Below are 232,067 nucleotides of genomic sequence, written 5' to 3'. Positions count from 1 at the left end.
GATTTGAGCAGTCACAGATTTGGTATCCACAGGGGACCATCTAACCAAACCCCAGCAGATATCAAGGGCCCACTGTATTTTCTGTTGAACATAGTACTGTAATGAATCCAAAGCGTGAGAGCTCAAGCAGTACTTGACTTGCTAGTTAAATATAGTGTAATATAATAGCTAAGCAAAATGCAAAGACAGACTCAGCAAGAAGTTGAAGAACCCACTGTGGCTGCTCTATCCATCATAAGTCTATTTTTTGCCTTCCACAAATAAGCACACAGCATATATATTCTTACTCTTCTCTCACCAGCCATGCAGTTTTTGATTTTGATTTTCTATGGGAGATAAAATAGCAGCCATTAGCTATAGAAGGCTGAATAGCCTATGCGCAAGAACAAGGCAAGGAGAGTCCTACTGAATCAGACCAAAGACCTATCTACTCTATCATTTGATGCTGATCATGATCAATCAGATGCATATGGAAACTTTAGAATCAGGGCATAAGGGCAATAGTTTTGGTTTAATTGTGCTGAAAAGTGGTGTGTGTATATGTGTGTGCGCGCACAAGTGCGCAAATGGCCTAAAAACTGATGCAATGTGGGTCAGAAAAGGAGAAACAATTGCTGTATAAAGAGATTACTAAGCTATTCAGCTAAAGCTGCTGGCGCACCACCATCAAACACATAAAATAAAGGCTTGGCTATGGAAGTGTGAAATGCAACACTCAAATGTCTGAATAATTAGGATATAAAAACCCCAAGGCAAAGGAATGGTGGGGAGGGGAGTCTGAACAGCCGTTAGATGCCTATTAATTATCATCACTAGCGGTGCTGATTTGTATACTGAAATAACAAAATGTTCTTTCTGCGAACTCTATTCAAAGATGATGGCTAGCTGTAGGCTGGGACTGAGATATAATGGTGTTTCTAGTTTTCCACATATTTTAGATTCCAAAAGATACTATCCCATCAAAAATGTGTGTTGCGTACCTAAACATGCATGGTGAGTAATGCCAAATGCAGCAGTAGGCTCTTTATATGTAACTACTGGAACCAATTACATTTTTAAAGTTTGTTTGTTTGTTTCTTTGTTTGTTTTAGGTCAATCATAGGCTTGGATAAGACACTTAAAAGCAATGTGAGTTAGTCATTACTAATTTTCGGTCCCAGTTGAACACTGGGGAGGGACCCAGTTTTGGTGGCCTCCAATGAGCAGAGACCAGAATCCTCCTCTGCATGTTACCAGAGTGTTACACATAGGGCTGGAATCAAAGGCAATATTTTGCCTAGTGCCCCTCCATGTGTTCATTCTTCAGCTATACCAGCACAACCCACCCTCCTAGACTTAGTGCACTACAAGCATTGCTGGTCGCTTCAGGACAGGATAGCATTTTTATCCTGCTTTTACCAAGGGATTTTTTTGCCTACTCCACACTGAATCTGAGGAATTCAGGGCAATTGGCCAAGGGTGGTGGCAATGAATAGGTTTTCATCAGGCAAATAATGTAAAAGTTTCAGCATATTTGGCACCCCATTTGGGTATAGGATAGAAAGCTGGAACCACTTTGTATGACTTAGGGGTAGGAAGAACTCTGCCCTTAAGGTGGACCTGGGGGTTTGCTCCCACTTACAAAATTATATGGCTTGGGTGGGAGCACCTGGGTTCACCTTCCAGCAGATGACCAACCAGGGAGCAAGCCATCCCATTGAACTGCCCTCCCCCCCATGGTCAGGTGTTTTGCCCAAGGGAAAAGCACACTCAGGAGTTTATCAAACGGGAGGAATTTCTCTTAAATTCAAATGAAAAGAAAGTGGGGCCAGAACGCATTCACTTAAAGTCTCTAGTTTAGCGCAATTACATGAATGTGCATTGTGTTCGAACTGGCTTCTCATTGCCCGAAAATAGCATGCCATCGCCCAAATTTGCTTATGGCAGTCTATCACACAATAACGTGAAACCACATGATTGCATTTGGACTGACTTCCCATTGCCTGAATTTGTGTGTAGTGATTACGTTCAGATTGCCATCGGATTATACTTCCAATTCCCCTCGTCTGATAAACTCCTCTCATGCCTAAATTCTCTTTTAATCCTGACTACAGTAGATTCATTGAATCCATTAGATTTATTCATGTTGACTCACTATTGAACAATTGATTGAATTAGTCTACTCTAGTAGGGACTCATCAACAGTATGCCACACGCACACATGCTCACACTGCATGATAAAGAGCAAAGAAATTGTCATGGCACATTTATGCATATTTTACCACCTAATCAACAAAATTGTGATTAACCAATTAAGGCCTCAATTTTATGTATACTTACTTAGAGTTAAAACTCCTTGAACACAGTGGAATTGACAAACTTAAGGATGTTTACTCAAAAATAAGTCTCACTTGAAGTAAGACATGAGACTATGGCCTTAATCAATTAATCATGAAAGTACATTGATTAATTAATAAAACCTTCATGAATTTGCATAGGACAAAGCATAACTTAAGAGAGGAAAATACATTTTCTTTGCTTTTTGGAGATACATGCATCTAAGAAGTCGTCATTTTAGAAGATACATCCACTCCTTTTAGAATTCTTTGAGAGTTTTTACTGTAAGAGCTGTTCGACAGTGGAATAGTCTGCCTCTGAGTATGGTGAACTCTTCATCTTTGGAAGACTTTAAACAGAGTTGGATGGGCATATTTCAGGGGTGTTTTAGCTGTATATGGCTACACAGAAGGGGGTTGATCTAGATGACCCTGGTGTCCCCTTCCAACTCTAAGATTCTATAGGCTGCACCCACACTGCAGAAATAATCCAGTTTGATGCCACTTTAACTGCCATGGATCAATGCTATAGAATTCTGGGATTGTTGAGGCATCAGACCTCTCTGACAGAATGTCCCACAAAACTACAATCCCCAGAGCCCCATAGCATTTAGCCATGGCAGTTAAAGTGGTATCAAACTGAATTATTTGTGCGGTGCACATGTAGCCTACAATTCTATTAAACATGAACCAGACATCTTCTGGTTCTTCTCTCTGAAGATGCCAGCCACAGATGCTGGCGAAACATCAGAAAGAAACTCTACTAGAACATGGCCACATAGCGTGAAAAACCCACAAAAAACTAAGAACCAGGCATTTTACTTTGACTTCCCAAACGTTTTTGATAAAGAAACAGTGAAAAATCATATGCAGGAACAAGAGGAGAGGCCCACTTCTGAATTAGCAACTAATTGAAGAAAGGGAAAAGAAAGAGAATAAAAGCCTAGTTTACACAAAAGCAGGATGTGAACAGTGGTCTTCCCCCCCCCCCCCCCAGGGATCTGTACTTGGTTTGGTGCTTTTAAACATTTCAGGTATGAACTTACATTTGTTGATGACACCCAACTATTTAAGAAGATTATATTTTTAGAAACAAACTGTAAGAGTTCCAGTTTCTAAACTGGCAAAATGAGCACTGAAATGGCAAGTGTGTTTCAGCACAAATAGATGTAAACTGATGCACACTGAAGCAAAAAACAACAACAACAACAACAACAACAACAACCAACAAACCCAACTGCACTGTTGGGGTCAGAACTGGCAGCAACTGCCTAAGAAAGAGATCTTTCTGTAGTCTGTTGTGGTGGATAGCTTGATGAAAATGTCAAATCGATCCTGGGTAAAAGGTAAATCACACAATGAGCATCTTTAAAAATGGGGTTGGCTATAACAAATACTAATACCATACAGGCTTTATACATAATTATTATGTGACCACATTTGAAATGCTTTTCATTATTCTGGTTACTGCACTTTTAAAAGAAACATAGCATATTCTCTCTCCAACAACTTGTACCCACCTCCTGAGATTTGCCACATGATATGCCAGCTTCCCTCTGCCTAATGAAAGAGCCAGCCCTCCTCTTTATCTGACCATTGCACCTGCATATTGTAATGTAAGTACTGCTCTAAGGAATAAGAATAAATCTGTTGTTGATTTTTAAAATAGTAATAACGTAAAATGGAGTGAGGGGGGAGAACTTGTAGCCTGCTCTGAGTCACTGGAATAGAGCTAGATATAAAGATAAATTAAAACAAATCAATAGAGATATGCAGAAACTTTTTATTAATTACTGATGAACCCAGTAATGGCTTTATAGATTAACACCTTGAAGTTGTGTGAACTGCACTCTATAAATGCTATTCAAATCAATCTGAATTGTTTCTCAGTGGACTCAAGTTTTGTATGACTGATGCTGTTAAATGTTATCTCTTGGCCAAAGCAATTGTTTAGTGAAATGCTGAAAACCACAGCAATGATACTAAATTGAAAGCTAGTGGATTCATTCTGAAAGCTTTTATGACCTGTTAATGCTTCATTCTCTTCAGTATTGATTCTCCCCTTCCCAGCAGCTATTTAACAGTACTGTAAAAAAAAGGGGGGGGGACGTAATTATCTTCTCTGCCTATTCTTTAAAATATTATGCTTCTGTCTCATTAAAGTGGTAAACCTGTGCCTAGGTAATACCATGTAGCACTGCAGATGTGAGTTCACATGTTTGACCTTCCAGCATTATTATTTTTTAAAATGCATTCCTACAGATGTCTCAGTACCTGGCAGAACGTGTGAGCTATGCTGTCTCAGATCAAAAGGCTATCAAGTCCAATTTTTTCTTTCCACAGTGGCCAACCAGTTGCCCCTGGGAAGCCCAACAACAGGTTATGAACACAATGGCACCACTCCATTCATGTTCTCTGTCAATTGGTACCAAGAGGCCTACTGTTTCCTTTAGAACCATTGGCTCCAATCTTTCCGCTCCCTTCCGTTCCGCACTGAGCTTATAATTATGTCTTGTTTTTGGTGTATGGCTTATATTGCACAAATGCTTAGAAACCCTGCTATGGCTTATTTTATGGGTATGTCTTATTTTTGGGGAAACAGGATAGCAGAGGTGATATATAGCCCTCATGTGGCCTTCTCTTGCATTAATTTGTCTAATCATGGTTTAAACTGGTCCATGTTGGTAGGAGTCAGTGTTGTACACTGGTTTGGGAGTTGGACTGGAGCTCTGGAAAACCAGGTTGGAATGTCTGGTCAGCCATGGAAACTCTCTGGGTGATCCTGGGCATATCACACACTCTCAGTCTCAGAATAAGGCAATGCCAAACCCCCTCTGAGTAAGGACATGACCACACAAGCCCCATTCTTGCAGCAATTATGTCAATTATAGAAAACAATAACATGCCAGTTTGGGAGCAGCCATTATCACATGCCTCCACAATAACACAACTGGGGCTATTTTTGCCTTTGACGGTTCCTTGAGCTCTCTTCTAGACTCCCCCTTAATTCCATCTCCATTCCCTATGCTGTCACCAGCATGGCTTTCAGGGTTTTTTAATTTCATTTTTATTTTTGATACAATTCCACAGTTATGCTATGGCAATTTAAGGTTTTTTTTTAAAAGAAAAAAATAAGGAGGAGGGGGAATAAAGGAAACCAGCCTGCTTGTGAACAGTGAGAGGGAAGGGGGACAGGGGACAAAAAGAAGACATTGACACGATGTGACTGCCAATACTGGAACTGCTACAACAGTGATGTTTTGCACCTAAAGACTAATGGGACTCCAACATGATTGAGAGCTTATTGATGGGTTTTCCCAGTCAATGAAAAAGGACCCTCTAATGATGCCTGATAGCAAAACAGTTACAAGATGCAGATGACATTGCATGATAAATATTTCCAAATGTGCTATTCTGTAGCTTTAATAGCAGTTTTAAAGCCTTGTCTGATTAGCTCCTTAATCTTGCCAAGAAAACCCTAGGATAGGATCTCCACAAGTCAGAGTAGATATGAAGACTCAGAAAAACAACATTTTAGCAGTCTTGTAGTAATGTAATGTACTACATCTTGTAGAAGTGGTGTCTACATTTTAACTATGCCCAGCCAGCGAAGCCTCACTTAACTCCAGCACTGGATGGGGGTGAGCCATGGAGAGAATCATTTATCTCTGATCACTGGTAAAGGCATCAAGCAAGTTAGTGGGAGAATGGGGACCCCCTGCAGACTATATCCAGCACAAAGGCTCCAATTTTCTTGTTCTTGGTGAAGGGTGTCCCGTTATTTGATCACTTTGTTGTAATCTGAACACGTCCATCCAGTCCAACCCCCTGCCATGCAGGAAGACACAATCAAAGCACTCCCGACAGATAGACAGCCGGCCTCTGTTTAAAAGCCTCCAGAGAAGGACACTCCGCCACACTCCAATGCAGCATATTCCATCATTGAATATCTCTTACTGCCAGGACACTCTTCCTAAAGTTTAGGTGGAATCTCTTTTCCTGTAGTTTGAATCCATTGGTCCATCACCATTTTGACCACCCTCATCTAAACACGTTCCAGCACATTCCAGCTTGCTCTCATTTCCCTCCCTGACCATTCTCCATTCCAAGATTGTCCTACACATTTTTTTTCCAGAGAGGCAATAACATGTCTCTAGTATTAAATAATAGTCAGGTCCTGTTATTGGGACCAACAGCAATTCTTTCCTTAGTAAGCTGGTTTTCTGTGCATCGAAAAACACATTTACATCAAGGAACATTGAGTCTTGTGAGGTGGTGTCCCAAGTGGTCATGTTAACAGTTGTACTTTGTAGACATGGGTAGAAATTTACAAATGCTCTGAGATACAAGAGTATTAGGGATCTCTCAACCTTGACTGTAATGCATCTTAGCAGATTTGTTCCAGTAACTCACCCAGTTCTGCTCACTCAGGGAAGGTTTATTGAACACATATCAATTAAAAATATGCACAGGGTTCACTGTCAGCAAACAACAAATATGAATGCAGTGTCATCTTACTAGCACAAAAAAACGAAAGACTTGGAATGATTACTGAATGTTAAGGAAGAAAGTACAAAAGGAAGGTTACAGTTGAATATTTACCTTCAAAGTGAGTAATAGAGATGTCAAAATAGTTAATGATTTTTTATATCTTGGCTCCATCCTTAACAAAAATGGAGACTGTAGTCAGAAGACTAGGACTTGGAAGGGCAGCAATAAAGGAATTATATAAGATCATCAAATATAAAGATATATAATTGAATATCGAAGTCAGAATTAAACATACAATTGTATTTCTGATTCCTATGTATGATTGTGAACACCAGACAATTAAGAAACCTGAGAGGAAAAAAAATAAACAAATTCATTTGAAATGTGGTGCTGGAGAAGAATTCTATGAATACCACGAACTGCTAAAAAGACAAAATAATGGGCCTTAGAGCAAATCAAGCCTGAACTCTCATTAGAAGCCAAAGTGACTAAACTGAGGCTGTTGTATTTTGGACAAATGATTAGATAATTCATTGGAAAAGGCAATCATGCTTGGTAAAGTGGAAGTAGGAAAGGGGGGCGAATGTACTACAGGTATATTGATTCAATTCAGGAAGTCATAACCCTGGGTTTGCAAAATCTGAGCAGGGCAGCTGATAACCAGGGACTTCTCATTCATAAGTCAAAGTCAACTTGATGGCAAATAGCACAGCTGCAACAACACAAAATGCACATGCACACACTTGAGCAGGAAATGAATTAGCACATGTGCCATGCACAGTCCTATGCAGCCCAGATTTACAGGACATAAAGAAATGAGTAGAATTATAACCTACCGTACCTCAGTATGAGGAAATTAATTGTAGAACTACACTTGCAGCTTAAATAAAAAGCTTACAGACCAGAGGACAAGGTCTATATGGTAGAAACAAACTGAAGTATGCCTGAGTTAGATTTTGAGGAGGGCTCAAGGCCAGACCTTTGTGGGGAGACTGGATGACAAAACCCCATATTTTCTGAAATTTATCAAAACCATCAAAACCTTGGTCCAGGATGACCAAACTGGGAATTCTAGCTCTTAGACTCATTTCCTCATTGCATACCCCCCAACTGTCCTGATCCTCAGTTATCTCACTTTTTCAGCTGCTTTTAAAATGTCCCGGGTTTCTCTCTCTTCCCCCGATCTCCCCACTTTGTCCTCAGATTACTTCTGCAGACTGAATTCAATAGTTTGCACTCAACTCAGCAGGGAGGGAGGAGAAGAGGTGAGCTGCTACTCTTACCCTTCCCAATAGGCTCAGGCAAAAGCAAGCTACTTCAGCCTTTCCTAGCTTGTGTATTTCTCCTCATTAACAACATCTTGACCACACTATGATGGGGCTTGTCCCCGTGTTTTCTTGTTTTCACATGTGAAGTATTGGAGGATGTGTGATTGAAATAAAGCTAGTCATAACAATGTTTTAAAAATAACAGTATTTATAATTAAGATTCAGTTGAAGATCTGAAAAATGCTAAAAGTGGGGCAGGCTTTGTTTGAAATTAAAGGAATATTTATGAATTTATTTCTGCCAGAATAAATTACAGTATCTTATTTAGATACTGTCTGCCTAAATGTACATGTAAATTTAAACATGCCAAGACTGATTATCTTCATACTATAACTACAGCTACGTTGCCAAAAAATGTAGCCTGTACCCAGTCATTACTCTTTGATTATGCATAAACACAACATGCTTTGCTAAAAGATTAGGTTTCCAAATATAGTAATATTGTGTAATAGAAAAGCAATGTATGAACTACGGAAAAAATATATATGCTATACTGATACACAATAACTTTTATTTCAACACAAAGATGTAGGCACTGTTTAAAACAGGCGTTGGAACCAAGCATGTTGTTTCACTGCAGATCCCAGAATCCCTCACCAATGCCTGTGCTAACTAGGACTAATGGGAGTTGCAGTCCAACAGTCTCTAGAAGGCCACATGATTCTCACCCCCTCATTTTAAAAATCTATTCCATTTATTCACAAAGCTTTATAGTTTAATTTTTTAAAAAAAACATTAAAAATACACTGAAGTCCCTTAGAATTAGGGAGCAGTTTCTGAATTCAATATATTCTGAGAATGGATGGTGTTTTCCATGGAAATACAAAGAAATAATATCTGTGGCACCAAAAGAAGAGCTTGATAACAAAATGTTTCATTAGTGGCCAAGCAATGTTATAAAGCATTAATGAGGAAAGTTCATGGTAGAGGATTCATGCCTTCGTACAATGTGGCCAAAGTACGAAAGCCTAAAAGTTGAGGATACTGTATTAACATGCTATACCAGACTTCAGCAAACCAACTGAAAGTTTTACTTTTATCCATCCTATATACGTAACTATACATACGTAAGCCTAATTTAGCAGCCTAAATACCCTAAAAACACCAAATCCTGTCGGATCTTCAAAGCTAAGCAAGTGCAACCCTGGATAGCACTCAGATGGTAGACCACCAACAAATATCAGATGCTATACACTATATTTCAGAGGGAAGAACTGTGTATTCCTTGCCTAAGAAAACCCTATTGAATTCATTGGGTCACCATAAGTTGACAGGCAACTTGAAGGCATGCACACACACCCCCAGTTGCGCACACAAACTGAGGAACTTTTCCCCCTGTCAATAGCATTTCTGTTGGCTTTGTTTCCAGTTGTAAGAAGTATTAAATGAATACTTTAATTATTAAATGACACCTTTTTCTGCCATATAATTCCTTAGTAATTTTAACATTAATACTGATTATGGTAGGTAATGTAGCTGCTCTGTGCCTCATAAATTTGTAATTACTCTATTAATATTTTATATTTATTTCCTCTTCTGTGCCAAATTAGCCCAGAGGTGCTTTAAATTATGTGTCTGGGAATTAAGTAATTGATGAATAAAATGAGCTAACCTCTTGGGGAAAATGCAACTTTCACATTGTGGCAGCAACATAATACAGCACATTTTTTGAAGTCAGCTCCAGACAGCTAAATGTATTGTGAAAAATAATGAAAGCATCAACATGAAAGGCAAAGTCATGTTGAAAGTATGTTCTGCTCTTCAGCAATTTTAAAGGGAAGGGCCACAACTCAGTAGTATAGCTTTATGAGCATAATTTCCAGGTTTAGTCATAGACACCTCTACATTAAAGGCTTTCTTTCATCTACGCAAAGTTAGAATTGCCTAAATCCTACTGTCTAGATTGGTAATACAGGCTACCTGGGCCAGTTTTGTGCCTTAGTATAAGCATAAGTGTAAGGCACTTTCATATATTCATACGTTACAATCAGAGATAATTTTACATTATGAATTTCTGTGCAAAGTATGGGCTGAATCAGCTCACCCTCCCAGACAAATGTGCAGATCAGATTATGACTATCTGTCGGAGTTCACCCTTTCTCTTACTATTGCAACACAGTTTTGGCTCCATTTAAAAAATAATAGCCACACTTTAAATGTATGCATATATTTGTGGCAAAATAGAAATGGATATGTTGAAACGAGTACTTTGAGATAAGATATGTTCTAAAATATTTGAATATCTGTTTGGTTTCTGTTGAGGACATTTTTTTTTTAAAGGAAACTAATGAAGGAGATGAAAGAGAATTCCCCAGATAGCTGTAGTTCAAAAATGTAAATCCTCCAAGCAATAAATCTGGGTACTTAACAGGAGGTAGAGGGTTGATCTAGAGGAGAGGGAGATTTAGGATTTATAGCTAGAAAAAAGCCAGGATGCTAGAGGTTTTTGCATTGGACTACGACTGCTGGAGAATAGAGTTCAAAACCCCACTCAAACATGTAAAGCCACTAGATGACCTTAAGCAAGTCAATATCGACTCTTTCAACATCATAGAAGGCCACTGTAAAAAAACAACAACAACACTCTGAACAAATCTTGCCAAGAAAATACTTTGATAGAATTGTCTTAGTGTCACCATAAGTTGGAAAAGGCTCTAAAACACAAAACAACAACAACAAAGCTAGATATAATGTGGAAATTTGCTTTCTTGGATCAAGGAGAACTTTTAATTCTGGTTGCAGTCCATGGGTTTACGTCTGGTGAGGAGGAAGTGTCCTTGAAATAAGTGTGAATTTAATTTTTTAAATAAGAACTGTCCAAACTGCTTCATAAATGCTAAAGAGAGAACTTGATTTTAAAAAAGTAAAGTGTGGGACAAGTGTTTACCTCTTAAAAGTCTGGGTTTGACTTTGAATCCTGTCATATTCAACCCATGTTTGTGGTACCAAATTATGTTTGCTACCTTTATTTCCTGGGAGGCTCATCTTCAACAGTTGCATGCATACCCTCCAACTCTCCCAATATGGCAGGTGTGTTCTTGATTAAGTTTCTGTCATCCCACTTTTTCAGCTGCTTTGTAAATGTCCCACTTCTTTCTCCCCCTCCCACTTTCTCACCTTGTCCTCAGCTTACTTCAGTTGCTACAAACTGAATTCAAAGTGCAAAAGTATCTTGCACTCAGTTAATACAGTGAGGTGGAGATGAGGGGCAGAATCTTGCCCTTCCCAGCAGCCTCAGGCAAAAGCATACTGTTGCAGCCTGTCTTGACTTGTGTGCTGTGCCTCATTAATAACTTTTGCCATGTTGAACATACTGTGATGTTGCTTGGCCACATATGTCCCAGTTTTCACCTGTAAAACGTTGGAGAGTATGTGTATAACCTGTGAGTATAACATGACTATCAGCTGCACTTACTGAATTCGGCCTTTACGGAAGGTTAAGAATTTTGCTCTATTTGTTTTCATATGGATTTTTAAAAATGTACAAATTTCATAAACAGTATGGGGGATGTGATTTATATGCATGTGGATGTAGGGGGGAAAGAGAAAGTAACTGAATCATTGACTCCAAGGTACGAGTGATACAACATTGGTTGCATCCACACTGCAGAAATAATCCAGTTTGACTTCACTTTAACTGCCGTGGCTCAGTGCTATTGTGGTTTGTAAGGAATAGTTTTTTGTGCCACCAGAGCTCTGCCACAACAATGGATGCTTTAAAATAACACATCTTTGTGGTAAAATAGAAATGCATATGTTGAAATGGGGACTTTGAGATAAGATATGTTTTAAAATATTTTAATATCTATTTGGTTTTTGGTAAGGATATTTATTTATTTTTAAAAAAGCTGCAAATTAATGAAGGCTCTGCTCAGGTGTCACAACAAACTAGAATTCCCAGAATTTTGTAGCACTGAGCCACGGAAGATAAAATGGGGTCAAACCAGATTATTTCTGCAGTGCAGATGCAGCCTAGGCTCCATTCTGAGGTCCTTAACTGCACAGCTGCGTACTAAACCAGGCGTGTCATGGAGCTTGCATAATAAAAATAATACTAGTTATCACTATTCCCTAATTTCTGCCTGCTTTCACATAAAGAGAAACCACACATTTTATCACTATGAGTAGAAGAGTCATTTCCTTCTGCTTGCTAAATATCATCACCTGGTAAACTGGCATGGCGCTTAACATATTTATTCTTCCCAATATAGTTATATTACATGAACTGCAGCTTGTTTCTGCCTCTATTTAAGCAGGGAAACAAGTGGGAAGAGTTCTGACAAAACAAAAACCACTAAGCAGAAGAAAGATTTACTCAGCAAACATAATAAAATGTGAAGTATGTGTGACAATGTACACACCACTCCTACTAGCCAATCACTTCTTGTTTGGAAAAGACAATTTTATAGAGTTTATAAAAAGGGTGAAGGGAGGGACATATTAATCTCCCAAAATGGATTGAAAAGCTATGAGCCTTTTGGAGACAAAAACATGGAACTCCTCCCCCTAAATTTGAAGGAGCAAAAGTGGGGAGACTTGAGGTTTGGAATCTGGATATGATGACCTGTGGGCTGCAATTTGTCCATCCCTGGATTACAGCCATAATCTTCATCTATGTTTTATAGCGCAAAGCAGTAAGTCTGGCAGAGCTTGCTACAAGAATGTTTCTCCAATTAAGTTGTCAGTGAACAATGAACATATACTGGGCAGAACTCTTTCAAAATTGCTCTGATAGTAGTGTGACAGAACAGCTCTGCATGGAGTGAAATTAGATGGTGTTAGTTCTTGCAAAAAATAGACATCTGAAAAATCTGTAGCAGGCATTTAAAATATTTTCCTAGAAAAGGGAACTTTTCATTTTAATCGCTTCCACAGGTTAGGGGAATTACAGAATCACATGTTCTTATATCCGCTTCTGATTTACAAGGTCTGGTATACATGAAGTAGAATGAGGTGTACGGCTTTACACTGCAGGAAAAGGCATACCATGGAATCATAGAGTTGGAAGAGATCACAAGGGCCATCCAGTCCAAATCCCTGCCATGTAGGAATCAGGAATACATAATCAAAGTGCTGCTAACAGATGGCCATCTAGCTTCTGTTTAAAAACTTCCCAAAAAGGAGATTCTACCACAATCTGAGGCAACATATTCCAGGCATTAATACATCTTGTAGTAGCAAAATCTACACTTTAACTATGTCAAGGCAGCGAAGCTTCATTTAAATCCATACTGCAGCACTGGATGAGGGTGAGTCATGGAGAGAATAATTTATCTCTGATCTCTGACCAGAGATAAAGGCAACAAACAAGTAGGTTGGAGGATGAGAACCTCCTGTAAACCATATCCCACACAAAGGTTGGAGTTTTCTTGCCCCTGGTGAAGAGTGTCCAGAGATTTGACTTCTTTGTTGTGACCTGAACAAGCTGTCAGTTTGAAGGTACATAAAATCACCCATAACTATATCTTTCCACAGAATCATAGTTGGAAGAGACCTCAAGGGTCATCCACTCCAACCCCCTGCCATGTAGAAAGAGATACTCAAAGCACTCTCTACAGATCTTACAGAATCATAGAGTTAGAAGGGCCATTCAGTCCAACCCCCTGCCAGTTGGCCATCTTGTTTCTGTTTAAAAACCTCCAAAGAAGGAGACTCCACCACACTCCAAGGCATCATATTCCACCGTCAAATAGCTCTTACTGTCAGGAAGTTCTTTCTAAAGTTGAAGTGGAATCTCTTTTCTGTAGCTTGCATCCATTGCTCCATGTCCTAGCCTCTGGAGCATCAGAAAACAAGTTTGCTCCATCTTTAATATGAAATCATTTCAAAAATTTAAACATGGCTATCATGTCACCTCTTGGCCTTCTCTTCTCCAGATAAATATACCCACTTCCCTAAACTACCCCTCATGGTTTCCAGACCTTTCATCATTTTGGTCACTAGGACATGCTCCAGCCTATCAATATACTTCTTAATTATGGTGCCCAGAATTGGACATAGCATTCCAGGTGAGGTCTGACCAAAGCAGGTTAAAGTGGGGCTATTACTCCCCTCAATCTAGACACTACACTTCTATTGATGAAGCTGCCACATCACACTGTCCACTTATCTTCAGATCCCTTTTACACGTACTGATGTCAAGTCAGGTTTCACCCATCCTATATCTGTAAATTTCTTTGTTTTTGCCTAAGTGCAGTATCTTACATTTCTCCCTGTTGAAAATAATTTTGTCAGTTTTGGTCCAGATTTCTAATCTGTTGAAGTAATCGTGAATTTTGATTGTGTCCTCTTGGGTATTAGTTACCCTCCCCCACCTCCAATTTGGTGTCATGTGCTCTATTCCATCTTCCAAGTCATTTACAAAAGTGTTGAACAGGACTGGGCCCAGGACAGAACCCTAAGCAAACCACTGTTACTTCTCTCTTCTTTTCTAGTCTTTTACTTGCAGTAGGTGGTAGTGAACTTTTAAAAGTTATCTCTCATCTACACCTTACTGTGGCACAGTTTGTCCCATAATTTCATTCCTCCCATCCTTCCTATTCTGCTGGATATGAGGAATAGACCCAAGGGAGGGAACTGATCTACTTCTCTCCAAAGGGAATGAAATTTGGGGAAGGGTAGATCAGCTCCCTCCTTTGGGTTAATTCCTCAAAACCAGCAGAATGGGAAGGATGGGAGGAATGAAATATTGGGACAAACAATCCTTTCCTACACAGGCCAAGGAACTGACTGACTTTCAATTACGTATATTCAGTCAGCTCTCTGTATCCACAGATTCAAGCATCCACGGTTATAATGTATACATTCCAAAAGCAAATCTTGATTTTGCCCTTTTATATAAGGGACACCATTTTATTATGCCATTGTATTTAATGGGACTTGAGCATCCATGGATTTTGGTATCTATGCGGGGGGGGGGGGGGGGCTCCTGGAACCAAACCCCAGCGGACACCAAGGCTCCACTGTACTTTTTCTTGGCTAAGCTATGGCTGAGTTTTAGGGCTTTTAACAGTGGGGAAATGGCATGTGGAAAGGGGTATTTCCTCTTCCAGTGCTTTGGTTCACTTTTTCTCCTCCTGTAGCATTTTTTTAAAAAAGAAAGAAATTAAAGATATCGAAAACGAGATAACCAACAACCTTATCTTTTCCAAATCTGATTTTAGTCATTTTGCTGCTTGGGGAAATTAAGGCAGGGAACCTTCCAGTTCCAGGACTCCAATGAGAGGAATAACCTCAGCTTATCACACATGGGAAATCATGTGCAAAAACAGGATTTAAAAAGTAGGGAAAAACTCGCAAAAGTGGGTTGATTTCCACACACATCATTGCTAAACTTGTGTTAACCCAAACAGAAAGCAAACAAAAGCTACCCCTTTTAACTTTTGGGATTTTCCGAAAGTAAAAAAAGGAGCAGCTTTTATCTACTTTCCCTCCACTTTCCATTTGGGTTAACATTAGTTTAACAATGATGTCGTATGAAAATCAACCTGCTTTTGCAGGGTTTTTTTCCCAATTTACACCCCCGTTTTTGCACAGGATTTCCCCCGTGTGATAAACTCCAGTATCTTATCTACTGTTTTCCAGTTCTGTGTTCAGAAAGGCAGCTGAATCTTTCTTATGCACTGGCAGCAATGGAGCAGCGTCCTCCACCAAACCAGAAGGCAGCAGACTAGCTCGGAGGGCTCAGGGCAGGCTGCCTGACACACATCACTTTCCTTCAACACTTTTCCACTTCCTCCCAGCATTTCTAACTAAGACAACCTCCTCACTGTGTCTAATGATAAATCTGGCCTTGGCTTCATCTAGTTTGGCTCTCAGCCTGGTAAAAGCTAGAGTCAAATCATCTTTAGCTATTGTTGTTTGCAGTCTAAGCTACCTCACAGACTTGTGAAGATGTTCACAGAGATAGTTCCACCCATGCCACTCCATCCTGAGCCCTAGGAAGGAAGAAAAAAATATACATGTGATAAATAAATCATGCTAAGTAAGTAAGCACTCTTGAGAGCATGTTCTTGTCCTTTGTTTTGTAAATTAAAGAGATGTGTACAGAACTTTTCCTCTATGTGAGCAATTAACGAATCACCTTTTCACCTTCTTTTGATAAGCTGTTTATTGAGTTCTTCTACTGTCTCATAATATAGTGAGTTTTTACATTTAATCAATATTTTCCATCTCTCTTCTTTGAAACCTTTAACAGGTTTTCCAATATCTTTGGAGGAACGTCTTCACAAAGCAGAAGACATGGGACGCCAATGAGAGAAATAACCTCTCAGTATCTTATCTACTGTTTTCTGTTAAAGATTTTCCAGAGAGGTAGCCATACATTATTATAAATCTATGCTCCCATCTAAGCCAAATAACACTTCATGCCCCTGATGGAGTGACTTTTAGTCATTCAAGGCCACAATAAATCTGTTCATCTACAAAAAAATTCCTTGTTTAAGCTAATAGTTTTCAACCTCCTTTAGGAACTGCATCTACACTGCAGAATTTTGATACTGCTGTAGCTGTCATGGCTTAATGCTATGGAATGTTGGCATATACGTTTTGTGAGATATTAGCCTTCTGTGTCACAGAACTCTGATGCCACATCAAACTACAAACCCCATTGAACCATAACAGTTAAAGCAGAGTCAAACTGCATTAATTCTGCCGCAGTGTTACAGCAGCTGAGGCCATGGAGATTTGCTCTTCACTACATATACCAAAATATGGAGAAAGGATTTGTAGCCCTGCCATGTGGTAAACCAGATTATTTTGCCTTTGAAATTAGATTATTTCCAAGAATTGTGATTACTACAATCCAATTTAACACTGGAACAGCACCGGAAAGGAAAACCTGGTGCTACACAGTCCTTGAAGATGGGCCAAGACAGACCTGCCCAAAAAACTGGCAGGAGTTCACTAGGAGTAGGAATGGGCCAAACAATAAATATCTTAAAATAGGCTTAGTTTATTTGGGTAATGTTTTTCCCACAACACATTGTGCTCAAAGCAATGCACAAAACAAACATATTAAAAATTTTATTAATTCCATTATAATTCATTTCAAACAGATCAAAACTTTAAAAGAGCACAACATGCTCAGCTTGTTCAGTTAGCAATATCCAAAACCAATAATACACATGATAGTTGCAAGAATGATCATGTGCCAGGGTATTTTTTTTTAAAACACTTGTTCTGTGTGAGTTGTGGGATATGCTCTAAGCCCAGAGAGAATTCCAGTCTATTTAAGGTTAAGATTGTTATTAGGCATGAGAATATGTGCTGCTTGTGTTCTCTGATCCTGGTGAGTGTTTAGGGTTCCTTCCACTCAGCCCAAATGAGGCCAGCCTACTGACAGCCAAGCATGCTCTTTCTGCTTTGATGTAGCATAACTCACTGAAAAAGTGCATAGGACATTCCCACCCCCACCCACCCCACATAAATATATACTCTTGGTTGTTGGAGACACGCTCCATTTTTAACCCTCTGCAATCATAGGACCAAACTTTACAAGACACATACATGCATAGATTTTAAACTGAAAGGTGTTTTTATTTAGGAAAGACAACTTTGGATTGGAAGACATGGGTTGGAAGCAGGGAAATGGAAGAGAGAAGAGTCACCTGAATATTTTCCCAATCTGAAAAGCATTGGTGGTGTCATCCGCTGCACCTCTGATCACTCTCAGCTATTTTCTGTCTGTGGAGAATCAGGTTAAAGGGGTTTGGAGACATATTTTGCAGAACTTTATCATACAAGGATATAAAAGTAGAATTTTAACAGGATAAAAGTGTCTTTGCTTAGCATCAGTGCTTAGCACACGACAGCTGCATTTGCACTGCAGAAATAATGCAGTTTGACACCACTTGAACTGGCATGGCTCAGTGATATAGAGATATGGGAACTGTAGTTTTGTAAAGCATTCAGCCTTCTCTGTCAGAGAACTCTGGTGCCACAACAAACTACAATCCCCAGAATTCTATAGCATTGAGCCATGGCAGTTAAAGTGGTGTCAAACTAGATTATTTCTGCAGCGTGGATGCAGCCAACATTGTGTCCATCCGGCTGCTGTCTTCCATTCCATATATTACTATGGTGCACCTTTTCATTGATAGGCAAAACTATCAATAGGCTCTCAATCTTGTTGTTGTTCCATTACTGTCTTGATGTGATAGGTCCCTTCAACTGAAACTCCAATTCTCAGACAGTTATGTGGTGTGAGTCGGTGTGATTCTGCTCCTTTCCCCTACTCCCCCTCACAATGGTCATGGCTGCCCACACCTTCACAAAGCTAGCTGCTGTGTGTACATTCACATAGCAGCCAGCTTTTAGAGGCAGTTGGCATCCAGGATTGCTCATTCTCCCTCCACCTACCTCAAAATGCAGGGTTGCTTTGTGAAAGTGCATACAACAGCCCCACACTTTAGGAAGGGAGAGGAGCAGTACATTCACCTAGCAACAAGCTTTGGGAGGCGGATGGCTGGCAGCAACGATCGCTGGCTCCCCTGTCCTCCTCCCAAATGTGATATTTGGCAGTGCAGAAAACAGTCATGCGACTATGAATTTCCAAAGCACTATCATGGGGAAAAGTGTGATGACAAATTATGCCAAACCAGTATGGTTCCATTCTTAAACTAATGCAGCTGTGGTTGACAGCAGACTGCTGTGATAAAGTCCCTAGAGTAGGAACGTAACATGTTAGAAAGGAGTTAAGCTCTCCCCTTCACTTACTCAAAATCGTAGCGTCCTTAATCTGCTTCTCCTTATGGCAAGACTGTTGTTAGCATTTAAACACTCACTTCTACATGTACTCAAGCCTGTGGTAAAAATACTATTTTTTTGCAGCTGTAAACAACAACCACGGAGGAAATTTGGTTGGGAATATCGAAAGGGCAATACTCTCTCTCTCTTTTTCTCTCCTGAGCCAGCATGGTATAGTGGTTTGAGTGTTGGGTTAGTGCTGAATCTAGCCAGGGTTAATAATGCATTCTTACTTCAATCCCAGTCCTGTTAGGACACATGACATTCTTCTTGTTCTGATGTAGAAACACTTCTTTTTTTATGCCTGAGGGCATAAAAGATTTTTTTTAAAATCCAGTTTACTCCACTATTTGGGGAAAGAAACTTGTTTGTTTGTTTTAAAAGTGTGATTTGACACCCCCCCAAAAAAATTGGGCTCAGAGTGGAATGGGGGGAGGGTTGTTAGGCTATTTTATTGTGAATATGGAATCATGCACATGTGTGGCAGGAATTTTAAAAAACCCTCACAGCCGCTGCAGTCGTGTGTCTGGATATAAACCAATATAGTAAAGCATGCGCACACAAATACCATCTGTCACTGATGTGGCTACCTAATGGAGGTCCTATGTGGCTTTCCAAACTTATTTCAGTTTGGATTAAAACAGGTATGTGTGGCAGTAGAGTGGTCAAACTGGGGGAGGGATGCTACACAGTGTAGCTGCGTTGTTGTATAGATTCAGTCTAGGAGTCTTGGAGAGCAGGGTTCAGATCTCAGCCCAGCTATAAAAACCCATTGGGTGATCTTGGGAAAGTAACATTTTCTTAGCCTCAGAGGAAGGTAATGACAGACACCCTCTAAACAAACCTTCCCAAGAAAACTTCATGACAGATTCTCCTTAGGGTGGCCATAAGATGGAAATGATATGAAGGCATAAAGCAACTGTCTGTCTATCTATCTATCTATCTATCTATCTATCTATCTATCTATCTATCTATCTATCATCTATCAATCATCTAGCTAGCTATCAATTTATCATCTATCTATCTATCATCTATCTATCGGATGAGATGAATACTTCTGTACAAACAACTCATTCACACATACTCATCTATTTATATCCTCCTCCTCTCCCTAACGTTCGCATTTGTGGCATTGAAGATCATACGGTGATAATTTTAACTGAATTCAAGAGCCCATGATATCTGAAATAACAGTCTTGTGGTGTTAAGAGCAGTGCACTGTTTTTTATGGGGCAGGGGAGCTCTTCTTGGCACTAGCTTTCTGCAGGATCTGAGTTTATCACATGAAGGAGATCAAGAGTTTATCTTGTGAATATCCCGGGAAAATTGTGCAATTATGCAAAACAGTTTCTCACGATGTTGCACAAAACCCGCCATTAAAGTGGTCACAAGCAAGCATTAACGTGCATCTTTTTATTTTCAGGATTTCAGCAACAATACATTTACGATATCACTTTATTTGCACAATTGCGTGCGATTATCATTCGTGCAATTATTCACCATTTTAGCTTTATTTGCGGGATGATTTAAATGTGCTTTAATCTCTCTTTAATGCCAAAATTAGCCCCAGTGTGATAAACTCCATGTTACAGGCTGAAGACTTTAAAACTGGATAATTAACCGAAGTGGCTCCAAGTAAAAATGAGGCAGAAGGACAAGCTGGGTTTGTAGCAAAAAAATGTGTAGCAAACCTTTATTTAAAAGACAGAAAAAGATAGCAGCAGGAACCAACAGAACAGCCTATACTCAGTGCAAGCTGTTCCTCAAAGGAAAAGGGCGAGGGATGGTATGGTATGGAAGCTAAAACTCTCTGACCTGAAGAGGATAACTGGAGATTGGAGAAGCAGGTCAAAAGAGAGACACAGGTCAAAAAGAGAGATTCTCTCTGTGTGTCTGTATTTTAAAGGTTTTCCTAACTTGAGGGACAGTCAAAGAATGAAGGGAATGCCTTGTGTGGAACAAACATGACCTCAACATGTGTTTGCAAAAGAGCAGAGGTGAACCTGCCCTTCAGGTTCTGATAATGGCTCTTAAGTTGTTGGAGCAACTAAGATAGTCGAGTTGGGCAGGACAAAGCCAATCAGTATAGAGATTTACCTTTTAATGGGGATATGCCAGTCCAAGCCAGTTTGACTTGTGTCCATTCCATGGAAGCAGACAGGACAGTTAAGCACTGATAGTTCTCAGTCAATGCAACTGTTTACTTGTCAGTAGGGAGAGGGTAATGAAGTAATTTCCAGTTTGCAGTTTTAAAATGAGGCTTGGATTTGCCAAGATGGACAAAGGGTCTAGGCCAGCATCAGCAGTCCTAGTTTGGCCATTATGAATTCTTTAAACTTTGGCAACAGACATTATGGATCAAATTCTAATATTCATATTTATTGAGCATTACTGGTTACAGTGACACATTAAAGTCTAGCAAATGTATTGTGGCATGAGCTTTCATAAGCAATAGCCTACTTCATCAGTGAAGATATATCACGATATATCCTAAGGCCAAATTAGACTATGCTAAATATGAGGCTACTACTGAAAAGGGCAACCACATATTTAGCTTCTTGCTTTCTCTTAATACAGAGCACAGGTATGGCAGCCACTTATGGATCCTCCCCACCAAAAGAGGAGATGCACAAACAACAAAAAATAAGATTAAAGGGTATAAAAAGAAGATAAAGAGCATAACTTTGGTGCATGCTAATGTATAGGTATAGATGCACATTTTGGAAATAATTACTGTATGACAATAGAAATGCATCTCAGCATAGTAGTAGAGACTGTGAGTAGGTGATCTGTGCTGTTGCCCAGATTCTTTACATTTAAATCAGATATTGACTGGACAGTTCTTCAAACAGAGGAATGTGTTATGTTCATTCAAAATATAGCATACACATGAAAGCACATAGATGAAAAAAGACCGCTTTTGCCCTGGTCAGTTATATAATGGCTTTGCTTTCTTTAAGAATTACTTTCTTTCATAACTGTACAAGTGACACATTGGATTTTTATCAAGCCCAACATCTCTCTTTTTTTAAAAAAAAAAGTTTATATCTTCATACATTTTAGTAGATTTGCATTTTCCTTTCTTTAATGAACTTGAATCTTGGAAACCCAATATGTCCCTCTACCAACTCCTAGATATTTTTGAGGCTAAGCAACCCAGTTCAGCAGCTAGGTAAAATGAGTCCAGATCAGCACTGATTCTATGTAGACAAGCTCAGACTTTAGTTGAAATTTTCTTGAGACTTTCTAACAGATAAAACAGAGACAGATGGTTCGGTCTGTCGGCTGGCTGGTAACATTAATTCTCATGCTGTGCCTTGAGGCAGGCTGATAAAAGTTGAAGCAAAGGAGAAGCCATTCCAGATCCAGAACACTGTTTCAGTTTCCTTAGAGGAAGGATTTTGTTATATTTCCAGCACTGTCTGCAAAACTTCTAAAGCAGGAGAGAGGGCAAATACATAATACATGTGCCTGTGTTAAATGGCTTGAAGGACAGAGACGGCAGTAGAAGCTGAACTGCTTCCAAGTCAAGATGTGTTCTTATCTCAAAAACTGATTTAGAATGAGCCAGCTGGTGCTTCCTCAAGAAATGCTGCATGCCTCTTTTAAAGGATTTAAAAACTGAATCAGATTTTAAAAAAACAACAACACTGAACCAGATTTTAAAAATAACAAATCTTGGGAAAGTTACTTCATGGACTACAGCTCCTAGGATCTCCTAGCCCATTTGTGTCACTGGCATGTCCACTGTCACCCTTCCCCAGATTCAATGTTTGTCATCTGCAGGTGTGGGCACCTTATGGTGCTCCAGTGGTTTCTGAGCTGCATCTGCTCTCATTAGCCTCATTCCCACTTACCTCTTGCTTCGCTTCCTGCACCGATTCCTGAAACTGGTTCAGCAAACACAATGGTTCCCACTATGTTTGCACCGGTTTCAAGAATCAGTGCAGGAAGTGACAGCCGTGGCTTCCCCGCTATGTCTTCCTCCATCCTCCTGGCCATACTGTGGGTGGAGGAGAGGCCAGGACGGAAGGAGAGAGGCAGGCTGGGAGGACGGAGGACTGAGGACGGAGCATGGAGGTATGGCCGGGAAAGCCGCTGCCATTGGGAACCAAGGCAGATTCTAATCCGATTTGATTCCGCCTTTTCAAATAAATCAATTCAGCCCAAAGAACACCCCATTTGACACAGGTTAAATGGGTCAAAATGGGTAAAAACCATGCCCCCCCCATTCCGAATCACTTCAGGGATTTGATTTAAGTGGGAACCATGGTGGTTTAAATCGTATTGACCCATAGTGGGAACAACACCATTGATTATGCTGACCTGGGCTTCTGAAGTTCTCGGCCAACAACACATCTGTTCCCTATTCTAGACTTAAAGTATCAGGTAGCAGGTACTGTGGACTACATCTACCAAAGAGCCACTGCCAGTCACAGTAGACAATACTGAGCAAATAGTCAAAACTGATATGGATTATCTAATAATAATAATAATAATAATAATAATAATAATAGGATCTAGCATCCAAGTATCATTCTTAATACCTGCCCCACAACTGTGGTGCTTTCAGTCTCACATATGCAATTGACCAAACTGACAGTGCATCTAAATGTAGGAATCCCAGGATACAATACCATTTGACATCCAGTGTAGCTGTTCCATCATTTCTACCATGACTGATTTTTAAAAAATATTTTTTTGAAAAAGATAAAACATATAAGAATTTATGGGAAAACATAGGAGGTCTATAAAATGAATACTTGTAAAATTCTATCAACGAAGGACAGCTGCACAATATAACTCTCACCTGGATGCACCCTGATTCTCAGGGAGGAATTGGACATATTTTGGACAACTTTCAGTTACCAACACTAAGGCAGGAGTATATAGGTGTGTTTTTTGCATATGTAGGCATATGCACAAGTTAACACCTGGCTTGGCTTTAAGCATGCAAGGGCTCTGAGGTCTATCTTTTGAGTTGAACTTCATTATTGTTAATTATTCTCATCATTCAAATGGAAAGGATCCTGATACAGTCATGCTTAGAATAGACCCATGAAAATCAATGAGACTTTATCACAGCTAACTTAAGTTCCATTGATTTTAATGTGGTGTCCTTTAAGCACAACCAATTCTGGATGAAAGCCAGCATGGTGTACTTATTTGAGTGTTGGATTACAACTCTGAAGACCAGGGTTCAAATCCTGGTTTGGCCATGTAAACTCACTGGGTGACCTTGGGCAAGTCCCACTCTCTCAGCTTCAGAGGATGGCAATGGTAAACCCCTTCTGAAGAAATTTGCCAGGAAAACCCTATTATAGATTTGCCTTAGGATCACCGTAAGTCAGAAATGACGTGAAGGCACAGAAAACAACAATAATTGTGGATCACACCCATCATCTTTGCATCAGCAACCTCCCCATGGCAGAATCTATGCCTGTTCTTTCTGCCCCTTTCCTCCTGCTCCTTCAGTCTGCTTTCTTCCTAGGAAGGTTATGGAAGCTGCCTTGGGTCCTGTCCTGGGAGAAAGATGACATATAAATATGGTTGGCACAAAAATGTTTTAAAGAAACATACATTCTTGTTTCCTTCATCCACTTCCTTCCTCTTAGTAGTTGCTTACTCAGTAGTATCTGTGAGTGTTACAGTACTTCTAAGAAGGGATAGAGCAGTTCTAGTTGACTGAAATTTCCATCTCTTGAGGGGTGTGTGTGACTTTTAAACATCTGATTTTTTGTGTATTGGGGATTTGAAGTGACCTGATCTGAAAGTTCAATGTAACATTTCAAAATAATCTTTAGCTTCCTTGTTGTTTTGTACATACTCCATTAGAACTTTTGCAGAGAAGCAGCAGCAGAAGAAAATAGAGAGAAAGCAGACAACAAACTTGTCTGGAGTTGATATTGCTGGTGCATTTTTACTAGGTGCCAAACTTTTGTTCAGAAAATTGCAATGACTTTGCTCCTGAGGAATTCTAGCAGTGATGGCAGTCTGATGGTATTCAGATAGCATTCCTAATCAATGCAAGGCACTGTAAATTCAGCAGAATTCTTGGACTCACTGGCTTCACAGTGGTACTCAAATTCTAGCAATTTGCTTAAGAGAGCTTTTTGCTACAACTGCATTATTTGTTCACTCTGGAAATTGGTTTTTGTCTGAATGACAGTCTATCTCTTAATGAAAATCATGTACAGGATGCCAGCCCAAGCTTTTTCATTAAAAACAAACACACATTCCCCCCCTCACTCTCTCTAGTGGAAGTCCATCAGAAGCTTGGCATTCTGCTCCCATGCATATTTACTCAGAATTAAATCCTGCTGTGTTCAACAATGCTTACTTCCAGGCAGAGTTTGTAAGCAGCAAGTGACAAGTAGTCAATGAGTTTTTTGTGGGTTTTTCGGGCTATGTGGCCATGTTCTAGAAGAGTTTATTCCTGACGTTTCGCCAGCATCTGTGGCTGGCATCTGAGAACATGCCAGCCACAGATGCTGGCGAAACATCAAGAATAAACTCTTCTAGAACATGGCCACATAGCCTGAAAAATCCACAAAACACTATGGATGCCAGCCATGAAAGCCTTCGACTTCACAGTCACTGAGTTCCTTGGGGGTTACTTTAAAGGAACATTTTAAAGGTAGCTAAACAGAAAATCTTGGTTAGACCAGGAAAGTAAGTTTGGGCCCAAACAGACAGGCCAAAATAAAGCTGCTTTGGGTCACTTTGGAGGTATGCTGCTTAAATGCTGCATGTGTCTTAAGAGGCCGGAAACCACATCAAAGCCATGCTCCTGTCCTTTGGCACAGCTTCTGGCCTCTTAAGATACATGTGTCATTTAAACAGCATACCTCCAAAGTGACCCAAAGCAGCTTTATTAGGCCTGTCTGTTTAGCCCCTTTGATCTCATTTATTACATCACTTTAAAAATGTGACTTATGTTATACACTCTATAATTTTAGAGACATTTTGGCAAGAATTTCCCCCCAGGTTTTATGCTATCTACTTATCCGTAAGGTTTTCCCCTACCCTATATATATATATATATAGAGAGAGAGAGAGAGAGAAACAGTGTAAGCTGTAATTACAAGCAGGTACTTTTTTCATCTTCACAACAGGAATGGATTACTTCCCAGACACTCCTCTTAGATGAAAATGTATAGGAGGAAAAAGTAATGTCATGGACTTTTGGTGCAAATTTTTGTTTAATTTACAATATATTGAGGTATATAATGTGTATAATATAGTATAAATTTGTTTAGGTATGCATTGTATATAAGGTAAAATAACTGCTGGGAAGGAGTGATAGAATGGAAAATTGGGAATGAGTGGTGATTAGTGGAATATTTGGGGGGATTTGAATAAGGGTGGTGGATGACTATTGGTAGAGTAGTTAGGGTAGTTAGAGAGAGTGAGTGAATGGAGAGGATTAGGGTCTAGAGTCAGTCAGTCAGGTTTAGAAATTAATGAGTGATAAGTCTAAATTAACTAGAGTGGAGTGTATAGGAGGGTGTGTGCTGTGTTTTAAATGTATTAAATAATTAATCTAATTTGTTATGTTGCAACTTTACAAATACAATAGGATTCAAAGAGCCATGTTTCAGCCGAACGCACACTTCCACAAGCGGGTATATGGGCCAACATGAGGAGAGCTTCAGAACAAGCTGTGATTGGAAGACTGTATTCTATGAACAAGATAGCCTTAACTCGTGGACATTGCATGGTTACTATAACTCCTGATTGGTTGCTCAAGCTTCACTTACTACATCGTCTCATTTACTTACAGTTGGCCCTCTGTATCCCCACAGATTTTTTTATCCATGGATTCAGCCATCAACAGTTTGAAAATATTCAAAAACATATACATTCCAGAAAAGAAACCTTGATTTTTCCATTTTATATAAGGCACACCATTTTATTATGCCATTGTATTTAATTGGACTTGAGCAACCATGGATTTTGGTATCCATGGAGGATCCTAGAACCAAACCACAGTGGATACCAAGGGCCCACTGTACTACTTCTGTTAATAAACTAGTCTTTTTTGTATTAATCCACTTTTGGCTTCCTGGAATGCTATATAATGGAAAGTTTGGATTCAGACAAAGCGTCTGTTGTGGCAGCAGTGAAGAAAAAGAGTTGGTGTCCGTCCAGTGGAACTAACAATTGCATAATATCTCAAAGATGTACCTTGAGGGCACTTAGGAGAACCTCACAGTTGGTGGCTACAGCAATAGGACAAGTGGAGGTCCTTACACTGGTGGCAGAGGTTGGGACAAGGGAAAGTCCTCACTCTTGGTGGTAACCTGAAATTTGTGGAAGTCTTCTCATTTGATGGCAACAGAGGTTTAGGCAGAGCTTCATACTTGGTGGAAAAGTGATGGGTTAAGTAGTAAACTCCCACAGGCAGTTTATAGACTCATCTTTTGCACTTTCATTAAAAATGTAACTGAACTGAAATTAGTAGGGTTTACTCTGAAATAAGAGTGTGCAGGAATGCAGCCCTTTAGCTTATTCCTATGCATATCTACTCAGAAGCCCATTCCAATACATTCAGTACAAGAATGTACCTCTAAAAGTAAATGTGTCCAGTTTTGCTTTCTCTTGATTTAGATTCCCCCATAAATATTCATTTTATTTATATTTCACCCTGTGCAACATTGATATAGGTGGTATTGTGCTAGATCACAATTTTCCTCTAATTCTTCTCATTCACATCTCTTCTTCCTCCTCAACCATTGCTTTCTTCTGTACTCTCAAGGCCATACATAAGTCTACTCCTAGTTATTGGCCACAAACATGGCACACAAGGTTTCTTTCACATAGCCAAAAATATTGCCTGCTCTGTAACCTCTTTTCAGTCACCTTGTTAATGGACTGCCTACTATTCCTCAGATTTCCTACTTTGTGGGTACTCTTTCCTGCTTTCACTCTTACCCACAAATATACTTTCGTCCTTGGTGCCTATGTAAGATTAGTTTCCAACCAAACTGAGAGTCTTTCGTTCCTCCACAGACATGACTGTCACCACTGGTGGGCATGCCAGGTGGCACAGATGGACACATCGGAAACACCCGCATCACAACAAAAGGCTCTGGTTCTTCTGGGAAGTTCCAGAGCAAAAGATAAGTTATTTTAATTCATTAAAAGGAGGGTATACCCTGGGTTTGGTTTTTAACAGGCTGAATGTCATCTGGCCTGTTTGTACCAGAAATGGGGTTTTGGTTGTGCATCATCCTGACTCCCAACCAAGACGATAGGCAAAGGATATTTTATTTGGCCCATGCAGACAAGGGGACAGACTACAATATAACGAGATTATAATAAATTAACAAATTGAGAACTAATGATTATGGGAATGAAAAGCACTACCACATGTAAATAGATGGAACGCTAAACATTACTAGAATATGGAGCTTATACTCTTTGAATGTTACACTGCAAATTAATGACAGGGCTCAAAATAGAAGCTAACAGACATTTCCCATGGTACAATCCATCTTAGACTAGTGAGAAGAAGCACAAAAGGTTAGTGTTTTAGGTTTTTTCTGTACTTGAAAATGGAAATAATTTACGTAATTCATTTTTAAAATTTTTATATGGTAGGGAAAGTATATATACTTGCAGATGTTTTGCCCTTTCTAGTTTTTGGCATGTATTTATTATGCTGTTTACTAATTCAGGCATTTTTAGTAGAAGAAAAAGATGATGATCATGATGATGGTGATCATCATAATGTTTGTTATTATTAATTATTATTAATTATTATTAGGATGAGGGAAGGTCCAATGACCAAATTTAATCAAAAGTGTGATGATGAAAAAACAACATATAATAATAATAATAATAATAATAATAATAATAATAATAATGTTTATTTATATACCGCTTTTCCAAATTAGATCAAAGCGGTGTACAACACGAAGTACAATACAATGTCAAAATAAAACATAACAGGCCTCTCTCCCCCTCAAGATGGTGGTCAGAAGGAGGGCTCTTAGTCTTTCAGGCCAGGCCTCTCTCCCCCTCTAGATGGTGACCCTATGAATAAAATACTGTATCCACAAAAGGCCTGGTTATCAACTGCTCTCTTTATGTCTTACAAATTCAGGGCTTCCTCATTTGAACCAATCTTCTATTATCTCCCTCTTTTCTAGCTATCTACCACTTTACAAAGCATTATCATCTTTTCCAGTGTCATGCAAATGCATATGTCCAAAGTGTGACAGCCTATTTAGTCATCTTGGCTTCTAATGAGAGTTCAGGCTTGATTTGCTCTAAGACCCCATTCATTTTGCTTGAGGGTTTCTATGAACTAATCATGCGCCTAGAGGAGCACAGTAGTCAGGTAATAGCTACTCTGAGAAATAATTATTTAATGTATGATTTCTTATATAGCACTTTAGCAAGAGAAATACTATTTGCCACCAGTCTGCCTCTTGAAGGGATAAGTTGGAAAGCATATTTATTTCTTAGCAACTTGCTCCTTTCCCATGACTTCACTTTCACCCAAAGGCGCTTGATTCACAATGAGGAAGCTACAGTGACCTTATTAATGCAACCTGGCAATCAGTAAGTTGTACAAGTTGATTCAGAACATGTGTCTTACTCCCAGATACATGTGTATTGGATTCAGAATTTGGAGTATTATATTTCATAAGCAATTTATTCCCACTACTTGTTATGACATGGGTGAATTGCTGTATTGCTCTTTACTTGCTACCTAAATGTAACACTTTATGCTACTTCTTGATAATATTTTCTAATATTACCTTTTCAACATTTTAAAGCACTAAAGGAATGCAATAATGGTTTTAAAATAGCCAAAAATCAACCCAAATAAACTGAAACATATAGTAAACATTATTAATTGCACTAAAATTTGTGTAAAGTTATCAGTGCTGTTACTTTTAATGCATTATTGCAAGCTCTGATAGAATTACATTTCTCTTAAATTTACATGAACCTTCACCTTGAAACTCTTTTAAGAGTATAGGGACAATTTGTTTCCTTTGACTCGGCAATATTTTAAAGTTACATTTTCTGTTCAATGACAGATTTACAAACGATGTGTGACACTGCTTGTTAATTCATTTCTGGGTAGCATAAAGCCTGCCATAAACTGCCTGCTGGATTGTATTTACTGGTGATGTAAGAGGCTTGTAGTGTGACATATATGAGGATAAAAGTGTAATTCTATTCACTCATCAGTAAACCTCTTATTGTTTTTCTCTGTTGTACATTGTGACTAATCATCCTAATGTCTATTATTAATGGTGAATTGCTGGAGTGAATGCAAAGCCCACATCTGCTTTCAGAAGAATGGAGCTATTTAGGATTTGCATCAGAGTTACTTTGAAAGAGTGGCTGACAGATGTCCAGCAGATTCACTCCATCTATACAAAAGGAAGGCAAAGCGGGGACTCGGATGGAGCCATGGAAGCTATTTAATGATGGAGTATAAGAATTTAACCAATGTATGTAATTCAGCATAGAAATATCTATGCTAAAGGACTCCCCATCTCTTCCAAGTCTCTAAAATTAAAGGAGACCGCATCTAAATACTCTGGTGAAATAGGTTTATTTAACATGGGGCTCATTCCCACTTACTTTTAAACCGATTTCCAATTCACCTTAGTTCCATGTTGGTAAATTGATTCCAAAAGGTCTGTCATTCCCACTATCAAAGTGTGTGTGTGTGACAGAAAATTCAGTTCAGTGGTTTTGCAACTCCTTGCTTCACTATGAGCTGCAAAACCAATTAATCAAATCTTCTATCAATTTTTTAAAAATTAATAGAAGATTCAATTCATTGTTTTTGCAACTACTTGCCTCACTGATTGCAAGTAGTTGCAAAATCAATGAATCTAATCTTCTATCAATTTTATTTTATTTTTTAAAAAATCATGCGCACATAGGCCACATGATAAGCACAAAGGCAGCGCTGGAGGGGGGAATGATGGATCTACCAAACACTGAGGAGGGATGGTAAATACCCCTCTGCCATTAGTCCCTCCCTTCTAGAATGATGCTATTCAGAGGTGTTGGTTCCCACTTGTTGAAATCGCTTCGGAATCGATTCTTTTCAAAAGGACCGCTAGGAAAAAAACGGATTTTTGTTTGCCTCACTTTATTGCGACATAAATTAATCAAAGTAGGATCAGAACCGGTTTCAAATAGGAACAACGGTCATATAACATGATCAGCAATTCATTTTAATTCCAGTGGTGTGAGAGCTAGTGTGGTGTAGTGGTTTGAGTACTGGACTGTGACTCTGGAGACCAGGTTTCGATTCCCAGCTTGGTCATGAAACCTACTGGGCAAGTCACACTCTCCCAGGGGAAAGCAATGACAAACCTCCTCTGAACAAATCTTGCCAAGAAAACCCCATGACAGGTTCACCTTAGGGTTGTCATAAATCAGAAAGGACTTGAAGGCATGCACAACCACTGCCAATATAAAGAAGGAAATGTTATGTTTGCAGAAAGAACCAGTTCCTGCCACTTGAGCTAAATGAGATAGGAGAAAGCTAGACTGGTTCACATCAGTTATCCTGAGTCTTAGAAGGAAACCAATTTACTCTGAACACTTACTCAAGTTTAATCGCTCTGAGCGAAACAAAGCATAGCAGGGGAAGATCTACATGGCTGTCTGCATTGCTGTCTTCTCCCTGAATCACTAGCATGATAATAAGCAATAATTGCAGAGCCTGCTGTACCATTAGGTAGAATGAGCCGTTTGCCTCATCAGTTAGCAGATGTGGGAGGTGGTCAGCTGCAATAGGGAGAGATGAACATACATATACTTTTACACACACACGTGATGTTCCTCACTGTTGGATATCAGAGCTCTGTATGCCACATGGCTGCCTCAGGTTCAATGGAAGATGATGTCTCATTTTAAGTGAGGTTCATCTGCCAGGCTTTTCAACTAGGAGAAGGCACTTTCTTTGCCTTAAGCAGCAAAATGTCATGCACTTGGGCATCTGACATATTGTTGCCCCATGAGATGGAACAGAAATACATCAACTAAAGAAATGGCAAGGCCACACAAATTGGCAGATGAGACACCTATGCGCAAAAGTGAATATGGCTGTCATAGCTGCCAAAATCCCTATCAACTTAGAATAGTCCACTGTTACAGAAGCCTGCCTTAGCTCTCTCTTTAAATAAAATCACTGGTGTAACAGACTGGCTCTGGCCACTATGTAAACTTCCCACAATGTACTGGTGCAAAATTACTGTATAAACTCATGTGTCAGTCTAGAAATTTTAATCAAAACATTGACCCAAAAAACCTGGGTCAGTTTATCTAAAGGTCAATGTACGTACTGTACTTTAACTTATATATATATAGGAGCCATCCTCTTTTTCTGAATAGAGTGGTAAAAGATGAGAGCTTAGTCCATCGTGGGAGCACCAAAAAGAAACATGGATCCCCTCTACTCTTTCATCCATCCAGCCACTAGGATGAGCACAAATAGTTATGCCTGTCAGAATTTTCTAAGTTCTTTGGCATCATTTTCCTTTCCACCATCCTTTAGATCTTTTGTTACATGTCCCTAAGTTTTACCCTCGACTTATCCATGGGTCATAACAAAATCCATAATTTTGGCCCCAAAACCTGCCCTCGACTTATACATGAGGTCAACTTATAGTTGTGTATATACGGTACACCTGAAGGGAACTGTGGGAAATTTAAAAAGCAGCAGCTGATGCAGTGGTTTGAATGCTGGACTAGGTAGATCGGGGTTTGAATCCCTCCTCAGACATAGAAACCCACTGGGTGACCTAGGATTGCTATTATTATTACTGTATTATTATTATTATTATTATTATTATTATTAATGATTTCTTACCTTCCTCTCCCCATAGGTTAAGGCAAGGAACAGTAACAGAGTAATGTACAACATACAACATCAGTTAAAACACACAACAACAACTTAAAAGAGCAAATAAGACAAACATATATTAAAATGTTGTTGTGTGCCTTCTAGTCATTCATGACTTATGGAGACCGTAAGGCAAACCTATCACAGGGTATTTTGGGCATATTTCTTCAGAGGAGCTTTGCTATTGTCATCCTCTGAGGCTGAGAGACTATGACCTGCCCCAGGTCACCTGCTGGGTTTACATAGCTGAGCTGAGATTAGAATCCTGGTCTGCAGTGTCCTAGTCCAGTACTCAAACCACTACACAGCGTTGGCAGCCCACATATTAAAACAATCTATATATGTGAATTGTGAATGTTTAATTTTAAATTATAAATATATTACAATTTAAAATTCACAAGTCACACTATCTCAGCCTCAAAAGAAGGCAATGGCAAACCTCCTCTCAAACTTTGTCAAAAAAACCCTAGGATAGGGTTGTCATAAGTAAGAGTCAAGACACATATAACAAGCAAGTGGTTTGGTCTAGCTGGGAGTGGCACTTCTCATAGAATCATAGAGCTGGAAGAGACCACAAGAGGTCCAGTTTAGTAGGTTTGTTCTTCCTATTATGCTTTCTGTTTGTCACCTAGTCTAGTTTGGATTGTAGAGATAAAGCCAACATGTGGATGATCCTGTTTTACAGTGTTTTCTTAGTCAACATACTTGACATGATTCCAGTACTAGAGATGCATCTAAACAAGACCTAGGCTGCCATTTTGTTTGTTAGTTCCAGTTAGAGCAGACTGCACTGGAGAATTAATGCAGTTTGACACCACTTTAACTGCCATGGCCCCATCCTATGAAATCCTGGGATGTGTAGCTTTGTGAGATATTTAGCCTTCTCTGTCAGAGAGCTCTGGGGCCACAACAAACTACAAATCCCAGGATTTCATAGGAATGGAATCCATGAAGAATCTGTAGCTAAGGAGGTCCAGCTGTAAATCAGTGTTTTTTGCTTTTATTTGGTCATAGCCTACATTTTCCTTGAATGCCCTACATTTTGCAGTGCCTTGACCCTCCTTTGGGCTTGGGCAGGGTGACCACTGGTCCTCCATGTTTAGGACATGCCCTACAGTTCAACCTTCTATCCAGGAGGAATGTCAAAAAGAATTTATATTTCTAGGAGTGTTTTTATCTTTGGTTTTGGTCATTTACCCTATTTTTCTTGCAGTGTCCTCCATTTTGCAGCACCTTATCCTCCTTTGAGGTTAGGCAGGTTGACCAGTAATCCCCCTTTTCCAGGGCATGCCCTACATTTCAACCTTATCTGTATATTGTTGTGCCGTGTCCTCCTTTGTGGTTAGGACACCTGGTCACCCTGCGCAAGTCACACTCTCTCAGCCTCAGAAGAAGTCCAAGGCAAACCTTCCTCAGAAGAAACCTGCCAGGGAATTAAAGGGGGTCGGTGTGGTGTAGTGTTTTGAGCTTTGGACTAAACTCTGGAGACCAGGGTCCGATTCCTACCATGTCCACGTAAACCCACTGAGATAACTTGGTCAAGTCACACTCTCTCAGCCTCAGGGGACAGCCAGGGCAAACCTCCTCTGAAGAAACCTGCCAAGGAAGAAAAGGGGGTCGGTGTGGTGTAATGTTTTGAGCTTTGGACTAAACTCTGGAGGCCAGGGTTCGATTCCTACCATGTCCATGTAAACCCACTGAGATAACTTTGGTCAAGTCACACTCTCTCAGCCTCAGGGGACAGCCAGGGCAAACCTTCTCTGAAGAAACCTGCCAAAGAAGAAAAGAGGGTCAGTGTGGCATAGTGTTTTGAGCTTTGGCCTAAACTCTGGAGACCAGGGTCTGATTCCCAGCTTGGTCAAGTCTCACTCTCTCAGCCTCTGGGGTCTGCAAGAGCAAACCTTCCTGTCTGAAGAAACCTGCCAAAAAGAAACAAACTCTGGAGCCCAGGCTTCAGTTCCCTGCACAGCCATGTAATCCCACTGGGGTGTCTTTGTCCAAGTCACACTCTCTCAGCCTCTGGGGTCTGCAAGAGCAAACCTTCCTGTCTGAAGAAACCTGCCAAAAAGAAACAAACTCTGGAGCCCAGGCTTCAGTTCCCTGCACAGCCATGTAATCCCACTGGGGTGTCTTTGTCCAAGTCACACTCTCTCAGCCTCAGGGGTGGGATGGCCAAGGCCAACCCCCCTCTGAAGAAGAAACCTGCAAAGAAAACCCCATGATAGGTTGGCCACAACAAGTCTTGTGTACTGGAACACACAACACACACACAACACAAGTCTTAAGAAGAAAAGGCCTTGTTGAAGCAGGGGAGGAAACCACCACCACCACTAACAACAACTGCCATTCCTAGTTGGTTGCAAGAAGGCAGAGCTCCCTCCTCTCCCTTCTCTTCTCCACCCCCCCCCCATCTTTTGAGAAGGAGGCTACAAGCTGGGCGCCATTTCACTGCCTCCAACACCCCTTTGGTGAAGGAGGAAGTGGGGAGGGAGGCTAGGCCCAGGAGGGGAAGGAGGAAAGCCCCTTCCTTGCTCTGCTCAGGCCTCCTCCTCCTCCTCCTCCTCCAAAGAGGGCTGGGGAGAGGCGGGCGCCATCCTGCCTCCTGGTGCCAAGGGAGGCGGAGCAGAGGAGGGAAGGAAGGAGGAGGCAGAGAGGGAGGCAAGGAGGGAGGGAGAGCCTCCAGAGCCAGGGCCAGAGCCCCCCTGAGCTGAGGGGGCAGCCAGGTGGCCCTTTCCCTCCCTGCCTCTCTCCTCCTCCTCCTCCTCCTCTGCCCAGGGATGTGCCATTGCCACTGCCATGGCCAGGCGGCTTTTCGCAGCAGGAGGGGCCTGGCTCAGGAAGCCCTACTACTATGGCCAGGTACTATGGCTTTGGGGGTGGGCAGGGGGAGGCCAGGAATGGCCCTCCATCTCTCCACAGGCGTCCTCCATTCCCAGGACATCCTCATCATCCTCATCATCCCTTTCAGCCTCTTTTGGCCAAGAGGGATTGCCAAAAATCTTCTACATTTGGAGGCATCTTTCTATAGGAGTGGGTTTGGAGCAGTATTATTATTTGTTATCATTTATTGTTGTTGCTATTATTATTATTGTGGGGTTGTGTCCTACATTTTTCCCATGCCACGTCCTCCATTTTTGAGCATGGCTAAGGAGGAGCATGGGTTTTAACATTTCTGTGACTGCCTTTTAGTAGCTTTTTGCTTGGCCATGCCCTCCATTTTTCTTGCAATGCCTTAAGGAGTCTGGCATTTCAGCATTTCTAACATTAAGGGTGCCTTTAGGGTTGGCTTGGCAGGGTCCTACATCCCCCCCATGCAAGGTCCTCCATTTTATTGAATGCCTAAGAAGTCTGGATTTAAACATTTCTAATAAAGGTGTCTTTAGGTTTTGCTTGGCAGGGTCCTACATTTTTTCCCTTGCAATCTCTAAGGAGCATGGGTTTGCATTTTTATATGAGGGTTTTTAGTTTTTGTTTGGCGGTGCCCTACATTTTTTCCATGCTACATTCTCCATTTTTGAGTATCTTTAAAGAGCATGGGTTTTAACATTTCTGTGGGTGTCTTTTATGTCCTCCATTTTTCTTGCAATCCCTAAGAAGTCTAGGTTTAAACATTTCTAATAAAGGTGTCTTTAGCTTTTGCTTGTCATTTTTCATGCAGCATCCTCCATTTGGGGGCATGGTTTACATTTCCATATGACTGTTTCTAGTTTTTGTCTGGCAGTGTCCTACATTTTTTCCATGCCACGTCCTCCATTTTTGAGCATGCTTAAAGAGGATGGGTTTTAACGTTTCTGTTTTGAGTGTTTTTTAGCTTTTGCTTGGCCATGTCCTCCATTTTTATTGAATGCCTAAGAAGTATGAAGTTAATATTTCTATAGGTGTCTTTAGTTTTTGCTTGGCAGGGTCCTACATTTTTCCATGCAACGTCCTCCATTTTGAGCACGGTCAAGGAGGATTTCTATGGGAGTGTTTTTAGCTTTTTGCTTGGCCCTGCCCTCCATTTTTCTTGAAGTATGGATTTAACATTTTTAACGGTGTCTTTAGGTTTTGTTTGACAGTGTCCTACATTTTTTCATGCCACCTCCTCCATTTGGGGCATGGATTTACATGTCTATATGAGTATTTTCAGCTTTTGTTTGGCCATGCCCTCCATTTTTCTTGAGGTTCTTAAGAAGCATGGATTTAACATTTCTAAATGAATGTTTTTAGCTTTTGCTTGGCAGTGTCCTCCATTTTTTCATGCAATGTCTTCCTGAGCATGGTTAAGGAGCATGGATTTAACATTTCTTTATGAGTGTTTTGAGCTTTTGTTTGGCTATGTCCTCATTTTTCTTGCAGTATCTAAGAAGCATAGATTTACCTTTCTCTGGGTGTTTTGAGCTTTTTGTTGGCAGTGTCCTACATTTTTTTCCTGGCAGTGTCCTCCTTTTTAGCATGGCTAAGGAGCATGGATTTACATTTCTATATGAGTGTCTTCAGCTTTTGTTTATCCATGTCCTACATATCTCTTGCAGTGCCCTCCATTTTAGCATGACTAAGAAGCATGGATTTAGCATTTCTGTATGAGTCTTTTTAGCCTTTTGCTTGGCTATGCCCTCCATTTTTCTTGAAGGTCCTCCATTTTGTGATGCCTTGTCCTCCTTTGAGTTTGCGACATCTAGTCATCCTGCTAAAAGAAACCCCTGAAAGGGAGAGGAAGTGAGGTTGGCAAGAGCATGGCTTAGAAAGCAGCCTTCCCATGTTAGAGAGGGTGCTTTTTAGTGGGGACATTATTGTGTGCCTCCTATATGGCTTTGGGATGGGAATGTGAGAATAAGCTTCCTCCACTCTTTTCTTTTCTTTCTATTTGAGAGGTGGGGCTGAGGATACCAAAAAAACAAAGAATTGTGTCTTTGAATAGACTAGATCAAGCTTGAAGTCTCCCTGGACACCAAGATGGCTAAATTGAGGCTGTCCAACTTTGGCCACATCATGAGAAGGCAGGACTCATTGGAACAAAACAATAATGCTAAGAAAGGTGGAGAGAAGCAGAAAGAGAGGAAGACCGCAGGCTTGATGGATCGACTCTATTAAGGATGTTATGGGTATGAATTTACAGGACCTAAGCAGAGTAGTGGAGGATAAGGGGTCTTGGATGTGTCTCATCCACAAGGTAGCCATGAGTCGAGATAAACAACAATAATAACAACAACAACAAACTCTTTCCTTATTCTTTTTTCCTTTTCCCCCTTTCTGCCCATTCTGGCATGCTTTAATTGGACAGTCTCCCTCCTTAAAAGTATTTCTGCTCGACTTCTCCAGCATGCATTTGAGCATGTTTTGAGAATGAATCTCTACATCCGCCAGGGCTGAGCTGCTTGCCCCTCTGCGGTTCAGCAGATTGGAGATAAATTGTCCTGACAGGCTGGAGCCTTAGGTCAGTGGCAGGGGGAGTCTAAAGAGAGGGGTTAAAAAGCAGAACAGGTGTAAGGAAAGGGTTAAGCTTCCAGAGAAGTTGGTGCAAAAATATCAGATGAGCCAAATGCATTCTTGCTTCTCTGTACCTCTGTGTGTGTGTGTGTGATAGAGAGACAGAGAGAATAATTTTTCCCTGAAGGAATACCTATTGTATGTGTGTGTGTTCAGACTCTTTGTATCAGGTTGCCATTTCACACAGCACTTGCTCTGCTGAACTTCTCCACTATCACTCTACACCACCAGTGCTTCTTTCAGGAATTAGAGCAAGGGGCAAGCATGTGCCAACACTGTTTTAACACAATTCAGTGTTGGAAAGAAGAACCTCAGTGGTGATATATAAGTGTCTCCATGCTGACCGAGTGGTTCTTTGGAGTAAAGGTGGGAATCATGCAGTCCTCCTCCAGATGTTACTGGGTTGCAGTTCTTAGCAGTATTCATTATTGGCTGTGCTAGCTAAAGATGGCAGGATCTGCAATCAAACAACAGCCACATAATTTCCACTTCTCCTTTAGAAACCATATCCCCAATGGCTTGTCTGGAGCTTTCTCAGAAACCGCCAAGAAAAGGAATTTCAGAGGTTGTGAAATCGAAGGCTTTCATGGCCGGCATCCATAGTTTTTTGTGGGTTTTTTGGGCTATGTGGCCATGTTCTAGAAGAGTTTATTCCTGACGTTTTGCCACGTTTGAACAGAACAATGCCCAGATTAACATGGAAATTCCTCCTTACCTAGGGCCACACAGTGTGTGTGTGTGTATATCCAGCTCTCTTCTATGCCAGCATTCTCTGAAGGTGCCAGCCATAGATGCTGGCGAAACATCAGGAATAAACTCTGCTAGAACACGGCCACATAGCCCAAAAACCCCACAAAAAACTATAATTCCACAGGTTGTTCCTGTAGCCAGAAACACTTTCCTGACTGCAACCCCTGCCCCAGACTAGAGTTCTTGTTGTCCACTTATTGCTAACCTGTTCTTTTTAACTTCAAAATTTTCAAAATGCCTTTGGTGGTCATACTTTCCATGCAGCCTTAGTACAGTACTGTAGAGCTCTTTCACCAAGAAATGCAGTTGGTAAGTGCAGTAAGCAAAAGCAATGCTCTCTGTCCTCTTAAGTGTCTTTGTAACTTTGTGAATATTCCATTTTATTTATTCATAGTTTATCAGAGGTTGTGTACTTTTTTTCTACACATCAAGTTAGGTTGTATAGAGCAATGCTTCTTAACTGTACAGGGTGGGGGACCAGCAATTTTTCCCCAATGTGCCAGTAACCTGTCCATTGGCTAAGATTGTTTCTTTCCTGGAAACTTACCAAGCAGCGACAGCCAGTAGCTCAGGGACTGACACAGGTCCAAGGATCACTGATTTGAGTAGCACTGATATAGAGGGACTGTTGAGAAAGACCACAGCTGTCCCTCTGCTGCAAGGCCAGTGGTGTCACTAGGATTGTCACCCACACCATACAGAATCCTTAGTAATATTTTTGTACTAATGGTTTTCATAAATCATAATTCCCATATATCATTGAATGGAATGGGAATAGCTGTGGCATAAACAACTAGCAAAATTAAAATTATACCTTTAAATTACAATATATGCACAGCCTAAATGCATTTACATGTACATACTTTCATGTTGTTAAAGTGAAAATTTGATAAGATGTGATATTTTTAAAGAAAAAATTAAAATATGTTTTAAAAATTTAGATTTCAGAGTTTAAAATTTCCTTCATTTTTTTAAAAAAAGAAAAATCTGAGCCCTCTGCTTTCTCCTCTCACTGAGCCTTGCCCCACTCACACCATTTCCAGCATTTTAAAGGGATGCCAGTGAATGCCATAACCAGTTTCTGCCAAAAGGCAGATGTTTGGGAAGCAGTAGTGTCACCCCTCCACATCTCCTGGTGCGCTTCGCATTCCCCACTCCCTCCCCAGTGATCCCCCTGAGCAAAACTATATCTGAGATAGTTTCAAGTTATATTTTATTACAGTAGCAGTTAGAAGGCACTTTGCAATGATTCCATCTTTCCTTGCTTAATGGATTTTCCAAGACAAGAAAAAAGACAGAACAAGCAATGGAAAAAATGGGGGATGGGGGCTACAAGTGGAGGATGATTGGCTTTACCATTATGTCTCAGCTGAGCTTGCCAAAAAGGGTAGGAAAGGTATAATATATATATATATATATGGTCCATTTTCTTGGAACTATTTGAGGTTAATCAAGATTGATTGGGCAGTCTAAATATTAGACAAGTGTCAACCTACCCTGCTCCTCCACTCCCCCATTTTAGTCTATTACATGCTTGTCTTGTCTGTATGTGCATGTCAGTAAGTGTAGGTGAACCAGTAAATTGTAGCTATGAGTATGCATGGGTAGTTTTCAAAAAGGGTGGTGTAAGGCAATGAAGAAATGTTAAACTACTGGCTCTTAGCCTTCTTGGCTCACAGACCCCTTTGAGAATCTGGTGAAAGCTCTGGACCTTCTCCAGAAAAAAAAGGCACTGAAATGCCATTTTCAAAGTAATAGTAAATACCATTTTAAAGCAATGGAAGGAAACAAATGGAGAAAACACTTTTTCTTGCACCTGGTTCTTGGATGTAAATATTTTTTTAAAATGTAATCGAGGCAGGGCAATAAAATCCACATCTGCAGCCAGCTTTGATCTGTTGTATATGATAGTGAACAGCTCTTGTACAAAAGTATGTAAAAAGCTCTTAAGTGCTATATCAAGTTGCAGTGAGTCAGGATATACTGTAAAGGGAATGAAATTTATAAGGTATGTGCATTTGTAAGTGTGGTCACCTTTTAAAAAATTGAGATGAGATAATGTGTTCTACCAGAAAGGTCAAATGAATTAGGAGATGATTGTATTATTGCATGCTGTAGTTCTTGGGAGCAGGGAGGGAGGTTTATATCCAAATGATTTGTCTGTTGTCCCTGATTATTTTCTGGCAGTTCCTGGCACCAGCTGCAATATTTTATTCCCACCCTCAAGTGAGTTTCTTTTTCATTCCTAGACATGTTGGAACAATAGGCTCTTCCTCCCTTTTCTTCTACATTTTTAAAGAGGTTTTTTTTTTGTATCAGTGAGGCACTTCTGCTTAATATAATCCCAAAAAGAAAACTTTTAAAAATTCATAGAGTAAAAATTGCCTTCAAACCATAAAACTGCAAACAGCAAACTGTGGCCGAGTTCTAAGAAAAACTTTGGAAGAGCCCTATTGCAGATCCAAGAAATTTCTCCAAACAGCTTCTCAAAAGAATGGAATAAATAGACATGGAGGTGAAAACAACCAGCCAAATCTGGCTAAATTCACCTACCGTCCAATATTTTGTAGATGAAAACTGGGGCACATGTGGTCAGGCAACATCAGTGTGTGGTCAGGGCAGCAAAAGGTATTTCATGAGAAAGAAGAGACAAGCTAGGGGAGGCTGCAGCAGTTTGCTTTTGGCTGAGTCTGCTGGAAAAGGCAAGATTCACACACTGCACAAGTGTTATAAATGTTATAAACTCTCCTCATTGAGTTGGTACAGTGCAAACTAGTTTTGTGCTTTGAAGTCACTTTGAAGCAATCAAAGTAGACTGAGGACAAAGGGGGGAAATAGGGAGAGTGAGAAACAGAAACATTTTTAAAAGGCTGAGAAAATGGAACAACAGAGAATTAACCAGGATTATCCCTGTCAAATCAGGACAGTTGGAGGGTATGGTGCCTTGAAAGCTCATGCTTCTTTAGACTGATCTGGAAGAGGGCAAAGTCTACAGCACTGAAGAGGTGAAATCTGTATAGTCTTGCTTTCCCTTCACAAACATAGGATTATAGTAGCTATAATTAAGAAAAAGGTCTGGAAATGGCAGATTTTGAATTTGTCTCTTATTTTTGTAGGGTCAGGAGCCTGAATCCTGATCGTTCAACATGGGGAGACAACTAGAAATATGTGATTCGAAAGGTTCATGACATGGTGTACTCAGTGCAGGCTGTCTTGTCATTTAATGATTTTATGATTAAATGTTTTGCATTGAATTTAAAAGCATTAGTGCTTTGATTGTGTTTTACTGTATGGCAGGAGGATGGATTGGATAGCTCTTACAACTTCATGATTCTGTGATTCTATTTTAGATTCATAACATTTGTGCAGTGCTTTATGTCACACATCGGGTAAAAACTACATTTTCCCAGCAACAACATTTTGATGATTAAATTACAGGTAATCCTTCCTTTAGGAAACATATTTGGATTCCTTGCACTAATTGAGTAACAACTGTGTTATTCAAGCAAAGGCATTTGGATTCTTTGCAACTGTTTAATGTCTGGAGAGTATTTTTAGGTATTGTACAAAAATAAGTGATCTGGAAGGGTCTTTGGCTCTAACTTAAAAAGATCTTGGATGATCACAAATTATAGTTTCTATTGTTCATACAATCATCATTTTAGTGTTTCAGTTAACAGTAAACTCATTGCTTTAAGATAGGTTTAAGATTTCTACAGATGTTGAAGTCTAATTGACTCCATTGACTTGAAATTATTGAACCTTTCCCCAAGTGTGTGTATATATATATATTTAAAAATCACTTATCCTATCAAGATACCCATAGTAATTTGTGTCATTTGTGGTGAATGCATACCAATGTAATACAGTGTTGTGAAATATTCATCCCTTTCCCCATGCTTGACAAATATATTAACATAGAAAAAGCAAAGAAAAAACAACACAGCTAGCACCACCAGAATCTGGTATGCATCTGTTTGCAAATCACTACAGTTGGTCCTTCTTATACACAGATATTTTATACACGGATTCAAGCATACACAGTTTCAAAATGTTCAAAAAAAATATAAATTTCAAACATCAAACCTTGATTTTCCATTTTTTATAAGGGACACCATTTTGCTTTGCCATTATATTTAATGGGACTTGAGCATATATGGATTTTGGTATACATGGGGGATCTTGGAACCAAACCCAGCGTATAGCAAGGGTCCACTGTATTTGTCTAATGGTACTGAGGGGCAAAGAATGAGCAAGTAATCAGGAGGATGAGTGGGAAATTCTCCCTGTATTAGTTAATTTTTTTGAAAATATATACCTTATCTTTTGATATACTTATATATTTTTATTACAAAACATCAAGGCAGCTTATGATGAAATCAAGTTAATTATAAAACCAATATCAATAATCACATCAACCAGTAGTAAAATTAATTCTCAGTAGGACGGGTTAAAAAGAGTTGTACATGCACTCTGTTAAATGGGAGGATGTTGTTACATGCAAGGTCAAACTAATGTTGTTCTGTGTATCAGGACAAGATGCTTCAATATTTTTTTAAGCCTGACCTAAAAATAAACAGCATTAATGGAAACAGATCTATAGACTGCTCTGGGGCAAGAACTCTATCTTGTTTCTGTATCAGATGCTTCTCACCCAGTGTGAGTTCATGTACATTTGCATATGGTGTAGGCAGAAGGGAATGTAGATACTTAATCATAAAATGACGGAGCATATACATTTTGTTATCATCAGCACAGTATGATTAACAAATGTCATCTATGAAAAATGAATAAGGGTGGGTTTTTTTGTGAAACATGACACAATAGCAAATTATAATCCTTTATGCCTTTGTCTTATATTGTTTTATCACGGCTTGCTTTTCTTTTCTAAGCATGCATTTTAAGCCTTTCTTCTCTATGGAAATCTCATGTAATTGAATATCTGCATTGTTTCCTCATCACCTAGCTTGGTCTGACATTTTTGTATCTTTGGAACCTTTGTTTCTCCTCCACGAATATTACGAAAAGCCCACTAATTCAATGAAGCATTACAGTAATCACACATTTTTCAGTTCAGATCTTGAATTTGCATATGTTTCCATTTTTAAACACTTAAGAAAGATATTTTAGTTTTTTATCTGACAGTTGTATTTGGTGCAATACTGGATAGCTATTTTCTCTACCACAGTAGACACATTTTCTGGGGTCTGTATTTTAAACCTACTAGTTAAAGTAAGTTTATAATACAGATCATAGGACATTTGTCTGTTCTGTTCGAGAAAACAGCTATCCAATGTTGCACGAAATACAACTTACAGTTATAAAACGAAGAGACTGCAGGGTGTAGTGGTTTGTTGGACTGTGACTCTGAAGACCAGGGTTTGAATCCTTGCTCGGCCATGGAAACCCACAGGATAAAGTCACACTTTCTCAACCCCAGAGGAAGGCAAACCTCTGAACAGATTTTGCCAAGAAAACCCCATGCTAGGTTCACCGTAGGGTTGCTGTAAGTCAGAACGGTCTTGAAAGCACACAATAAAAGCCACACAACAGAAACATGGCAAAAAGTACTCTTGTTGAAGTGAGCCACCCCCTCAAGAAAACAGTACAAATATGACAGATACTTTATGCCTGCTAATAAGAATTTTGTTTCCAAAAAACCAAGATGCTATAGCGTAGATAACAACATGGATAGCAAGTTCACTAAATTTGCACCAAAAAAGTAAGCCATGCACATTAATGAGACTATCATTTTCTATGCTCCTTGATTGATAACTGATTCTTCTTAGGAGAGCTGGTTCGGAAATAATATTGACCCTCTGTTAACCATGATTAAAGATCCTGAGAGCCAACAATGGAGATGGGCTGCTTCCTTCTTGGGAAGTTTCTCTACCCAGCCTTTCAGTTTCTCTACCCACTTTAACTGCTATGGCTGCCTCATGTGGCCTTCTGGGGTCTGTAATTTAGTAAGACCTAACAGCTCTCTGGATGAGAATTCAAAATGCCTCTTCCTAAACTACAAATCCCAGGATTCCACAGAGGCAGCTATAGCAGTAAAAGTGTTATTACAGCTCTATAACAATATACAATGGTCCCTCCAGATTCACTGGGGTTAGGGGTGAAGGACTCCTGTGAATGTGGGAAAACAGTGAATGAAAAAACACTATTCTTTTTTACCTGAGAGAACATTTCTCTAGGAATCTCCAGATCCTCCAGTGCAACTCTGTGGTCAACATCTGCTAGAGGCTGATCACAGAATCATGCTGGAGAACCTACAAATGCCCCAGAGAAGTGTTTTCTCTAGGAACTTCTAGGTTCTCCAGCACAACTCTATGGTCAACTTCTCGCAGAATCGCACTGGAGCACCTAGAGATTCCTAGAGAGGACATATTAATCAAAACTGCAAGTAATCAAAGCTGCAAATGTGGAGGGCCAATTGTAGTGAGATATTTTAGTGTTAAATTGCCTTGGCACTGAGCTAAAGACTAATGCTACTTAAAGTTTCCATTTAATCAGAATTTTAAATCTCAAGCTGTTCTTTAAAAATATTGAAGCTGCGTTGCTGTTGTTGTGTGCCTTGAGTCATTCCTGATTTATGACGATCTTAAGGTGAACCCGTGGGGTTTTCTTAACAGTTCCACAAATATTGCTTACCATATTAATTGCTGGAAATATTATTGAGCACATATTTGAGCGATTACTTACTCTCTCAATGCAGTAAATAAAATTACAGTGATTTTTTTTTAAAATGTGCAAGCCACGTTTTACTTTAAAACAAGCTATGCAGTTTGCTGCTTGCATGAGGGAGGAACTATTCCCTTCACCCTAGCGGGCAACTGAATGGCAAATGCATAAGCAGGTCTCCACCTACCACCATCTGTTTCCTTTTACTACACCTGGCAACCGCCTAGGATTCATGGGCATTTCTCTAGTAGTTGACTGTCTTTTCTTTCAGAATAAATGCCAAGATGCCTTCTTTGTTTCCCTGTTAGTTTAGATGGAGTTTGGGGGGGGGGGGGGCAGAATTTCTAAATAAACTTTTTGTGACACCTGGCAGCAGAACAAAGAGAATGCAACTGGGGAAACAGAAGGAGAATAATTTGGCCAACTCAAGCAAAGGGTTTTCAACAGTCCATGTATTAAATTACAAGACTCCTTTACCACTTCTTTGTAGTCAAAGAATATAAAAACACAGAAGCTCAAGCAACTGTGCAACAATTCACCTCATTCTCCGTCAGAGTCTAGTTCTAGTATCAATGTGCTCTGGATCCTGTCCAGATTTAACTTTGCCAGAAATGGTGCTGCTTCAGATGCGTCCTGCATGGTGAATAACTAATTGGTATGCAGTTCACACCATTTAGCAGAATTGACTCTGTGAATGCCTTGTTGGGTGTTGTCATCTCCTTTTTCTGTTTGTGTTTTCTGGTTCACTTCCAATTAGTGAAGTGAGAAGGGGTTAAAGAAAAGCATATGTTGGTTCTAAAACAATCTTATTCTAATGTCACACACATCTCAAAACTATTTGTCCCTTTACAGTTGTTGTTGGGTCATATCTGTTTAAAGTTTTCTAGGGAGCTGATGCAGAGTCAGCAGTATATTGGTGTAAATTGCATTCTCTTAGTTAAAAGAGCAATTTTCTGTAACGTCTGCAGTTGAACTGGGTTTTAATACTGAATATTTAAACTACCATGTAAGTGTGGCACTGTTAAAGGTGAAGCCCCAAATACGTTTAAGGACAGACTATAGGAAGTACTTTGGCCAGCTGTTTTCTGTGATACTTCCTGATTATTTATTATTTTGGAGTAGAAGTTCAGAGTCCAGAAGGCCATGGCCAGATGGTTGCCTTGGGAGCAGCAGTATTAGCAATATGCCACCACTTTTGAAACAGCCACACTAGTTTCCAGTTTTCTTGGAAAAAACTGAAAGTGCTTTCTTTAAGACACTGTATGGTCTGAACTCTACTCAGCTGGAGGACTTTTGCCTTCCATATGTTCTTCCTACGCATGTTGAATTCTAGTCTCATTTGATTATTTGAAGAAATCTTGTGATAGACATTTCTTTTGTTCTACAACCAGGGCCTCTTTCAGTATGTTTTACATGTGGAGTAAATGTGTACTTATGCTAAGAGTTGTCTTTGGTAGTTTTTTAGGCTGTATAATGTTGACAATAAACATTATGTCATTCATCAGTACCTACAGACCTGGAATTTTTCAAGCAAAAGTATTGTTAATTCTTACATGCCATAGATAGCAGAACTTGTTGAGGAGGGAGAGAATATCATCTGGTCCTTCTTGGCTATTATAGGCCCGGTACAGACAGATGGCTCCGTGCCACCCGTCTTTCTCACTTGTCGGTGCTGCAGCAGCTGCACTGCACCGCACCTACACACTGCCAAAAAGAAGCCACTCTAAGCAGCTTATTTTTTGTGGCACCGTAAAGGGAAAGGGCACTGCCATGACGCCACTTCCTGGAAGTGATGTCCGGAAGCTGTTGGATGCTGCGATGTCATCATGGCGGCCGCCGTATAGACAGGAAGCCGTCATGATGGAATCCGTACGGACTAGGGTTCCGGAGCATGCAGTTGGTGTGCGCTCCAGAACCCTACAATCGGCACAGGCAAGCCGCTCCCTGCCCATCTGTACTGGACCATAGATTTGTTTAGGAGCTTTTCTGGGACTGGACCACTGGTTTTTAGCTACCTAATGAAAAGTCAGGGTTAAATATGTTCTCCAGTATGATATCTTTGTAGTTAAGACAGATACAAAGAGTATGTTTAGCTTCTTTTCAGTGGCTCTGGTGTCTGTTTTAATCTAACTTGCCTATGGATCAATCTCATCCCAACATACTACTCCCAAGAATGGATAACCAAATGTCTCAGAGCTCATAATCAGGGCATGAAGGTTATCATCTTTCTCTGTCCCTAGAATGTGTAAAGGTATATTGCCTTTATTCTCCCTCAGCTAATTGTCTTAGCCAATAGCCATGGTATGTGGCCTACCATAACCATATAAATTAAGGACAAAATTCAATTCCAGTGCAAGTATGAGAAGAGCAACAGGAGCCAAAATTAGACTGGAGCTGCATCCACAGTGCAGAATTAATGCAGTTTAACACTGCTTTAACTGCCATGGCTCAACATCATGAAATCATGGGACTGTAATTTTGTGAGGTATTTAGCCTTCTCTGGGCATAGAAATAATGCAGGTTGATACCACTTTAAGTGATGTGGCTCCATCTTATAGAATCCAGGAATTTGTAGTTTTACAAGGTCTTTTGCCTTCTCTGCCAAAAAGTACTGGTGCTTCACGAAAATACAAACCCCAGGGTTTTATAGGATGGAGACATGACCGTTAAAGTGGTGTCAGACTGCATTAATTCTGCAGTGTGGCAGCAGCCTTCAGTGAAGGTGTGGGTAGTTCCAGTGGAACTGAGTGATCCTCTTCAAGTTGGACAAGTGACTCAAGGCCACACATGTTTTTGTATCTGTTTATCTTTTAATTATCTCAAGTGAAAAGGGTAAATATTATTAAATTCATTGTAAAATGCCTTCTCTACTGACTTAACTAAGTGAACCATAAAATAAATTACTTTAAAAAAATTATTGGTTGTCTGTCTAGCACCAAGCTCCTTCCTCCATCTCACTTGCCTTGTGGGTCAATGTAATCTCCCCTGGCGTACCTTGACTTTCTGGGGAGAGATGAAATTTGCTCATTAAGTTCTCTACCCTGTATTGTTGATGGGACAAAAAAAATACTTCAGTCTTGAAAAATTAGTACAAAATGTCCAATTCATTAGTAAGTTCAAAAAACAACAACACACAATTCTTATATTTTTTTAAAAAATAGTTCATTAATTGTTGCATTAATTGATGCATTTCTAGAGAAATCCCAGGATTGACAGAAATGCATATGTTTGGCTGACATTATTGACTTCAAGTAGCGCGTTTTGTTGATGGCTCCTTTGACAGTATTATGAAGGCATAGGTCTGCTGTTTCTTTTCCAGCTTCCCCAATACTATAGCAATCTACAGTAGTTAGCAAGGACAGTTTATGAAAGAAAGGAAGGAAGTTTCTCTTACAGGCTAGATGGCAATATACAGGCACATGATGTTGCTTTTTCTTTCCTTCTCTCCTCAAACCTTGTTTTTCCTGGGCCTCTCACATTTTGAGTTTCCATTTCTCCTTAATAATTTCTCCTCTTAATTTGACATTCTCCTTCTGCATTATTGTTTTAATCTCAGTTTAAGTGCTTAGCATTTTCTGACCTTACTTTCTCCATCTTCTCCCCTGTCATCTCCTTAAGTGCGCAGTTTGCATGATCCTCAGTCTCCTGCACTGGCCTCCCCCAGCAGAAATTCACAAACCAGCCCATGAACCATGTGAAATTAGTTCCCTTTTTCCTTCCTCCTCCATTAAATTTCTCCTTTTCTTCCTCCTTCACTAACTCACTAATTTAGTGAGTAGGCATCATAATTTATGACTCACTAAATATTATACCTCTTTTTCCACTGTAATTTCACTCCTTAGATGATAGACTAACATTATTGGGCAGCTGTTAGATGCAAAATAAACAAATTAACAAAACTGTGTTAAAATTAACATGTTATTGCCAAGCTATGAAAATTTTGTAGTAGGAATGCTGCCACAAGGTGATGAAATGTTGCTTTATTTGTACCTTATAAACCTTGTTCCCCATTAAATGGCTGTGTCATAAAACCATATATAACTTTGATTTGCATTTTATTTCTCTGGTTAACATATTTACATTTTGTGGTTATTAGAGTTCTTCCTAGGTCCCTGTCTTTCAGCTTCATCAAATATCTTCTAATAGTGAAACATATCTGAAAACCCATTCCTACACATTCAAGTCACAATTTTGCCATCTATGCCACCTTAGCTGGTGAGAGCCAGCATGGTGTAGTGGTATGAGTGCTGGACTATGACTCTGGAGACCAGGGTTCGAATCCCATCTCTACATAAATCTACTAGGTGACCTTGAGCAAGTCACACTCTCTCGGCCTCACAGGATGGCAATGGCAAACCACCTCTGATTAAACTTGCCAAGAAAAACCTGATAGGTTCACCTTAGGATTGTCATAAGTCAGAAAGGACTTGAAGGCACACAAAAATAACAAACTACATTACTTAGATTTCCATAAGTTGGAAGGGACTTGAAGGCACACAGTAATAACAAACTACCTTAATTAGAAGGTGAACCCACCCCAAAGTCAGTGCAGATAGTCCTCATGATGTATGGCCACTTCTGGGAAGAAAACACTTTTTTTGGCCCTTAACCCGACTTTGTTCTAAGGTCAGGAATCAGCTGAATGTTTCCAAGAAGCTCCAGAGTGACCTCAAGTTATTTTGGTGTGTGGACAACTGGATCAGGTCCAATTTGGCTCAATCTGTTGTTTACACGCTAGGAGTAGTGCAGGGAAATGGGATGGTCTGTTTATGGAACCAACACCACTGCTTCCGCATAGACAGGTGCTCCATGTAATGCCTGCCCCACGCGCCACAACTTCTGCTGTGGTCAGAACAGGATGCACATGGAACAACAAGGAGGAGGGAAGAATGTCCCCTTCTTTGTGGATCACATGGGAGGATACCCCATTCTGACCAGCAGAAGTGACAGCCTGCTGGGCAGGCTGTCACAGGGAGCTGGTTGGTTGGCAAGGTTGGAGTGGCAGCGCTGAAGAGGATGGGCCAGCAGGGCCAATGTAGCATTGGCTCAGCTGGCCCATGTACACAATGACACAACATCATGCTGGTTTGGGCATGGTGCATGTATTTGCCATCGTCATCAGCCCAGGGTCAGTCTGGGGTATAATGCTCCAGACTGGCTCTGTATTAAGCGGTCAGTATAGAGGTGTCCTAAGATTCTCAGGATAACTGAAGAACATCAGAACTATGCACCTACAGCAACATCTTGAACCCACTCCGCAGTATGATTTGCAAATATTCTCTTGAGGTTTTGAAAGCCTGGGCAATAAGAGGTGGTCAGATGTTGGCTTGATGAAAGATCTCTAAAGTCTGACAGGTGCTTGAGGAATTTGTGCTTTTGGCCAGACATGGCACTGGTTAACTTTTGCCAGACTCAACTGACTATTGTTATGGACACAATCCAGTTCTACTTGCTCAGTCAGTCAACATAAAAGTTTAACACTGATTGTGAGTCTGTCTTCTGGCTCACAAAACCAGGAAGGAACTATCTAGCATTTTTTTAAAGAAATGTGTGGCAAAGCATGTTGTCTGCACCCCACTTGAGTCTTCTGGCTCACAAAACCAGGAAGGAAGTACAGTATTTGGCATTTCTTAAAGAAATGTGTTGTGTGGGAGGGTGTTGTCCCCATCCCGCTTGAGTCCTGTGGAATGGTTTCTGATAGGATCGCAAAGTAGTCACTGTGTTAACTGGTCAAAGCAATAACGTTGCATCTTGTTGAGCTGTCCAAACTTTGTCCTAACTGCAGTGCTTTCGAAATGTATGCAAGGAACCAGCATTCTTTTTGTACACCAAAAGTGATCCCGGTCCAATGTGTTCAGTGTTGTTCCTGCACCAAACATTCAACACTTATAACTCTCATGCAAGCAGTTTAGAGGGAGTGGTAATGGAACAGGTGAGAACTTCTTTTGAAGTAAGGAAAGCACTGCTGCATTGGAGTTCTGTCATCCCAATGTAATGTGATGAATACTCTGTGAGACCCAGAGTTCCCAGGCAGCAAAGCCACTGTTTTCTTTTTGGTAACTTCTGGTACCTTTTTTCTCTGTAATGAAAGCAGAGATGGGAACAGTGCGACTTGTGAATAAATGTATTGTGCTTTGAGGCCCACAAGGGGTGGGTTTTCTTAGGAATCATTGCTCACTGTATGTATTCAAATTGTCTGTTCACCGAATGCTCTCCTGGAATTCCATTTATGGAACTGCTCTGTCTTGTAAGTTTATTTTCTTGTGCAAACTTTAAAAGCCAACTCATCCTATTCCTAGTATTAAAAAAAGTTGATTGTAAAAGACATATTAAGAACCTATGAACTGCTGTTAAGGTCTATTCTCTTCCATTTACTCCTTCCTAATTCTGCCTGCTAGTCTGCTAGGACTTTCATGCTACCATGTCTTATAATCAAACTAAAAAAGAAAACCCTGAGATCTGTGGTCAAATCTCTCATTTTATGATTCTGTAAAAAAAAAACAACACTGAGGGAACAGATCCAGACTGCATTAAGAATGAAGGTTTAGCCTCTCTTCCCCCTTGTGCTGTATTCCCAATGGAATTTGATCCACCCAACTACAAGTGGAACTGCTGTTTTTTCTTACTGGGAAAAACTTGTATTTAAGACCTAGCCCCACAGCACAATTGTTGTATTCTGAACCACAGCAGCACACAAATGACATTTTAAAAAGTAAAGGCAGCTAGTCCTATCATGACTCTGTATTACTTTTTCAAGTCTGACCTTCAGTTTCATTATGGAAAGTAAACCTTTGACTACAAAAGAATGAAATAGTATAATGTCTTCTGAGTTGGAAGGATTTTTTTCCCCTGATGTCCTTCAAGCTTGTAAAATTTGGGAATTTCCAACTTAGATCCACCTAGATTTCAATTCTTGGCCTTTGAAAAATTTCTCCTTCCTTCACCAAAACCAGCCAGTCAGAGGGATGACTTTCAGTTGGTTTGCAAGCAGTCACAAAATTAGGAAGATTGCAGCAGCTTCTAAAGAGTAAATTAGAAAATCCCAATTGTATGTTTAAAATTGGCTATTGAGAAGGACATTGTCATACGTACTCTAAGCTTTGTTTCTCATGAGAGTGTTTCCAGACAGACAGCTCCTAGTGGTATTAGTTAAAAGACATTGGGCAACAATTCTGTCTTTCCATCGTTGATGCATGTTCTGCAAAAGTGAAACAACAACAGACAGAACAGCAGAAAATCAGGGGAGGGTTGTAAATGAAATGTATTGTCTAGATTCCTTAATATTGCTTGAATGAATCATGCAAGTTTCACAATAAAAGCCTCATTTGGGAGTACCACCTGTAGTTTATGTTTGGTTGCTGTGCTACAACAGATGCCATGAGAAATAAACAAGCAGGGGGAAACAGTAGTATCTATTCCCTTCTGTTTCCAGGAGTCCATCTACATAACATTTCCAACTGTCCCTCACCTACCTCAGAGACGTAGCTAGGATTTTGGGAAGGGGGGGTCCAGACTAAGTGCCACCATTATAATGGGGCTTGAGTGTGCCGGCGCAGCAGCACACACCATTCATTTTTCTAATGGAAGGGGGGGTCCGGACCCCAAGAACCCCCCCTTGGCTACATCCCTGCCTACCTGCCAAACCATGGTGTCAGGGTGGAACCGTGGTTTGGCTACTAAGTTAGGGACATAGGGAGGAAGCAGGATAGGAAGTCTGGCACCTTTCTGAATAGGAGTGGGACAGCCAGGTGACTGTAATGGTGAGCTGTGAGAAGAAAGTGCCAACTGGGTTGTTATGAGAGAACTAAACCTTTCCCACTTAAGCATAAACTCCTAACTTCCCTCTTGTTTCACTGCTTCTAGCCTGAGGTAGCTAAAGGAGGCAGATATCACCCTAGCAGACTCCTTGTATGAGTGTGTAGTAGGGTGACATGTAGAGGTAAATGTCAGTGTCACAGAGTGGCTCTGTGACATTGGCATTGTTACAGATGGTGTCTCTGGACCACAAGGCAATGGGAAATGCCTAGCAGTACCTGTCCTACTGCCATCCCCACTTCAAAAGCACCAGAGCTACCAAGAGAGAAGCCCTGTCTACCCTGACTCTTGGCAAAATGCTAAAAATGGTATGTGGTGCCACTGGAAGACTGCTCTGCTCAAGTGAACATAACATCTCTCTTCCATCCTTCACCCTTATTGTATTGGCCATGTAGTTTTTATATCCTGGTGTTGGAATGGGTTGACTCGCAGTATGTTCTTGTTTTGCACCAGTGCAGGAGGAGATGTAGATATTTCAAACTCTGTGAGCTTCCTCCTCTTTCTTCCTGAAATATGGAAGGGAACCCAAGCCTCTTTGATATTGTGTACTTTGTTGGTAATATAGTAATAGTAGGATAAACAAGATGTCATAATATATGACTGAAACCACCCCTCTTATCTGTCTCTACCTTAAGGTTCGTCTCTCTTATATGCGGATGAAGTATCTCTTCTTCTCTTGGCTAGGAGTATTCATTGGCAGCTGGATTATTTATGTTCAGTACTCCTCTTACACAGAACTTTGCAGAGGACAGGACTGCAAGAAAATAATAGTAAGTATAATGGGCTTTGTTAAACTATATTTTGTTTGTATTCTTTGTATTCTGTCTTTAATATTTTTATAAATAAACCTGGTGGAGATGTTAACTGTAATGATGTGTAATGACTGTGAACCTACATTGTATTCATAACAATATAAATGTAATTATGCATGACCTAAGGAATTGCCCCAACCTTAAACTTGAAAGAGCTGCGCCAAGTGATGGAGTTCCGAATTGTGGGCAAATGGGGCACTCCAGGATGATGCAGTTAGGCTCCTTTGACGCCCATGAAGTGGGCTCCCTTGAATTTAAGGTGGATTTTGGGGAGGGGGTATTTACAGTTGTGACAATAGTGCTACGATTATGAATAGCAGATCTGAATGCGCAGCAATTACAGATCTATAATTCTAGATTAGAAATATGTAACTGCAAGACAGGATACTGGCTAATGTTCCTAAATATCACTTTTGCAAATGATCTGACATTTTTTCAGACTAAGCTTCACTACGTTCTATGCCATTTACTCCCAAATTAATATGTATATGACTGCATAGTATCCAGAATTCTTTCAAGTAAATCTATCTCCCAAGGCTGAGGTCAGTTTTATTCTATAGCAGTACTGTTAGACTTCTGTGCAGTGAATGATTGTGAAGTGCAGACTATGGCTATATCCTGCTGTAAGTTGCAACTAGAGTAACCCACTGAATCAGTGGGAATGTAGATCACATATAGTTTACAAGTTCGCATTTGTTTAAATTCCACTGACTTTATGAGTCTAGTCTATTTGGGACTAACAGTTGGATTTAGGTCCATATCCTCAGACATTGTGAATGGATATGCTCCTCCAAGCTTTGATTAGGGGCCTTTCCCCCCCTGGATTGTGCTTTTGCAGTTAAGTAAATATTGTATTTCAGAAATAGACTTTCTCATGAGCTACTTTGCAAAGGAAGAAAAACACAGAACAAAATAAAAAAAATCTTGAGCAGTAATTAATTGTTCAAATTATTGCTAACTCTAGTTCATTGAACAAAAGGAAACAGTTTAGACTCTGATTGAAATTGGTGTGCAAGTACAGAATAAAGGAGGGTGAGCAAAGGAGGATATGGAGATAAATGGAATTAAGTTCCTGGAACTGTGAGACAAAATGAACCCTCAGAGAGAGCAACAGTGGGTGACTAGTGTGGGGAATTGCTTGAAGTGTTATAGTGTACTTGTTGATGTGTGGTAAATAAGTAAAAGAAATTCACTAATGGATATTGAAGGCAGTGAAATAATACTAAATGCTGAGTGATAAGATCTGACTGAGGCCTTGTCTGTATTGGCCAAATAAACCAGCCTCTTCCCTGTCCTCTTAGTGAGGAGACTAGATAACACATGGCCCAAACCCAGGTTCTGGTGTGAACAGACTAGACAATGTTAAACCTGTTCAGTACCTCAGTACCAGAACCCTCTTAACACACATTTTAAAAACATCCAGTTTGCTTTGGATCAGGCCTGCACAACATATGGCTTGGGGCCACATGTGGCCCACTAAAGGATTTTAGGTGGCCCACGAGGATGTGGTACAACTTCAAGGGTCCTCCACTGCCTGGCTGTTTCCCTGAGGAAAAGAACAGGCAGAGGACTAGGAGGACAGGCAAATGCTTGCCCTGCAAGGCTCCACCACCACCTCAATTTCTCCTGAGAAGAAGGCTGGGTAGTGGAGGAGGAGGATGGGCGAACAAGGGTCCTCTGCTGCTTGGCTTTCTCCCAAGGAGAAAGACAGGTGGAAGAGGAGGATGGGCAAACACTCACCCTATGAGGCATCTCCTTCACCTGGTTTTCTCTTGAGAAGGCCAGGTGGTGGAGGAGGAAGAGGGGCAAACATTCACCTCTCAAGGCTCCTCCATTGCTTGGCCTTCTCCCAAGGAGAGGTCTGGGTAAAGGAGGTGGAGGACAGACAAGGCTCCTCCACTGCTTATCTCTCTCCTGAGGAAGGGCTGGGCAGAGAAGGAGGAGGATGGAATTAATTTTAATTAATATTATTAATAATTAATATTTAATTAAAACCTATATGTGGCCCTAAGAAGTTTAGCCTATTTTAATTTTGGCCCCTATCTAGTGCCAAGTTGTGCAGGCCTGCTCTGGATCTTCCCAGAAGACCCAGATCCCTCCATTCTGACAAAGGGAGATGGTTTGAAATCTGTACCACTGTGCTGCCTCGTGCATCCACCAACACCATGGATCGCTTGCTCTGAGGTCAGAACAAAGTGATGTGCTGTGAGCAAAGTGATTGACAACATAGTGGAACACACATGCACACAGCTACCTGGTGTTGGAATGGAGGGCCGGCTATAACAGGGAGGTCGGGCTGCCCCTGGAGTGTCTTGGTTAGTGCAGACAGGACCTGGGTTAGCAGGGTGGATATTGGGACTGAAGAGTAGTATCTGTATGTCCCATAGAACCAAAGATTGTTCATTCAGATATTGATGCTGTCCAGATCAATACATGTGTAGGGTATATGTAGTCTAGTCATCTTAGCACAAGATCAGGATTTTCAGAACTTCATCTGCATCTACGCTTAGGGCACAGATCAGTATGTGTCATGGAAAAAAGGGTGGATCTCAGGTGGTAATCTTCTCTTCTGTTCTTTCCCAGTGTGATAAGTATAAGACTGGAGTTATTGATGGATCCGCATGTAGCAGCCTGTGTACAAGACAAACACTGTATTTTGGAAAATGCTTGTCAACCAAACCCAATAATCAGGTATGACTCTATATTTTTGTCAGCTTTAGAAAACCATGAAGCTATTTAAAAATTAACTTTAAAAATGTCTGTGTAAATTTTTATTTCATAGGATTTGTAAATGAAAGAAAATCTTCACTAGTCTTTATATGTTAAACCGCCTCTTGATTTCTGAATTTTTGGAGACTGGCAATGTAATGCTGTCTTCATTCAGTGGACCTCAAGTGGTCACTTGGTGTCTACCTAATAATAAGGTAGTGATTTCTGAAAATGAGGACTCCCTAATTCAACAGGTATATATTAAGACATAAATTAGCTTGCAAATTTCATGTTAGATGCTTTAAAAAGAACTGACTATAGTAGACTGTAGAAATAATGCAGTTTGACACCACTTTGAGTACTGCTCCATCCTATGGAATCCTGGGATGTATAGCTTCATGAGCCATTTAGCCTTCTCTACAAAAGAGTGCTGGTGCCATAGAAAACTACAAATCCCATGATTCTGTAGGATGGACCCATGGCTGTTAAACTGGTGTCAAACTGCATTGTTTCTGCAGGTTTACCCAGCTGTTTAGTGACTTCCAGAACCAGTGGAGTGTTCAAGGTGTTATTTGGAAGATAATACTGGGATTGGAATTGAACCATTTGAGCCTTTTATACCAGTGATACTCACAGTGGAACTCAAAGTGGTACTCCCAGTCCATGAGCCATGGGCTACATGACCACAGCAAATTTCCAGGAGAAAAACAAACAGGACACAAATATGGTACAGGTCAATTTGGGAGAAAGACTTGCTGATCCCTGACATCAAATGAATTAAGAAGCAATGCTTTATACTATACTAGCAGAAGGAGTGACATCACTTGGGGGGGGGAGAGATCACACCAGGTGACACCCAGAAGAGGAGTGATAACTGGTTGGATCCTCCTGGCTTGCCACAGTGACAGAGGCCTACTCATAGGAGACCTTCACCTTGTTAGCAAAGGAAAGAGTCAAGCAATCCTCTTCTGGCTTTACCGTGGTGGCGGAGGCAAAGGAGAGAATGGGGGGGGGGAGGAGTGAATGGGAGGGTGGTCTTTCCCCTTTAATCAGAAGCCCCTCTGCCATCCATGCCTCCTTGCCATATATACATAAAATGTTTGAGTTTGTGGATGACAGCCAGGCACAAACCTAGTCCCTTTTACGCTTCAGTTCACATCAAACTTGTGAAATGTTTTAGAAAGGTGGGGAAAAGTAAAGATGTCTCTATTTCCTTTCATCTCTCGTGAAATTCTTCTCTCCTTCCTCAGCCCAAATGAGCTGCAGACAGACGAAATGGTTTATTAAAATTAGCTGCAGTATCTTGTAGGGATTAGGTATTGGCAATTTTTTTGTTGTAGGCAAGTAACCTTTTGCAAAATATATGAGTATGATTATACTTTCTAGTGTCATGGTGTTATTTTTAAAAAACACTTAAGATCCTAATGTGGCTAGTTGTGGAATAGAATGAGTTCCATTACTTAGTCACAACTAACTTTTAAAGATGGATTAGGTCCTTAAGGTACAATAGTCTGCTCAAAAATATATTTTAGACAGATAAGATTTCAAATAAAGATAAGACTTGACATTCAGATTTGCTTCTATTTCAAAAAGTATTTAGCTTGATGTCTCTTGTAGTCATACTGAACTGATACAGAAAGATATTCAAAGATATAGATGTTTTAGTCTATATCAGTCTACAAAAAATCTTATAGCACCTCTGAGACTGAGTGAAAGAAGTTGGTGGCATAGCTTTCATACACTCAATCTGTTTCATCAGATACATCTCAATGATAAAGCAGATTGAGTTCACAAAAGCTAATGCTACAAGCTTCTTTCTCGCAGAGGCTTAACTGCATGAGCCCCATTTTCGCATCAATCATGTCAAGGAAAAAAATAGAAACATACCATGTTGAGAGCCCAAATATCACATATCTTCGGAATTGCACAAGTGAAGCCACTACTGCCATCTCATGTCTTCATGAGTTCCCTTTAATTCTGCCTCATGCCTCATTTTGGTGTTTATTATTATTATTATTTTATGTTAACTCGTGCAGTTTTGGAGTTCTGCAATAGTGGATGGTTAAACAAAATTTAAAGAAAAGAAATGGGGGAGGGGGAGAGGAAGGATCTCTGACACCACATGACTGGCATCTCTCAACTGCCCAGCAGCAAAATTTCACACCTAGGCACTTGTTCTATTCGCAGTAGGTTTCCCTCATCAATGAAAAAGGATTCTCTAATCATGTTTGGGGGATGCAGCAGCTATGGGTCAGAGGCGTCATCATGCAATAAGTATTACCAAAGGTGTAATCACGTGTAGTAATCTCCGTAACAAATCCTTTCTTGTACTGATCCTAAAAAGGGTATAGGTTCAAGATTCTTCTGTAAACTGACACTGAAGGGATATATAAAGTCAGTGCTTATTTACAATAACATACACATCTTAAACTTTGCTTTGTTCTGAAAATCTTGACTTTACTCTGTACAGTAAGTAACTCTGTGCAGAAACACCCCAAATATTGTCTGTATCACATCAGTTGATGTGACAAAAGTGGTGGGATGTTATTACTGTGGCAGGCCCAGTCATAGCAGTGGCAGCCTATTTTACATATAAAAAGACTGAGGGAATACCCTTTATGAGATGGCCACCTATGTTTATTTTGTAAATACTTTTATTAATTTGGTTTTTAAAAAAAAAAAAACTGCTGCCCATTTAATCAAACCACCTTCTTAATAAAAATCAGTTAAGCCAAAGATTTATTAAACGCATAACTGAAATAGATTGTTGATGTCGAACAAGATTTTCTTCTATAGGCTGGAATCTTCTATCATTATTAATAACTTTACATATACAAGGTAATTTAAAAAGAGTGGTGCAAAAATTAAGCTGTTCTTACTTGGTTTTGTACCATTCCTTTTTAATCACCCTTTACTTAGCTAAATAAAAGAGGCATCTTCTAAAGATGCGTAACTGGACACCAGCAAGAGTTCCAATAAACAACATGACTGAGGCTTCCTTCTTCTCTATGTAGTAGTAGCTTAACAGGAGCCCCTTACTGGATCCGGATGTCAAAGAACTACTCAATTCTAAATCTTGCAGAGGCAAGTCTACTTATGTTCCCAGGATTCTGGCCATAGTTTTTATATCTTTTATTTTCTACAGATGTATCTAGGAGCGTGGGGTAATCTACAAGGTGTTATAAAATGCCAGATGGAAGAAATTGCTCACATTGATCTTAGAACTGAACTAGAACCAAGGAAGGAAACTATTCTGTTTGATAAACCAACTAGAGGAACTACTGTTCAGAAATTCAAGGAGATGGTCTATGGCCTTTTTAAAGTGAGTATCTTCTTTCTCATCTTAGGTCTTCAGTGTTGCCTGGTTAGCTCAAAGAACCGGTAATATCTATGAAGCTACAATATTTCCTCTAGGCATTGTTGTGCAGTACTGGACTTAGTAATTGTTTGCTTGCAGTAGCATCAGAGTTTTTTTTAATTAAAAATGCTATGTAAAATAAGTTTTTACTGGGATGAAATCTTTTTTCCCCTGCCTTGGGCCTGACACCACCACCATCCCAAGAAACTGGACTATTTGCACTACAAGTAGCAACAGGGGAAAGTGCTCTCATTGCTACTTGCAGTGGGGAGTGTTTTTTGGTCAGGACTGCTGGGGTGAAGGAAAGTCGTAATGCCCCTCCTCTTCACACACGGTGGTCATGATTTACTGAAGGTAAAAAACAAACAAGCCAAAGATTCCATACTTTGGAATGTTTGAGGTTTAATGTTTCAAACACCATGGCTGAGATCATGCATCACAGGACATTCATCTATCATGTAGCCACATCTCCATAGTTGTGTTTCCTGCTGGTACTGTCCCAAAAAGTAATCTTATAGAACACCTAACATGAAGATTTCTGTGTTGGGTGTGTGTGTATGGATGAGCAGGTACATGTTCAGCTATTTTCCATTAGCTAAACTCACTGCAACAGACATCTACAGAGACTACTAGAGGTCCTCTTAGTATCCCTGAAGATAACATCTTTTCAACATGTCCAGCTACAGGAAAATTGTTGGTTATATCCCCACTCTCTGACCACATGGAAATATCCAAGGGGGCAATGTTTACCAGGTAGGTAGGTTTTAGAAGGAATTTCTAACAGAATTCCAACCTCCACAATAATAAAAAAAAAAGTGAGTGGTGATGGCATAAGTCCAATTTACACCATTATAATACACAAATAAGATGCCAGCCCATTTCTTTTCATGCTATATGATCCCTTTATCCAGAGCCTGGAGAGTTTAAAATTTGTTTTGCATCAGTAGTTGCTTAACTAGTGCTTATACAGGAAGTTTTAAGTTGTCTTATTTTCAGTCACCAAGTGTGATTACATGTTTGACTGACACATACAGTAATTTGAGTTAGAAAATATGTGTCAAGTACCTTTATATCTATCTCTCAAACTACAGGGGTATCATGATTTTGTTAAGTTCCTAAACTGTACTGATAATAGCTGTATAACTCAATTACAGATACAGTTGGACCACCATATCCATGGATTCAGCCATCCACAGTTTGCAAATATTCACAAACACGCTCACATCCAAAAAAAACAAACCTTGATTTTGCTGTTTTAAAGGACACCATTTTATTACTCCACAGTATGTAATGGGACTTGAACATCCATGGATTTTGATATCTGGTGTGTGTGTGCGCGCGTGCGTGTGTTCTAGAACCAAGCCCCAGTGGATGCCAAGGACCCCTTTTAACAATTAATTCTCAGAATCCTACATGAACTGTTATGTTACATAACTGTACATATACCTATCTATGTACCAGGAGTGCTAAGAGGCTCCTTTATTGAATTGTTAAGATGCTTAAAGGCACCAGCAAGAGTGCCCAATGTTCATTGGTGCCCAGTGTGCATTGGGACTGATGCACATCAGTCCCATTGTGCACACTGGGCACTTTGTTAGCTCTGCTAGATAGTAATGTAAAAGCAGCCCTCTAGTGGATATCAATGTTATGCAACTGCTCAGTTCTAATTCTCATACGTAAATCCACTTATGAAGACATTCATCCTCAGCAAGATTCCCACCAATATTTTAAAAGAATGTATATGATATTTGACTGTCTGTTCTCACCTTCTTTATAGGAAAAACTAGGTGAGCAAGGAAATCTTCCCGAGCTGGTTAATCTCATCTTGTCCGTTGCTGATGGGAACAAAGATGGCCGAGTTTCTTTGCCAGAAGCGAAGTCAGCATGGGCACTTCTTCAGCTGAATGAATTTCTGCTTATGGTGATTCTCCATGATAAAGAGCATACACCCAAACTGTTGGGATTTTGCGGGGATCTGTATGTGATGGAGCAAGTCGAATATACCTCTCTCTTTGGAATAAGCTTACCATGGATCATAGAACTTTTTATTCCCTCTGGTTTCAGAAGAAGCGTAGATCAGTGGTTTACACCATCATGGCCTAGGAAGGCAAAAATAGCCATAGGGCTTCTAGAATTTGTAGAAGACATTTTCCATGGACCATATGGGAATTTTCTTATGTGTGATACGAGTGCCAAAAACTTGGGTTACAATGATAAATATGACTTAAAAATGGTAGACATGAGAAAAATAGTGCCAGAAAATAATTTAAAAGACCTAATTAAAGATCGTCACTGTGAGTCTGATCTGGATTGTGTGTATGGATCGGACTGTAGAACTGTATGTGACCAAAGTAAAATGAAATGTACTACAGACATTATTCAGCCAAACTTAGCCAAGGTGTGCCAGTTGCTTAAAGACTACTTGCTTCGTGGGGCTCCTCTGGAAATACATGAAGAGTTAGAAAAGCAACTGTACTCATGCATTGCCTTGAAAGTTTCAGCAAACCAGATGGAAATGGAGCATTCCTTAATACTCAACAACCTGAAAACTCTACTGTGGAAGAAAATATCTCATACAAATGATTCTTAGTTTCTTTGTCTCACAAAATGCCGTTGCTGCTGTTGGAGTTGACCACTTTGTGTGAAAAGTAGCTTCAAGATCTAAAATATTTTTATTTAGCCTCCATCTTTTGAACACTGCCATCAGTGATTTTTTTTTCCAGTTGGAAAATGATGTTCTCTAAATATCTGCCTGGCAGAGACTACTGAAGTCTTATGGCTGTATAACACTCCCATTTGGGAAAGAGTATAGATTGTGTTCTCCTCTTGCCCTTACACAAGTTAGGATAGCTTGAGAAGGGCATTTAGTATCCGTGGGAACACAATAAATATGAACATGATTTTCTGAGCCAAACTTGCACGTTCACAGAAAGCACTTGGTACACTCCCAGGACATCAGTCCCATTTTGGAATGCAAGTGAGAGTTCGCGTTGGAGTACTTCATTATTTCAACAAAACTTCGCACATGGAAAACTAGTATTTCAAATCAAGAGTTGTAGGTTAGCCTTTTCCCTGTTGTGTTAGCAGGGTGTGCTTCAAAACAGGGTGTCCGCTTGAAGTGGGAGAGTACGAAAACATCCCACCTGCATTCAGAATTAATGGTTTGAAGAGGCCTAGTCTTTAAACACTGCTGTGCAAAGTTTCTCTTGTCTTCTTCCCCACACTTTCTTCCTTTTCTTGTCTCACCATTTCTCATCAAATAAGAAAATAAGATTGTGGTGTTTTAAAAAATTTATGTGAGGTTTGTTTTTTAAATTGAAAGGAATTTACAAAAAATAAAATTCTGAAAACTCATCAGTACTAGAAACTAGCATGGTAAAATCCAAGCTACTGTTTTGTAAATTAAATGAATATTTGAGGGGATTGTTTACTAACCCTAGCATGGCAAAATTTGCACATTTATTTTTAAGAAAGAAAATCAGTGTGACAATTCAGTATGTTTTAAACTGGAAGGTTTTGGAACTACAACTTTTTCTTACATTTTTACATTTGTATACACATTTACCTCATGCGTACACTGAATGTTACTTAGTTTGCTGAAAATTCCTAGTTAAAAGTAGATATTGTACCATGCTAGCAGTGAAGGAGTTCAGTGAAGCATGTTGCACTAACATACAGTAGCAGCAATATTTAAAGACACAGAAGTAAATGGAGCAACTGCATTCATTTGGGTCTTAATGTAAGCAAATTTAAAACCAAAAGGCGAAGAATTGGATGGGGTGCTTAAGCTGATGTTTGTACATGGGCTGAGATTCATTAACTTTGATGCAACTGTTAATCCAGTTGCAGTTGCTGCTTGACCACAAAATATTTAAAACCATAGAGCGCCATCTGGCCAAAGTTAAGTACATCCAGTAGCCCAGTTCTATGCATGTTTATTCTGTTGGACTATGACTCTGGAGACCAGGGTTCAAGTCCCAGCTCAGCCATGAAAACCCACTGGGTGACCTTGGGCAAGTCACATGCTCTCAGCCTCAAGGGAAAGCTGTTGTCAAGAAAACCACATGATAGGCTCACCATTACACTTAAACAACTTGAAGGCACACAAGAGCAAATTTTCAGTATCTCCTAGGTTGGTGTAGAAATTCAGGCTCTGTTTTGAATGAGGATGTAATTATTGATATCAAAGGAAAAATATGCTTAATATTAGCTGGATCTTGCCCAGCTGTATCCATAAGCAATTAAGCCAGCACTGTTGTATCCAAGCCCATTCATTCAGGAGTCAAAGCAGCTCACTGTTCTGGCCTTCTAGATCATATCAGTTGATCATGCATCAACTTGAAAAATCTAGTTATTATTTTCAAAGCTTAGCAGTAACCTGTTATAAGAACAGTGTTGGCTGGCATCTTGTACTGCAGTTAGATTTGTAACCTAGTTACAGATCCATTACCGGCTCCACATACTACCTATTCATGATTGTGGAGCTATTGCCACAATTGTAAATGCTTCCAAATCTCATTTTCAGCTCCATGGAGTCACGCTGAACAGAGGTCTGTTCTGTTGATCAAGGTCAGCAGAATGACATTTCCAGCTTTTTCCCACCAGGACACATGGCTGTGTCAATCAGCAGGACCTTGTTGCAATTCCAGCTTGCACTGCATATGATTGCAGGAAGGGGGCTGCAGACACCTTGTGCCTTGATCACCAGACCGCCATCATTTGGAGCAGCTCTGGTAGATTGGGGGAATGGGGTCAGATGATGATAGTTCGTTCTGCATCCATGATGCAGAATATTTCCTATAAGATGTTACTTTTGGAGACAATTGCTATAGTGTGCGGCGGCCCTAAATTGAACCTACAACTTTTTTTTTTTTTTTTTTTTTTTTGCAGAATTTGTTCAGAGGGGTTTTTGCCTTCATCTGAGGCTGAGAGTGTGTAACCTGCCCAAGGTCATCCAGAGGGTTATCATGGCCTTCCCGAGTCCAACATTCGAATCAGTCCACCATGCTGGCTTACAAGAGATTAAAATGGTTCCTTTAAAATTAGCACTAGGTAGAGGTGTTACTTTTTTTGTGTGTAACAAGTAACACAGACCCATTACTTGGGTTTTTGGGTGGGGAGTTCTCCCAAGTTTAAGTCAGTTTTTTTAACCATTTAAATATGGATTTTTTAAAGCAGTGAAAATTTAACAAAAGAATTGAGTGATGTAATGCAGCGAGTTGATTCTTTTACAAAGTAACTTTCCAAGCAGTACTTATTCTTAAGTTTACTTTGGGGGAAAAAGGAGTATCTACTTGTAGGGCTATGTGGCAAGCTGGCTTTCAAAGCAAGATTTGCCTTACGCTAGCAAGGCCTTGCTTTGTTCACAGAGGAGGAAAGTGAAGCAAGACAGTGGTAAGGTATGTGTCTAAGAGCACTTTAAAGGACAAAAATCTGTGTTAATGTTCAGTATATATTTCCTGTATTTCCCAAGCATAGCAGTAGTCTCGTTTGCAAACGGCAACTGATCACAAATGGGTTGTCTTTACTGCAAGTTCAATGCAGACCACTTTGTCTGCCCCAGTGAGCATTTGTCATTGCGTGGGAGTGCTTATGTGAAACATTGGTGCACATTATGAGTGACAGTAACTCACTTTCTCCATCCTTCACCTGTACTTCACAAGAAAAAAGATGAGGAATAAGTCTTTTCTGTTTGCCTTGATCTGGGTTTTTTAAAATCCTGCTTCTTTGTATAAAAAAGCCCTTTTTTCAGATACAGTGGGCCCTTGAACATGCACTTACAAAGCAAAATTATCTTTGTTCCCTGTACCATGTGTGAAGCATAAATAATTTGCTCTAGGGTTTTTGCGCATTTTTGCCTTGTGTAAATATTTTTACTAACAAAATTCTTGCACAATGTCTGCTTTGTTTTTAAATTGACAGATGCTCTTTTATGAGACAGTATTTAATACTTTCAGTCACTAAACAGTCCTTGCTAGGCATACCTATGCCAGGTAAGCCTGAATGTCAACATCATTACGGTCATTGCTCCGTTGGGGGAATAATATTGAGCCAAATATTTCTAGACATTTGAAATAATTTTGGAATAACCTGTTCAGTGCAGTTTGTACTGTATTTCATTTTGATTGCTGTTACACCATCTTCAGGAGTTTTCATTTTGAATATGAATTGTTTACAATAAATTGGAACTATTTCCCCTTTCTGGTAATTGTGTTTCTTAGATGAAAACTGCCAGCAGAGTAGCAAAAAGGAAAGCTCTCAATTCTCTTGTAAACGCAAACAAATTTGAACTGTAAATGCAAATGACAATGAATAACTGGCTTTGATAAATATAAGCAGCACTCATTTGCTGCTGCTGATGATACATATTTGCACCTGTTGGTCTTTCCAAATTCACTAAACATGGATAAGATACATTTCCATACTCTTGCAACATGAATAAAACACAAGATCATGCTACCTGTTGCTTCACTGCCAAAATCTGATGCTAAGCTGAAGTTGAAACATCTGTAATGGGATACCCAAGTGGGATAAAATAGATCGAAACCATATTCTTCCTAGGTTTGTTTCTTTCAAGGGCATGAATTCAATGGGTTCTTTTCATTGCTAGTATATAGTGTCCCCTAGTGAAACTCCATGGAATTAAGCAGAAAATTAAGGAAACCATACAGAATCCAAAAGGATAGCCCTTATGTATCACTTAGGCTGCATCCACACTGCAAATAACCCAGTTTGACACCTTTTACCTGCCATGGTTCAATGCTATGGAATTCTGGAATTGTATTTTGTTGTTGCACTAGAGCTATCTTAAGAGAGAAGGCTAAATGTCCCATAAAACTAGAATTCCTAGAATTTCACAGCATGGATCCATAGCAGTTAGTGGTAACTTGGATCATTTTTGAAGTGCAGATACAGCCTTAAGAGTAGTAAGGAGCTAGATGAAGTGTCAAAAGCTAGCCAGCTCCAGAAACACTGGCTGAATGTTTTGGATTATGCTCAGCTATAGATCAACTATACTACTGTTCTGGCTGCCAAAAATGAGCATTAAGTATAACATTACAGCCAAATGCACACCTATCTCCATTTTAGCTAAACATCACACTGCGTATAATTTTTTCCTTCTTTGCCAGGACAATGGAAAAAAATTTAACATTTTAAAAAATTATACAGGCTTGCAAAGCATTTTAGAACTGAATCAATCCATTCCTATTTTCCTTTTAAAAATAGGCTACAACCACTAAAACTGATACGTTAATCTGACACATTTGTATAAAGATTTAAGCTTTATGGCAAGGATAGGCAAACTGCTATATTAACACAATTTGGTCCCACCAGCCCCAGGCATCTACCAGACCAAACAGGATTTTTAAATGGCTGCCTAGCAGCACATTCTTCTGGTTTTGGTGCAAAACTTTCAAGATAGCTGGGGAAAAAAGCCATGCCCTGTATCATCAACGTAAAACCTGCATTAGCTGGAATCTCACCATCTATGATAAGTTTGTGTAATTATTGGGCTCCTTCATTGCATAGGACCTTAATTCCATTCTACACTCTAACAAGCAGATGTAATGTCCAAACAGTTCCATCATATACTCTGCTGGTAAGGCTGTAAGAACAAAAAATGGCCACAAATTTCCATAACTTAAAAGTGGATAACCAATACATGGACACATTTAAAGACTTTCTGCACCTTGGCTCAGTCATCAATAGGAGTGTAAGTAAAGATTTTTTTTTAAAGTCTTAAGACTTGGAAGGACAGCTATGAAGGATCTAGGTGAGATTATCAAGAATTAAGATATTAAATACCAAAATCAGAATAATCCTAACTGCAGTAGTTCTGATTTCTACTTGGTTGTGAAGCTGATGGGGGAAAAGTCAACTCATTTGAAATATGCTGGAGGAGAGTTCCACAGATATCCTGGAGTGCTGAACAGACAAATCAAAAGATAATCAAGGCTGAACTCTCATTAGAAACCAAGATGACTAAATTGACTACACTTTGGACATATGGGTGTTGTGGCTCAGGAGAAAAGACCACATTACAGAGAGGTTTATGCAATTATGGAAGCCTGAGCTTGCAAGATCTGAGGGCTGGTGGTGAGCTGAACATTTTGAGGTCTCTTATTTACAGACTCACCATAAATTAAAGCCAATGATGGCTAGTAACAAAAAGGATACTGCATTAAGCTTATGTTTCCCCACACCAGTATGGTGCAGCATTTAAGATTAAGATACATGTTATGAAATGTTTACATATTTTCACCACATACCCCATTGGTAAAGATAATTGGACACTATACTTCTTGTTTCTTTATCTATTCCTATATATTGAAGCATTGAACTTCATATAACTGGTTCCAGTTATCAAAGTTTTTAACCAGGTTAGCCACCAGTTAAGGATGCTGCAGTAAGAGATTTAATGCATCAAGTAGGGTGCTAGACAAGGTGACCTTTCACAAGAGAGGGCCTTCTCAGTGGCTGCCCCTAGACTCTGGAACTCCCTGCCTCTTTGATGGCCTTCCATCAGCAGGCTAAGACCTACTTGTTCACACAGGCTTTTAAGGAAGAGGATAGGCTGGGATGTTGTACCATGTGTGTGTGTGTTTTATCTTTTTAAGATGTGTTTTATTCTTTTAATAACTATCTGTTTTAATATTGTAACAATTTAATTCCTTTTTAATGTACGTTTTTCTATGTTTCTAATTGTACTGTTTTTTAAAAATGTAAAGCTGTTCTGAGTCCCAGTTCTGGGAAAAGAGCGGGATACAAATATCATCATCATCATCATCATCTTTCAGGGCCCTTCAAACTCTTTACTTTTCCACTTTTGCCCATTACAGTAAGATATCAAAGCTTTTCACTATCAGAAAAACAGCTACCATTTTACTACTTTATGCCACATAAGGAAGGACCATCACTGAAAATTCCTTAGTAACAGTGCTCCATTAAAGTTCCACTGAGACTGGTCTCTTCTCCTTTCTGGAATTACCTTCCCCCCAGCCATTACTGTAAGTGTACACTAAGGGTAAGAAAATCAGCACTCCATGTACTTACCAAAAGTAGCACTCCAGCGAGGGAGCATAACTTTACACACAGTATGTTCCTATATCTGGCAGAAGATGCCCACTTGTTTGTCAAATACAGATCAAGGAATTCCTTGTGGTATCTCACAACCCCACATGACAATCTGTCCTGCCAATTCTGGCCTAGGGAATTATTTTGTTTGCATGTACTATATCTCCCAATAGGCGGGAGCCCTTACACACAGAAGCTTCGTATAGCCTCTACCCAACTGGCAGATTTTTTCATACAGTTTTAAATGAATGTGAACGGGACGGTTGGTGCTAGGAAACTAACTCCACCTTCACATCTATAATTTTTTATACAAGATTAAAAGGGGAGGGGGCAGCCCGGAGTTGTTCCATTATCCAGAGCAGCTATAATTCACTGTCAGTAAGTCAAGGCTTACAACATTGGTTCAATAAGTTTATTTTGTTGTCCAAAATCTTCATAGAAAATTATGGAAGGCATCTTAACTATCAGCCACACGTTCCTGGGCCCGAAGGAAGCTAGCCTTCTTTTGAGCCACACGATCTTTCTTCTGGGCAAGGGATAACTTCGGACGGTTCCACCTGCAAAAAGAATTTGTGTTGTTCTTGTTAATGTACAGAGCCTCTGTGATATATAATCTTTATTCCCTTTCCATTAAAACCAATGCTCAAAACAGCCAATTAAAAAATCCCCATGAATAGGTATTTTAAAAATACCAACCCTGACACTAATCACATTAACATTTCAAATTGTTAGATAGCAAAGTGCTGTTCTTTAAGTTACCACTTTACTACTATAGTGTATTCACTGCTTTATAAATCAAATTACAGTAGTCCCTTCCCTTATGCAGAGGATCCATCCCTTATGCAGAGGATCCCCCCCACATAAGGGAATACCACGTAAGCTCAACCCCCATTAAAGCCAATGGGGCTCGCGCTTGTGGTGGCGTGCATGCGCGCACCCCATTACTCTTTCTGGCATGTGGCGCCATTTCTTTCGGCGCAACCACGTATAACACGGGCACACTGTACATATAAAATACTATTTCATCCCTTATGTGGCATCTTTCAGAGGGAGTCACTCCTTGCCTATAAGTATTAATCATTCTGTATGCGTAGCTATATACTAAAATGCCAATACTAAATGCAGCATCAATATTCTTTCTGCTCCAAAGAAACTAGGACTCACACTGCTTACAAACTACTATGTAACAACAGCAGAAGAGTTTCATGTCTCTTCTGCCCCAGGCCCCAATTCTTAGGGCAGAGGAGGGCAAGTTCAGCAGTTTTGGGCTTTTTCTTTTAGTTTTTCTTTTCTGGCATCTGTCATAGGCTGCACAGACAACCAGAAATGACAAGTAGTAACAGGGAAGTCTACTTTCAGTTCTGTAAAAGTCTTTATTTCTCAATAAAATAAGGCATATGTGGGGGTAATGCCTTTTAAAAAAAAATGTCCCCCCCCCCCCCCAAAGGTGCCAGGAGCACAGGTTTCCTTTCTGCACTGAAATTTCAACACAGGGCCAGGGAGGGAGAGGGGCTGCAATCAACTCCCTATTCTAAGGTTATTGAAACAGGAGGGAAGAGTAGATATGCCTGCTATATTTAAAATCTACACTTAATGTGGTAAAGAAAAGGAAATTATTCATGGTTCCACAAAAACAGTAGCAACCTCCCCTTCCCCCAACCATCCCAAGTAACCCTCCAAGGTGAGATACCTCATCATTCAAATGTCAATAGTTAGGTTAACAATCTGAGGTCAAACTGGCCAGTATGTTCAGGAACTCTTTCATATTCCTTTTGTCAAATCCTGCATTCCTAAGTACACAAGCAAATTGATCTCTGGTGCCTCCCAAATGTTCAAGGTCAAGACGCAAAGTAGGGAATCCCTAATACATTCTGAAAGCAAAAACTGCTGAAGAACTGGCATTATACATATTTCTTCACTTCACAGTGTCAATAGAAGCCTCATGGCTAGTATTGACCTTTTCGGACACATGGGAAAGGAACAAGAGTTTCTAATTTGTATTCAGGCTGCCAGTATTGTCATTTGTTGGGTTCCTATTTTGCTTTTATCATTGAACTAGGAGGGGAATCTTTAGCGCTTCAGGATGCACCTTCCAAAGGATTTAACTCCCATGAATAAGGCCAGCAATGAACCATCACAGTCAAGCAGCAGAAGACTGGGCTAGTTTCTAACACAAGACAATTTTTTCTTTGTATCCCCCAGTGCAGGTTATGTCATTTCCAATGTAAATGTATTCTAAGAAGCTATGTTGGCTTTAAGGACACAGAAAGTTTGGACAAATTCTGCTTAAAGAATTTTAACCTGCCTTTCCAGGTACACAACTTCACAAGATGCTTTACAAGATTACAAAAATGTACATATAACACAAATTAGCCAATAGTTTTAAACACCGATTACAGATTGGAATGTTTTGATTTTTAAAATAGCCAGCAAAGTTGAGGCCATATATATTTCTACATGGGGAAAGCATTCCAAAGGAATGAGAAAGCTTTCTCTCTAGTACCCACCAGCTGAATGGCTGTTGCTGGAAAACTAGACAGTAAGACATCCAACGCCAATTTTGACGTTTATGAAGGCTCATGACAGACAACAATGTCTCAAATCATTTCAGCCCTTTTAAAGGATAAAACCAGTACCCTGAAACTCTGGGCCTAGGAACTAACAGACAGCTAAAGCACACAATACAGAATAGATGTAATGTGATACAAATTCCCACACAATCATTCTACCACTGCATTTTGTAACAACTTCAGTTTCTGAACCAGCTACAAAAACCCACTCAGAGTACTTTACAGAAATCTAACCTAGATGTAATTAAGATTATGGCCAGATCCTCTTTTTCTAAACAGTTGCAGCTGCCAAAACAGCTTAAGCCGGTAAAAAGCATTCCTGCCAGCCAACAGCATCTGTGCCTCCATGGATAGCAATGAGTGCAGGAACACTTCTAGAGCCCCATACCTTCAGGGACAATCCAACTGACAGTAGGGTCTAAGTTTCCAATCTATTGAACAGATTTTCTATTCCACAGTACTTTTTATCCAGACTAAGGGACGAAACAGACCACCCCTTTGCACCTGCCATCTGGGCTGCTTCAGAGCGCTGTGTTTTGATGTCGCACACTTTGAAGCTGCCCAGAAGCCGACTTCCAACTACCCAGCTGCCACACATGCGTTTACACGCCACATGCTTCCAGAGCACCATAAAGCCGGCTTCCGTCCACAGCTCTCTGCTGCTCCTTTTTCAGCTGGCAAAAAGGTGGACTGGGGCTGCAGTGTGAGGTTGCTGCGGCCCCAATCTGTCTTCGGAAGGGGCGATCTGTTTCACCCCTAAGCTTCAATTCATTAGCCCTCAACCACTCCAATACTGTCTCCTAGGGAACTCTCCAGTATAGCACATGAATGAAAGCTTTCTCACCTCTTCTTTTTGACTTCCCTCTTCGGTTTCTTTTCATGGACTGGATTCTCACGTATTGAAGCATGAGCTTTTTTGTACACTTCTTCCATCTGAAATAAGAATATTTAAAATCATTTTCATATTTAATACGTAATAAGTACATTTTTTCCTGGGGGGGGGAGGGGAAACCTCAAGATAGTCTGATAAATTCAGATAAAATGCCTCCTCATCAATACATGAGATCTGCTCTTAAAAATGCATAAAAATATAGTCCAAACCAATTCAATACAATTTAACAAGCAAAATGAGGTTCTAGACTTTTAAAACAAATTTAAAGGCCTCTACGTAGAGGAACTTAAAGCAAATTCACACTTTCTGCAACTTTTTAAATAGGATACTGAAATCATCCTCTGAAGTCATCACACCACTTAACCCTGTTGAAGCAGCCAAGCTAATAGTCTCTTGGTTACAAATTTGTCTATGTACTTTTTCCTACTATGGGGGATACGTTCCCAGAATGTGGTTAGCAAAAATTACAGGTAATGGTAAACCCTATATTGCCGGTCAAAGTTCACCATAAACTTTCACTGGAGGACCTCCAGCTGCCTACAGACCTTTTTCCAAATGCAGGTAAGTTAAACCATGTTACCACTTCTACAAATTAGGGGTGAAGTGGGGTGTCACCCCTGTATTTTCACATGGCTATCACCTCTACATAAACGTGGGCTGGAGATTCAAGAGAAATTTTAATAAGCATTCTAGATTCCAAAGTCAAATGGCTTAACACTCTGAATCAATTTTCTCTGGAAAAGGTAAGAAACAAACTCAACTACCGTATTTTCCGGCGTATAAGATGACTTTAAGCCCCGTTTTATACGCCAGGTTAAGCATTCGCCAGTCACCAGAGAGACAGGTGAATGGTGTAGCCACCTCTCCGTCTCCGGGGGGGGGGGGGGGGGCTTGCAGGTTCCTATCCCAGCAGGCACCGCGGCCGGGCTCCCTTTCTCGCTGTCATTACAGCTGAGGTGAGGGAACCGGGGGGGGGGGGGGGAGGCTGGTCTTGGGGGCTGGAAGCCAGAAAAGGTGGTGGAGAAGCGGCTCCAGAGCCGGTCTGGTGGGAGAGGGATGGTTGGGTGAGGGAAAGGGCCGGCCCCTTATGCCTCGGCACCGCCACCGCTGCCTGAGATGCTCCTCTCCAGCGGCTTCTTCTGCGCCGTCAAGTGCTCTTTTGGACTGCGGGAGGCCCTACTGCCACTTCCGACACCCGCCTTCCAGGCCTCCATAGAGGCCCCCTCAAGCCAGCGTGTGTGGGCACCAGACCCCCTTAATTCGGCCTATAGTAGGTCAGGGCACTGCCGGCACGCAAGTTGGGGGGCTGTCTTATATGCCAGAAAATACGGTACTTTAAATATGTTAATGAATTATTGCTAAATATTGCTAAGTTGGTTTAAGCAGTTTCACAGCTCACTTATTTTTAGTTTGTACCTGTGTCCTGAACACTGCTTGTGCTGAATAAAGGGCTACTTGCACAGCTGGATTTAGGAGTCATTGCCTCCCTGGTATAAGGAAGATACAAGGAATCTCAGTTGACTGACTCCACCTGCACACTCCTTTCTGCAACCATTCTTCCCAATCCCAAACTACTAAGATTATGCCTGAATTTTAAAACTGGGAAAAGCTCTTTTCACAGGAAAGAGGGATTTAGGAGATATTTATGCAATACTTGCCCACTGGAAAAAGAAAAGAACTTCTAAGTCAGGAAACTGATCACATACTGAAGTGGATTTGCAAATGGGAAGATGTGTACTGCAAGTCCTTATAGGCCATATGCTTACTGAACAACTTACATTTATGGATCTGCAAGATTCACACAGCTTAAAAAAATATAACCATACACTAGAGGCTACTTATTATTTTTCCTATAAAACTCTGTTGCCAGTAGTAACTTTTAAGCAGGATATATATCTGGTCCTGAAAGAATGAACAAGTAACATACCATGTCAGGGGTCACATTATTCTTTATGTACTGGGAGAACTGTTTCTTATAAGCATCTTCATCCTCCTCCATCAAGTAACGCATATAATCTGCAACGTTTTGACCCATGATGTGCTTGCGGTGGACCTCTGCGTTAAACTCTTTGCTCTCTGAGTCATAACCAGGGAAGCGCTTGGTACTGTGAAACAGGAGGTGAACATCAGAGACAGTTTTGAATAAATTCAATAAATACGATTTGGGAAGCATTTTTGGATTTAACAGATTCAGCCACCGTCAGTCCCGTCTTGAAACACTGAGATCCATCATACACATGCCAAGGACCAACTACAGAATGTTCAGTCAGTGGGATATCATCACACAGCGGCCAAATTGAAGACAAATGGAAAAGATGGGATCATTTGGGAATTCTACCACTAGTGTTTGTGGACAGCAGAAAAATAACCTACTTTATTATGTTGGTTAATATTTTTCAAATATGGGGAAGTCAAAACAATGACAGCAAGTGTGGCATAGTGGTTTGGGCACTGGATTGCACCTCGAGAGACCAGAGTTCAATTCCCACTTAGCCATGAACCTTACTGGTGACTTTGGGTTAATCACATGCTCTCAGCCTCAGAGGAAAGCAATGGCAAACCTCCTCTGAACGAATCTTGCCAAGAAAACCCCATGATAGGATCACCTTAGGGTTGCCATAAGTCGAAAAAGACTTGAAGGCACATACCACACACACACAGTCAAACCAATACTTGGTTAATGATAAAATATGACAAATCTCTACACAATCAGGTGCTCACAGAAAACATTCTGTTCACACAAGGAGTTCCCTTTGGTGGATGAGAGAGTATAAGTAAGCTCCAAGTCCAATAAGAGTCTATATTAAGAGGACTGCAAACTAAAGCTAAGAAAAATTAAAACTGGCATGCTGTGTGTGTGTAACTTCATGTCATCTGTCAACTTATGACAACTCCATGAATTTCATAGTGTTTTCTTAGGCAAGAAATACCCAGAGGTGATTTTGCCAGGTCTTCCTCTAAAATATAGCCTACAGCACTTGGCAAACTCTCATCCAAGTACTAAGTAGAGCTACCTCTGTTTAGCTTTCAAAATCAAAAATTTGGTACCTAGGTAGAGTACGACGGTCATATCTTCAGGAGATATGTTCTCAGATTTGCCACAGATAGTGGATAATGAACAATATGTTTCTGGTGGATGTTGACCATAGAATCACACTGGAGAACCTCTAGATGCCTAGAGACACACTTTTTTCTGGGCATAAGTAAGTTAAATCATGGTTACCAGACATGTGGATATGGGTCTCCAGCTGCATTTGCCCAGGGCAAAAGCACTGAATCCAGATCAAGCAAACAAACAAAAAGCTGCAGTAGATTCTCATCTTTTTACAACAGACTGTAAAAATGGCAATTTGAACAGCAAAGCAGCGCTCACAAAAGGTGATTGAGCACAACAGTTAGAAGCCTACCCTAAGCTGAGTAAAGATGTCCACTTCCAAACAAATGTCCTAAATCCTGGTGGGAAGACTGATGCCCTCTAGATACTTTGCCCTACCGTACCTAACACAGCTAATGGCCAAGGGTTATGGGAAATGTAGTCCAAAATATATGTAGGATAATAGGTTGCCTACCCCTATCTCTGTCAGTCCAAAGAAGAGAAATGTTACCTGTGTGGAATTGAGAGACCACCATCCACAGCTCCCTTCAGAGCACCAAAGACCTTGTTCCCAGTTGTGGTTCGAGCAAGACCAGCATCCAGATAGCATGTAAAGGCACCAGGTTGCCCATCCACACTTTCAACATTATACTCATCACCAGTCACTTCAACTTGGCCTTCGTAGATCTTATCAAGGCCAAATTTGTTGAGAAGCTGCAAATGAACAGTGCACATTCAGTTTTTGGTTCAGAACCGAAGTACTGCAGTGAAAACCAGGTCTGAATGAAATGTCCACAGGTCATTAGAACTGAAGATGGGCAGCTTGCAGCCTCCCCGTGAAGGGCAATTGCAAATACATTTAAATAAAACCAACCAACCCCTTATAAATTCAAGTCTGGACAGGGAAAGAGCCAAGCTTACAGGCATAAGTTATACTTTAGGGACCAGTTATCTGCAGGACTGAAAATCTAAACGTTTCAGGAAGCATGGGTGGGACATCACATGAGATTTTCCCAGTCTTGTTGCAAGGCCTTTCTTCCAAAGGAAATGTGCATTACAGTATTATTAATCTAGTTGTTTTTGGCTCCTGGTAGGAAAGCATGTAATGGCCCAAAAATTAGTTCTATGGACTGATAGCAACCATTCAGCAGAAATTAGTTCCATAGACTGGGAGCAGCCATTCCCATGTTCCCACCAATGATGGGACTGAGATGGCCCTCTCCCATGTTCTACGAAGGTGGTGGGACTGAGAGATACCATTCTGATGGATCTCAACTCAGACACACTCAAATGAAGGCATATTATCTTTCAGACATACTGTCTTCCAACCCATGTCAAACAGGGAGGCATAAATTATTCTAACCTTGTATAAATACCTACCCTGCGGGCCAGCAGCAGGCCCGTGCAATAGGCAGCAGCGTAGTTGGTCAAGCCTACTTTCACACCATATTTTGGCAGCTCATGAGAATATGCAGCACAGACAATCATGTCGCCTTCAATTCTGGCATATGCAATCTAACAATGAAAACAGTGTTAGAGACTTCTAAGCAATTTGTTCCCACATTCATTCAATACTGTCTGAAGAGTACCATCGAAAAAAGCAGTACTACACGTGGAATTCTCCTAAGGCCAGCGACCACAGATCCTGGTTTCCAAACTAGGGAGCTTCCCTGGCTCAGTCCAGTGTCTGTAAATGTTACATTTGTATGCACAAGGCACAGATATGTGCTGTAAGAGAGAAACTCAGCAACAACTGCATCTTTACTGAATAAGAAAGCATTCTAAGAACCCCCTAATGGGAGATCAGTACCCGATCACTACCCACTCTGCTCCATAGCTCTTTCATACTCAGTAATTCAGCAAATCAAAGTACATCTTGACAGCAGAAGTGCACACAAAAGCACTCTCTCAGCTTTGAAGGACTACTGGCCCATTAACTGCTAAACAGAATGCTACACAAAAAAGAACCAGAGCAGTTACAAACCATCAACTAGAGATTTGTGAAAGATTAATTTCAACTCTATATTCACTTGTTTTTCACTGGCTTGTTGCTCTTTTGTCTCTACTTACTCTACTTTTTGTAGTGTGAAAACCATAATTTGACTCAAGTAAATGAAGAGAAGGCAAGCCAGCTTTATTTAACAGCATTATAATCTCAGCTGCTTTTTTCAAGTGGCAATGAACTAGGAAATCTAATTACACAGCAAGATATGATCCACCTAGTCCACTTTTATATATTTACACCTGAACATTACAAATCAAGAAATCTGAAGGGGTTCAAAAGTATTTTAAGCCTATTCTGGTTATAGAAAGAATCCTTTGCTTATTCTAAAGCTTTCCCCCCAAAAAACAATATTTGAGACTCGCTGTCATGAGAAACGTTGTCATATCCTTCATTTTATATACAATCGTCCCTCCAGATTCGCTAGCTTCCCATTCAGTTTTAAATTTCCGCGGACGGGAAACCTGGAGGGACAAAATGGTGTGTGTGACCATTAAAAACAGTGGGCTCCAATATTTGCCTTTTTTTTTATTTGCAGGGGGTCCAGAATGGAAGAACTGTAGTTTATATATTAAGTCTGCTTAATAACAGAGTAACAGTATTGCCACAAAAACACAGACTGTACTATTGTGTTCAAAGCTGCCGGCCAAATATTAGTTATTTTATTTATTTGTTTCAAGGATTTATATCCCTCCTTTCTCTCACAATGGATTCAAGGTAGGTTACAATAATTTAAAAAGACAAAATAATTTTAAAAGACAGGAGTAAAACTGTTAATTTACAAAAGTTAAAAAAATTATTAAACATTATTAATATTAAAACATATGTTAAAACACAGTTAAAACCAGCACAAATAAAATTCAGCCACCAAACACCTGCCTAAATAAGAATGTCTTCAGCTGCTGGCAGAAAGAGAGCAGGAAGGGGCTTACCTGACCTCCTCTGGCAGGAAGTTCCACAGTCTGGGAGTAGCCAGAGAGAAGGCTTTCTCCTGAGTCCTCACCAACCACACCTGCAAAGTACTGGGAGTAGGGGAAAGCCCTCTTCTGCCAATCTTAGCACTCAGGCTGGCTTGTATAGGGAGATACAGTCCTTCAGATAGTCAGGAACCAAGCTGTTTAGGGCTTTAAAAGTCAAAACCAGCACCTTGAATTCTGCCCGGAAATGGACCAGGAGCCAGTTTCAGCATGGGAGTGACATGATCCCTCTAACCAGGCTACAATAGCATGGCCGCAGCATTTTGTACTCACTGCAGTTTCTGGACAATTTTCAAGGGTAGCCCCATGTAGATTGTGTTACAATAGTCCAAATGGGATGTAATCAAGGCATGTGTCACTGTAGCCAGATCCAACTTCTCCAGGAATGGGTGTAGCTGGTACCTTAGTTTAAATCATGCAAATGCACTCCTAGTCACAGCTGAAACCTAGGCATCCAGGCTCGTATTCGAATCCAGGAGCACACCCAAGCTGTGAACCTCAGATTTTAGGGGGAGTGTAACCCCATCTATCACAGGCTGAATCTATTCCCTGATCTGCTTTATGACTGACTAGGAGCACTTCTGTCTTGTCTGGATTAAGTTTCAATTTGTTTGCCCCCAATCCAGTCCATTACTGACATCAAGACACTAGTTCAGTACAGAGACAGCTTCCTTGGAATCAGATGGGAAGGAGAGATAGAGCTGGGTGTCATCTACATACTGGTGACAGCACACCCCAAAGCTCCGGATAATCTCTCCCAGCAGTTTCATATAATGGGTCAAGTCCCTCAACACCACCTTCTGGGTCCGTCCCTCCAAGGAAAACCGGAACCACTGCATAATAGTGCCCCCAAGTCCCAGCCCAGAAAAGCGGCTCAGAAGGATACCATGGTCGATGGCATCGAAACCCGCTGAGAGGTCTAACAGGATCAACAGGGACACACTCCCCCTGTCCAGTTCATCCATCAAGGCAACAAAAGCTGTCTCCATGCCATAGCCAGGTCTGAAGCCAGAGTGAAATGGATACAGATAATCTGTTTCATCCAGAACTCCCTGAAGCTGGGAGGCCACCACTCGCTCCATAACCTTGCCCAAGAATGAAATATTAAGAGACTGAGATTTAAATATTAAGTTGTTGGGGGAAAATACTAGTGGCCCTTTGCAATATAAAGAAAGAGAAAGTGAATTTACCTGGCAAATGATATCTCTGTTGGTAATACGCACAATCATCCTATATTTAGGGGTGTTGTACTTGTTTTTATCTTGAATCACCAAACGTTTACGAGCATAATAATCGGTCTTTCCCTCTAGAAAAGAAAAGATGACAGATCACGCACTTAGAAACTGCAGATACAAGCCCTCATCTGTTTAATTCATTCAAAGTGTGTAAAGAAATTAAGCATACCTCTCCTTCTTCGGAATTTGACCTGATACCTCTTGAAGTAGGCCTTGTTCTTGACAACTTTTACGAACCCCTTAAACAAAACAGATACAAAAGCATTAATCCACTAATCACACATTTTGCAGATATTTTTCTTAGTTATATTTATCGTTTTACCATAATTCAGCAATGAACACATATGCTTAGTAACTACAATTGGTTACCATTAATTCCCTGCGATGGTGGTCAGTACTGTTTTTAAAGCTGAGAAACAAGCTATCTACACTACAGAGATAATGCAAATCGAGACCATTTGTTGGAGCACCAGAGCACTCTGCTAGAGAAGGCTAAATGGCTCACAAAACTACAAATCCCATGACTCCTTAGCACTGAGCCATGGCAGTCCAAGTGGTGTCAAACTACATTATCTCTGCAGTGCAGATGCAGCAAAGGCGCACCATTTATGAAGAGAAACCAGATTTTTTAATACTATTTGTCCCACTTCACTTTGGCTTCCAAAAGGCATGACATCCTCCGTTGTCACAACACGATGGACTCTTCAGTTAGTCATCCAACATATGAGGGACCCTCCTCCTTTAAATATGGCAACAGCACTGTAGACCAGTGGTCCTGCAGTCGATTTGGACTTCAGCTCCCATAACTCTTGACTGTTGATCAAGTTAACTGGGGCTTCGGGAAGCTGAAGTCCAAAACAGATAGAGGACCAAAGGTTGGGAATTGCTGCTGTAGATATCACTGTCAGTGCTGCTAGCATTTTGTTCTAGACGAGTCCACAGCCCATTTACACAAATAATAAACGATATGCTCGAAAAGCATCAGGAACTGTCACATTTCATCAGGGCTGGATACTGGGACTCTAACTCCCATTAGCTCTAGTTGGCACACCTTATGGCGAGGGATGGTCAGAAATGCAGTTCAGTCACCTCTGGACAGCCGCATATTCTTCATCTGGGTTGTTGTTGTGTGTTTCGAGACATTTCTGATTTATGGCAACCCTATCATGGGGTTTTCTTGGCAAGATTTGTTCAGCGGAGGTTTGCCATTGCTTTTCTCTGAGGCTGAGAGCATGTGACTTGCCCAAGGTCACCCAGTGGGTTTCATGGCTGAGCTGGGACTTGAACCCTGGTCTCTGGAGTTATAGTCCAGCACTCAAACCACCACACCGTTACACAGAGATAGAACCATCTTTGAAACTGACAAGAGGCAGAACAAAGCCTTACTCCCCAATAGTCATCAACACATGACAGAAGCATCTGAAAACGCAGGACAGGCCCAAGACTAGTTGACATGCTCCATTTTTGGGAGTATGCTTGAACTCCCACAGATTCATGTCAAAGTGTGTGAAGCAGCCCCTAAAATGGGTGGAAGGGGAAAAGATCGTAGCACAAACACAAAGGTCCACTGGGGAAATAGAAAAGCTCCCAGTTCTACACTGCAGAATGAAGTCTGACGCTGCTTTAAACAACCATGGCTCAATGCTTTGGGATCCTGGGATTTGTAGTTTTGCGGGATATTCAGCCTTCCCTGTCAAAGAGCTCTGCTGTTATGACAAGCTACATGTCCCAGGATCCCATAACATTGGATTCATAGTTTTGTGGGGTGTTCAACCTTCTGACAGAGAGCTCGGCTATTATGACAAACTACATGTCCCAGGATCCCATAGCATTGGATTTGTAGTTTTATCAGGTGCTCGGCCTTCTCTGTCAGAGAGCTCTGCTGTCATGACAAACTACACATCCCAGCCTGGAGCCATGGCAGCCCAAAGTAGTGTCAAACTGCATTAATCTGGTGATGTCGATACAGACAGATGGATGCTCTGCTTGGGAGAATGTCCCAGGCCACATCCGCACTAATAATAATCCAGTCTGACACCACTGTCTCAGAGTAATGGAATCCTGGGAATTGTAGTTCATTGTGGAACTAGAGCTCTCTGACACAGTGCTACACTTCCCTGAATCCCTTAGCATTGAGCCAGGGGCGTTTAAAGCGCTGTCAATAAAGTGGATCATTATTCCTGCATCCGGGATGCTGCTGTCCCTGCTGTGCTCTCTCTCTCTCAGGTTCTCCCAAATGCCTTTCAGACGAGACGATGGCTGACCCGCATCTCCCAAACCTTGGAAACCACCCTGTGGGCCAAAGGGAGGCGGTTCAGACGTTCAGGGCTGCCATTTTTACCCGTGTCAAAAGGCGTTGGGGAAGGAGAGACACTGAGAAATGGAAAGGTAGGAACAGAAATGGGGGGGAACCAAAGTGGAGGGGACCCTTATGGGAGCCGAGGGGTTAATTTAAGGGGAACAGGGCGGAAGAGCCCCGTGAAGCCAAAGCCAATGCCCTTCTCCCCCCCTTTAGAACTCCTGCACCAGGAGCCAGGCAGCCATTAGGCCACGCTGGAAGCTGCTTCCGCAGCCGGGCCCGCTCCCCAATCCGTAGCCATCCGTCCTCCTGGAGACTTGCAAGGAGGCCTCTGGGCTCCGGGGGAGACCAGCCAACCCTCCTCTGCCCCCCGCGACCCATATGGGGCCGGTACTGACCATATTTCCCGGTTCTGTCCCCTTTCGCTTGAGGCCGAGGGCCGCTCAGCGAAACGTCCGCGATCCGTAGCGCTGGGGGAAAAGGCGGAGCCCAGCGCGCATGCGCAACACGTAGCCCGGCCAAAGAGACGGAGGCGGCAAGAGGGTCCCCCTGAAGGGAGAATGCTGCCCTCTAGAGGCTGGGAGGGGACACCTCGCCCAGGAGGGATCTGGCAGCAGCACCCTTGAGGCTCGTTGAAAGGAAGAAGTTGGCAGCATGAGCTTCCCTAGACTGCAGCCTACTTCCTGAGATGCATTTGGTCATTGCTTTTCTTGCTTCTAAGGAAGCAGACTTTTTAGTCATGCTGCCAACTTCTTTCTTTCAGTGAGTCCCAAAGGTGCCACAAGGTCTCTCTAGATACTAATTCTATAGAAAAATAACAATTTTGACTTGCCAACATGTAGAGAGATCTTGTGGCACCTTTGAGACTCACTGGATGAAAGAAGTTGGCAGCATGAGCTTTCCTAGAAGTAAGGGCCCAAACAGACAGGCCAAAATAAAGCTGCTTCAGGTCACTGCGGAGGTAATGCTGTTTAAATGGCATAGGCATCTTAAGAGGCCAGAAGCTGCGCTCCAGTCCTTAGAGCGCATGCATCATTTAAACAGCATAGCTCCAAAGTGACCCGAAGCAGCTTTATCACCTACCATGGCAAATGAATTTTCCACATATAGCAACAGCTTTGTGAGATATATATATATATACACACACACACACAATTTTGAGGCTGCACTTTTCTGTGTTGTTCTTTTTTGTATTTACTGCTTATTGTTATTGTTATTATTTATATCCCACCTTCCTCCCATTACAGGGGCTCAAGGCAGCTTCCCTTTCCCTTCTTCTTCAGTACCAGGTAACTCCATAGTAGAATAGTGATGCTAGAATTAAAGGCAAGACTTCATGCTAAGGTATGCTAAAAGCCAGAGCTTGGATAAGTTGGGTCCAAAACACACTGCAGAAATAATCCGCTTTGAGACCGCATTAACTGCCCTTGCTCAGTACTAGGGAATCCTGGGAATTGTCATTTATTGTGGCACCAGAGCTCTGACAGAGAAGGCTAAATGTCTCACAAAACTACAGTTCCCAGAATTCCCTTTCCTGGCAGCTTACTTCTGCAGTGTGTATGGAAGCAGGTATCAGATAGCCTCCATATTGCCCTCTCATTATTCCTGTCCTCATGGCATGTTGTTGCCTTCCATGCTTGGACAGCTGGGGACAGTTCTACATGTTGATAGCAGCCAGACTCAGATGCATGGGAAATGTCAAGGCTTCACCATGTGTTGACTGGTCTTTTCCAAGCATGCCTAATATAATCTAACACTGTAACTTGCTCAGAAAGCTGTGGACATGTAGTAGCATTATGTGCCGTGGGAGAACAACACCTAACCCTTCAAAATGTTGTTGGACTGCATAGCTAGCCATATGGGATCATATGAATTGCAGTCCACTCTCTTCTAGAGTGCTATAGGCCTTATTTTCTATCTGTAGTAGTACTTGCGACTTCACTGTTCAGAGAAGGAGATCCTCACTACTGTTAGCCCTCAAACAAGAGCCCTGTCCACATAAAACCATGGGCTACAATCCTAACATTTATTGAACTCTTGAGTTAATCTTCATAGATTGAAATTGGACAAGAACTGCTGTCTTCTGCACATGATTACTAGATCTTCTTTTCTGAGTGTAGGTAATCAGTTTGCTGAGTTTTTTCTTGTTGGTCATTATGAAACACCAAAAAAGAACATAGAAGCACATTGTTTTGCAAAACTAATTCCCATCTGTAATATAATCAGTTGCATCCTGCTTAAATCAGTCCATTTGCGATACATACAACATGATTAAAATGTCACAGATTTACCTGTTATCCTTAGGTGATTGTGAAAAAGTGACAAACACAGACTTATATCTACTGGAAGTCTGATTAGGGTTGCCATAACCCGGCTGCAACCGGGTTTTTCCCGGTTTTGGCGGCACCTGCCCGGTCACAGCACAGGCGCAGCCAAAAACTGGGAAAAGCCCAGTTGCAGCGGGGTTGCTAGGCAACCCTCAGGGCCTCATTGCCCTCCTCCTCCTCCACTGTGCATGGCTGCGCGGAGGAAGAGGAGGGCAGCGAGGCCTGGGGCGGAGGAGGCTGCAGGGGGGCGGCGCCTCTTGGGCGCAGCCGCACCAACCTCCCCGCCTCCCTGCAGCCTGCTTGCCTCCTTCCTGGTCACCGCGGGGACCAGGAACGAGGCGAGGCCCTGGCGATCGCCGGCGGTCTCCTCGCCTCCTTCCTGGTCCCCGCGGGGGCCAGGAACGAGGCGAGGCCCTGGCGATCACCGGCGGTCTCCTCGCCTCCTTCCTGGTCCCCGCGGGGGCCAGGAACGAGGCGAGGCCCCGATCCTGGCCTCCGATCGCGGCGAGGCACGGGGCCCTCCTTAAGTGGAGGCTTTCCCTCGCCGCTTGGCCTCCGCTCCCTGCCGCGATCGCAAGGGGAAATGTAGGACAACATTTTCAAATGTAGGACACATTTTTGTGTGTCCTACATTTGAAAATTTTGTACTACATTTTTCCTGGTTTGGAGGTAGGTCCAACAGTATGGCAACCCTAAGTCTGACCAATCAATAGTTTTCCTTAAGATACTAGCAATATGTTTTTCTTTTGCAGTCTGGGACTGAGGGCAGCCATGAGGAAAACTGTCTGTTTGTTTTGCATTGCAGTGTCAGAAGCAAGAATTGTATGGAACTGTATTTTGGTTTTCATCTCTAATAAACAGAGTAGACAATTATTAGCCTGATGCAAAAGAGGACTGGACTCCTGCATCTTTAACTGCAGTATAGAAGAAGGGATTTCAGCACATGCCATTTGCATGACAAGCAACATCTGCTAACACTTTCTCCCATCTATCCAGCTATTAAAGACACAGAGTCCTGTCCCCTTGGCAAATGGTTATCCTACAGGAAGGCAATAATAGGCTGATGCATAATCTCTTAAGAATCACATGTCATATTGCCACGCTTTGTCCAATTTAAAAGCAAGAAAACCACATGAGAAAGCAATAAAATATTTTCTTTGTTGTTGCTGTGTACCTTCAAGTTATTTCTGAACGGCAACTCTAAGGCAAAAATATCACAGGATTTTTTTTGGCAACATTTCTTCAGATGTTTGCCACTGCCTTCTTTTAAGACCATGAAAGTGTGACTTGCCCAAGAGGATTCCATGGCAGAGCTACAATTTGAAAGCTGGTCTCCCAGAATCCTAATCCAACACTCAAACAACTATAGCACACTAGTTAAAATTCTCTTCTGTTGTTATGTGCCTTCAAATCATTTCTACCTTACGAGAACCGTAAGGTGAACTTGTCATGATGTTTTCTGGGGCTGAGAGTGTGTCACTCACCCAAGATAAAGGAATCCTTATCTCCAGACTCATAGTCCACCACTTAAAGCACTACACCACACCAGCTCTCTTCAATTCTCTTCTACCCCTATTTATTTAAAACAAAATTTAGAATTTGTCACATAATCAGTACTTATTTTTAAGCCCTTTATATTAAAAAAAATAGTCTCAGCATACAAAGACATAGGACTTTATCACACGTGAGGAATTTCTCTTAATTTCGAATGAAAAGAAAGTGGGGTCAGAATGCATTCACATGAATTCGCTAGTTCAGCGAATTTACTTGAATGCGAATTGCATTCGAACTGGCTTCCCATTGCCTGAAAATAGACTACCACACACAAATTTGGGCAATGGCATGCTATCACGCAATAACGTGAAACCCCATGATTGCACTCAGACTGACTTCCCATTGCCCGAATTTGCATGTAGTAGTCTATCATGCAATAATGTTAAACCCCATGATTGCGTTCAGATTGCCATTGGATTATACTTCCAATTTCCCTTGTCTGATAAACTCCACAGTCTAATCTGATATATACCCATGCAGAATATACATGGAATTATAGACCACACAACTAAGCCCACACGTCTACTCAAGAGTTACATTCAACTGAATTCTCACTTGAATCTGTATATTGTAGACATAGGTATATACACTTCAAAAAGTTCTCAGACAGCTAAAGTCAATAGGGTAGGTCCTACTACTAGGTGGGATGAAATAACCGCCTTTGGCAGCAGATACTGAAGATGTTGGAAAATAGAGCTGTGTATATTTACTTACTGTATTTTTTTGTCTCTTAAACTACAGATGTAACAGAGAATATAGTCCCATCATCAGCGCTAAAGTAAAATTCACCTGCTAGCCTGGTCAACTTCTGTGCAAGAATCATGACGAGAAACCACCAAGTTCTTTGTCTCAGGTACCAACACTTATTGAGAGAAGCAGGCCTTACATACAGTGCAGTTGGAAGGACTATGTTGGGAGAATTAATCAAATTAACTAGCTCCACCTCTTTGGGGGTCATTATAAATGGAAGCCAGGCCCCCTTTCACTCTTTTTAAAAGTATGTCTAATTCCTTAGTTTAGAAAGGCTTGTCTCTAGAATGGATACTATCTCCAGGCGCCGGAGTTTCAAGGAGGTAAAGACATAGATATTCTTAATAATAGCTTTCTCTGCTGAAGCCTTTAATATGAGATGGATAGCGCTTTCCCTCATGTTATGGTTGCTTTTAGACAGAAATGGCTGTGCTAATTCTAAGGATGATTAAAACCATACATTATAGAGCTTTCTTAATATAATAAGGAATGGTAATGTTTCAGCAGATATGAGAAAACCTAGTTTATATTGCCATGGTAGGCTACCTGCAATGTTGCAATGACTCCAACCTGTTACATGGTAACTTAAACGGAAGTATTTAAAAACTTCCTTGAAATGAAACCAGTTGAAGCGATTATTGAAAACAAGAAGTGTGTTTTCTGTGTTCAGGATTAACTAATTCAGTAATATTGATTGTCTTTATAATCTCGTTATTAAGAATTGCTTGATGTTGCAAAAAAGGTAATTCCACAAATAGATTTATTGAACTGAAAACAAGCAAAGCGCAAAACCTTGAATATAACAACCATTTGGGCGTGCCAAAGATAATATGAGCATCTGCAATTTAATCACAAAAGCAAGCATTTTGTTGTTGTCCTCTTTTTGTAGTGATATTTGTTCTTTCTGGTTTATGTCTAAATGAACCTATCACAAGGTTTTCCTAGCAAGATTTGTTCGGGGGGGGGGGGGGTTGCCATTGCCTTTTTCTGAAGCTGAGAGAGTGTGACTTGACCTTAGTCATCTAGTATGTTTCCATGTCCAAGCAGGGATTCAAACCCTGGACTCCAGAGTCATAGGTTTAAAACACACTGCAGAAATAAACGTTTGAGACCACTTTAACTGTCCTGACTCAATGCTAGGGAATTACGGGAACTGTAGTTTTGTGGGACATTTCACCTTCTCTGTTAGAGAGCTCTGGTGCCATAACAAACTACAATTCGCAGGATGCCCTAGCACTGAGCTAGGGCAGTTAAAGCAGTCTCAAACTGGACAATTTCTGCAGTGTGTTTTGGACCATAATCCAACATTCAAATTGCTGCACCATGCTATATACCAGAGCCAAAACAGTTTTGTAATAATGCATATGTTTTTAATGATACCTTCCGATTTCTGTAGACCAGGGGATGCAAAACTTTGGCCACTGAGATATTTTGGACTACAACTCATAGAGCCTTTTGCCCTTGGCTATGCTGGGTGAACCTGATTGGAATTGTAGACCAATGCCATCCCACATCTGTGCTGTAGATCAAGATGCAGTTAAAGACACATGAGTACACCAGACCATTTGTTCTCCACACTTGGCATCCCTCTGTATAAAATGTGCGTCTCTTCTAGATACAATTGGCTCTTATCAAAGAGCCACATAAAGCTTTGTTTGATTGATTTGCTAATAAAGCTGCTTATAGTTTGCAATGCTAACAGGCAGGAATCAGATATAATCATCTCTGGACAAAATACCCTGCTTGTATTTTAAACAGCAGAAAGACTAGTGCTACCCTGAAGACTAATAAATTTATTATGACATGGGTTTTTATGAGCTGGAGCTCAATTACTTTGATGCATCTGATTCAAGTGCTCATGGAAGCTTATGTCTCAGTAAAGGATTGCTTTGATTAAGTGTTACTTCTCACTAACCGCCAAAGTGAACCTTAGGTGCAGTCACTGGGCACAAAAGTCCCCCACATCAGGTAATATAAGAAGTACTGCTGTAGGGTATTCCTCCATCAAGAATATGTGGTTTACCTTCATGGTGTCTATTTTTTCTTAAAGTAGATTTGTCCAGATTTTTTCTCCAACTCGTTAGATAGGTAGGGGTGTGTGTGTGTGTGTGTGTGTGTTTGAGAGGAGGATGTGCCTGTCTACACATTTTGTGATGCCCTGGTCAACAAATAATTTACCTAGATGGCTATTTAAAGAAGGCAGCTGACAAGTACTGAGGCTCAGTTCTGTACCCAGAAAAAAGGCCTGAAAGCAAGTTTTGCTGCAGAAGCTATTTCCTCTGTACATGTTTGGATTCTGGACTGAGATACTGGAAGGTCAAACAGCAAACCTGTAGGATCTAGATTTGGCCTGGCTTCAGTAGTTTCTGACCCCTAATCTGAAGGTTGCTGGAGATGCCTGGAATATGCTGAAACATTTCTAGTTCTCCTAGAGATCCTTTCTAGGGGCTATCATAGAATCGTAGAGTTGGAAGAGACCGCAAGGGCCATCCAGTCCAACCCCCTGCCATGCAGGAACTCTCAATCAAAGCACCCCCAACAGATGGCCATCCAGCCTCTTTTTAAAGACTTCCAAGGAAGGAGACTCCACCACTTTTGTTAGGAAAAGTTCTTATCCTAGAATGTGATTAATTAAAAGTTCTATTAAATTAAGAAGACCCAAAGGGATCATTTCAAAGCAAGCCCCCCATCTTTATTTTCAGAGACAGAAGCACATTACCGTCCAGTTTGGGGCATGCTGATTCAGAAGCAATCCCCTTGTAGTTGTCATGCTTATCTTCCACCTCCATAAAAGCTGGTATGGTGACATATCCTACAGGTATTTTCTTAGAAGACTGCACTGCTCTGCACAGCTACCTGAGAACAAGTACCATCAAGTACAGTGGGATTTTATCATCAACTCCTGTCAAGACAGCTTTGGTTTATGGCTATCCTATGAGTGAGAGACCTCCAAGTCACCCCATCATAAACAGCTCTGCTCAGGTCTTGCAGTCTCAGGGCAGTGGTTTCCTTGATTGAGTCTAACCATCTGGAATGCAGTCTACCTCTTTTTTTACCGCCTTCTTCCTTTTAAAGCACTATTGTCTTTTCTAGCGAGTACTGTCTTCTCATGATATGTTCAAAGTATGGCTTCTAGGGAGAGTTCAGGCTTGATTTGCTCAAGGACCCATTGATTTGCCTTTTTAGCAGTCCATGATATTTGTAGACCTCTTCTTCAGCAAATTTCAAATGGGTTGATTTTCTTCCTATCAACTTTTCTCACTGACCAGCTTTCACAACTATACATAGAAATGGGGAATGCAATGGCAAGTACAAATCTTAATTTAAATTTACACTTCAGGATCTTATCTAGTCCCTTCTGCCCTTCCAGGTCCTAGTTTTCTTCTGATTTCTTGAGTTTTGTCTCCATTCTGAGAGCCAAAGTATGGAAAATCTTCAATGTCTTCATTGTCTTCTTTAAAGTTACGTAAATCAACAGTAGTCAAAAATTTTGTTTTCTTAAAGTTCAACTGTAAAACTGTCTTTGCACTTTCTTCCTTGACTTTCTTTAGTTATCATTCCAAATATTTGCCATCTTTTGCTACTAGTATGGTGTCACTGGCATATCTTAAATTACTGATGTTCCTTTCTCCAGTTTTCATGCCTACTTCTTCTTAGTCTAATCCTTCTTTATGTATGATATGTTCCACATACAAGTTAAACAGATATGGTGCTAAAAGGTAGCCTTGCCTGACCCTCTTGCAAATCTGAAACCATTCCGTTTGTGTGTATTCTGTTCAAATGATAGAACTTTGTCCTGAAATAGGTTATACATCAGCTGTTATGGCACATCCAAAATGATCCATAGGCCTGTTACAGACAGCCAAAATAAAGCTGCTTCGAGTCACAGTGGAGGTATGGTGTTTCAATGATGCATGTGTCCTAAGAGTCCAGAAGTCACACCAAAGCCACACTCCAGTCTGGAGCGTGGCTTTGGTGTGGCTTCTGGACTCTTAGGACGCATGCATCATTGAAACACCATACTTCCAAAGTGACTCGAAGCAGCTTTATTTTGGCTGTCTGTAACAGGCCATAGTTTTTCATGCAAGGCTTTGCTATAATAATCTATAAAGCATAGGCTGTAATTTCTTCTGAAATCCTTTGGTATCATTATTAAAGGTATGTTTGCAATATGATCCCTTGTGGCTCTTCCTTTCCTGAACCCAGCTTGGACATCTGGCATTTTGCACTCCATTATGATAAAAGCCTTTGTTGTAGAATTTGGGGCATCATTTTGTTTATCTTCCATATTTATTGACAGATTTTAGTTAGAACTACTGTTGATTCTGGCCCTGTACAGACTGGCAATTTGTGCTGGCCTGTGGGCGGAGTCAGCGCGCAGCATCCAGATGTTGCATGCCCTTGACGATGGAGGATATCACATGACTGAGATGGGAAGTATAATCCAGTGTCATCCTGAACACAATCATGCGTAGTCACGTTATTGCGTGAAAGGTTACCACACGTGATCGCTGGCAGTTCGAACGCATTCCGAATGCAATCACGCGTCAATCCACAGTTAAGTAAATTTGGTGAACTAGCAAAGTCACAAACCCTATTCCTAGGCAACTTTGCACTCAGTGCGCTGTTGTTTGGTGTGATGTACATGCCTCCCTTGGTCCTGGTCCCCCCCCCCCCCAAATCTGGAAGGGAGGGTTCCCATGAAGCCACGCTGCAATTCCGTTTCAATTTTGCTTCCACTTGTCCTTCAGCATTGCTGAGGGGGGGCTGCTGTCTGCTAATTTAGAGGCATGGACCCAGAGCTATTGGATAACCATTATATTCACATTTTAACGTGACAAGAGTGAATATATGCTAATTTCTTTCAACCATTCTTCCCAAACCCCTCCAACCTCTTTTGTAAATTGTGGGGTTCCTTGGTTCCTCTCTCTCACTCGCCTAAATATGCTATGCTCCAGTCATCTGGAGTCTCACTGAGCATAGCCAAAAAAGAAGAATCTGGGTCACGTTCAGGGAGGCCATTGCAGCGAATTTAAGGTGTGATAAGTAATCACGTAATTGTGTGAATTTTCTAATTGACCTCGCTATCTTCTCTTTTGAAATCGAGAGCCTCCCGCCCGTGTGATATCCTCCGATGCCACCCGGGTGTCATTACACGCTGCATCCAAATGACGCAGTGCCAAAAGGGTGCCACACAACTGCACTGCTGCAGCTATGGCACCCTTTGGAGGGTGCAAAAAGGAGCTTCTTGGCCTGTGTGAGTAATTTGCAAGGCACACATAAATAGACAGTTACCTGGGGTCTGAAGATGCCCGCAGGACCCTTTGTAAGTTTTAAGGTGCACCTATACTGCAGAAGTAATGTAGTTTTTAGTGCCATCTTATGGAATGCTGGGATTTGTAATTTTACATGGTCTTTGCCAAAGAGTGCTGGTGCCTCTCAAAACTACTCACCCCAGGATCCCATAGGATACAGCCGTGACAGTTGAAGTGGTATCAAACTGCATTATTTCTACAGTGTAGAATGCATGGCTGCCGGTGTGAAATGACAGCCTGAAAAATGATATGAGCAAACAGAAAACCAGTAGGACTAGTGAAAACCCAGCAGAGCCCTTGCTTTCTCCTTGATAAAGAAACAATGGCCTTTCCCCTTTCTGTGGCAGCAATACTATCAGGGCAGGGAAAAGAAAAACAAAGTTGCAAAGAAATTAGGCACAAACTAGCTTAGTGGGGCATGAGGCTTCCTTTGAAGGTTTCTACATTGTAGAAATAATGCTGTTTGACACCACTTTAATGGCCATGGCACCATCCTACAGAATCCTGGGAGGTGTAGTTTTGTGAGGTGCAAGCACATTTTGGCAGAGATGGCAAAAGACTGTGGGAAACTACAAATTCCAGGATCTCATAGGCTGAAGCTTTTCACAGCACTGAAAGTGATGACTACGACTCTGGAGACCAGGGTTTGAATTCTAGCTCAGCCATGAAACCCACTGAATGACTTTGGGCAAGTCACACACTCTCAGCCTCAGTGGATGGCCATAGCCAAAAAAGAAGAAACTTGAAAAGAAGGAAACCCCTGTCATAGGGTCTTCATAAATCGAAAATGACTTGAAGCTACACACAGGATGACCCCAGGTCCTCCTTTTCCAGGACATGTCCCACATTTTGAGCATGACTATGAAGCACGGATTTACATTTCTATCAGTATTTTGAGCTTTGATATGTGTCCCTGTCCTTTTTTCTTCTTGAATGTCCTCCATTTTCTGGTGCCTTGTCCACTTCCTTTGCAGTTATTAAAACATCTGGTCTAGGGTGACCAGAGATCCTCCTTGGCAGGACCTGTCCTCCATTTCAACCTTCTGTCCAGGAGGAATTCCAAAGTGCCCTCCAGTTTGAGCATGAGTAAGAAACATGAATTTATATGGGTGTGTTTTGCTTTTATTTGATTATGTCCTCAATTTTTCTGGCAAGATCCTCCATTTTGTGCCTTGTTCTCCTTTGTGGTTAGGCCATCTGGTCCTGGGTGTCCAGATGTCCTCCATTTCCAGTCCTGCATTTCAACCTTTTCTATCCATCCAGGAGGGATTCCAAAAGGTCCTCTATTTGGAGGAGGAGTAAAGAAGCATTAATTTAATGTTTCTATAAGTGTTTTTCATTTTTCTTGGGTCAAGGTCCTCCTTTTTTTTTCTTGCAAGGTCCTCCATTTTGCAGTGCCTTGTCCTCCTTGGTGGTTATTAGGCTATCTGGGCCAAGGTGACCAGATGTCCTCCTTTTCCAGGGCTCTGTCCTCTATTTCAACCTTTTCTGTCCATCCAGGAGGAATTCCAAAAGGTCCATTTGGAGCAGAATTAAGACACCTGCATTAAACATTTCTATGAGCTTTTTTCACTTTTCTTGGGCCAAAATCCTTACATTTTTATTTGCTTATTTCATTTTTATGTTGCCTTTCTCTCAAAAAGGGATCCAAGGCAGCTCACAAGAAGAAGAAAAAGAAAAAAAACAAATTTAAAAACAATTAAAATCTAGTTAAAACAGTGGTAGAATTTCAAAGATATAGTCGAGTCGGTTTGTAGAATCAGTATGCAGAGAGATCATGGAGGCTAAACTCAAAGAAAGAAGTTGGCAGCATGAGCTTTTGTAGACTTAAATCCACTTCCTCAGATGCATTTGGTGGAGTGGAAAGCCAGGGACCAATAGCAATTGTTGTTGTTATTTGGTGGAAGTGGATTTAAGTCTACAAAAGCTGCTGCCGCCAACTTCTTTCTTTCAGTGAATCTTCAAAGGTGCCACGAGATCTCTCTGTACATCAGTGCTCACCAGACTGTGCGCTTTAAGAGACTTTGGACTTCATCTCCCAGAAGCCTCAGCCGTGTTGGCCAATAGCCTGGGATTCTGGGAGCTGAAGTCCAAAAGCCCAGTTTGGGGACCACTGCTCTACACACACACTAGTGTGGTTCAAACAGTATAAAACTAGGAAAGGGGGGGGGGTTGCTTGCAAGGTTGCAGTGCCTGGTCCTCCTCCCTTTTGCAGTGGTCACCCTGGGCACCACCACAACAACTCCAACAAAAGTGGTGTGAGAGGTGCAAGTGGAGCTTCTTCCTGCAGCAGCCCTGGGAAAAAAGGGAGGGGAGGAGGGGGGGGCTCTTTGTGTTGTTGTGTCTGTGCGCCTGCGCAAGGGTTGGGGCTCTTTTCAGAGGGACTGGAGGCTGGAGCTGGACTCCTGCAGCAGAGAAGGAAGGAAGGGAAGGGAAGGGAAGGAGGAAAGGAAGGACAGAAGCACCACCAGCTCCTCCAGAGGTTGAGCCTGGTCTGCAAGGGCAACTGATGTTCCCCCTTCCCCACCTTGGCCAAGGCTTCCAAGGTGAGCAAAGCAAGGAGGGCTGCCTGGAGGGGGAAGAGGGGGGCCCTGTGCAGGAGAGACTTGGGCTGCATCCACACTGGAGAAATAACCCGCTTTGGCACCGCTTTAACTGCCCCGAGGCCAGGTGGCCTCCTCAAACCCCAAGGAAGGTGGAGGACTTTCTTTCTTTCTCTCTGGTGCCTTGACCTCCCTGGCCTCCTTTGCCCAGTGATGGCCACTGCTCCAGAGGAAGAGAAGAGGGACCACGACCTTGCCTACAACATGGAGCCAGATATGGACCAAATGCTCCAAACCCTCCCTAGAAAGGATCCTGCTCAGGAGGAAAGGAAAAATGGAGGACACTCCCAACATGAGAAGCTCCAAAACACTCCTGGAAACAAATGTCAGCCCATGCTTCTCTTAGTTCTGCTCAATGGATGGAGGACATGAAGGAATTCCTTCCTGGGAAGAAGGTGGGGGGATAGAATGTAGATCCTGGAAAAGGAGGACGCCTTGCAGGGAAGATGGAGGACACTTGGGCCCCCCTTCGTGAGGGAAGGAGGGAATGATGGCACCCAGTTTGCCCAGCTAGCAACCGAGGTGGGGCCAAGGGGGACCCAGTGGGATCTCACACACAACACACACAGAACCAGGGATGCATTAGATCCTGGGGTGAAAAGAGGAGGGATGTCTCTCCTCTCCCTCCTCTCTGATTTTGCAGCCTCTAAAGGCCTTTTGTGGCCTGAAAAAATGGGGTCTTTCTTACATCCACTCTTTCCTCCTCCGTTTCCTCTACTTCTCCTCCTCTTCCTTCTTTTTCTCCTCCTCCTCCTCTTCTTCTGTTCCTCCTCCTCTTCCTTCCCTTCCTCCCCCTCCAAATTTCTTGGCTTTAAAAGGATGGTCCTCTAAGATGGGCTCAGGCTTGCCAGGCAAGGGAGAGCTTTCCTGGGGTAGCCCTTGCTTTCCTGCCTGCTGCTCCTGCTTCTGATGCACCGGATTTCCTCTGTGGCGTGTCGGGGAATGCCTTCTCGGTAGGTGCATTGTTGCTGTTGTGGGTTTTCCTCTCTTCTAGGATTGCGGTGGCTTAGCGATTGAGACGCCAGAAGCCAGTTCTGATGATCGGAAGGTCAGTAGTTCCAGGCCTGGGTGCCGCATAATGGGGTGAGCTTCTGTCATTAGTCCCAGCTTCTGCTAACTTAGCAGTTTGAAAGCACACAAATACAAGTAGGTAAATAGGTACCAGGTACCACTTCGGTGAGAAGGTAACAGCGTTTGGTGCAGTCATGCTAGCCACATGACCACGGATTTATTTTTGGACAACGCTGGCTTAGTAACGGAGATGAGCATCACCCGCTATGGTCGGTTACAACTAGACATTCACGTCATGGGGCTACCTTTACCTTTAGGGTACCATCTTTCTTGGTTTTGATAGCAAACGGTGCAGCAAAAAAGCCCTGGGACTCTGAAAAAGAAGGTCCCCGAACAGACCTTCCTGTCAAGTTTTAAACTTTCTTCTGTTTCAGTTCGGTTCCTGGAACTGAGCTCAGCCCATAACTTTGTGTAGCTTGGAAGAATGCGTGTCTCTGAGTGTGTGCAGAGTGTCTGGTCCTCTGGATGCTGCATAGCTGCACACGCACAGAAGGCGCACAGAAGGCATTCCTTGAAACAGTGGAAGTCTAAGATCACTGGGTGGCCTGGGATGAGTCACATGCTCTCAGTCTAAGGACAAGGAAATGGCAAACCTCCTCTGAACAAATCTTGCCGAGACAACCTCTGCCTTAGGGTCACTGTAAGTTGGAAACGACTTGGAGACACACAACAACAGGCCAGGCTCATGTTGGAGTTTAGGTGTTGAGGCTCTAGCTATTGAACCCAGAACTATGTGTATGTATGAGTAAAGCTTGTGGCAGATGGAGCAGTGGCCCCACCTCTTGTAGCAGGTGGTCCTCTTCAATTCTCACTTGGTTTGTGGGGATGATTGTTTTGTCAGTGGATCCACCCTACTGCTCCACGCTCAGCCAGATTTAGAGAGGAAATGTTGTGTTTCCTTCTAAATTTTTTGCTGTGTTGTTGCTTTGTGCCTTCAAGTTGTTGTTGTTCACTTTATTGTTGTGTGCCTTCAAGTTGTTTCCAGTTTGTGGCAACCCTAAGGCCGACCTATTATGGGGTTTTCTTTGCAAGATTTGTTCAGAAAAGGTTTGCCCTTGCCTTCCCTTGAGGATGAGAGAGTGTGACTTGCCCAAGGTCATCCAATGGGTTTCATGGCCAAGTTGGAAATCAAATTCTGGCCCCCAGAATCCAACATTCAAACCACTATGCCACACTGGCACACTATTCCACAGATTTATTTTCATGTAGTAACAGAACAGCCTGCATGAATCCTTGCAAAGGAAGGCATTTTGCATTGTCTTCTGCAAAACAGATGGTTGGGAAGAAGAGAAGCAGAAAAAAAATCCAGAAGTGAAGAGATGCAGACAAGGAGTTTAAAAAGTCTGAGTCACTGTGGGTTTCTTTGACTTTGCTTGGTTTACCTACATTGTTTTGAGGCTGGTATATTTTCCCTGCTCAAGAACTAGACCTTGACTTGCTGCATCCGCACTGTTGAAATAATCTAGTTTGACATCACATTAACTGACATGGCTCAATGTTCTGGAATTCTGGGAAGTGTAGTTTTGTGAGACACTTATTTAGCCTTTTTTGTCAGAGAGCTCAGATGCCACAACAAAGTACAGTTCCGAGAATCCCATAGCATTGAGCCGTGGCTGTTAAAGTGGATTATTTATGCAGTGTGGATGCAGCCTCTGTGAGTTTAAAATGCTTTCCAGGAAGTCCCAAATGATAATAAATGTGGTTTTCTGTTGTGGATGCAGCCCAGGTTTTCCATAGCCACTGTGGCTACAGCCATCAGAAAAGCTATGCTATCCTATAAATAATAGCAGGATTAAAAAAATGCTACCTCTCCTCCCCATAAGAAGATTCCATGTTGATGAACCTGTTGACGTGCATGAATGATATCATCATGAGGAAAGAATTGGTTTTAACTGTTTGTAAATAAATAACAATTACAGGTTAAGTTTCCCTTATTTGAAATGCTTTGGACTAAAGGTTTTGGATTTTGGATTTCATTTTTTAAAATTATTTTGGAATACTTGTATTTGCATATATGTACATAGTGAGATATCTTGGCAATGTGACCCAAGTCGAAACACAAAATTAATTTATGTTTCATAAACACCTTATGCACATAGCTTGAAGGTAATTTTATACAGTATTTTAATAATTTGGTGCATGAAACAAAGTTTATGTGCATGAACTACCAGAAAACAAAGGTGTCACTAGCTCAATCATCCATGAGAAATGTTTTGATTTTTGGAATATTTCAGATTTTGAAATTCCAGATAAGCGCTATTCAACCTGTGGTTTCTTTGCAAGAAAATAACCAACATAACTGTGGTAAATTGGTTGGAACCATTTTTGTCAGAAACCTGGAGGTACTGAATTAAATCGTTAGTCCCCACTAGAGTAGAACCACTGAATCATTTGAATTTACTTATATGTTGACTAAATGGTCTACTCTAGTTGGGACTAACCAACAGTATTGTGGCCATTGTTTACAAGTCTTCAATTGATATTATATACTGGAGTGGTTCTACTTAGTTCTACTTCCATGTGAATCTAGTGAGAAAACATATCTCTGGAGAAATAAAATGCCCCACTGCCTGGATGAAGATTAAAATACTGTCATCGTTCATAAATTGTTATGTCATTTTGAATTTTGTGTTCTGAAGGTTTTCTTTGTACAGGTGCAGGAAACATTGATTTATCTATTTTAAATTATCTGGGTCTTTATTTAACAGTTTTAACCTTAATCCTGTCTGTTTTTAATAGGCTTCTGTACTATTGTTTCTTCTGTCTGGTATGAAATTTGAGCATGTGATATGATTTCTAATACAGACTGTTTTCTTCTAAACTAAAATGTTAAGCTTGCATAAGAATAGTGTCATCTTACTGGGGAATAGAGAAAATGCTGACTTCCTGTAAAAGTGTTTTGTCTTTTTTTAAAAACAAAAAAAGGCTTCTGTCAGCTGTTCTTAGATTTGTCACTAACTCCTAAGTTATCCAAGGACAGCTTTCCAGGAAGATTAGTTTGCTTGTGGAAGGAGTCCACGTTTCCTGAAAATTCATCCCAGAACAGCTTGTGGCAACTTCTATATGAGAATAAATTTGGCTAAAGTAGGTCTGTCAGTCAAGTCAATCTGAGGGCTATTCCTTCATTTTTACTAACTCAAGAAGTCACCTCATAGTCTTAATAACAGGATAGCATTTTGATACAATTTTAACTTGATGATTGTTTTTAAAAAAGCTATTCTCATTTCTCTCTCTGTCCACTTCCAGGTATGTTCTACAGTCAGCCTTCCCTATCCACAGATTCTTTATCCATGAGTTCAAGCATCCACAGCTTCAAAATATTAAAAAAAAATCAATTCCAAAAAGCAAAAATTGACTTTGCCATTTTGGATAAAGGGAACCAATTTACTGTCCCATTGCATCCACAGATTTTGGTATCCCCGGGGGTTCCTAGTACCAAACCCCAGCAGATACCAAGGGCCCACTGTATTTGAGCCATTTTCTCTTCCCTCTTTCTTCTCTTTATATTGCAGTCTCTCTTATTTTAATTCCTATTTCTATGGCCTGTTACAGACTGCCAAAATAAAGCTGCTTCGGGTCTCTTTGGAGGTATGATATTTAAATGATGCATGCAATCCTAAGAATCCGAAAGCTGCACCAAAGCTGCCCTCCAGTGCTTGGGAATGGAGTGTGGCTTTGGCGTGACCTCCGAACTCTTAGGACCCATGCATCATTTAAATAGCATACCTCCAAAGAGACCCGAAGCAGCTTTATTTTGGCAGTCTGTAACAGGCCTATGTCCCCATTTTTATTTCTCCTGCTTGTCATCTTTTAAAATCTCTTTCTCCCATTTCTTCTGCTTCTCACGAAGCACACACAGTTTTCCTTCTCCCTGTGATTTGTACAACAAAAGGATTCTCAGATGTTAATGTGCTATGCAACATATGTGAAAACCAGTGCCAACTCCACAACATACTTCCGAATCTCTGGGGAGGAAGAGTATGTGTATTCACCCACCTTGTTCCCACTCCCAATAGATACGTTGGGGGGCTAGTTGTATGTGTGGGAAAGAGTTGCAAACAAGAGGAATGTGGAATTCTCCCATGAACAAGCAAGTGGAATGGGCAGAGAATGTAATCTTACTTTGTGCAGGTCTGTTGTGAAAAGATGATAGTGTGGCAGGCCTGACCTTGAGAGGAAAAACAATTCTTGCTGTAGTTGAACGGGGTTTGTTCACTGTGTTAAGAGTGTTATCTAAGATACTGTAATTCACTCCACAGAGGCTAGAAGACACAGTAAAGGACAAACTGTACATTACACTGCCATGAGATTTATAGCTGATTTGACCCACCCCTCCCCTTTTCTTTTCTTTTTTAACTGAATATAGTTAGTTAGGGGGCTGATAACTCAACTGAAGATATTTTACCCCTTAGCTTTATTTGTTACATGCTTGCAAGTCAACTCCATCTCATGGTGACTCTATCCTAAAGTTTCCTTGTCACAATTTATTCAGGAGAAGTCTGCCAATGCCTTCCTCTAAGGCTGAGAGTGTGAGTTGCCCAGTGGATTCCATCCCTGGTCTCCCAGAATCCTAGTCAAACACTCAAACAACTGTACCATGCTTACACCATTTTCTTATTCTTATCTGCTGTACACAAGTTGTTGTCAAATGGGTCCATGCGTGTAAGTATCATCCCCCTCACCTTTCTTTTTGTGCAATAGACAGTAGCTGGGGGAGAGGAGGATTGAGAAAATGATACCTGAATGAAAGGTTACACACACATCCTTCCATGTTGTTCTGGTTTTCAAAGAAGCACTTCCTTCTACTGCATACAGGTGTCCTCAGCTAAATGCATACAAACCCAGGCACAGGGAAGTTGGTTGTGGATTTCCCATCATAAAATGTATTCTGTCTTTACGATAGCTCAGTATTTGTTTCCTTATTGCTGCAAACTAATGTAGTTGTTAAATTTAGGTAAAGGTTTACTTGTATTTTGTCACTGTTTTCTGATTTCTCATGAATAATGGCTGGGGTTTTGATCCATGCTAGAGAAACTCCTTGTAGTGTTGTATTCTCCTTGACCCAATTTCTGTGCCTTCTATGTATAGTTTACATTTTACTCGTGGATTGCATTGCACACACAAACAGTGACCAAAACATTACTGGAGAGAAGATGTAGTACATAAAGGCAGAATCTACATGACAGTATGGTCTGGCCTCTCCTGAACCTGCTTCAATTTATTTTTGATCCAGGTCAGCAGCTGCTGTATCACTAGTGTTTTCAGACTGACTTGAACTGGCCTTGTGAGTCCCATGCAGGTGTAAATTCAGAGTGGGGAGCATGTCAGCAATGAGCATACAGAACTCTCATTATCATGCAATTCACTGTTGTCTATAACACTGTTGGCTATCACAGCAAGGATCTTTCCCAAGGCAGCCAGCTGCCATTCCTTTCAGCCACTCTAGCCAGTGGTGAGGAATGCTCGAAATTGTTGTTTAACAAAACCAGAAGCACATTATCACCCCTGAATTAAAACTGCTGCACGTCACCAAAAACTAAGCATACTGAAGCCTCTAATGCCAGAACTACAGGGCTGGCATCCTACTGGTGACACATGCAGTGACTTCTTGGTGGCATAAGGATATATTCAGTTGTCCCTTGTAGGTTGTCCATCCCAGATCCTAAGGCAACTGTTAGGCCCTGTAGTAGTTTACTAGCTGGGAGGAAGAGTGGTGACTCAGGTGAGCAAGAAGTGGTCTGTCTTTGCTACAACTGAGGGCCTCTACAGACAGATGGCCTGCAGCCGCCCCTCTTTTTCTTGGATCATGACAGCGATCTGGCCTCCCCAGGATGCAAAAAGAAGCCACCGTTAGCTGGCTTATTCTTGTGCCCCGGAAAGGATGTCATAGGCGCACCAGCGCACCATGATGGCAGCCCTTCCGTCCAGTGCTGTTTGGGCGTTGTGCCGCCCGTGCTTCATCATGGCGCATGCCATATGGACAGGTGTGTGCCATGATGGTGGCCTGGCATTGGAGGTTGGGCTTGGACCATGTGAATACTCAGTCCTACTGCAGCCCTACTGTGCATGCAGGCTGGCATAAACTGCCGGTTTGTCAGGCCTCTCAGAAGAAGACAAAAAAGGTTGCTCTTTCAAATGGACCTGTTTTTCTTCTCCCTACACATGAGATGGCCAGTATCTTGGTCACTTGAGTTGCCCCCATCCCAGTTTGACAGAGCGAGATAGGTGTAGAGATGCATGTTTGGAGCACTGCATTCCACAAATGTAATGCAAAATCTCAGCTCATATGTATATATAGAATTAGAATTAAAAAGAAAATATTTTTCAGTGAAAAATTCATGCCCATTTCTGCAAAGGAGCTTTCCCTTTCTTTGCTTTCTACTCCAACATCTTTTGATAAGTCCAGAGCCTTTGCAGTTGAAAACGGACATCAGTAGTACTGCTGATATCTTCTTTCTTGTTCTCTTGCACACCATCACACATTGGCATAGGTTATCTGTTTTCAAAACAGTAATGCAAGGTCAGTCCATTAACAACTCAAACCTGTCCAGGACAAGTGATGGAAGCTTATACTATATAAGGCCTGCCTCAAGTCTCCAAAGAGGATGTTTCTCATGAGAGTCCTTGGCTCCCATTAGATTGTTAACCTTACAGGAAAATCTTGTGATGCCATGCCAGCAAACATCCTGAAATAACAAATAATGCCAATGCAACTCACAACAGACATATCACTCCCCCAGCATTTGGTACCATTGAAAGTATGGCTGGTGCTCACTTTTCTTGTGCACATCATAAAGAGGCAATTTGGAGCTACTTGTATCACAAAGATTTGGGATGAGAATTTTGACCTTTAAATATGGAACGTTGTACGAAAGAGGACAGCTGACAACCATAAAATGCACATACGCCACATCTAATTTTCTCAGAAATATGTATGGGTTTAATTCAGGCAAAGCTTTGGTCCTGGACCAAGGTGATTTTAATACTAAAATCTCTCTTGACAACTCTAAGTTGGGGAAGGAATCACATGGCTAACGGACCACATGCACTCCGACTCATTTTTGCAGGCCCTGGACAGCTTCTGTGACACCTCACACCTCTGAAAATGAATGGTAGATGAGAAAATAAGAAGAATTGCTCCTAGAAATTGCTGGAGTATCTGTTCTTCTTTAGAAACAAAGTACATCACATCTGCCTTTGGTCCTCTGTAACCTAAAGCAAACCTTGGTGGTGTCTCTGTTTTTATTGTTACCCTGCTCAACCTGATCATTCAGGAAAAGGGATGTAAATGTGAGTTGATCTGTAGATAATGGCAAACAATAAATATGCCGTGTAAACTGAATTCTCAATTAAAAAGTTACCATTGATAAAATCTCAATATCCTAGCTGTTAATCTTTTATTACATGGTACATGTATCTGGCATTTTTACTAAATGTTAAGCTTAATATTGAAGACGAGCAAAGCCCAGCCACATGCAAACACAAGCTATTTATGCAGCTCTTGACCTCCTAGACTAGTTGGCCTTCCTTTTCGTGGTCAAGCCTTCAGCATTCCACCATTGAAATAGGTTGCCGGGCCTTCCTGCACTGTTTAACTGTTTTAACATTTTAGTCCCATTACCTTCAAAGGAATAACTAGAGGGAATGGAGAGCGGGCATTCTCAGTTGCTTCTCCCAGGCTCTTGAATGATGATCTCTTTGTTATCCTTCTCTAGGTTGATGATGATGATGATTGCAGGCATTTTGGAACCAACTGTTTATACGAAAAGGGCTTTTGATAGTGGAGCAGGGGATTTTTGCCTTTTATAATGGATATGTTTCCAATTGTTCTTAATTTGATTAATTGATCCCTGCACTTCTGGTTTGGCTTTGGCATTTTTGGCAGCCTATACAACCCACCATTCTGATGTCTCAAGAGTATAATATTGCCCCTTGGAGTCAGTGCAATTGGTTATTCTTGCTTTGTAGCCCATCTAGTTTAAATGGCCTTCAAGTACTGAATATAACAGTTGTAAAGAGAAACAACACTTATTGCAAGTACATTTCTTATCAGTGCACTGACACATTCCCTAAGCAGTTTACAGTGTTAATGCTAATTGCCCCCAATAAGCTGGATACTCATTTTAGTGACCTCGGAAGGATGCAAGGCTAAGTCGACCCTGAGCCCCTGGCTGGAATTGAACTCACATCCTTGTGGTTTGTGAGTGAGTGGTTGCAGTACAGGCATTTAACCACCATGCCACAACAGCTTGTGTTGACCAGCTGAATAGGGGAAGGAATAACTGGAATCTTCATGTTTTTAACAAGTCATCCAGAATATTTAGGGTATTCAGACTCCTGTAATTTTCTACTAAGACACTCTGACCACCTTTGTTGTTGTAAGTTGTATGTATGTTGTTGAATATTTTTGTTTCTGCCTTATGGTGACCTTAAGGTGACCCTATCATGGGGTTTTCTGGGGGTGAGAATATGTGACTTCCCCAAGGTCACCCAGTGGGTTTTATGGCTGAGCAAGGAATCAAACTCTGGTCTCCAGGGTCATAGTCCAGAGCTCAAACCACTACACCATGCTGCCTCTCTCTGAACACTTTTAGCTTGTTTCTTTAAATTACATCTGTAATCCTTGTTCTTCTTAAATGGAAAACTGGTTGCTACTGTATATTAAAATTGCCTGTTCGTCTTGTAATGCAGTAAAATGATCTGTTTCATATTTTTTTGCATTTTTCCCTTTCATAGTCTTAATGCGAAAACCTCTATTATGGGAGGTTTTTCCTGGCAAGATTTATTCAGAGGAGGCTTGCCATTGCCTTCCTCCGATTTCAGCCCTGGTCTTGTCCTAGACTGAAACCGCTATACCATCCTAGCTCTCAGCAAAATCTTACACCAAAAATGCACACCTTTTACTATTATAAAATAAACTGGTTAAGAATTTAACTGCAGGGATGTAACTGTTATTCCATTTTATGGGACATGAGGACATGAAGTCTCTGTAGGTTACTGATACCTGTAGCAGAATGCAAGTTTTGTCCAGTGGATTTTCAGACTGGTATATTTTGTTACGATTTGATTAATGTGTTTGTGCCTAGAACTGAAAGGATTTGCCACTGCCAAACCTCAGAAATATGGAAGGATTAGTATAAAGTGAAGTTGTAGTGTTAGGTCAGATTCTGTGGAGTACCACCTGAAGGCCATGAAGCCTGGAAGGAAGGGGAGATCATTTTTAAGGCTAGCCTTGGTTTAGGTGGCTGCTCCATTAACTGTTATATCTAGAGCTGTGTTCATGATGGCATTTCAGACTGCATCAGGGAGTGAAGAGTGGACTTTACTGTCAGTTATCAAGGTGCTTCTTTCATCTCTGTTTGTGGCAGTCTTATTCTTAATCATAGCTTAGTAGCAAATACGTAAAGGTTTTCTAGGTGCTTTGAGAAGAATCTGCAGAAAAACTCTTCTTAGAACTCCTTGAAATACTTTTTACCATTATCTGACTTTACTGCTTCACCTGCTGGGAAATCCATATGTTGCTTTTACCCGTAAGACTTGCTTCTTCTCCTTTATATCTTCTCAGTTCAGCTGTCTCAGCTTGGATCAAATACATTCACTCTAAATTTTGGTATAAAAGCAGTGAATTTTAATGTGTGGATTCCATTAACCTCATTAAGTCATGAGAAGATCTATCGTATGTCAGATTTAATAGTAAGCAAAAGTACAAGAATTTGAAGTCCCGTTGTTTCCTTTTACATCTCAGGGAAAGCAAGAAATATATAATACCCAGAAAAGTGCATGCATATTTTTCCCCAGAATATATTTGTTTTCAAAGCCAGCATGGCTTGAACGTTAAGAGTACAACTCTGCAAACCAGGGTTCAGATCCCTACTCAAGTCAGGGAAACCCACGAGGGCTTCTGTCACACTGCAGAATTAATGCAGTTTGACACCACTTTAACTGCTGTGCTCCATCCTGTGGAATCCTGGGATTGACAGTTTGTTGTGGCAACAGAGCTCTCTGACAGAATATCTCACAAAACTAAAAATCCAGAATTCCATAACATTGAGCTATGCCTATTAAACTGATGTTAAACTGCATTAATTCTGTGGTGTAGATGCAACCTAGGTGACCTCAGGCATGTCACACTATCTCAGCCTCAGAGAAAGGAAAAAGCAAGCCCCCTCTTTTGAAGAAAACCCTGTGATACATCTGCTGCTGCTGCTGCTGTTGTTGTTTCCAACCCTAAGGTGAATCTATCATAGGGTTTGCTTGGCAAGATCTGTTCAGAGGAGGTTTGCCACTGCCTTCCCCTGAGGCTGAGAGCATGTGACTTGCCCAAGGCCACTGAGGGGGTTTCATGGCTAAAATGAGGATTGAAATCTGATCACCAGAGTTGTGGGCCAACACTCAAACCACTATGCCATGCTGGGCTCCATAAATCAGAAATGACTTGAAGGCACAAAACAGCAATGTGTTTTCTAATTCAGACTTTTTGGAGGGCATCCATTAAAATTTGTCTGTTTTTCAGAAATAATCAAAATATTCTGAAGGGACATGTGTGTTATTGTGTAAACAAATTGCTAGAACAATTGATAAGATCAGTGCTAGCAGTGCTTTCAGGGGGAAAAGCAGCCTAGAACAGAGATGTTTGATGAAAGGCTTCTTCAAAGGTCTACCCGCATTGTAGGTGCCATGCATGGATCATTTGGTGGGAGGGCTACTGAAAAGCCCTTTTTCTTATGCTTTAGAAAGCTCTGTATTTTGTTGATAAGTACTTGGCAAAAGAACAGACTGGGTTCTTTCAGCCTGTTCAGTAGTTTTACAGTCATAAGGTGGATTTAACAGTCTTGTAACTGCTGAGGATTCATGTTTATGGGGTTGCTAGTGATCAAATGTGACTCCAAAAAGCCTACCTTTTCAGCCTGTTTTGTCCCAACTAAAAGATTTGCTGAGATGCTGCATATTGAGGCATTAAGAAATGCTGTCTGTAGGTTTCTTCCATTGGTAGGATGCTGTGAGACAAGCAGTTGCAACAGGACCACAAGGCATTTCTCTAGGTACCTACTCTCAATGCACTCTGTGACCAAGAGAGTGCTGCAGATGTCATTTCCCTAGGGATGCCATAACCCGGCGGCCCCCGTGACAATCACGCTTTTGGGGGGCCCCTCACGGTCACGGCCCGGTTTGGGGGCCCCCCACGTCTTGTTCCCGGTTCGGGGTCCGCTCCTCCGCGCAAGGCTGTGCGCCACTCTCCCCACCTGGCGCACTGGCGTAGCCTAGAGAGCAGCTCTTTAAAACATCTGCCACTCAGAGCTATTATATACCGAGTGAGCCCACTTGGTATATATACCCTCAGGAAGCCTTACTTTCCAGGTTACAGTGAGAAAAGAAAAAAAGGCCATAAATCGTTCATGTTGTCTGGGAGTTTAATTGCCTCATCTTTTAAATGTAAACCGCGTCAGTATTCTTGTAATTCTTTATCACAGTATCGTTTTTGAGGCCCTAAACACCTTTAATTGTAATATGCAAATTTATCCCGAAGCTGACCAATGGGAAAGAAGCAATCAGCCCTCCGCTTGGGTTGGTTTTCAATGGCTTGGTAAAGGAAGAGCTTTTGTCTTGCTTGTAAATAGGAAGGGCTTTGGGGTAGCAAAGGCTGCAGAAATAGTTTGACCCCCCCTTAAACATCCATGGCTCAGTGCTATAGGATTCTGGGAAGTGTAGTTTCTTGTGGCACCAGAGCTCTTTTGACAAAAGGAGCCTGAATAATCCACAGAGGAGGCGTGTTGCCTGGGGGCTGCGGTGGAAGAGAGGAGGCTGCTCCGGATGGTCCTGGCACTTCCCTTGGCTCCCTCCCTCCCTCCCTCCGCCTCCTCCTCCTCCTCCTCTCGGAGCAGCCCCACAGCCAAGCTCATTCACACTCCCAGGCTTTTCTCTCCCCCCCCCCCCTGCACTTTGAGACCCCTTTAACTGCCAAAGCTCAATGCTCTGGAATTCTGGTGTCTGAGGCATTTGGCCTTCTCTGTCAGAGAGCTCTGGTGCCACAATAGACTACAATTCCCAGGATTCCCCAGCACTGAGCAGTCTCAAACTCGACCATTTCCTCAGTGTGGATGCACCTGGGGAGGAATTCTGGGCACTGCAGTTCAACTACGTTTGGAGAGTTATGGGACTCCCTGTCAGAGATAGCTCTGGGGCCACAGTGTACTACAATTCCCAGCATTCCCCAGCACTAACCCAGGACAGTTAAGTCACTCTCAAACTGGATTATTTCCTCAGTGTGGATGCAGCTTTGGTGAGGAACTCTGGGCATTTCAGCCCAGCATTGTTTTATTTCTGCAGTGTATTTTGGACCAGAGACAAGGTGACCAGGCATCCTCCTCCTTTTCCAGGACATGTCCTCCATTTGGATCATGGCTAAGAAGCATGGATTTATAATTACATGGGTGTTTTTAGCTTTTATTTTTGGCCATGTCCTACATTTTTTTGCTTGGGTGCCCTACATTTTGGGGTGAGGGCATTGGTCACCTTGGTCAGATAGCTTTCCAGGGGTTTAACTGCCATTCTGCTGTGGTGCTGGAACAGACCACCATTCCCAGAATTCCATAGCATTCAGCTGAGGCAGTTAAAGTGGTCTCAAACCAGATGATTTCTCCAGTGTAGATGCAGCCCAAGCCTTTTGCCTCTCTTATGTCTGAGATTTCAAAGCCCAGCCCTGGCACCACAACAAACTACAAATCCCAGGATTCCATAGGATGGAGTGATGAGAGTGAAAGCAGTGTGCAGCAGCCTAAGTTTGCTTAATGCAGTTCTTAACATGGTGCACCTCTTGCCTACAGAGTCTCCCAGGCCCCAGCGGGGCCCTAGAGTCCTCGAGGGGCTTGGGAGAGGCTGTCTCCCAGGCCCAGCGAGGCCTTGGAGAAGGTTTAAAAATGTAGGACCTTTTTTTTGGTTAATTTCCTGGCCAGGAAATTTTTTTAAAAAATGTCCTACATTTTAAGCTTTGTCCTACATTTTTTCCCAGTTTTGAGGTCCCCCGGGATGGCAACCCTACATTTCCCAGAACCCCAATCTGCAGCACCTCAGAAGCACTTCGGTTGTGCCACTGCCATGCTGCAAAGGTTGGTTTTGGGGATTGTCAGACAGAGCCCCATCATCATAGTTACGTCTGACTCTTGGGCATGGCCCTTAAGCTGTATATTATGTAACATGTTACTTACTACAGAAAGTTACCTAAATTATTAAATAGTGTCACCAACTGCATGAAGGAAACATAGTAAACATATCATGGATTCTTTATCCACAGATTCATCAATCAACGGCTTGAAAATATTCCGAAAAGATATACATTTCAAAAAAGCAAACTTTGATTTTGCTATTTTGTATAAGGGACATCATTTTACTCTGCTATTGTATTTAATGGGACTTAAGCACCTATGGATTTTGGTATCTACAGAGGGTCCTGGTACCAAACTGCAGTGGATACCAGAGGCCCACTGTATTACTCTAGTTATAAGCTAGCATGCTTTAGTAATCACGTTTATATCATTGTTTGGGAAATGGCATGAAAAAGTATAAAAGGGAAGCTCTATTTTTAAACAGCCCATTTTAATTTGCCGATTCAAATTGTTTTAAATTACCTTGACTTAAATAAGTCTACCATGGGGGGGGGGGGGGGGGACAAACACTCCTTACAAAGTAGGGTACTAATTTAATTCCAATATTTCCTGGTGGTTGGAATGCATGCGACAAAGCTTTCCATACCAGAGTCCCATCTTACACAGTTGCGCAGACCTTAGATGACAGGCTTGTACTTGCCTTTCTTCATCTGTAAGCATTCCATTTTACCATGTAAAATCTTGAGTGAAATAATGGGGCTGCTAACTTCATTGACATCTGTGCTGTGATCACCATCTCAAGCAGGAGGTGAGGGGGCGGCTGTGTTTTACAACAAAAGGGATGTGTTGGTGTAGGGAGCTAAAGCAACTTATTTCCTGTGCTTTCTCATGGAAGGTATTTTTCTTTCAGTTGGCTCTGGTGCCAGAAGTATATCTCTGTGGCTGTGGAGAAAAGTGCTTGAATCAACAGAGCTGAAGATGGCTCATTTCCCCTTGACTTGCCGTGCCTACTATTTGCCCTACTTTATAAAGGAAACAGTGCTCTGTCTGATGGGCTGTCGGAGGATACTTTTCTATTTGAAGGGCTCTCCAGTCTAGTGTAGCCGAAGGTAGTCCTGAAGTTGGGGCCCAATTCACACTACACAATTATAGCACTGTTATTATACTTTAACTGTCATGGCTCTATCCCATGGAATCCTGGGATTTGCAGTGTAGTGAGGGGTGCTTAGAATTCTCAGCAAGAGCACTCTAGTATTTCACTACAAATTCCAAGATATCGTAGGATGGAAGCATGCCAGTTAATGTAGAATAATAGCACTATCATTGTGTAGTGATTGTGCCCTGGACAGCAGACATGTATGTCTCCTGATGAGATGAATGGCATTTCTCTTTAAGTTACAGTCATCATTTCTAAGTTTACATGTATCCGTTACCATGGGCAATACTACACCCTCTCCCTTGCCGCTGCATTTATTCTCTCTCTCTGTCTCTCTCTTGCTATTCTTTTTTCATATCCTTTTGCTTTTGGTTTGGGGACTTTAAAAGTAGACTTGTTTACTTCTCTTGCTTTCAGGTTTAGTCAAATTAGAGAAGCCATTACACAGACTTCTGGTATTGCTGAATTTCACTTTGGTAGAAGTAAGGCTTCTGAGAGCAAAAATTTTCTTTTGGGAACAGAAGGCAATTTCTGCCTTACACTTGGTTGCCCCTATTGTGCCCAGGAGAACAAATATGTTGGCTTGTGAAGGATCACCAGCAGGAAGAAATTTCTTGCATATAAAATACCTGTGGCAAATTTGATGATTGGCAAATCTGATTGGTCTCTGAAGTAGAAGCTATAGAGGCAAGAGGCACAGAGCACAGATGTAGCTTTCTACTTGAGCTCTCTCTAGCTCTCTCTAGGAAGCATTAAGGGCCCAATCTTCCCTGCTGTGGTGGCCAAATAATGTGAATAAGGAAGGAGATAACAGCTGCTTGTTATTGTTATGTGCCTTCAAATCATTTCTGAGTTATGGCAACCCCAAGGCAAACCTATCATGGGGGTTTCTTGGCAAGATTTGTTCAAAGGAGGTTTGCATTGCCTTCCCTTGAGGCTGAGAACGTGATTTGCCCAAGGTTACCAAGTGGGTTTCATGGCTGAGCTGGGAATTGGATCCTGGTCTCCAGAGTTATAGTTCAATGCTCAAAGCACTGCACCATGCTGGCAAAGGGAGAATGAGGACAGATTTCTATTTATTTATGTAGTCCTTAAAATACAAAGGACAGTACAGTATTAAGGTCCTTTTTGGAGTCACCATAACTCGGAAACGAAGGCATGCAACACCACATAGATACAATTTAATGTTATGTGTAATTAAACCCTTTCCAACTTAGTTACCCTCCCCAGATATAGAGATATTTGTCCCCTCATCTGTCTATTCTTCCCCGCCTATGTTTCTGCCTTTTTTTAAAGGTCTTTAATGTTTTTAATGTTTTTATACTATTACTGTTTAATTCTGTTTTAGTACTGGGAATGGGGGGGGGGCGGTAGGTCTAGGGTTTGATTTTATTTTATTTTTTAACTCCATTGTAATGTGATGTATTTTATTGTTGTAACCCGCCCGGATTCTTCGTGATTGAGCAGGCTAGAAATAAATCATTATTATTATTATTATTATTATTATTAAACCCTGAAGTGAGCAATGAATCTAGAGGCTTACAGGAACAAAGCCAGAGGAGCAGAACTCCTGAAGTGAAGCATCCATTTTTGCCTTAGCCTTTAGTCCTTGCCCTGCAAATAGTGTGCTTTTGAGTGTGCTGTCCACATGTTGAGATCTGTGTTTGAACACTATTAAAAACTTACCATACAATCTCTTTCCTTAATTGTACTCTTGTAAATAGGCGTTCACTCACATCTGGCAGAAAAATTGCCCCAAGTGAGCATGGGGGGAAACTATTGTAAATGTAAAGGCTAAAAACCTATGTATTTTTAGCACAGTATAAATGTATGTTAGAGTAATTTCACTGGATCCCACCGTTGTGCCCGGCTTTGAACTCACTCATTGCATGTTGGTCAATTAGCTTCCCAACCACCATGTCAGAGGTCAGACAGAAAGGGCTGTGTTGTGCTTATGGAAAGATTGGCTTTATGTGGGCCTGGATTTATGCAACCTCTGAGAAAGCATAATCACTTGTGCAACTGTCCCTATGCTAGCATAGTGCCCGAACAGAATTGAATACATAGTAGGACTGCTCCACTTTTTGTTTGCTATCTAGCTAATATGCTATGAATGGTTAATGGATACAGGTAGGTATGGGCTGGCTAGTAAAATCTGGCTGTGAAACTGGTAATGTTTGCAGACAGGGGTGTCACTATGGGGGTGCAGGGGATATATGCTGCAACAAGTGGGGATGACACTACTGCTCCCTAAATATCTGCCTTTTGGAAGAAATGGGCTGTGGTAGTCACCTGCATCCCTTTAAAATGCTGGTGTGAGTGAGGTAAGAGTCATTGGGAAGATAAAAGAGAGGCCCACGCTTTATAAAAAATAATTTTTTAATTTTAATTTTAATTAAAATATTTAAAATTATTATTTAAAATTTTTATTTTAAAATATCACATTTAACCATATTTTCACTGTAACTAAATGAAACAATGTATAATAATATACATTGTTGTGCATATAATATTGTGAATTAAAGGTATAATTATTTTTGACACAATGATTGCCATTACATTAAGTGATATGCAGTAATTATGATTTATGAGTCACATTATTGAAAAAAACATTAAGAATTCTGTATGGTGTAGTATGAGGGGAGGTCAGTTTGAGGGGTAACACCATGAGTTATCGCACCAGGTGAATCTGACCATAGTGATGCCACATCTTGCAGACATCATTTGAAAGTTTGACATAGCAGTTAATTTAAAATGAGTTTTCCAGAATCTATAAACTCTTTATTTTCTTTCTCTTAATGGTGTAGTTGTTATAGCTTGTCCAATGTGTATTGGAGAATCAGAAGATCTAAGAGAATTTCAGTTAGTTTGATCAAGTGGAGAATGCAAACTGCTCATATGCTTTTATTTGCAGTGGTAGAGAAAGAAAGTAGAGGAGGAAAACATAAATTGAGGAGACTCTAAAGGTAAAGGTAGTCTCTTGACATGAATGTCTAGTTATAACCAACTGTAGAGGGCAGTGCTCATCTCTGTTACTAAGCTGAAGAGCAAGCGTTGTCCGAAGGTGAATCCAGTGGTCATGTGGCCAGCATGACTGCACCAAACACTGTTGCCTTCCCTCCAAAGTGGTACCTATTCATCTACTTGCATTTGCATGCTTTTGAGCTGCTAGGTTGGCAGAAGCTGGGACTAGTGATGGGAGTTCACCCCATCACGCGGCACATGGGCCTCGAACTGCCAATCTTCAATCATCAGAATTGGTGTCTTAATCACTAAGCCACCGCATCCCTTTACTAAAACTGAAAATAACACCTTACTGGTATAATAGAGATATCAACATGAATACTTGTGATGTTGAACGACCCTTGCATGCTCTTTTTTCTTCTACCTCAGGTGGCGACAGACAAGGTTACAGGGAAGCTGAGTTCTACTCTCTCATGGGTGAAGAACACTGTCAGTCAAATGGCCAGCCAGGTGGCAAGTCCATCTGCTTCATTACACACTACATCCTCCTCTACCACACTCTCCACTCCAGCATTGTCTCCGTTGTCTCCAGCAGAATTGAGTCCCGATGACTTAGAGCTACTGGCCAAATTAGAAGAGCAAAATAAGTAGGTGGCAAGTTATCTTTGTCATTTAAGAATGAATGGGCAAGGAAAGAAATGGTTCATGGAACCAGAACATACTTTAGTATAGCCTGAAGTGCAGTTTCTATCAAAGCTTAAAAAGAGTCATTGGCATTTGTCAGTGTTCTGGAAGTATAAAGCCAGCTCCAGTGGTGTGTGTGTTTTGCAGCTGATTTGTCTGGCCATTGGTCATGGCGCATATAATTACTCGTGTTAGGTGATGATAAGCTCAGATTGGAGGTTGGCCAATTGCCTGGGGTGTAACAATTCTGTAAGACCCATCTGTTGCCAGGTGCGTGGGCCCTGACAGCCTGTGACACGTAGGATTGTGCTGGCGGGTGGCTCGGATTAAACAACAACAGGAGAACATTCTTGTGTTTTCTTGAAAAAGCAGAAATGGCTGTTTTCAACGCTGTGGAACATATCATTTCTTTTAAATCACTATGTTTCCATCTTATTTCAAAACCTTTGAGAAGTTGTCTTGAGTCCAAGGTACATTCCTGTCATTCTGGTTGAGTGTCATACTCCTCTGGAATCAAGCAGGCTGCAGTTATCTCTCATAACAAAAGCTTGTGACACTGAGAACGTAATAACTGTACCTGAAGGAGTATAGTGCAGTTTTTCTGCTTACTACTTTCTCTGTTCACTTAGAGTCAAATAGATCCTTTTATTAACTTGAAAATAAGATTGTTTTATTGTACATTTATTTCAATACAATTGATCTGACCAGTGTCTTTGGCTTGGCACAAGTAATGCTTTCTTTCAGAACGTTGTATTACATTGGATTTTGTACTGACATTGACAAGAAAGATTAATAATAGTGGCCCTCTTTGTTTCTTTTGTTAGCATCTGTTCATTTGGCACATCTTAAAGCTTAGCTTGTTTCTAATTGTCCACATTGTTTAACTTTCAGCTCAGAGTTAATTTAGATTAAATGAAGCAAGAATACCATAGCACTTCTGACTATTATTAGAGCAGTCATGTGGATTAGAACTCATTTAGGTTATTTCTTTCTGTACATTGCCTTAAGAGTCGAGCAAAGATTATGTGTTTTTAGTACCCTCTGCATGTTACAGTATGTTCACTTGTCTGTGCTAAGGAATAGGTGTCTCCGACTATTTTCAAAGCCTAAACTAAATAATCTTTCAACTGTTTTTTTAAAAAAGCAGTACTAAGTAAGGGACTGAATAAGGGGCTTTTGTGATGATACTACACTTGATCTTAGCCAAAAGGCCGAGAAGTGTAATAAAGTATTCTATTCTATTCTTTTGTGATGAACAGTTCAAATTCCCTTGTCTCCTCTTTGAAGGATCAGTTATACTGATCAGGGCTAATAACTCAACTGATAAATAACTTGTTTTATCCTATTCATTGTATGCTAGTGAGTTTCAATAGCTGCTATATTTCTAAGCTGTTTTCATAGGTCATGTTGCTTCTAAACCTGTTTCTGTAGAATTGTGTGCTCTATGAATAAGATCTGCTAAACTCAAGGACCTTTTCTATGTAATCTGAGTCCCTGCCCTTACTTACAGTACTTACTTTAGAACTTACTTACTTTATGGATGGAACTATACATATTTTTTCAGGTGGGACTTTTGCCACTTATCCTCCCCTTTCCCCCTTTTCAGCCTCAATGTATTTGGAGAATTCCCCCTCCTGAAAAATGCAATCTTTTGATAGTGGCTTTTAATTTTATGACTGTATCCTGTTGTCATTGGCAACTTTGGATGCTTAATTCAGAAAGGTACAGGTTGAGTTTCTCTTATCCAGAATTCTGAAACCCGAAATATTCCAAAATCCAATATTGTACACATGGGCGACTGAGATAGCATCACCTTTGCTTTCTGATTGTTCAGTGTACCCAAACTTTATTTAATGCACAAGATTATTAATAAAGATTGTATATAAACCTACCTTTGAGCTGTGTGGTATGAGATGTATAAAAAACTTAAATGAATTCCTTGTTTAGAATTGGGTTGCATCTCCAAGGTATCTCACTATGTATATGCAAATATTACAAACTCTGAAAAACTCTGAAATACAAAACAGTTCTGGTCCCAAACATTTTGGATAAGGGAGAGTCAACCTGTAATGTATACCTTAATTTTATTTATTTATTTTCTCCTTTAGATCTTTATAGGTTGTGTTCCTCATCCATGCTAAAATGTCATTTTTTATCCAAACATGTTCCAGGAGTTAGTTCATTTCTTTTGTTCTTCCGCCAACACAAATTTTCTAAAAACAATAGGTTTGGGCTGGTTAGTTTCACTCTTGTTTTATTTTCCTATTTGGGTAATAACACTCTTTGGAGAACAGAAGTAACATCCCAGATGTGGTACTAATTTTTATGTACCTTAAACTGTGCTTCTAAACTGAAATTCCTTTAGACCAAAGCAGTGTTGGAACATTTGGGTGAACTACCTATTATGTCCTCTTAAAAACCTACTCTCTTGGAAAATTGAGCAATTACTTGGTTCCATTTACTAAGTCTGTAAGCTGAACTACTCTTTGGAGCTCTAAAAGATTCAAGTTACACCTCTCGGTGACGGAGAGAACTTTGATCTGAGCACGCGTGCAAGTCTTGACTGAAACAGAAACATTCAAAAGGGAAGTAATGAAACTTTCTCTGGAAAAAAAAAATACAAAATCTTTACTTTTTGTAGTGCTACTGGGTCAAATGATGGGATGTATTCCCCTCCAAGATAAGTTGGAATGGTTCAGTCCTAACAAATAAGGAATCCATTTGTGGAAGGTAAATCATTGATGGGAATGAAGTCATTTGTTTTCTCCTTAACCGCTTATGGTTATTAAAAACGTCAGGGTCTGAATTAAAGAACAATGGATTTACCAAGGTAAGATTCACACTATAGAACTGTAAGAAATATTTTACAGTGTAAATCTCTTGTATAGCCCAGCTGTACAAGAATGTAGCTTCAATATTAAGTATTTGCTTTAAGAGTTCTATTGCACTTTCTTTTCTGGAGTTTGAACTTGTTTACCGTGAAGCTTGTAATGAAAACGTTTTTTTCGTATGTGGAACACTGCAGTTTTACTTTATTAACTACCCAGAATATGATTCTTGAATCAATTTCTGATCTTTATATTCATTATGGGAAATTACTACAGGAAATTAAAGAATCCACTTGCATAGGGAAAAAAAGAATGCACAGGGGATTGCCTTTTGATGTTCTATAGTTCTCAATTTTTATTTGGAATTCATGCTTCCTTTCTGCTTTAAATCTTTCTTTTCCCTATCTCTTTATTACTTAAATGCCATGGTGTCACTAAGATTGGCGTCACCCAGAGCTGGTAACTCATGGTGTCACTTCACTTTGACTTCCTCCCATACTACACCATACAGAATCCTTAGCAATGTTTTTTGTACTAATATGACTCATAAATCATCCCTCCATTGACCTCCTTACAGCTTTTATCTGTAATTCTTCTCTCAGTAGTTTTGAAATATCTTCCACACTCCTGTGGATTAACTCTATTTATTAGAGAAATAATTGGAAATGGTGAGGGCAGGTGTAACCGTTGTTGAAACTCAGGTCACCTTAGGTCCACCATAAATTGAAAATAACTTCAAGCCATGGAACTACAAAAATAGCAACAGAATGGTATTTATTGCTCATACTAGTCAAATGCTTATTATAAATATTTTTATAAATCTGGTAAGGAAATGATAGGTTCCTTAGAGGAGTAAGTGTTTGTAGTTTTGTCTATGGTTGCAGCCCGTATTAGAGCTTGATTGTAGCCAAGCTTCTCACTATTTGGAAGCCACTTGCCTAGATTTCTAAAGAACTGTATATTGCATTAACAAATATAAATTCCTAAATGTCTGTCTAGCAATGTGAATACAAATATTGGGAGGCAATTCAGTGGTAGGATCAGTAGAAAGGAGGCTTACTTGCTCTGGCTTCTTGGCACATACCCCCTTATCCATTTTTGGAGTCAACCTGGCTTGGAATGAAGGGAGGAAAGACACATTATGAATGTTCAGTGAGCATATAACAGATAAATACTATTGGATATGTTTCAATCATGCACATTTTACAACTCATGTCTCTATGTGCATATTGTCGTTACATGCGAACCATTTTCAGCCTCCCTAATATTTACTACTGTACTTAATAAGATTTTACCTGAATGTATCTTTTAAATTATTGTAAACTGCTTTTTGTCCCATGCCAAGAGCAAAGTGGGGTATAAATTAAATAATTAATAAATAAAATGATCGTAATAAGTCTTTCCACAACATTCTACTTGTCAGAGGAAGATATACATCAAGCCTAATTCTACTGGCATAGCCAGCTCTGTATTTCATTTTCTCTATAATAATCCTCTTTTAAAAAGAGACTGATTCATGAAGTCTATTAAATATTCCCCTATTTTAAAAAAAATACAATTAAATAACAAATAAGATTCTTAGTGTAATCTGTACTATGCATAGTAATAAAGTTGGTCATGCAAGCAGACGTTTAACATTTGGCTAATGGTAGTGTTTTAAGCTTTATAATGAAAAGACTGGCTGATCAGAAAGCTCAAACTGGTTTGCATCTACTACAGATTGTTGGAAACTGACAGCAAATCACTGCGATCAGTAAATGGGTCAAGAAGAAACAGTGGCTCCTCACTCGTATCTAGTTCATCAGCTTCTAGCAATCTCAGCCATCTAGAAGAAGATACCTGGATCCTTTGGGGGAGAATTGTAAATGAGTGGGAAGATGTGCGGAGAAAGAAAGAGAAACAAGTTAAGGTTCGTTGACTTTAGTACATAGTTTTTAGCACTTAAAGCAAGCTAAACTACTCTCCGAGATACATTTGAGATTTGAATTGAGATCAAGGTAATTATCATAGTAAATGCTTAACGGGGTAAAATTGTGTTAAATCTCTGTACTGGACAAATCATTGAATTTCCTTTGTAGTTTATCTTTGTCCTGCACATTTTATTCATCTTTGTAAAAGAGAGGAAAAGTTTACAGATTAAGATGAAGTTTTTTTTAAAAAAAAATTAAATTGGAGATAACTTTGTGCTTTATTGGAAATAAATAATGCTCATCTTGGATTTTTCTTGTGTTCTAGGAACTGGTTCGAAAAGGGATACCTCATCACTTCCGAGCAATAGTTTGGCAACTTTTGTGCTCAGCTCAAAATATGCCAATTAAGGAGCAATATTCAGAACTCTTAAAAATGACTTCACCCTCTGAAAAACTTATAAGAAGGGACATTGCTAGAACATACCCTGAACATGAGTTTTTTAAAGAAAAGGATAGCCTTGGACAAGAAGTTTTATTTAATGTAATGAAGGTAAGTTACTAGCTCATACCTGTGAAAGGACAGCTAGAGCAGGGGTAGGCAACCTGCGGCCCGTGGGCCGGATGCGGCCCAGCGAGGCCTTGGGACCGGCCCCAGCCCGGTCCTGCCGCCGATTGCCACCGGGGCCTTTGGCCTCTCGCGCGCAGGGGCTAGGGGGGCAATTGTCTATAGACACCTCAGAAACATGCATTTATATTAACATTTTTTAAAAAATCAGCATTTTTTTTTGCGTGTCCTCCACTTTTTTTTAAAAAAGTGTCCACCATTTGAAAATGTTGTCCTACATTTGTCCCGGTTTATTTATTTATTTAAATTTTTAAAAAATCATTTAATTATTTATTTTTTTGCTTCGGCCCCCCAGTTGTCTGAGGGACAGCAACCCGGCCCCCGGCTCAAAAAGGTTGCCTACCCCTGAGCTAGAGGATTCAGCTTCATTTGGATTGTGATACTACTGGTTGAGTCTAACTTAACCAAAATGCTTGAGATTTCAGGTATTTTTGTATTTGCATATATGCACACAATGAGGTATCTCTGCAGGACTGCAGTGCTCGTTAGATCTAAGTAACATATAACCTATGGTATAGGATGAGTGGAGCTACAGTCTCACAATATCAGGAGGGCTATATATATTTCCCCTGTTCCGGCTTCTTGAACAGCGGATGGAGAAATTATTCCTAGTGCTTGTGTCAGATGTTGTTTCTATTGCTTTTTAAACTTATGAGAGTGTTATTCTGAGATACTGCAGTGTACAAAGGGATGAGTTCACAGATGTTTGCTACACAGGTTTCTGCAATCTGTATTGTGAATGTTTGCATTGCCAGACCAAGACATTTTGCTGCCTGAGGCAGAGCAGTAATTGGCACCCCAGTCTTGCCTGTCAAGATAGATGTTATCAGGACCAATAAAATTATTTTGATATCTGAGGCAGAAAATCTCCAAAGTGTCGCCCTGCTCTCTGGGACTTTAAATAGAATTAAAATAAGTTAAATAACAAGTTGCTTCCTTTTTATGTCTATTCCACCCCTTCACTGGTTGCTTGAGGTAGGTGCTGGCTAATGTTGCCAGATTTTCAAAATAGCAATAAATGACAGTTGAAATCCATGACATGCAGGGAAGACAGTCAGGAAGCAGCTAATAACAAGTTTAATGTTCCAGTTACATACCAAATGAAAGCTTTCAACTTTAACTTAGCCATTAATTTCTCTACAAACTTAACATATTGTCTATGTTCATAAATTACATGAATCACACATTTCTGTCTGTATGAAGGGTCCACACTTCAAAATGCAGGGTTTTTTGGCATCTTGTTCAGTCTATATAAAAAGAAAAGCTTTACAGCTCTCTAACAGGGTCCACTCCCTAATATAAGGGATATGTGCCAGTCCTATAAGGCTTTTTGGTCCTCAGATAAAGGACATCCCTTTATAATAAGGACTGCCAGGCAAACCTACTCCTGGCAGAGAGGTTTATATTCACCCTCCACATTGTAACTGAAGCTTCAAATCTCCACAGACAATCCCAGATTTTGTGATTTAGTGAGACTGTGAGTAGTAGTAGTAATAATAATAATAATAATAATAATAATAATAATAATAATTTTATTTCTTACCCACCTCTACTCACAGCTCGAGGTGGGTTACAACATATTAAAACACAATCATTCTATAAAATACACATATTAAGCTACATCTCTATGCAATATTTATATTACAGTATGGGAATAGAGCTCAGCAAGTAACTCTACTCATGCTCAGAGTTGCTCTTTTCTTCCTTTAAAGTTCATTTATGAGGTACTTGACCAATAAAACATTTTCTGAACAGCCCAGCATTTAACACTTTCTAGCAGCCATTGGGAAGAAAAAATGATCCTTTTAGGCACCCACGCGGCGATTGTAGGGCTGGGCGCATGCAGATGCCCAGTCCTACAGAATCCTGAATCCTGAAATCGGCCCTAGACTGGCACAGAGCCCCAGTCTGTACTGGGCCTAAGCTAGCAGCAAAAGCAAAATTCCAATGCTGCTCAATGTAGTCTTCGTGTATTCCTATGGACATATATACATGTACAAACACACACACACACACATTTTAAAAGGTATATTTTCTGCTACGTAAGAATGGGTGGATTTATTTGCAGTATTTCCTTCAAAAAGGATTTTTAAATAAAACCACCTGGAGACTTTGCCTACTGCTTATTGAAAGCCCTAAGAATCTAATTTGTAGGAGCTGCCTATGTGTGATAGTGCATCATTATTTCAGCTTCATCCTGTGGAACATAACTGAACATAATTTAAGAGGTGGCATAGAGTAAAATCCGACAGCATAACCTTGACACAATAGAAATGGATTTGGACAATTTTCTTCAGTGATTGGGGAACAGGAAGAGGAAGGGTGACAGGACAATTCTGAGTCATGGTCATTTCTAAGGAGTTTTCCATTCTCTCTTTCAAGCAGAGTTCAGACAGGGAGGGGCTTGGGACAAGAGTGCAGCACTTTATCAGCTCCCAGTGGCATTATTATAGTTAAAGCCCAAGCGGAGGGAGATGTTGCAGCTATTGTTACTGTATTAAATTCTTTCCCCCGAAAGAAACAATAGCAGCATTTTAGATCTTATGCTGCCTGTTTTGCAGCAAAGCTAATATGTACAGTTACCATATTCCTTTTTGCTACTTTAGTTCGCTCTTTGCTTCTGATAAGCCGAGCCTTCTTCTCCTACCAGACCAATTAGAAAACTGGCAGCTGCTGGGCATAAATGGGTGAGGGAAACCACAGAAGCCTGGCAAAATTACCACAGAGGCTACACATTGAGAAAAGGAAGAGGAAGGTCTTTGGACTCCTCCTCCTCGCAGACGTAACAAGCAGAGCAACCCATAGCAGTTGGAAACTCGCTGGGCAGAGTAGCACATAGGCAGACACCTGCCTTGCTGTTATATCAAATCCAGGAAAAGAGAGAAAGCTGCCAGCATTCTTAAGTAAATCAACCAGCACCTGGCTTTGTTTTGGGCAGCGCAGGTAGACAATAACAGTAGTTGGTAGTTTGGTGGATAGACCAGGGCAGCAATGGTCAGTGGGCTTCTCCCAATCCTTCCAATTGCTTCTTGGGGCAAGCACTTCAGCTTGTGTCATGGGTTACCCAGTCCAGCAGTTACAGAAACTGAACACATTTTGTTACAGAGATCCATGATATTCTGGAATATTATATGGCTTGAGTAAGAGACTTCCACAAGTGAAATATTTGAATTGACCGTATGGAATGCCAAGGGCAATTGTAGTGTAGTGATTTGAGCGTTGGACTACAACTCTGGAGACCAGGGTTCAAATCCGGGGTTCAGACATGAAAACCCTTGGGCATGTTACACACTTTCAGCTTCAGAGGGAAGATAAAGGCAAACTCCCTCTGAAGAAATCTTGGCAAGAAAACCCCACGATAAGTTCCCTTAGGATTATTGTTAAGTCAGAAACAACTTGAAGGCACACAGCAAGTACCATATGAAATGACTCTTAGGAACTGGAAATGGTCTGATGGTTTCTGTTTGAACTTCTGATGCTGAGGAGGAATTAGACTATTGTTTCAAATTGGATTCATCTGTTTATGCATTTAAGCCAGCTGAGAGAAGGAGGACATGCACACTGCCAGTTGACTTGATCCCATAAAAACACAGTTAAACATTCCCTGCTGATCTCTCTTTCCTTTCAAAGAGAAGCATGGCATCCAGTTCCATAGGATTTGCACTCACTGGCAGTGACTCAGGTGTCATCTAAAGTTCTAGTTGAAAATGCTACAATTAAAGCTGGGACTGTTTGTGTGTAAAGAACACATCCTCAGGGAGCAGACTTCTAGGACTTGCTTCCAAATGCTTTGTACTTTAATTCTCAAGCATGCCTTTTGGAAGCTGATGTGTTACTGATTCTACTCTTAGTGTCTTACCAGGTCTTAATTGTTTTTCTAGGCATACTCTTTAGTGGACCGTGAAGTTGGTTATTGCCAAGGAAGTGCTTTTATTGTTGGATTGCTTCTTATGCAGGTAAGTGAACAGCATTGTACTTTGAATCTGTTGTTGAAATTCTGCTTTATTAAAAGCTTAATAAAGTAATAACAACTATAACAATAGTAATAGTAATATAAAACTGACACAAAGATCTAAGTTGAAACTGTCTCGTATATTATCTGAATTGGTCTTTACTACAGATCTGGAGTGAAAATTTTCACATAGTAAACAGGTAGTTTCTAAATGTCTTCTCACCCAGCCAGGACTTAATGTGAGCGGGTTTAAGCCCTGCTATTTGTTTCTGTCCTGTGGCTGGACCAATGATGGGCAACTGTGAAAGGGTAGGGGCTACACTGGTCCTTGAGGAGACCTTGGAGGGCTGCACCCACTTCTGAAGAAAAAAAAATCAAAGTTTGTTTTGCCCTCAAACATCCTCTACTGATTATGGGGGGCATTTGCATCATCTTTTTTGGGCCTGCTTCGGTCATTTTAGACTCAAGAGAGACCTTTTTTAACAACAAGAAGGGGAAGTCCCTGTTTCAAAGAAAGCTTCTCCAAGGCCTGCATTGTCCAGAAAAGGCCAAATATGGCAGAAATGCCTCCCCGAATGGCATTTTGGGACAAACAATTTTTTAAAAAATTTGCAAAATGTTTTTTAATCTTTGGTGGACCCAGGAGGCCTCCGGATATGGTGGAAATGCCTTCCACATCCTTCAGAGGGCATTTTGGAATAAAAAAAAATATTTTTCTTCCCTGAAGAACCCTGAGAGCCACAAAAATAGCGCTCAGAACCAAACATAGCCCATGGGCCACACCTTTGCCACCCTTGGGCTATGCCACGGAATTTACTATATGTTTTATTTATTTATTTAATTTCTATGCTGCCTTCTCCCAGAAGGGACCCAAGATGGCTCAGAAACAAAAACACATTAAAGGCTTGTTGCAATTAAACAATTAAAGCTTCACATAAAAACAATATAAAATTACAAACATTAAAACCACAATAAAACCACAATACCCACCTCATATAACAAACACCCCCTATAAAAAGCTGTCCCATGATCACACATTAAAAGCCTGCCTGAATAAAGATGTTTTGCTTGCCGAAGGAAGGCAAGCAGGGAGGGGGGCAGCCTTGTTTCCCAGGGAAGGAGCAGCCACCGAGAAGACTCTCTCTCGTGTCCTCACCAGACAAGCCTGTGATGGGGGTGAGACCGAGAGAGAACCTTCTCCTGACGATCTTAGGGCTCTAGTAGGTTAATATAGGGAGATACAGTTTCTCAAACAGTCTGGACCTAAGCCATGAAGGGCTTTATTGGTCATGATTAGCACTTTGAATTGTGCCTGGAAATGAATTGGTAGTCAGTGAAGTTGTTTCAACAAGAGAGTTATATGCTCCCTATAACTGGCCCCGGTCAGCATTCTGGCTGCGGTGTTTTGAACCCGTAGAAGTTTCCGAGCAGTTTCCTAAGGCAGCTCCATGTAGAATATGTTACAGTAGTCCAAACGGGATGTAATCAAGGCATGTGTCATTCTACACAGATCTGAAGTCTCAAGGAACGGCTGCAGCTGGTGCACAAGTTTTAGCTGTGCAAATGTACTCCTGGCCGCTGCTGAAACCTGGGCATCCAGGCTCAGAGTGGAGTCCAGGAACACACCCAAACTGCGAGCCTGAGATTTCAGGGGAAGTGTAACTCCATCCAGTACATACATTGTATATTATATATTGACTCCTTGGTTGCTGAAAGAGGGAAAAAATCTCATCTATTTTCTTTCTAGAGGCAACTGCACATATTTTACAGAACTGTTCCAGAAAGTAGTATGTAATAGAACCTAGTTCTTCTATAGGACAAAATCACAAGGGAAACTTAACATAGTCTAGTCATTATCTTGACTAATGTAATACAGAATGAATCTGTATTGCTGAATGGTAGACACAGATTGCTGATGTTAGGAAGCCATGTTGCAGAGGTTTGGTTTGAGCCAATGTAAGTTCTCAGATGGCATTTCTTAACAGTTGTTGAGAGGGGGAGGGAGGTTTGTAAGCTATATATTCTTGAAAATGTTCACAGTGCATTTTACAGCATTTGAGTACTAAACTTTGGACATGATCTCCTTCAAAACAGATGCCTGAGGAGGAAGCATTTTGTGTGTTCGTCAAGTTAATGCAAGATTATCGCCTTAGAGAACTCTTCAAACCAAGTATGGCTGAACTGGGCCTTTGCATGTATCAGTTTGAATGCATGATACAGGTATAACTGAATTCTGTATATCTCTTGTATGATGTGAGTTATTAAGTCATAGTTCTTCTCTCAAAGTTGCAGATATTTCAGACTTATAAACAGTAAATTAGGAAAACAAAGTGGAAGGTCATAATTAGACACATTTGGCAAGGAAAGATGCTTCCAAAGCATAGGGGGAAGGGACTGATGTTTCATCTCCAGTTCCTTCCCAGCTCAGATTGTGAGCTGCCTTTGGTCCTACATGAATATAAAGGAAGGTTTAGATGGCACATCTTCACTTTATGCCACATTGCATGAGGGTAGCTTGATCTGTATGCAGCCTTCACGGTCATATGTTTTCCTTTTTTCAGTATAAAGATAGATGTCATTGTTTAAAGTATGGTCCTTTAAGAACATTTCATAAGATATTGTTCTAAGAGATTTAACTACAAGAACCATGTCACCAGGTAATTTTCATTAACCTTTCAGGAGCAGCTACCAGAGCTTTATGTGCATTTCCAGGCCCAGAGTTTTCATACTTCTATGTATGCATCTTCCTGGTTCTTAACTATCTTTCTGACATCTTTCCCACTGTCTACTGCAACAAGAATATTTGATATATTTATGTCTGAGGTAAGGTATTGTCTAGTTCCATTTTCTTTAAAAGTCATTGATCAAAGGAGTAATTCCTAACATAGATTATAATTTTCCTTGAATTAAACTTGCTACTTTTATGCTTCGGATAAAGCCTGTGCAGATACCCATTTATAATAAAATGGTTCATATTATACTGAAACAGTAGTTTCCCATTAAACCTGCAATGAAAAATAACTTCAGACTCTGTAAAGCCCAGATATATGTTCTTTCAATACCTGGAAATATCTGCTTAAAATAAAATGTATGCCTTCTTTGTAGGGTTTAGAGATCGTTTTTCGGGTTGGTTTAGCGCTGCTACAGATGAATCAAGCAGAATTAATGCAGCTCGACATGGAAGGAATGTTACAGGTAGGTGAAATGTTACATTAATATGCCAAAACATTGGAAAGTTTGATTATAATGTCAGTTTTAATCACTTGTGATTATGTGCTCTGATTTTGTTTTTAGCACTTTCAGAAGGTTGTACCACATCAGTTTGATGCCGGGCCAGACAAATTAATCCAAGCAGCATACCAGGTCAAATACAATGCTAAAAAGATGAAGAAGCAAGTATTATGTTTTCTTCTTTTAAAGAAATAAAATGTGTATTAGTTACTCCAAAGTTAAATGCTTCCAGGGCAATATACAATAAAAAAGAAGATAAACACCATGTTTAAAAGCAGCACAGTAAGAAAAATCAGTTCAAATTGTAAGAGGTTAGAAACTAGAGTAGCACATTAAGATAAAACTACTTGAAACACATAGAGCCAGTCACATTCTTACTGGGCCAATCACATTCATATTTAAGGACCACTGTACCTCTCAAGAGGGAATCTTGCTCCCTCTTATAGACAAGCAATTCTTCCAAAGGGGTGTGTCCATGAAGGACTAAGACCATTTTGTTTAGGAAAATTTCTTTAAACAGCAATGGAAATCAGCTCATCTTGATCACATTAAATGCATAATATACAGTCTACCTGTAAAAAAAACCCACATTATATCTCCTTCTCTCGTGCTTCCTTTTGACGAGGCATTTGAAATGGCCAAAAGAATATATAGGGCCCAAACAGACAGGCCAAAATAAAGCTGCTTCACATCACTTTGGAGGCATGCTGTTTAAATGACACACACATCTTAATAGGCCAGAAGCTGTGCCAAAGCTGTGCTCCAGTCCTTAGGACTAGAGTGTGGCTTTGGCACAGCTTTTGGACTCTTAGGATGCATGCATCATTTAAACAGCATGCCTCCAAAGTGACCCAAAGCAGCTTTATTTTGGTCTGTCTGTTCTTGCCCTTAGTTAAAATTAATGCCAAAACCCAAAGTTTGATGTATGTTTGCTACTGAATTCTCAATAATGTGCCCATTACTGTAGCACAGGATCAATATGATAATTTACCCACAAGTTCCTGTGATATCTTAGTGATCAGAATATATAGGCATGTGAGTATGAAAAAAAAAAGGTGTGTGACAGTTGCACAAATATCCATACTCCCAGCTGTATGCTGGTCAGGTGATGATTCCAGATGTGGCTTACCAAAAATTGCAACAAATAGGGAGTTATGTGGCTCTACCACACTGTGGTGTGGATGTTTGTGTGAGAGAGAGATTATTTGTCCGTGTGTTTCTATATTGGGGGAAATGTCAAATATGAAGAAGAAGCTTTAAACAATAAGGAATAGTAGGAAATCCAGCCCTGACCATTTCAGGGTAAAGGGAAAGGAAAATCTGTTTCAGCAAGTGCAAGAAACTACAGTCCCATTTTAGGTATTAGCTGTAGGAGTGAATGTCAGCAGTTAATATGAAGTCTAAAAACACTTTGCAATGGCTTTCACTCTTCAGGTTAGAAAAAGAATATACTACTATAAAAACAAAGGAAATGGAAGAACAAGTTGAAATTAAGGTAAGCAGAGGTTTTTTTGTGCTGTCTTTTGACGCTGATTTCTTATTTTCCTACACTTTTAAAAAATCATCTTTCTTTGTTTGGGGGCATAAACATTTAATTTTCCATTTAATTGCTCATATTTGGTGATTTTTATATTTTACTTGCTTTTCAGAGATTACGGACAGAAAACAGACTTTTAAAACAGAGAATTGAAACGCTAGAAAAAGTAAGTGTTCTAGAGCTAAGTCCTGAATTCAGTCTCTCTTCATTGCTTGTATATTTTACATTTAATGGTGCAATTCTGAATAATGACACTAATATGAATAATATGACAACTGTATTGTTAATTTATATTGGAAGTGTCATGGTGGCTCTTCATAGCTATACAACTCAGTGTTTTAAATTATGTGTAATTGCCATTCATCTGCAAATTGAGCTTAAGAAATGAGTGCAACAAAGAATTCTATGTCCTCTTTAAGGCCTAAATGTTTTATTGATGCATAAGTTCTTGAGTTAATGAAGATACAGAGAGTGAAAGTGGTCGATGTACATAATGAACTTTGGACAAAAGATCAGTGTCCTGAGGCAGTCGTCTTGTTGAAAGAAAGCTTGGATGAAAGCCAGCTTGTTTCCATTATGCATTAACCAGAGACTAATTAGCAAAGTATCACAGTTTTATGTGTTGTATTTTCATATTGTTTTGTTTCTCAACATAAGCATATAATACTCTGAGGAAATTCTTAGTTGTCTGGCTTCCTTTGGGTTTATCAAGTTCCAGATATCCAGATTTTCTCAAGAACCATCTGCTATTCTTTCTGATTTCCCTAATCCCCAGGCACACCTCATGAGTAAAATTAATCCTGTGTGTTCTGTGAAGAAAATCCAACAAAAGCCATATCTTCTGTCCTGTTGTTTTAAACATATTGACACTACTAATTATCTCTTGGATAGAGTGGCATTGGATGCAAAGCTCCCAAAACTGAACAACCTACAAGGAGATGAAATGCTGTCAAATTAAGCTCTTGCATGATGAAAGAAAAAACACCTAAAATAGCAATGTTAGATAATATTTTGGTGTGTTTTAATATTCTGTTGGACTAACTGCTACTGCAATAATTATATGAATAGTAAAGCATTAAGTACTAGGTATGTGTGTTTGAAATTAAAACCAAGTGTTGGTTGTACATGGTTCTGTTGGATGTATTAATTTTGCCTGCATGCTGATACAGCATTTGAACCAAAATTGAATTGTGCTTGTACCTGTGTTTATTATCAATAATAATAATAATAATAATAATAATAATAATTTATAAAGCGCTGTAAATTTACTGTTTACTGTTGGTATTTTTTGCTTTTGTATTTTGAGAAATCTCAATTCCTCCAACAAGTTGGAAATATTTTCCAATATACTTGTGGACTCTTTACTGATGGGGATGTTGCTTGAGTCCCCTTGAGTCTAGGAACATTCTGACTTTTTCTGCCCCTTTGCTTATATGAGCCACCTCCTGATGAGAAGAGCAAGCTGGAGAAGCTGCATGCTAATCTTTTAGCATATTTTTAAAATTCCCTTCAGCCTTCCTGCTTTTCACTCAACCACCACCACTCTAACTTGCTTTACTAGATTATTTACTATGTTCTTTCTTTGAGGAGAAACACAACTGGAGAAATCAGAAGTTCTCTTCTAAGCTTCTGTTCCTTGCCTCACCGGAAAGGATAGAGTTCTTTTAATAATAATAATAAGTTTTTCTCTATTGCTCTGATTTCCAAAATAGTCATAGAATCACATAGTTGGAAAGGGCCCCATGGGCCCTCGAATCCAACCTCCTGCTCCAGTGCAGGATCTTCAGCTAAAGTATCCCCAGCAGGTCACTGTCCAGCCTCTTGTTGAACATGTCAAGAGAAGGAGACCCTACCACCTCACTAGGCAATTGGTTCTATTGCCAAATTGCTCTTACTGTCAAGAAGTTACTGTTACTGTCAAGAAATAGCATCTGCTATATACTTAGTTTTTATGGCCTAAATGTAGAATTTTACTTTCTTCTCTATTAAATTTCATTGTATTAATTTCTGTCCAATTTTTTAGTTTATCTAGGTTCTTTTCTCTTTCTGTCTTCCATTGTGTTAGCCACCACTCCTAGTTTTGAGTCACCTGCAAATATGATAAACATTTCTTTTATTCCATCATCTAAGTCATTGATAAAAATGTTGAAGAGCAGTGGCCCTAGGGAAGTCCAACATGATGTAATTGTTTTTGAGTGTTGAACTAGAACATGACGAGGTCAGGGTTCGAATCCCTCCTTGGCCATGGAAACCTACTGGGTGACCTTGAGAAGTTTCAGCCTCAGAGGATGGAAATGGCAAGCCTCCTTTGAAGAAAAGTGCCAAGAAAACCCTATGATAGGTTTGCCTTAGGGCTACTATAAGTTGGAAATAACTTGAAGGCAAACACCACCACCATCAACAATGGCTCTAGGACAGAATCCTGTCATACTCCACTCGAGACCTCCTTCCAGTTTGAAGTGCAGCATAGTGTCTAGATCAAGGGAAGTAATAGTACCACTCTATTATGCTTTTATCTGACCTCACCTGGAATACTGTGTTTGTTCTGGCACCACAGGTCAAGGAGGATAGTGACAAACTGGGACGTGTCAAGACCAAAATGGTAAAAGGCCTGGAAACCATGTCCTATGAGGAGTGGCTTAGGGAGCTGAGTATATTTAGTTTGAAGAAGGTGTTAGCCATGTTTAAATACTTGGAAGACTGACGGAGCAAGCTTGTTTTCTGCTGCCCCAGAAACTAAGACATGGACCAATGGATTCAAACTACAGGAAAATATATTCCACCAAAATGTTAGGGAGAACTTCCTGACAGTAAGATCTGTTTGACAATGAAATACACTGCCTTGGTGTATGGTGGAGTCTCCTCCTTTGGATGTCTATCTCTTGGGGGTGCTTTGATTGTGAATTCCTGCATGGTGGAGGGTTGGACTGCATGGCCCTTATGGCCTCTTCCAACTTTCTCATTCTATATTTTGATTCCTGTAATTAACTCCTCCATGATGGTTAGGATCAGGATTGCCAATTCCCTTGTTCCTTCCCCTTCCTTTTGACATAAGAAATTATCTGCAAAGCACATCAGGAATTTGTTGAAGAGCCTATGCTTAGCAGAGTTAGTCTCCCAGAAGATATCAGGGTAGCTGAAGTGTGAGATTTGTTTCTGAAAAGCATAATCTACTACTTCTTCTTTGTTTCGTAGCCGTAGTAAACTACCACAATGTTGCATTTATTTATTTCTCCATTTATATTTACCCATGTGTTCCACCCATATGCTATTGAAATCTGGGAACTGTCGTTTGTTGTGGCACCAGAGTTCTCTGACAGAAAAGGCTAAATGTCTCACAAAACTACAGTTCCCAGAATTCCATAGTACTGAGCCATGGCAGCCATAGTACTGAGCCATCCAACTGGATTATTTCTGCAGTGTGGATGCAGCCCATGTGGACATTAAAAAAAAATCAGTTTTCTGGACTGGCAGTTGTATCTTTTTCAATGAAATGTGAGGTAAGGAATCACTCCCTTAAAATATTTGAAAATGTGTTTGGGATGTAATATATCCCAAATTTTATGAGGAATATAAAGGATCCATATCAGAATCATGATTACGTTAACCTTATCTCAAGGTACTGTACTTTTTTGCTTACCAACTCTCCAAATCAAGGAATATTTCTGTCAGTACTATGCTCAGGTTCAGCTTAATCATTTGAGAAATATCCTAAGGAAACAAGTACATCAATTGTCAGCAATTAGCTGGATGGTTTAAGATTACAAATGGGCATTATGCCAGATTTAAATTCATAAATAATATAATCAGAAAACTTCCCCAAGCTTGAACTAATTTTGTCAATCTTGGTATGGAAAAGTCATTTTTCCCCTGACAAATAATGCCATATTACTTGTCTTCATGACTGTCACTTCTTTATGTACCGAACTATTAATTGTGGCACACTGTCTAATAGCATATGCTAAAGGTATCTGGTTATTATTTCTAGCTGTTCTTCCTCTGGCTTTCTCCTACAAGATTTCCTATAATTGCCTAGGCAGAAGTTTAAATTCCTGACCAAAAAATTCTGTCCTGCATATTTTGCACAGTGAAGTATGGCGTTCTCCTTATCATGAAGCTAATATTTTCTCCCCAGTATTTATCCCAGATTCTATTGTGGGGGGGGGGGGGGGAGGGAGGAAATCTGGCTTGCGAACTCTTCCCTGCACTCATAAAATGAAGCAGAAAAGGATGAGGAGTCATTTCACTTTACAGCAGGAGTGAACAACTTGTGGCCCTCCTGATGTTGTTGGACATGTTAGCCCCACTGATGAGAGTTACGGGAATTGTAGTCCAACAAAATGTGGAAAGTTCATCCTTATTTTAACGGGCAAGTCTAAGTTCAAATTAAATGTAAGTATAATTCATACTTAATCTACACAAACTGAGAACTTTCAGCAGAGCTGTCACTTTACTCTGCTGATAAAATTCATTTTGGCTTAATTATGTCCTTGATCCTTGATGTAGTATTTTGCTTGTACATCTGTTGACCAGTTTTGCCCTTGAGGTATGAATTTAGAAGTCCAGTCAGGGAAATAGGATGCCTAGTATGTTTGCAACTTTAAGGTGGCCCTTTCCAGATTGAAAGCTACCTAAACGATCACATTGCTCTGAAGGCTCTTTTCTGCTGCAGAATCTTAGCAGGGAGATCTTAAGATGGCTACTAGTTGGTCGTGGTTGTGTGTTTCAGCTGCTCTTCATGCCTCTCACTTTGCCTCACTTTTGGACCCCTTATTTCTTAAATGCTACTGTTGTCCAAATGGTTCTGCATGCTTTGGTTACCTTTACTTTTTAAGCATGCTCAAATTATACCACCTTTCAGCTCATAACATATCAGTCAAACAAGTTTCATGTGCAACTATATCATTCTCTGTGTAATAAACTGCCTACTGAAGCTTAACACAGCTTTTCCTTCATTAAGCCAGTTGAATATGGAATATTCTTATTTCTAAACCATGCCTTCCTTTTTGCTGCTGAAACACATGGCTGTTACACTTGCCTGTCTGAACAATATGTACGTTACATTTATTGTGTGTGAAAAGTAGGTAGAATTTGGGCATAATTCTCCACTCTTGATTTTGTCACTTTGTTTTCCTTTTTCTCTTACTCCTATCTGATTTTTTCCCCTTTCTGTAGGAAAGTGCTTCCTTGGCAGATAGATTGATACAGGTATAGTTCTTTAGTCTTTCACCTTAAAATCTTTCCTGCTCTCAGAAAAAAACAGCTTTCTGTTTTTAATGCATGCTTAACTACATGCATTTTCAAAATGAAGTCAGTTGCCCTAGTTAACTGAATGATTTGTTAACTACAATTCTGTGTTAGAATAATATTTAGACACGAACCTGCACATTAATCCTAATTATACTTGAAATTCTTAGTAACTGCTCCGTTCTAATTCTGTTTTGTCACTAATTCAATAGACCACTACAAACCTGTAATGGATGTGCATGCACAATGGAATAATAAATGCATGAACAAAGTTCTACTGAATGCAAATACACAATTGATCTTCCTTAGGGAATACTAAATATTTTAATATGCAGTACTACAGTGCTTTACTTCACTAAATTCATATATTGGCTGTAACAATTCTGTGATGATTTGCAAGAATTTAACCATATGGCAGAATAAATATGTAAAACTCTCGGTCTTCCCTGGATCGGTCCTCCATTTGATTTAAAAAGAAAATTGTGTCCTAAGGGACAAGTGACAAGGGCCCAGGAGGCTGAGGAAAACTACCTCATAAAACGGGAGCTGGCCACTATCAAACAGCAGAGTGATGAGGCTGTTACTAAACTGGAGCAAGCTGAGAATACCATCAGGGAGCTCCAAGAGCAGCAACAATGGGTAAGGCATCTGGTAGCACCTTAATCTCTCATCTTTCTTGATCATTTGTTCTTCTTTCTCTTGGTCATGGCATGGTCTGTGTTCTCTTATTCTGAATATGTTGCCTTTTGTGATATTTGCATTAATAAAAAGTAGATCAGTACGAACAGGCTTAATCCTTATACCTGAATTCTTGCAGTTAACATAGTTTACTCAGAAGCAGATCCTGTTGATTTCAGCACATGGACTTCCAAGTAAATGTGCTCAGGAATCACCTTTGATATATGTGTGTAAACTAATGTCTTGTGTAAATTACAAGATGGTCAGATTTCTTCTCTTCTCCTTCCTATCTCTCCCCACCCATCCCAATCTCTCTCTCAGAAACTTGCAAAACATGGCAAACTGAAGAACATATTAATCTAATATGTTGTACTGGTTAACATCCAAGAAGCTGTTTCATACTATGCAACTATCACATGGTATTTCACTTCACCTGCCATGGCAGCATCCTATGGAATCCTGGGACAGGTAGTTTGGTATGGCACTGGATCTCCCTGTGCTGGAAAATTCTAAATGCCCCTCCTTAGACTGCAGATCCTAGGATTCCATAGGATGTTGCCATAGCAGTTAAAGTGGAATCATAGCGCTATAATTGTCTAGTGTCAAGGGCTCTAAGATAACTCTGAACATTTTCTATAGCAGCTTTAAAAAATTGATCTGATTTTTTTCAAATGTAATTGGCCCAGTTTCTCATAGATAATTATTGTACAAGTTTCACCTGAACAAGAGTAGAGATTTTCTGTCTATTGGTGCTAATTTATATAATTGAGGAAACTGTATGCTTTAAAGTAATAATGAAGATGGTTGGGGTTTTTATTGAATAAATAGTTAATATAAAATTTGAGAGAAGCATTGGAGTTCAAACATAAAAATTTTTATACTCCTCCCAAAATATATCAAACAAGTTGGTATTCAACACAGACTTTTCTACTTAAATTCTTCCTTCCTTCCTTCCTTCCTTCCTTCTTTCTTTCTTTCTGTATCCCACTTTTCTCCCAGTATGGGGCCCCTTCTTGTAACAAACAAAATATCTGTATATTCACCTGTATATAGGAGTGATATAGGCAACCACACTTGCTTGTAGGACAAAACCACTTTTTAACATATACAGCAATCATCCAAATTAGCATTGCCAGTTTGCAATCTGGAAAGTGAAGTTAAATCTTTTAAGTTGCTAAATGTACCACCAGGAGACTCAGCAGTTGTACATCATGCCTGTTTTCACTCTGTGTTGGCAAAAGCTGCCTCCTGTTGCCATCAACAGGACTCCAAAGTATGCTATGCTCTAAGTGGAAGAATGTGAGAACTTACTGAAGGAAAACCCTGAGCGAATCCACAACTTCTGATCCTTCTGATACACTAGAGGATTTAGTGGTATAATGTTCATTTTGTGAATTACAAATGGAAAGCTCCAGTTATAATACTTATTTGTCAGTACTTGCAACTGTCCTCAGATATTGGGTGGGTGAGTGGGTGGGAACTGCAGTGAGCAAACAGTACTGGAATCCTGCTAGATCTATTTCCCCCACCCCTGTCACTCAATTATATTTCGTATTTATATACATCTCATGGCCTGTTTCTTCAGTGGACATGGGGGTTGTGAAGAAAGAATAACTAGCATATTTTTGGTGCTATTAAGATTTCAGGCAGATGCCATCTGTAGAAGGCAAGAATGCTTTTCCTATACCACAGTTATGTTGTTGACATTCCAGCCATACTAGGTATGTTACTGCTGGAATCTGGGGAAATACTACAGAGCAATGTAATGGTGAACACAAATGGAAGAAGGACTGTGGACTAGGAATGGTTATTTGTAGATACTAAAGTGATGGTGATTTCAAGGATTAAGAAGTGTCTTTTGTACATGTAACTTTTCTATCTTTCTTTGGCATCTCATAGCCTAGTAACAGAGCTTGACTTGTATGGTGCTTTAGGAACTGGAACAAACCAAAAAATGGATTCTTGAAGGATTTGGATATTTTTAAACACCATTTTTCCTATGCTATACTAGCTTCAGGAAAAAATCAGCATGGTCTTAGTGATTCATTCTGATGTTTTACAAGTTACTTGCTTTGTTATTGAAACTAAAATCTAATGAGGAAAATCAACAGCAGTTGACTAGCAAAGAAAAATTCAGGTTGTTAAACTTGAGTCAGTAACTTAGGGCTTGTCTTCGCTGTCCAGAATACTCTGGGTTGCCCCTGGAGTATTCCGGTTCCAAATTCCCTGATATATGTGCTCCCTTCATAGCATGTTATTGATGCTGGGTGCCCTCCTCTGTGTTCACAGCAACTTGTGAATGGAGCATCACACTTGTAGCCATCAGTAAATATTATGGAGGCAGCACTGTCCCGTTCATATCTTTTATCTCAAAAGATCTTCCATCATGTATAATCACCTCCACACTCAGAGCTTAGGTGATTGTATCTAATGCCACTAAAGCCTTGTGTTAATGTTAAATTCTTAATATATTTTGCTCTAAATAGTGCCATAATACCTGTTTCAAGATGCTCACTTAAATTTTATGCACATGTCCTTACAATAAACAACAGGATGAAGATGAGGATGATTATTTGAAGTTTAATGTGAAGAGTGATTGGAAGTTGAATGATCTTGATTGGTCTAGGGAAGGAGTATGGCCTTTCAGTATTGTAGGGCACCACCTAGTGGAAATACTTATCAATATGGAATGTTAATGTTCATCAACAGCAATCCTTAGCACACATACTAGGAATAAGTCTAATTGAAGTTGGTGTGATTGATATCTGAGGGAATTTAAGATCACACAATCTAGCAGTGACTCAGAATACAAAGATGCCTGCCTGTCCAGTATTCCTGTATTAGTTACTTTGGTCGTACCTTACTCTAACTTTGCTTTTATTCAGCTGCCAGTCTTCTAAAGAACTCTTGTTTGTCCCCTTCTGATTTCATTATTGTTGACTATCTATAGTTCTGTTGTTTATTGTAAGGATCATAAGAAAATGAGTAATTAATTATGATCCATAAATGTTTATTCCTTACTAGTATTCTGAATTTCAGTTTTACATGAAAGATTTTTTACTTTCCCCCCATAACTTAATATACAAATGATAGCACTGGAACTAACCCAAACCCACAGAAACTTTCACTTGGTTCTTATCCTTCATCCACATAAATAAATACTTGCACTGAGTGATTCCTGGGGAGTTCCAATAATACGGTATTTCAGTGGATGCAAATCCACTGTCCCATGTCCCTAGGAGTGTGCATATATATAGAATGTAGTTTTTCTTCCAGTGTCCAGATACACACAGGCAGAAAGCCTATGTTATTTGAGGCAGGATATTTGTTTCTGCAAAAAAAGTAGCAAATACTGATTGATCATAGTTAGAAATATGTAACCTAGCATTTTGCATTTCTATTGGAAGTGTATTCAGAATCCCTAGATATCAACTTGTGTAGGAAATGCCTAGGGATTGTATGTCTCTCAATCCTGATTTACCCGGTAATCAGCCTCAGAGCAATGCGAGTTTGTTCTTTTGTTGATTAGGATGCAGCAGACTGATTTTTCCACCTTCCTCCCATAAGCGATCTTGGGTGCAAGGAGAAATCTCAGTAGGGATCCTGCTTCAGACTGTCACAGGAGATTGCTTGTGGAAGGAATAGGGAATGCCTCTCTGCTGCATAAAATCAATGGAAGAACTGAAAATTTGGATGGTTCCTTGTCCCAGCCCCCTGCCAAACTATTCATGGCAGGTGGCTGAAATTCAAAGACTTTGTTTACATTTCTTCATGTGACAGTTTTATAAAATGTTTAATTTTACGTATAGTTTTATATGAATTCTGCACCAAAACATTATTCTGGGGGGTTAAAAAGTCTCCTCTGAGGCTAAGAGAGTGTGACTTCCCAAGGTCACCCTGTGGGATTCCATGACTGAATCCTGGTCTCTGGTGTCCTAATCCAACACCCAAACCACTACACCACACTGTTTCTTGAACATACAACATGTAGTGAGAAATGGAGTGTCAGGACCATGAGGCACACTTGGCCTGGAAATGACATGGATGTGGCCACTAGGTGGAACTGAAGCAGAGGTAACTACAGTTGAAGTGGCAGGTGTGTATGAGTCAGCATTTGGAAGCTGTGCATCATGGGACGTCTGATGCAACATGCAAGTAGGTGGAGTCAGCCAGCAGTGCATCATGGGCAATGGTATGATGCAACCTGCACTGGGGATGAAACCAGTCTGGTTTTATTGGTGGCAACACACCACATGACTTCACAGAAGACCATCTATATAAGGGAGAAGGTGACTAGCTCCATTGTTGGGTTGTTGTGGTTGGTGACTGGCGAAGCACTTTGTCTAATTGCGTATAGAGCTGTGAGTATCCAAGACAGCTGTCTGGTACTCTGTGCGATCTTGTAAATAGCTTGCAACAAGTGATTAAAGCCCTCGTGTTTGAGAGAACCTTGCTGTCCAGCAGTGTTATTGCTTCAAGCTGGGAGCTCAAGGCTGGTCAGCCTGCGTGGGAGGAATTTTTCCTTCTCAGCCTGAAGCCTTTGCAAATGTCTCTCCAAGAGCCTTCTCGTAGTGTCTTGCCTGTGTGGATCAACTCTACACGTGGTCGTAGTGGGCAAGCGTGTCTCTCTACGCCCCAATATGGAGGACAGACAAGATGGAACAGTAGCTATATGAAACATTTTAAATTCAGATGCTGCCTGCACAGATTCAGACTTATCATGCTTAACAACCACAGTCAGTAAAACATTTTAAATAGAAACTGATATTATAAAAATCCCATTCAGGGTACCCTACCTTTCTTGTACACCAAGTATGCACACATAGATTCAGCTTAGTCTCCAGTGGTCTTTTTTTACATTCTTTTTTCACCTTTTGATTCTTGGATGTGTAATATTTTTTGTTGTGGATTGTACTACTTCTGTTACAAATCTAATAAGTATTTTTTTAAAAAATAAAATATGGGTGAGGTGCTGATTGGCAATACCTAGTCAACCCCCATAACCTAATTAAGACTGATGTGGGAATCATGTAGCCTTCTAAATGTTGCTGGATTGCAACTCGCAGTATTCCTCAGCATACGCCAGGATTGGGGGTGGGACACATGACTTCTACTCCCAAATGAGACCTTTGGTAACAAATTACTACAAACATAAATCTGTTAATTGTGATGAGTAACCTTGTGCTTGCCATGGGTGATGTTTCCTTGCCTTGGGTGGTGCTCCAGTGTTTCTTTCTGCTACAAGAGGGATAGCTGTAAATGCTGTGCCAAATAAAGATGCTATGGGAGTGCAAAACTGGCCTTTCATTAGTCACCGCAGCAGACTGGCTGACTCAGATGATCTGTACTTGGAAAAACACAATGACTTAACGGCTAGCTGGAGAAGTAAAAATATTTAGGTCTTAAAATACCTCTATTATACCCTCAGGTTTGGGTGCAGTTTGTCAATGGGGGCCAATTTTTTGTGGCGCCACAAAACGCTGAATGTCCTGACTAACAGAATGACTAAAACAAGGTTTGGGAAAACTGGAGGTGTGCTTCCCACAGCTTTCAAAACAATCTAATGTCCTATTTAAACTTCAGGTGTGGCATAGTGTAAAAAATCACTGTCCTAAGCCATTGAGTGCCTGCACCCTTGTAGGAGCAAGCCCTGTTTTGCTTGTCCTGGTGATGATCTAAGCATGTATTGAGAGAAGAAGTCTATGGTTCTCCAAGCATGAACCCATTTCTTTTCCTGCTTATCTTGTTTGGAGTACTTAGGCAGATATACCTACATTTCAAGATCATAGATATATTCTTTGTGATCTCTGCAACTCACTTGTCTTATGTCAAGTAGCTTTTGGCAGAAATCCTGGCCTCACATCTTCAGCACACATGGTCTGTTGTTCCAGATCAACTCTTCTTCACTTCTTTTCCATGTGCCAACAGAGCAGAAGCATTGAAAAAGATTTCCAATTGTTAGTTACTACAGTTCTACTTTTTATATCATCTTTGATTACTGTTCAGTAACGTTTGTTTTACCTTAGTTTTTTAAAGAAAATTTGTAAATGATGCTCTCTAGTTTAGTAGGCAATCACTGTTTTCTCTGCCTTAATAGTAATATTGAATTTACTTACTCTATAGCACAAGTGTAGTCCCCGTTACAGTGAAGATTTTGTGCTACAGTTGGAAAAAGAGCTGGTACAGGCAAGACTGAGCGAAGCTGAATCCCACTGTGCTTTGAAAGAAATGCAAGATAAAGTTCTTGAGATGGAAAAGGCAAGTCAAACCAGAATGTTTTGTTCAGTACAGCAGAACTTCATGAGTCTGTTGAAATTATAATAATATTCCAGAGTGTTTAAGCTTAATGTTAAGTAGGTTGAGTAACAACATCTATTTTCCAACACAAGAATTTTTCCTGTAATGATTAAACAGTTTAGAACCAGGATATTTGAAAGGTCTCCTCCATCCAAATCCAATCTTCTCTGTTTACTGCTTTTAAAATTGGAGGCTCTGGTATGCATACCTCCGCTTTCAGAAGTATAATTAATTAATTAATGGCACACCATTCCCACAGTATTGGGATTTAATAGTACCGTTAATGGATAGATGAGATACCTAAGTCATTTTCTGTTGCAGAATTTCTTTCCCAGAAGCTGTCCCCCTCTCTGGTAAGCTTTAGGCAAGCAACTCAGCCACTTTTTATTTCCTTGAGCTTTTAGTGTGAGTCCTAGAATCTACTTTTACATCGAGTCATTGGCTCTTGTTCTGTATTTTAATGTTCAGTGCTTTGCAGAAGTATCCACAAACTATTATTTGACTTTTCCACATTTTATTGTATTACAACCTGGAATTTAAATTAATGGACACTGTTATCACTTGATGTACTCAATGTCGTGAAAGTGCATAATATTTTTTATTGGAAGAAGCATAGCATTATATAGGTCTTGAGTTCCTTTCAGCTCTGTTATGTGTTCTGCAGTGCCAATATTGTGTTTGTATGTTCAGTTTCTTAAGAGCTTATTTTATTGCAGAAGAATAGCTCTTTCCCTGATGAGAATAATATTGCTAGGCTTCAAGAGGAATTGATTGCTGTGAAGCTAAGAGAGGCAGAAGCTCTGATGGGTCTAAAAGAGCTTAGACAACAAGTGAAAGATTTGGAGGAGCACTGGCAGGTAAGGCCAAGTTGATTTGTCAGTAAGATGTTCAGATTAGTAGGCAAGGCTGGGATACATGCAAAGGAAAAGAATCACATGAGTGCTGGTTCCAGATGCAGAAATTCCATGTGTTCATTTTGATGTCCGATCTTCAGCAAATAGTTTTTAAAAACTTTTTTCTGTAACTGATGTTGTTATAAACTTCATGGGAGATGTGCAGATTCTTGTGCTAATACAATTGGCCCTTCTTATACAGTGATGTTTTATACGCAAATTCAAGCATCCATGGTTTGAAAATGTTCAAAAAAAGTATAAATTTCAAATATCAAACCTTGATTTTCTAATTTTTATAAAGGACACAATTTTGCTATGTCATTATATTTAATGGGACTTGAGCATCCACAGATTTTGTTATCCACAGGGGATCTTGGAACCAAACCCCAGCATATAACAAGGGTCCACTGTATACATACACGCACACAAACATAGGGCCCGAACAGACAGGCCAAAATAAAGCGGCTTCGGGTCACTTTGGAGGTATGCTGTTTACCGACACACACATCTTAAGAGGCCAGAAGTGGTGCAAAAGCTGTGCTCCAGTACTTAGAACTGGAGCGTGGCTTTGGTGCGGCTTCCGGCCTCTTAGGATGCATGCATCATTTAAATAGCATACCTCCAAAGTGACCCGAAGCAGCTTTATTTTGGACTGTCTGTTCGGGCCCATACATGATCTTACAGCCTTCTCGTATGCTTGTTTACTTAGAAGTAATATCAGTTGGATAGCTCAGTGAGAGCAGTTTTAGAATGGCTTTTGTCCATATCAACCTACAAAATAATGTTGTCTTACACTGGACAACTTGATCAATAGTGTGAAAAGATCAGTAAGCAGCAGATGTTTCTGCTGCTGAGCCAAGTTCAGTTAGCAGTACTGTTCAATATGTCTTTTGTCCTTATGAGCATATTCGTTGCTGAAAGCTCTTTGCTCTAAATGCTGTGTTCCCATTCCTGCCCCCCCCCCCCCCCCCGGTGCTTGTACAGTCAGCCCTCTGTATTTTTTACTTTGCTATTGTATTTAATGGACCTTGAGCATCCATGGAGTTTGGTATCAACAGGGGCTCCTGGAACCAACCCCCCGTGGATAACAAGGATCCACTGTATTCAGTATTGTTGAATGATACTTCTTGCATGCTTAATCCCAGCTGAAGAAATTTTTTGATTTTTGAGACAGGGATTTATGTTAAAACATAATAATTTAAAAAATATTTTTAGCGTCATCTAGTTCGCACTACAGGAAGATGGAAAGATCCACCTAAAAAGAATGCTGTAAATGAACTGCAAGATGAACTAATGACAGTTAGACTCCGAGAAGCAGAAACTCAAGCAGAGTTGAAAGAGGTAAAACAAAGGATGATGGAAATGGAAACACAGGTAAGAGCTATAATAATAATAATATTTATTTATTTATTTATTTATTTATTTATTTATACCCTGCTCTTCAGCCAAAAAACTATCAGAGCGACTTACAAATTGTTAATTAGACATATCCCTGCATTACATTCTAAAAAGGAGAAGGGAATGGCAGTGGGGAAGGGGGAAAATCCAGCAGATCTCTCCCTCAAAGGCCTGGACCATGGCAGATGCACTGGAGGGAGAGCCCTTCTTTTTACTCTGATTAGGCACGATGGAGCTGGCCTGCCCTTCTCTCCCTCTGGATGATGGTGGATGGATGGAGGGTACTTTAGTACCTTTTAGTGTCCTAAAGGGCACTGAATGTCAATGTTCCATTGAAAGAATTCCCTGGGGTACAGAAAGTTACACAATCATTGGTGGAACTGAGTGTGACTAGAAGTATGCAGTGTAATATTAATGCTACCCTCATTTCTGAAGTTTCTGATGTGATCTTGGGCCATCTGAAATTTCCTAATCAAGTCCATTTCACAGAGAGGCTAAAATAGACTAAAGACCACATAAAGTACTTTGAGGGCTTTGGAATGAGCAGGAGAGTGAGTGTGGTGATGATAGCAGGGATGGAAAATCTTTTATTACTTCACTCTCTTATACTATAATAATTAAAATACAGATGGTCCTCCATATGCACAAATTCTGCATCTACGGAGTCAGTCATCTACAGCTTAAAAATATTCAAAAATATATACCCCCCCCCCAAAAAAAACCCCTTGATTTTGCTATTTTATATAAGAGACACCATTTTACTATGCCAGTGTATATAATAGGACTTGAGAATCCATGGATTTTGATATTTATGGGTGATCCTGGACGCCAGTGGATACCAAAGGGCCCACTGTAGTTTTCTTATCACTTCTGGACAAAACAAATACACCTCCAACTTATTCTACCCATATTTAAATGTAGCAAAATGTTGTTTAGGAATTATTCTTCTGAGAGAAACATGTTTTTTGTTTAAAAAGTTTGTTTTCTATGTAGAAAACAGGTTTTCTATGCAGGACAGAGTGTTTTCTGCAAAGGAAACCCATGTTCTGTGCAGAAAGCAGCGGCTTGCACAAAAGAATGTCTTTTTCTCTGAGGAATAATTCCTCTCCAGAATAATAATAATAATACACAACACTTTGGGATGTCAATTACCAAGAGAAAATGGTCAAAACTCTCATTCTGGTCTATTATTATTTTTGATGGAGATTCCTGACAGTTAGAAAACCTGTTTTTCAACCTGCAATATTCACAAAATAGATAACAGCATCACTGTTGTTCCAATTCATTCTGTGTTTTTTTGTGTTTCCTAAATGTCTTCCCCAGCATGTAATGTCTAAATGAGTTCCAATGTCTTGTAAAAATTAACACTTTCAGTTTTTTAGTAGACACTTCCTAAATAAAATAGTAACATTTCATGTATTAGTACTTTTACAATAGCATGAATTATTACCAATTCACATCTGTAACGTTCAGACATAGAAATAATATGAAAATTTTAACCCGTAAAATATTATGGTAATGATGATAAATGAATGTTCATACAAAAATAAAGTGCAGAAATACCACTAGAGAAATTCTGGAATGTTAGTATTGACATTATAAAAGATAAAGTCATATTAACTTTATAATTTATAAAAGTTAAGTATTATAGTTTAATTACGACTAAACCTAGCAAGGTCAATCTGAATAATTTTGGGAATATGAGGGAGAGGCTTTGCTCTAGCTCCTTCATCAGAAGGGCTATATTGACAACGCTGTAGATATATTGTTTGTGAAAAAAATACTATTTATTTAAAACATTTATTATATATAAAAAATCTCAAGTTGTCTAACAATAATATTCAAACAATAAAATAAAAATTCTGTACGAAATGTAGCATAATTTTTTAAAAGCACCTATTAAAATAATGGGTCATTCTCCAGCAATAGAAACAATTAAATACAGTATGTTAAAAAAAAAGAAGAAGTCAATGACTTTAACAAATATATCACTGTATAGGTTATATAGCAAAAAGTGGTTAGTTTCCCTAATCCTTTCAGTCAGCAGGGGGTGTACTTGTTCTATTTGATCACACAGGTATCACAAATAACATGTTGCTTTCTCAAGTGTGCAACAATTCGGTATTAAATACAAATAGTTTTCTTAGCTATAAGCACTGTAGAACCAAACTGTGCATTTAAAAGGAAAACTCGGACAACCTTGTTGTAAATGAGCTTAACTTTTCATTTTATTTGGTCTATTTTTTATCCTTGATAGCAAATGGATGACAAATCTGATCGAGACAATAACAAATGTCTTTTTAAAGATTACGTTAAGTAAATGAACTGAGATAAGTAACCCATGCTCACATTCCAAACTAGGCTGCAATTTATCACTTAGAATGATCAAATGGAATGCATAGCCAGTACAGTCTGCAAGCAATGAGATATGCCATCACTTTAGGAAAGCTGCTATGGAATTATCCACAGTTGTGGCACTGCACACATTAAAATGTTAAGTTTAAGCCTAAGAATAAAAAATAGCCTTTTGAGAACCTTCTTCTCTGAGAGGAAATAGTATGCTGGGTTGTGGTGTGTATGTGTGTGTGCCATCATGACATTTAGGCAAGTCCAACCACACACATCTTGCTAGGAGACTATGTCTGCAAGTTAGCTATGTATCCAAAATTATTCTTGCGATAGCCTAGCATGGCATAGTGGTTTGAGTTTTGGAGTAAGTCTCTGGAGAATAGGGCTTGATTCCCTGCTCAGTTATGGTAACTCTTATCTTAGGGTTTTCCTGACAAGATTTGTTTGGAAGAGGTTTACCATGGCCTTCATCTGAGACTGAGAGCATGTGACTTGCCTAAGGTCACCCAATGGGTTTCATGGCTGAGTGGGAATTGAACCCTGGCCTCCAGAGTTGTATTCCAGCACTGAAACCACTATGCCACACTACCTTTTAGTCTCTTGTAAGGATAATTTTGGATATGTAGCTTACTTGCAGATATAGTCTCCTAGCAATGTATGTGTAGTTGGGTCACTGGACAGACAGAGACAGAGACATTAACTTACTTATGATTGACTTATACTGGCAGTTGTTAATGAATTCCCATCTTCCAGTGCTCATTGACACTCACTGGCAAAGACAAGATTGGTTAGAGTCATCATCTCTTTTAGCATAGCTGTATAAATCTAATAGAAGGAAGAGCTTAGTGAATAGCTTTTTAAGGGCTGTAGTCATGGCTGTTCTTGTTCTAATAACTGGCCCTAAAAGTGACTGTCACTGCTGAATATATTTGGCAGAATGCATCTGTGTACAAGAGTGCAGCCTTGGGGAGTTTTCCTAGAAAAGTGCAACAACTGTTTAACATCTCTGAGTATATTATCTTTGGTGGGTTCGTAGTGAATTGGATTGACAGCTGTTGGCAACAAGATGTAAATGCTTAGGTCTTCATATGAGTGCTGTGCCAAGCCAATATAACCATGAAATTTATGCTTATTTATAAGCCTTTGCTACCACAGATGTATTGGACTGAAGGCTAATGCATTCTGCTTTTTTCCCCATGCAAACTTTCCTTATCAGAGCCAGATAAATAGTAACCATTTGCGGAGGGCAGAGCAAGAGATCAGCAGTCTTCAAGGGAAAGTACACTATCTCTCTGCACAAAACAAAGGGCTTCTGTCTCAGCTAACTGAATCCAAGCGAAAGCAAGCAGAGATTGAATGCAAGGTACATAATTTAGATAAATTAAATATAATAAGCATTTCATATTCAGATTTTTTTAAAAATTAACAGTCTATGTTGCACTGCCTTCACCTGACACTTGTTTCAGGGTGAATATTAGATTTAATGCTGGATTATCATGGTCATCTTGAGGAACCATTTATATATTAGACCAGGGGTTCTCTGACTTTGTTCTTCCAGTTGGACTTCAGCCTCCAGAAGCCCTAGTCAGCTTGGCCAACCATCGAAAACATCTGGAACACAAAAGTTTGAGAACCACTGTATTTGACAAAAATGCATTTATCTAATGGAACAGAGAATTTGATATTTTTTTAAAAAATGTTCTTCATTATTTTGTTTTCATTTTGTACATCATCACATAGCTCTTTCGAGAACATACCCAGAAAGCCATACTCCCAGGAGAATCTGGATGCAATCATTATTGTGCATATATGAAAGTTGAATATATTGTTCAGTGTGTATTCAATACTAACTGATTCTTTCTATTTATGTAAATATATACATACATTATGTTTTATTTATAGCTGCATGGAATAAAAGAGAATCCCTAGCTAGAGTATTGTACTGGATGTTAAAAAGTGTGAGTGTAGGGGAATCTGATTATCAAAATGAGCCAAAAAGAGCAGAACATCTAAAGAAGTCTATTTGGACTACTCAGTGGTTCTCTGCTCCTGCCACATCTGAGAATTGCTCATTATCATGTTTTAATCATGCAGCCTTTCTCAAGAGGGCATTGTTGGATTTTTGCTTTGATTCTACTGGGGCTGATGTGTTGGTTTATCATGAAGACAGAGCAAATATGAAGTGAATGCCTGAACCTTTTAAGAATATGCTTCTATAATTACTTAAGACAGAAAGAGAATCTGCTTGCACCTTTTGTTTTCATGCATGTTTGTTTTAATTTCCCCCTTTATTGTGCTGCTGTGATATAGAAGTAAGGAAGGAAACACATAGTTCACTTAATGGACTCGTACATTGCAGAGAGCTGGTGGGGACTTCAGTTTTTTCTTGTTTTCAGGAAATAAAATCATTAATCAAACCAATCGATCATTAATTTTATTGAGTTCACTTTGGGTATAGTCTGTAAATAAAGTACTGTAAATACTGAAAGTATGCAGGGCAAAAGGCTACCTAATTACTTTTCATGAAGCACAAGTCATCACTTCTAACTGCTAAGGAATCAGGAGATTTCTTTTCTTAACTTTTCCTGTTTCCTTATCCCCAGAATAAGGAAGAAGTGATGGCTGTAAGACTCCGAGAGGCAGACAGCATAGCAGCTGTAGCAGAACTCCAGCAGCATATTGCAGAACTAGAAATTCAGGTAAGAATGAAAAAAAAACTTTAAAGCCTTAAAAAAACTCCCTAATTCAGGTTTAATACACAGTACATAGCTGGTAACAGTTCATTCCTAAAGTATTCATAGAACTTATAAGAGTTGGAACGGTTAGCGTGTGTGTTGAATTCCTTCAAGTCGTTTCTAACATATTATGACACTAAGGTGAACCTATCATGGGGTTTTCCTGGCTAGTTTCTTCAGAGGGGGTTTGCCATTGCCATCTTGTGAGGCTGAGAGAGTGTGACTTGCCCAAGGCCACTCAGTGGGTTTTATAGCTGAGCTAGGAATCAAACCCTGGTCTCCAGAGTCATAGCACTATGCTACTCTGGTTCCCTGGATGGATATTAGAGAACTGTTAGTTCAATCACCAGCTCAGTGCAGGATGTAGTTTCAGCCTCCCAGAAGGATGATTGTCCATCCTTCCAGTACAGATATAATGCCACCTATCCATTAGCTGTGGTTAGACGATTAAGAATGGGACACAGTGTTCCTCCTTCCTTGTGTGTGTAACTCTGCTTTTACTGATTGTCATTCACTCTCAGAACAGGACTTGAATTATGGCATTTTAGAGTTCAAACAGTTAGAAACACTGCTAACATATCCCCCACCTTTAAATTTTGCACCATCCTTGACTTGTTCTGAACACTTCAGGTTGAGAAGGCACATCCCCATGTGCAGAAGGCCATGGATATCCAGGAGAAGAGAGCTGCAATGCATGTGAATTTTCTTTGCTGGATGGGAAATCTAGCTGCCAAGTTTAGATGTTTATAAATATGACAGTCCATACTAAAGGGGTTGGACTTACTAGCAAATGTACTAGCTGTCTTAAGAAGACATTGCTAACAGTGTCTTAACACAGTACCTTATTTAGCATTTATGGAGCATTGACCTAAACCACACACATTTTTTTCCTTTTAGAAGAACCCACAGTGCTTTTCTTTTATGTCTACTTTTTGGTGATCATTCTGAAACAAAAACCATGATGGCCACTTCTGTCCTGCCAATTTTATAGCTTTTGTTACTAGGCAGAACAACCAAAGAGTCTTCAGCATTGCATTAATATTTATAAAATTGAAGTAATCTTAAATTGTATTTTTTCATTCAAACAAGTCAGCTTCTTGCTCATTGTGGAGGAGAATTGAAACGTAGTTCTTAAGTTCATCTCTTAGGTCAGTAAATATTCAGTAGAATAATAGTTCAGCAGATTCTCTTCCTCCTAAAGTCAGTTGTATACATCTGAGAATCCATGAGTTCTACTCCTGGGTCATAATGGGGCTATGGCAATTATTCTAAACCATTCAGCTTTCTGTGAAAGGTCTGGGTGTAAGTGTAAGACAGTTGGTATTAAACATGTACACCCACATTATTACTGAAATGACTCTATATGCAAGTCCCTAGATCAAATCACAGTTTTGGAACACCATCAGAGGAATGAACAATGGTTTGTGTTGTTTTTTGTTAGATTTTTCTTTTTTCAAAATAAGCAAAATAAGCTGTGGCTTTTCATACCCGTGACTTTTGTGGGTTAATTGACATATTCTATAGTAATCTGCTTCCATTCCTATCAGGCTTTCTTTTATAAACTTTAAGCATGTTTGAGAGAATGTTTACTGATATTATGATCTCAGACTAACTTTTTTTTGCACAAGAATATAATATAATACATAAAGTTTATAAGTGTGTGTGTTAATATATGGTTTTCTAGTACAGTTGACTCTTTGTATCCAAGGGATTTTTTTATCCATGGATTCAGTGTTCCACAGCTTGAAAATATTTGAAAATAATATAAATTCCAAAAGCAACCTTGATTTTGCCATTTTATAGAAGGGACACCATTTCACTATGCCTTTATATTGAATGGGACTTGGACATCTACAGATTTTGATATCCTGGAAGCAAACCCTAGCCCAATATCATGCTGGTTGACTGCCACCTGCTTTTTTATTTAAATTATATGCATGAAAGTAGGAAAAGTTAAACTTTGCAGAAGAAATCTACCTTGCTGTTACTTTGTGTCAGTCTTTAAGTTCATTGTGTGCTGCAGAAGAACTTGATAGTGGTATTTTTTTCATTAACAAAATAATCTTTTCCACAAATAATAAAGATATCCCATCAACAGTAAACTCTTATGTTCCAAGAAAATAAGTCTCTCTTTAAACTTCATATCACCTTTCTTTAATATTTGTAAGATTCTGTAGAAACATCTTATGTGTCCTGAATGAAGATCTAAAGAGAGAATTTCCATTTTTGTAATTACAGGAAACTTTTTTTTTTACTCTTTAGTAGTACGATGTGTTTTTTGAAAGCTTAGAATGAATCATCCCAGTCACCAAAAGGCCACACAATCCCCATAATCACCCTGATGAATAAACCTAATTTAGTATTCAGTGCAAATTGTTATTGCATGTAGCATTAGCTCACAAAAAAGCCTGCTCCTGAGGCAGGCTATTTCATTATAGTTATACTAAAATGTGCCAGAAAATACCACTAATTTATTATTGAATTATCTGAAGGATAACTTCAGAGGATAGATATTAAAGCTAGAGGTAACAAGATATATCCCTGGCTTTGACACACATTTCCATGAAAAGGTTAAAATTGCCCACCAACATGGCACTGTATCTGTGGTTTCAGTTATGGAGTGGTTGGTCCTTTCTCTGACTCTTTCTGCCAGATGTGGAAATACAGGCATGCCTCAGTAAATGCAAGAAGATGCATCACATGGTACTGTGTTGGTTGGCTTGTTCTCACCCAGCGGTTGAGAACCCTTTGGGGTTGAACGACTCTTTCACAGGGGTCACCTAAGACCATCGGAAAACACATATTTCTGATGGTCTTAGGAACCAAGACATCGCAATTTTATTGTTGGGGGTCACCACAACATGAGGAACTGTATTAAAGGGTTGTGGCATTAGGAGGCTGGAGAACCACTGACTTAGGGAGGGCTTAAGTGCACTGATAAGCAGTCTAGAAGTGTACTTCTATAGGAGCCCTGGTGGCACAGTGGTTAAATGCCTGTACTGCAGCGATTCACTCACAAACCATAAGGTTGCAAGTTCAATACCAGCGAAGGGCTCAAGCTCAGCGCAGGCTTGCATTCTTCCTATGTCGCTAAACTGAGTACCCAGATTGTTGGAGGCAATTAGCTTACACTTTTGGGGGGGCACGTTTGTTTATTGGGTATCACTCTTTCTTCAGTTACCAAAGCCATAAGAGTCAACAAAAGGGGCAGTTACACAGCTTGGGTATGAGGAGCAGGAGAGAAAATGTACATCGTTCAGATGCAACAAATTTCAGCTTGGCTTGGCATGAAAATTAGACATTGCAAGGGACTGTGATGCTCATTTTTCAAAGCAAGCTTTTCTTCAGCATTACTCGGGGAGTCTGGGATCAGACAATCCATATCCTTATCCTATGCCAGCTCCAACTGACGGCTCTTGAGGGCTGAGAGGGTGCGATTGGTGGTTCGGTTGAAGGTGTCCACTTCAGGTACAAATTTCTCAGCAGGGACCATGAGCTTGCGTCTACCATCAATGCACTTGTTATCCAGCAACAAGGAGTTGGACTTGATTTTAATGTCCGCCTGGATGCGGTACAGGTGTTTGTTGAGAGCATCAAGAGCATCCTGTGACTGTAACAGCTTCTGTTTAAGTGCAGCAATGGTACCTTCCAGCTGATGAACCTCATCTGTCAATCCTTGCTGAGCCTGGTCACGGCAAAGCTCCATGTTTGGCCGATAAGTCCGGGTCTCCAGGCGGGTATGAGCCAGTTTCAGATTCCACACTTTGTTTCAGAGATCCTCTTTGAGACGTCTGATATCGCCCCGCATTTCAGCACTTTCTTCCAAGGTATTTTTCTCCTGCCATTTCAACTCATTGAGAGCTCTCTCCAAGTCATGGATATGCTTCCGAAGGGCAAACTCAGTAGCCACACGCTGAGCTTCCAGTTTGTTGTCAGTCTGGGCAACGGTGAGTGCTGTGGTCTCCCGCAACTCAGAAGCCACTTTCATTTCTGCCTCTGCTCGGTCCCTATTGTATTGGCTGTATTGATCCCATTGCTCTGGACTCAACGATCCAATCGGCACTCGGATAGGATTGACTTTGTATGAGATATTGGGAGAATTGGTGTTGAGGGAAACACAGGTCCGGTCAATGTCTAGGGCTTCCATTTTTGCCCGATGGTCAAAGTTCAGCTGTTGACGTGCCTCCTGCAATAGGCAGAGCTGCTCAAAGGCCTCACTCACTTTCTGCTGAAGGGCTTTCTTAGTGCTATCAATCACCTCCACTTCTTTGTACAGCTCATCCTCAGCAGGGTCCTTCACCACATCAATGGCTCGGCGACTCTCCCGAAGAGTAAGATTTTCAATAGCCACATCTAGTGGCAAGTTCTTAGCCTGCAGGGCACGCTCTGCCTGTTTCTTCATCTGGGTTAAGGCATTGATTTCCGTGTCAATATCTGTCAGATATTTGTCCAAGGTTTCCTTCCATCGATTGACACATTCAATCCTCTCGTTGAGACGTGTACAGTTGTCGTGCTCGTCCCATTTTGTCTGGTTGTTTGTTTCATTGTGAAGGGCCCGACCCTCCTGTCTGATCTGGTGAGAGGCGAAGCGCTGGCGCTCAGCATTGGTCACAAGGAGTTCATGACTGGTATGCCAGTCTCGAAGTGTATACCTCTGGCTGTACACTCAGGGTAGCCATGGCAGCTTCCTACTAGAAAAGACAACACCTCTTTTCCCATCCAGTCCTCCTCTTGGCTTCTCCTTCCTACAACTGTTTAATGTTGTTGGTTTGGTTGCTGAGTATGCTTGGAACCGTTGCCAGGCAGCTATGTTCTCCAGAACAAATCTTCCTGCATCTGTTTACAAGGGAGGGAGGGAGGAATCTATGGCAACCTTCTTCAGAGGCTGGACTTGGGGGCTGAAGGTGCACTGCGCTCAAACGGAGCAGCTCCGTCAGGTTGACCGACTCCGAGGCCTCGAAGCCGCCCCCCCAAATAGTCCCCGAGAAGCACTCCCAACAAACATCCTCAGAAGTGGCTCCAAGAAAACGCCCGGCAATTAGCTTACACTTTGTAAACTGCTTAGGGAGTGCTTAAGTGCACTGATAAACGGCATAGAAATGTTATTGCTATACGGTGTTGACATTTCCAGCTGTTAGGGCTTCTGCTTATGTAGTCAGGCATGCAGTCAGGAACAGCTTAGATGAACAGCAACATTCAAAACTTTCACCACCAAAGCTTCTTCCCCGAGATACAGTTTATTGTAGTATTCAGGTGTGTGACTTTGTTCACTAAGCACTTCTCATGATATCCCAGATTCAGTAATGCAGATCCTAATGCAAAGATCAGCAACTGACAGGGCTATGTATCCACCCTCCTTTAAGGGTTACTATATACGGTGGGGCAAAAAAGTATTTAGTCACCCACCAATTGTGCAAGTTCTCCCACTTAAAAAGATGGGAGAGGCCTGTAATTGACATCATAGATAGACCTCAAGTATGAGACACAAAAGACTATGAGAAAATAAATCCAGACAATCACATTGTCTGATTTGGGAAGAATTTATTTGCAAATTATGGTGGAAAATAAGTATTTAGTCAATATCAAAAGTTCATCTCAATACTTTTTTATATATGCTTTGTTGGCAATGACAGAGGTCAAACCTTGCCTGTAAGTTTTCACAAGGTTGGCACACACTGTTGCTGGTATGTTGGCCCATTCCTCCATGCAGATCTCCTCTAGAGCAGTGATGTTTTGGGGCTGTCGCAGGGCAACATGGACTTTCAACTCCCTCGAAAGGTTTTCTATGGGGTTGAGACCTGGAGACAGGCTAGGCCACTCCAGGACCTTGAAGTGATTCTTACAAAGCCACTCCTTTGTTGCCCAGGCAGTGTGTTTGGGATCATTGTCATGCTGAAAGACCCAGCCACGTTTCATCTTCAATGCCTTGCTGATGGAAGGAGGTTTGCACTCAAAATCTCACGATACATGGCCCCATTCATTCTTTCCTGTACACGGATGAGACATCCTGGTCTTTTTGCAGAGAAACAGCCCCAAAGCATGATGTTGCCACCCCCATGCTTCACAATAGGTATGGTGTTTTTTGGATGCAACTCAGCATTCTCTCTCCTCCAAACACGACGAGTTGTGTTTCTACCAAACAGTTCTACTTTGGTTTCATCTGACCATATGACATTCTCCCAGTCCTCTTCTGAATCATCCAAATGCTCTCTAGCAAACTTCAGACGGGCCAGGACATGTACTGGCTTAAGCAGGGGGACACGTCTGGCACTGCAGGATCTGAGTCCCTGGTGGCATAGTGTGTCACTGATGGTAGCCTTTGTTACATTGGTCCCAGCTCTCCACAGGTCATTTACTAGGTCCCCCCATGTGGTTCTGGGATTTTTGTTCACCATTCTTGTGATCATTTTGACCCCACAGGGTGAGATCTTGCGTGGAGCCCCAGATCGAGGGCAATTATTAGTGGTTTTGTATGTCTTCCATTTTCTAATTATCACTCCCACAGTTGATTTCTTCACACCAAGCTGCTCGCCTATTGCAGATGCACTCTTCCCAGCCTGGTGCAGGTCTACAATTTTGTTTCTGGTGTCCTTCAACAGCTCTTTGGTCTTCACCATAGTGCAGTTTGCAGTGTGACTGTTTGAGGATGTGGACAAGTGTCTTTTATAGTGGTAATGGGTTCAAACAGGTGCCATTAATACAGGTAATGAGTGGAGGACAAAGGACCCTCTTAAAGAAGAAGTTACAGGTCTGTGAGAGCCAGAAATCTTGCTTGTTTGTTGGTGACCAAATACTTATTTTCCACCATAATGTGCAAATAAATTCTTTCCAAATCAGAGAATGTGATTGTCTGGATTTGTTTTCTCATGTTGTCTCTCATAGTTGAGGTCTACCTATGATGTCAATTACCAGCCTCTCTCATCTTTTTAAGTTGGAGAACTTGCACAATTGGTGGCTGACTAAATACTTTTTTGCCCCACTGTACATACCTACTGCTGCAGAAATTTAGCAATCTAGTGATAACCAGAAGTATGTTTTTCCCCTTTCATTAGTTGGAAGTAACTGTTTAAGTAAGAAAAAAGCATGCAGGGAAAATCTATCTTACTTTACACAAGAATTGCATTTCCTGGAAGTTTCAAGAGTGTTTTTCTCTCTAAAACAAGGTGTGTATTCCCCGCACAGACTCGGATAGGATGGTTAAAAAGTATCATGCTAAACACACTATTATTTGGGACTGCAAAAAAGCTTGCAGAACCAAACACTGCCCACAGGCATCATGTTCCCTGTTCATGTCTTAAAGGGAGCATTACTAAGTGTTTCCATGGTTTTCTTCCATTGGAATTTAACACTGCTTGATCCAGTTGTTGGAGTCTATGATCAGTATCATTGGTAGCAAATTCCATCTGATGAAATAATCATGGAGTTCAAGCAGCTTACTTCAGAGGAGTCAGATCCAAATAGGAGTTCCTTATTTGCAAGTCATTACTAATTTACTTCAAGTTCTCATTGGTATTTTTGAAATAATTCTAATTTTTTACTTATCTGTTTAGATATTTTCATATGTTATCCACCAAGGTATGTTTGCAGCTTCTAGGAAGTTGAATTGCATGAAAATTCAGCCACATGCCTAGCTGTTCACATAGGAAAGGGATGGGCTAATCTTGTTGATTTAAGCTAGGGAAGAAAAAATATTTGTAATATCATTTAAAAAATGTTTCTTGAATAATGAGAAACCCTGATGATAAAAATCCTGGACAAGAATCTTCAAAGGTTGTTATTTGTGCAGAAAATACTGTTTTCTTTGCCAAAACAGCACATGTAAATTTTGCATAGAAAAAGTTCTTGACTACATCATCTTCTGCACAGAAAATAATATTTTTGCATAGAAATGTTTGCACTGAATTTTGCACAGAATAAGCTTTCCTTGATTTGGAGGGTACTAAGTGAGGAGGGAAAACCAAACCACAATGTTGGTTTGGATCAAGCTATTGATTGACAGTTTTTGAAGACTTTTTCACAGTAGGAAGAAGAATGCTAAATTTGAGAATGTACTGTAAGTGTAGAATTACATCCCTGGTTTAAGGCCTTCAGCCACATTTAGGGGAACAGTTTAAGTGAAATCATGTTGATAGACCTTTAGACATAGATAGTGAAGTGACTGTAGATCTCAAAGCAACTTGGCTTCAGAAGGAAACCACACCACTGAGATAAAAAAATATATGAACTGGTTGTTACTCAACTCTGATATTAAATATGTAATCCATAAAGTAGCCATGGAAATCTCTGAATCTAGTCTGCTGAAACAATATGAAACATAAGGATGTCGTTATTAGTGCTGATCAAATGCTTTCTTTCCTTTTCCGAGCAGAAAGAAGAAGGGAAATTTCAGGGGCAGCTTAATTATTCCGACTCTAGTCAGTACATTAGAGAATTGAAAGATCAGATAGCGGAACTTAATCATGAGGTAAGTAAAAACTTATTTTGATAAACGTATGTTACTTTCCCATATCTTAATTTTTCTTTCTTATTCCAGGTAATCATTGTGTCAGCATGTTTAATGTTCTCCATCTAATAATTTAATAATTCTTTCTGACTAAACAGCCAGAATCCTGGCAGTGCTCTGTAGTATATGAGACCAAATTTCAAGATCAGTAGGAAACTATGCTTGGTAGTTTTCAGCTGCACTAACTTATATGTATTCATAGAATTGTGGAGTTGGAAGAGACCACAAGAGCCATCCAGTCCAACAGTTAACACAGAACTGTTAGAAATATAATAGTATCTATCATAGCATATTAAAAGTTGACTTTCAGACATTTCATCTTTGGAAATATTTGCTTCTCTGTGTGAGCAAAGTTTATATAAATACTTGTGTTTAAAATCACTTTTATACATCTTTGTACGTGCTTTTTTTTAGTTGATTAAACGTTTTTCACTAGTCTTATATTGTGGCTTTTTAAAAAAAAATTAAATTAAATCTTTGCCATTATGAAGAATTTTTATAATAATGTTGAATACCATACTTGCACTCTAGTCTTTCATAAAGGCTAGCAAGAGATAAAAGTGGAGTACAGTTCAAAACACCAAGAAATGTAAAATGACAGTTTTTCTTGTGCAGAAGTTACAGTTGTTTTTAGAATGGAGTAATATATATCATTGTAATATATATTTTGCTCAAAACACAAATGTAGTAGAATGCATTTCTGGTGAAGCTGTATTGCTAGCTTTGTTGGTCATCTGTGAAAAATACAAGAATCTAGTAATGAATCTGGGTTATGTGGACCTTCTCTAAGGCCCATCTCTTAAGATTCTAAAAATGGAGAATCTTTTTTTGCCTTTATCAACAGTACTGCCTAATCATTCCAACACCTTTAACATTTAATGTCACTTGAGAGGAATCAATATCCAGTCATCTTTCATTAAACATTTATGTTCTAGCCTAGCATTTGTGCACACAAACAGCTTACACAAATGGTTTACATATCACTTGCTGGATTGGGAACTTTGGCACAGAGTGTAGATTCACAAAGGGATCTGAAAGGAGTTTGCCTCAGTCTGACTTTGCAGTTTGTGCTCTATGTTGCTCTTAGTGAAAAAGGTGTTATGGTGCGCCTCTGCACAAATGTTGTTTTGCAGTTGCTTGCAGGTAAATAGCCTACTTTTTCTGCTGCTGCTTCAAAAATCTGGAACGATCTGCTGGACGAGATCCGCCAACTAACATCTTTAGAGGCCTTTAAGAAGGCAATAAAAACGGATCTCTTTCGGCGGGCCTTCCCAAATTGATCCCCTAATTTCACTCTCCACTTGCTTAAATTGTTCTCTTCGGACTGATTCGTTCTTGACTGATTTTATTGCCCATTGTTTGGGAATTGCTTTTAACGTTAATTTTTTTTTGGGGGGGGGGGTGGGAATCTGGAGTCTAGTGTACTTTTATGTACCGCTTCTGTGCCTTTGATTTTATTGTGTTCTCTTTTTCTATGTTGTTACCCGCACAGGGAGAGGCGGGTTGTTGTTGTTGTTGTTGTTGTTGTTGTTGTTATTATTATTACTTTATGTGGTCAGGATCCTAGCATGTCAAACTGCTTCCATAATGATTAGTTATATGGTTTGATGCTTTCTGTGCATATACTTGGCTCTCTCCTAGCCAACCAGAGCTGTTTCTCAGTGCTTTTCATTTTTTCTAAGATTGGTGTGGAGCTGCTGAAAAGAACTTGGCAAAATCACCCACTGACTGTGCCCAGCTCTTCCAGCTTTTTAAAAAGAGTACATTCCTCCCCCCACACTACTATCAAACCTGAACTGAAGTTGGACAAAATGTATATAGCTCTAGATCTGGACCGAGATCCCATTCTCCAGTTGCATAAAAATGGGTGTTATTCTGGATTGCAGAAAAATTTAGCCTGTGCTTGCACAGCTGTATCTTGTTGCAACTGGCTCTTCTATGGCAGAGCTATCCTTGTGCAATACTCTAAAACAGGAGTTCCCAACCTTTTTGTCTTGCAGAGCCCTTTTTAGAATCAGTTTCTATGGCAGAGCCCCTAAGAGGCCTACCCTATATTTTACAAGTTTTTAGGAGTAGTGTTCCTTTTTGTTTCTTATTCTTTAGTTTCATTCAATTTTTGTTTCTTTCATTTTCCTGGAGTGGCCGTGGAGCACCTGGGAAATGCATGACTCTGGAGACCAGAGTTCACTGGGTGACTTTGGGCAAGTCACACACTTTCAGCCTCAGAAGAAGGTGAAGGTGAAGGTGAAGCCCTTCTGAACAAATTTTGCTAAGAAAACTCTGTGATCAGTTTGCTATAAGTCAGAAATTACTTGAAAGCATATTACAACAACAGCATGCTCACGGAGACAGCAGCATATGTGGCAGCATTGGGAGAGGGACACAGCCATCTTTGAGTCCCCTATTCCTTGAATACCTGGCTTCAAACAGGGATTCCTCAGACTCAAAACAATCTGGGAATGTTGGCTTCAATAATTGCATCTGTCATGGATGGAATGCTTTGTCTCCAATGTAGAGTTGACCACCCCATGAACTACATGCATTGTTGTCAATGAGAAAAGAAACAAAATACTAAGATACTGACTACAATATGTTTAGTTGTCAATATCATGAAATTTGTGCTGCTATGTCGTGCTGGGACTACACTTCAGGCACATTTTTTAAAATGGTTGACTGTTGATGAACATCTGCTCTTTAGCTAAATACAAAATTCTTCTTGGGCATTATATGTCTTATGAAGTCACATCCACAACTGCTTTGAAATGTGTGTTGCTCATGAGAAGGTACAAGAAGACAACCAAAAAAGAACACCTGCTGTGGGTTCTTATCATTTAACGTAAAGTTTTCCTGTATTTGCTTTAGTGATGGTTTTAGTCAAGGATAGGAAGATACATTGGAACCATCATCAGTTCAGACTGGGTCTTGAAAAGGTCAACTTATCTAGATGGCCAGTCCAGACTATAGGAGGTTGTTGACCATGGTAATGTGTATACTTTGGCTTGTATTCTTTCCCAGGTCATGAATGATTTATAATCTACCTTAGCAGCTTTACTATGTGCCCTTTTGTGCTGTTCCTTTGTATGCTACGTATTCCCAAGCATCTGTCTTGGTTTCCTGTTGGATGTTTCAAGGAACAAATGTGTTATGTAGATTACTGGAGTGGTATATGAGATTAGAATTGATAAACCTGCCCACAGACTACACTAACAGACCACAAAATATCTTGGGAGGCAGAAGCAAGGAATAGTGGTTTCCACCAGAAGACCTTCAGAAAAACTTTGGATTTGCCTATCTGTGAAAGTTCGTGCTGTGCATTTTATTGTGTGTAAGTAGTTGATTGATTGATAGGAACATTGATAGGAATGGGTACTGCAGCCAGGAGATCAGAAAATTAAGAATCGGGAGGGTGACTTTGAAAGAAGTAGAAAAGATCCCAAAATGCAAAGATATACAATTGAGCACAAAACATTAGAATCATACAAGTCATTGTATTCCCTATTACTATGTATTGATGTGAGAGCTGGATAGTTAAGAAAGAAGACAGGAAGAAAATCAATTCATTCGAGATGTGGTGCTGAAGAAGAGTGCTGAGGATCCCGTGGACAACCAAGAAGACAAACAAATAGGTCCTAGAGCAGATCAAGCCAGAAATCTCCTTGGAAAAAACAATAATGCTAGAAAAGGTGAAGGGAAGTAGAGAGAGAGAAGAAGAATACATGTTAAATGAATGGACTCTATTAAGGAGGTCATGGGTGTACGTTTAAAGGAACTAAGCAGAACAGTGGAGGACAGGGAGTCTTGGAGATGTCTCATCCACAGGATTGTCATGAGTCGAGATCACCTCAAGGGTGCTTAACAACAATAGCAAGAAGTAGTATTTTATTATATAGATGCTGTCCCTTTTGACATAGTGAGAGTTCTATACAAGAAGGGTGATCAGCTTTTATGTTGTAAACCAAGTGAATATCTTATTTACAATTCTCTTCTAGTAGGATAACAAAGTATGTTTTTACTGTAGTGCAGGAGTGAAGAAATGCCGCAGAACCAGGTTGTTCAAGGGCTCATGGGCTATGCTTTGCTTTTGTCTTTCAAAGTTTTTTAAAGGACACAGAAGTAAATGTGTGTGGTGTGTGTGTGTGCATGTGCCTTCCAGATGTTGAAAGCAAAACAAGGACCGCCCCAGTTAGTACTTGGATGGAAGATCACCAATGAATAATACTAGGGGCTGTAAGCTGCTTAGCTTCCAAGAGCAGATGGCATTTGGTGCATTTGGGGTATTTAGGGTTTCTAACCCCTCCCTCCCTCCCTCTTTCTCTCTCTTTCTCTCTCTCTCTCTCTCTCTCTCTATATATATATATATATATATATATAGAATTAAACTTAGCTGAAATTGATTGAAATTAATTCTTTAAATTAATTCATTAAATATTATTAAATTCATTAAAATTACCCCACCCAGTAATCACAAATACAATCCCCCACACTAATACTTGATTAAACATTTTAAAATGTATATGTCAGTGATCCTTAAATGTACTTAAATGAGCTTTGTTTATTATATTGACTATGACATTGATTATTGATAGTGAATTAAAAGGAATTTAATGCATTGTGTTATTGACTATCCTGCTGACTATGATGCATTTAGAGCCTTTCCCTATCAACAATATCCTATTTAATATGGCCTGATCTTCACAGTCTTACGCAAATACAATTTCACATGCTCATCCCCAAAGGAACGTTTTAACTTTTAATGTTCCCTTATATCTTGCTTATCCCACTCCTGGAAGCTGCCAGAAAAGGAAAGATAGGAAGTTTGGACAAAAACAAACAAACAAACCAAAAAAAAAAACCCTGAACAGGTACAGGATCTAATTCTTAAAAGAAAAGAATGCTTCTTAATTAAGCTATATGGAAATGCTATTCATTGGATATCTAGAATATACTTTGTGAAAGGCCATACAATAAATACTTGCAGAGATCACTTAGATAAGACATTTTTATCAAGCAACTGCACTGCTTTTTCCCCCTGCATTAAAGGCTCACTTCTCTTATCTTTGTGCACCTCTGTTATCATAGATCTGATATTTCTGTCCTAACAACCTAGTGCAACTGGTAAACAGATTCTGGTATATATGCTATCTCCAGATCATTCTGCTGTGGAACTAATAGAGGATGGGTGTAATGAAGATTGACAAAAGGTAGAGATCAAATCTCTTGCTTCTAAACGATTTACTCATAGAAATAAAATTGTAAGTAATTACAGCCAGATAAATAATTCATGCTGTATAGGCAAAGGGCTATTCTGGGATAACCCTAAACAGTGGGGTTATGTGAAATGTATCTCTTCAAATGTACACCAACTTCAAATGTGGTGGTTTCCTTCCCCCATCCTGCCACCAGCTCCCCAACTGCCCAGAAATCCTGAGAAAAAGGGAAATGGCCTAAAAATCTGCCAAACGTTCAGCTGCAAGTGATGATACATCACTTCTGGGTGTGGACAAGGGGGGGGCAATGGCCCCTTCCCCCTATACCCCAACCCCGAGTTGTCCATCCCTATGCTAGAGACTGAAGATCTAACCCTAGTCATCTTATTAGTATACAAGTCGAGTCTCCCTTATCCGAAATGCTTGGGACCAAAATGTGTTTCGCATTTTGGAATTTTTTTGGATTTTAGAATATTTGCCTATACATGAGATTTATTGAAGATGGGACCCAAATCTAAACACAAAATTCAAATGCATGTGTTTCATATACACCTTACACACGTAGCATGAAGGTAATTTTATACAATATTTTAAAATAATTTTGTGCATAAAGCAAAGTTGGTGCATACTGAACCATCAGAAAGCAAAGGTGTCACTATCTTAGCCACCCATGAAAAAAGGTATGGATTTTGGAGCATTTGGGATTTTGGATTTTTGGATAAGGGATGCTCAACATGTATCACAATTAGATCACTGTAACGCCCTCTAGACAGGGCAGCCTCCAGAAAGTGCTGTTTGTGTGCGTAAAGAAACTGCTGTCCAGCATTGCCTACAAACAGCTTTTGGTCCAGAACTGTAACAGTCAGACTGTGAATCAGGTCCATGTAACAGACCCCGCTTATTAACTCCCTCATTGAAACAATTGTGTTGGCTCCTGACTTGTTTGGACATTCAAGTGAGAGTGATAATAATAACCTTTAAAGCTCTCAATGGTTAGAGGCTAGTATATCCAAAGATTCCCATTCTCAATTGCTGCTTATTGAGATCTTCATCAGAGGCCCTCCTATGTGTTGCAGCATTTCAGAAGTACCTTCAAAACATTTGGGACTTTATAGTTCAAAACCAGAATTTTGAATTGTGCCCAGGAAGAAACTGAGAACAGTACAGGGTGTTAATGTTATGCCCACTGTCATACTCTTATGAATCATAATAAATAAAGATGAATGAATTAATGAATGAAGTCTGAGCCAACTGAAATTTCTATGAACTCTTGTATAGTATCTCCATGTCAAGGATAGTCCAACTTGAAGATGAGAGTGGTATGTATAACCATGGCCAAATCCTGCTCATAGTAATCATCTGAAATTTTAAAAAATACCCAAAACTTGCATCTGATACCTTTGAAATAATATAGACCCATCCAAATTGGGAGAATCGCCATCCCCTAATCCTCTTGAGCGACACATTCTCTTGGCTAAGAGAAACAGAGATACACATCATTAGCCTACCAATGCCACAGCTCTCCAAATTTCTCCAAAGTGCCTTTTTCAGCACTTTCATGTGAGGAGGCAAAATGAAACATTGTACCATCACAGTTTCCATGTGGTGGAGCGGGTGTTCATCTTCACCACCTTATGAGATCTTTTAGGCAGGTAAATAAGGGTGAAACTGAAATGAGCCAGAAGGTTATCATGGTTGGTGGCATCAAGAGCCTGTAATGATTGTCTGTACTGGTGTTTTATGATCTGTGCAGATATAGCATTTGTCATATTCATCATTCTGCATGCCTTTGGGATCATCAACACAGAAAACTTGTCAGAATTTCATGAGTCAAGGTTTTTCAATACACCAAAGTGCACCCACTGTGATAATCTAAGATAAGCATTTAAAAGCTTTGCCTCATCTTGGAAGATTAAGAATTAGATTTTCCCCTCTAAATAAATAAAAGTAATGTCCAGTTTACCCTGCTCAGAGAAAACTTGATTTACAAATTTGTGTTCTAATGTAGACAGTGTTGCCAATTTCGCAACTTTCACGCGAAAACGGGGACCTTTCAGAGCTTTCCGTGTGATTTTTGTGCCTGGCTCTATTTCAGTGCCTTTTCGGCGACTTTGGCCCATTTCAGCTCCAGACTGCTGCAGAGCAACCAACCCTTTGGAGTGTAACAGTTTTCAGCCAAGAGGGCTGGAGAAAAACTCTCTCTCTCTGACTCCCTCTGAGAGCCAGGACGGAGCAAGCCCAACCAACCCCAAATGTTTGGAGGAATAGTTCAGCCAATCAGAGAGAGGACAGTGATTGCCCCCCCCCCCCATTCAGGCATTCTCAGGCTCCAGGGGAAAGCAAAGTGGCTGCAGTGCTGGAGAGAGGCAGGGAGTGAGGGATCTTGGCTGGCTTAATCCCAATTGCCTTGGATTTCCAAGTAAGACATAAGTTTTAAGGCACACAAAGGCAATACTTGATCATGGTATCATGGCTTGATGTTGTGGACTTCTGTGTGTGCCTGAGAGTGACATTTGAATTTATGAATTCCTGAGCTTGGGCAGAGTGCCCCAAGCCTACCTCTCAGGGTCGTTGTTGTACTGTGAGGACCATTTGGGTTGTGTGATGTGAATGTGATGTCCCTGAGTGTGTGTGTTAGTGATTAAATATGCCTCTGAGCATGGGCAGAGCACCTGGTAAGTTGGCATCCCTGCCCTGTTTTCCCAGAATTTTGTTTTGTGGCTCTCTTTTTCATTCTCTTTTCCATTGCCATCCATACTGCAGAAATAATCCAGTTTGGCACTGCTTCTAACTGCAAGGCTCCCTGCGATGATGGGATTCTGGGCACAACAAACCACCAAGCCCAGAATTTCATGCATGGAGCCCTGGCTGCCGGTAAAAGCAGTGTCTCATGTCACAACAAACTACAATTCCCAGGATTCCCTGGTTGAACAAAGGAATTGCCTGCACGCTTCCATATCACAGTCCCAGAGAATACAGTTCACAGGATTTAATAGCACTGGGCAATGGCAATTAAAATGTGAGTGAAGATGCAGCTTGAGTTGGGTCCAAGACACACTGCAGAAATAATCCAGTTTGAGACTGCTTTAACTGCCCTGGCTCAGTGCTAGAGAACCCTGGGAATTGTAGTTTTGTGAGAAAGAGCTCTGGTGCCACAATGAACTACAATTCCCATGCATCTGAGGAAATACGCTTAAGTCTAGGAAAGCTCATGCTGCCAACTTTTCTTTCAGTGAGACTCAAAGGTGCTACAAGATCTCTCTGTCACCATCACCATTATTATCATTATTAAATCCAAATGCAGCTGAAGAACTGGACTTAAATTGGCAACACTGATATCCTGTAGACTCAATTTGTTGTCACACCAGAGTTTGCTGAGAGAGAAGGTTAAATGTCTCACAAAACTACACTTCCCAGGGTTCCCTAGCACTGAGCCAGGGCAGTTAAAGCAGTCTCAAACTGATTTATTTCTGCAGTGTGTCTTGGACCCAACTCAGGCTGCATCTTCAGACTCCAGAGACAATCCAATTTCATACTGTTTTTACTGCCATGGCCCAGTGCTATGAAATCCTGGGAATTGTAGTTTGTTGTCACACCAGAGTTTGCTGAGAGAGAAGGTTAAATGTCTCTGAAAACTAGAATTCCCAGGATTCCCTAGCACTGAGCCATGGCAATTAAAAGGGTGTCAAACTGGATTTATTTCTGCAGTGCAGTTGCAGCCGAACACGTTTCTATTTGGCACAAAGCTTCCTGAACCCCCTTCATGTCAAAATAAATATCTTAAAAGGACTGAAAGATTCTTTTTTTTTGGTTCAATGGTGATTTTGAGGGTTGAAATAAGTTACAATTATTTTTATTCAATTATGTTTACGTTTATTTGCAAAACATCTGCCATTTTAACATTATGGGAATTTTCCGGGAATTGTGGCTGAATATTCTGTGTGATCTGGGGGGATTCAGCGTGTTTTGGACAATCATTTTCGGGAATTATCTTCGAGGCTTGTTAGCAACACTGAATGTAGATGAAGCATAATAGAATGTAAAGCCTTTCTACTTCATAACCATCTGACATTGAAAGGAAGTATGGTAGTTCTCAGATTTAAAGTGAGCTTTTCAACTTGTGGTTAAAGCTTACAGAGTCATAAATCATACGTTTTTCTTGTACGATATCTTGAGAGCACAGAAAGACAAGACCACCAGATTTGACCTCCCACAAGTCAGCACAGTTATTGGGCAGTGAAAAGTTGCTGTTTTTGCAAGTACGTGTCAGATACTGAGCATCTATGCTGGTGAAGTCTGATTTGAATGGTTGTGGTCAGCCTGAGGAAACTGTGATGTGATAAGATAGCACTTGTGAGGTCATGTGGTTAGAAAACATCCAATCTAACATAGCTTTCTGGACCCTCTATTTAAATAAGCACAACACCTCAACTGTGGCTATGATACACCTCGTGTGTTTTTGAGAACCAGGGCTACTGTTCTTGCTAGATAGAGGAGTTAGCAGTACACTCTGTGATAAGTTTGTCTCAGCCTATCTATTTACTTTGTATGTTACCTCCAGTGATGTAGATTAGTATGTATGAAAAGTATAGTGCAGCAGCAAAACATTATGAAGCTCTAGAAAATCGTATTCATGAATTTAGAATTATAGCACAGCATATGTGATCCACGCTCATTATCCCCCCCACCATTGAATTTTTATTGCCCTACATTAGTAGAAGGTTTTTTCCCCCTTTGTTTAAGGTATAAAGCATCACATACAAGTTGAGGGCTATTTTACTCATTGAGGAACAGTAAGGAATAATGGCACTAGTGAAAAAATTATCAAATCAACATTTTAGTAAAAAGAGGGGAAGTGCAGTTGAAAAGTCACATGTAGTTCCAACCACCAATTGAAAAAACATAGGATGGGAAAACCTTGAATCATTACCAGGTATTATCATTATCATCATCACTTTTCTCTCCCCCCATCTTTCTTTCTTATTTTGTCTTTCTTTAGTAGATCCACCTGAATGGAGATATCTTCATTAAAATAACTTCTTTCTCCTTTAAAACCAGTATTTATAGCAATTTTGGGGGGCAAATTCTGCAAAAAGCCTTTTAAACATGTAATGTACATATGATACACGTTTAAAGACACCGATCAAATTTGCAGTTTAACAAGCTTCTAACAAATGCAAACTGGAGGCCTGTTTTTCTGATTCCTTGCTATCATTTCAATCACATACTTTCTATTAAGATTTCAGAACTTTTGATTATATGGTAATGGTGCAGCTATCAAAAAGTCATGACCTTGCCAGATCAAGTTATTGGTTTCCTGTTCTGACTTTCTGAAACCTTCTGGTGACAGTAGTTTTAATCTTTGTCATGTTTGCAAGACAGCAACTTGGTCTTAGCATCTTGTTTCCTTTTGTCTGTGTAGCTCTTGATAAGTGATAAAGCTGCCACTCCCTCCTGTCCCCAGAATAGCTTTTTTTAAAAACCCTCCTAGAATGTTACTAAAGTTGTTTAGATATTCAGAATTAAGGCATCTGTAGTTTCAAAACTTGTACTCAGCCTCATGTATAATCTCATGTAACATGGTAGTTCCCAAACCTGGCTCCTCAGATGTTGGACTACTACTCTTGGAATCCATGTCCATCAACCATGCTGATTGGAACTTCTTAGGGACCCACATTTGGAAACTACTGTTGTTAAACGTGTAAGTTAAGAAGAATTGCTGTAACAAAAGCTATTCTGTAATGTTTACATGTGTTGAAGCCTATTCCAAATATACACACTTCTTTAATAGTTATGGATGTAGATGCTACAGTTTATTTGCAAGATATATACAGATAGCTACTGGGTCCCATTTGTATGTCATTTGAGTGCCATTCATACCCGACACTGTACACACACATCTTATAAATAATTTGCATTATAAAACAGAGAGACCTCTGTAAACCTTATCTGCAGTCCATCTTCTTGTGACTTTAGACGTGACTTCAGAAGTCTCTGTTTTTCACCTTTCCTCTCCAGCTTTCCTCTTCCTTAATCCTCCTCCCTGAAATGAGGCTTTGGGACAACTGCTTCCATAGCACCAGTGTGTGTGTAGGTGGTGGAAGGGCAAGTGTAGTCCATGGGGAAGGTTAATCCTTCCCTCCTCATCTGCTTCAGCATCTCACACATGTTCTTCCATGCTTCACTCCATTGTTGATACCAGTGTAAGCTTTTTCCCTAAGCTTTTTCCTAATTCCACTACAAGGCTAAGACCTGGATTGGATCCAGTTTGTGATCCCTATCCCTTCTCTTGGTTCACATGATACCCCTGCAATTTTGAATGAGGACTTACAATCAGTGTCATGGGTGTTCTTTACTACTGGCAGCTATACATAGAAAATAGGTATGATTGTTGCTGTTGTTCTGATGCGCCCTCAAATTGATTCCAACGTATGGTGACCCTATGCTAGGATTTTCTTGGCAAGATTTGGTCAGGGGAGATCTGCTGTTGTTTCCCTCAAGGCTGAGAGACTGTTGGGGCAAAGCTATTGCCCCAATGTGCTATTGGCCCAATCTAGAATTTGTATTATTACAATGTACTTCTGGATGGAGCCTGCCAAAATAATTGGGAACAATATGTGTGTGGATTATATCTGGAGCACAGCTGGAGAGCTTTGTCCTGAGCTCTTCTCAGTGGCATATCTTTGTATTGCTAGGGAAATAAATATAACATCCTATGAAGACTTTGTGTAATGTTGTATAGAGTGAAGCATGATTTGTGTATTATAATTTTCATAATATATCTGCATAAAAATGCTTTATGGTGTCTTTCTCAACCTTTTTACCCTGATGAAATCCTTGAAATAATTTTCAGGGAATCCTGGCATAAAAACTATTATATCCAGAGCTCCAAAATGGTTTCTTGTGGAACACTGGGATTCTGGGGAACACTGGTTGAGAAACATTGTTTTATGATAATCTCATTCATTTCAATGTCCCTTATATGAAATGCTTGAAACCAGAAGAGTTTTGGATGATGGATTTGTTCAGATTTTGAAGTACATAATGAGATATCTTGGAGATGAGATTCCATGTCTAAACATGAAATTCATGTATGTTTCATATACACCTTATACACATACCCTGAAGATATTTTTATACAACATTTTAAAATAATTTTATATGAAACACAGTTGAAACAAGGCTTCTGCCTTGCAAACAAACAGGCCAGAGCAGTGCAGCAGCCACCTTGAAGCATCATGTCAAAGCTTTAAAAATTGGATTTTGGATAAGGGATACACAACCTTTATTTTAAATTGTGAAAGAAGTGTGCTCCCGATTCACAAAATGGCAGCCAAAAGCAATGAATTTTCAAAGAACTCCAGCTAGATCTCCTACCAATTAAATATTAGCTTGAGAGAAGCCAGTAGGAAGAAGATTGGATCAGGACAGTATTAATCAGAAGAATGATGTAAAAAGGGGACTAGATGTATAGATTCCCTGTTATGTGTCTAATGGAAACACTCATATCTTATGGAGCTAATAGGAACTGGGAGAAATAGAACTTTCCCTGGGGAAACAAGGCAGTCAAAAAAGGTTAGATTCTTTGATAAAAGTACTCATAGGTCTCTAGGTGTTGTTAGGACCATCACAGCAAGTTCTACAAGGTTTTTTGAAGGAATTAACAACAAAGAACTTTGGAATATCTGGTATTTGGTGCAGCAGAAATAACCTCTTTCTTAAGATCCTGCTCTCTATTTGTATGTATGGGTCTATCATTCATGAAGCTAATTTTCTGCAGCAACTTTATTAAACTGAAACAATATTCTGACTGAACCACTGATTCCCCCCCCAAAAAAAAATTATACTGTAGAATCCCCCCCCCCCCAATAATCTATTCTCCATAACATTAATTAGAGGTAATATTTGCATTTTAATGACCTTGCTGAATTTTAAATATGGATTATGTAGGACTGTTTAAAAACCTCTAAATATTTTCTGCTATCTTTCTTTTTGCTTATGCTTGGGGGTGACAGTCCACAAGGTAAGAGCATGTTATATATATAAAAAACTCCACAGTATGAATTTCACTCTCTTTCGAAAAGCAGGCTGTTTTGTGTTTCAAAATATGTAATCCACAGTTGGGTAAATCATGAGTATATAAATACAGGCATATTGGGTCACTTCTTAATTTTGCTATTTTCAAAAGGTGATGATGGAGACAACCATAAATTCTGCCAACTTCGTGAAAGCCATGGAAAGTGGTCAGGACAACAGAAAGCATCTTGCTTTAGCATCTATCCTCTTGATACTTGATAATTTGTGGAGTTTAATAACCTGATCTAAATAGACTTCTTTGGATAGTGGTGAGCTCTCCTTCTTCAGAGATATTTAAACTCTGGGACCCTGGTCATCAGAACTGGTATCAAATAATACAGACAAAATTATTTTTAAAGAAACTGCTCTGGGTTCAGGGACATCCCCGCCCACTTACTTCCTTTGAAAACGTGTGTGTTTTCCCGGGTATCTATTCTAAAGGCCAAATAGCACTCATATACAACTGTCTGGTAGAAGAAACATTTGGGAAGTCAACTCTTCATAAGGCAGGGTGGGAAGCGGAATTCTCCTTTCAGTCGATAGTAGAACCTGGGAAAATATGTAGAATCACTTCCCATTTAAAATTAAACCATTGTAGTTAAAGAGAATACTATTATTCTCTACCGATGGTATCTTACCCGAGTCAAACTGGCTCGTATGTCTACCAATGCCAATCCAAATTGTTGGAGAGGTTGTGATGGTAGGGGAACTTTTGTACATATGTGATTGGATTGTCCCTTAGTGCATGATTATTGGACAGAAATGTTGCAGTTAATCTCCAAGATTACTAAGCAAAGCATACAGTCATCACCACTCCTGCCCCTGTTCACCTTTTTTATGGATGAAAATAAAGCCCTGCAACACAAAAAAACTTATTGGTTTCTTTTTGGCTGTTGCCAGGCTTGAAATAGCTAAAAACTGGAAAACTGGAAAGTTGAACATTGCAGGATGGTGGACTTAGATTATGGGACCTGTGTTTCATGATCCTTTCAGTTCTTTGGTCCCACACACACTCTGGGTCAGGCCTCTATTCTGACACCATATTTTTCCGTTACAGATTTGTCCTAACTACATGGCTAGATGAGGGAGGAGGGATGCTAATTTACTCTTTTAATGTAACAAGAGAGTCCCCTGCCCCAACAGTTGCCTTCTGAAAGTCCCCTCTCCCACCCCCCACCCCGGTCAGGTTTTGAGGTCTGTTTCCCCAAAACAAAGAAAATAGCATGATTTATTTCAGTTTTGTTTTTGAAGAAGTATACTTTCACCTAATTGAATCAAAACCCTCAAATATTTTTCTTTCGCTGTGGTCTGGGAAATGGCACTCCTGTTCTATGCGGTGCTTAAACAACAGGAAAGAGTGTGATGAAGCAAGACTGGAGTTTGGGGGTAAAAAACAGTGATTTGTGGTAGTTCCCCATCTCTTCTTTTTGATACTTCAAGAATTGTGCCAGGAGGGTTATAATCAATATCAGAGGGATCTTTGGCCCTCCAGAAGTTTTGGTCTCCGCAGTGAGTTTTCAAGAGAGGGAAAAACGGAGTTTAGGTTTTTTTAATGAAATTTCTGTGAACAATTTTACATTTCATTAAAAGCATTACAAATTTCAACCACTGTCTAGTGAGTTAAAGATAGACCAGTACATTAACTTATTGCAAGCAGCATTTTCAGGTTCAGGTTTAAAAAAGAAAGTGGGGTGGGGTGAGCCCATTGTAGCTGATAGGCACAAACATGATGCTGTGCGGTATAAACCGTTTTTTCTCAATCACGCGCAGCCCCAAGTGTCCCCTTCCCGTTCCCATAACAGGGGGGAAATGTGTGCGATAAGCTTCTAGGTCTGGTATGAAATGGAACATAAGAACCAGAATTGAGATCTATAACAGTGCAAAAATCAAGGGAATTTGTTAAATAATTCAATAACTCAAGTGGTCAATATGAGTACTTCTTAATTTAAAATGGAAGCTGTATGAAAAATAGAGGTAGAATCTACAAGGGCTATCTTTTCTATGAAGTTATGACAATTATGAGAGGTCTTAGAGAATGTATAAAATTTGGGATAATTGGGGATAATTGGTCAATAAAGATCAAGAAGGAAGTAGAGTTGTTTAAGTACTCTTGTAAAATATATTTTCTTTTAGAATGTTACAAGATACGAAAAGAATGACAATTATAGATTTACATTGTTATAAAATACAATGGGAATATTTTGTTGTACCATTGCAAAGAAAATTATTGTTTAATAAATATTTAATTTTTAAAAAATTGAAAATTTGCCCCCCAGATGTACCCTAGGGATTGCAGTGAGCAATTTTACTACAAATTTGGCAGCCTAGGGCATTTCCAGCCCCAGAAAGTCTTTTTTTAAAAAAACAACATGACCTGGAATTTGGCTTCCCATCACTTCCTGTTGAAACACAACGAATTTGATGACCATGTTGGGATGTGAAGGAGATTTAGGGGCAAAAATGTACTGTATTTTGTTTCTGGAGAGTGGTGTGGCAGCCAGGGATGTGGAGTCCACCCAGGTCCACCGAGGAGCTCATGCACCATCTAATCCACAACATCTTGAGTGTGTTCTCAGCAGCTCTTCAGTAAATTGTTAACATTTGAACTTGTTACTTAAGGCACTGTGCATGTGGAACTGAGCATGTGACCTTTGACTTGGGGTCTAAGTAGCTGTTTCTACAGTTGTTTATACATAAAAGAACACTGCAATAAAATGCTTCTCAGAGGCAAGCTAGCTATACAGCCTTAGAAGTCTCTAGAATGCAGCTTTCTGTCTCTGCCACCAAACATTTTGTACAATGCCCTCTACCACTATCATGTAATAAGTTTCCTGTTTATATCTATTCACTAATCAACCATTCTTCTGTATGTTCTATCTTTCATCATGCACCTCTGAAACTAAGTCCTCATGTTTGTTCTGTCTGAACCGTGTCAACAGAAAGTACTGCACAGTTTGAAGTAAATGTAAATAATAATATCCTATTATATATCCAGTTTATCAAGTTATATATTACATATCTAGTTAATGTTTGTGTTTAGAGGAGTTGTAGAGGAGGCATTTGAGCAGAAAATGTTTTTTGTCTAGTAGAATCCATTTTTCTAAACACCACTTACTCCAGTCTTGCAAATTGAGCAACTCAGATACAGGTTGAGTCTCCCTTATCCAGAATTCCTAAATACAAAATACTCCAAAAATTAAAACATTGTTCATGCATGGCTGAAATAGTGACATCTTTGCTTTCTGATGGTTCAGTATACACAATCTTTTTGCATGCACATTTAAAAAAATATTGTATTTAGGCTGTGTGTATAATGTATATATGAAACATAAATGAATTTTGTGTTTAGACTTGAATCCCATCTCCAAGATATTTTATTATGTACATATAAGAAAATGCAGCTATTCCAAAATAAAAATAAATCTGAAATCCAGAACACTTCCCTGGCATTTCATATAAGGGAGATTCAACCTGTAGCTGATTTTCATACATAGCCCTCTAAGCAGCACTTGTGCTTTAACCAAATTTTTGATTCAGATCAGATCTTTTGAATGGGCAGATTTAGGGCATTTGAAAAATCAAATTACAGTACATTTTACTGAAGGAGGGCAATGTGAACCCACTTCCCAAAATCTTGATTACAGACACCCAAAATACATCTGAAGTATTTTGTTCATAGTCCATTACTGCTCAAATGTAGTCAAGGCTTAGTTTGCTGTCTACAGCAGTGCACATCTGTTTCAAAATCCTCCAAATCAGATTCATGAGGTGGATGCTAAATGCATTCAGTCAATCAACGATTGGTTGACTGTGAAAGTGTTTTAATTTCTAGAGTCTAACTCCTATATGTGTCTTGCCATTTTTCATTTAACAGATCAGATGCCTAAAAGGCAAGACAAGCTTCTCAAGCCCACACACTTTTGATGGGATTCATATCGTCAACCACTTGTTAGGAGATGATGAGTCATTGCATTCATCGGATGAAGATTTGATATCAAACCACAATCAAGAGCTTAGAGTTCCCCTTCACTTGCACAAGAGGACTGATCAGATGGACTTGAGTCCTGCTGCAGTAGACAGCAGTGACAGTGATACTGAAAACACTGAAGCATCAGACACAATCACTAAGAAGAAAAATAACCAAAAAAGAGCGGAGTCTTATTCTACTACGGTTTGAATGCTGTTGCTGACATTGGCCTTCATTCTGTAACAACTTACTCCATGTTCAAGTGAGTTAGCATTCAGCTCTTGGACTGCTGGTCTCTTCCATCTTACCTGACGCATGATGTGTATGCATCTTACTATCTGCCTCTGTATTTGCCAAATCTTTCTCCCAGTGTCTTGGTTGTCATAGAGTAGACTGGGAAGGGATTGGATGGATGACAACTTTAACAGTATTAATTACTACTTCCTGTATGCTTCTCATGCTAGAAAAAGCACAGTCACACTTTCTTCCTACTCAAGAACTGTAATGCAGTTTGTAAACATGGAGAAACCTTACTTTTCAGAAGAAGCTGTTCTTGTGCAATATTTTTATGCTCTGTAAAGACATGTGTGCTTTTAACATAAACAATTTGTGATCAACATGGGAGTATGCAAGTTGGGTGTATCAGATATAGCATATATCTGAGTATCTAGAGTGTCTTATTTTTAATTAAATTAATTTCTATTATGGGAGACCACCAAAGTTTCCAATCTAAAGCCTTTACTTGTGCTATTTTATACAATAATTGTCACACTTGGTTATAAAGGATAAAAAACATCCCTTTTGTTAACTTTTATGTGCATCAGCTTTTGATGTGTTGCTCATGTACCTGATCAAAGTATATTAACTACAAATAATATCTATTTTGTATATATTTATATTTCTCTGTCCCTGCATAAAAATGTATATTGACTTTTATATGGGAAGTATGAATGTAGCAATATGACTGGTCTTTGTATTTTAAAAGTAAAATGAAATTCTGTGTAAGCAAGTAAATTTTGGAATTGTTTTTGAGGAAAATGGTGAAACACTAATTCTCGGTTACATACTTTTGGCTTACCAAATGACCCACAGATTCATGTCCTCCTGAAATGTATTCCAAATGACACTATTGACTGATATTTTAACTTTGTGTATATGTAACTGTATAATAAATATTTTTCATGATTTAACAAACGTTAAAACAGTTAAGTGTTCGGCAAATCTTGAAGAACAATTATTCATTACTATAACTTCCCTAAGTAGTTCTGTCGAAGGGTGATAATAGAAATTTCAATAGTTAACAAGACTGGTAAATGGCTATGTACTGAAATACAGCAAGAATGCTAGATGGGACACTGTCAGACACCACTTTACCTCTCCTCTTCCAGGTTTTCTGAACATTTATTTTCTTTGTCATTGCTTGTGGTCTCCCAATGTACCATGAACCCCTCCTCTACACCTCTGTGATCAGTGATCACATTCCCCTCTTCTTTTGGTAATCTTTTTGTACCCTGCTATCTTGCAGTCAGTCCTGGTTAGCAAGAAAGGAAGTGTGTTCAGAGCACCAAGGCAACTGCAGGGGCAGTTGAAAGGAACTGCACCAAGTTTAAGTCAGAGGTGAGAGCTGTTCAACTCTTCAGATGTGGTTGGACTATAGCTCCCAAGAGCCATAGCCAGCATAGGAAAGGCATGCTGGAAGTAACATTTCGGCAACATATGATAGGTTTAAAAAGAGAGCAAGAGATTAGAGGAAGACAGTGAATGTAGGACAAACGAGTTACATTACTAAAATAAGCAGCAGAAAATATGAGAAAATCACCAGCTTTTAGGACACAGTAAAGAGGCTTGAACTAAGAAAACCAACTAGAACCTTAGGGCAGTCAATGTGGAAAATACCAAAATGAAACAAAGCTTGGGTAGTATCTACAGAAAGCTAGTTTCAAATATAGGAATTGGTTGGAAGCAAAACTTGGCAAGTATCCACACCTAAGGAGGGGAAAACTATATACATTCTGCATTAGAAAAGATTTAAACAGTAGGATTAATCAACAATGGGAGCCTGGAGTTGAAGTCGGGCTAGGAGCCACAGTTTTGGCAGAGCAATTTTAACTAAAAGAGCCCTTGTTCAGTTCGAGAGGGAAGAAAAGTGGCCTCAAATGGAAGGAAAAAGGGTAAAGAAAGAAAGGATGAATGTGGAAGAGTATGGACACAGAGAGAATATAACACTTTTCCCTAAAGAGCTCCTGCAGAAATTAGGAAATTGAGGAAGAGGAGAATTAACTAATTAAAGAAATGGAATGACAGCACTGGCCTAAATCCAATTACTGGTTTACCTGTGGGTTTACACTGCCACAGTTTATTCAATAGATCTACTCCAGTTGTGACTGGCAATTGGATTTAGACTCAAATAATTAGAAAGATATCAAAACTACTTGAATAGACTAAGCAGGACTATTTGGTGAAATGTACCAATGGTTAAAGATATGAAAAAATAATAATACATAAAGCATCAGATTTAGTTCTGAGTAGAGCATCAGGAACATGAGTTTTGGCTTTTTTTAAAACAACAACAATAACTGAATATGAGTTTGTAAAGAATCAAGTGGGGAAGTAAAAAAGAAGGTAAGTGGAAGGGAATATGTTCAAGAACTCTAGAAAGAAAGAGAAGGAAATGATAAAGGATCAAATGGTGCACTCAAAGATATTGAAGAAACTGAACAAGAAGATAGAACAACTGTGGATGTGGAATAAGGAAGGAAGAATTGATGGTGCAATTTCAAAATAAAAGGACCAGCTTAACAAGAGAGATAGCGCCATGGTGCCAATTGTTGTGGGTGGGGGGAACCAAAGGAAGTATCTGATAAGTAGTGGAAGAAATGAAGGACAAGAAAGAGAAAGGAGGCACACATACTAACCTTATAATGTAAAAGATTACTGTTTTGTTTTTTTATATTTGTAGGCAACAAAGAATGTCTTCAGCACAAAAACCTTATATGTAAGTATCAGTATTCTATAGCAGAGTAGTCTTGGAAAACAGCAAAGGATCTGTGTCTTTCACAGTGGTTGATTTGTGTATTGCAATATGTGCTAATGAGAAAAATAATTCACATTGCTCCAAAATATTAATAGTTCTAAGTTTAAGGTCACTTGATACTCCCGTATTGCATATGTAAATGAAGACAAAACAACAAGAGAACTTCCATCTCTAGCAAGAATTTTAAAAAACAATTATTTTTGGATATAGTGATGCTTGATGAACACATAATTAATTTGCAGCACTGTTTAAAGGAGTCAGGACTATGTTATACTGTTGTGTTATATTTATATTGTCCTTTTCTCATATCATCACTGTAAAATTTAAAAGTGCCAAAATAGTTATTAAAAAACGTATTTCCCTTTTATCAATCCTAAGAATTGAGCAGGAGAAAATGGAATGGAAATGAGCAAGCTGTGCAACAAGTAATGACAACAACTTACATGTAAAAGATTGTAAGAAGTAATGGGGATGCATTACTCAGAACATTAAGTACCCAAGATGTGCTTCTAAATTGCAACCTGACATTGCACACTGACTTCAAAGTAAAACCTACTGAATTCAGTGGAATATGTGGAAATATGTAGAAGATAGGACCACATGCCAGTTAATCTTTTTGAACTGTATCTTTTGATTGCCTCTGTTCAAATGACCAAAGCCCTTGATTTATTGAACAATGAAACTCCTGTCAGTTGAAAATTTATAGTAGAAGAAATAGGTTTGTTTGGAAGGCATGTTCACATAAATAGATGGCCTCCAGGAAATTCTTACACAGTCTTTCAGAGCTGCCCAAACTTTCAGTTTTTGCTTGACTATTTTTATCAGTGTACAGGAATCATTAAATTGCATTTCTCAGAAAGAACAGTGTATTACAAGGCTGTGGGGTGCATGTTGTACTGCTCAAATCTAAAATGCAGTTTCTCCAAAGGAGGGGAAAATAGGTTTTTAAAGTTCTATTTCTCACTTTCTTTGTAGATTGCATCTGCTTTACCTTCCCCAGTGGGAATCCAGATATAAGCAGCTGACAACCCCTGCACCTGGTGTTGGGCAGCTGAGGTTGTCTAGAAAGTATTTGCCTGCCTGTCGTTGGCAGCACCAGCTGCAGGTCTTTGCAAAAGCAAAGCTCTTCATTTGGTGGCATGAGAAATTCAGTTGGAAGGTTAGCCATAAAACACACTGAACAGTGCAGTGTAATGATCTTGCAGTAACTGTCATATTGTGCAGGTGCTAGTGAATGAGACCCGGTGGGTGATGGGCCATATGTTGAAGTTTGTTTTTACTGAGTGAGAGGGTCAAATGATATGTGAGGCCTAGCCACTTCTGTTTTAAGTAATTATCTGGACAAGGATTTCCCACAGTGGTGCTTAATTCTTTCCCCAGGAGCCATTTGCCCAGAAAATCTTGGGTGGCATTAGAAAAAGATTTTTCTGTCATAGGAAAAATAAAAGCAAGGTGAAGTGTTTGGCTCAAAGAAAATTAAAAATCATACCTTACATGAACTTTTCCACCCCAGATTTTGTTTTTGATTAAAATAAACATTCAGTTTGAACATTTATGTCACTCTGCATCATGGTGTAGTTTGAAATGCAACTATACGAAGTAACAAGAATTAGTGACTGAATCCATAATTTGAAATGACAACTGCACTTTAAAAAAAAAAATCAGAACTAGCACCACGATTGCCAGCCAGATATCCTTCCCCATTATACAGTGCATAGGAGCGTGTGATCCTCTGGATGCTCTTGGGCTACAGGTCCCAGCATTCCTCACTATTAGCGATGCTGACCATTGCAGATAGAAGCAGTTGTTATTGGCCACTAAGTTGACTTATGGCAATCACATGAATAAGAGACTTCCAAGAGTCCTGGTCATCAACATCCAGCTCAGGCTTTGCAAACTCACGGCTCTTGATTGAATCAATATACCTGCAGTGCTGTCTCCCTCTTTTCCTATTGCTTGCCTATGGAAGTTCAGTAGTATGCATTCCACTGTCAGGAAGTGAATCTAGAAGAGCTAAATGCCTAGTGGCAGGAGAAGGACAAAATCTGATGCTGTGGGGAACAAATGATTCAACAAATAGCTCTACATGTTTCAGAGGACCCTTTTCAGGAACAACAGAAGACACAATAAAACACTACTGCATCAATCAAATGCCACATATGAGTCTGTAGATACTATAAGTGACATTATATTATCTATGTCATTATGCCTTTTCCCCACATCATTGACAGTAGCTTCTAGTGATTTCAGGCAGGGAAAGGCACAGCACATTGATGTCAAACTGATGTTCTGGAACTGAAGGAAAAAGTGGACATAGGACAGCTGAAGCAATCTTTTAAAATGTCCTCCTTTCTGGTAATACTCAGGGAGTGAGCCTATGGCTGGTTGTGGATGAGGGAGTCATTATGTGGAGTACTTGTACAGTTGCAGTTTCATCAGTGATGTTTTGAAAAACATGTCTATGTGCCTTCAAGTCTCCTATGGCCACCCCATGAATTGCATAAGGTTTTCTTCGGCAAGGAATACTCAGACGTGTTTTTGTCAGTTCCTTCCTCTGAAATATAGCCTACGGCACCTGGTATTTGTTGCCGATCTTCCATCCAAGTAGTAACTGTGGATGCTGCTGCATAGCTTTCAAGATCAGATGGTATCTTATGCTTAACATACCGTATTTGAAATGACTGAAAGGGAATGATATCTGAATATTCTGTGTACATGTGTGCATGCCTTCAAGTTGCATGTTCACTTATGGCAAACCCATGAATTTCATAAGATCATCCTAGACAAGGAATATTCAGGAAAGGTTCACTATTGTCTTTCTCTGAAATGTAGCCTATAACGGTGTTGGTGGTTCATGGACCGAAGCCAGTCCCCAAGCCATTTTACCCTACTTTTGGCAGTTGTTAAAAATCCTTTCCTCTTTAGCTTGGATTACTTATATAAAAACTACAGTGTCTGTGTATGTGTGTGTGTTTGTGTGTGGGTTGTAATGGAAGGGTTTCTGCCTTGATTTAGTTCCAAATCATGGAAAACAAAACAGTTACTCCGTTTATGCAACATTTTATTTCTGTGTCTTGGAGTGATACAAAAACAGCATCCAGACAGATAATTGTTATGGAACTTACTAATCAAATGATTAGTTGAGCTCTCTATCCTAGAACTAGGAAACCCTTGTATAAAAAAACAAGTCAGTAGCAGTAAGGCAATTCAGTGTTCTCTGAAGTGCTCAATATCTATAAATCACCTTACACAAGTGAAAAATCTCTTTCCAGCAAGTTTTTGTTGTCTGCAGAACTGCAATAAAGATAAGCCAGTTGTGAAGAAATAAGGTGGTTTACTGTCAAATGTTGACACATTACTCCTCTCTACTTTATCTAGTTAATTTGTTGAGTCAAAGAAATACTGACTTAGTGGAAATGTTAGAATGAGACATACATGTCAACATCAGAAAGTTACTTAGCTTTGCAATCCTGTATCTACTTACATGGGCCCATAGAATTCAGTGGGGCTTACTTCTGTATAGGATTGCACAATTACAGAATTATTTTCTCTTACTAGCTTTAACACTTGTGCCCGAGTAAATACAACTTACTATACAAAGAGTAGATTGGTCTATAAAATTACTTTTAGCTACAGTAGCTAAATGAAACCTCCATATGTAGACGCACTCTACCAATAAGTACCAACTGTTAAAGGCAAACGAGGGATGGCCATCGCATAACACTCTTTTTGTGAGCTTCTAATCCTAGAAATAAACGCCAGATTCCTATATCATCTTTTAATTAATGTAACTTTATGTATACTTAGTGAAGTAGCAGAGGTGCAGCTAAGTGAATTGTGAAGATGCATATTGGAACAATGCAAATCAAGCACTTTGCCAGCTGTAGTAATGTATCAGCAGCCCTCTACTAATGCAAGCAATACAAAAATGTCCAGTTCTAATTGCAGCAGACATAAATCCACTTACAGAGATGGAATGCCAATATCTATCATCGTTTCATAATACTATTTAGATTATTATGCCTAAGAAAAATGTTGTCTGAGTTGCTTATAATCAGTGGAACATTAAAATACATTAATCACGGAAAACAAACAGAATACAAACTTCAGCAAAAACAACAACGAAACCCAGTGGCCTAGAACAGCGATGTGAAGGGGAGAAAATAGGGGGAAGGTTGGTAGGCTTTTTAATTGTGACATTTTGAAACATTTTAGATTTGTCACATATCTTAGAGACCAGCTATAAAGATGAGGAACTATCTTCATCAAAATACTACAGCTATTTTCTCTAAAGCTGCTGAAATAGCTAATAAATCATATTTTAAGGTAGCAGAGTAGAAGCAGTGCTTTGCTAGAGAAGAGGACATAGAATCTTTGTCTATTTTACATATGATATAAGGGACTTTATGCATCTTGTCTATTGTACTGGATACTGTTTTTACTCAGCTACAATGCTTAGGATCCTCCCGCTAGATTCATAACCAAATGTAAGAACATTGGTTGTTGCTCTGATTGTTAAGTCAGTCCCCTCTGGATCTAGTTCTAGAATTCTCTGTATCTACAAACACACTTATCTCCTAGCATTGTCATAACAGACTCAAGTGTCTGTTCCACTATTAGAACTTTACATTAAGGCCTTGTTTAATCTAAGCTTTGGCAACCTTCACACTCATCACAGCCCTCATCATAAGGATTGTTTTGCAGTTTTTGGCGTGTTTAACAAGATTTTCCTTTGATGCCATCATTTTGGGGCTGAAAGGTTTGCCAACTTCTTTTATATATACAATTTCTTCCTAAAATGCTATTCCTTTACTGTCTGGAATATACCCCATGAATTCAGCAACCATTGTTTCAGAGGAGGCAAAATGTAAGGTCAGAAGTGTAGTGCCTAAATTATCACTAGTATGAGGCTCCTACAAATACATACATACAGGAGGTGGCAAACTTGTATTGGGCTTACTACATGGTTTGGTCCAGTGATACGGCAAGATCAGTGGCTATGGAGATTGTATGCCATTACTATTCAGACTATATGAGAATTGTATAGGAACTTTGCATAAGACATCCAGAAAACTGGGTCGTACCAGGACTGTCTTAGAAGAAACAGGTGCCAAGTACTTTAGGAGTAAAGTAAACTTTATGGGGATCGTATGCATAGCTTTCCCAAATGTTTACTGGGTAATGAAACTTGGAAAAGGTGCTGGTGTTTTTTGAAGGAAGGAAGGACTACAACTTCCAGAATCCCTCAGCCAGTGTGGCCAATGGTTAAGGGATTCTGGGAGCTGTTATCTCAAAAAAGTAACTTTTCTGAGCTTGGGAGATGGTGGATTCTTGGCGTCTCCAGATCTATGCCAAAGATTGGTTCTAGTCCATTGCTTTGAACTGATGGCTTTATTGCCTTCAAGTGGATGCAACAAGAACTGCACTGATATTTTGCACAATTTCTATCATAGCTTTTTTTGATGGTACAAACCACTATTTTTGTTAAAAGCAAGACTACAATGACTAGGGATAATTTATGCAGCTACATCAGAACTGGCCTTCCCTGGCTCTGCTTGAATCAAAAGGACCATCTGTTTATCTTCCTTTGTATGTGGCTAGTTATAATCCCAACTTTATGTAATATTTAGCCATGTAAGAGTACAATCAAAGCCTGGATCAGATCAAAGTCCTATCAAGTCCAGCATTCTGTTCCCACCTTCGCCAGCCAGATAGCACTGGGAATCCCCAGCACTCACCTGTTCATGTTCCCTCATCTTTCCAGTGTACCTTTTCTAATGCTGGGGGTATTATTTAGCAATCCATGAACATATTTAAACCCCTTTTAAAGCCACACACATTGGCATCCATCACTGCATCTTGTGGCTTAAAATTCTACAGGTTAATAATGCACTAGCTGAAGAAGGGATTCCTTTTCTCTGTCTTGAATCTCTCACTGTTCAGTTTCAGTACAGGATACCCCAGCTTCTAAGAAGAGAGGAAGAAAAACATCATCCTATTCCATTCTCTCCACACCTTGCATGATTTTATACACCTCAAAAATCTCCATCTTTACCAACTCCCATCCCCCCAGCAGATATGTATTTATTTCTCTTTCATAAAGACTGATCACATAAAGCATCTTGGACTACGTACAAAATCTTTAAATATGTATAATATAGGAATTGCACCCATTGAAAAATTGCTTCAGCACGTGGATAACTGAGGTTGCTCAATTTTGCATCTTTTACCCAACTCTATACCCATTTTTTTTCAGGTGGAGTGACCAACAATGTACAACATATAATAGGATGCCTGAAGTAGATCTAGGAAGCTAACTTATACCATCTAAGTTCACAGTGTAACCCAGTACAGAACTTGGAAAGTCGTTGGGGGAATACAACTCCTAGAACTGCCCAGCCTGCATGGACTCTGGTGCAGAATGACAGAAGATGGAGTCCAGCAACATCTCAAGGTCCATATGTTCTCCATCCCTTTTTTTACCACAGTCCAAATATGCATTTGGCTGCTCTTTCATCCTGTTCATTGTTCTTCCAGTAGACAAGACACCTTTAATGATAAGCATACACTTAGCAGACCTAAATAACCTAAAGGCATGAAAATCCTGCCTGATTTTGAAAGCCAAGCAGTGTCGGTCCTGGTTAGTACTTGGATGGGAAACCATCATTGAATGCCAGGTGCTGTACAATGTCAGAGGAAGGAACTGGCAGAACCCCACCTTGTGTGGGGTCAGTGATGGATAAGGCTTCACCTGATGGCTTTGTGCCTACTGTAAAACATGTCTGTAAACCACAACCTTAATATATGGAAAGTCCCGAGTTTGACATATTCATTCAGAAGAATCTAGTAGCAGGGCATGCACATAAAGTCTGCTGAGAGGCTAGGTAACCATTCACCATCACAATAGACCAGGGCTGGGATCATGTGGCCCTCCAGATGTTGCTGGAATGCCGGGACCAACTATCCTAACCATCACAACCAGTAGTGAGGAATGCGGAGTGGTGCATTCCAAGCATATCTGGAGGGACACAGGATTCCCACCCCTGGGCTAAATGTACAAATCATCCAGTTCGGCCCAAGCTCCGCCAGTTCTACCAGCTCTACCATTAGGTAGAGTGTAGCAGCTGTTTTAGATAGTGGATTTGTGGAAGGGCAGCACATTTCTAGCTATGCTGTTGTTTTTTTAAAAAAGTCACACTCACTCAGCCTCAGGGGACGGCAATGGCAAACCCACTCTAAACAAACCTTGCCAAGAAAACCCCATGACAGGGTCGCCGTAAGTTGGAAACAACTTGAAGACACACAACAACAAAAAGAAAAACGACAACCAGAGCCATGAGATTACTGAGCATGGTGAGAAGACTTCTTCACCTGTTGAGTTTCTGACTGCTGTCAAATCTTAACCACAGAGGGTCACTGTCACAGTAGCAGTGGTGAAGCCCTCTCTTTTTTAGTAGGCCCTGGGTTAAGGAGTGTTTGTGAAGTTTTCTTACCAGCAACCAGTAAGGTTTAAATTGTACTGTTCTTTTAAATTGTAAGCCACTATGAGCCCCTATTTTGGGGAGAAAGTGTGATATAAATATCATCATTATCATCATCCCCAACTCCTCTTGCATATGTTGGAGACCTGCAAAATGAAGCTGCTAATGGAAGTATGATGTGTGTGTATGTGTGAGAGCATGTGCACCTTTTCTGTCAGCTCTGTGGTTTTTGTGACTTCTAATTTTACAGGCGGTGTGATTTCATGCATGGAGTTAACCAAAGCTCTGCTAAAAAGGGGGTAGTCATAACGATACAGTCCCTGAGATGCACCCCACACACACAAGTGCACACACATATGCACACTTCTGTCTCCAGAGCCTTGCTGATTTTGGCTGGGCTGCAAAAACCACAGGCACCTTTGGAGATTTAGCAAATTGTTCCCCCTCTAAGCCCCGGAAAAGAGAGGGGGGGGAACAGTGGTTTTTTTTTGGGGGGGGGCAGTGGTTTCTTTTTTCCCTACAGGGACTCTGCTCTGGATCGGGCTCTCTGGGGAAAAGGGAGGAGGAGGGTGAACCAGTTAGCCATCCTCCCACCTTTTCCAAATTTAAGCCTTACCTAAGCTCCCAAGGGAAATGAGCAAGCCTAGAGACTGGCTGTGTGTCAGTGTGTGTGTGTCTTGTGTGTTAAGGTATTTTAAGCCACACCACTGGGAGTGTTTACCCTGCAAGAGTTTCCACAACAAGCTCTTAGGCAAAGGCTGGTTGAGGCCATGATTCCCCTGGAGCTAATTCATGGAGAGCATCTTTGCAGAAGGAAGGAAGGAAGGAAGGAAGGAAGGAAGGAAGGAAGGAAGGAAGGGAAATGGGGCAGCGAGGCAGAGATCTAAGTGTGTATGTGCGTGTGCTCTTTCCTTCTCCACCCCATACAACACACACATCCATCTATTCCTCTGACTTTCCCAGAAGTGGGAAAACTTAACTCTCTTTGAAATTTTGTTGCTGTTGTGCGCCTTTAAGTCATTTCTGACATATGGCAACCCTATTGGGTTTTCTTGGCAAGACTGGTGCAGAACAGGTTTGCCATTGCTGTCCCCTGAGGCTGAGATAGTGTGACTTGCTCAATGTCACCCAGTGGGTTTCAAATCCTATGATTCCTCAGCCAAAACAGATGCCGCTCTTTCTTTCTTTCTTTCTTTCTTTCTTTCTTTCTTTCTTTCTTTCTTTTTCCCTTCCCTCTCCACCTGTCTTTCCTGTTTGCCTCCCCCCATCTCTTCCTCCTCCTCTTCAGGCACCAAGAGTTTGGGGAAGGATTCTAGGACCTACTCCCCATAATCATCAATCAATCAATCAATTAATCAGTCAATATTTTAAAAACCTAACAAGACTTCCTCTATGATTGACTTTCTATGCTGAGAGAAGCTGCACTTTTAGAAGGCTTGCCTGCCCTGCAAAGCCAGGCCTTTAACAAGCCAATAGAGTAAGATACCTTTAGTCGACCAACCAACATGCACAAAATACATGATGCAAGCTTTCCAAGCTCCACTGGCTTCTTCATCAGGCAAGTTCTTTAAAAAAATCATACAGGGGGAAAATAAGTCAAATGATAAGGTTAGTCACAGTCCTGTATTTTCTCAAGACAAAAGAGGGTACCCTTGTATGTAAAAGGCAAAAGATTTTTAAAAATGTAGATTGGTGTCCCTTGGGGGCAGGAATAATGAGAAACAATATCAAACAATATCACCAGTTAGCCCTTTAGTAGCACTAGCTGATTGTGTGTTGTGTGCCTTCGTTATTTCAGGCTTATGGTGACCCTGCATCTACACTATAGAAATAATGCAGTTTGACACCACTTTAAATGGTGTAACTCCATCCTATGGAATCCTGGGATTTGTAGTTTTACAAAGGCCCTTATCACACGGAGGTTTTTGCAGCTCAGATCCGGGGTGACTTCTGGTTCAGCTATGCGAATTCCTGTCATAACATGACTGTTTTATCACACCTGGTTGCCCTTCTGTTGCCCTTCTCAGTCGAGGGGGAATCGAATCCAGGGCAAGTCACGCAAAGCAGAGTGAGTGCAAATTGTATTACCACAACAGTGGGATTCAACAATTCGAATCAGCACCCTTGCACATGCTCAGTGGGGGTCTGAACACATTGTGACCTTGTACGTTTCCAGGGTGAAAAGGGGCACAACTTATTGTTCGCTGTTTTGTGTAATTGCGTGATTGCATGAATATTTGCCTAGTGGACATTTCTGTATCTTCTTCATCCCCCTTTTTTATTTTCCCTTCCATTTCAGCAATTTAAATACACAGACAGACAGACAGACAGACAGACAGACAGACAGACAGACAGACAGACAGATCTGTATATTCACATTCATGCACATACACACATGTATATATTCCCCCCAAAATTAGTTGCCCTGAAAGAGAAAGGACCACCGAAAGGAAATGGGGGGAAATTGCAGCGCCACATCTTGGGAAATTTGCAACCCAGGGGGTTTGCGGTGGTGTACCAGAGCAGAAGCAAAGTTGCATTCCACACCAGACCAATTCGGAGTGAAATCGAAGGGAGCTTGAATGCGAATTCTGTGAATTCCCTTTTTCCCGAATTCATCTAAATGAGGGGTCACTTTGGATTCATTGCAGAAGCGCCACGGAAGGAGCGCCCATATCAATGAATTGTGTGAATTCGCATCGTTGGACCTGCAGTCATGTCGGATCTGAGCTGCAAAAAGCTGCAAAAAACCCGTGTGATAAACTCCCAAGTCTTTAATCTTCTCTGCCAGAGTGTGCTGGTGTCTCACAAAACTACAACTCCCAGGATCTTGTAGGAAGGAGCCAAGTGGTGTTAAACTGCATTATTTCTAAAGTGTAGATGTGCCCCCATGGCAAACCTATTATGAGTTTTTCTTGGCCAGATTTCTTCAGAGAGAGCTTGCCTTTGCCTTTCTCTAAAGCTGAGAGAGTGTGACTTGACTAAGACCACCTAGTGGGTTTCCATGGCTGAGCAGAAATGTGAACCCCAGTCTCCAGAGACATAATCTAATGCTCCAATCTTTACACGATGCTAACTCTATGCACAGTTGTTGCACATTCTACATTGCATTCGTACATTATACAACAGCATCCAGGAATAGTTTTGGAGCAGTGCTTGGTGGAAAAATACCACAAAGGGTCCTTAAAGACCAGTTAATTATGGCATTTGTGGACTGTACCCACTTCATCAGATGAATTATGTATTTCCCAGACATCTTCATTCTCTCACACACACGTGTGTGCGCGCTCACACACACACCACACACAAACAAGGATAGGAGGGGTAGCAAGAGGGGGGAATTACAGCCAGGTGGGATCAGAGGGCAGTTAAATGGAGATAACATTGGCAGTGACACACTCTGGCTGCAGTCCCACATCCCCTCAGCATAGCATAAACATTTTCACGTGAAGATACACTACACCAGTGCTATGCAACCCCATACAGAATGACAACATTGCAAAACACATGTCATTCTCGGGATACTGTTGTGTAATGTGCAATGAGCATCTGCAATACATAATGTGCATCCTGAGTGCATCCTCCTCTGGCAGCCAAATGCATCTGTTGCGCCACTGCAAATGATCACCCCACACATGTAACATGCAAGAGTCACTAACAGGATTCCAACCTATGAATGCTGACCATTTGTAAAACCATGTTGTGAAACATTCGTAAAAGTACTGTTGGACCACCTAGGGCAATCCCAGTTCGAACCTTAATCTTCATCTGGGCCTCTAGAGGCAGCCCAAACCATCCATCTCTCACTATTCTCTTTGGAGTGACTTTGATTCTCAACACCCACTTTAAGAGCAGTGAAGTGTGTCCCAGGGAGCTGAGGCATTCTCCAGTTGGTTGAGGACTATGGCCATTTCTCATTTGTGACCATTCTTTTGCACATACTGTACCAGGAATGGTCAACTGCAATTTTGGCCCATACCTCCCATCAGCCCCAGGTGATGTAGAATTGTAAAGCCTGCAGTCCAAAAACCTATAGAGGAACACCATTCTTTTGCAAATGCCATGGCTGGACAATTGCAGTTTTGCTTTGAGGTAGAGCAAGGGTGGAGACCCAATACAGTGTAGTGGTCTCAGCGTTGGTGTATGACCCTGGAGAGCAGGGTTTGTATCCCTGCTCAGTCATGGAAACCTACTGGGCAAGTCAACACTCTCTCAGCCTCAGAAGATGGCAATGGCAAGCTTCCTCTGAAGAAACATGATAGGGTTGCCATAAATCAGAAATTACTCAGAGACACAACAACAACAACAACAACAACAACAACAACAGATCAAGGGTGGGCAACTGTGAAGGGGGTGGAGTAGCCAATCCTCACGGTCCAGTGGGCCACAGCAGGACACATGGACCACCGTAGGCTGTGAATACAGTGAGCCCTCAGTAGCCACCAGGGGTTAGTTCCAGGATCTCCCATGGACACAAAAATCCATGGATGCTCAAGTCTCATTATATACACTGGTGTAGTAAAATGGTGTCCCTTGTGTAAAATGACAAAATCAAGAGTTATCTGTTTGGATTTATTTGTTTTTTTAAAACCAAGCCTTGGATAGTGGGATCTATGGAACCGCAACCCACGAATACAGAGTGCTGACTTTATTTCCATTAGCTTTGATCCAGGCAGGCACTTTACCCACCTTGCCATTCAACAGCCAGAAGAATAAGGCAAATAAATTACTCAGCCATAATCTTCCCTAGATTTCTTGTACTGTACCTCTATGGAAGCTGTGGGAGATTAAATTTAAAAAGATGGTGTGAGCTAGGTTTTTGCTGCTCCAGAAACTAGGGCATGAACTAGTGCATTCAAATGACAAGGAAAAAGGTTCCACCTAAACAGTAGGAAGAACCTCTTGACTGTAAGAGCTCTTTGACAACGGAATAGACTGCTTTGGATGGTGGTGGAATTTCCTTTTTTGGAGGCCTTTGACCAGAGGTTGGAGGGCTATGTCTGTCATGACAGGTGGATTGCCACATGGCAGAGAGTTGAACTAGATGGCCATTGTGGCCCCTTCCAGCTCTAAAATTCTATTAAATTATAGCAACAATTCAACAGAGTAGCTAAGCCTGCAGGGCTATGCTGGCTGAGAGTTTCTGGGAGTTATATTTGCAAGGTCTGGCCACCATGTTTGCATCCTTGTTGTGTGGTTTCTTGTATCCTTGTTGTAAGGAGCTGTTTAAGGGTTGCAGGTATTAATGGAGTCCCCATGTAATGCTTATAAGGGAGAAGTGTTCAGAATTGACTATCACTTACTGATAAGTTTCAATGTTGTTGCTTTTCTGTAGGGGACAGAAACAATTTAAAGAAATTGTGGAGCTGGTTGCTTATTGAAGTAGCAAGTGACCTGTTTTCAACCACTGTACAGACTCAGTGCATACCCTTGGAATGAGACTGGTGATGGTGCCGATGTTACAATCTTTCCTCTCTGTATGTTATACACAAAAGATGGTGATGAGGTGGAAATTTATGGGGGATTCAAGACAGAGTTGCTAAGTGTGCAAGAGACCGTTGACATTCCTGGCAGTGATGTCATGGAGGCTACCCAATCAGTGCCAGTGACACTATTGGCAAACTTTGCCTCCACAGGGAAATACCCATCATTGTCAGGCATGCCATTTTATGATCAACTCTTGGTTGTGTGGCTGCATATAAACAATGGTGGTGTAGCTGTAGCACTGTTTAGAATGATTGCAGTGGAATGATGAAATTACCCATCTGTTTCACACCACACCATACTGTGTAAAAAGTTAGTCCATCACCAATCTGAGCTGTGGATTGTGGAGCGAGCAAAAAATGGGCAAGCCCTAAGAGTGGGTAAGCAACTTTGGCTTGTCCAGAGAACAATTCCTGGGCCCTTGAACCTTCCAAGGAACTGACAAATAAATTGGGGAGGGGAAAAGAAAATTGTCAGTAACCAGAAGCCCACTTTTGGTTTTGAGAAACTGCATGGATTTATTTTAAGTAAAACAGTGCAGTAAGAGACTTCTTGCTGTTGTTGTTCTGCACCTTTAAGTCAACGCCAGCTCATGGTGATCCTATCCTAGGGTTTTCTTGGATGTATTTCATCAAATGAAGTTTATCATTGCTTTCCTCTTATGCTAAGAAAGAGTGATTTGTACAAAGTCAACTGGTGGATTACTACTACAGCTGAATGGGGATTTGATTCCTGCTCTCCCAGAGTTGTAGTTAAACACTCCATCCATTACTGCAATGTGTGCAGCTTGAAACCTATTTAAAAGGTGAATTGCCATTTCAGGAGAGACAGTCCACTTTTCTCCTCTGCCTCCCTCTTGCACCCTCTTATTTGGCAAAAGGAAAGGGCAAGCTGGGAAATCTGGAGAAACTACACTCTGGGTTTGAGGCATATATAGGGTGCCAAATCAAAATCAACCATCTCCAATGTGCAGAACTTGTTTTGGACTAGACATTGGTAGTTGCAGTCCATCCAAGAGGCATCAGATTTGGGGAGGCTGGTTTAAATTTAAAAAAATGACTGTCTTGGATCTCACCCCAGGAGAAAAGTGGGGCATAAATTCAATAAATAAATAAATGGGAGAGAGATGAAGAGTCAGCATGGTGTAATGGTTTAAGCCTTGAATTAGGAGGCCAGGATCTGATTCCATGGAAACCCCCAGAAAGTCTTGGGCAAGTCACCCTCTCTCAGCGTTAGAGGAGGAAAATGACAAACCTCCTTTGAAAAAACCTAGAATAGGGTCTCCATAAGTTAGAATTTACTTGAAGACAAACTGGAACAAAATGATGATGAAGGGAACCAGGTGATTCTCAAGAGTATATAGAATGTTATATCTATGGATGTTATATGCTCTTAAAAATTTCCAGCACTGATTGAATCTGCCGCATTTTCTCTTGATAGAAGCTCAAAGTGATGCAAAAATGGGACAATAGAGCAAAGTTGGGGAAAGTTATTTAACCTGGTCTTGAATCAGTTGCTAATCTCCACTAGAGCTAAGTCGATGAGAAAGGTACCATTAATTTTAATGGATGCACTGTGGCCTAAATACAGTCAGCCCTCCAGATCCATGGATTCTTTATCCACATGCATCATGGCTTGAAAATATTCAAAACTATTTAAAATATTAAAGAAACCTTGATTTTGCCATTTTATATAAAGGACACTATTTTACATTATATTTAATGGGACTTGAACATCAGCAGATTTTGATAGCCACAATCATCCTGGAACCAAACTCCAGCGGATCCCAAGGGCCCACTGTACCCTAAATCCACTGGATTCTGTCTGATCTTGGAAGCTAAGCAGGGTCAGCCCTCGTTAATACTTGGATGAGAGGACACCAATGAATACCAGGGACTAGCAAAGTCATTTGCATGTCCCTTGCCTAAGAAAACCTTATGAAATTCATGGGCTCTCATAGGTCAACAGGTGACTTGAACAGTGGCCATGCTGGTTGAGGGATTTGGGGAGTTGTAGTAGTAAAAAATAATGATAGGCTGTAAATGCGAAGAACAGCAGAACACTATCACCACCTTGCTTTAAACCTTGACTTGACACCCTTCTAGAATGGGTGTGATAGGGGTAAGGATATAGTAAGGACAAACCAGAGGAGTGAGGGGAAGGCAGCTGGATTTTGGAGGGGGAGCAGTTGGACAGAGAAAGAAAAAAGGTACAAATTTTGGCAGTGTTGTTGCAGCAGGAACAGCTTCTTTAACGCTCAGGAAGTGGATTTTGTGGTTTCAGGGGCTGAACTCAGAAGAAGGGTGTTTAGAAAGCAAGAAAAAGTCCGGCTCAGAGACACTGATGCTTCAGAGACAAGAAGAGAAGGAGGAGAAAAGGGGCTGAACACACATAAAGTCCCCCAAAGGAAGAGAGCAGCTGGTTCCCTCCTTCCCCATGGTAAGTAAGCCAAGCACCTTTTTCTTCTTTTCCACCTGGGGTGTGTGTGTGTGATTTTCATCATAATATCTTTTAAATGTTAATATTTGTGAGCTGCCTTGGGTCTGTTCTGGGAAAAGAATGGCATACAAATGAAATAAATAAAAATAAAAATAAAACTTGTCTGCTCATCCTGTCCAGCTCCAGAGGAAAGGTGAGCCAAGGTACAGCCACAGCTTGGAAAGTCACTTTTTTGGACTACACCTCCCAGAACCCCCCTTCTGGGAGGTGTCATCCAAAACCAATAGCTTTTCTCAGACTCTGGGAATAATATCATATACACAGATTTCCCTATGTGTGAATGAACATGATTTCCAATCCTCCTGGTAGAAGATGGATGGAGAGACCAATGCACCTGCTTTTGGTTCCCTTGGTATTTCCCAACCTAGGCCCATCTGTGTGTGGATCATCTTGTGAACATGATCTCTGTGGTGATGATCTTGTGAGCATCTTTGACCATGTGCTGAGTGCTTGAATGCCCTCCCCACATCTCCGTCCCTTACTGGCAAACCACAGATCTTGGGATGAAGAGGTTATCCTTTGTCCCCTCCCCCCTCTATCTATCTATCTATCTATCTATCTATCTATCTATCTATCTATCTATCATCTATCTATCTAATTACACACACACACACACACACACACACATAAGAGTGGTGTAGTCCACAAAAGTAACTTTCCAAGCTTTGGTTGTTCCTTGGCTTGCCTTTTCTCTGGAGTTGGACAGGATGAGAAGACAAATTTTATTTTTATTTTTATTTATTTCATTTGTACGCTGCCTTTCTTCCAGAAGGGACCCAAGTCGGCTCACAGATAATAACATTAAAAAAACATTATGATGAAAATCACACACACACACATATCATTGCTATTGTTGATGTGTGCCTTCAAGGCATTTCCAACTTATAGCAGTCCTAAGGCCATTGTATTACAGAGTTTTCTTGCCAAGATTTGTTCAGATGGTTGTTTGCCTTTCACTCCCTCTGAGGCTGAGAGAGTGTGACTTACCCAAGTCACCCAATTGGATTCCATGATTCAAGCTCTGTTCTCCCCTATAATAGACCAATATTCAAACCACTGCACCATGCTGGTGCTATAGTCCACCTTTAACTGCCTATGAAATTTGGAAGTTTGTAGTTTTCTGGCTGAGAATTCTAAGTACCCTTCCCAAAACTGCAAATCCCAGGATTCCGCAGGATGTTGCCATAGCAGTTAAAGTGGACTTGTGGCACTATAAAAGGGCAGTGTGGTCCTGGAGAGTAATTTTCCCTTTAAGCAGGTTTCCAGCCCAACACTTTTGGCTTAAGAAGCTGAGTTTCTTAAGAAATGGAGAGGTGGGGAGAGAAAAGGCTGGGTGCTTCCTCCCCACTTTCTTGGCTTCCTTCTTTTTACAAAACACTCTTTGCAAAACACACATGGCGAAAAAGAACAGGCTACAGACCCATAGCAAGTTATTAATATTTTTATTATTTCCCCTTTCTTTGCCTTTTTGGTCCCCCCCCCAAGCATGAGTTAAATGTATAAAAATAATAGTGGTAATTTGACTCATTCTTGAGAAAAGGGAAATCCCCCCTCTTCTTGAGGAGGAAAATAAATCTGGGGCCTTCATTTGTCCATGCTGGCCATGCAAGGGTCCAAATAAATAAGTAAAGGGGATGCTCTGAACCCCATTTTCAAGATACCCCCATTATTTCTTCTGGGCACCCTGGAAATACAATGTGTGGCCCATCTAGCTACCAATACTCAGCAAAGGTATGATGGTGTTGGTGATGATGATCTCAGGTGTCTCTTGTTGGCCTGGTGGCTTCCAAAACCCCCTTGAATCCAACAGGAGCTCCTCCCAAGTCACAGTGACTTCCCCAACAGAAGGAATGGATCACAGAGCCCATCATCCCCAGCCATGGGACTTGCAGTCCAACTTGGATGGCTCCGGCTTGTTGGGAAACACTACCAGGTTGTGTGTGTGTGTGTGTGTGTGTGTGTGTGTAACAATAAGTCAAGCATAGCCAGGGAAGCTGTGTCGACCATATAGCAAAGTACAATAACATCCCAAATCCATCAAACAGTGACCCCTTTATGGGGCCAGCCAGAATGCACAAAATACATGTTTTGTGTGTGTAAGTAAAAGTAAACAAAGCATACCTGTGATGGCCATGTACAAAGTACAATAACATCCCAAATCCACCAAGCAGTGATCCCTTTATGGAGCCAGCCAAAATGCACAAAATACCTGGTGTGTGTGTGTGTGTGTAACAGTTAATAAAGCATATCCAGGGGGAGCTGTGTTGGCCCTATACAAAGTACAGTAGCATCCAAAATCAACCAAACTTTATGGGGCCAACCAAAATGCACAAAATAAATGATGTGTGTGTATATATATATAACAGTAAGTAAAGCACAGCCAGGGAGTACTGTGTTGGCTATATAAGCAAAGTACAGTAACCTCCAATAGCCACCAAACAGTGATCCCTTTATGGGGCCAACCAAAATGCACAAAATATATGTTACAGGCTAAAGTAAAGCAGTTTGAGGAGGGGATATTTTCATCGTCTCTCCTTGTTGGCCTGGATGACACTTTCTCCCTTCTGCTCCTTCCAGGCAGGCGTGTGTGTGTGTGTGTGTGTGTGTGTGTGTGAAGATGTGTAATGCACACCCAAGAGAGATCACACCAGATGGATGGGGAAACCGTTTTCCCACCAGTCTCTCTATCCCTGCCGCCTCTTATCTCCCAGCTCCAGCTTTGGCCCTGAAAGCTATGAGTGAGTGTGTTTGATGTCCAAAGGTTGCATCCACACTGCAGAAACCATCCAGTCTGACACCGCTTTAACTGCCAGGGTTCCATGCTGTGAAAGTCTGGTAGCTGTACTTTTGTGACACATTTAGCTGCTTCTTTCAAGAGAGCTCTGATGCCCCAACAAACTACACTTCCTAGGGTTCCATGACATTGAGCCCTGGCAGTTAAAGTGATGTCAAAGTGGATTATTTCCACAGTGCGGATACAGTCACAGGAGGGGAACTGTTGGGAAATTGCCCTCACTTCTCTATGAGTATCAGCTCATAAAGAAGAGTATTCAGACCCATGTTCTCTCTTGTAGGGTTTGGTGTGACTAGTGTTCAATGCACACCCATGTTCTCCCTTTTGGGGTATGTATGAAGGCCACCATGGTGTAATGGTGTTGGGCTAGGACTCTGGAGACGAGGGTTCAATTTTCAGCTCAGCCATGAAACCCACTGGATGACCTTGGGCAAGTCACACTCTCTCAGCCTCAAGGAAAGGCCATGGCAAACCTCCTCTGAACAAAGCTTGGCAAGAAAACCCAATGATAGGGTCGCCTTAGGGTCTCCATAAGTCGGAAATGACCTGAAGGCACACAACACACTCATGAAGGTCCTCTTCCCATCTGGTTTGAGCAGATCCTGTTTATTTTACAGGTGTGTGAATGAATGAATCCGAAATAAACTGATCAGGAAGCATTTCAATTAGTCCTGTTCTGACAATCGAGGTTGCTCTGGAATTAACCTACTTTCTCTTTTTTTGAGACAGCTCTCCAAAGAGGAATTATTTCAGGGCATTTCAACTCCTAACTCAGTGTGTTTCCAACTTATGGCCGCTCTAAGGCCATGGGGTTTTCTTGGCAAGATTTGTTCAGAGGGGGTTTGTCCTTGCCATCCTCAGAAGCTGAGACAGTGTGACTTGCTCAAGGCGACCTAATGGGTTTCCATGGCCGAGCCGAGATTCGAACTCTGGTCTCCAGAGTCCAATACTCAAACCAGGACACCAGGCAAATTGTTTTTCCACTGTTCTCCTAAAATATAGCTCTTTATTATAATAGTAGTCTCTCGAACCCCTTACCTCCAACATCAACGAAGTAGAAAAAGCCAGGCCTGCTCTGAAATCCACCTGCCAAGGATGTGTGTGTACTGTCTACACTGCACCATTGTAGCAGTTTGATAGCCCTTTAACTGTCAGTGCTTCATCCTGTCAAAACCTAGGATCTGTAGTTTGGTGGGTTGTTGTTCTGAATTGCTCTCCATCTCAACTCATGGCTGCCCAGTGGATGAGACATCTGATGCATATACTTGGATAATAGTCATGTTTATTTGGATTTCCCTGAAGCCTTATTTGCATGACTAGGTCAGATTTTGAGTTCTATATCCTTTTGATTTTGTGATGTCTTTCCTGCCACTCCATTCTTTCTCCTTTTATCATCGCCTGAGCATGGCTGCATCCGCACTGCAGAGATAAATCCACTTTGACACCACTTGTAACAGCCATGGCTCAGTGCTAAGTCATCACGGTACTTTGCTGTGACACCAGTGCTCTCTGACAGAGAAGGCCAAATGTCCCACAGAATTAAAGTTCCCAGAATTCCTTAGCATTTTAGTTAACGTGGTCTCAAACTGGATTATTTCTGCGGTGTGGATATAGCCCAGAACACCAAAGGCAAAGTGACCCATTCTTGTCCACTTTAGCTCCCAGACTCCTAGGATTGCTATGTTTAGATGTTTTATTGCTGTGTTTGGGGAGTGCGCCTCCTGAAATGCAAGCATTAAAACTCTCTGGTGGAGAAGTCTAAATAGCCCTGGAAACTATAAATCCCAGCATTCCTTTTTTTAAAAAACAGTAGAGCCAGAATGGTGTAGTGATTTGAGTGTTGGACTACGGTTCTGGAGACCAGGGTTTGATTCCTAGATCAGCCATCGAAACCCACTGAGTGTGACATAGGGCGAGTCACACTCTCTCAGCCTCAGGGGATGCCTCAGTGGCAAACCCCCTTTGGACCAACATGGTCAAGCAAACCCCATGATAGGATCCCTTTGAGCTTGCCATAAGTTGGAAAAGACTGGAAAGGCCCAAGAGCGTTCCTTAAAATGATTCCATCATTTTATAGCGTTGTATTTTAACGGTGGGTTGATCTGTTTTTAAAAAGTATAGGTCTTGTCTTTGAAGAGGTGGTGGCCCTTCCTGAGCCTTGGGGAGAGGTGGGAAAGAAATACAATTTATTATTATTAGTTGTTGTTGTGCCTTCAAGTCATTTCCGACTTACCCTATCCTGGCAAATCCAATAACATCCAAACAATGATGCCTTTATTGGGCCAACCAAAATGCGCAATTACATGTTGCAAGCTTTCGAATTCACACTGGCTTCTTCTTCATCATCAGGCAAACAGGAGAAAAGGAATCAGAGATGTTAGTCATAGGGCTGCATTTGGCTGTTTCTGGTCTTAGTTCAGATGGTAGGGAGGGCTATCTGGCACCTTCCCCCTTTGGCCTTGCTGTCACTGGTAGATTTTCAAAGTCAAGGGAATTTAGTGCCCATGTGCAATTCAAAGAAGATGTTCCCTCTGAACCCAGCATGTCTCCTTCCCTTGTGAAGCCACAGGCTCCTACATAGGTAGAAAACATTGCATTTCTCAAGAAATCTTCCTATTCCGCATCAGAAAAACTAGGTGCTGCAGAAGCAAAGCATGCCAATCAGTGCCAGTATTAGAAAAAATGGCTTTACCTATGTTGGAGGCAGGAGCCTCAGATGGCAAGGTCCCAGGACACTGGCTCTGTCCATAGGATTTCCCTGTAAGGGCCTATGCTGGCAGTTTCTTCAGAGGGGGTTTGCCCTTGGCTTCACCTGAGGCTGAGAGAGTGTGACTTGCCCAAGGTCACCCAGTGGGGTTTCCAGGGCTGAGCAGGGATTTAAACCTCAGACTCCAGATTCATAGCCCAATGCTCAAAGCACACTGGCTCCCAAGATGATGATGATGATGATGATGGAGGAGGAGGAGGAGCAATGGCTGGGAAAGTGGTATCAAACTGACACTGACTCTGATGATGATGATGATGATGATGATGGAGCAATGGCTGGGAAACTGGTACCAAACTGACACTGGCTCCCATGATGATGATGATGATGAAGCGCTGGTTGGGAAAGTGGTATCCAACTAACACTGGCTCTGATGATGATGTTGATGATATTGATGATGGTGGAGCGATGGCTGGGAAAGTGGTACCAAACTGTCACTAGCTCTCATAATTATGATGATGAAGATGATGATGGAGCAATGGCTGGAAAAGTGGTACCAAACTGACACTGGCTCCCATAGAATCATAGAATCGTAGAGTTGGAAGAGACCACTAGGGCCATCCAGTCCAACCCCCTGCCATGCAGGAAATCCAAATCAAAGCATCCCTGACAGATGGCCATCCAGCCTCTGTTTAAAGACCTCCAAGGAAGGAGACTCTATCACCTTCCGAGGAAGTGCATTCCACTGTCGAACAGCCCTTACTCTCAGGAAGTTCCTCCTAATGTTCAGGTGGAATCTCTTTTCCTGTAGCTTGCATCCATTGTTCCAGGTCCTGTTCTCTGGAGCAGCAGAGAACAAGCTTGCTCCCTCTTCAATATGACATCCTTTCAAATATTTAAACAGGGCTATCATATCACCTCATGATGATGATGATGTTGAAGATGATGGAGCGATGGCTGGGAAAGTGGTACAAACTGACACTGGCTCCCATGATGATGATGATGATGATGATGATGATGATGATGATGATGATGATGGAGTGGTGGCTGGGAAAGTGGTATCAAACTGCTCCAGTGGTGCCATGTGGATGCCCCTTGGGTCCTCCCCTTCCTCCCCTGGCTCTTTGGGAGGGAGGCCTTTGGGATCGATAAGGAGAGGCGATAAGGCCAGCCATCGATCCGCTGTTGCTCTTCAAGGCTGCCTGGCGCAGCAGCTGGAAGGCAAGAGGCTTTCTCCCAGCCAGCTGCAGGGCACCGCAGCTCCCATCATCCCAGCTCCAGAATCCCATAGCCTGGAGCCAGACAATGAGTTAAAGCGGTGCCAAACCGGGTTATTTCTCCAGTGTGGATGCAGCCCCAGACTTCATAAGTCATGAAACCCCACTCAGGTCTTGTCTCTCTCGGCCTGGTCAACCTTTCAGGGTTGTTGTAAGGACAAAGGAGAGTGAATCCTTCCACACGGCACAGTTATTATAGCAGTTTGATCTCAGTTCCATTGCCTTGGAAGCCTGGGATTTGGTTTAAAGTGCATCCGGACTGCGGAAATAATCCGGGTTGACAGTCCAAAAGTGTGATGCCAAAAGACAAGATTCTTACGAATGTCATTAAAAATGGCATTACACAATGGAGGGAGGCAAGTGTGTGTCTTTGCTAGATTTATGATGATCCCATGCATTTCATAGGGCTTTCTTTTAGGTAAGGAAGACACACAGAGGTGGTTTGGCTCGTTCCTTCCTCTGAACTATAGGATTTGTTGGCGGTCTCCCATCCAGGTACTAACCAGAGCTGACCCTATTTAGCAAGATCAGTCGGGGGCTGATGTTTTGTGACTCGTATTTCGGCCACCACCTTTCCTTCCTTCATTCATTCCTAAGAGATGATGACAAAATGTGTATATTATTCGGATTTCTCTTCCACGTTTAAAAGGGCGGCTTACAATAAAAGATCTAAAACGAAGTGCAATAAAGTTGTGGTAAGATTGTGGTGCCAAAAACATCACATATTTATTAGGTAATTTTTTTATATAGCAAATGCTTTTATATATATGTAGAGAGAGAGAGAGCTAGATATCATATACATAGCATATTTGATATCTCATATATATATATATATATATAGAGAGAGAGAGAGAGAGAGAGAGAGAGAGCATATTTTATATAGCGCATGCTTTTATATCATGTTTTTTTACTGAAATGTTTTTACTTTGGTTTAATTCTCTTAAACCACCGCAAAAGGCCCCGCATCCTATTTGATCTCGGAAGCTAAGCAGGGGCAGCAGTGGATGGTACTTGGATGGGAGACCGCCAAACAGTAGCAACCTCTTGTAGGAAGAAAAACCAAGGAAGAAACCGGCAAAAACAAAACCCAGCTCTGAATATTCTTCCTTCCCCTTTCCTCTTGAATAACCTCCCCAGAGAGATTTGAGGGAGGTTGGATCTGCCTGCCAAAGGCAAGGGAAATGCCATCCAAGGGTGCATCTGCACTGGAGAAATAATGCCGCTTGACACCACTTTAAGTGCTGTAGCTCCATTCTGTTGGGATACCGAGAAGTGTCGTTTGTTGTGGCACCAGAGCTCGCTCTCTCTGAGAAAGAAGGCTAAAGGCCTCGCAAGACCTACAAATCTCAGATTCTATAGGATGAAGCCATGGTCGTTAAAGCGGTGTCAAAGTGGATTATTTCTGCGGTGGGGATGGAGCATTGTTGAAATCAGATCAGTAACAGGACATTGTATTCAGATACAGTGAATCCCTTTTATGTTTGCGTAAGGTTCATCTTTCTCCCCATTTTATCTCTCTTATATCTTATTACTATTGATTTGATTGATATGCTGCCTTTCCCCTAAACCAGGACTCAAGGCGGACTACCCCTCTCCCTCTCCCTCTTTTGTCCTTTCAGGAAAATCAGGACTTCAGACAGAAGCTTATATACAATTGTATATTATAGTGAAGTTGTTGTTGCTGTTGTTGTGTGCCTTCAAGTCTTTCCACAGAATATTACAATACAATAATAAAGCAGACATCGTTTTACTAATATCTAATAAATTACAGGGCAGCAGGAGAGAATATAATATAATAATTAGATTAGATTAATTATTATAATTATTCTATTATATTAATTATTATAATAAAATAATTCTATTCGATTAATCATTATAATATAATATATTGTATATTGATATATTAATTATTCTAATATAATACTTATATTAATTAATAATAATATATTAATTATAAATATTATAATATATTATCATGATATATTATAATAATATATTATATATGTACATATATATATTATAATAATCATATAATAATATATTATCATTATAATATATATATATTATAATACAATATAATATGGATCTATTATAGTACACATTGTACTATGTTAAAGTACACCTTGTACTATTAATATATATTAATTTATGAAATAATAATAATAATAATAATAATAATAATAATAATGATAGCGTTGGAAAAGTGGCAGGAAGAGAATAATCTTCTTAAAAACTTCAGGGAATGGATGATTTATTTTAGCAAAGACTGAGAGAGGGATTCGTTTTTAAAGAAGCTAAACTTAAGCAAAGCACAGCCGACGGTTCCTTTTTATCCCCCTTCAGCCTCCCTTATTTTTGAGAAACTCTTGTGCGCCGCCTTGGGTCCCTTTTTTCGGAGAAAGGCGGCATAAAAATGAAATGAATAAATAAATGCTAGAAGGGAATGTTAACTTGGGAGGAAAGGGAAATCTTTGCTCTCCAGTTCCCCCAAAGCCTCCAGCTTCCATCTCCAGGGCCCAGACCCTGGGAGACTTCCTTCTTCGGACTTCAGCTCCCAGAATCCACCATCCAGCAGGATTCTGGGCTTTGTAGTCCCCAACGGGAACTTCCCTAAGTTTCTGAAAGGAAAGGGATTTCTCTGACAAGGAAAACAGCATTCCGGTCTAAGCGCAAACCACCCAGTGGAGTCCACCGCCTGGAGCTGCGTTGCTGCAAGGAAAGGCGGAATACAAATAGAAGTTATTAAACAGTAACAACCACCACAACAACAGCAGCAACAACGACAACTCAAGGTTTTTCTTTTCTCGGCCACATTCGTGTCAAAACGGAATATAGCTTGTGGTTGAGCAAAGGACAGCTTGGATTACATTTGTGGCAATTGAGGGGGAATCAGCAGAATTGAAGACTATATATATATATATATATATATATATATATATTCAAAGATGACAATATATCGAGATATTATAAAATATATAAAATATCCCAATGATCATAGAGGCTTTGGAAGTCCATTCCCAAAGGATCCGAATGGAATCGCCCTGGGCTGCATCCGCACTGCAGAAAGGATCCGGTTTCACACCGCTTTAACTGCCACAGTGGTGTAATTCTGAGACTGGGTAGTTTTTGGTGTCGTAAAGTGGGGTCAAACCGGATTCTTTCTGCAGTGCGGAGGAAGCCCTAGAATAGATAGAATTGCAGGGGCAGCGATTCAGAAAAGCAAAGAAGTCGCATTTTCCGACAATCCCGCTTCGATTCCTGGAGAGGCTCCGGATCACTGAAGTTCCCAAATCCCAGCCTGGGAAGAGGGCGAAACCGGTCAGGAAAGCGACCACAACTTTAATAACAATAATAATTATTATTAGAAACGATTTTAAAACCGCTTTGATAGAGAGAAGAAGTCACTGGAGCTTCGAAAGTTTGCAACACTCATTTTGGGTGCCATGGGATCCATGCCCCTGTTTCGTGTCTGGTGGGTGTTGTTGTTGTTGTTGTTGTTGGGAGGAGCAGCTCACCTGCGCGGCTCACCTGGAGGGGGTGTGTCCCTGGCCACGCCCCCGGCCACGCCCCCGACCAATGGGAGGCCCGCTCTGTCCCCGCAGCTCCCGCCCCGCCGGAGCCAGGCCGCGCTTAAAGAAGGTCTCCGCCGCCAGGAAGGACCCAGCAGCAGCAGCTTCTATCCCCATCATCATGCCCCGCTCCTTCCTGGTGAAGAGCAAGAAGGCCCACAGCTACCACCAGCCCCGCCGCGGGGCAGAGGAGGCAGGGGAGCCCGCCCTCAGCCTCCAGGGGGTCCTCGCCCGCATCCAAGCAGGTAAGCCTCCTGCCATGCAGGAACTCCCCAGCAAAGCAGCCCTCCGCTCTCTCTCCCGGGTCCTCCATCCCTGCCTTCAGGGGGACCAAGTGTCCTCCTTTCCCAAGACCTGCCCTCCATCCCCGCCTTCTCTCCCAGAAGTTGAAAGAGACCCCCCCCCCAGGGCCCCCAGTCCAACCTCCTTCTGCCATGCAGGAACTCTCAATCAAATCCAATGACAGATGGCCATCCAGCCTCTGTTTCAAGACCTCCAAGGAAGGAGACTCCACCACTCTCCGAGGTCCTCCTTTCCCAAGCCCTGTCCTCCATCCCTGCCTTCCGTCCCGCCATGACCAGGCGCCCTCCTTTCCCAGGACATGTCCTCCATTCTTACCTTCTCTACAGGAGGGATTAGAAGCATCACTTTAGATTTCGATGAGTTTAGTCTTCCCCTTGCTTTTATTTGGTTCATGTCCCTACAGTTTCCTTGAAGGTAGGATGGAGCCAGGGCCCTTCAAGCGGTGTCAGACTGCCTTATTTCGGCTGCATCCGCACGGCAGAAGCGATCCAGGTTGACACCATTTAGATAGAATCCTAAAACCATAGAATCATAGCATTGGAAGAGACCCCGAGGGCCACCCAGTCCTATTATTATTATTGTTATTGTTATTGTTACTATTAATACCCCACTTTCTCCCAAATTGGGACTCAAAGCAGTTTCCAGTCTAAAAACACAGTATAATTAAAAACACATATTATTAGAATTATTATTATTATTACAGTATTACCTTTATTTGTAGTTCCTCTTTCCCCTCCAAATTGAGACTCAAAGCGTCTTACAGCCTAAAAGCACCGTATAATTTAAAACTTGTTATTATTATTATTATTATTATTATTATTATTATTTGTACCCCGGCTTTCCTCCCAAATTGGGAGTGTCTTACAGTCTAAAGACACAATATAATTAAAAAGATTATTCTTACTCCTGCTTTGTACCCCACTTCTCTCCCCCATCATTGGGACTCAAAGGGTCTTCCAGCCAAAGTGTCTTCTGCGTCCGCGCTGCAGAACCAGTCCAGGATGGCACCGCTTGAGCTGCCCTGGCTCCCTCCGTCTGCCAGGAGTTTCAGGGGGCTGCTTTTGCCAGAGATTATGCAGTCTTCTCTGGTGCCCCCCCCCCAAAGTACAATTCCCAGGATGCCCTGGCAGAGAAAGCGGGGTGAGCGCGGATGTTTCCTGCGGTGCAGATGCGGCCTTGAGCTCTTCCTCCTTCCTTCCTTCCTTCCTTCCTTCCCTTTACCTTCTAATTTCTTTCCTTCTTTTCTTTCTTTCTTTCTTCCCTTTCTTTCTTCCTTCTCTTCCTTTTTCTTTCTTTCTTTTTTCGTTCCTTCCTTCCTCTTCCTCTTTATTTCTTTTCTTTCTTTCTTCCCTTCCTTCCCTTCCCTTCCTTCCCTCCCTTTTCTTCCTTTCTTCCTCTTCTCTTCCCTTCCTTCCTTCCCTCCCTTTTCTTCCTTTCCTCCTCTTCTCTTCTCTTCCTCCTTCCCTTCCTTCCTTTCTTCCTTCTCTTCCTCTTTCTTTCTTTCTTTCTTTCTTTCTTTCTTTCTTTCTTTCTTCCTTCCTTCCTTCCCTCCCTGACGCGGCCTCTCTCTCTCTCTCTCTCTCTCTCTCTCTCCCGCAGAGTCCTCCTGTTCCCTTCTCCTCCTCGGAGCCCCTCCGGATCCCCCTCCTCCTCCTCCTCCTCCTCCGCCGGGCGCCTTCTCTTCCTCTTCGGACGACGCTTCGGACTCCTTGCCCCCTTCCTGCCAGGGAAGCCCCGCAGCAGGAGGAGAGACCCCCGCGGCGCCCCAGAGCCTGCAAGAGGAAGAAGAGGAAGAGGAAGACCTCTGGAGACCCCCCTCGCCCTCCGTCTCCCCAGGTAAGACAGACCGGGGCCCTGGCCCTCCCTTCGGGGCAGACACAGCAGGGCTAGCCATTCCGGGAGTGGCAGCTTCTTGGGGAGACTTGCAGCCTGCTTCCATCCTTGCTTTCCAGACTGCCTGCTTTCTTTCTTTCTTTCTTTCTTTCTTTCTTTCTTTCTTTCTCCTTCTCCCCTCCTCTCCTTCCTTCCCTTTACTTTTTTCTTCCCCTTCCTTCGTTTTTCTTTCTTTCTTTCTTTCTTTCTTTCTTTCTTTCTTTCTTCCCTTCCCTTCCCTTCCCTTCCATTCTTCCTTCCTTCACCTTCTTTCTTTCTTTCTCCCCTTCCCTTTCTCTTTTCCTTCCTTCCTTCTTCCTTCCCTTACCCTTACTCCCTATGCTTTTCTTCTTTCTTACTTTCTTTTTCCTTCCTTCCTTCCTTCCTTCCTTCCTTCCTTCCTTCCTTCCTCTTTCTCTCTTTTTCCCTCTCTCGTTTCCCTTTCCTTTCCTTCCCTCATCCTCCGCCACCACAGACTCCAGTTTCCAAACTCCCGTAACAGTTTGAAAGCGATGCCGACCTGGGTTATTTCTGCAGTGCGGATGCAGCCGAAGCCCCACTGCCTGCTTCATCCGACAAAGGGTTTTTTTAAACCCGTTGTTGTTGTTGTTGTTGTTGTGTGCCTTCCACTCGTTTCCGACCCTAAGGCTTGGGATTTGTTTGTTTGGGCGAGATTTGTTCCAAGGAGGCTGGCGACTGCTCTCCTCTGAGGCTGAGAGAGTGTGACTTGCCCAAGGTCCCAGAGCTGAGCAGGGACTCGAACCCAGGTCCAACGCTCCAACTACGGTGGCTGCGTCCACACTGGAGAAATAAACCGGTTTGGTGCCACCAAGAAAGAAAGAAACGTTCTTTCTTTACCCTTTCTTTCCTTCTCTCTCCCCCTTTTCTCTTTCCTTGCCTGACTCCTTCCTTGGGGTCCATGAACTGTATCCCTAAAGGTTCAAGGGAGGAAGCTATTGCTGCAATGCTAGAAATGTGAGAAGGAACATTAAAGCAGGGGACAGAATCCCTGTTGGAGGGACAGTGCCTTGTGCCTTCATTCCTCTCTGGACTTATGGGGACCCCATCAACTTCATAGGGTTTTCGTAGGCAAGGGAGACTCAGAGGTGGCTTTGCCATTCCTTCCTTTGCAGCAGCAGCTGCTCTTTGCTGGCCCTTTCCCATCCAAGCAGGAGGGCAAATCATATGCTATCAAAGTGCAAGAAATCTCTGTGGCAGAAAACAAGGAGGAAACCAGCTGGCTCAAACCGAGATAGGTTTGGTTTCCAAGAAGCAGAAAAGTGCCACCCTCCCTCCCCTAAAAATCATCCTTGAAAGGGCTGCCCCTGCTTTGTAAAGTAGTTTTATGGCTGGCTCTTACTTAGTTTTATTGCCACCAGTCCCTTAGAAATGAAGGAAGATGGAGGTGATCCAAGTGCCCACTGGCCACATCTTTCCACTAGCAAAAGGATTAGGTGGGACTGCCATCACATAGATATTTATCTGAGAGTCGTCAGCCTGCTTGAACAAAAATGGTCCCACTTTTCAGTTTGCAGAATATGAGGCACTTAGATATTGATATCCCTCTGCCATCTATCCTGATGCGTTCAGACATTTGGATCATTGGGGTGTTGTCAGTAAAATGCATGTCATTTTCTTCACCCAGTTTTATTAGTTCTGCCAGTTCTGTTACACAGTGTGCCTAAATGCAGCTAAAGCCTTCTTCCATGGATCTGAGACAATCCAGGAAAGTTCATTTGAAAATATAAGCCTGTTATTTTCAAAGGTGCCACAAACCACCCTTTTGAAAACACTTGCTATGGCTGTCATTATTGTTATTGCAGGGACAGCTGTATCACCATGAAAAAGGAATGAAGGGCTTGTAAGCAACAGAAACAAAGAAGTAGGCAGCCCAGGACCTTGGTATCTTTCACATGCTCACATACATGAGCATCATATTGCTTTTGATCCTTGGCAAGCCAGAGGATCTGCCTCTGAAGAGGTAAGCAGCCAGGGCTGCATCCGCACTGCAGGAATAGCCCAGTTTGACACCACTTTGACTGTCACGGTTCAATGCTATGGAATTCTGGGATCTGTAGTTAGTTGTGGCACTCTGTCAGAGAAGGCTAAGTGTCTCACCGAATTCCAGCTCTTGGAATTCCATTGCATTGAGCAAAGGTACTTAAAATGGTGCCAAAGTGGATTATTTCCGCAGAGCGGATGCAAGGGTAGCCGCCCCAAAGCTCCCTATCTATTCCAGTACTGAAGGTAGCCATTCCTGGAGAAATAACCCTGGCCTGTTGCTTGCAACCAAAACAACAAAGGCTCCAGTGGCATTATAAAGGATGAATAAATCTATAAGGGCACCTGAGCTTTGGTACCCCTGGAGTCTACTTCCACAAATATATGGAGTTTATCACACGAAGGAGATTGAGAGTTTATACCATGAATATCCAAGACGTCACACAAAACCTGTTATTAAAGTGATCACAAAGAAGCATTAATACACACCTTTATACTTTCGGGATTTCAGCAGCACTGCATTGCCGATATTACTTTATTTGCGCAATTGCATGTGATAATCATTTGTGCAAATACCCGCCATTCCCACTTCATTTGTGGGATGCTTTAAATACACTTTAATCTACATTTAATGTCAAAATCAGCCCCAGTGTGATAAACTCCTATGAAGCATTAAGCTGAAGTTAGCAGGAAGACATGCATACAGAGGGCAGGCTTTAAAACAGTGAGGACAGAGAGAACTGGAAAGCAAAGATGTACAGAAAATGATCATTGCCTTCGGAGTGGCCTTTGATTCGTAGACCATTGTGGGGCGGTAGCACAGACATCATGGCATAAATGGTTAATAGGTGCACTTACAGGGTGACAAGATGTCCTCCTTTTGCAGGACCTGTCCTACATTTCAACCCTCTGTCCAGGAGAAATTCCAAAATGTCCTCCATTTTGAGCATGTTAAAGAAGCATGAATTTAGATTTAAATTAGTGTTTTTAGCTTTTATAGCGTCCTGCATTTTATGGTGCCTTGTCCTCCTTTGAGGCTGGCATCTGGTCACCCTCTGCAATGAGAGTGAAAAAAGACAACCAACGCCCACCTTGCGAGTTTTTAAAAGCACAGATTTACAATTTTAAAACATAAATGGATATTTTTCCATTTGGATCTCAGCAGTGCAGCTCCTTGTAACAATAACCCTATTCTTTTCTGACTGGAGGAAAGCAAACTCAACAGGATGAGAAATTAAATGCTGTATACTGCCATGTGTTTGCATATTGAGGATTTATGCTTTGTATGTTTAATACAGTCATTTTGTGTATGTACTTTTCATTATATTAGTCTAGTTTGGTCCCTTTAAAACTGCGCAGGACTTGAAAGAAAGGAAATCTGTGGCTGAAAAAATCAAGATCCTTGATTGTAAAAGAACACATGACCAGGATGTTTGAGAACATTTTAGTCTCAAAAAGTATCGAAAGCAGTTCGTTGTATAGATAATATGTCAGTGAAGTGAATTTTCTTTCTAGTGATGCTTACAATATTAATTCTGCATTATGTGATATATATATATATATATATATATATATATATATATATATATATATTTGCACCACTTTAACTGCCCTGGTTCAATGCTATGGATTTCTTGGAACTGTAGTTTTGTGAGACATTTAGCCTCCTCTCTGTAGAGAGCTCTGGTGCCGCAACAAACTGTATTTCCCAGAATTCCACAGCAATGAGCAATGGCAGTGAAAGTGGTGGAAACTGGATTATTCCTTCAGTGCAGGTGCAGCACTAGTGAATCCTAAATGATTTCAAATATTCAATTCACTGCAATTTCAGGGTGCCAGGCTGGAGAAAGGCATACTATGGGAATATGAGGAGGGATGAGTGGAGACATGGGTCTTTGGGACTTCTACATACAATCCTTCCAATATATTTATTTATCCCAAGCCCAGATCTGCTTGCCTTCCTCAAATCCCTTGTCATTGTTACCAGAGCAGGGAAGCATATGGCTGTCCAAATGTAGTTGAATTTCAACTCCCATCAGCCCTGTTGAACACAGTTAATCATTGGGGATTCTGGGAGCTGCAATCCAATATCTGTAGGGTCACATCTTCCCTAACTTTCCTGTACAGACTTCTCATTGATTGACACTACAGAGTTTCATCCTTCTTTGTCCCTCCATATTTTTGGGGAGCACTATATGGTATTGGTGGATCTGACCAAAAGAAAAATGGGGGGGAAAAAAGGTATAGGAGAACTTTTTATGTAGACGTTTTGTTTTCAGTTTTGGTCAGGAATGGAAATTGCTGACACATTTGAGCATTTCCACCAATGAAGCTACAAATGTGGTGAAAGGTGAGAATATTAGAACTGACACCTGGGTTGTTTTCTCTCTCTCTAGAAATTGGGTGTTCACAAGGTTGGCCAAGCTGGGTGTTGCAAAGTCAAAACTCTTGCCAGGGGCCCTTTCATACTCCCTAATTATAGTCTAGTGCTATCATCCATTTAAACTACCTTGGCTTCTGGGATTTGTAGTTTTGGTGAGGCACCAGAAGAGCTCTCTGGCAGAGAATGCTAAAAGTCCCTCCCTTAAGCTGGAAATGCCAGGATTCCCTGGGATGGGACCATGGAAATTACAGTGGAATAACAGTGCTATATCTGAAAGGGCCAGCTTTTCAAAATACCCAAATAGGTACCTGCAGAAATTTTTATTAGGAGTTGGCCTGAGACATTGCCATTTCTTGAAGAGTTTATATCCCAAGTTTTGGACTTAACAGTGGATCAAAGCCCACCATTAGTATGCACTACATTTTGGCATGGCATGACTCTCTTGAAGTAGGCTATTTGAATGAGACAGTTGCTATGTATTCAGTAAGTAAATAATGAAATGATATGATCATGTAAGTATGATCATGTATATTATCAGTTTTAATACTTCATATTTAAAAATGTTTCATGAAGCAGAATAGCTAGACAATACCCATTTAGAGATAAGATATAAGGAATAAATGAAATCACTGACAGTTTTAATGCTAACTTATGTTGGTATTTGCCTTTACTTTTATTACACCCTTTTGTGGAAGATAAATTCAACACTCCAAAGGCCTCTTGAACAAAGGCCCCCTCCATTATATTCCTTTCCTTTCCATTCTCCTATATATTAATTATCTGTTTATTTATTGCACTTATTTCCCACCTTTCTCCCTCAGGGAGGCTCAACAACATTTATTACATTTATTTCTGATTGTTACGAGATCATCTATCTGATAAGTAGTAACTCAGAGGTTAAATATTAGTTTAGTTTGGTAACACTTTTCCTGCTTTGTCTTATGGTAGCTATGTTATGCTGTTCCTTGCTTTTTCTTAAAGGTTCCTTGCTAAAACTGACAAGTAGAAACCAAGACAAGAGGGAATCAAGAGTAACATCATTAGTTGTATCTGAGAAATACTCCAGGTTTTAGAAAACGGATGAATGCTTATAATATAGGAATTTGGAGGCCTTCAATGACCCCCCTAATCCTATGTGTTTAACACAGTAGAATTAATCTTGTGGTTCACTAGACTTCTTTCAGAAGTAAGGACAATTTAGTGGATACATTTAATTTTACATGCTTGGGAAGGGGAGATAGATAGTGCATAGTGGAAAGCTGACCTCTTTTGTATAAATGAAACAAATAGTCAGTGTTGCTGTTTGCAGTAAGTGATGCTGAAATCTTGCAAAGCAATGTAGATATTCTGTAAGGAGTGGGTTGTAGTGAAGCGGTTGTTTACATGTATGACAAGGAAAGCTTGTTTATTGTCACCAGTTGTCTCCAGGGTGCTTGTTTTGTACTACTGCACATTAGTTCTGACAGAGCAGTCTGCATTTAACTCAAATAGTAGGCCAGCTTTCCACAACTTGGTGCCTTCCATGTTGAACTGCATTGTCCAGTCACCGTATTGGGGAAGTCTGCAAAAGAGACACAAGTGGGAGTGGTGGTATGTTTTGAAATTGTGATGTGGCATGTAGACCTCCCAGCCAGCATGGCTACTCACCATGAAACTAGATGCCTCCAAAGATAGTAAGCAACTCTTTCTGTATGTTTTGTCACAAAGCAGGCCAGAAGCTGAACAATATTTATGTTTAAAGTGAATGGTGTCAAACAACCTCCTCTCAATTTTGTGTCTCAACAGCTTCTGAGCGCTCAATTTGTCCATCCTTAGATGAAGCGTCCCCCTTCACGGTGCCCTTGAAACCCTATGCATGGAGTAGTCTGGGAAACTCTGAGCTGAGGCATTTTGTACAGAACTACAGGCCTTGCCCAGCTCTGGAACGCAGCTCATCCCTTGGTCTCTTCTGTGAGCGGAGAACTGAGCCCAGTCTTTTTGGATCTGAGCGGAGCTCAGCCCTGGGACTCTATGGTGACTTTGGCTCCCCTGGACTCTTTGAGCGGCCAACCGCACCTCCTGGCATCTATGTGGAGGCTCCCACTGGACTCCAGCAGGAGAAGAATGCAAGTGGCATCAAACTGGAATCAGAGCTCCTCTGTCGCCCCCTGTTGCTCAGCAGTGGTTCCTACAAGTGTGTCAAATGCAGCAAGGTAGAAATTGTGTTCTATACGTCCTTCTGTGGTGTTGCATTTCCTACTCTGGCCCTTTAAAATAGCTTCAGTTGCGGTGGCAACGTCTGTGGGGCAAGGCCCAGGTAAAAGGATGGGAAGGCACAAGGAAAGCTAGTAAAAAAAAGAAGCTGTTAACAAGATGTCTCTGACTATGTTTGCATCTACACTGTAGAATTACTACTCATGTATAACCCTAGAAATGTAGGTTAAAAAATTGATCCAAAAAACCTGAGTTGACTTAGCCACAGGTCAATATAGGTATGTAACTCATGTGTACACATACACACACACACACACACAGACACACACCTGCCCTGGAAGCACTGACCCCCTTCTACTCTCTCATTCATCCAGCCTTTAGCATGAGCACAAATAGTTATGCTTGCTGGAATTTTGTAAATTCTTTGGCATTGTTTTCCTTCACTTCATCCTTTACATCCTTCATTATATCCCCCTAAGTTTTACCTTTGACTTATCCACGGGTCATATCAAAATCCATTATTTTGGCCCCAAAACCTGCCCTTGACTTACATATGAGGTCGACTTATAGTCAAGTATACATGGTAATGTAATTTTATATCACTTTAGCTGTCATGGCACAATGCTATGCAAATCTAGGATTTGTAGTTTCGTGAGATATTTAGCTTTCTCTGGTGCACAAAAAACAACAAATCCCAAGATTCCATAGGATGGCGCCATGACAGTTCAAGCAGTGTCAAACTGCATTAATCCTGCAGTGTGGCAGCAGCCATAGAAGTTGTGACCAGGGGAAGGAAGTGCTTCAGAGCAAGTTACATGACTAGCCCTGGTAAACTGGTTGTCTTAAGTAGTTTTCTTAACAGCACAAGAAGGCTTAGGTCAGAGCAAAGACCTATTATGGGAGTCCATGAGCAGAACACAAGGGCAATATCACCCCACACTGTTGTTCCCCAGTGGCTGATATGCAGTGGGGGTGAAAGGTGCACAACCTTTTACAAGACTGGTTCACTTCTTGAGAAGGTTTTGTTACAATAGTATATTTTGCAACCTTTCTAAAGAGACACACTTAAAATGAGTAGCCTAAAAGCATAAACAAATAGCATACAAAAGAAGCTAATAAATATTATAACAGCATCAGTTATCAACCAAGACTCACTTCTAAGCTAGCATTCCAGTTTGTAGTCATCTTCTTTTGCTAGATCAGGACCTCACCATTAAACAGAATGGAATGAAGCCTCAGGCAGCAGATTTTGGTTGTCACAACATAGCAGCAAATTGTTAATTATACCATTTGTTATTATTCAATTTTTACCAGAGATGGGTGGGAAGGGGATGTACTTCTTAGATTTTCTAACTCACATGTACCTTTGTCTTTGCTGTGTGTGGGGGCCACAATTTGCTCCTCCACCTCAGGCACCCAAATAACTTGGGTCATCCATGAGCTGGAACTTAGTACTAATACACTGCCAAACTCTGTGCTCACTCTTGCCAAGATCCTGGGCTCCAAATCTGCTATGATATTCAATGCTGAATCTCCATATTGCTTTTCTCTCCTTTCTCAGGTCTTCTCCACCCCACATGGCTTGGAGGTGCATGTTCGTCGTTCACATAGTGGCACCAGGCCCTTTGCTTGTGAAATGTGCGGCAAGACGTTTGGCCATGCTGTTAGCTTGGAGCAGCATAAAGCTGTGCACTCACAGGTGAGAATGCTAAGGGAGTCAGGGACACATGGACTGATCACTGCATAACTGGACAAAGGTTAACTAAAGGACCAAACTGGCAATATTTCCTATGTTACAGTCCTGCCCACCTTTCATGAGGAAGCAACCTCAAACCAGTTTCTATCGCAGAAGCTGGGTGGCTTTGTACAGCTGATACTGCAGAATTATTTATATAACTCCATGCAAATTAATTAATTAATATCTCACCTTTCTCACAATTGGTAGAGAGGCCCTTGATGTCTTTCCCAATGTGATGACCTCCAAATATGATGGATTAAAACATCCAATTTGGTTGGGAATAATGTGGCCAGTGTGGTGCAGTGGTCTGAGTATTGGACTACAACCCTGGAGGCTAGAGTTTGAATTCCTGCTCAGTCATGGAAACCCACTGGGTGACTTAGAGCAAATCACACTCTCTCAGCCTCAGAAGAAGGCAAGGCTAACCTCCTCTGAACAAATCTTGCCAAGAAAACCCCGTGACAGGGTTGTCTTAAGTCAGAAACAACAACAGCAACAAACAACAACAATGTGGCTTGTAGTTCCTGGCGAGGGAAGTCTGCCTATTCTATGTGATCAGACAATGCTTGCAGTAAAAATGTTACCAATAATACTTCCTTGGAAAGCCATCATGTGGACATGGTTTTTGATGGCCTTCATAATCTAGACTGTTTTAAATTTTCTTAGCCACCTTGAGTCCATGTACCAGGAGGAAGATGGGATATGAATAAATATAATAATAATAATAATAATAATAATAATAATAATAATGCACTTAGAGTTGTAGAAGGGCCCAATGTGAAAATAAGCCACTTCTTGTTGGCAAGCTGAATAATGACAGATCCCAACACATTGAAACAAAACAAAACAAAACCTTCAAATTCCATAGGCTGTGGATGTAATTCCTCTTTCCCCAAATGGAAACAGTAGCTGCCATGCGATTGGTAGGAGTAATTCTGATCAATAAGGCACTAGTGAGAACTTTCTAATTGTGAGAAATTAGCTTGGTAGTTTGGAGCAAACATTCTTAGGATCAGAATGCCAATCAAAAGAAAAGTTAAATCCCATATGTTTGAATTATCCCCAATTCCATATGATTAAAAAATGGTCTAAATAAGCATTTACTTTAGCATGAGTCCTTTTGTGGAAAGTCTTTTTAATTTCAGTTGAACTTGATATGTCCAGAGCCGTATCTGGAGAGGACTATTTAAGCAATAATTAAAAAGGAAAATACATGTACTCTGGTTTAAAAAACAAAACAAAATATACCTTATAATATCTTTTAATTTTAGGTACCTTTAGCCTGGACTACAAGAATTAAAGCTAAGGACTTTCTCTTTCTCTCACTCACGGTCTTTGTTTGGTTACTTATTTGATTTAAATCTCTACCAATCAGATTATATATAATATTACGGTAGATACAAGAAGAACACCATTAAAAGACACAAAACAGGATCACCATTGAAACAAGATTAAGTTAAAAGCATAGTTAAAAACAATCAGAATTCAGGATCAAACTTATGGAGGTATATCCAGGAATTGCATAGACTACCTTAAATTGATTTATGTGGCATACAGTAAATTTACATTGGCTTGTATGTCTATTCCATCGAAAAAGGTCTCAGATTTGCATTCTTTCTGGTACTAAAATACCTAGGGATGGAAATAATTTTTGAAAAATGGTTGGAAAACACTTCAAATGTTTGGAAACCATGAAGAGAAGAATCCAGCAGTGATGAGAATTTTCTCAGTTCAGGACTTATTCTGTGAAAAATTAGTATTCTGATTGCTTTGTGCAGAAAATAACATTTCCTGCACAGGAAACGTGTAAAATAATATTTCTACATATTCCTGTGTAGAAAGTTCTGTTTCCTAATCAAATCAAACAGATGTGAATTTGTACAGAATGAATTCTGAATTGTGCATAGGATTTGAGGACTGTGTGGATTTCACAGGAAGAAAATTGCTAAACTTCCTCATTGCTTTCTTTGAGAAGTAACAGGTCTGCCCGGTGCAAATGCCCCAGTGGGAATGGGGCCATGATGAAGAATTACATCCTGAACATATCAGCTTATGACAAAAACTGCATGGCAGCAGCTCAGTGGTACACCTAATAATGTCTCAAAATGGCCCAAACATTCACTTCCAGAGCCCTTGCAAGTGTGTGCTTCTGCATCCACTCCAGTGCAATAATTTAGCAAGAACATAGGGGTGGATAAGAGCAGAGAATTGCAATCCCTGTTAAACTGAATGAGGAACTCAGCTAGTGCAGGAATGTTGCCATTATACCACTGAAGATCAATGGCTAGAATAGTTTCCTCTTGAATTGCTTCATTCAGAATTCATCCAGTCCAATATGCTCTGAGTCTGGCCTAAATCACGTTGATCTCAGCTAGAGCAGACTTAATGAATCAATTGCTGAATGGTGAGTTGACATACAGCCAGCCACAGATTCTTTATTGAAGCATCTCCAGCTTGAAAATATCCCAAAAAGACATACGTTAATTCCAAATAGCAAACCTTGATTTAGCCATTTTATACTGTATAAGGGACATCATTTTATTATGTCACTGTTTTTAATGGAACTTGAGCATCCATGGATTTTGATATCTGTGTGTGTGTGGGTCTTGGAACCAAATCCCAGAGGATACCTAGGGCCCACTGTATAAGTAGATCTCAAGGACTGTATAGGTTTAATGTAACTGAGACTTATCAATAGGATTAAGACTTGATTATTGGTCACATGGGGGAGCCAGTGAAGGTAGGAAAAACCTCTGCAATCTGAAAAATAGAGTTAGTACAGGTGTCTTTCCTGGTTTTTTGTTAGAAAGGTAATATTAATTTTTTAAAATAATAAATGAATGAATAATGAAGTAAACCAGGATATGTGTGATGATGAAGGACATGCTCGCTAGGAATCCGCAGCGCCTTAGCCTTCTGAGATGGGCAAAGCTCCCTTTTCTTTTTTCTTTTCTTACAATTCAAATTAACATAACAAAATATATTTCTGAAGAACAAAAGGTGCATTAAATGCAGTGCATTAAAACCTGTTTTCTTTCTACAGGAACGCAGTTTTGACTGTAAGATCTGTGGTAAAAGCTTTAAGAGATCCTCTACCTTATCCACCCACCTCCTCATCCACTCAGATACCCGGCCTTATCCATGTCAGTACTGTGGGAAGAGATTCCACCAGAAATCTGACATGAAGAAACACACTTTCATCCATACAGGTGAGTCCTGCATCCTTTATGTCTCCCAAGATAGATTCACCTTTCCTACTTTTGGGGATAAAAAGGCAGCCTTTTACCTTGATTAATGCCTTCTGTTGGTACGAGCTCCAGACAGACCATGGCACACACTTAGTTGGTGAACATGGTAGGGGTGTCCAAAGGAATGAAGTAGGGAAATGTGTTCTGTCACTCCAACTTTCCTCAAATTGATGCCCTCCAGATATTTTGAACTACAGCTCTCATGCTCCTTCTGGCTGAGGATGAAAGGGTTTTTATTCTTAAAACATCTCAAGGGGACCAGACTGGGGGAAGCCATGCTACACCATTCATTCTCATTTTTCAAAGCCACATATGTTTCCACATTGTCTTCTTTCCCTTTAGTGCAGTGTATTATACATTCAGAAAAGCCTAAGCATCAGAAGGTTGTGAAGAAGAAGGTTATTGACTCAACTGGCCTTTTGAAAAAATGTTACTTGCAAAACAGCATGCTTGTCCCATTCTTCTGTGGAAAGCATATGTAGGATTTTCAGAAGTCCCTAGTCTGGATACTGATCAGATTTGCTTCCTTGTTTAGGCACCACAAATTTGCATCATCCAGTGCTCCCAGTACGTTTGCTAGGCCCAAGTGTGGTTTTATATACAGCAGCCATTAGAATCCTTACCGTCCAATCAGTATTGCTTTAATAGGATTCTCTCCTGTGTTTATTCATAAAAGCTGTATGTGTCCGAGGTCTATTTCTGTAGCACTAGTTTACATTGGGGATCCTGCACTAGTTGGGGTAACTTTACCATGTCCATCCATCCCATATTATTGGTTTATAACAAGGGCAGCAGCAATGACAGCCTCCTCCTGATTAAACATGAGGACAGTTGGAGAACTCGGGTCCCAACTGTCAGCCACATTGTTTGCTCAAAGCTATCTGTTTGATGAGCTTTTCCAATGAAATGGCTTTAAGGCTATTTATGATGCCAGACAAGGAACCACGATATCAAGCTTAATTGTGATGAAGGCAGAAACTAATAAAATGCAAATGTGCAAAGTGAGGCAAACATTGATGAGAAAAACACTATAACAGATCTTATTGTTCATTGGAAATACAGACCTGCCCAGCATCCTTCTATCTTGACTTCAGTGAGGGTAAAATACAGAGTTGTCCCACCCCAAATCAATGTTAGATTCAGAGTGACAGGCTAGGGATGGGGAATGGGTGAGACCTCCAAATGTTGTTGGATTGCAACTCCCATCATTCCCAGCTAGCACTGCCAGATGTGAGGGATCATAGGAGCTGCAGTCCAGAAACATTTGGAGGATCACTTGTTCCTCATCCCAGTTATATAGGCCTTTCTGAGAGGCTACTTATGAAATAGTATTACTGGGTATACATTGAACCAGAGAAAAATGCAGTTGCTGACACATCTATCTTACAATGTCCAGTAGTGTTGTGAGCTTTCCATGAAAAATCAAATTGCATAAATCTCATAAGCCTCTAGCGGATATTGTCTATCTAGTTGCTAATTGAGACATTTACCTTGATATCAGTTGGACACCCATTCTTTTCCCATCCTCTGCCCACATCTGCCCCATTTTGCAAACTTGGATACATTTTAGAAACCAAGCACTTGGCACAGAATCAGTGTGTGACGGTCTGTTCCCAGTCCAATGTAACTACGTAAGAGTGGAGCCTAAAACTACATATTCTTAATACAGTTACTGTAAGACTATAGTAGCACCATTAATTCTTCTGGGAAGATGATCGTTCTAATTTCAGAATGATCTAATTTCTAGCACAGAGAGGCAGTGAAAAAGAAATGAATGAGGTTTTTGGTATTAGATCTCTAAATAACTTGGATGGCTAGCTAACAGAAAATACTATACCCCTTGATTTTGGAATAGGATGCTATTTAATTCTTTGCCTCAACCAGCAAAATGCCTTATGCCAGCCCTCTGAACCCATAAGAAAGGTCACTACAGATGTTTCAGAGATGAAAAAAAATGAAAGAAAGGTGTTGTTCAATGGCCCTAGAACTTGAAAGTCCTTGAGCCACAGAAACTAGCATTGAAACTCTGTTCTCCTCTGAAAAAGAAATTATCAGTTTTGGTCAAGTAGGAATAGAGTCCTTTTGGTTCATGAGCCAGATTAGGCCTCTATGAGGCCTTCCTAGTTGACCCACCAATAGGGTTGCCATAAATGAGGAGCTCCGAACCGGGACAAATGTAGGACAAGGCTTAAAAATGTAGGACCATTTTTTTTAAAGGTCCTACATTTTAAAACCTTGTCCTCCTCCTCCTTCCTGGCTTGGGAGGAAGCCTCGGCCTCCTCTCAGGCCGGGAAGGATGCAAGGGCTGCTCCTCATCGCGGCGATCACCACGGTGGGAAGCAGCCTCCTCCCGGCCCCCACTCCCTTTCCCGGCCTCTGTGAAGGCTTGGGCCTCCATAGGGGCCGGGAAGGAGGGAGGAGAGCGCCCGCGATCACCGCCTCCTTCCCGGCCTGGGAGCAGGCCGAGGCTTCCTCCCAGGCCGGGAAGGAGGGCCAGGGCCGCCTGTCATCGCGGCGATCGCCGTGGTGGCAAACGGCCTCCCTCTCCTTCCTGGCCTGGGAGGAAGCCTCGGCCTGCTCCCAGGCCGGGAAGGAGGCGGAGGCCGCCCCTCATCGCGGTGATTGCCGCGGTGGGAAGCGGCCTCCTCCTCCTCTCGGTCTGGGAGCAAGCCTCGGCCGGCTCCCAGGCCGGGAAGGAGGCGGAGGCCGCCCCTCATCGCGGTGATTGCTGCGGTGGGAAGCGGCCGCCGCCTCCTCCTCCTCCCTGGCCTCGCTGGGGCCCGGGAGGGAGCGTCTCCGCGGCTGGAGCTCCAACCGCGGAGAGCCCTCCCAGGCCTCAGCAAGGCCTTGGAGCCGCCGCGGCGGCTGAGGTGGCTGCGGTGGGCGGGGCCGTCCCGGTTTGGGCGCCAAACCGGACCGGGACCGGGATGGCACCGCCCAAACCGGGATTGTCCCGCCCCCTGGCGGGATATGGCAACCCTACCCACCAAGACTGTCGAGGTCCTCTTGCTTTTCTGAAGGAAGGTGATTCAATTTGCCAATGGGAGAAGAGAACTGATCACACTGCATGGAGAAAAAGGCACCCTTCGGGGAAATGATGAAATCATCTTTCACGGTTTCCAGGTTTCTTAGAACAGGGGTGGACAATTTTTGAGTGGCCAATGCCAGGCCATTTCCTCCTTTGGCTGCCTACCCTTTGCCTTTTCAGAAGAAAACTGGAAAATGTGTGGCCAAGAAAAATAAGAGTGTGGTCAAGATGGCAAAAATTGTTAATGAACACAAGCTAGGGGAGATTGCAGCAGTTTGCTCTTACCGGCACCTAGAAGGAAGGACACGATTCCACCCCTTTCGCTCTTCTCCCCTCTTTTGAATTAATTTAATACAAGCTACATTTGAACGTTGAACTAAGTTTTCAGTAACTGAAATAAGTCAGGGACAAAGTGGGAAGTGGAGAAACAGGGGCATTTTAAAAGCAACTGAACAAGTGGAATGACAGAACATTATGCAAGAGTGTTCTGCCAAATGGGGACAGTTGAAGGGTATGTTGCTGACTACCTGAGGACTGCATGCCTGAGATTGGACTCTGCTTAGTAAACATTTAAGAATAGATAAAATGGACAAATAGATATAAATCAGATAAAAATACAGTAAAATGGGTAAATGTGTTTTATTATGAACATAGAAAATAATTTTATTTTGTTTGTATTGAGTAAAATCCCCTCAAACCACTATGAAATTAATGAACTGTTATTTAAGAAGATTGATTTATTATATATATTATATAGTATTACATTTTTTTACAATTCATTTAAGATTAAACATAAATAACTATGGAATAAATATAATGAATGAAAGGCATTATTAAATGTATTAAACTTAAAATCAATTTGATAAGCAGCAAGAAAATGAGCACGCACTTTTGTAAGGATTTGGTTGAGAAAGCCTTTTGCTACTAGGCTTTGTGGAAAATACAGAAGGAAATGTTATCAGTTTAGGAGGCTTCAGATCTACATCCCAGGAGGTTTTAACAGATAATGGTTGTTGAAGATGTTGTTGCTTTTGTGATGTTGTTTCTCATAACATTTATGAGATCCAGACACTGCATCTTTTTTTTAAACTTTATTTTTTTTATTAAAGTTTGTTCTGTACAAATATACAAGCAAGATCTTTCTTCAGGACATACTTGGTGTTATATTTCTGCACTTCCCATTTCTTTAATTGGCCACAAATCTAATCTTGTATTTATTTGATGACACAAGTAAGCTCTTTGAAACAAATTTGTAACAAAATTATGAAAAATTAAAACTTTTGCTAATTGAAACAGATCTGTATCTTTCTCTAATTCATTTCTAAAGAGTTTTCATAAATCAATTTTTTAAATACATCTAATCTTAAACTTCTATTTTCATTTCATTTCATTTTTTAAATTTTATTTTCTGATTATGCTGTTCTGGTCCCATAAATTTGGTCTTCTTTCTTTAATCTTTTACTCTTTCTTATGTATTACTGGTTCGTGAGACTTGTTCCTTGAATTTTACCTACTTGTATTTATTTGTCTGCCACACATTGGATCTTATGAGTTACCACACATTGGATGTTCGTAGTTGATAGTGCACCTGCTATTCTGTAATTCGTGGCTCTTCCACACTGCAGAAACAAAGCAGTTTGAAATAACTGTAAGTGTCATGGCTCCATCCTGTGAAATCATGGGATTTGTAGTTTGGTGAGGTATTCACTTTTCAGCCTGATCTATCAGAGCGCTTTGGTTCCTCCTCAGACTACAAATCTCAGGATTCTGTAGGATAGACTCATGACTCTTAAAGCGGTGTTGAATTGCTTTATTTCTGCAGTGTGGATGTATCTTCAGGCAAGTTTGCTGGTGAAGTTTTCTTGTTTAATTTTATGTCCCTCCTGTCATTATCCTTAGGTGAAAAGCCCCACAAGTGTCAGGTGTGCGGCAAAGCTTTCAGCCAGAGCTCCAACCTTATCACCCACAGTCGGAAACACACTGGCTTCAAGCCCTTTGGCTGTGATCTGTGTGGCAAAGGCTTCCAGAGAAAGGTGGATTTGCGGAGACATCGGGAGACACAACACGGCCTGAAGTGAAAGCCACATGGAATTGGGGGAAACAACAGAAACACTATGTCAACATATTTTCCCTCTTTCCTGGTGGGTTGCCCTTTTCCTTCCCTCAACTCTCTGGTCTGGTCATTTGACCCACTTCCTGCCATACTTTTACTGATCAGGAAGTCAGAGCACACTGGCCAGGTTTTTGCAGAACTCAACCAAAACCAGTCTTGGGATGAAAGTGGAACACCATGGTTGAAAGAAGGCAGGATGGAACCTCTTCTCTATTTCTCTTCCTTTAAAGTTAAACACTGAGGGAAAATAATACAAACGCCACCACCTTGAAATCCCAAAGACTGTATGGATAAGCTACCTGGTGCTTCCATACCAGAAAGTCCTCCCTCTCCCCCATTTCCCACGTAGCATTGTTTTCCTGAAAATTATTATTATTACTATTTTGGAAACCTGAAATACAACAGTTTACATATGGTTAACACACTGAGCAGTGTGACAAAGGAGAGCCTGACTGTGTTTTGATTTGCACCATGTAAGAGTTGAAACCGGTTTTAATGAAATGTTTTCCACTGGGGAACTTTTTTTTCCAGAATAAACAGAGCAAGTGGGGGATTTAGGTTTGCTTTTGATTTTGTATTTCCCTCTTATCTTTATTATGTGGAAATAGTCAGAACTAATTCTGATACAAACACATGGCTGAGAAAGTCCCTAGCCTGTTTTGTTGCCACTTTCTGTTTTGTTGTCTTTTTTCATTCTTGGCATTTGATCACAGCTGTGTTACAGTATATGTTGCTGGCTGCTCACTGCTGCTACTTCTTCTTCTCTTCAGCCAGCTATGGAGAGCAACTATCAGAAGCAATATTCTAAATTTACTCACATGGTATTAATGACTTGGTTATTCTTCCTCATCTTCTCCTTCTCCCCCTTCTTCTCAACCACCTATGGAGAGCAACCATCAGAAGCAATATTCTAAATTTACTCAGATGGTATTGATGAGTTGCTGCCTTTCTTCCTCTTCTCCTCCTCCTCCTTTTTTCTCCTTCTCAGACAGCTATGGAGAGCAATCATCAGAAGCAATATTCTAAATTTACTCACATGGTATCAACACCTTGCTGACTCTCCTTCCTCTTCTTCTTTACCTTCTCAGCCAGCTATGGAGGGCAATCATCAGAAGCAATAGTCTAAATTTACTCACATGGTATTAATGTCTTGCTAATTCCTAACCTGAAACAAAATTTTTGGGCCTTTCATATCACAGTGGCATAGATACATGCCCTGGATGTTTCTTCTGTTATTATATTGATACAGTGGTAAATGGTAGTAGCTCATGTCTGCCACAGTCATAAGCACACTGACTTAAAAGGTGTGCAGCAGAAAACTGTGGATCGTTTGAGCTTTCCCTAAGCCAGAAAACATTAAAGCACAGGGCAGTGTTTGTAAACTGTGGCTCTTCAATCATTTTGGACCCCCAGCTCCTGAACATCCCAGGCAATATGCCCAGTGCTTAGGAATTCTGGGAGTTGAAGTCTAAACATCTGAAGGACCAAAGTTCAAAAACGATTGATATATAAGTGATACTATTTAGTTTGGATTAAGTGGATCAGACTTCTCTGAAGTTTGATGGACACTTTGGCAGGAAGACCCTCAATAGTTTCATAATTTTGTACAGTAGTGTCCTTCTACTAGACATTTTTCTAGGATTGCTCCCAGCCACCTGGTTCTAGACTCCACTTTTAGTATTGTAAGACAATGACTTAATCCTTAGGCATTTATTTTCTCTAAGGAAAAGAACCTCTGAGGAAAGAACTGTTTACATCAGATATGGATCAAGGAGACCAGGGCTGGGAATTGTGCAGATGTCCAGATATTGTTAGACTGTAGCTCCAAGCAGTCCTAGCCAGCATAAACAAAGGTGAGGCATGCTGGGAGCTACAGGCCAACAACATCTGGAGGGCTGCATGATTCTCACCTCTTATACAGAGTGAAACGAAACATGTTTAAACTTGCCAAACTATTCTTTCCCTTGCCTGTATAGTTCTGGCTTTGTGTGCAAGTTCTTTGCATAACTATATTGATTACCAGTTCATACACTAGGACTCCAGCATTGCTAGGCATGGTGGAGGTGGAGATTTAACAGTCTACTATTTACTGAAGTCTTCATCTGGATCAAGGAGGCCCCTTGATTGGCTGCAATCTGTATCACAAGAGGAGACATTGAAATAACATTTTTTACATTTGCAGTCATCATCTCCACCCCAACTCACCAATGCAAAAAGTGGGATGGCAGCAAGGGCAAAGAATAATAACCCCCTTCCCATCCACCACACTGATAATCTTAATCTGTATCAGGATTCCCCCTCTGGCAATTTCTGTATTTCTGAATAGGTCAAATACATGAACTGAAGTGAAGGTCAGACATATGCAAGCAATTTGATATGTAGCATGGCCCTACAGTGGAAAGCAGCATTAAACTGCTGTGCTAGACCCCAGTGTTTCCCATGTGTTTCCTGCATTGATTCTTAAGCAGGTCTTCTCAAAATATAAGTCACTACTGCACACTATGCCACAGTGTTAAATCTACATCAATTCCCTTCAAGCTGAGGATTTTAGGGCAAAACATTGCTCTTTCTTTGATAGCTTCCAAGAAGAGGCTTGGAGGGATGTCAATCAACTCCCACATTCCTGGAAGTTGTAGTCCAAAGCCTAACTTTTTCAAGCTCTGTTTCCAAATGTTTCACTCTGCCTGGTGTATTCATGGTTGTCGCATGAGTGCAGGGTTTGAAAAGTTACTTTTAAGGAGAACAATAGTGATGACATGCTGGAGTTAGCCATAACTGAGCATTGGTAGGATAATGTTCCAGATCCCAGAGCACACTGTCAGTTATGCAGTTATAGAGTTCAAGTTATGTGTTCTTCTTAAATCTTCCAAGCTCAACAGGGGTGTGTGCTTGGAAGAAGCCAGAGCCTTTACTTTCCAACTGTTGGAAAGGAAACTTACAAGGAGCTGAAGAAGAGGAGCCAAAAATGAAGCAAATATCTTATTACTTAAAACCAATGTGATGTGCTCTTACATCAAAAAAAGGGAAGAGCTGATTAACAGAGAAAGACTTTCCTTCAGCATTCTATGGTTAGATGACAAGTAGGTGAGAGAGCGCCAATGTGCTTCTGAAACACTGGTATGATTATCTGGGCAATTTGCTCCAAAATGGTCTTGTGCCTGGACGAACCCAGGAATTAGTGTATTACTGTATGGATTTGCCTTAACCGATCCTTTGCATACCTCATTGGGGGGGAAATAATATGTTTTTACTTTATAGGTAAGATTGTAAATGTCTTTATTTAGTTTTACAGTGTGTCTTATGTTCACTGATGCATATTTATTGGAATAATGATTTAAATTAATAAAGTTCTTAAGATCCTCAGAAGGAGCATTTATTTCAACAGAAAGCATTACTCAAACTTGTACTCTGGTGTTAAAATGGTCTTACTTGGAAACCAGCTCAATGGACTCATACCCCCGGTGCATCTGAGGAAGTAGACCAAGTCTATGAAAGCTTATGCTACGCCTTCTTCCACACAGTTGGTCTCAAAAGTGCCACAATATCCCTTTGCATGCTAATATTCCAAAATAACATATCTGTGTCCCCCAGTGACACAGAGATTACAGCAGATAGTTTTCTGTTGAGGGAAGGACAGCAAGAAAGCCTACTTTTTCTAGCACCACTATACACACTGGGCCAGATTGGGGGATGTGGAGGCCCTAAGGTGTATTGGCTACTATTCTACTACTTCTCTTGGCCTACCCACCCTTATAACCTGATTGAAACATTCATGCATGCTCTGATCACTGGCAGAATGGACCTCCTCATGCAGTTCATGCCTGGTAGAATAGGTTGGAGGGGGGGAGAGTTATAACTATGGCAGTAGTGCTACAATTACAAATAAGTAACAATTGTGAATACAGAGCAGTTATGGATGAGTAAATCTGTGTTTAGAGCCACTGTAGAGTAGTGGATTGGGTATTGGTCTGTGACTCTAGAAACCAGGGCTCAAATCCCTGCTTGGCTATGGAAACCCACTGGGAGACCTTGGGCAAGTCACACTTTTTCAGACTCAGAGGACTGAACTCTGAACAAATCTTGCCAAGAAAACCCACTGATAGGATTGCCATAAATTGGAAGTGACGTGAAGGCACACAACAACAGCAACAAACAATTCCTACTTAACAATCTTAGTTGCTGATGTAAAATAATGGCCATCAGGTTTAAGAGGCACCACATTATTCTGAATAAAATGTATAAAACTTTGAAATATAGTACAGACCTAAATGTGGAACTAACTTAGGGATCATAAGATAAGTGGTCACACATACCCCAAACCCCAGGAAATCTTGATTTCTGGTTCATCTCTTTACCATGTAGGCAAGCGTCTAGAATGTTTGGACAGGAACTCGGGAAGGTGTTTGTGAGTCTGCCCCACAGATATGACCCGACAGGCAAAGCATTCAGTGTACCAAAAATAACTGTATCAAAGAAGATTTTTAAACAGTAAAAGGAAGGAGAAATATCTTAATCATCTAGCCATCTAGGAATCAGAACAAATTATTGAGACTGTTACGGCGTGAAATTGGAAGATTGCAAATATCTTTCTTGATCTCATTTCTTAGTTGCATTAAAAATGCATCGTGCATATTATGTGACGGATTATTCATGAAGTGAGCTCCATACCTTTTGTCTGCTGAAGTAATTGAAGGAAAAGTAACAGGAGACAGTGTGGTGCACACCTTTGTTCCTTCTACTGAATTTTTAATAACACCTCCAGCTAGCCAGTTGGTGAAGCTCTGTGCCCACATAAGAGTGGAAAGGCAGAGCTCTCTCAGAAAGACTAACTCTTTCAGGAGCAAATTTGAGCTTGTGTTCATTCACGCCAGGGGTGATTAAATTACCTATCAAGTGTGCTGAGCTATCATGATTCAGGCCTTTGAAAAACAAGGTGGATTTCACCTGACTGATTTAAAATACAAAGGGGTGGAGCGAGGAACAGATGAAATGAGGAAAGACATAACAAAAAAGAACCCATCCTTTGCATGCCGGTCTTATTTTGGAAGGCCCATGGCAGAAAATTCATGATTTTTCTACCTTGCAAGTGTCCAAAATCCCTTAATTTATCATTTAATTTTCTCCTGTGGGATGCTCTTTGGAGAGTGGTTGGTCCACAGTTACTTGGAGCAGAGAGTGGCAAGGGAAGTTAGTTAAGCCAGCGGTAGAAATTGTCATTCTCCAGCTCTTATTTGACAGCAACTCCCAGTAGCCTTAGTCAACATAAACAATGTAAGAAATTCTGGGAGTGGTAGACTAACAACATCTGGAAGGATACATAATTCCTGTCCCTGGGTTAACCCAACCTGCCTCAAGCTCTTGCTCTCCCAGTGTATTGCACTAAAGCTCTCTATGCTATGCTGGTTAACTGCTTTCCTAAACATGGGAACAAGATATAGGAGCACTGCAATTCTCACGTGGGAAGCTAAGGGGAGATTGATCCAAATCTCCTGGCATTTCATCTCCTCCCATTTCTTCTGATGGATTTTTATCACACCTGCTCATTATATACTTATAAAATATATGGAGAGCAAATATCAAGCTGGAAGAAAAGAAGTCTATATCTATAAAAATGTGAGGCACACCTCCTCTGGGGACATTTACTGCTCATTGCCTAACAAAGATTAACTTGGTGCTGCTTGTAAAATTCTTTCAGAAAAAGTAAAAAAGAAGGGGTGGATAAATGGTCTAATGTTTTTATCTTGGAGTCTTCAATTCGGTGAAGCATTTTTAACAACCACAAAAGTGCAAAGAAAATCGGAAATACTCCATAATCCAAAATTGTCAATGTGGGTGGCTGCGATAGTGATACCTTTGCTTTTTGATGGTTCGGTATATACAAATATTTTGTTTCCTACACAAAATTATTGAAAATATTATGTATAAAATTACCTTCAGGCTATATGTATAAGGTGTAGGCAAAACATAAATGAGTGTATGTTTAGATGTGGGGTCTGATCTCCAAGATATCTCATGATGTATCTACAAATATTCCAAAATCCAAACAAAATCCAAAATCCAAAACACTTCTGGTCATAGCATTTCAGATAAAGGCGACTCAACCTGTATTCGTTTGTGAGATTTTAAATCCTTTTTTGCTCCCCACAGAAATGTTCATATACACTTTAAAAAAATGTTTGAAGTCATAAATGCATCCCTTCCCAGCTGCAACACCATTGTAATCCCGCTTCGATCCTTGGAAGAGGTGGGACATATACATAAAATTATTATTATTATTATTATTATTATTATTATTATTATTATTATCTTCTGCTTATAATTAGGGATGGGGAAACCCTCCCAATAAATCCTAGATTGTGCATGTGGGGGGGAAGAGAAGGGACACTCACTAAACTCAACATTATTTGCACACCTTGCTGCAAAATCTAGTAACCAGTAGTGAGTGACCAACATGATTTTGTTTACTTGTGTCATCATCCAAAATCATGTATGTTGTCACATCTAATTGAATCGAACAGCAGTGGGGCAAAGGAGGTCAAGGGCAGTGAGCACAACGAAGATGACGGAAATTGCTGCTGTAAAATAATGCCGTAGAACTTGAATACGTTTTACAACAGGTGTCAAAAATGTAAATGCCCCTGAACCCAAATTTTGAAATGAAGCAAATAGTTAAAGTCTGCTCTGGTTCAAACTAAGTAAAAATGGGTAATGGTAACAGCAGCAGCAGCAGCAGCAGCAGTGTATTGTCTCTCTTGAAACTAATAAAAATAAACTAAAACATATAAAGAAAAAGGCATTATTTTCCAGATTATATTGATTGCTCAATAGAGAAAAAAATATCAAAGCAATATAAGATTGAGATTTGGAATGATAGCAAATACAGCATGATTGGCACTAATTAATGCTGCTGTTGCAAAGCGACATTGTAGCACCTTTGAGATTGAGAGAAAGAAGGTTACAGCATAAGATTTCATGGACTGAGTCTACTTCATCAGATGCAGATTTTGTAGGCTCAGTGTACGAAAGCTTATGTTACAAACTTCTTTCTCTCAATCTCAAAGATTCTACAATATACCTTTGCATACTGGTCTAGACTATCACAGTTATATCTTTAAATTCTAACACTGCTGTTATAACAGATCTTTCAGGGATAGCCATGTTAGCCTGTTTCAGCATAAAAAGGGGAAATGTAGCCTTGGAACTCCTTTAAGACTAACCAACAACCTACTCCTTCAGATACAGGGCTTTGGATCTTTAACAGGGCAATCCTAGACTTTTTGTCAAAGAGCTCCAACATGAGAACACTTGAGCTATCCAAAGCCTAGCTAGGCTCATGGCAACAAGACAGAAAGAGCAAGCAGATTTTCAGGATGTGGAGATCTTTTTCATATCCTTTCCTCACCTTCCACTGACAATTTTTAAAAATTATTTTATTGATTTTCCTCTCCCAATGAAATCAATAGGAAGAAATTAATCCATACCAACTTTAAAGTTTGCCTAGGATGCTGGATGGTTTGGAGATTTAGTATGGGATTATAAATTTTTCAAATCCACAGTCTCTCCCCGATGTTCCCACAACCTCCACTGTATTCCTGACCTTCCCAAACACACACACACACACACACACACACACACACACACACACACACAGTTGCTGTTCTGACATTGGAGAAGTAATTATTTTTCAGCCAAGGAAAAGGATCTAATATAGAAAGTGTTTTGTTGGGTGCCAGTCCAGGAACCATAGGATTGCATTGCTGGATTTCTTGCAATTATGAATACTCATATGGAAAATGATGACGACGACGACAACAACAACAACAACCATTTATTTCTTACCTGCCTTTCTCCAAGGCTCAAGACAGGTTATAACCTAAGTTAAAATTCAATATATAACTAATCACATAAAACCATTTACACACATAGTTTAAAACACATAAACATAGCATTAAATAATCTTTAAACAGTAAAATCATCCAGACATAAAAACAAAAATATACCAATTTAAAATGTGTAGTTCAAAGTCAGCTGGGTAGGCCTGTGAAAGAGAGAAGTCTTTAATACTGTTTTAAATTCAGGCAATGTGTTTAGCTGTCGAATCTCTCCTGGCAGGCCATTCCACAGTCTAGGGCAGTGGTTCTCAACTGTTGGCCCTCCAGATTTTTGAGACTTCAATTCCCAGAATTCCTGAACAATGAGCATATTGACTGGGACTTCTGGGAATTGAAGTCCAAAACGCCTGAAGGCCCAAAGGTTGAGAACCACTGGTCTAGGGGCAGGTGATGAAAATGTCCTCTGGATAACAGTTGCCAGCCTAGTCCCAGCTGGTTGAAGCAAATGTCCCCCAGAGGACCTAAAAGAGATTTGCATTGTTCTGGAATTTTCACAGCCTTGCCTGTCCTACTATCACTAACGTTTAAATACTCATACTTTAGATAACCCTGTGTATTCCTACTCCCTCCCTGCAAATGTTACTTATTCGATTAGGATCTTGCATATTCCACAGTGAGATGGGAGGGCCCTACCATGGAGGAAACTCCTAAAGTGGTTGCTTCTGACTCCCATGTCAGTGGGTCAGAAAGCTGATCCAGATTTTGGATGGTTTAAAGGTGCTGTCCATAGTTCTGATTACAGGGCAGGGATACTGTCCAGTTTCCTGGATACCTCCTTCAAAACCTGAGTTAAAAGTCGGAGTGGACTTGCTGTCCCACTTATAAGGGAGTCATGAGCCACCACTCATGATTCTCAACTGAGTCTGTATGTGCAAAACCAGCCTGGAGTGAACGTTGAACTTTGCTTCAGCACCGGCAAAGGAACAGTGCTTTCTTGCACCCCTGAGATCAGCAGGGTAGTTTAGGGGGTGTAACATAGATTGTGTACTCCATAAAGCTCTGTTGTCTGTCTGAGAAGAATGGCCAGGAGGTTCAGGATGAATGACTGGAAGGCTGTTGCTGCTGTTTTCTTCCTACTCAGCATCTGTCACTTGAGGTTGTTGCCTCCTTCTGCCTCATGGTAGGGCCAGTTTGGGGTCAAGTATGAGAAAAATAATCTCTCTTCTACCCTCTTCCCTTGGGTCAGAATCATCTCAGAGAAATCAAAGATGGGAAAATAGTTCATGAGGCATGTCAAAAATGGTATTTGCCCAACTTATGGGTGTATATTGAAGCCTTTCCACAAATCCGTTCCATTAAAAAATGTTTCTAGTTTTGGAGAATAATGATGACAGTAACCCACTCCAAGTCTATTTTTCTATCATCTGCCTGTCTGTTTGTCTATCATCTTTCTTGTTCTGATCTTGATTTAGAAACAGGCAAATTGGCTGATGGAAGTAGATTTTCTCACCTTACTTTCCCTCTTTAACATGTTATACCAAGGGTCAGGGGAACCTGTTGATTCTCAGACTCTTGTTGTGTGCTTTCAAGTCATTTCCAACTTATGCCGACCCTAACGCCACCTATTATGGGGTCTTCTTGGCAAGTTTCTTCAAAGGAGGTTTGCCATTGTCATCCTCTGAGACTGAGAAAGTGTGACTTGCCCAAGGTCACCCAGAGTCCTAGTCCAATGCTCATCATGCTGGGTCTCCTTCCCAAAAACTGGGTGGAAGCACCTTCAGCTAACAGGAGGCCAATCCTGGAGCCACTCATTATACACTGTAACACACCCTGTGGAAACTGAAGATTTATGCAGTCATGGGGTCCAGTGGGCCCTGATTCTTTTTGCCTGCTAACCTATAACCTAAGATTTCCAATCAATCAATAAATTTGCACCTCAGCAATTTTTCTCTGTCAGTCACACTTTTCTTCCATCTGAATGTTTATGAAAATTCTGTAGCAACTCAAAGAATGGCTTGGTCAGTCATATAAATCTCAGTCAACTACTAGTAGTCAATTTTAAGACACACTGAAATGAGAGGGACAAATTAGTCACACACTTAACCTGAGCTCGGTTGAGTTACATGAGATGTAAACATGACTAATATCAGTTAGATTTGGTCTTCACCGTAACCAACAGAAAGCCATTAACTAACCAACCAACAAGAAATCAGAGATGGGAAACCTGTGGACTTTCAGCTGCAGCTCCCATTTGCTCTAGCTAACATAGGCAATAGTGAAGAGTAATGGGAGTTACAGTTCAACAACATCTACAGATGTTGTCTGATATTGTCTGATATATGGGCTCATACGTTTTGAAGCATGCTAGCTTCAAAAAAGCAGTTGAGCTGTTACACATAAAATGTGGCAATTACACGTGATAAATCATACTCCAAGAAACAACTGCTCAAAGCAGTCATATCATTCACAAAACTGAGATAATTCTCAATAAATATTTAAGTAGCAGTCAGGCTCAATAGTAAAACTAAACTACAGCCAGGGAGAAAAAAGACCATAGAAGAACAGTGTGCAAAATCCGAGTAAGTTGGGCTTCGAAGAATTGATAAAAGGGAAGCCCAGGAGAAAGGCGACGGTTTTGTCCCATCCACTTTGAAGCATTTGTGATGCAACCTAAGATTGGGGAAGAAACCCTGAAGGAAATACACGTTAGAGCAGATGAGTGTTTGACAGGAATCAAAGGAGAGGTGGCAAACGGACTACAAAGCAATCATGTTATCTTTACTGGCCAGAAAATCAGTCTAGGGATTGCTTAAACCTGTAGGAAATGACATGTTCATGAGGCCGCTTCCATGGGCACCTGACAGTGAACCAACTAAACTGTTCTGCCCCCACAGATTGGCTCATAGCACGGAGAGATTGCATGGGATGGAAAAATCACACAGGAAATAAGAAGAAAAGAAAAACACCCCCAACGCTTCACACTTAGGAGGGAAAACTCAGGTCAAGGCAAAGCAAAATTTTCCATTCAAGGAATTACAGTGTTAA

The 232,067-nt window shown here is 40.6% G+C and overlaps 4 protein-coding genes, 1 non-coding gene and 1 pseudogene across 13 annotated transcripts; 3 read left to right on the top strand and 3 right to left on the bottom strand.

Moving 5' to 3' along the window:
* Positions 1-35,375: 35,375 nt before the first annotated feature.
* Positions 35,376-65,237, top strand: LOC149316484 (divergent protein kinase domain 1A). 2 transcript variants are annotated; one of them, XM_089515635.1, is made up of 5 exons: positions 35,376-35,627; positions 54,122-54,256; positions 56,882-56,989; positions 60,153-60,329; positions 62,143-65,237. In XM_089515635.1, the coding sequence occupies exons 1-5, from the start codon at positions 35,565-35,567 to the stop codon at positions 62,953-62,955; spliced, it is 1,296 nt and encodes a 431-aa protein (XP_089371761.1). In that variant the 5' UTR covers positions 35,376-35,564; the 3' UTR covers positions 62,956-65,237. The 2 variants fall into 2 exon arrangements, with proteins under 2 accessions (XP_089371761.1, XP_089371762.1); XM_089515636.1 differs by lacking the exon at positions 35,376-35,627 and adding an exon at positions 35,723-35,798.
* A 4,601-nt stretch (positions 65,238-69,838) lies between these two features.
* Positions 69,839-83,015, bottom strand: LOC149316482 (large ribosomal subunit protein uL18). Its single transcript, XM_089515637.1, has 8 exons — positions 82,908-83,015; positions 80,380-80,449; positions 80,166-80,281; positions 77,377-77,511; positions 76,508-76,710; positions 74,830-75,007; positions 72,855-72,943; positions 69,839-69,997 (listed from the first exon to the last, which is right to left on the bottom strand). Exons 1-8 carry the CDS (start codon positions 82,908-82,910, stop codon positions 69,898-69,900), a joined length of 894 nt encoding a protein of 297 aa, XP_089371763.1. The 5' UTR covers positions 82,911-83,015; the 3' UTR covers positions 69,839-69,897.
* On the bottom strand, positions 75,096-75,191 carry LOC149316483 (small nucleolar RNA SNORD21). The gene has a single exon (XR_016280766.1). It is a non-coding gene; the product is annotated as a small nucleolar RNA SNORD21 (small nucleolar RNA).
* A 4,116-nt stretch (positions 83,016-87,131) lies between the features above and the next one.
* LOC149316480 (ecotropic viral integration site 5 protein homolog) lies at positions 87,132-174,635 on the top strand. 8 transcript variants are annotated; one of them, XM_089515628.1, is made up of 21 exons: positions 87,132-87,243; positions 93,430-93,541; positions 113,782-113,999; positions 118,584-118,773; positions 119,100-119,324; positions 123,281-123,355; positions 125,446-125,571; positions 126,031-126,174; positions 126,457-126,546; positions 126,646-126,743; positions 128,017-128,077; positions 128,232-128,285; positions 133,295-133,327; positions 133,859-134,005; positions 140,168-140,302; positions 141,058-141,198; positions 142,450-142,608; positions 146,198-146,344; positions 147,585-147,680; positions 156,085-156,180; positions 173,377-174,635. In XM_089515628.1, exons 3-21 carry the CDS (start codon positions 113,851-113,853, stop codon positions 173,677-173,679), a joined length of 2,469 nt encoding a protein of 822 aa, XP_089371754.1. In that variant the 5' UTR covers positions 87,132-87,243; positions 93,430-93,541; positions 113,782-113,850; the 3' UTR covers positions 173,680-174,635. The 8 variants fall into 8 exon arrangements, with proteins under 8 accessions (XP_089371754.1, XP_089371753.1, XP_089371752.1 ...); XM_089515627.1 differs by lacking the exon at positions 93,430-93,541; XM_089515626.1 differs by lacking the exons at positions 87,132-87,243; positions 93,430-93,541 and adding an exon at positions 94,842-95,001.
* Positions 150,863-152,481, bottom strand: LOC149316481 (tektin-2 pseudogene; annotated as a pseudogene).
* Positions 174,636-191,839: 17,204 nt separating the features above from the next.
* On the top strand, positions 191,840-221,533 carry LOC149316479 (zinc finger protein Gfi-1-like). The gene is made up of 7 exons (XM_089518716.1): positions 191,840-191,907; positions 202,345-202,556; positions 204,214-204,450; positions 210,656-211,062; positions 212,625-212,762; positions 215,845-216,010; positions 220,977-221,533. The coding sequence occupies exons 2-7, from the start codon at positions 202,433-202,435 to the stop codon at positions 221,153-221,155; spliced, it is 1,251 nt and encodes a 416-aa protein (XP_089374842.1). The 5' UTR covers positions 191,840-191,907; positions 202,345-202,432; the 3' UTR covers positions 221,156-221,533.
* Positions 221,534-232,067: the final 10,534 nt, after the last annotated feature.

The sequence above is a fragment of the Sceloporus occidentalis genome, unplaced genomic scaffold (assembly GCF_023333645.1).
Source record: "Sceloporus occidentalis isolate IW3139 unplaced genomic scaffold, rSceOcc1.0.p SCAF_3, whole genome shotgun sequence".
NCBI lineage: Eukaryota > Metazoa > Chordata > Lepidosauria > Squamata > Phrynosomatidae > Sceloporus > Sceloporus occidentalis.
This window is presented reverse-complemented; position numbering and strand designations above follow the sequence as displayed.

Bases quoted from the DNA above. Each gene is read 5' to 3' on its own strand.
- LOC149316484 (XM_089515635.1), top strand. From the start codon at position 35,565: ATGGCCAGGCGGCTTTTCGCAGCAGGAGGGGCCTGGCTCAGGAAGCCC. The intron at 35,628-54,121 runs GTACTATGGCTT...CTCTACCTTAAG, and splicing joins AGCCCTACTACTATGGCCAG to GTTCGTCTCTCTTATATGCG. The intron at 54,257-56,881 runs GTAAGTATAATG...GTTCTTTCCCAG, and splicing joins AGGACTGCAAGAAAATAATA to TGTGATAAGTATAAGACTGG.
- LOC149316479 (XM_089518716.1), top strand. From the start codon at position 202,433: ATGCCCCGCTCCTTCCTGGTGAAGAGCAAGAAGGCCCACAGCTACCAC. The intron at 202,557-204,213 runs GTAAGCCTCCTG...TCTCTCCCGCAG, and splicing joins CCTCGCCCGCATCCAAGCAG to AGTCCTCCTGTTCCCTTCTC. The intron at 204,451-210,655 runs GTAAGACAGACC...GTGTCTCAACAG, and splicing joins CTCGCCCTCCGTCTCCCCAG to CTTCTGAGCGCTCAATTTGT.
- LOC149316480 (XM_089515627.1), top strand. From the start codon at position 113,851: ATGGCCAGCCAGGTGGCAAGTCCATCTGCTTCATTACACACTACATCC. The intron at 128,286-133,294 runs GTAAGTGTTCTA...CCCTTTCTGTAG, and splicing joins GAATTGAAACGCTAGAAAAA to GAAAGTGCTTCCTTGGCAGA. The intron at 147,681-156,084 runs GTAAGAATGAAA...TTTTCCGAGCAG, and splicing joins TTGCAGAACTAGAAATTCAG to AAAGAAGAAGGGAAATTTCA.
- LOC149316482 (XM_089515637.1), bottom strand. The intron at 80,282-80,379 runs GTATGCTTAATT...TTTCTTTTCTAG, and splicing joins CAAATTCCGAAGAAGGAGAG to AGGGAAAGACCGATTATTAT. The intron at 69,998-72,854 runs GTGAGAAAGCTT...TTCTTTTTGCAG, and splicing joins AGGGAAGTCAAAAAGAAGAG to GTGGAACCGTCCGAAGTTAT.